This window comes from Numida meleagris, chromosome 7 (genome assembly GCF_002078875.1).
Source record: "Numida meleagris isolate 19003 breed g44 Domestic line chromosome 7, NumMel1.0, whole genome shotgun sequence".
Lineage (NCBI taxonomy): Eukaryota > Metazoa > Chordata > Aves > Galliformes > Numididae > Numida > Numida meleagris.
The window spans coordinates 18,326,635-18,614,992 of record NC_034415.1 but is presented as its reverse complement, the minus strand read 5'-3'; the positions used below and the strand labels follow the sequence as shown (position 1 = coordinate 18,614,992).

The 288,358-nt window shown below is 38.0% G+C and overlaps 2 protein-coding genes across 4 annotated transcripts; both read right to left on the bottom strand.

Moving 5' to 3' along the window:
* LOC110402667 (vitellogenin-1) lies at positions 9,118-53,800 on the bottom strand. Its single transcript, XM_021405025.1, has 36 exons — positions 53,761-53,800; positions 53,488-53,508; positions 53,121-53,272; positions 50,408-50,659; positions 48,052-48,213; positions 47,202-47,353; positions 44,349-44,499; positions 44,096-44,253; positions 43,817-43,982; positions 42,600-42,722; positions 39,085-39,303; positions 36,891-37,108; positions 36,708-36,805; positions 32,336-32,460; positions 32,149-32,250; positions 31,940-32,059; positions 31,488-31,677; positions 31,306-31,399; positions 31,005-31,190; positions 25,890-26,034; positions 24,077-24,296; positions 22,997-23,166; positions 22,096-22,334; positions 21,551-22,061; positions 21,411-21,467; positions 20,357-20,593; positions 19,174-19,380; positions 18,139-18,281; positions 17,494-17,632; positions 16,164-16,302; positions 15,261-15,447; positions 14,712-14,809; positions 14,033-14,127; positions 13,767-13,926; positions 12,417-12,578; positions 9,118-9,432 (listed from the first exon to the last, which is right to left on the bottom strand). Exons 1-36 carry the CDS (start codon positions 53,798-53,800, stop codon positions 9,314-9,316), a joined length of 5,757 nt encoding a protein of 1,918 aa, XP_021260700.1. The 3' UTR covers positions 9,118-9,313.
* Positions 86,957-247,630, bottom strand: ADGRL4 (adhesion G protein-coupled receptor L4). 3 transcript variants are annotated; one of them, XM_021405124.1, is made up of 17 exons: positions 247,506-247,630; positions 246,808-246,902; positions 158,589-158,738; positions 122,831-122,983; positions 116,503-116,658; positions 115,881-115,951; positions 114,053-114,226; positions 113,783-113,966; positions 111,581-111,697; positions 110,279-110,472; positions 108,863-109,033; positions 107,138-107,341; positions 105,883-106,103; positions 105,717-105,783; positions 90,952-91,043; positions 89,213-89,381; positions 86,957-88,689 (listed from the first exon to the last, which is right to left on the bottom strand). In XM_021405124.1, the coding sequence occupies exons 3-17, from the start codon at positions 158,734-158,736 to the stop codon at positions 88,627-88,629; spliced, it is 2,184 nt and encodes a 727-aa protein (XP_021260799.1). In that variant the 5' UTR covers positions 158,737-158,738; positions 246,808-246,902; positions 247,506-247,630; the 3' UTR covers positions 86,957-88,626. The 3 variants fall into 3 exon arrangements, with proteins under 3 accessions (XP_021260799.1, XP_021260800.1, XP_021260797.1); XM_021405125.1 differs by lacking the exons at positions 246,808-246,902; positions 247,506-247,630 and adding an exon at positions 220,414-220,583; XM_021405122.1 differs by lacking the exons at positions 246,808-246,902; positions 247,506-247,630 and adding an exon at positions 160,280-160,808.

Genomic DNA, 288,358 nt, shown 5'->3' with positions numbered 1-288,358 from the left:
TCCTAACAATTTTCTGGTAAGCTGATTACTATGAATATATCTTCTGAAAGGTACGAGTAGATGAAAAGGCGGCTTCTCATACTTTAAGTCACAATTCAAATTGATTATACCTTAACCTACAGAAATTTATTTTGTTAAATGGCTTGGTCAAGTTTGCCCTCTAGTGGTACAGAGTTTGCAAACTACGGACTCCCAGAAGCCAGTGCAAGAAGGGCACACTGTTGGGAACATAGCTAATGGATTTCATTTCACTCTTGCGTGATTCATGATTCAGTCTATTTATCAGGATCTACCATGAGCATGTAACTGTATAGGCAAGACATTTTCTCACCTAGAGGTCAGGGTGACGTGTGAGTAAGCCTGCTTTTCTTGCTGCACCAAGGGGAAGCGGAGAGGAGACCGGCAATTCTCTAATCAAGAGATAAGCCTCTCAGCTGCTGGTAGGAGTGGTAGAAGCTGCAGTTAGGTTTCCTGGGGTTGTGCTGTATGAATACATTCTGCTGGTTGAAACATACTTGATTAGGTAGCTCTTTCATTACAACCCTGCTTTCTGTTGAACAAGGGAAAAAAAAGTCCTGCAAATAATATACTCAGGAATTCAGGCATAGAGAAGAACATCAAATCGAACTAAAACTGAGAGGTCTTTTCATATGAAGAAAATCTTTTGGGAAGGGATGGGAGTAATGAACCCAGTAGCTATGAAATAGCCCTATGATAACCAAGAAACCAGCCTCAGTCTCTCACCCAGACGAAATACTGCATTCTCAAAAGTGAGGCATTGGAATAGTATGGCAGGCTATACCATGCATTATGTTTCTCATACACTTTTGTAAATGATTTACCCACATTTGTTTAGTTTTTTTTTTTTTTTTCCTAGAAACATGCTGATATGGGGGAAGATGGTGAAGTTCCATGATTTCAGTGGTGTTAATTTAAATATTGAGGAAAGGAGTGAAATTCAAGAACAAGGCAATGTGGAAATTATCAAGTGTCTTCCTGAGGGGGCTGACTGTGGGTGATCCCACTTCATCTGTATTCAAAACAACCAATGACTTGTGGCAGCTAGTTTCAAACCGCCTTAGGATGAAGTGCTTGTTGAATTGTGGGAGCGTAATGACAGCCTTATTGGATGAAAGATTTCCAGAGTTAAAATATGAGTTTTGGCACTTTAGACACAACTACATTTGCAGCTAGTAGCGCTTGATACAGAGCTGCAGTTAAAACAGAACTGGAACGATGCTGCAGGGGTGGACAAAATTACAAAAGGAATTTATATTGCCAATATATATGTGGCAGTTCAGGCACGCTGTCCTGGGTAACTGATCTCAAAATGAACCAGTTGCATTATAAAGTATTAGAAGAACAAACAAACAAGCAGACAAACATGTGAAAATAGGGCTTAGGTTTAGAGTTTGGGTTAGGTTTTAGGCAAGGTGATTCTCTGAATGCTGTCCAAAACAATGCTAATAGTAAAGAAGGGGTTCGAGAGGAGCAAAAATGTCCATATTTCAACCACTCTTCACTGGAGTGCTGAAAACATGCAGCATGTCTACCTGGGTGAAAAAATGTGGTACTCAAACATTTGCACCACAAAGTATTTAGCCTTAGGTTTGGTGTTAGAAGCTTTAAAAGAGCAGATAAATTCTTCTCAATTATGTTTGTTCAAGAACTGTGTAGATGTGGCACTGAGGGACGTGGTTAGTGGGCAATATTGGTGGTAGCTGAATGGTTGGACTAGATAATCTTAGAGACCTTTTCCAACCCTAGTGATTCTATGATTTGTATTTATGCTAACATCATACAAATCAATACTTCAGGTTGAGATTTTTTCTGAGAGGTGTTTATTTGTGTAAGGGTGCAGATGTGGTAGGACTGAATATCCCACAGAGCGCTGAGCTTTACCTCTGCTGGTACCTAAACCCTGACTTTGACTCAGCTAGTCTGTGCCTACCCATAACAAGAAAGCTGAACTGGGATGCAGAATTATGTAAAAAATAGCTAGTTCTTTGGGCATCAGATCTCTTCACACAAATAAATGAAGTAGAATTGTAGAACTGTAGTAGCTTCACAACACTGTACCCAAAAAGCTCCATGGTCCCCTGCACAAGTGAAAAGACTGAAACAGAGAGTGACTTGTGCTCTCTGCACAAGGAAGCTGTCCCAGGGATTTGGGGTTGTCACTCTGCCTCTCACTCTGTGCAGGAGGGGGATGTCGGCATCACAGCATTTCTCATGAGTGGAGCAATCCATTTTGTCGATCTACCACCTGGCCCAAAGGTGGGGAGAATGCCAGGTTCCCTGTTTGCCTGGTGCTAACCAGCTGGCCCTGGGCATGCTTAGGAGCCTGCAGAGCCAAGCTGAAGGCAGGAGGCAGCATGGGAGCTGGCTCCGAGCTGGATGAGATCTTGGCAGCCTTACCTGGCCCTGGGAGCTCTGTAATTCATGCAGTTGCAGCTGGGGATCTGAAGACTTGGCAAAAGGGGCAACCTGCCTGCCAGATTTATTTTGGTCTGTCAGGCAAGGTCACCAATTAATTCCTCTGGAGCATTTCAGTTTGCTTGTATCAAGATATTCAAACATGAAGCAGTAGCATTGTAAAGAATTATGCCCAGCTTCACAAATGAAAGTAAAAAATCTGGACACGGTGTAGGTGCTTATACTCAAGACTGAAATCCTAAATAGACGCTCTTTTACCTGTTAATAGCAAAGTCTGTAACTGCCTGATTTTCTCGACTTCTAGCACCCTAAAAATCATCCTTGCATCTGCTCAGAAATGCTATAATAGCCACAGGCCTTAGCCCTGTCTCATACACAAGACAGATGAGGAGACTCACTCAAGATTATTCTCCTTTAATTTAGTCGCCTTTAATTTAGTGAACCGCACAAAAATGCAGGATCTGTGATTACACACGGTCATACAACAGTGGTTCCCACCTATTTTCTTACAATGATGAATGAGTTGAATAGTCACCTGAGATGTGAGACCTAAGTTGTATTCTGTGTTCAGACACAAGAAATTTGCATCATGTAATACAGCAAATTGTAAGAAACAATTAGTGTACTATGAAGCATGGTGTAGAGACATCCAAATTAGGATCAAATGGAAATGGTATGGTCGTATTACAGAGTTTAATGGTGAAATGGCATTCAGAGTTATCAGTATGTCTGCATTGAGTCTGAAGTAATGTATAGAGATTAGTGTCATGGCAAGGTAAGCATTTCACTGCTGGTTCCATCTCCAGCCTAAGTCTACAACAGTCTTCCCACAGATAATCTAATCTGTATATCAACCCCAAAGTCTCATGGTCATGAACAAATTTTGAATATTAATAGATTTGTTTTGAAAATATAAGCAGGAATCCAAGTTGAATTCCAGTGTTAGCTTATTTAGCTCAAAATTCCTGACTGTATTTCTACTGATATAATTATCTTTTTATCAGCTGGTGAGAAAACAAAGCATCTCTTGCTAGAGTAAATTTTCAACCATATGAGGGACAGACATGACCGCTGTTAAGCAAGGCTCTTAAATATTGTTTCACATAACCTGACATTCTTTGTAGGTATTCTTTATACTTGCAAAGATTAAGATAATATGTAGAGAAAATAATCTGAAAAAAAAAAAAGAGATTGGTTTGAGGTGTGTTAGTCACCACATTTTGTGTGTTTGCTACTACTTACTGTATTTTGAAATTAATTTTATTACCTAGAAGATCTTAGGAATTATGAAGGTGCCTTGAAACTTCAGAACTTAAAGAAACTGATCCATTTCCCTGGTGAGATAAAACACAGATGTACCAAAACCTGTTGGGTCATTATTTCAGCACCCCAGTTTAGCACTGTGTTTGTTATAGTAATCCTAGCAGAATTCAGGGAGGACTCTCCAAAGATTAACCTTTCTTCAAAGCACTCACAATTTACATAAAGACAAAGAGGCCAAAGACGATGGAGAACGTGGCTATCTTTAGTTGTCTTATGTGCAACATCATGAGTCTCTGTTAGCTGATGCTGACATGATTTTGGTTTAACTTAGACTTGATTAAGTAGACAGCAATTGGAATATTCTGATAATCCATAGAGTCTTGAGATATTCAAACTCCTTACAGGCCCCAAGCCCCATCTTTGCCATCAATAACCCACCTTTACGATGATTAGTGTCACACATGTCCTGGGCCCTGAGTCAGTTTGTAATCACAGATGGGTGGAAGCTACATAATGAAAGCACAGCAAGAAGGAAGTCTGTAGGGCTCCAAAAGCTCCAGAAGGCTGATGTTTTAACAGAGGGTGCCATCTGAATTTTGAAGCTGCCTGAATAACATCCAGCTGAGGTGCAGAGCTGCCTGACCCTCCTGCAGGCTTTTTCCTGCAAGATGGGTGAAAGAGTGCTGGGATGCCCACTTTGATTCTGCTTACAGAATCAGAATGGGCCACTGGGCAATGATAAATGGGGAAAGAAAGGGATGGCAGGAAGAAACAGGCTACAGATGATGAAGGGAATGCCGTAATCATATTCATCTACATGTGTATATAATTCCTATTTCTCAAAATCCATCTGAAAATAAACTTAATAATGTTAGCACATATGTTTGTTCAATCTGAATTGCAGCTAAGTGAACTGCAAGAGGAAAAATAGAAAGAAAAACAGATTTTTTGTGTGTGTATTAATGCCTTTCCGGGTACCATAATAACAAACTTCTAGACTGATTTAGGAAGGACTAGAAGTACTCTTTTTGAACATCTTTGGATTTTCTTAGCAAACTGCTCTCTCAGCCCTGCAGTATAATTACTGCCTATCCAGCAATAACAGAAATGAGAATGTCTTATGCAATGTCTTTTTCCTCCAGAGACAATGTGAAATGGTACTCAGAAAGGTACAGAATTGTAATGTACTTACAGGAAAAAAAGCCACACATAGTAATCAAGGATGGAGGTTAGTGGGGGAAAAAAAAACACCTCAAACCTTGATTAGAATTTATATTAAAGTGCCTGGCATGAATCAGACCTATAAATAAACCCTGGAGATTCAAACCGTTGTTAGTAAACAAAAACGCCAGTAGGTGGCATAGGAGACCTTGAATTCAGCATTCAGATCATACGGCCACTAGTAGCTCCTCTCTTCTGCAACCGCCTGTGTTGTCTCCGGGTTTAGCCCTAGCTACTGTATTTCCTGGATTCCCGAGGTTTCTTATTCATGAGCTACACTTAGATCCGCACAGTACATTTATTTTTAGGGATAACTAAAGTTCATTTAATAACTTATTTGAACATGCTGAGTAAAAGCCTGGCTCTGGTGAGTTTAACCATAGACTTCATTCAGCAGGGTTAGAATTGTACGAGTTATTTTTTTTTTTGATGCTTGTACTGGGGAGCAGGCATTTCGTTTCCAGGAGGGGTCTCATATTAGTGGTTTTATCCTTTCCTCTCGCACTGCAGCTCCTTTCTCTGGAGCACAACAGCCATGCTTTGCTGAGAGTCGCTGTGTCATTCAAAATTAGTGAATCAGAAGAACCCTGTCTGATGGACAAAGGGTTTGTTGCCTTTGTTTAGGCTCCAGAAGCCTTTTGCCTGTCCCACTGTAATAAGAGGATCCAGTTCTAGGCTTTTATGATTAATCCACTAAGGTGTAACCAAAACTGACCATGAACAAATGAAGTACATTGTTTTGGTTTTTTCCAAATGCATAGTTATTTTATTGTTGGATGAATCTGAAAATGAAAACCTTCAACCTAGCAATATACTCATGTGTTTATGAGATCTAATGGAAAAATTTACTTTTCATCTCTAGAATCACTGAAGAACTTGCAAAAGGCATATAGGACTATAAATTCATAAGCATTTCTGACTGTATCAAGCAGGTAAGTAGTCATATCATTCTGATACAGAAAATGAGGCTCAGTAAAGTCCAACCCCGTGCAAAATCAGATTACAGAGCCACAAAGGCAGAGTTAGGACTTGAGTATGGCCCATGTTTAGGCCTGCATCATTTTTCTGACACTCGTTTTTTTTTTTTTTTTCTAAACAGTACTGGAGTGCTATAGTTGTGTGGTCATTTTCCTTGATTACTACAGTAAAGTCCAAAGTTCATTAATTCATGCCATTGTAAAGTACTAGGAATGAAAAGTTGAGTGTATAAAAGATCAGACTATGAAACAGACTTTTTAATACTCAGTAGACTACCTAACTGTGGTTTGCTTTATAAGATAGGACAGGCATGGCTTCCATATGAGGTTTAAAACTGGACTCCAGATATCCTCCCAGATGGGTTGGTAACGTCTGTGTGGTGCATTAGACACTCCAGAAGGGCTTTTTCACCCTCGTACTGCTAATGCTCTTAATTCTTTTGGTAAAATGGGCCAGTTCTCAGAGCCCAGCACCAACCTCAGGCTTTACTAACTTTCATTATGTTTGGATTTCACAGCTGGAACATCAGTGGAGTCAGACACAGGAATCCAGCTTTCTCAGCAAGAGGGCACCAGCAAACTGGAATGGGACAGAGAAGAAAGTTGCTCCTTGGTGATGCAAGCAAGAAGAGCTGTGTCTGACCCATGCTTGAACACTAGGCAAAGGTGGGTGCCTGGGCTCTCTTTGGCTGGGCCTGCTCCCAAGCCCTGGCTGTGTTACTGGAAAGGACGTGGACTGTGAATTCCTTGCTCATGTTCTGCTGTAGAGTGACACATTTGTCTTTTCTTCCTTGCGTCTGGGACAGTGTGTGAACTAAGCATTTCTTTAGGATTGCTGGGCTCAAGCCATCACAGGCAGCACCTTGCTGGTGGGAGCTTTGCTACCTGTGAACAGCAGGGCCAGTGTGAACAGAGTAGCTTCTGCTGGGGGAGAGGCATGTGTGGGGAGGTACCATGAGCAGGGCACGTTTTACTGCCATTAGCAGGAGATGTGAATCTCCTCTTCTGGTGGCTTGCTTCAGCTGCTGGAGTGCCGGAGGAGCCTGTGTGTTGGAGCAGGATTTAAGGTGGTGCTTCACCAGGGACAGGCCTGACATGACATGCTACAGTTTTAACACTGTACAGGATGTGTTGTTATTATATATCATCGTTGTATATATCATCATTGTGAGAAGAAGCTAATTTAAGACCCCTGATCAGTCTCTCTGTTGAAGTTTTTTCCAATGACTTCAACCATTTGTAAATGCCTTCTCTCAGAAATCATTTGCCTTTATGAGCTGCTTGCATTTTTTGTACTGTACATCCCAGTTTGATCATTGTTAATTAGTGTCGTGCCTCTGTGTTTTACAGCAAGCAGAATTATTTCTCTTACTAATGGCTCTTTGCTGCTACTAAATTCCTATTCTACTCATTGAGCATGAAAGTTCCTTTTTCTTCCCTCACTGCATTTCTTTGCTACCTTTGACTTATCTGAAGTGGTTGACTGGCAAAAGTTTCTCTTTTGTAAACAAGCGGATTAAAGGGAAAGGTGTTGGATTAAAGATGACAGACCCCAATCTGATCCTATGAAAATCAATGGCAAATCTCCCATAAGCCACAGTGAAAACAATGCCAGAAAGAAAAGGGCTCTCCAGGTGCAATATTAGTGTGATTTTAAAGGAAAGTGGAATGCAGTATTCTTCATCTCCCCTCTTGTTTGTAGTTGCCTTTTTTTGGAGTGTAGCATTTCTGGTGAGTTAGCAAAATGCAGCTTTTGTACAGGGAATTTGTGAATGCTTTATTACAATTAAAAACACAGAGTAAGAGCTCATGCCATTGTCCTGAGTTTGGATATCCTTGAGCAAAAAAAAAAGCTGTTGAGTGCTGGCTATCCGAATAAAGGCTCAGTACATACGAAGGTTCTAAAATAATAACATGTAGACTATGTAATGGTTGGGTTAAGGGACTGGTAACCCTTCTGTGCACACTGTGGCCTTGCTCTGCTCCCTGTCCTCCAGAGAGGTGGAGTGGCTAAGGCAAGCAGACTGCCAGGGGGCATGTGCCCTGTGTCAGGACTCAGCCTGCTGAGCTCTGGGCTTGGACAAACTTACAATGGCTTATTTTCTTCATTAAGTAATTAAGTAGGTGCAGTACACTGAGAGAGACTGGATCTTATCTAATTCCAAGTTAGTTTCAAGTTAATGAGAGAAAGTAAGAGTACTTTACATTACTCAAGTTTCTGATCTTGAACGAAAAGCGCTGAGAAATGTTATTCAGTAATTGTTCAGCTATTTAGTCTTCAGTTCTCCTCTTTCTGATAGCTCAGTTTTTACTTAGAAAGAGAAGTATTTTCTTTAATGACAGTTTCCTGGCCATATTTGGGTTCAGTGCTACCTTGCCCATACTAAGGCACTTGGCTGCTGGCTGCTGTTGCCTGCTATGGAGCACATCTCACAGCTCACCGCATGGCTGATTCCACTACAAGGAAGGAATATTGTGCCACTGCATGAGATGTGGAGGTGCCACCTAATCCTGCTCCCCTGGGGTGGGAGGGAATTGCCTTTCTGCATAGGCCTAGTGAAAGCTAGCAGATTGACAGTCTACTGGTTAAACGCAGTATGACTGTCCTCCTTTATTTTAGCTTTATGATGCTATTGATCTTACACGTATTTCTGTATATTATTTTTTTGAGTATTTGGATGCATTATTGTTCTCTGAAGTTTTTGAAGGCATCATTTTCATAGACACAATAGGAATGGTAAACCAAAAAAAAAAAAACCATATTCATACTTTTAGCTCACGAAGTAACAGCACATCCATTGAAATTTAAATCAAAATGAGGACTGTGTCACACACTATAGCTCTCTGGAAAGCTACAGTGGGAGTCTAGCAGTCCAATTCATTCCTTTGTAGAGTGTACTAAGGCTAATGGTCTTGCTGGGAGTAAAATGTATTTTTTGCAGAACAGTTCCAAGAACAGACTTTTCTCTTTACCAGAAAACATAAAAGAAAACAAATGCTTACTGTGTCTTTAGTATGCTAAATATGAAATTCTTTACACAATGGAATGTTAGCAGTAGCTGTAATCATGTTTTCCTTTCATCACCTAGTGAACATAATTTTAAGAGAGGACTGCTATAATTATATTTCAGATAAAAAGAAGCAGAATTTCTGGATAATATTATAGTTGGTCTGATTGTTTTGTTGATACGGAAAATAAAGAGAGAGACCACATGAATACTTATTTAATGAACAACATATTTATTAAGCTGTGCAGACTGTACATAATGCATTTGACTTTGGATGCAATAGAGTAAGCTTACTTTCTTTGAGCATGTTTCTTAATATTTTATTACAGCTATCACATTCCTTCTTATCTGTCCAGCTATTCAATTATTTCTGTAATATGGCTATAGCACAACACTAAAGAATTTAGCTTAACTACAGTCACCAATGCAGGTACAATCTATGTCAGCATCCACAGACTCCACAGCATCCTCAGATGCAGATTTCTTATCGCTGCTTCTCTGCCACTCCAGCAGGCTTACAGCATTATCTGTCAGAAGAGAGAAGCTATTGTTAACGAACATCAACCAAATTAATACATTTCAAGGAAATCCTGTTTTGATGGCTGCCAACCCCCTCATCAAGTAAAGAAAGAAATCCTGCCTCCATAACTGACATCTAACTGACTCATTGACTTAGAGCAGGATTTTCATCCATGGTACTATTACTATAATACTTCCCTAAAACCAAAATGAATAATATTTCGTGAAGCACAGTGACAACAGGCAGGAGCCAGTGAAAGTGCTGGAGGTAGCCACTTTCGAAGTAAGACCACCACGTCCTGATACACATCAGCAATCTCTTTTAATGTTATTGCTGCATATCGCTGCATATTTCAGCTGACTATTTGTCCAAGTTCATCCTGAAGGATAAGCCCTTTTGAGAATTTTCAGAGGTTCATAAACTTCTAATTAAAGTTTCCCATATATTGTGAAATCTGGCAGAGCGTTGTCAGTTGCAGAATTAACCTTACCACACTGTTTTATCAACAGCAGCTTGAATAAGCCATATCCCTTAATGCTCAAATAATCTAAATGGAATAATAATACTCATCCTCCCAATAAATATTCTTAGATAGTTGGAGGTTTATCGTTGCATCTGGAAGAATATTAGGACATCCATTTGGATTAAGTTTGCATAATGAGAACAGGTAAAGCTTTCATAATTTTACTTCCTTTTTTTATTTTTATCCCTCAGGTGGGTAATACATTTAAAACATGCCATCTCTCATCACAGGAAAATCTGGAGACTGCTGTGTTTGGGCTATATTGGTCACTTATCTCCTGAAATGCTGACACTCTCCTTGGCTGAATTACTGTCCAAACTGAAGCACAGGTTTTTTTTTCATAATTAACTTGATGACAAATATTTCCCAGAAAGGTGCTTGAGATGTTTTTTTAAAAGTATGTCATATTTTCAGGCTGTGAAATGAGATCTGCTATAGGAGTCTGAGTTCTGTTTTTTTTATAATCATTAATTCTCATTGTGCATGAGGGTAAGCTGTGATATTCACACAGGAAATAGTTCCCTGGGCAAACTGTATTGTGGCTGAGTAATGATCATTCATATGGATAGGACTAGTGGCACATTTGACATGTAAACTGGCACGTGGACTTAAGCTAGGTGTGAAGTCTGCCTTAGTCAAGATCCTAAGACTATAAGCTCACTGATTTAAGGACAACAGGGGTTCTTCTTTACCCTTGAACTTCATTTCATCCTTCCCTCATTGGTGACAGTGATGGGGTCCCTGTCTTTTGAGACATTAGACTATCAGGTCTGAATTCACATATAAAGAGCTGAGGAAAGGTTTTTGGTTCTGTGGATGCAAATACATGTTCACTGCTTGGGAAGAATGGGGATTTTATTTATGCTTCTTCTCCAAATCATTGAACAAATTAAAAGACAGACTTAAAAGCTTGGTCTTGTATTTCTGCTGATCTCTGGCTTGAGGAAAAGCAATTGACTTAAAAAAAAAAAACAAAAAAAACCAAAAAACCCTCAAATGGCATCTATTGCCCTTCCTTCTTTTACTCCTCCTCCCCTTCCAGATAGATAAATACATAAAGTCCTTGTTTAGGAGTGCTGTTAGCACACTTCCCAGCCTCTGGTTCAGTAAATGAACCAGAGAAGCCTGTAGATGCTGTAAAAGTAGTGCTGGTGGTGACAACTAACATACTTTTTTTTTTCTCCTGATTTTTCCTTTTTTTCTAACACATTTTTGTGAGGGAATGAGACAGCTTTATTACAGCCTAATATTCTAAGGCAGTGAGTGGCCTGAGGTGATGACATTTCAGAGATATAGACTCGGATGCACAAAAGAAATCTGTGAAACATGGATATGACAAGGTTTGGGAAGCATGGTTTTTTTTGTTGCTGTTGTTGAAAGTGTGTTCTTTTCATAAAAGGATGCATCTATTCACTTCTCAGGGAGTTGTCAGAAAACTATTAGCACTTTCTCTGTGGTACCTGTTAAATAGACTGTTGTAGATTGTTGACTATTATAGAAAGATACTCATTGCTTTTATGGGCTGATTCAGCACATGGAAGATATTAATAACATGAGCAAAAAGTGCAAAGTTCTAGATAGATGTTTAAAATCAGAAATAAAATACTGTGTTTCTCTCTAGTATTACTCAGTATAGAAATTAATTGGTTTCAGTGAAACTACACTGTATTATCCCAGCTGTGGTTTTGGCTAATAATGGTTAACACAGAACGGATCAATTTAGCAGATACTCTCAAGTGGTAGTTTCTGTCTATGTGATCTATGTACTGAGTGATCCATTAAAAGATTTAGGAAGGAATGCACCAGAAATATCTGCAGATTCAATGCTGGATTCTCCTCTCAAGCTTGTACAACTGTATTGTACAGCTGTGTTTTGCATTCATGCATTACATTCATGAGAAATTTTTATAAGTGAAAGGAGAAAAAGGCTCAATATTTTTAAAAATCTGGGGCACAAGTTTGTGCGTATAAAATACCTTTGAAAAACAAACCAATTTTTGGAACAATCTAGAGAACATTTCAGCAGTGTGTTTTTTTGCTGATGTATTGCACAGTGGTGTAGCATGGCAGCCTAATCACAGCAGTCATGTCACACTACTTGACTGACTTTCAATTGCCTTGCTTGCCCTGGTCTACACAAAATTGCAGGCTGTAATGTGCATAAAAGGACTTACTGTTGCTTATCACAACTGTATGGAGATCCTGAAAGTGTGAAAAAAAATTATCGATCTCTTCTGCCCCTTTTACCACCTCAGATGTTTTTCTCAGATGACGCTACCTGCCATCATCTAAACTAGCTCTTAGCTAGCCAGTACTGTCAGTTGTTATAGCAAATACTAATGGGATTAAAAACAGCAGCTCAGAGAGGAGCTGGAGTTGTACAGTTCTGCGTGTGGCTGTGCTGCATTTTGTTCTTTCAAGTGCTCTGACAGAACTCCTACAGTACGTGACACAGAAGAATATCATACCTTTTGGGAAACAGTGGAAGCCAACCTTAACGGAAGTTTTTTCAACTGGAGTACAATCTTTCATACATTTCAGTACTGGGTCAATAGAGTAGCATGTAGATTCCTCTCCATCAATAGTAGGATTTCGATTCAGCTGCACATAACTGCGCTGCAGTTTGCACCCTAAGAGGAAAAGGAAAGGTAGTTAAAATTGTAGAAATAAATCCCAATCGATCCTTGCAATAATAAAGGTCCATATTTTCTCTTCAGCTTTTATTAAAACACAGGTCTCTGACAAACCATTTTCACAGTAGTGAGGTTATCAAGATAGGATGATAATAAGTTGGGGGACTGAAGAAAGATTCTGAAAGGGGAGCTATATTTAATATCTCATTGCACAATATAACCCAAATGGAATTGTGTATACTCAGTTTTTTAGAACTACATAATACACAGAAAATAACCTCTCATATCTGAAAGCTATTAAGAATAGATACAGCAGGCACAATGGCTACTTCATTGCATTAGGAAAGATGTCAACTGTAGTGAATGGATAGAAAAAAAATGGCAGCATTTATATAATAACATCAAGGATAATTTTTGTATTGGATGATTTTTATAATGCTGCAATTATCTCACTAGAAAGGTATAATGTAACTTAACAGGATCCCAGCTATGACTCTGTTTCCTGATGTACAGATAAGTACAAGTCTGCTGCTGCTGAAGTCAAGGAGAAAGCAACCATTAACTTCAATAAAGTTGTCTCAGGTCCAAGGTAAATGGAAATGTACGAAACAAAACAGTATTGATGTTATGGGAGACCATCATTATTCTTCCAGCTCCATGTGAGAGGAAACTTTTACCTCAGTTGTATTTCTAAATATTTCCCTGAAATTGCACCCTCAGATGATGCAGAACAAAAGCAAATTTTGTCTACTCTGAAAATTTGCATATACTTAAGATCTGATCTACTACATTCACAGTACGCAATTTGTTTCATTAAATTAAGCCTACAGACAGCGGCTACAACTGATTAGACTCAGCAGTATAAATCAAACTGACTTCAGTTAGGTCAGCTTAGGTCTGGGTTTGCTTCTCGAGGAAATAAGCTACTCGGTGTAAGAAATTATGTTGGAATCAATTATTTAGCATTGAACTGCACATGAGACAAAGACTTGCTGTATTGTGTATTCTGTGTTCACAGGCAGTATTTTAAAAAGTCAGTGGTTAATGAAGTTAAAATGTATATGTATTGCTATTGTCATTTTAAGTAAAGTACTGCTTTTAAAAGAAAATATCTTTCCAGCTATTGTCAGAGGAAAGACAAAATCGTATTCTCTCCAAGCATAAATTGTTTTCAGATCTACTCACCACTAGAGCAGGTTTCTTCTAGCAATACCCATGAATGAACAAAAGCAGAACAGCTGTGTGCCAGCTTATGATTTGGCATTAGGAGTTCATTGTGCTTTTCTCTGTCATTATTTCCACAGACTCCACACGTCTTTCCTCTCATCCATGAAGCAACTGTAACCTGTAAAACAGTGCATCTTTTTAAGTGAATACTGAAGTGATGATCTGTTACGTTGTCAAAGCACTAAACAGAAAGAAGGCAGTAACTTTGAAAGAAAGCACCATACCTTAAGGATCTCACCATCAAAATTCACATTCTTCAGTCCATGTGTTGGAGCTTCCACAATAACTGTTGTTCCATTTTTATAGATTTTAATATTGTCTGTAAAAAGATGGTTAATCATAATTTTAAAGTAATGGAGAAACGGAGTAGCACAAAGTACATCATTTTCCTTCACAATTATCATTGTTCTACTATAGTTAGAGTGTTTGGAATTGCTTTTTTGTTTTGTTGAGAGAGGAAGAAAATAAAGAGAATAAACATTCATTTGTGAAAATGTTAGACTGTGGTTTCCTGTAGTTGGAGCTTACTTTTGTATCCAGTCTATTAAATCTTGAAATGAAAATTACATTGGTGGTTCTCCAGCTAAATATCTGTCCCAAAGCATGTAACTGTGACTATAACAAGCACACTTCTTGTAAACAAGCATCAGTCTTGGACTTTATATATGTATAAGAAAGGGCTTTCTTTACCTCTCAGTCATACCAAGGAAAAGTGTATATCTGCTATGGGAGACACAGAATTATAAAGCAATACAAATATCGAGAAGATCACTAGTTTTTTCTTGAGTTAATCCCATTTATGTTTTCTTAACATTATAGTGTTCTGCGAAGCTTATAGAAAATACAGTCTTGAAGATACTTGGTTTCTGAATCAGTCCTAGAAATGTGGGTATCAAAGCTCACCTTTTTCATACTCAGAAACTCCACTGGCTGATAGTACTGATTCTTTATTGCATGTCACAAGCAGAGATGAATCTGCTGCAGGACAGATTGTGATGTTCCTAGAGGAAAAAAGGGGAAAAAAAAAAAAAAAAAGAAGAAACTAGTGGTTAATTTAAAACGTGTAAGGGAGAGATATTTGTGACCAAAGCTAGCAGAGAGCTAATTTGAACATCTGGATCTTGAATGAGTGACTGAGCTGCTTTCATTTCAAAATGCAAAATTTATTGGAACTTTATTCCAATAAAGTTATTGGAACTTTATTTACTGGATGCTGAGATTCAACCTTTGAAGAAAAGACAGTGTGGGAACTTACAGAGCAGGCTATATGATCCTGACTGCAACACTGAATATGAGGAAAATGAAACCAAAGAGTGGCAGATGAGGATTCTGTAAATCCTCAAATATATGACTGTAAATTAGTTGCACCCAAACTAGACATCCTCCTTCCCCAGACTAACTCCCTGAAGTTTTGTATCTAATTATTGAGTCTTCAGAATAAACCATGCTTACGCTGAGCTTGTATTTATGTGAACCTCTCTTGAGAAAGACTGGTGATCAACTTTTCTTGTAGTAATGATGAATTTTGGATGTTCGGTACAGTCTTGGGCCACTATCAGGTTGCAGCTTTTATTGAAAGAACATGTAAAGCTCATGCGATCGAATGTTTTGAAATCTCCCTCGCCAACTTCACATGTGGCTGCAAAACAGAACCAGAAAAGAAATGGCAGATGTGACAATGGCATGTGTGTTGCTGCAAAGTACTGAAGGCTACCTCTGTGAGATTGGACTACACAGCAGATAGAAAAAGAACTTCAACATCTCTTTGGCAGAATATTTTGATGCTGCCATAGACTGTAAGGATAGGATATCACTACAGAATCGCTAACAGATGTAGACTATATTAGTACTGATTTTGATGACATGCTAAAAGCAAACCTCAAGATAGTAGTGACTAAAACTTACCAATATCTTCAGAAATTAAAAGTAGTAACCATTACAAAACTAGTTCACATTTCCCACAGAAGTGTTAGATGCCAATCACTTAAAACTTATGTGAATCTTTTTTAAAAATAATAAATGTGGCAGAAAATTAATTATCTGTCTTGTACCCATCACCTGATGCCTCTCAACGCAGAGATGGCACCTTCCTAGAAGGGGCAAAAGACAATCTCTACAGCTTGCATTTAGGAATGAATCCTGAACTCTGAAGATTTACATCAGTTTGAAGTCTCTTAGTCCACCTGCCAGTAAACGTGCTTCTAAGTGGTAAAATGGACTGCTGAGAAAGCAGGGTTAGAGACACTCAGCTTCCCTCCAGAAGACCACTATGGGGAAAGACAAGTCCCAGCCGTAGCAGAGGATAGATCTACAAACATTGCTTCCTCATGAGACAATCATATAAGTAGTACTTACATTGATCTTCTTGTGCTATTTGTGAAACTATTTCAGGAAGGAAATTCCAGGCAGTGATATCTCTAGTCTCATATGATGAAGATGATGGCCCTAAGGGCAAAGTGAATGGCAGTCGGAGTCCCTGATAGTAAAGTGTTACCTGAAAAAGTAGAAATGAAAAAAACATTAAGATATATTGAACCGTACTGCTTGTGATATCACTGAAAAGAGACAAGCAAAAAAGACATCCTGGAAAAAATATCTTGAAGATACACAATTGCAGTTGTGTTAGTCTCTCCAGGATATGCCCAAATCTTAGGCTTTTCTTAGCAATCACTCTCTCTTCTTCTGGTCTCAGTTCCTGAATTTTATGCAAAAATTGTTAATAATATTAGAAAGTAACCTATGTAGATGAAGTTTAAATGATAATTATGTGACTTCTTGAAAAAACAATTTAACAGTTTAACTAACTAATTTGATGGATGTTTCTGGCAAAGTGAACGGCATCCATTAAAGGCTGAAAAAATGGCATGATGTGCCATAGCGGTAAGATTTCTTACTTTAGATAGAAAAGACATTTACCAAGAGCATCAACTTAATGCCTAATGCGCCTACTTCTTCATTATCATATAATAAAGATCCTGCAATTCTGAAGCACAACGGAAGGTTAAAGACACACTAATTTCTCCGTTTATGAATAGCGAGCTGTTATTAATTTACCACAGTTCCATGGGGGAAACTTTCAAAACAGTGCACAGGGATTTGGTGGACAAGGACCAATTAATCAGTGGGATTCTGCACATCCAGCCTGTGCAAGCTGCTCTGAGAGTGCAACTAACTGCTTTAGTTTAGTTAAAGCTGAGTTAAAGCCACAAAATTATTTGTGTCTGTCGTAACTTGCTGAGACCTGTCTCACAGAGTGTGGTCAACTGCAGCTGTGGGACTGAAGCACAAACATAATTAGATGCTGCATATGGCTGCTGTGGAGCGCAAGATGTACTCAAGGACTCCATTATCCGCTCTCAGACCCATATACATCGCACAGAACTGTCACACAGGGTAAAAAAAAAAAACCTGCAAGTGTAGAGCAGTCATATTTGAGGCAGTCTGGGCCTAACGACTGTTCTCAGCATGGAAATAAAGTATTTCGCTATAGAGTTTTCAACTTTTGCTTGTTGTTCCATTTTACGAAGGCAGTACAAAATCAAGGACTGTGTATTTCAACACTCATGTAGTCAGATATATACCAGCTCCTCTAAAAAGAAATGATTAATTTTTTTTAAAATATTTAAGTCTCAATAAGTTGAAAATCCATTCAGTGAAAGGAAAAGAAAATAAAATTGACACATACCCCAGGAACTTTAATTACTGTATCTATTGCTCGTGGAGATGTTGCAGCTGCCCTTACTATAAGTTCATGAGACGGGTTTCTCTGATGTGCCTCTGAGAAGCCCAACATGAGTGCCGCACCAGGAACGTATTGCATAAATCTGGAGACAAATAAGATGTGACAAACTCAGCTCCATGAGCAAAGACAGATATTGGAGGGTGAGGATTGTTGGCATTTCTGAAAAATTGGGGGAAAAGAAAGGGAAAAAAGAAGCCAAAGAAAAAGTGCTTTAGGTCAAACTAAATGGTTGATTTTATCCTAAGGATACACATTGTTTTTATTTTTATCATTTTAACAGTTTTGTTTTTTTTAATACTGAATTGAAGGACATTTCAAAACAAAGAGGTATTTTGAACTAAAACATCTAATCATTTAATAAGGGAAATGAAATTAGGCACATCAAATTTTAAATATTTGGAGGATGCCTTTTAATATGAAACGTGGGGGAACTAGAAGACATTCAAAGAATACTGTTGTGCCTGTGAACTTTTGTTTTCTCCAAAAACATCTGTGTTCAAAAAATCATCCATTTCTTTCAGTGCATTTCTAATGCCAACTAATATAAAAAAGGCAACACAATAATTTAGGAAAGAGCAAATTACATACATTGTGCTTGTCTTTTTTATCCAAGAAGGGACATTTCCCCATTGCACCTTCAGCTGCATGGCTGGCTTCCTTGCCAGTTGGCCTGTGGTAGCCATGGCTGCTATCCTGTAGTCTCTGCACTCCTTGCCCCATCTCAGTCTAGCCTTTATAGACAGGAAAAAAGACACCCAAATTTCAGAAAAGAATCACAGAAACATCATTAGTAATTTCAAAATATAATTTTTTCTTCTTTCTTGAAACTTCACATTGATCCTTTATGCTTCCATGTCTTTCTTTCTCTAGATAGGCTAAGGTTTGCCATAATTTCCTGAGATTTCCTTATACTTGGTATGTTAATAATCAGTTTATATTTTGTTCTAGAAGAAGATAGGACTAAATGTCTATTAGTCTTCTGCAGTACTTCCTGTCTTGAACCTCTACATTTTCAATACCGAAATAAAAGGATGAATGAGTTAATTGCTGCTGGAAAAAGTAGAAGTTAGTAAATCGTTATCCAAAGACTTCTTTCCTTTATAGGTGCACTGGAAGCACAGCACGGGAAGAGGTGAAAAAAGAAAAGACCTATAATTTCATCTATGTTTTCTCAGGCATCAACCCACTATCTAACCTTAATTTTTCTGTTATCTCATATAAATCCCAAGAAATAGAGTGTTTCAAATGCCTTTCAGTGATTGATCTTATGAAATGAGTTATACAGAGAAAAACAGTTTGATTCCCAGAAAAGCAAATTTGTACTGAATGATAAATAATGAGTAGATAGACATTTTTTCAAACTTTTAAAATACTTCTATAAATAGTATTTTGATGCATCTTGAAAATCAGAATTTTGGGGGGGAGTCAGATCTTGAAGTGTCTGGTTTTTGTTTTGTGTTGTTGTAGTTATTGTTTTGTTTGTTTTAATTCAAAAGGAGAGTGGAGGATATGGACGTTTTCTGAATTTTTACTAAAATTTCTAATCAGCAGGTGCTCTGTGCTTATTTAAAAACCTGCGGGCCTTTTAGATGTCTCGTTTGGCAAAGCTGCCTGTGTACTTACCTGTGCTTTCAGAGGCAGTATTACAGCATCAGCACATGCTTTCCAATTGGTTTCAGCCAGCTGAACAACAACTAGTTGCACATCAACTTTGGCAGCATCGGAACGAACATATGCTGTAGCTTGATAACCTTGATTTCTGTTGTCACTTCTTACTGCCTGTGCCACTATCGTAATGCCAGGTGGAATTATGTCTCCCAGGAAGTTGCGCTGAAAAACAACCCCCAACCATCTGTGCTTAAGTATTTCAGTGTATTCACTGGAGAGTCTACAGTCCGGTTTAAGTATGCTTATGGCAAGTATCATCCTACGCCCTTCAGCAGTTTAGTTTCTAAAATAATTTTAGTTTCAGCCTTAATTATTTCATTAACAACAGAAATTATCAAGGATGTGATTGTTTTCATACAAAATCCAAGACTCTTCTAAACTTTTTACACTTTAAGACTTTGTGCATTATTGCACAAAGCTGTCTACATACATACTAGATATCTTCATAGAGTTACACACACTCACAATGTATTCTACTACACAACTGCTACTTCAAACAAATTATACTGAAATTCTTCATAGTGGCAGAGTTCCCATAGACATTTTCTGCATTTGCAGAACTATCTGGTACTCAGTACAGTTCCAGAATACCAAGCATGTATTAAAGATAAGAATGATCACTGCCTAATGGGACTTTACATTTCCTAATTGGTAATGACCATGGGCATTCTGATTTTAGTTGTACTCAACATGCACTCATGACCTCTGGTCTATATGTAAAAATAATTAGGAGGACTTAAGTTGGTGGTTTTGTTGTTTTTTTTTTAATTCTTTAGATAAACCCTATATCCTTCTAACCTGCATTTTTACCTAAATGCTAAGTTTTTTTGCACTTTCGAGTTTCATAGGAAAAAGAATAATTTTCCCCCCCTTTAATTTATATTCCCATTCCCTTTATTTTCTTTAATCATTTTCAGATCCAGGCTTTCACATTCAGCTAATGCCTTTAGAAATGAAGGATAACATAATCAAGAAATCAACAAAGAAAACTCCAAGGTGAAAGGAATTTGGAAAAAATGTTTTCACAGGGAGAAAACAAACCTCAGTGCACTCTAATTTTCAGTTTACAAATTTGACTACTTCCTGGTGCTGCCTGGCTCAACTGGTTAGAGTTTGTCTGCAGCTTCTGAGACACTACCTCGCGTGTCAGGCTGGATCCATGTCTGTGGTGAGTGCTGGCTCCTCTGCTCGCAGGGCTTCTCCTTGAGCTGTGGGCAGCTTTTTCGCCATGACGGTGACTACTGCTGCTGCTGCTGCTGGTGCCACTCATGTGGCTTTTCCTGCTGCTGCTGTCACTGCTGCTGCTGTTGCTGTGGCTGCTTCCAGACTCAGAGGAAGATGACGATGAGCTGCTTGATGTCCTGTGGCCTGAATGCTATGAAACACAAACTGGTTAAAAAGCTGTGGATTTGTAGACATCAAAATCAGAGCTACAAGCCTCCTTGTGCAGGCAACTTAGACAACGTGTGAATTTTATCATGAGGCAGACCTGAAATTGGGTAGGGATGTGCCTTATATCCACCTGTACCTCTCTGCAAATACGAATGCCATGCAGATATTATTGATTGTAAATGGTGACATTGTATTGTCCAGTTTTAATGTCAGGCAAAACTAAATTTGCACTTAACAAGTGATTGTTTAGAAAAAAAGAGATAAATAATTATTATATTATTATTATAAATATTTAACTAAAAACACTACAAATCATCTTTCTCTTTCATAAGCAGGATAAGCAATTACTTTGCAGGTAACACCTACAAAATTCACTTCATTGTCATCCTTAGATGTACTTTACGTACTTCTGTGCAATAATGCATACTGAACCTGGCTACCGATACACAATGATTTTGTCCTTCTACTATGATTGCCTAAAAAAAGTATGGAAACAGTTAATCCTGTTGGAAGGCCCTGCTTTTTTATAATTATCCCAAAGTCTCTGTTATCTGAGTATTGTACAGCATCTAGCCCAAAGGTATCCTCACTGAAAAGCTGAGGATTCCTAGAGCTGCAACAGAAGGATGCAGTACAATAGTTAGTATTTTAGTAATTATAATTCTTATTTTGTCAATCATGAGTGATATTATTAGACAATACGGAATGGCCAAGTGAAATGAACCAAAGTCTTCCAGCAGTATGCTTGATCATATCAACTCCAGCCACCATAGCAACATACAATTGATTTAGGCACCTACCCAGTGGGTGTGAGCAGACCTGAAGCGGAGCTGGTATACTTTTGGCAGGTATGTTTCCTGCAAAATTCCAAAAGAAGCTATTACCTACAGCTCAGTGAAGATCACCTCCTAGTAGAAGTCAAAGCATTAAAAAATGTTACCCATTCATTAGAAATGTCGTAACTACTGTGACTGTTAAACTGGGACTTGACACGTTTAGTCTCAGCTTGTCTGTCCTGTTTCCACTGGCGATGGGAAACACCAGCGCTTTCATTGCTGCTGCTACTGCTGCTGCTGGTGCTTCTGCTGTTGCTGCTGGTGCTTCTGCTGCTGCTGCTGGTGCTCTGTGTTTTCTGTTTCTGCTCACGGACACTTCTATCTCCTTCAGCAGCGCTGGCATGTGGAAATGATGTGGTCTTGGACTGCTTCTTAGCCTTCTGCCTTGTACCAGATGCTTTGCTACTACTGCTGCTGCTGCCCTTGCTGTTGCTTTTGCTGCTACTACTGATGCTACCCTTGCTATTGCTCCTGCTACTACTGCTGCTGCTGCCACTATTGGTTTTGCTATTTCTACTACTACTGCTACTATCGCTGCTACTATCGCTGCTGCTGCTGCTACTACTGCTACTGCTGCGACTACTACTGCTACTGCTGCGACTACTACTGCTACTGCTGCGACTACTACTGCTACTGCTGCGACTACTACTGCTNACTACTACTGCTGCTACTACTACTGCTACTGCTGCTACTACTGCTGCCGCTGTCCCCAAATGGGTAGAATTTCTTTTCTTTGGCTTTGGATTGCCTTGATTTCAGACTAATCTGGGTGCCTCCTTGTGATGCTCTGTTGTCAGAGTCGCTGCTGGAGGGGCTGCTCGTTGCACTCTCAGTGCTTTCACTGATGCTGCTGGCACTGGATGAGGAGCTTCTGGATTTTCTTGTTGCCTAGTTGATTGGAAACCATTATGAAAACCATTAGAAACCACTGGAAATAGAAAACTATTTTTCTATGTCCCTGCAGAAGGCTGTAGGTAAAATAGATACAGAGAGCTATGAATCTCTCTGCTACCTTAAAAGACAAGATGTAAGCCTGAGATAGCATCCTTGCAATACATTGCAATAAGGCCAACACATAATAATGTGCTAAGAACACAAATAGGTAAAACAATAGTCCAAATCCCCATGTAGAAATTGTTGATCATACAATTACGTGTGACTAGTGTTAGTAATTACAGGGCTGTAACTATGATTACCTCAGAGATAGCTGGGTAGGTAGGAAGCGTCACACCTTTTTTGCCACAGTTGTAGCAACTGGAAGGTGCTAGCTACCTTCTGGGCCCACAACATCTATTTTGGATCTTACATGACTGATCTTCAGAGAAACCTACCAAACCAACCTGCTCTCCCTAAAGTCCTTCACCACATTTACAGCAAAAGAGATGAATTCAATCCAAAGACCCACAGAAAGCCTTGTGTACTCCAAAGCCTGACTTGATTTTCCACCTGTCATTTACTATCTAAAAAAGGGAGGCTGCTTAGTAAAAGAAATATAAATAACTAAGCTCTGTGTGCAGCACAAACCTAGAAGTGGGTTTTCACAGCAGTACCTGGTTATCAGTGTCATCAAGGATTTTCTTCACTCTTTTGATTGCTTCTTTGCTGGAAGATACTTGTGTCTCTGGATCTTCAAATGTAACTAAACGTACCATTTTTGTAGGAGCTTGATCTCCTGCTTGAATTGTGACTTGTATTTTTTCAATAGGTACATCTGTGTAGACTGAAATTTCACAACAATCAGTATTATTGTTAATAGTAGTAACTGAATAATAGAAGCAGCAAATTTTTTTTGCCATAATTTGTTGAAACATTCTTTCCCGAATGAAAGTATGTATTAATTTTTTTTTTTTTTTTTTTTTTTTTTGTGGTGTGTGTGAGTGTTTGTGTACTGAGTAACTTTAAAAAATATTTCAGTAACAGCAAAAAATGCATACTGGCAATAATAAAATTTTACAATGTTAGTATGATACTAGAATCTTTTCATGTCAGTAAACAAAATAATCTGCTTAAATTTAAATCCAGTGAATTGGATTGCTTAGCTAGACAACACCATGGGAGAGTGAGTTAGGCATCAGAAACACTTTCCTCTTGAATTGTAAAGAATGTCCTAACAGTTAGGCCAGACCTAAATTCAGTGGCCTGCTGTGCTTTCCCTTCTTATGATCATGGATTAAGACATTTAGGAATAGATCCAGGCAAGGTTAATCTGTAATTCCCATTGAGAGTCTGGGTTTTTAAAGTGTAGCTACAGGACACTGCATTAGATCTGTTGCCCATGTCCAATTGCTCTGTGCTTGCATCCCAAATCCAACGATTCAGGACACATCAGACACGCACTGCAGGTACAGATCAGCTCTGTGTGATGCTGGCCATGCTTAGAGGCACTGCACTGCATGGCCACTCTCTGGGAGAGCTGGGAATCACTGCTCAGACAGAGAGGGGAGAGGTAGATTCATGCTACAATGGAGTTTGCTGCCAAGATTAGCAAGGGTGAAAGTTCTAATGGTAGTTTTAGTGGCACTTAAGATACAAAAGATGTATACATACGTATAAAAATACATACGTACACACACCAACAACAATCCACCTACCCACCCTTTGCTTTCTTTTTTGTGCACAATTGTATTTACCTGGCTTGAAGCTCATTCTAAGGGCATGTTCTCCAAATAGGTAATAAAGAGGCACATTCTTGATAAATGCTGCATGTACACTTTTCTTCTCAATGCACACTTGAGCCCCAAATGTACTTGCATTGGAGCACATGGACTGAACAAATGGCTCCTTCCAGGAAGAAGAATGTCCAAAGGAGAAGGAATTTCCTGATGAAACATCTTCTACAGACTGTCTGTCCTGTTAGATAATACACTCATCAAGTTAGACTAGACAACATTAAGAGAAATTCTTACATGCTATCAATCCAGTTTCAGACATAGATACGTTTATTCTACAGAAGGTAGAATAACCAGTTTGTTTGAGATAGCAGGCTGTGATGTAGAATAACTTGGTTTTCAGTTGGACAAAATTATCAACTAAATGGCTTGATTAGACTACCTAGAACAAAAAAGCGCTTGAGACTATAAGACTGGAAAATTATATCACAAAATAATTCTAATTATTTCATCTTGCTTTCCTAGAGTATAAGACTATGTTAACAAATTCAACATCAATCTGAGTGTGCTCTAGACTGACTGAAGTTCTTTCCTTTGCTTTATAATTTGGTAAAACTACAGAACTTTCATCTGTGCCCATGCAAATTCTGTCTCACTTGTGGTGTGACTTGGATGTGAGAATTTATCAACTAGAAGATCACTGAAATTTCCTAGATGTCCGAAGCATATCAGATGTTAGAAGTTTTCACTCAAAAGTGTGTCATTTACATGTGATAAATGATGCTTCTGGAAGAGTGAATTAAAATTAATTAAAATTAGAATCAAATCCATGAAATGAGAGCTATGATTTCCTGAAGAAATAAAGCAACTGGCAAAGGAAACAACGACCATAAGTTTTCTTTTCATATGTAACACGTGGTTTGCAGTTAATTTTCTACTCATTTTATCATGTCTCACAACATTCCCAAACTTGTACGTACCACACTGAAAACCTAGAATTTTGATGCTAATCCTTTCTTTCCAAAAGGAATGCCAATAATAATGGGAAATGGTCGAGTTTGTGCCATTTTTCAGTTATTGCTCATTCAAGAATAACTGCAGAGTGATAAATTTTCAGAATGGGCACGTAGGCACAGAGATCTTTGCTTGTTCTAGGATATTGGAAACTGTTCCAGCTGACAGTACATTTACCTATTGACTTTTCCATAGGAAAGTGCTGTACTCACCCCTCTGTTTGTCTCTTATTTTATCTGAAAAACTTCAGAGTTGCAGGATGACAATGAAACCAGAACAGCACAATGCATTCCTCACCTCTCAGTTTTCCATTGAATGAAATGTCATGGTGAGGCCTTCACAATGCTGCCCATCATAGAAAGCCTGTAGCAGCTTTTATGGAAAACTTTAGTTTAGGAAGTCAGTTGACTTGACACACAAACTGCTATGTATCCTTGAATAAAGGTGACAGTAAATTTTGCTCTCCAGCTGAATACTGGAACATCTTATGGAATATTGCCTGTCCCAGGAATGTAACGATTGCATTATGGCTGCAAAGTGTTTTAAAGATTGTGGGCCTACCCTGTAGATGGCAGTGTAAAATTAATTACTAAAGCAAGTGCTCTTGCTTTTGAAAAAGTGTTGCAAGTCTGATGTGATTACACTCCAGATTTTAAAATAATGTTACTACAGGGTTATTTGTGTTATTAGATCGAGCCTGACTTATTCTGTGCAAAGTAGCACTTGTCAGAGGTGAATCGTACATTTTCCTATGGGGAAAATAAATGTTTTTCTCCTGATTAAAAGCCAAAAAAGAATAGTCAGACAGTACATCAGTTACCCTGATGTTATCAGTCTCGCCCGATGCAGAATCTGAGTCGAAGGACATCTTCATTATGTCAGGCACTGCTTCAGGTAGAAGAACTGGAGTCATCTTACTAGCAGCCAAATCTTCAATATTTCGTGTAACAGCAAATGTCTTAGAGCTGCAGAATAAACATTAGAGGGAACCTGTATTGATAAAGCACTGCTGAGGAAAAGATCTGAATAATGCCAGGTAGCATGTACTCAGCAACAAGTATCATACCTTGCAAATGGCTTTGTAGATGTTTACAGCATCTTTCCTGCTAGTTGTATTTTCAAGGACTGCTTAGAATGAATAAAGACACGGACCAGTCTGAGTCCAGGGAGCTTGCAGTTAGGCTTTTACAATCACAGGTATCAGTTAAAAGAACTGTACTCTGTGGGATCTACATATGCCTAATGCCTTGAAGAACAGCCTTCTTAAAAGCCTGGCTGTAGGTTAAATTATTAAATTTTTGAATCTCCTTTTTTTTTTTGTTTAACTTTTGCACATTCACTGCTAAACTTGGTTCTCACTTCCTTGAACTGCCATACTGCCATAATTCAGAAAAGAAAAAAAGATGCCAGGGATTGGTGGCTACTAAATGCTGTTTCAATATTTTTAGTCTGTAATAAATGTTTCTAGTTTTGTCTAAATGCACTAGTATATCCACATGCCTTAGAAATAGATATGTTGGAAAGTGAAGAATCTACTACCTACTTACCTAAACGTATTTCATAAGTTGTTTACAGTGCTGTAGGGCTTAAGAGTGTTAGCCAGAACAAAGGACAAGAGCTATAAGGTGCAAAGAGGGCAAGTGATACAAGTAGTATGAGACTCTCATGGCCAAACATCTTGACCCCTTGGTTCCATACCTTATAATCTTCATAGATGTTGTTACAGTGTTGCAAGAACCATGAGTTTTGGTTTGGGTCAGAAAAATGTCTTGACTATTGAATACTTTTGACAGATTAAAACCTATTTCTCTGAGCTATTAACATTGTGCTAACTCTACCTTATTAGTCATTTATCAGAGTTAACATCCAGCTCAGAAGTCTGCACATGCTGTTTCTCATGTATGAAGTTGATCTGCTTGCCCTGGGACTTTTGTGGTCCGCCAATGGAGGTTGCCTTTGTGGCAGTAAATGGAAAGATGGTCTGCAAAATGGTCTCTATTTTAATATGGTCCACACTGTACTAGCCTTAGCAATTCCAATCTAACCTATTTGAAAGATGAATTTGTATTCATTTGATAGCACTCTCTTCCTCTTGAACGCTCCTACCGTGCTGTGTGCACTGTAAAGCACACAATTGCACTTCATGTGGAACACCTCAATAAAACGTGTGTCACCTGTGGGCTTTGTTTTCTTTTCCATCTCTCTCTTTTTTTAGATAAGGACATGACAGCAATGCTCCACGCTGGGTGAAAGGAGAACCTTGAAGAATGGAATCTGAAATAAAATATTCTCCCTAACAAGCTGAGGGGATAAAAGAAAATACAAATCAACTTACATTTCAGATGGCTCATCTGGGTAAAGGGACAAAAAAGGAAATGGCTTTTATTTTAATCCCATTCAATAATTCAAATGACCACTGAACTGCAGTCTGGGTCTCCAAGCAGAAAGCCCTGGGGTTTCTTTTCCAATTTTTTTAGTATTTTTTATGCCAATAGTCTACTCCTGATACCTAATGAAAGTAGAGGATCGATTCCTCCCTGTTGAGCACAGAGAGCCGACAAATGTAGCTGCATCACAGGTGACACATGTCAATGTCTGCAGAATCACACGGTACAGTAAAAATAGGCTGCAAGAGCCAGCTCTGGTCCTTTAACAAGAAAAACAGTCACAAAGAAGGCCTAAAGCTATGGTATGAAAGAATGTGCTCTCTCTGATCCCACACAAGGGAGAAGAAAATAAAAGGGAGATTTTCCAATATGTATTAGTGTATTTTTTGGATGAGAGAAGAAGCTGTGCTACAGTATAAGCCAAATTCACTGGAAGGGTAAGGGACAAGCAATTCAGCTGTATCGGGCCCACCGATATTTCAGGTTGAGTGGCCTTATACACATCCCTAACATGGGGACAGAAGAGCTCAATGTCTGTTTAAAACAAAAATGATAACCAAAAAGATCATTGAAAAACTATTTTTCCGGTTTTTAAAGCACAGCATGACATTATACCTAAAGAAATGAGAAGGAAGAGGCATTCTACAACCAGATCTTTAGCTCTCTTTCTGCTGTGATGAAGTGAAATGTTCTGACTTTCCAGCACATATCCTTCTGACCTTGGTGTAAACGTGTCACAAAAACAGAGGTTTGGAGTGCGAGTCATTGCCCTCCTCTTTCCCCAGACAAGCACTGCAGAAAGCTCACAAAGCTCATGTGCTACATACATACGCTTGCTCTTCTGCATGTTCCATTACATGTTGTGTACAGTGTTGTAATTTTGTAATTCATTTTATAAGATGCCCATGCAAAGCAATTTCTGCTTATCCTACAGTTAAAACAAGCAAAAAAGCCCCATGGTAAGGGTTCTATTCAAGATTATGTAGATACTTCAGTAGTCTATCATTATGCATATGTGATATATTTGCAAAGTGCATTCTTTGGCAGATCTCCATATTTATACTAATTTCCCTGAAATTTATTTGATTTTTACTTCTTCCTGTGAATTTTGTTTAAAAGTATGTTTTAGCAACCATCTGTAGCATACCAAATAATTATGTTACAAGAGCCTTAAAAATAACTATTATTTTTAATTAAATTTAACTTTGATAGGATTGAATTGAAACACATGTTATATATTCTCTCTATGCTATGATTAATTATTGTGTTCTGGTTTTTACTATAAAGAACGTTGGGTCCTTCATTTGCAATCTCTCTATCACCAAAGTATTTGGGATTTTTTTCTTTAAATCTGTGATTGCTCACTTGAGTTTCTCTTCTGCTCCTGGAAATCTATATAAATCCCACAGCTGTGACAGGTCATAACCTGTACAGCATGTAGGATATAACTGAACTAAATGCTATTGAAGACTGTTTACTACTTGTGTCTGGGGGTGCGAGATGAAAAGGAAAATAATATTACATCCTGACCAGCTGTAATGACATGGTAGCATAGATGGTAACTCACTGACCGTCAAGACAAAATGCCTAACACTAAAGTATTTTGAACAGAGCTTACAAACAACTGAAAGAGCAATGGTTTTCTAGAACCATTTCTTTAAACAGAACATTTAAAGCTAACAAAACAAGGTGTCAGAATATCTCTAAAATATTGTATGCAATAGGTTCCTTATTTTTTAGTGAAGCTGTGCAAAAGGAAGAGAAAGTCTATATTAAACTATGATTTTGCCCTCATTCTATTTAGAAGGTATATGCATCCTTTCTCTCAGCATATTAGGCCTGCTTGTTTCTCTTCATACTTCTAAGATTTTACTTTGCTTGTTCTTTCACCTTCTCAGTGACGTGGTTCAGTGTTACATTCTCTAGTTATTGCTTTGCTTTCACTTGTACTCATTGCTGTTTCATTGCTCTGCACGATTCCCACCAAGCATTTGTTTTGTAAGAGTGAACAGGAATGCTTTTTGGAGAAAAATTGATGGTGCTAGAAGTTAGCTAGTGAGCATTAGCTTTCTCATATACTTGGCATTATAGAGCTATTTACAGCTGACTTCACTTTATAAATGATAATGCTGCAGGGTCTAGAGGAGGGCTTGGGGTGGAACTCATGGACTACTTGGCTGTGATCCCCTATCTCTTATACTGTCTTGCCTTATTCAATGTATTTAACACCTTTGTGTCTTATTTGATTTCATCTTCAGTCAAAGAAGGAAAATATTTATTATTTTGATTTGCCAGAAAGATCCTTCTGCTAAAATTTCTAGCTCACCTTGAGGCTCTAAACTCCATCACAATCTCCAATATTCTCATTCCAGTTCAGCATACTTATTGAGATCATTAATATCCACTTTGCCCAATCCAACAGTGAGAGCTAGTGAGAATAGGTGCCTACTGTCCCTGATGACTTTGGGAGTGGACTGTCCTGGTCCTCCTAAGAAAATGAACAAAATATTTGGGCTGTGGTGCCACAGCAGCTTACACACAGAAAATTGATGCTCTGTGAGCTGCTAAAACACTCCCTCCTCTGTGCAGAGAACCTGATTACAGTCACAGTTGATGGATCTGAGGAATCATATTAGGGAGGAGTATGTGATGTCAAATGCCTAATAGTCTGGTCTGTGACCACTGAGGAGCAAGGGAGAATAACGATTAGCCTTTGTGGTGGCTAAACTGAGGAGACCTGCAGAGCTTCTCTGGGCCTGCAGCCATGAATGCTAATTGCAGCTGGATCAAGCAACAGAGCTCTTTTGTTATGGCTGTATTCCTAGAGCAGAAACTTGTTAACATTTCTGCAGCTTGTGTAGTAGCTTATTTTTGTTGTCAGTGGTGCTTTCTCCTGTGTTATGAATTTTTAGCTTGTCTTTCTCAGTGTTTTTTCATGTGTATATGAAGGTTTTCAAGGCTTTGGTCTACTGCTTTGATTCCTTGGACATACTCTTTCTGTTTCCTCCCTCTCTTTGTGTTTGTATTTCCATCTGTTTTCATTTGTTTGGCATCTGGCTACAATAGTTTTCCAGAGTGTATTGTAATTGCATACACTGATAATAAATCAAGTAGACCTAACAGGCAAGAAAACCAAATGACAGCCACAGGGAAACAAAGTAAAAACACAAGTTACACCAAGTCCTCTATGCTTACAGGCACCAAACTTGTGGGCTGTCTGTTAAAACTGATAGAATACAGGTGGCTTATATCTTACCCAGTGTCTTCAACCCAAATATATGTATTGGGATAGAAATTTTATGCCAGATGAGCTTCAAACAGTTTATGAGTCTCATGACTGAAAAATAGTGATTTTCTGGTCAAGACCACAGGAAATAAAACATATTTTCAAGCAAACCTTTTGTACATGTTTATCTTTTAAATTAATCTACCCTGATCACTGCCAGTTACCCAAGCTGTCAGTCAAAGGCAAGATCCCTAAGCAAATGTTTTGTTTAATTCAGAAAGAGTTGATATGACTACATAGAAAGATAAGTGCTATGGCTTACCTTACAGTAATTAAATTAGTCTCTTCTTTGCACGGTGGAATTTCAGCTTTGATACTTTTTTCCTTCATTTGGACAGTGGCAACAACATTCACAGGTACATGAGCATTCACTTTGGTGCGTGCTTCCAACCCTGCCTGGATCATGTTTGTGTTGATCCCAATTACAAAGGTCATATGTTTAGCCATGCTGAAAAATTAGAATGAGAGGGTAAAATTATATGCATAAAGCAAACAGTTGTTGAATTTTTTGTGGCTTCTGTCCTTTGAAATCTTATTTCTTTTAATTTATGCAAAATATTTACCTTAGACTCATTTTGGATCGCAGCCTAATGTTGGAATTTAGTAACTCAGTCAATCTGAAATCAGACCTTGGAGAAGGTGTAATTTGCGCTTGAACTATTAGAAAGAAAGAAAGAAAAGTGTTAGAAATTCCCCCCAATCCTGATAATCATGTATGTATTGCTGAGGTCTTGAAATTCATTACCATTTCCTGCCACTTTTATGACAGAGGAGTAATAGAAGCTGGTCTCCATCGGGAACCCAACACAGGTAGGCACAATACGACGAATCTCAGAAGGCAGTAAAGCCTTGGTCCATTGCCTTCCTATGCCACTTTGAAGGCTACTGATTAATCTCCTTATTGAAGGGATTTTTTCATCACGTGCATACCATGCCTGCAATTACAGAGTTGAACTTGTCTAAACAAGCAGAACTTTAATATCATGATCCGTGTCATTAACTGTGCCTCAGGGGGATGTCTGCAAGCAATGATTATAGCTAATCCTGATCAAAGTTTGAATTTATTTGCCTTGATTAATACTAAAGACAAAAAAAAATCTCTTGAAATAAAAAGTTAAGGAAAAGGGAGGGAACATGTGGAAGAAATAGCATTTTAATACTTTTGATGCTTGTGAGGTGGTGCTTCTGAAATGATACCTGCAACACATTTTGGATGGTGCTTTTATCAAGTCCACCAAAGAACAACTCTTGGCCAAACATCTTCAAGTAACCTGATGCAAAAGGTTTATCACTGGGGAGTGCCTTCCAGTCCGACAGCTGCATGAGAAGAGGAAGAAAATCTGATTCTTAATAACATGTGGGGAAACAACACTTGAGATATTTTCTTTTCTTCCCTAAGAATTTACCTTTTTCAGGATTTCCCTGAAGTCATAGTCAGTCACCCAGTCCTTGTCAGGAGAGTAACGTCTAACAAACATCTCCTGGAGTCCTTCAACTGCTATTCCCACCTGCGGGACAAAGTAAAATGGAAATGCCAGTTGGATGAAGATTATAGGAAGGTGTGAGAGGCAAACTGCAGGTAAACCGAATTACCTCTATGGGATCAGCAACTCTTCCAAGGAAATGTGTCCGCAGCTGGGAGACTGCCATTGCTGGAATTAAGCTTCCTGCATTATTCAGTATCAAATATTTAGCTCCCAGTCCACTCATAAGGAACTCTGTATACAAATAGGCAGTAAAACACAGCCCAGTCAGATTTTAAAGCCACATTTGCAGATTGTATCAATTTACTAATTGCATAACAACTGATACAAGATGATATGAGAAAGGCTAGAAAAATCAGCTATAAAACCAATATTATAAGACAGCCATAAATGGACTATTCTGCCTTTTTGAACTATTAATGGGCAAAATTATAAGTCCCCTGCACAATATGCTATTTTTCTAATTGCTTCTGCTATATCATTTGCATTTAGTCAGATTCTATAATACCAACTTGCAAAATGCTTTTACAAGACATTGTTTAAGGCAACTTGACAAAGGGGGTCAGAAATGAAAACAGATTTACCATCCTTTGCTAATATTACAGGAAAAATGGTACAGATGTCCTGTAAGTACAGATGGTGAGGTGGTGTAGATTTCTTTCTCAGATGACTCGGAGGCAATTAAACACGTCTCATTCCAAAAGCTGTAACTCTTTACATAAAATGCACTAATTGTGAAGTAATTGTTAACTATTGAGGAAACTTAGAACAAAGGCAGTTTGTATATATTTTCTCTACTTTAGATTTATCATCTATAATGTCCTTAGGTACAGATAATCAGTGGAGAGAACAGTTATATATTCTTCCTGAACTTGGAACAGCTTTATACAGTCCTGTTTTCTGAATTAAAGTAATCCCAAGGCTTTTCTATGGCTCCTTAGATTTCAAAAAGAGCAAGGGCAACACAGTATGCAGCCATCCCTGCTGCACTTCCTTTCTTCCAACCCTCCTCTTTCTTCCAGCACAAGTTGGAGAACAGTGAAGTATTTTAGGATATCCTATGTTAAATTTCTGTTATCTTTATATTAGACATAGTCACCACATACTGATTAAATTGGCCCTAGAATTCCAGCACAACCAAAAATCAGCTTTCAAAATTCAGGATAACACTGAAGCCCTGGAAAAAGCAGGCCACTAATTTTATTACCTGTATAGAAATGATTGAGTTGTAGGAAATATGTTTTCAAGTGTTCATAGAATATCCTGAGTTGGAAGAGACCCATGGGGATTATCAAGTCCAACTCCTGGATTTGTTATGAGAGAGAGTGAGACTCTGGCCCCTTTCCAGAAAATGAATGACTAAAGTCATAAATTATTTAGCCAAAATTTAAAGACAAGGTTATTTTTGGTTCAGAGATGTGTGATCTTATGAATACTCAGGCCCATGTGATTTTTCCAGTGCCACTTGCTGTATTTCAGACAAAATCTCATGAGTGTGTCAAAAACTTACTATTTTCTTTTGAATTTGTGCATGCATACCGGGGCTGGGATGGTTCTTGACCCTTGTTTATCCTTACACTAAGTTGTTTATTATCAGGTTACTGGGACTAATTTTGAATTCTAATTTTTCAGGACAGATTCCAGCTTTCCAGTCTATTGGAAAGGCAATCCATTTGTCTGCTAAAGTTGCATAAACTAGCATTTCACTAGATCACTTTCACTCTTGTGCTGCGTGAAGTTTCTGTGCTACCTGAATTGCTAGGCACAAACTACCTGTAAAATACATGGCTCATTAACAGCTTCTAAACTCAAAATGCAGATGTTTATGCCAACTGATTGATGACAGTGGAATCAGTGGAGAACCTTTAGCAGGTCACCAGGGAAAGGTAAAAAAAAAAAAAAAAAAAAAAAAGCAACCCACATTTTAATGCTGATCCTATAGAAAATAAAAAGCAAAGTGATGTCACTCTGGGTCATACTATGAGCTGGTTTGAGATCTGGAAATAGAAAGACTAGCTTTTCTCTGAATAAGTTTAGCCAGAACAGTCCTGGCTGTTATGTGAACTGGCCACTGCAATGAAACATGATACATTAAGCAAATTTATTAAAGGGATTTTGGTTTTGTTTTTTTGTCTGTGTGTATGTTTGTGTTGTAACTCATGAAATCAGTTAGTTTAAAAAAAAAAAAGGTACTTACTGATACTTAGTAAGAAGTGTTGCTAATAAATGATTAAATGATTATACAAAATTCATCAGCTTCAAGAGAGCTGGGGTGTTTTCAGATGTTATGTAGCTCTAATGCTCTAAGAAAATATTTACCAATGAAGAATCCTACTAACAGGGTCAGATGGTACACCATAGCCACTTCACTAGGAGAATGTGATGGCACCTGCATGTATCTGACTAAATGTCTTGCCCCAGGGAAGAAGGAAAGGAAAAATAAAGTGATCAAAGAAAGCAGCCTTTAGTACATATGAATATTAGTACACATATTTTTTTTGTAATATAAATTTGTAAAAAAATTGTGCATATTGAGAGTCAGATTCTGTCAGTTTCCATACTTAGCAGTACCTGGGCTAATTTTAGTGGTAGTGCGTAGATTGTGAAACACTATTTGTGGTGGCCATGTATGACAGATTCCCGATTAGAGGCATATTCATCTGACATTAGTGCCTGTCATTAAAAATTCAGCACCTAGCACCACAAAACTCTGTGATGCTGAGGGCACATTTTTGTTTTTAGCAAGGAAATAGGTACCACATTACTGCTGTCACTATGGTAACATCTAGAATGGACTCACTGAAACACATTTCACCTGTGGCTAGTGGTGACAAATCAGATCAGAAAGCTGGAGCCTCCTCCCACACAAGTGCAATGGAGGATTGACTTCATTTAGCTGACTGAGTTACCCAAATCCAAGTCTAGCACGTGCTAGAAAGTGATCTTGTTCCTTAGACTTCAGAATGAGAGGCTTAAACATCCCATCAGGGTAGTAACTAAATTTCTTACACTGGTACTCTCTAAGAATTAACAGCAATTCACTGATCTGCTGCATTTCAAGGGTACAGTCAGAACAAAATAATGCATTTCACACAGCCCCCTGCCAGCTACCCTCATGTGCAGTGCTCATTTCCTTCTCACAGTTCAAAAAATCAGGCAGCTTCATTTTAAAAGAAAAATAAGAGGAGAAAATGAGTATCTAAGCCCTGAGACATATATCTGCTTATTACAGGAAAATAAGTCTCTCTGTGTATGCATTTTAAATGGTACAAAAGTTCACACTATGTATATTATCTACTGAATTTCTTTGGGAACTTTCTGTTGCCATCTCTGAAGCAACAAGCATGTGGCATTGTGGTTGCTGTGGTATGTATTATACATATTTTATTATAGACCCAACTAAATGGTCATATAAAAAACATAAAATGAGATGGGCAACAATAAAATCTGTAAAAGTCTTCTAAAACCCCCTCCCATCCCCCAAAGAAGGCAAAAGTACTTGCACACTTAGCACTGCAGGTTTCAGACATTTCAGTCTCTTTTTCTATTCATGACTTGGAAAAGAATTTTTACATGTACCAGTGAATAACAAAAATGTGAAATACATCTAAGTCCTTAAGATAAACAGCATGTGTAAGGAGGCTCTGTTTGTAGATATAATCTCCCTAGTCTGTCAGCTACATATGCCAAATCACTGAGGCTGTCATGGTCATTTACATGCAGCTGCTGAAAAAATCCCTACCGGGAAGAATTATATAAATGGAAAACTGAAATAGCTACAATTTGGCCCAGCGAGAGCTGTCTTCTAATCTGGTCCTCTTCACTCTAGCTACCAGTGTTCTTGATTTTTACATGTGACTCCCAGTGATGTAATTGATGTGCCTCAAGATCCCACAGATGGACCTGTGCATTCCAGTAAAGAATCCTGGTAAGAAGGTGTAGGAAAAATCTTCAGACAACAAACCTGATTTAGCTGCTCATGAATGCAATGAATTGTCACATCGTACCATTTTCAGAGTTTGATGTTTCGCTGTGCACTATTGTTGGGGTGAAGATGATTTAGTATCATATTTGAATTCAGCAAGAGTTGTATGTGTTAAACACCAGCAGAAATTTATCTACTTAGTAGTAATTTGGTGCTGAACAGTGTTAGGAAATTGTTAAGCACCACTGAGACTACAGCATCTTATACAGGAGCATGTGCTGCACTGGCTAATGAAAATGAAGGGTTAGAGCCCCATAAGCCCTCTGGTAATTTCATACTGGCAGCACACAGTGCAAAATACAGAGGAACCTAAATGCTCTAAAAATGGAGAGCCCGAGATTAAGTTATTTATTTTCCACTGAATGTAGGAGAACATGGAAGCAACTGGACTCTCCTACTCTGTGATATATCTATACATAAACTTCAACTTGTATATATTTCCCTAAAAAATCTTCAGATTAATACTATTGGAGGGAAGAAGGAGTATGTACCTTACCTTTAAACACACTGAAGCGGAAAACTTTGCTGAACTGATATCCAGATCTGTCAAATTTGGGACTTAATGCTCTGACAGCCATTCTGCAGGCAGAAGCCCTGAAAAAATTCAGCAAGCAAATTAATACCTCAATTTGTATGTAACAGGTTCCCCATCTAGGGAAGGGAAGTAGATTTTCCTTACATCATTTGAAGATCTGGAGCTGTGCTTCTGCCCAGGGCCCTCAGGTGAGAGTAAATGAAACTTGCCACTTGCATGCTAGGTTCCTTCAGTACAGCATCAGCTAATGTCATCAGGATTGGAAGACCTGGCTTGGTTTCAAGCAAAACCACTGCAGCTAACATTCGGATTCGAGGATGAATTTTGTGATTCAGGAAAATCTCAAGGGTAATAGCCTGGACCTGAAAATAATTGGTACTTTCAGAATTAATCTGTATTTGAACATTTTGCTAATAACCTTTCATCACCAATGAATGATCTCTTCATCACTAGTACAGTAAAAATTTGTGTTATTTAATTATTATGGCAACAATGTTCCTGGTTTCAGAGTTTGAGGGCTGGAAGGAGAATTATGGTAATATAGTCTGATTCCTATGCAGTCAAAGCCAAGGAACCTCACTGGATCAAAACTACTTTCCTTTGTTAAGCTATAGCAAAATATACTTGCAGCACAACCAAGACAAAATCTAGATAAAAGTGATTTCAAGAACCCATTACATACCTGAGAAGTAAGTTCAGTGGTCAGTGATCCCTACACATGCCTTAACTCAAGTCATTTGATCTCATTCTACTAGAATAAAAAACAGTTTACTTCCAAAAATCTCTATGCCACATAGGTAATTTAGAATTGTAGTGTTATGCAAGAAATGTAATTTTCACAGTTCTACTTGTAACTGATGTGTTTGATCTGTACAGTATTTAGTATCAAGAGTAATTTTTTACTGGAACCTTTCCAGCTTGCATGAGAGGCACTGAAGTGTTTGACTGCAGTTTCAAACTGATTGGGGATGGAGTAACACCATTTTGGCACAATCCTCTGAACAATACTGTTCTGCCTCTAATGTCTACATTTCTTAATGAAAGGTATGATTGAGAAAACTTAATGTATTTTTCTGCAGTAGCCTCTTTTTAAATGCAACTGCTTTTTTAAATTAAAGAATAGAAATGACAGGCCATGCATTAAGTCTGTTTAATGCAAATATGGATGTGTAGCCAGCTGCAAACCAGGGATTAAACTGACTGGTTTTTGAACAATGCAAAATCCAGTCACAGTCATTAACCTGGTCCAGATCAATTATCTCTAAAGCAAATGCATAGAAAATGGAACTAAACAGCAGTCTGGGTCACATGTGGAAAGCTAGGCCAAAGGACAAGCAGACACACAGCATTGTTTTCAAACACCAAATCAGCTTTTCCCTTCCCCAGCAAATAACCTAATTTCTACGCTTGCTGTCTCTCCACCCTCCCACCCCCTTTTCCCCATCTAGCTCCTGCACTCTAGTAAATTGTTTCCATATTCTTTTGCTTAAAAGCATAAACCAGCACACTACTGTCTATGGATCAATATGTGCAATCAAACTGGCAATGGTATGCAAAAAATTAATACAATGAAAAAACTAGTACAGTAGGAGAATAGTTAATGAAAGCCTTTAATTTTACTTTTCATGTTAAGAATGGTCTCATAAAAAAATAAAATAAAATTTGTAGCAAGGAAAAAAATGTAAGGTTTCCTTTTAGAAGTGGCTTGCTTTAAGGTGAAAATGATTGTAAAGAGATGTCTGTGGTGGATGACATTATGCCCATGTAACCATTGTATGTGATGTCTAATCATTATCTCGTTCAGGGACAAAAGTCACATTTAGTAAATGTTCTGTTTATGACTTAAACCCACGCAATGTCTGTAAATTTGTAATTAGGATGCAAACCTCTAGTATCTATTTACAATAAGACCTGGTCTTGAATTACGATTAGATGTGACACTCAGTATTAAGTGTCAATTCTCTGAAAACCTTGTTTTGTGGTTCTCTCACATACCAAAATTGAAGTAGCACTAAACACATTTTGGTCAGTAATTTAGCTTTTTGTCTAATGTCCTTGGAAAATAAAGGTTTGCAATAGAAATACTGATTTGTCTTCAAAAACAGGATAATGAATCCTTTTAATAAGATTTCTGCTGCTTTCTGAAACACTAGAGGTTAATGTCAAAAGGAATAAAATATGACAGCTCAGGAATGATGAAAGATTTAAACAAATGTGCAAAAATATATTACAACTATATTTGGAAAAAAAAACAAACCACTGTTCTCTTCCTCTGTCATCGATTAGCTGCATGTATTGACTTATTATAGGTGCAAAGGAAACAGCTTTGTTTTCTTACCATTTTTGGGTCTCTCATGCCTATGTTTTTCAGGGCCATCACAGCAGTAGTATGGACCTTGAGGGGCAGATCTGAGGCACCAGCTGCATAGCCAGGCAAAAATTTCTTGATGTGCTTCATACTGGCTGGATGGCCTACATTTCCAAGGGTTTTCAAGGCCAGCAAAATTTCTTCTGTGTTAGATTTGCTCAATGCCTCTCCAGCAAAGCCATGGAGTAGCTGAAAAAAACCACATCTGTTGGGTCCAATTCCAGCTCCTATTTATACTCCAACCGTGAGCATGTTTGAAGTTTGACTTTGATAATTTCAGTTTTTTCAATATGCTTATTTTCATTTTTTTCCCCAAATTCTTTTTTTTCTTATGAATTGAACATTTTATTCGTGGAAGTATAGCCAAGAAAGTTGCTACAAACTGCTTCTTTATCACTGTGCCTTAAAGTTATTGAGTAACATTTTTAAAGAAAAAATTAATGGCGAGGACATAATTCCTACTTCCTTTCAGAGTGAGTTGAATGTTGTTTGAATATCTCTGCCTATTGCTTGAGGATAGATGCAAAAACGTAGATACAGTTTAATCCTTCAGATCTTTAAAGAAGATTCCTGAAGATATGGCAGTGGTGACATCCTTCAACATAGCTCTAGAATCATAGAATTGCTCAGGTTGGAAAGGATCTTCAAGATCATCAAGTTCAACCGCAACCTAACCATACTACCCTAACTCTAACAACCCATCACTAAATCATATCCCCGAGCACCACATCCAAACGGTTTTTAAACACATTCAGGGATGGTGACTGAAGCACCTCCCTGGGGAGCCTGTTACAGTGCTTAACAACCCTTTCTGTAAAGAAGTTTTTCCTGATATCCAACCTAAGCCTCCCCTGGCGCAACTTGAGGCCATTTCCCCTTGTCCTGTCACCAGTGAGAAGAGTCCAGCCCCGCTCTCACTGCAATCACCTTTCAGGTATTTGAAGAGAGCAATAAAGTCTCCCCTCAGCCTCCTCTTCCCCTGACTAAACAGCCCCAGTTCCTTTAGTCGCTCCTCGTAGGGCATATTCTCCAAGACCTTCACAAGCCTTGTTGCCCTTCTTTGGACCTGCTCCAGCACCTCCATGTCCCTTCTGTACTGAGGTGCCCAAAACTGAACACAGTACTCAAGGTAGGGCCTCACCAATGCTGAGTACAGGGGCAAGATTACTTCCCTAGTCCTGCTCACCACACCATTCCTGATCCAAGCCAGGATGCCATTGGCCTTCTTGGCCACCTGGGCACACTGCTGGCTCATATTCAGCCGATTGTCCATCAGCACACCAAGGTTCCTTTCCGTCAGGCAGCTTTCCAGCCACTCCTCCCCAAGCCTGTAGGGTTGCATGGAGTTCTTGTGACCAAAGTGCAGGACCCCTAACTTGGCCCTATTGAAACTCATACGGTTTACCGTGGCCCATCGATGCAGTCTATCCAGGTCCCTCTGTAGTGCCTTTCTACCCTCTGGCAGATCAACATGCCCTCCCAACTTGATGTCGTCTGCAAACTTACTGAAGGTGCACTCAATCCCCTCATCAAGATCATTGGTAAAGATGTTGAATAGAAGAGGCCCCAGCACCGAGCCCTGGGGGACACCGCTCGTGACTGGCCGCCAGCTGGATTTAACTCCATTGACCACAACTCTCCGGGCCCGGCCATTCAGCCAGTGTTTCACCCAGCAGAGTGTATGCCCATCGAAACCATGGGCAGCCAGCTTCTCCACAAGGATGCTGTGGGGGACAGTGTCAAAGGCCTTACTGAAGTCCAGGTAGACCACATCGACAGCCTTACCTTCATCCACTAAGCGGGTCACCTTGTCATAGAAGGAAATCAGGTTTGTCAAACAGGATCTACCATTCACAAACCCATGCTGACTGGTCCTGATCCCCTGGTTGACCTTTAACTGATCCACGGTGTCTCCTGAGATTATCTGTTCCATAACCTTTCCTGGCACCGAGGTGAGACTGATAGGTCTATAGCTACCAGGATCATCTTTCTGGCCCTCCTTGAAGATAGGAGTCACATTTGCTAGTCTCCAGTCAACCAGGACATTCCCTGTTAGCCAGGACTGTTGAAAGATGATGGAGAGCGGCCTGGCAACCACATCCGCCAACTCCCTCAGCACTCTAGGGTGTAATCCATCTGGCCCCATGGACTTGTGAGCGTCCAGCTTTCGGAGCAGGTCCAAAACCATCTCATCGTGGATTGTGCATGGCCTATTCTGTTCCCCATCCCCATCCGCCAGCTCAAGGGGCTGTGTGCCCAGGGCGCAATTAGTCTTACTACTAAAGACTGAGGCAAAGAAGGCATTAAGTACCACAGCCTTATTCTGATCCTTGGTCACCATCAACAACCTTTTAGCGTGCATTAATGGCTGGGATCCTCTGGTCATTTTACAGCCTTCCTCGTAAACAACTGGATCTCACTTGCATGTACAAGGTAAAGTTGTCTGAATATTCTGATTCTTCAGGAAAATATTCTGATGTTCTTCAGGAAAGTATATCCTAGCAGAAATCCTTTGCAATGCAATGCAAAAAAACAACAACAACAACAACAAAAAAACCACACAAAAAAACCCAAACCCCACAAAAAAACACCTCTAGGAAAGAAACACAAGATGTTGTAGAACATTTTAAATGTGGTTCCTGTGCTTTAAAAATATCACATTTGAGATTCACTGATGGTGCAGAAACAGTGCATTTGATATTACTAATTGAATGAAATTTTGAAATGTGTTGAATAAGCCTACACAATCATTCACCTTGGGAAAGAATTTCCATTTCCTGGCTCAAGGTTTCTGAGATTTTATTAGCTCAAGAGTATTGGTGGCAACCATAACACAGGGTACGCATGTAGGAACATCAGCCATGCCTGTGTACTACAGGAAAAATTCATGGCAGACACACAATATTTTGGGAACGCCCTGCTTGCACCGAGAGTGGAGGACTTGTCAGTCCTCTCCCTGGCCAGGTGGACAACCTCTGTAATCCATGACATACAGCTCTAGAATGAGGAAATGGTATTTATTGTCTATTTGAATTGTTTTCAGGTATGCTGATTAAAAGGAATGCAGAACAGGAATGATATTCCTGTTATTAAAACCTTACACTCTACATGGATGACTAGGCTCTGCTTCTGGCTGAAAAATGTCTGGGCTACACAGCTTTGGGCAAAACCCTGGGCTTTTGTGTCATTTAGTTTATATATCTGTTAAGTGTCTATATTTAGCAGTATTTCAGAGCGGCACTATGGGACTTCATTAACAGTCAGCAATAAAGCAGAGATACTCAGAAAGCACCATGAATTATATGCTCCTTCTTCTCACTCTCTTTCGTGTGTTAATCTAAAGATAAAAAATGCTGTATTTAACCAACTGGGGTTCTTTTCCCCCAAGGAAACACTGCAGTGAAGTGAAATACAGATTTCTGAATAACGAAGAAAGTACTCAAGGCTTAATTTTTCTTTTAAATGATACATAAGAATCTGGTTACCTGGAGACATTCAGAGCAGGAGTCTGAAGAAGAGCACTGTTTGTGACACAGTGATGCATAGCTGAGATGGCAAACCTTTCCGAGTACACTACTTGAGCGTGGACAATGTTTTTTCACGATGAGCTGGGGAGAAATTAATTGTTTGTTACTACCATTAGTGAAGAGCAACAGCATTAGAAACTGTTTCTGCCAAATGCAAGAGAATACCAGGGTTTTTTAGATTTTTATATTGATGGATTTATAGTCAGTTAGTGAATATTGTTATATTTGACAATACAATTGTAAAGTAACTCCAAGTCACATCCAAAAGGCAGATACGTTGCTTGTACAGTGTTTCAAATATAAAATTGGTATGGACTATAATCCAAAGGGAGAAAATCAGTCAGTTATGAAATGGGTGGATTGTTAGTTGGGCACACATTATTAAAAAGAAAAGTTCTTCATAGATGTATCCATGTATGCCTCATCTATATGTACAAAACCTTGTGATCAACTGCGGATGGAGCTTAGTAGTTTGGGCTAACAGGAATATTTCATACAAACCAAGGAGATGGCAGGAGGTAACAACATACTACTTCTATGAGCAAAAACCATAGCATTGCCACACAGCAATACCCAGGATGTCATGGCTTTTACAGCAGGCAAAACTCTACTCTGAGATTCATGGTCTTTACCTAGGTTAGGCAGAAATAAATTCCTGCATTTGAGGACAGAATTAGACATGGCAGAAGAGGGAAGAATTGTAAAAATGATTAAACTTCTCTGACGTGGGCTCTGTATTGGCAGAATTCCCTTGATTTCCATAGATCTGCTGTGATTGATATCCATCCTTCTAGGTCAATCAGGACAAATCCACAGTTATAACAAATATGTATTTCTTACTCCTTAGTCTTTGTAAACACTCAGTGAAAGATCCAATCTGACGTAGCTACAGAATACATTTGGACAAAGGAAGACTAGAAACCAGTTTGCAACAATAATCTCTGTCACTGGGTGTTATTTTACTCATTCTTTCCTGTTTTATTCTGGATTAATTTTTGCTCTTTTGATTTGCATTCTCCTTCCCCCAAGACACTCAGGAAATAAACTCCTTTCAACCTCACTAGAAGGTATAAAACCTTTATATTTTCAAAGCCCTTGCATTCTTCTCAAAGGAATAAACATAGAAGATGCTAAAATCAGTGAAGTGTGATTTGAGAGTGTTTAAAGAATCCTACTGTAGCTTCTTCCATCACGGCTTGAGTTGGTGAGCTTGAGTGGAGAGCCACAAGCACGATCTGAGCCACTTCCCAGTTGGTGAGCTCTTGCCTTTCCATTTTAAGCCTCAAGAACCTCAGTGAACGGTGATTGGCTGCTGCAGGAAGTAAATCCAAAATGTAGCGCCTGGAGTGGGAAAGGCAAGGACCATTTTCCAGATTTACATTTGAACACGATCATTCCAGATGGCTTCCAACAAAGTTTATCAGCAGAAGAATCACCACTTGTATTCTTTGTACCTGTATGCTGGTCGACTTGAGAACTTTTTCCACATCAACTCATAATTCTCCTCACTTGCAGCACGGAAAAGGTGCATAAGCTTGAGGGCTTTTGCCGGTGCATCACTGGGAAGCTGTTCATATGTGGTCTCTACTAAGTCTTGCAGGCTTTCCTCTATCTGTGGGAAGATTCAAATGCATTAAACTAACATTGTTTCCCACATTCACTGACTCTAACCTCCAGCTAAAATTCTACCCAGTGGCTAAACTTTACCTGGCTTTCCACATCTTTTATTTTGAATAAGTGGACAGGAAGCTGAAGCAATTCACTGCCAAACTGGTACTGAAGTGATCCACGTTTCTGGAATTCTTTTGGTGGAACTTCTGCCACTTGCTTTTGCACATCAATCAATGCAAGTTTCTGCCTGAAATGGAGGAAACCAGAGAGATAACCTCAGAAGATGTAGAGTACCAACCCTAAAGAGCACACTGTTTCTGCCTCTCTGCACTGCTACACAGCTGAATTTTTTTTTCCAGAAGGGTTTTATTATTGAGGGGTAAAGTTATTTACAAGCTGATGTATTAGGACACAGTGCTCAAAATTTCTCTGAGAAGGTGTGCATTTACTCAACAGGGCTCTGATCAGAACCAGCCTTTGCCTTCCTTTGGGAATAACACGTCCTGAGAATTTAAAGAAAATCTGGGAGGTGAGAAGCTGCGGCCTGAACAAGATCATAGGAATTGTGTGTTGAGACTTAAGGAGTACATCGAGGATTAGGGAAAAATAACTGATGAGAAACATTTTCAGAAATTATAACTTAATTTAAACCTTTTAAGAAGTTTATAAAAGTTTTCACACGTCTGTGCCTCCTAGAATCTTCAAAACAAATTGAAAATAGTTAGATACAAGAAGAAATATTAGTCTTTTTACTTGCACTCTTCCAATTCACTCTCCACTTTGCCTGGAAAGTTGAATGCCCTGGGGACCGCATAAGACAAAGGTTCTCATGAAGTTTCTAATTGGATTTCCCACTCAAAGAGAGCCAGATGCATTCAGGATTACTTTTTAGAAAAGTACTCAGGTTTTTGGAAATTTTTCAGAGTAGCATAACTTTTTCCTTTGTTAAGAATAATTCCAAAGAGAATGTCTTTGTAAACATTTCCTATCTGTGCTGAATTTTCAGCTAAATACATGTGTCCTATCACACCAATTATGTTTAAAATAGGTCATTTAGGACACAATAATGATGTTAGGCATTTGTATTTAACAACTGAAAACATACCAGAAGCAATATTGTTGTACTATGTAACATTTCAAAATCTCTAGAAAATTGGCTTGTTTATTTTAGAATCTCTACAATTATCTTTTCTATCATTTCTATCCACTCGTTCCATATGGATTAGAGAACTACTGCAGAAAATATCAGAGAACCACCTTGCAGACAAGTCTCTAGAATTTGAATAGAAATCACTACAGAATCAGCAAAGATTTTTTTCTCTCTTGTAATTTCTTACAATATTGTTAAATGGGTATTTGAATTAGAAAGTATAAAATCGGGCACACTGACAGAATTAACTCTCCCCTCAAAAACTAGATGAATCTGTTATGTCTCCATCTTCATTGTTTTGGGAAGAGATGTATCTTTGTAGACTAGATGTGAAAATGTTAGACACTGAAGGGAAGAGCAAGCGAACACTAAAAGTGGGCTTAAAATGATGCTGAAGAGTCTTATGCAGAACAGGACTGAAAAATCAGCTCCAAGTGTTGTAAGTCCTTGATGCTAGACTATTTATTTATCTGTTTATTTATTTCACACAGAGTGCATTGCAAAATTAACTTCTGAAAACCTGTGTGATGTATCAATATCTTCCCAGCTACCTTATATTTGGCCCTTTCTGGTGGGCAATGCAAGAAAGCCAGAGAAAATGTGGAAGAGTAAAGGTACTACCCTTTCTAGGGGTTCTATTCCTGAAGAATAGGATGACAGTATATGCAGGCTTGCAGAGAGTGATCTTAAATCAAACGTCCATTTGTTCCAAATTAACAATCATTTACAGCAGCCTGTAACTCCATAAAAGTACTACAGCTGTACCTATCTTCACCTTGATTGAATGAGATGGTAAAGTTGCTCTTACATTTACTGTTGTTTGTTTTTTGGGGGGGTTAACCAAACTGAAAATGTTTATCATATTAAATTAATTGGTGATTTACTGACATGAAATTTCTAATCTGCAGTTTCCAAGACTTTATACCATCTCAGTAGACTGTCAAAGAAACTAACAGAACAATGCAAGATTACAGCAGGGATTGAAGTGTAACACATGTACATCTGATCTTTGTGCAAAAAACCTCTCTTCAATGGAGCACCCGTCTACCACAGTCCCTCACTAAAGCAGGTAAAACAAACAAACAAACACATTTTCAGTAGATGATTTTGAGGAAGAGAGAAAAAAAAATCAAACACCTAAAATCTGGGGGCTTGAGCTAAAAATTAGCAGAAGTTTCAATTTTAGAGAACAATGTTCTTTCACACTTCGTGCCAAACTTGTTCAAAAACTATGCAAAATTTGCTGCAGAAAAGCAAATACACATTACACTTCATGTTCTCAATCTTTTTGCAATAAAATACTATTTCCTATCAAGAAATAGTTTTGATGGAAGATTTGCAAGCTGCCGCAGTACTTAGGAAGTATTTCAGAATTCGAAGTCCTATCTAGCTTTCTTGTAAACTAGTCTCCAGGGTCTCTTAGTGCATTATTATTTTCTAGGGAACTCTGTTTCAGTGAGTAACTGTCTTTCAAAGTATTTTACTGCAAATATATTAGTTCACAGTTTTTCAGATGGAATTACATTTGTTTTGGCTTTTATGACATAAATCAAATATCCCTGAGAAATAAAATAGTCAAACCCTACCAAGTTTAGCTAACAAAATTTAGATAGTGATGTGCATGTTTCAGATTTACAACAAAGAATGAAGGTTGTTTTTATGAACTGTTTGGGGTTTTATGTAACTAAATTTTGGCAAACAATAGGCCACGGAAGTAAAGGATTTATTTCAATTATGGAGTTTGACCAGATTACTGAGATGCTGAGTTAGCTGTTGAATTAAAGGCATATGTACAGTACCTTGCTTCTACCATAGCATTTCCTCCTGTTATCTCATGGAAAGGTGCAAACTGGTGGATTTCCTCAACATCAACTTGTGTGATTACAGCTTCATTACGAGCGTATTTAATTTTGTAATTATAAGTAGCAGTTGCCCGGGAATTCTTGTTTCTCTTTATAACAAAAAAAACAAACCAAAACAAACACAACAATAAAGGACATAGAAAGTCATCTACCTTCTAAATTCTACGCCTAGAAGCTATTACATCATCACCCACTTCAACCCACTTATTTTCCAGCACTGTTTTGGTCGGAAACAACTCAGTGCCTGTACACTTCTATAGGAGAGGTCAGGCACGCTGCCCAGATCCTTCACTTTTACCACTAAGAAGTTAGCTGTTTTCTTTCCTTTCCCAAATCTAAGTCATTGTTTATTCCCTTGGGAATTCAACACATTTTCTGAGCAGAGCAGCGGAAAAAGCTACACAATTTCTTACATCAAAGAGAGAATTATAATAAGATGCAGAAGTACCTATCTTGAATAGTAGAAACTGCACATCATGCTTAGCATTTTTTTTTTTTTTTTGCTAACAGAAGAGGTAAATTAACTCATGATGATAATTAATGGTTTCCAAGCCAGCCATCTGAACTTAGTAGAGTTATGCCTATAGTACACAACAGTCTGTAGCACAGACCTCTGTTGCTCTGTGGATTTCATTTTCATACTGAAAAAAAATGTCAGTAACTAGATAGAACAGATCTGATCTGATATCTTCTCTCAATCTAGGTATTAGCAAGAAATAATGTGGATCTCAAATTCCTCTCCGTATAAAAACATAAAATATGTAAATAAAATACCGTTCTAAGTTACCTGCTGGCAGGTCCGGCAGGGCTGAGTGTATGCTGAACCTGTGACCACTTGGACTTTCTCTTCACAGCTGTTCAGGTCCTTGGATTTGGTCACATAGACTAGGTTTGCTTTCTTATTTTCTTGAATTGCATATGTTGTGTTACAAATACCTCCAATCCCAGCCTGTCAGAAATAAGAATGTGATCAGAGAAGTTTATCCCTCCACAAAGTTCCATCAGTTCTTCACACAGACTCTCTTGATTAATTCTGTATTTTCAAAATTCCTGATGGAAATTTTATTATATTTTATTCATAGTACGTTCCAGAAGAAAAATTGGGATGACTTGTAATTTCATTTCTTTTTTTTTTTTTTTTTTATATGTACATGCTTCCAGTAAGCCAAATCAGAGCCTCCCTGAGAGAACTAAAACACATGAGAGTTTCCCTGAGATGAAATCTGGAGCCTCAGAAAAGATAGGTAGCAATTTCCAGTTAGAGCTGTTGATTATGAAATATGATTTGAGGAATATTAATAAAAAGTGCCAAAATAATGTGATCATTCAGAATAAAAATCTCAACAGCAAAGTATTTTAAAGATAGAGATGACATTCTTCCCTTAAAATTTGCTTTTATAGACAGTTTATAAATGCCTGTGGAGCAGGCCTTGGAATATCAGATCATCCATCACAATATGAACAGCAAGAATTAAAAAGAATTTCAGGGTAGCAGAGTTTTGATTGTAGATTTCCTTGAGTTTGCAGTTTTAGTTCACACTTTCAATAATATTTCAAGCATATATATTTATAAGAGCTCTTAAATCACCTCAGTCAGTGCAGGGGTTTTGGAGAGAGAAATATTTGATTGCATTTTAGGAGGAAGGGTTATTTTCATGATTTTTTTATTGTTATTGATAGCTTAGTGACTCCAGAGAGCAGCTCTGGGCTATGTCAGAACAGCAAAATGGTCATGTGCCAGTTGCAAGGCAAGACATACCCACTCTATCTTTAATTTAACAACACCCTTGGGAAAAAAAAAAGAAAAAAAAAAAAAGCAGCTTTGGTAAAGGCTAGGAATAAGACAACACAGTCAAGCTTTCCAAAAGGCTTGTGCTCTGCAAATACAAGTATGGAAATCCTCTGTAGACTGCAAGCTGAAGTAGAGAGAGATATAACTTTAAACAAGAAAGTGCAGCCCATAGACTTTGGTGGGATGAGTTAAGACTCGTGCATTACAGGACTTCTAGGGCTGTGCAGTTTGCAGCAGAGGTACCCTTGCCCTACACACTGTAGGCCGTGAAGTAGACTAGCCCAGTCTAGTCCTTTAACCCAGTCTACAACTTATATTTTGAGACTAATAATGTTTATCTTCCTTTACAGAGTGACTTGAGATTGGCAAGTGAGAGTGCCAATGCTCATTAATCAGTTGCTGTCTGAGAAAAGCAAAGAAAATTTGGAAACTATTTTAGGAGGTGAAGTCACATATATTGTTCAGGACATATTGCTACCCAAATTAAAAATAATATAGATATAGAACTAGATATGGGAAAATAGCACTGCGAAATATGCAACACCATGACTCATTTTTTAATGTGCAACAAGCAGTGTGAAGATATTAAGTCATGTACCTCATTTTCCAGAAAAAAATCTCTATTCATATAAAGACGAATTTTTTTTTAAAAATTAGTTATTCTGGTCTGCATTTTCAATAAAAATAACATGAAAGAATAATAATTTCAAGCTTTTTTCTCATCTCTGCATCAAATGTGGTCTAATCAATGTAAACATAGTTTTAAAAAAACTAAACACATTTCAATTTCTATAGTGAAGAGTATTATTGGATGATTTATCTTGACTAAGATATAAAAACCTGAAAAAGGGTGGAAATTCCAAAAGAGTACCAACAGAAGCTGTCAAAGCTATTATAGTAATATCATAGCACAAATACTGTTTTCCTCCTAATAGAGGAGCTAGAAGAGATTAAAGTATATACGGTTGGTTAAAAAGTCGAATAGCTGTTATTTTAGCTTGAATCTTGCGTTGTATGTTTAAACCCATTTTAATACTGTATTCAAATTTTATGTATGCTTCAGCTTTCACAGTAATGCACTTCTGGAATCACAAGCCAGCTTTTATAAGATTCTAATACTGCAAATGCATTTACTTTGATCAAACAGATAAAAAAAACTGATCTTTTGTCCCGTTTAGCTACAGCTCCATCAAATATTGTTCCATAAGAATAATCTAATGCTGATTACCCAAGCTTAGATATTTCTTCTTATAGAAGTTCATACCATAGATGAATTTAGCAAATGAAATAGAAGAATCTGAAGTTTTAACTATTTATATAGCGTCCACAATGGCCAAGACAAAATGCTCACCTCCTGTAAACTGTATGAATGCTGCATCTTCTTCATACTGAGCTCCAGCATATTGAGAATCCCTCTGTAGATGTTCAGACCATCATCCGAGACAGAATCAGGAGCCATAAGGTTTCCAACGTGGCCATTGCTATACTCAAACTTGATGGGATTACTAAGTTGTCCGGTTAGTGCCTGAGTCAGTTTGAGTGATCGAGTGAATGAGCTTGTAGGCCAGATGCCATTGTACTCCGCTGCTTCAATTGAGTGAATCTAGAACAAAAGGGAAAATACAGTTTCTTTTAAAAATTTTCAGTTTTTTTTTTTTCCAATCCATGTAATCAGCTTGAGTTTTACTTGCTTCAAAAATATACTTTTAAATAACATAAAGTCTCTACAAAGGGAAAACTTTGTGTTGTCATTTAGCATAGCTGATACATACATATTTCCATATTAAAAAGTATATAGAAGAGAGTAATGAAAATGACCATTATATTTCCACAGTCATGACACTCTGCTTTTTTCAAAGATAATCCATATTGCTAAAGGTCAACTTTTATGAAGAAATAAGCCAGAGAAGAGCTGCATGAAGCAGGTTGCTCCTCAAAAGTAGTACGGAAGATCTGCAGGAAATTGCAGGAAAACGTTAATGTTGCATAAAGCGTCATTAACTCCTGTTGTGAACTCTGTCATCTCCCTCGCTGGGGTCACAGAGCACAGACAGCAGTCAGAAACTAATAACAACATGGCTGCTGGGCCAGCCAGGTGGTCATAATTAGTTAGAGCTGCGGAGTACAGATTACAAAAATTGTCCTTCCTTACATGTTTTGCAGCGGCATGGCAGAGGTGAAGGCTCAAGCACTGGGCCCAGCCCTGCTCCAAACTTCACGCTCTAGCCTCAACCTGCGGCACATCCAAGCAAGCAGAAGGTTGTGCTAAACTGTGCATAACTCAAAAGATTTCTACCCCATGGGAACAGGGCATGTTTAGCTTAGTTTCTCAGAGGACCCTTCCCTCCTATATATTTTGACAATTTAAAGAGACTTTTCTCTGACACCTTAGGCAGGCAATGTGATGCAAGCCATGGATTAATTTCTCAAAAAGCCACACAAACAAAATCTTCATACAGTAAATCACTGGAGACTGCACTTTCATATTTATTTTTGTTATTGTTAGTGGAGATCACTGCCAGCTCCAGTAACTGAAGCTTACAGAGGAGGCTGTTATGGAGCAAATCCCTCATGTTGCCTCTTGGACATGCTTCTGGCATATTGCATTCGGGCAGATTTGGGACTGCTCTACAGGGTCAGTGCAAAGTAGTTTTCCCCAGCCCTCAGGGCCCAAGCAGGCCTTATGCTGCCTGCTCGGTTTTGAACACAGCTGGCAATTCTTACCTGTGCGTTTGTGATGAAAAAGTTGTCAGCTGGGACCAGGGACCACGGCTTTTTACTTGGGCTGAATGAGAACTGGTAGGCTACAGATGAAAGATTAATTCCCTAGACTGTCCCTCCTAACTGTCTAATTTAAATATAACAGCAGCAAAATAAACTTCTCTGGGAGCAGAAGGGAATAAAATGTATTGTTACCTTTCACTTAGAACTTGCCCCAAAATCTTGTGACTTTTTTTAAAATTTTCTCTTCTTTTTCTTCCTCAAAAGTATTTAGATTTAAAACAAATTTTCACAAGTTTACTAGGGCAGATGAAACACTGTTGGAAGGTTTTAGGGAGCAGGAGTCAATTTTTGGAGAAGACTCACCTTAGCATACTGAGAATCATTTCAACAGGCATGATGGAGGACAGGGGGAGAAGATGAAAATTCTGTCCCCACTGTGCCAAGGAAGTCTTCTATTCATCACTACAGATATGAGACTTTTATTTCCTTGTTTTTTGCAAAAAAATCCAGACATTTGCAAAGGTCATAGAAAAACAATGTGTCCTGTCTAGCTCTATTATAATTTGAACTTATAAAAATACCTAGTCCCAGAAGGCTAGTGCGGGCTGAAAGGCTACAGAATTTACAGGCATTTATCAGACATTCACCAGTCTTTTTAATCTGTAGTTTTTCAATTTGCCAAATAAAAGCTTTTAAAAAGATCATTTTTCTTCCACATGCACAGAAGACTAAGTAGAGTTTATGTAAAGCAATTGAGGGGTGCTTTTCAATATATTCATTAGAAACTCATATAGTCTTCTGTTAAAGACAAAAACATTTTTCACATTATCAGAACTCTTAGTAATTACTCAGCATGCAATAAAAATATACAATTGAGGATGACAAAGGATGTCATCTGGGACTCTGCAGAAAAAGAAGCCACCAGATTACATTAATCATGCTAAATATTGAATCACATCCAGCTACTGACATATGTTCTATTGCCTTTCGTTTGCTGGTTACAAAATCAGTTGATTAAATAATCCTAGGTTGTACAGTTTGGAACAATTGGATTGATCCAATAACAAATTATTGTGCATTTCAAATTACATTCCACTGTCTCCCTGGCCACAAAGCAGAAGAAATCCTTCAAGCCCAAGGTTGGCTTGAGCTGAGAATTACCTAGCAAAGTGCAAATAGGATTTAGAGCACTGAATAAAAAAAACAGTAGTGTTAGTTACATTCTGCCTGAGTAAGCACAACATATGATGAAACTTAATTACTTCCCAAAAGCTCAAAAAAGCCCCCAACAAACTGGTATCAAGAGAATTTTACCTTTCAATTTGAATAAATTTTCTTACCCTAATAAGACAAAGTTTGGGTCCAATACAACTAATTTCCACTTTACTTCTTATCCTTAGTCCAGCTCTTGCAAGTCCTTTCTCTGGAAGTCCACTGAGAAGTATGCTTTCATGACTGTATATATAAACCTTATTTTCACCAAAATCAGGTTCTGCAAATAAATGGTTCCAATAAAACATTATAGAGAACATACTAAAGTACCTGTGTTAGAATATGTAGAACAAAAATAATGAATTTGTTCATTTTTGTATTGCACCCAAAGAAAATTAGCTGTTGTAAAATTGTATTAAACATTGATATACTTTTCAGATTCTATTTTGAATTTCACTCATTATAATTATAGTGGCTGATAGGAAAATTACTTACGGTAATTAAGATGCTGGCTCCCTGGAAGAGAAGGAAGAAAAATAAGCAATGAAATGACAAAGCAAAAATAATCCCAAATGTATTTTAGTATAAAAGGCTGTATCTCATCTTGTACATACGGCATAAGTCTTTCCAATTAACTTTACTTGTAATTCAACATATACCCATAAGTATCTTTTTCCAAACAACTTTTGTAAGCAAATTATACCTAGATTCTGAAACACTTTCCTAGAACTATTATATTAAGTTCATTAAAACAGATAAGTTACTTACCCACCAGGGTTAACACCAGGGCTAATATTAAGCCCCTCATGGTGGGGATAAAGTAGAATTGAACATGCTGAGTTTCCTTTTATATAGGCATGTACTATCACATGTCCCTTTTGGCATGTTGGTTTGACAAATAAGTGCATCTTAGAATGGGTATTGATCAATCAAAAAATAAACATTTCTGAGGGCATGAATGCTGGCAACTTGAAATCACCTCATGATTTCAACTTCTCATGTGAAATAGAAATCTTGTTTTTAAAATATCTTGCTTTCTACTTTTTTTCCAGTTTCTCTACACATAGCCATACCGTAAAACTATAATTAAAAAATGAAGTTCAGTAATAATAGTCCCTTAATAACTCAAGTAATTTAGCTTTTCTCCAGTTTTATCTTTGTTATCCTGATAATGTAGACTTGCTAACAATCACAGTTTTGAAGATGCTCATTGCTTTGTCACATTGTAACTCTGCTTTTAGAGAAGAATTTGTAGTTGATTTTATATACTTAAGATTGAGACAGCCCTAACCTCAGAGTCATGGAACATGAAAACACCTTTCCATGGTTTCCTCCAGTGTTCTCTTTGCACGCGTTTCTTCCTGCCCAGACCTGGGAAGCGTGACCTCCACATTAGTTTCTGGCTACTAGTTGAAGTTTGTGCTATAACAACAGGAGAGAAATTAATTTCCGCATTTATGAAAATAATGCAGTAAAACAGCAGTTACAGTTCTGGAAGGATCTCAGAGAGGTGAGAACCTCACGTTCCTCTCAGTGACTTCTCAGGAGCCTTTTGCTGCTGAGACTCTGGGGAAAATGTACCCAGAATTTCCCACTTCTAACATTTAGACCAATCCTTAGCAAAACTAATTCATGAGCAACTTCACTCCCTGACCTCAGTTATACATATTTCTTTTAAGTGTTTAACATTTATTTAGAATTAAGCTTGTCTTTTGGTCAAATGGTAAATTAAATATCACATAAAACCCACCTGGGTGCAAGGGGTTATTGAAGGGGCAGGAAGGATAGCTCAGGAATGTGTATCTGGTATTTCCTTGAGGCTGTGAAAGGTATAACATCCGTGCCAGTAATGCACATTGCCAGGCAGCTGAACTCTATCCTCCAGGAGGAGAGCAAGGCTTTCTCAGCTGCTGCTATGCATCAGGGAGGGGAAGGGTGAAATCTGAGCGTGGGTCCCGAAGCTTCCACCATCAAGGCCTGAGAATACATTTACCATGGGCTCCATCCAACAGTCTCTTTACTGAATTACTTCATTTACTTGGATTGATGCCACCTGACTGAGGAATGATGCAGTTGATTATTGCAGTGCCAGCACACCTGAGCTGGGTCTGTGGTGGGAGGTGACAGGGCTGCACTGGGTCCCCGGTTGGCCAGGCCCTGCTGGTGGGCACAGTGGGGAGCAGCCATCAGTGGAACAAGGGCTGCCTCACCTGGGGCCTTTGCTGCCCAGGCCTCCAGAAATTCTGACAGTTTCTGTGCAGTAGCTCTCTTCCACGAGGGGAGATATGTGCATCTGTCTGGATGAGTAGTCAGATCTTCTGTGGAAAGGAATGTGTGTCTAATAAAATATTGAAAAATATATGGTAGACATATGAACTGTTACAAGAGATTAATAATTGGTGCATTTGTTCTCTTTGGGTTTGGATGGTGAAAAATTAAATGCAGATGGCTTCTCTCCTATATTTTCCTTTAGGGTGATAACTAACAGCCCTGAATCTCAAGTGGGTGAGAAATGAGATGCATGGCGCTTGCAGGCTCTGTGAAATCCAGCAGCATACCTTGGCTGGCATAAATGCACCATCAAACCTAGTCAGAAATGCCTCATAACCAGCCCTGCTGCTTGAAGGAAATGCAGTGCAGCAGTGCAGTGCTGTCAGTGGCAGCATGCTCTGCTCCCTGCCTCACTGCCCTGCTTCTAAGTGCTGCCCACTGTGCTGCTGCTTGGCCCCGGCACAGCACTGGGCTGGCACATTACAGTGCAAAGAAATGATGTAAGGGAGGCTATTAATCTAAATGTTATTAACAACATATTGAAATAATGACTAAGGGACACGCACACATTTAATATGGAGCTATAACATTTTTCAATTTTAATAAAAAGCTTTTTAATTAAGATACAACATGAATAGATTTGTTCTAGTTCAATACTGAAAATACCATGTTTCTTTTTTAATGGAAACTTTTGAAGGAGACTAAGCTTGCAATCAGCATGTAGACATTTGATTGCCAGACAGTTAGCAAAAATAATATTGTCCAGGCTGCTGTGTTTTCATCTGCAATGTCTTGTTCCTTTTGAATAACCCCTTTCTACCTACCTTTTAGTGCTTAGGGTTAGGAGAAAATGATGTCAAAATTGTGGTACCCATTATTACTTTAAAGGGACAACCTAATAAATTCAGTAAGCAGAGAAGACACAGCTAGCATCTGAGGGTCACAGCACTGGGCTCTAATCCTTTCTCCAAAGGAGACACATCCTGCCAGCTAGCGCTGAAAGAATAAAGAGGCCATCTATCACTTTAAGAAAAAGGATCAAAAAGGGAAAGGTGAGAGCCACACTTTTTAAAGCCAATATGTTTTCTTAAACATTCCACACGTTATGATAGTGAGAAACAAAACACAGGAAAAATAAACAAAATTCTATTAAACTGGCCCTTCACAAGCAAATTCTATGTGTCTAATTTAGTTGAAGAGGAAGAAACTTTAATACGGTCATGTGCTTTATATAAACCCAGGATTTTATTTTATTTTTATTTTTTTTAGCTATAAACAAAGAAGAAAAGAAATTCTTAAAAAGCGATGGTAAATACCTGGTGATTTTTTCAAAAAAAAGGAAGAGTGTATACGACACTGAGCATTAGAGATAGCATGATGTCTGTATAAGGGCTACAATAAGATGAGGTAGGCTGCTTTGAATTTACAGGGCACTTGCACCAGAAATGAAACATGAATACAGCTTAATTAACCTGATTAGAACTATTGCTTCTACACTGCAATTGTCTTTACATAACACATTCTGCTTGGATAACAGAGCCTTATTATCTGCTGTTGTACTGCTGCCGATAGCTCTGCTCTCTCCTTGTTCTGTATTCATGTTGCTGAATTATGGTGCAGTGATGCTATTTCCATCCTGCTAATGTATAACCTACTGACAAAGCAGGGATTAGCAAAATAGCTCCCAAGCAACCACAGCAGGTTAAAATAGACATAATCAGTTGCTAAGCTAAGCGATTTTTACCTTTCAGTTTCTCTCATTTTTACACATGATGAAATCTTACTTAAAAATACGAGAAAAGAAAATTCCCACTTCTTTCAAGTTTAACATTCATTCCTTGATTTTATTTTACTTTTTCATAATATTCAGCATTTGCTATTGTAGCATAACCTCCAAGACAATGTTTGATATTCTCTCTGGAGACTCTGGACAGTGTATAATGAATAAGAATGTGTTCTGAGTTGAGCTAAATTGCCAGATGCTGATTCTAGTACATTCACAAAGGGACTTTATTACACTACCTTTCTTTAAAAGGTGCTTTTTGTTGTTTTGTTGCTGTTTTTTAATTTATTTATTTTTATTTTTATTTTTTAACTTCCATACCTTTTACTAGAAAGAAACCAACAGGCCTAATTCCCTACTGTGATCCCAGTTTGATGCTGGCACACCACCAGTGGAGTGATAACTGTGGGAATCAGATATGATGTTTGCAGAATGAGAGGTAGAAATGCTATTTGTATTTTGCCTAGGTGTTGGGGTTTGAAAGATGCAGCTGATCTAAATCTATAGAATATCTGTGAATTATTATTATTTTTTTTTTCATTAATATATGCTGTTAGACCCAAGCCATGCTTTTGTGCATTTCAATGAACTTGTCAGTGCGACTGTTCTTCATGTCTAGCCTGGATTTACCTGTCATTTCCACAACAAAGAATGAAAGTGAGAAAAAGAGGAAGCATGGAATCAAACTATGGCATTCTCAGCCTGAAAACAAATTGTTTTGATACAACATAGCTTAACTGAGATGTTCAAAAGGTTTTATTTTCACTCAAATGCAGAAAACAGATTCTGAAGCCTAACAGTCCACTGTCATTGCTATCATCATTGGCTTATCAATTGCATCCCGACAAAGTGGCTACAAGATTCTTTCCCCTTCTGTATATACCATTTCCTAACTCATTCAGTAGGGCTAATGTCAGACCACTTGTCATCTGAGATTTGAGTCACATCATATCTGAGGACTGGTGTTTGCTGTGTAATTCTATTGCACTAGAAGATAACTTCTCCAAGTTTATCTTAACCCTAACTTAGACTACACGGTCACACAGTGATTACCTTCTGTGGCACTGGTACAGATGCAAAATCAGGTAGCCCTGAAATTTAGCCTTATCATGGCTCCACCTCAGTCATTTTGGGGATGAAATGGTGACTGCATAAATCGGACACTGGAGAGCTCTGTGCACTGCATTAAATGTTCTCCTATAGACTGAGGTACTGATTGTAACTGTGCGCTTGGTTAGATCTACCATGGCAAATACCTTTTTCAGAGGGAAAAAATACATGTGGAATATTTATTTCAATGTACTCTGACTGTATAAAAAGTTGCTATGAAGTAAGGGAGACCCAGACCATCCTGCCTGACTTAGGATGGACAGCAGGAAGATGGAGCCTAACCTGGCCTAGCAGTGACTTGGCAGCAACTCTTTTGCAGGAGGTGCTGTGAACTGTAGACAGGTTGCCACTTCAGAGAAAGGCCTGTTATCCTCTGTAATCTTTTATGAAGAACCTTTTCTGTTCTCTGAAGAATAGGACCTGAGCCATTTGTGGGAGTCTTAGGAGGAAGAAAATTCTCAAGCCTTTCTGTTTCTTCAAATCATGCCAAATACAGTAGGGCTGCAAAAGTTCAGACTCAAAGAAAGGAAGTGGGCTTATTATTTTTAAGTGTGGAGTTGTACCAATACATACTGAATTCTGAAAATTGTTATTTACTTTGCGGTTCTACCCAAAACATACTTGATTATGTAGGAAAAAAGCAAAAGATGAAACACTGATTTTTTTTTTTTTTCCAGAAGCCAATATTCTCAGGTATAATAATGACTATTTTTCTGTTTTTTAGACCTGTATGTTAGTGACATCTTCCCATACTCCACAGAGCCACTACAAGAACATGATGGATCTGGATCATCATTTTCTGTTGTTAAGGGTGTCAGGTAAGTTTATGATGTCAGGAGGAAACTCAATATGAACTTACTCTCTGTACAGAAAATATGAGTGTGATACCATAGGTTCACAGCACAGGGTCACTGTGACATTAGGTCATGGGTCAGATAAGATAAGCAGTGTATTGTTTCCAAGGAAGGAGCAGATAATACTCTGCCAGTTCAAATAACAGGCATTGGCTTTGCTTTCTCATTAAAAAAAAATCAGAGCAAAATCACCTACCAGTATTTGATCAGTGACTGACTTCCAAAGATTATAGAGTTTATCCTTACAAAGGGTCTTAATATACAAAAATAACAATATAGTTTTGAATTTAAGTTAATGAGAAAGTTAGTTCAGTAATAAAATGAGCACCATATGTTTCATTACTTTGAAAGAAAAGTTGCTGTATTATTATTCCCTGTATAGCATATATTAATCATAATTCTGTTCTCTGCAGAAGGCTGTTACAGTTTAAAAGACTAAACGAACACTGATGTTCTGATCTCCTTATCAGGCATGTATGGACCCTCAAAAGTACTGTTTACACATTTCCTATGCTCGCTCTCTATAACTACCTGAAGGGAGGTTGTAGTGAGCTGGGGGTCAGCCTCTTCTCTCTTTTAACTAGTGGCAGGACAAGGGGGAATGGCCTCAAGTTGCACCGGGGGAGATTTAGGCTGGACATTAGGAAATGCTACTTTTCTGAAAGAGTGGTCAGGCGCTGGAATGGGCTGCCCAGGAAGGTGTTTGAGTCACCGCCCCTGGAGGTGTTCAAGAAACATTTAGATATAGCATTGAGAGACATGGTTTAGTGGGGTTATTGGTGGTAGGTGGATGGTTGGACTGGATGATCTTGTAGGTCTTTTCCAACCTAGCTAATTCTATGATTCTATAAACATCCCTATTGCTAAACAAACCAGCCTATATCAAGAGGATGAACCAATACTTGGACACACCTTGGATAAAGACTAAGACGAATTCATTTCTTCATTCCAGTATAAAAAATGAAAACTGAACAAATTCCTACATCCAGGAGATGTGGGATCCTGTTACTGATTCAGGTCTGCCATTTTTAGCTGGCTGGTGCCTTATGCTCTTAAACAATTGCATTTTTGCCATTCTTGCACATAACTGGGTACAATTTTAATTTCTTGTGATAAAGACCACCTTTTGCTGCAGGAGGCATTTAACATGGTCAGAATGCTACAAATGCTGTTCTCCAGCAAAGTATGTGCAGCTTTAATGAGTGTGTAGGTGCTCAAATTCTGTCTTCAAGGCTTTTTAGTCTGAATACAGGCAATAGTTAAAGGCAGGTTCTGGCTGGCTGGTTATGCTTCCCACTCCAAAAGGAAGATTTTCACTGAGTTTAGCTGGAGCTATATCTACTACATACTGACACAAATTTACTCTTAGAGCAAGCTCTGTAAGTTCAGTGCAAGTGTTCAAGGAATCAAATTGTTCTCAACTGGAGTAGGGTTTGAAAAATCTGCACTATCGTAGGTACCTCTCAGACTGTTTTTGTGAATTCTTTTAAGATTTTATGTCAGAAACCATTCAATTTCTTAACCTTTCAATAAATATTTATTTGTGTATTTACAGTGATACCTAAATTCATTTCCTTTTGACCATCTTCCTATTTAAAGAAAACACTAGGAAGATTATTCTTTTTCTTGGTGTATAATTTAATTCTCAAGAAATTCTTGCATCAATCACTGAACAATGTTGGTTTGAAAACTGATAATTTTTTAATTATTCAGGGAAGGCAATGGAATAAGGTCATACAGAGAGATTCCATGGATATTTTTTACAGTTTTGTTTTGTTAGCTTTTCTTTACCCTCTAGCAATTTATTTGTGATTCATTCATTCACAGGCCAAGTTTCTTCTGTGATAAACTGATGCAGCTTGGTCACATTACATGGAATTAGCTCAGTTTACCCCAACATTAACAATATTTATTTCCCAGAATTTTTGGGCACTGTCACTAAAAACAAGGAGTGTAAGAACTAAAAGCAAACAGAAACTAACTGGCCTTTTTGTTTAAAGATTAAGACCTTTCCTATAACTAATAAGGTTACATTGATTCATAGTTCTGTGAGTTTTCTGAAGTGAATTAGTGAACTCTACCACTTGTGCACTTAAAAATACATAGAGTGTATAACTTATATGGTATAAAAAATATATGCATTTAAAAGTACATATTTATTTAACTCCTAACTAGTGGCACAGACATCTTGTACCACTTAGGCTCTTTGTCAGGCCACCACTGGCAGCTACTCTCCAATGCAGTTGCCAGTGGCTGCCATCTCACATGCAATTAAAACAGAACTGACCATTAACACAGCCAAAAGCCTTAATACAGACTGCATATATAAAGCTAAAATCCTTTTCTCAGTGAAACTATCACTCATAAACATCAAGATTTTTAAAAATCTGGCCATGTTTAAGTTCTAGAGAAAGCTCTTGGGCTTCCTGCAGTAGCAGCATGCACAAGTCATTGTTCTAATGGATTATAGTAGTGCTGTTGTTGAACTTGGAGTCTAAAGAAACTATCATTTTAGGTAGAAGTGTTAGTACTAAATAATTCAGTGTCTTTCTGGAAGGTAGCAGCCCTGTAACCTTTCAGCTCTCCTCACCAACCAATCTACAAAGGAATGTTGCCAGGAGAACCTACGGAGGAGCGTGGGAACAGCTTGTCTTCCAGGCATAAAAGTAACTGCTGGTAACAACAAAGGGAAATTAAAATATGAGACATACAGCTGTAAAAGAAAATATGCTCTACATGAAAGCACATCAGCAGCTCCATCTGTAAATTTCCACTTACCCAACACATTGGGAAACATATAGGAAAAGATAAAAGGGAATGACAGCAGTGCATGTACCACGACTTAGGCAATGTCTGAAGAGAGAGAAACAAATGCTTTGTTTTAATGAACCATGGAAAAGAAACTGATCTCAGAATACAGTTGAAAAGCCAGGCCGGTCACCTGGGAAACAAGAAAAAAGGGAAAACAAGCAAATAGGCTATTAGCTCAAGCCTCACAAAGCATTCACGAAATAAAACTACCATAAACTTGCAAGTTAGCGGTTAATAAGCTCTGAAATTATAAAACTGTCTACAGTATATGTGGAACCACAGGTACGTGGGCCTATCTGAACATCGAAGAAGGTAATTACTGAAGCACTAGGATCAAAGTATATAAAAAGAGCATTAAAGGTATTTCTAGAGACATGTCTCTGACTTCAAGCAGCAGTTCAGATACGGGCTTGAAACGACATGTCTTTTCATCCTGAAGGTACAGCAAATGGGAGTTTGCCGTCAATTCATCAGTAAATTGACTCTTCCTCACAGGAAGGGTGAGCCCCGTGGACAGATTTTCAAAATAGACCTGGATTAAGCCCATGGACCTCTTGTTGAGAAAAATAAGGTGCTGAAGATTGCCTCCAATGGCAAATTGGGGCAGAAGGGGAAGAGTCACTGAGCTGCCTGCAATGGAATGGTGGCAGAAGGGGTGAGGAGAACTTCGGTAACTGTATGAAGGGGCAGGAACAGGGAAGCAGGCAGATTTTACCAAGGATATTTCCCTATCTTGGGAGATAACAGGTGTGCACATCACTGAAGACTCACCAGAAGCTGACAACAGCTTCAAATTTGTCTGGAGGGAGGGAAGAGATTCTGGCCTTCTCAGAGAGAGAGTTGTTCAATTTCTTGTCGTAGCACTTTGTACTAACCATTATCATTTTGCTCTGGAGACTTTTGAGATCTTTGACCCAAGACAGGTGTTTTCATCCCACTAATTATGCTTAATTGGAAACCAACTATTTTTATAGAGAGACTCTTTAGTCTCCTCAATAGGCAGATTGAAAAAAATACAGGGAAAAAAGGGATTTCAACTGAATCATGTGTGGTATTTGTCAGTTTTATTACGTCAGTGTTAAGTAGTTTATTTTTGGCTCTTGGTCTTTGGAAAAAATGATTTGGATTTGTCCTTGTAAACAAAAGAAAATAGAGAGATTTCAGACAGTTTAAATAAATGTACACCAAAAATGACTTTAGGAACAACTGAGAATAATTTCAAGCTACACAGTAAAAAAGATTGCTATATATAGAAAATTCTACCTTTCCATTCTGAAGCCCATTTAAAATTCTTCAGATGAGAAGGCTGGAAAAGGTGTCTACTCCAGTCTCTTATCTGAAGCCAGGAGCAAGTGTAAAATGCAGAAAAAACAGGAACTAAGAATAAACTTTTTTCCCTTTGATCCTTTCCTGGATCCTTCAGAAAAATATAAGAGAGCTTCAGGTGTTTTCTTTTCCTTAATCTTGCACTTCTGGAAGACCCCTGAATTTCATATATTCTGCTTTTCTCAGCTGGCTTTTCTTTCTTATCTGGAAAAGTTATTCTTTCTCACCATTTTCAGCCTCTCTCTTGCTTTGTGGCATTACAGACACCGTGAGTGTTTCCCAAACTGAAAACTGAATGAGGAGCCCAGTATAACAATAGCCCTCAGATGGGTCCTTGATCTCTCCAACAGCCCATGCTGTAGTTCTCTAAACCTCTCAGTAATTTACATTGCTTCACAGGGACTTGGACTGTACTAAATATGAAGAAGACTGAATAAAACCAGAGAGATGAGTACTCCTTATCTCAAGAGAGTGGAAAGGGAGCTCCATCTAAAGCATACTTCAGGTGCTGCTGTCTCCTCTTGTGGTTTGTGACAATGCCACTATCACAAACTTACACTTTGGCCTTGTCCCTTCCCTCCCCTTTTTTTTCACTTACACAAAGGTGTGTGAGGTACTGTTTTCCCAAATGTCTCACAGAGCTGTTCTTGTGTTTATGGCATGCGTTGCTTACCATAATAAAAAAAATTGGCAGAGCTGTTTGTATAAAATATTCCCTGTCTCTGTATGTGTATGCTATACTGATTACCATGTATGTTAGCTGCTCTATAGCAAAATGTAAATGTTGGCCACTAGAAACATGCTGTGTTGTCCCTCAGGAAATCTGAAAAGGAAAAAGCCTATCTTTACCTCAGCACGACAAAATAAGGGATCAAGAGAGATGGAGAAATAGCAAATACATAAGACAAAGCCCAAGCACCCGATTCTCTTGCAGCAGTTTTTCCAGCAGTAATTCATGTATTGTGATGGTGGAAGGAGATCCAAGCAGAGAAGGAAGGGGAGAGGAAAGGACACTGACTTCCATGCTTGAAGTGTGCCTTTTAAAAATAAATGTTGCTGTTTGGTTCTGAAGTACAAGAGACAACACAAGGTATGTCTACTTGAAGGATGTTAACAGGGAAGATCTTACCATATTTCTGCTTCGTTCTCTACTTCATTAAGTAAGAACTCTCCAGCAACTGCTAATCTTAACCTCATTAACAGTCTGTGACAACAGCTTTCTGTCCATCTTTGCTTACCCCAGATGCTCGTGATCAAGAAAGACACAGTTCATAGTTTTCTCTTTCTCAGTTTTATTCTTTTTTTTTTCCTTATGAAAGCCTGCAGTATGTAATGAATGACTGCTTCCAGTAGCACACCACAAAATGTCTATGTGACGATTATGTGAGAGGTTCACAGTCCTTCACATTCCATAGTATAGAAGTGAGCCTTTGGGGCACCTCAAAAAGTTTTAAAACACTTGATTTCATTCAGAGAAGAATCAAAGTGCTTCAGTAGAAGAAATTGTCTTTACACACATAAAAAATGAAGGTTTCTAAAGGGATCTTTTAGTTAGATGACAGAAAACCTGCATTTTGTAATACCGCAGGGGTTCTTTTAATAAGTCGCTGAAAAGTTCCATTTGACAAGTTAAACCTTGAATTTTTTTTCATACTTATTATAGCCAAGGAGGTGCTAACCTAATACAATGGACAAAGGAGTGTTATCACAATACAATGGACCAGACAGAGTTAGTGCAATACTGGGCAATAAGGGATCTCACTATAATGAGTGAGAGAAGCAGTGTCTGCAACATAAGAAGCAAGTTTCAGAAAAGGGAAAAGATGTGTTTGGTTTGCTACTGGTCATTTGATAGCTGCAACTGTAACTCAATGCAATGACCTCTACATGCTTAAGAGTCTTCTTTAAAAAGTGGAATGATCATTTCAAAGGATTACAGGCCAAAAGTGACCATTATGGTTCCTAAACTAAAGTAGGGGTCTTAGTAACACAGGCTATAGATTATTGCATGTTAGTCAAATAACCAGATATTTTGGAAATATATCAGCAGTGTTATGCTGGGTCTTAGTTTGGTCTTGTGCATTCTTCATACCTATGTACTGTGAAAACTACAGAAGTCCTTAATTAGGACCAAATCTGAAATAACTTTTTTTTCCTCTACAGTTTTGGTATACATTTCCATGTCTTTTTTATATTCGTAGCCCTGAAGTCACACTCCTCCATCTATGCTCACTTCCCAGCTCATGCTCAAATTTCAAGGAGCACTGCAGGATAGCCCTATTGAAAGTATGAAAAGTGTTTTGCCAGAATAACATTCCAATCCACCACATCATTCTAAAAGCACAACATGGGAAAAGAATGCTCAAAAGAAGTTCATACAATGTGCTATATGTAAGTCTGTGCAGTTATTCAGCAATCTGAACTCTGTGAATGAATGTGACCTACTTTTCACGTTGTTTAGCACCTAATAGTATTCATGCTGCCAATCAAATGGCAACTGCAAATATAATATATGCCCTTGATCTGGGAGGAACAATTCTATGGATAACTTGAATAATACTAGGAGAGGGTGTGTAAGAAAATGAGATAGGTAAGAATTTGACTTTGCAGCATAGCTGTATGAATACTTGGCTAGGGAAAACGTGCTCATTCACTAGGTAGGTGACCAGAATGAAGCATGAGGGGTAGACTGGTGACACTGAACAAAATTATAACATACAAAGATACAGTTTAGATCACCTAGATAAGCAATATGAAAGTCCAGGCATCTGAAAGTCCAAGGAGAACCTTTCCTGATAACTAAAAAACTCTAATACAAAGCTTCATACGAAACAGTGACATGCTTGAAAATACCTGTCAACAGTCATAATATATGATGCATTAACATTTCTGATGTAGATATGAAAGCAACACATACTGGAGTTATTTGATGTAGTACAGTTTAAGGACAAGTGCACTTACTTCTGGATTTGAATTTTTAAACATTCTTACTAGGTTGTTATTGAGGAAAATATCTATGATATTGAGCATTCTTATCTCGCATGGAAAACATGCTTAGTGGTGTATAAGCTTGAATTGAAACATGACAAAACACAGCAAAGTTACAAACATCACTAGAAAGAAACAACCTTTTTGGCTTCAGCAAGACTTAATTTATAGCTACTAAGAAAAAGTGACTGCGAACTATTTCTGAGTTCCAAATCCTAAATAGCCTGCAGGGGTTAGAAAATTTGGTTTTGTACTTGTGGCAATGGATATAGCCTGAGAAGAACTGGTTTCAATTTATGGTTCCATGTTGCTCTTGGAGCAAATCACTCTTAATACAAAATGTGGGTAGTGTGTCATGCCTATTGGACTATAAAAATGTAAGGCAGGGAAAAATCTCTCACTAGGTGAAGACTCAGCATCTACCTCGAAGGAGCATCTATCTTGACTGAGAGGCTGAAGTATCCCTATATTCGAAATACCAGTCAATAATAAAAACAAATACTTCTGTCTCTTCCCAGCCTGCTTTGGTTATTAGAACTTAACTCAGATGTGAGACTGGGTACACAGATTTTCTTCTGCATATGGCAAGCAAGGTTGGGAGCAGACAGCTCTCATTTGCTGAAGAAGGCTAGAAAATAAGAAAACAAACCAGAGACGTAAGAGAAAGCAGGAAAATAAGGAACTGGTGAAACCAAATAGGCCAGTGAAGGTATTTCAGTGGGCTTCTGGTAAAGAACATCTGCTCCTGAAGACCGCTTTTAGAACAAGGGAAGTGGTGGTTGGAACAGTGGTGTTGAAATAGAAGACAGGGTGCTGGCAAACAGGAGGCAGAGGTTCATGTGTATCACACACGCTGTATGAAAGGCATTTCCTTGTCCACATTTGCAAGTCAGGAACAAGGGCTTTTCAGGTCTTTTTTGCTTAGAGTCAGTAAGGATCAGTGCTTATCCCTAGCAATTTCCATTTAAAAACCTGGAGTGAGTTAGAATAGGATGTTCTCAGGAGATTAGAAAATGCTGTTTTCACCTCAGAGATAAACAAAATATGGGGGTAATTGTTATGGGGAAAACTGATTATGGAGTCAAGTATTCACAATTCAGAAGCAGGGTACAAAGCAAAAGAAACAGCAAGGAAGAGATTCGTGGGACTTTTTTTCTAGCCAGTGCTCTATGCATAAACTAACCCTTGCTCCGAGTTCTCTTCTTGTGCCCTGTTTGATGCTTCATGCAGACCTCACCATCCTACTTTTACTCATCCTTTCCTTTCACAAATCCTAGCATCTGCAACACTGCTGCGCTTTGCAGCATCTCTGACACATGGGATGGTGTTTAATGGTTTCAATAGATGTAGATGCTTTTGTTCAGAATGGAGAGGGCATAGGTTAGAGAAAGAACTGCCCCCTCTCTATCAGCCTTATTCTCTCCCTTCCCTAAGGGCCTTTGGGGTCTAATGTGGTGGGAAGACATGTAACAGACCGATAAAACATAGTGAGAAGTTGTTTTTATCTGCCTCTAAGTAGACATGTAGATAGAAAGGACAGCAGTTTCTGGACATTAGGAGGAAGGGTTGTTTGGCAGAGGTTTTGAAACTTGGTCACATATTTTCAGTTTAACAGCTTATAAGATAGTGTATTTTCAGACTGAGTAAGTGTTTACGATCTGTAGAGGAAAAGGACTATTGCATGAAGGTTGCTGGTGAAGGCGGTTTCAGATTATGCCTGAAAAGCTGGCAAGGACGGAGGAGGCACTATTCAGCCTGGCCCTTCACCCTGGCAAGCTGCATGCTGACCACTCTGCTTCTGCTCAGTGGTAGAACAATAGGTGCTGCCATTTCACCGTAAGAATTAATCTTGCAGCAATTACCACTCTCCTGTGCTTTTGGAGGAGGACAGCAACTTCCTTCAGTTTGTACAGACTTACGCATTTATTGTTAAGGGAATCTAGCTTCCCATTAAGTGCCTCTCAACTCAAATAGCTCCGATTGTTCTGTCTTAAAGATGTGAGACATGCCTTTTTTTTTCTTTTTTTCATGGTGAAAGCATGTAGAAAAAGACTTGTACCACCAAAGACAACTTTTCTTCCTTCTTATCCTTTAAATGCTTTGCAAAATGTTCCTATTTAATAACAGTTATCTTTATGTAGTAGCTGAATCTTTTCATAAGCTAATAGTCGTAAAGCACTGTCTACTTTGCTTAATGATACTATTTTCCCAATATAAAACAGGGCTAATGGGTGTCAAATGTGAAAGCAATATTCCTGCAATTTATCACTTAAGCCTTCTTTCACTTTTTGGGGGTGAATTGCTGTATTTTTAAAGGGGAATTGATTGCCTTGAGTGAATTCTTTTATTCTTCTACATTAACAATTCATGAATGAAGCCAATAGCTGCAACACAATCTCCAGCTCCTTGTCCCACCAATAACCTCAGTTGTGTCCTGGAGGGTAAACTCACACTGCATCAATCAGCAACCTTCGTGGTGTGCAGTGAAGCCACATGAACTGTAGCTTACACTATGTTCTTGTTTGCTCCCTTGACTTCTGGCAGTTGGGAACTGTAGAGAAACAAATTAACTGTTACAACGTTTGCTGGCATGCTGTGCTTTACATGATTGGAAAGTTACATTACTAGAAAGAACAAAGAATACAGATATGTTGTTGGGAACCAAATGCCAATGGTCAAATGGTCCCTATGCACCCTTCTCGGCTGTCCCTCTCTCCTTGCCACTGTTAAGTGTTGGGCAAGTCCAGGCAAGCTCAGAAAGATTCTGGGAGATGAAGGAGATCTTAGTTAAGGGGCATCTCTGGACTACTTAAAACAAAACAAAACCACTGTAAAATTGAACTGGAAAAGGCAAAGAGGCCAGCAGTTTAAGAATACATTAAGATTACACCTGCAAATGAGTTCATTCACGTCCTTCCATGAGCAAACCTGGTGCTTCTATTCCCAAATGAGAAATAAGCACACAGGCAGGCAACCAAATGCCCAGACTTAGTGTTTACTGGAGGTCTTAAAAAGAGACACACAAATAGACACACACTATCTATTTATGATTTTTCAGACTGCTGAATTTCCTTGTCTGTACTCTTTTTATTGGACACTTTTTCTAATTCATTCTCATCATGACACTTGGTATGGCTGATAACATCACTCTGCACATCAAACTCAAAAGCAAAACAAAAAAACCTCTACTGGTTTACAACAACAACAACACAATGTAATGTCTTTCATTAAAAGTAACATGTTGAGGGTGACCAATACCCAGCAAAACTCAACGAAGTGTTACTTTATTTTCTCAGGAAAACAAGAAATGAAGAATTAAATAAGTAGCCCTCCCCTGTCATTGAAGCTATATTTAAGAGAACCTGCTGTGGATTCAGTTCTGAAGCACTTGACCTCTTTGGGATAGAAGAGATAAAAAAAGATGCTTATTTGTTTGTGGATGGTAAGATAACAAGCAGCACAGCAGAAAATATAAACCTGAGATGACTCCACTTACAAGTGATCTTGGGAGAAGAGGAGAAGGTAGAACAAAAATGAAAGAGGCAGAGAAAGGAGCGATAGATGTATAGGTTATATGAATAAAGAACTAAGAAAAGATCTGTAGAAATAATTGATTTTTCTGATTCACCACTGACATTTCTTAAAAATCCCCAAGTAATTTGATGCCCACCTGAATATGATCTCTTTTTTTAAAATTTTTTCTTATTTTAAGTTCTCAAAATTACCCACAATTGTAACTTGCTTGAGGTTAAATAAAAACATTTCACTTTCTATATGAATTGTTTTTTTAACTTTTATTTGAGACATTCTCTGAGACTTTAAAAAATAAGAACTTTAAAACAAAAAGCTTGATTCACAGGGACTTAGGCAAGAACTGAGGAAAAAGAAGAACAAGTAACGACTGTGCCTTTCACAAAATAGAGCAAGAACAAAGCATAGGATACAGAAAACCAATTTTGCCTCTACCAATGCTGTAGCAAAGTCACTAATTTAGGTCTCTTTTCCTATGCTCATGTCATTTATTCAGACAAATAGTAAGCAAGATTTTGATTGCTTGTTCATTATTTATCCTGTTACAAAATAATGTCCAGAGATCCCAACTGAGATCAGGTCCCGTGTACACTAAACAGCATTACAGAGATGACCTCGCTCCACATGATGGAGAGAGATCTGCATCCTGCTTTAATGCCATGACAAAGATACAGAAAGGCTAAAGGTTTCTCATTTGTCCAAAGCAATCCCTTGAAACAGAGGTCAGAAATCCCAAGTCCAGGTTCTGTGGCTTTTCTGAAAAAATATTCCACAAGACAGTGTAAAATTCTCTCTGATGCCCACCTACCCCTTTACTTTACAAACTGGCAGTGCTGAAACTCCAGGAAAGCTCTGACCAGATAACCTTGATTGACAAAACATTTTACAGGGACAAGGGCAAGGTAAACTTCCTCAGACTAGCCTGCAGTGTCATAAATGTTTGCAGGATTGACTGTTCCCTCCAGAGGCAGCCCCATGCTTTGCCGTCTTTGCTGCATACAAATGAAGTCACTCCACAGCACAAGCGAGTGCATATGCTGCGGCGTGACCTCCTGCTTTGTGACATCCATCAGTGAAATGTTCTGTGCTAGCAGCTGCCTGAAAATCATCTGATACATGAATTTTTACTCTGATTTCACTAAAATCCGATCAATAAAGGCACAGAGCTTTAGTGTTCTCATTTACCTGCTCTGTAAATAAGGTAAATGAAATATTTGCGCAGACTTTTGTCATTCGTTTCAAAGGGCCTAACCAGAAATTGGAACATCAGGAGCTTGAAGGAAGGGGCTACTGACAAACAGGATCACATGTGCATGAACTGCAAAATCCTCCCTTCTTTCTGGGTGTTTCTAAAGCAAAAAGAAAATCAATTCAAAACAGAATGAGCACTAAAATTTTTTTGAGATTAATTTGGTATAAATTAATATTGTGCTTTGATGAAGGGCTCCTAGTCAACTTGCAATTCTGATGAAATTAAAGGAGAATGAAAGACAGGTGTTCAGATAGAAGTACATATCACAGCTGAACACACGTTTACTTGGGAACTTGTGAAAAAAAGTTATCTGGACTAAATACCTCTAAGCATATCATGGGGGAATTCTGTTTTTCGTATTAAAAACAACAACAAAAAAGATAATCCAACCTGATTACATTTTAATTATGGAAAGATTAGATAGAAACAGCTTTTCACTCTATCTTCTATTAAGAAAACAAGGAAATCAAATGAAAGTGCAAGTAGCAGTTTCAAAACAAAGGAGACACTTTACTGAATGCGTTATTAAGCTTTGGGACTCCTTCTCACAGGGAGGATGGCCACTGAAATTTTCCGTAAGAACAAAAAGCAATTGGAAAGCTTCTTAAACAGATGTCCATTAAGGTTCGTACAGAGCTACCATACCTTTATCAAAAAAGACCCAATGTGTCTGGTGGCAGCAATGAGAAAAGATATATGCTGCTTTTTTTCTTAAGCTCATTCTTAAGTATTCTCTATCATTAACTGTCACAGAAAGTACACATGATTTTGTGGAAAACAACAGTAGTGCCTACGTAAGGCAGCAGAGTTATTGTTCCTAAACAAGAACACTGTGCTAGTGTTCTTGAAACATCTTTCTTCTAAAAACAATGCAACATGATGAAAAACAATAATGGAAGACTCAGAAGAAAAAACAGTATCTTGAAAACAGCTCTTGGAAATGGAGATTTTGAGAGAGCTCTTATTCTTCTTCTTATTAAATTTCAGCGTATTATGTTTTGCTTTGCAATAGTTTACATAGGACTGAACACGCAAAAGGACTAAGAGAAGAGACTACAGCATGTTAAATGAGATGTTCAGGTATTTACTAAACAGATACATGTCCTACAGTTGTTAGTAACCACTTCCCTCCTCCAAGCCTTTGATTCTGACAGAAGTGTGGGTAAACGATAAACATATCTGGTCATGGTTATCACTGTTTTAGTGGGAAATAGATTTGATTCAAATAGTAATTTACTTTCCATCAGCTGAAGTTATGTGGTAGGCTTCAGAGTTCAATAAGAATTTGTTACATGATCTCAAGCATTAAAACTGGTTGGTGTCCTGTCTTAAAGTCCTTCATATTTCCAGTTCTCTTCATTTTCACTGTCTACTCCTCTAACTCTCCTTTTCCTACTTTCCACAATTATAAAAGTAAATGATTTCAATATGATGCAAAAGAGTAAATAAACCCTTACCCTGCAATTGTTCTAGGCACTGAGAAAGAACAAATAATCAGTTTGACAGGTAGACAGGAGACAGGTCAAAGTGATCTGCTCAAAGTCTGCCTCCAAGAAAGGTCAGCAATGTAAAGCTTCTTTCTCCTTTCTTTTATTCCCCTTCTTTGTTTTCTGTCCTTTCTTTTTTTTTTTTTCCCCTCAAACTTCAGGGTGACCCAACAGCATTCACTAACAGCACTCATGGCAAAGCTCTTTCATTTCTAAGGCAGGTATTGCAGAAATAGATTGTATTTTCTGTATCTTTTAAAAGATATCCTTGATTTTGCATAATGATATTTAAAAAAACATTGTCACAGCTATAAGAACATAAATACACCCTGAACAGTAACTTAGAGCAATGGTAGCAAGTAACTTATCACCAGGACAAAAAGTTTGGACACTGGACTGGGAGAAGGCCAGTTTGCCACTTTTATCTTTCTGCTTCTCACCATTGCAAGGAGAGATCCAATGCTGTTTAAGCAAGGCCCATGCTTTGAAATAATGATCCAGAGCCTAAAAACAAGGAGAGGAGCTTACAAAAACATGCAAAGTATTTAAGTGTAATAAAATTCTATAAATATGTTAATCCATAATATATGCATCTTTTTGCATATGAATGTACATCTATGTATAGTCATATTAAACCTAAATGTGTTTTTAAGCACACATGCATACAGATATGTATACATGTTTTCATGTAAAATAGGTATTTATGTACATAGTATGAATAATATACATTTTATTCTTATGTACCTCCTGCCTCTTTTTTCCTGAAACTTCTTTCATGTTCCCAAGCTTTTCCCTCCCTCCAGCTAGGAAGATTAGGCTTTTCTCCCTTCTCATGGCAGCTGGCACCATGCTGCAATCCCTGCTTTCCTGCAGTCAGCCTTTTTTAGTTTGTATGTGGACAGCCTTATCCTGACCTGGGACAAGGGGCAGCTGGGACACTAGCTCTGGCACTCATGGCCTTGTGTCATTCATGGAGACAGAAGCAGGAGCTGTAGCCATGGTGCCCTGGAAGCAGAGTGGCGGCCAGAGTCCCTGCCGCTCCCCTCACTGGGGCTGCCAAGAAGGAATAGAGGTAGCACAGCACACTGGTAGCCCAGCGCTGGCCACAGATGTGACCTGGGCAGGTTCTGCTTGTGTACGGCGATGGGTTCCAGGAGGCACCACCAATATGCATTAGAGAGCCCTGGATACTGGCAGTGCCTTATTATACATTTGCTTCTGTTATTATTTCTCATGCTAGCTGGATTAAACTACCAAGGGTAATTCTAGGACAAACTACAATTACACTTTCTTTATGCTGTGTAGACATGCCCTTTGACTGTTTGATTGCAACTGGCTTTGGATCAGGGCTTCTAGCCAAAGCTGTGTCGCTAGCATAGCATGCAACACTCTCTGCAGAGCCTCCAAGTATAAGCCATCAGCCCTGTGATCTAAAATACACATAACTGCAATGAGCTGGGAGATACTCCAGCAATTCACAGCACATAGAAGAGATTTATTAACATAGATTTTTTGTTTGCAGATACAGAAATACACAGAAGGCCAAATTCTTAGATTGCATGAAGCAGCAAAGCTCAGTGCATGAAGAGGGGATGAACCTCTGGTGCATGAGTGTAAATGAGAACACACTTCTTCCATGTACAACTTGGTAATTGTTTGAAGATAGATCTTGGAAGGTGCTGAAAATGACAAAATGGTTGTGGCTTCACAGTCCAGTTTAGGCTAAAACACAACTCTGGGAGAAAGAGGTAGGGGTTTACCATCACCACGATGGTAAACTCTTGCTATACATACAATGGAACTGCAGTTCTGAGGTTGCAGAAGAAGCATGGCTAGGACCAGTTCAGCAGGCAGAGATATGAAAGGGGTACCTCAGCAGCTCACCTTTAGGCACAGCACAGGGCTGTCTGAGACTCTGCCCTCGGCTCTCCTACACTGAGGATGAGCTGGCTGTGACTCTAACACAGTGAGGCGGTCAGAGGAGCTACCACAACTACCAATATATCACCTATCACCAAAGCTACCAGCGTCAAAAGAAACCACCAAATAAACAATCCCTCAAATCCCTCTCAAAAGCAACTATTCCTTCAAATGCTACATAACCTGACTTTTCTGTCACATGGCTTGTATATGTATCAAGCCATTAATTTCAGCAGGGTCAACTTCACACTCACTAAAAAGGGAACTGAATGCAATGAATGAAGTTTTGGTTAGACACAGTACAATATTTATGGCATTTTTTTTCCCACTGCCGTTATGTTACAAATGCATTTTATGTGAGTATATCTTGTTAGACAACCAGGCATTTGCAAAACATTGCAAATGCAACAGAGTATAATGAGTACACTTCCAGAGAGGATATTCTGGTACCCTGCAGGCCTTGATTGGGCAGCTCATTTAAACATCAGGTTAAATCCTGTTTAAGTGAGTACTTTACCAAAGCTTTTCAGCAGTACACTTAATGGCTGCAAAATAAATGTCAGGAAACAAAACACAGTTCTCATTTTATTTCCCTTTTTCAGCTAACCATCCAAAGAAGCCTTACTCTCACTCTTTTTTCCTTTTTTTTTTCCAGATATTTAAATGAATTCTGTGCAGTCTAAGAGGGAACTATATGTTTCCTTCTCCCACCAAGCGTCACATTCCCTCATACTACATCACTGCCACCATTTATTTATACCGCCGCGAACCTCACGCTGCTCTCTCTACCTCCGCATGCCCCTCAGGCTCGGGTTCTCGTGCAAAATCCGCTGTCCAGCTGTGTCCAGCTGTGCCCAGCTGACGTCCTCCGCTGGAACCCTATCCCCGGCAGGTGGCACTCGGGCTCTGCCGCTGGCCCCGACAGGCTGTGGGGCACGGAGCTGGCAGGCAAAGGATGCAGTGTTTGCTTGCAAACACCTTTTTCATCCCTGGGATAGAAGCAAATGGGTGCTTTCCATGCTTAAATCATCAGCAGCACCCGTTGTGAGCCCGTTTGCGCCGTCCATCCCTAACTCATGTCTCAGAGTTGGGTGCACAGCAGTGACAGTGAGGGCTATGAGGGGACATCCTTCGTAAGAACAGGGGCTGGTGTCTAGAGCATATGTAATATCACAGCAAACTGCCATGGAACCAGAATTTAAAACGTCTTTATTATCCTCACAGGGGAATCTCTGCATCAAGAAGGGAATATATGTGCATACTGTAACTCCTATTAGTGTTAATGGGAATTATGTGTGTAAATCTCCAAATCCCAATGTACAAAGATGAGAGTGTCCCCGTAAGGGTCTGAAATATGCATTTGAATTAAGCCTGACTGTTGGGAGACTCATAATGCTGTGGCTGGTATTATAAATTTATACTTACTAGGACTAAGTTTCACCTGAAACAACAGAGCCTGAAGTGTTATTTGTTCCAGCAAATTATTTTGTTAGATGTGATAATCAGTTCACAGCAGGACCGCGGGAGGCTACTCAGATTGTTGACAATTCTGGGCCCCATCCAGCTTCAAGCAGCTTCTGAAGCAGCTCCAAAGGCTGCAGAAGGGATCCCAAAGTGAGTGCTCAGGGGAGCTGGGGCAGGGCTGGTTGCCCGCAGCAACCTCCCCGCAGTGCTTTCCTAGGGCACTGCTACCGGCTCTGCAAAGCAGCCCCCCCCACCAGCAAGTGAGGTGTCATGGAAGGTGCTGTCGTTCCCAGCCCCCCCGTATATGCCAAGTGGATGAGATTTTTTTCTTATGAGCTAAGTGCCAAAAACACAGTCTGTGGTGGAGGAGGAGCTGCAAATCTGTTCTCCTTGACTTACTGGGCTACTTTGTAGTTTATTTCAGGAGTTATATGACCTAAGGGTATGCCTGCCATTAGCATCACCTTTGAATTCAGACGATGCCTTTCACAGAAGCTTTTATCCTGATTTTTCCCATCTCAACCTAAAATCAGTTTGAACCCCAGGGCACCTCTCCTCTGTGAGCCCCACATTTCCCCTCGGGTTGGGAAGAAGCTGAGCCCCGCCCTGACTATGTGGGTCATGGTGCTGCAGGGGGAATGCCCTGGGTCTGGGCGGCTCCTAATGGGAAATGCACCCGAAGGAGCCACATGTGCAGTTTCAGCCTGTCCTAAGTCACCTTCAGCACACTACTATATGGCCCAACACTTTAAGGAACATGAAGGCACAACAGACACATGTAGGGGTCCTGTGCCACTGGGTGAAGGGACTGCTACAGACACAGTGGGAAGCACTTGGCAAGCAGCTCCTCACTCCCTCACACAGTCACATATTCTCCTCCTTCCTGTCTCTCTTCACAGCAGCACCCAAGTCTTCATTCCTCTTTGCTAGCGCCTTTGGAAGCAGCTGTGTGTGCCCCCCAATCCTGTGCAGTTCCAAGGTTAGGCTGAAGCAGACCAACACAGAACAACAGCCTACCTTAAATGCATTCACAGGGACAGTGAGCCACTCTATTCTGAATAAGTCCTTAATCTACTGAGGTACTTGGAATAGTGTAGTTAATTATTTTAAATCCCAATCTCCTACCCTGAGCCTGGGTGTGACTCCAGCAAATTCACTTTTGAGTCCTGTAATGGAATAGAAGTATTTCCAGTGCTCATTAAAAACACCACAAAACCACAGCAGCAGTGCTGTGTTCCTCATAGTGATTTGTTTCACTGATAGATCAAACGGCCTGTTGACAATGGTTGACTGCAACCGACAACCTCTTCTAGTAAGATAAAGAAGTTGTACATTTTATTGATTATAAAGCAAATTGGGTTTTTGTCCCTTTAAATTTTTTATTGGCTACAAAATGGAGGACTTACGCCTTTGAAATTGCAGCTTGCCATTATGACATTACAGTGAATTATAATCCTAACCTATTCATGCTTCCTCAAAGGCCTAACCCATTTGCCTGCTTCACAAACATGTTGTAAAATGCCCCACATTTACATATATATTTTTGGGAGCTTTTTATTTGAGAGCTGCAGCAGACTTGAGAAAGGGAAAGGGGCTGAATAGGCAAGAATTCTTGAGATCCTGGAATTTTAAGAGACCTGCTATATCTCATCACCAGCTAGGAGCTCAAGGCATACATTTTTGGATAAGGTTCTTAGTTTTTCGTTACACAGGAGGTGAAGTTTTTAATCCCTTCTGGCTCTGAAGATCTATGTTCCTGAACATCTTGAGAAATGGAGCTCACAGTGCCAAAATAAATCTACTACTTTCCAGATCAATACTTAGGGTCAGATCTTACAGAAGCCTGGGGCATGTCAAGGAGCACTTTAAATGCCAAACACCAAAATCAAGACCCCCCAAATCTCTTCAGCGTCTTTCCAGCTATCTCCCCACCTGACCCAAGGCCGTCTAGCTGCCTCCAGCTCTGCTAAAGCCTCTGCAGAGCCTTTACATTGGGCCTGCAGTGATGCTCGAGGCCTCTGCAATGTAGTTCAAAGGGGAAGGCCTGCAAGCACCTATGGCCACTAAGTCAAACTGCCTCAAAAACACCATTGTACCAGCTTTACTCTCCTAAAATAGCTAGAAAGGGGAAGATAGGAGAAGAAAGCAGCTGCTTGTCCCATCCATGGCAGTTTGCAACTGAGAACACGAGAGAACCTGACGCTGGCTGTAGAGATGTGCAGCCAAGACAGTGGAAAGAAGAAGTCCCAGCTTTTCATCTTTCATCATTTCTATTCTCTTGCTTTTTTTGCTCATCCCTAGTGGCACGAAAATATAAATGCAAGAGGGAAAAAGAGCCCATACTCTGTTATCAGGCAACCAGATGTAAGTCACATTTCAGAAACACTAGATCCAGCACATATAACGGCAATTGCCCTCCTGCTGTCACCTGTGTGCTGAGAGGACAGATGATCCTCCCTTTTTAACCTTGTTCTTATATATGGAAAACCAGTACAGAATGCCAGATACCACATCACCCTGAAAAGCACCACTCTGCACTGAGCATTTTATGCAAATGACCCTTTCCAAGTCTTCAGCTTCATTCTCATCCAGTCAGGGCAAAAGCACACACATGCACACTCGAGAGTCCATAGTAGGTAGCAAAGGAAATAACTGGAAGCTCAGTTTCCAGCTGCTTTAGGGCAGGCAGTTAGAAGCAGCGGCCTGCAGTGTGGCACGGCACCAGGCAGTGATGGCTGCAGCCTGCAGTGGCCTCAGCCTGCTGGCTCCTGGTGCCTGCACTAGGCTGGTGCTGGTCCTGGCATGCACCTGCTCTGTGAGTGTGGTGTCAGTGATATAGAAACGGCACCTAAAATACAGCTCTTCAAAGTGGGAACTGCTTAGTTACAGCATTTCCAAGAGCAGCCATCAGCTGACTAAACCCACAGTCCAGCATTTATATACCTTTTTCTATTCTAAAATTAGCAGCTGAAGTGGGTTACTAACTCCTGAATGTCAGGGCATTGATTTCAATGCCTGTGCTTGAGCCTAGGTGGCTGCAGTTTGAAAACCTGCACCTAAGCATGTGGGTTATTGGCAGGTGACAGCCGTTCCCTCACAGAGGATCAGCTCAGAGCAGCAGTCCTTGCTGTCTCCATCCTACAGGGACAGGAAGCCCTTCAGTTTCCTGTTTGTCAACTGAGAGCTTTGCCAGTGCTCAAGTCAGTCAAAGGGAAAAGAAAAAAAAACTATAATCTGAGTTTCATAGAAATATTGCATTCTTTCCTAGAGTGGAGGCAAAACAAATAGAAGCTTAAAGTAAACATCTCTGCCAGCAGATCTTTTCCCCTTTTACTGCATGAGCTACAATGCCCTTCAGCCAGTAGAAGGCAGAGAAAGTTCTGCCAGGAAAAAAGAGTTAGCTGAGTTTACTTTAAACTTTTGTATACTCTGAAACATACACTCAAGACAGCCCCTTTCTTCTTCTCCAGTGCTTGATAGAAAGAAAATGGATTTCTCTCTATTGATTGGTATGCGGCTGGCAAAAGTAAAGGCAAGTTTCCTCATGGTTATGCCTCTGTGATCAACCATGATCTGGAAGAACATTATAAGAGATAAAGCAGGACTGTCCTGCTCATGAAGGACATCCAGAGCAGTGGAAAAAACAAACACGAGCATCTCTGATTATTCCACTCATATAAACAAGCTCAAAATACCAAAGCAAAACAATATTTTATTTTTATAAATCTGCTTAATGAGTATTTTTCTTCTAAATATCTGTCCCTTTTGTAATGAAGACAAAAGCTGCATTCTGTATTCATTCACAATCCTGCAAATCTGAAGTAACTGTAAATCTTATGGAAGAGAGCTTGAAAATCTCTGTAGTTGGTTAGGACAGAAATTCTGCCTAAAAATCAAAGTGGTCTCAAAACAACAACCATCATCTTTTGTGAAAAATGTTACCGCTTCCAAGCAGTTCTAACGTTTCCATCCAAAACAGACTCCTTGATAGGAAGTTAATGAAAGCATGTCATGTGGAATACCCAGACCACTTTGTAAAGCATGTAAGAACAATAGGATTGTGTGCTGAAGATTTTATAACAGACAAAACAAGCACTAGAAAAAGAGAGAAAGGAAGGCAAAAAGATTTCTAGTTGGATTAGTGCAGCATGAATTTGTTTTTAAAGCACCTCCCTTCTCTGCACTTCCACCCTTGCTGCCTGCCCCACTGCCCTGACCTCGTTCCCCTCCCCATTTCAGAAGTGCCGTCCCTCCTCCTTTCCTTGTCGACCTGCATTCCTCAATGACGGCTGGAATGCACGCTAAAGACACCAGTAAGCCCAGCCAGCTTGCCTAAGATCAGGAGATAGGGAGGGTGATGTTAGCAAATTAACTGATTGGTATAAAACAAAAGAGGGGGGAAAAAGTTGTCAGGAAACGGAGAACTTTTGAACCCATTTAAACAAAGGAGTGGTAGAGGAGCGGGCGTTCTGTCACTAGTGCCTACTTTGCAGAGCCAAGCCAGGGCACTGCGACAGCCAGATGCAGGGAGCAGAGCTGTCTGAGGAGCAGGAGTCAGAAGGAGCACACAATGGGACGATGGGCTGCCACTTCCACCCCTGTACTTAATAGTCGCAGCTTGCTCCAGCCTGCTAAGGGACAATGCACCCTCTTTGTGTGCTGCCTTTATGACTATACTTTGAAGGGCCCTGAGCTTGTGGAGAAGCTGTGTTATGCTGAAAATAATTGCAGCAAGACTTTCAGGTATGAACAGACTCTTATTCAGTAAGAGTAGCTGGCATTCCCAGTTTTCCATCAGCACTGAGGGGGTTAATACCTTCCTCCTGGACTGGCCTCCAGAGATTTTGCTCTCTGCGGCTCCAGATGTCTTTCAAAAATCTCTGAAGTTTTGCTGCCCTCATTAGTAACAGATGTGGGAGTTACAATTTGAAATTTAGGTTCACTAAAGTAAAGCATTGTGAAATCTCAGGAATCCGCATAAGTACTCTTAAAGGCACCACTGGTACAGATCACAGACAGCATGCTTTCATGTAATGCTGAACAAAAGGCTTTATTACCAACAACATCACTTTTCTTTTCCCCCTCTGCTTTATCTCAGCCTCCCCATGTAGCCTTCTCTGGGAGCTCCTGGTTGCTTTGTGCTGTCCTGCAAGCAGCGCTGCCTAGGTTCTCAGTGGGCACACTGGCAGCGCGCTGGGCAGGGCTCTCTACCAGGACCAAGTCTTGCCCGTCTTCCCCCAGCACAGCACCAGCCTCCTGCTTCAGGAGGTACGTGCTTCTGTGCACAGCTGTAGCCACACAACATTCTATATTGCTATCAGCCAATTTTTTATTATTTTTCCTCAGCAAACACCTAAAGTAACCTGAATCTGGTTCAACCATTGCTTTCATCACAACAGCAGGCAGATTTTTTTTGTACATCCATGCACTGCATTTGGGAACCACAGCCTGAGCAGATCTGTTACAAACTGCCTTCCATTCTTCCTGCTATAGAAAGGGGAGACCCAAGCACAGACGTTTCTTGGAGAGGATGTTTGCTTTGGCAAGCAGCCACTAATATTCATCTGCAGAACCTGACAGATCAAGCCTCCAAGGTCAGCATGTATTGGTACTATACAAGCCCTGGAGAAGATACTATTGCTTCATTGTCATGACATAAAGCCCTTCACCAGCACCTCTTGTACACACAAGAGACACAGCAAAACTGTCACTTGCAACATCCTCCATCAGTACTGCTTAAACTTTTATCTGGGGGAGGATGCCTAAAATAGCCATGAAATAACCATGCAATATGTAAGCATTTCTGTCAGGGCTATAGGCAGTACATAGTTGAGAGAATCTAACTCTTTGGTCCTTCAAGTAGCTGGAATGACATTGACCACATGAAAGTAGTGATCACCAAAAAAAAAAGTAAAGGCATTATGCTACTATTGTAGACTATGTGTAAGCACAAAGTGTATTCCTGATCATCCTTCTCAGTGCAGATAACATATGCAGAGAAGGATGTATCTGAGATGGATATACCATAGGGCTGTCAGATGCAGAAGGAAGCTATTCATTTGTGGCTTACAGCCTCTGTATGTCTTTTTTTAAGAAAGTCATACTTTTCAAAGAGAAAAAAACATCATCATTTTAACTATGTGACGGCATACATAAATCTCATAGGCTTACATGGTTTCATGGAAGCTGAGCAGGATCTTTCCCTCTTGCTCTCTTATTGTAAACTTTTTCCTGCTGTTTCTGTGGGATAGTGCTGTCTGATTCACTAGCCCATAATATTTGTAGCCTAGAAGTGTTGCATACAAATCATTCATTGAAAAGGTAGCATGTAGAACATCATTGAGAGTTGCTTTAAGATGCAGTTGATGCCTTTTCAATTTTGTTTAGCTTCAGGGGAGACATTCTTGCAAACTGTTATCATTTGATGCTTCTCTCATTTTCCCAATAATCCATAAATCTGTGTTGTTTTTTTTTCTTTTCTCCTTTTCAAAATGACACTGCCTCCTTTCCCCCCCTACTATTCACTTTTTATCATGTTCAGTTGTTCAGACACACAGAAGTGCGTGGTTCTCTGGATGATCACACTTCTGCCATCCATTTTGTTCATGAATTTATTCTCCCCTCCCAACCTTTGAAAACTTTATATATTTTAGTTAGCACACAGTCACATCTTTGTTTTATCACACATCAAGCATCAACATTTGCAGCTCTAAGATCAGTTCCCCACTGCAAAGTCAAATGCTGCACTCTCTCTAGCCTCTGCAGGTTAGACTTAGGGCTGGAAAATAACTGCATGTGAACTGGGTACACCATGGAAGGGAGGGTCTGTGAAAGGTATGCATATCCTCATTGGTACCTGCCCCATCCATTCAGAAAAGGTCTGTATACACCACTGGTTCTGAGAATAAGGAATTGAACTTTGAAGTCTTTAGGAGTTATATTATAGGCATTAAGTGCAGATTGTAACAAAGACAAGCCAGAAATGAGAGTAAGGAGGATTATCCCTCACTAGGACATACACTATAGTTTCAGCGAGGATATACTTTGCTTTTCTCTGCTTCCATGCAAGCCACCTGCTGAAGAGGTGCTCAAGCTGCCTCTCCCTTGGCTGGCATCTATTCCAAATGGATTACAGCTGCTACTAATTTAGTTTAGGGCCTAACCCCTTGATGACAGAAGCCATGACTTGTGCACAGGAGTTTGATGAGCCCTAGCTGAGTATTTGTGCATGGCATTTCTGCACCTCTCTTATCCAGCAAGGAACATATTTTCAGCTTAAGAAGTGTGACCTGATCTTTCATCACTAGCACAAATGAGCAGATGATAACATGGGGAAGGTGGGCATTTGTACGTATGTGAACAGGGAGAGCAGCTCCCATATATGTTACAGAAAATAGGGATGAAATCAGCAATAACTCAAGAGTGGCAAGAAAACCGTCCTTAAGTTCACCTTAAAAAAAAAAAAAAAGCAAAAATAAACAAAACCCACAACATCATTGAATGAGAAACAGCTAAATGAATTTCGCTATTGATAATGAGCAGGGAGCCCAGTGCTTGGGATCATGAGTTTATGCAAATCTGTTATTACTGCAAATTGGCATCCTAAGACCCTGATCATGCAACACTTGCACATATGCTTAGCTTTATGCACATGAGCAGTCTCATTAACGCCAAAGACTTAGTCGTGCATAAAACCAAGCAAATGCATGAGTGTTTGTGAGACTGGGATTTAAGCACAAGGGATAGAAAACAAATTTACTGTATCATCAACAATTATTTCTGAAACTCATCAGAAGCCAAGGTGGTGCCAGAAGTCTGCTTATTGCAGAAACATTCAGAGAGAGAGAGGAAAGGGATTTTGAAGATTGCTGCCTCCAAATCAGTCCATTAGTCTCAATAATAATGGGCCTAAAACAGGAGGAATACATCCCTACCCTGACTAAAATATAACTGATCTATGGATATTAGTGACCAAGTATTTCCCACAAAATTTTACAATATAAACAGAATTGCCTCTTAAAAATCAGCAACAAGAAAAACCATTTGCATGAGAGTTCTAACTTACTTACTTATTATAAAGAAGAACTGGTTGTAATCATCTTGGATTTGACTAAATTATTCAGCAGTGTCTTGCAAAACTCTTCCAAAATTAATTTAAATGGTGTTAGGTTTACGTGGATTCAGAGCTGACTACAGCATTTATACAAATAACTATGATAAATACAAAGGCTTACAAGGGAGGGATGTGCCTGTTGCGCTGCAGTGAAGACTGATGGCTAATCTTAGAGCTGGTTTTAATTAGAACATCCAGCAATGCTTCAGAAAACAGAAAAACTCCCCTATGTTATGAAACCTGATGAAAATATGCTATTTCCTTGGGAATCCAAAAGAGTAAACACAATAAAATTTGAGTACTTACCAGCAAAATGAGAAAAAACAGAGCTGTAAAACAACTTCTATACAAGCACAGCTTCTGCCAGATTTAAAGGGACAGCTCTGGAGAAGGATTTCCTGGAAAAGGACAGACCTACATTGTGAAGATGCAGAATTAAGGCCTTCACAAAAACAAAATAAGGTCTTATAATTAAATATAATAAATAAATTTGTCATTAATCATATTTAAGTATAGTGATAATTTCTGTGCATTTTTTACCTTTTCACTTGGGTTCAGATTGCAAAATATTAGTACATTCTCAGCAGTTGGTTTTACTGCTACTTTTTATTTCTTTTTTTTTCCCTTTACTTTCTGTAATGTTTTTTTTTTTCACCCAGTAAAATTGCTGCTGTCAATTGCACTGTGTAACAGTAAAGCTGACAGAATTATGGTGCTCTCAGTTAGTCACATCTCGAGGCTTGTTTTGAAGCGGCAGTTTCAGGACCTCCGGGTACCGTGTGTGACCATGTGTCTGACTCCTGGCAAAGCCTGGATGCTCGAGGGCTCTTGGTTCTCCGTATGGTTTTGTTCAATGGGTTGTCATGGAGATTCAGAGTCTGAAAAAGGCAGCATGGTCTCTCACTCCGCTGCAGTCTGTATGGTCAGGCTGCCCACAGCATCAGCCACGAGGACTGGGCTGGCAGGGAGCCAGGCAACTTGTGAAAATGCTTTTGCACATTTACACTTGACGTTTTGGTTGTGGTTAAATGGAGTATCGCTGCATTGATGGCCAGCTGTTTCCAAGTCTACATCAATCTTAAAGGCTTAATTTTATATAAAAATAGCTTTGGAGGATGACTTTGGTGAGGTAACATCTTCACTTTTGTAATTTCACAGCACAGCAATGCCATGTGTCCTGAATGCATGAGAATAGAGAGAAAAGAGTAACACAGGCTGGAGAAGGACGCTGTCTAGAGGCCCTACCCCCTCATCCTGTTAACTCTTTTATCAAAGGAAAGGAAGTTTCAACTTTCTTCATGGGTTAAGTTTCAGCTTTTTAATCTTATCTATGAAGTTCTCAAAGAAGAAGGCAGGACTTCTGTGACTAACAGGCACCTGCCAAGAGTGTGGTTCTGAGCTGGGCTGTAAAGGAATATCACGACAAAGATGTAAAAGGTGGCATTATTGGTGAGAAGAGTGATGAAGCTGGTGGAACCAGCCCGGCAAATATTTGCTCCTTCTGCCTAATATCACCATGTGCAACATTCCTTTTAATGTCTGGTTAAAAAGATGCGTGAGTACACAAATTCCTGACTTTGAGGCACCACCATGTTCTGAGCTGAAGGACTGTAAAAACTGATGAGCGCAGGAAAGTCAGAAGTCACTTTGGGCCATCACTGCCTACCTACTTCATCCCAGCAGGTAAAAATCAGCTGGCCATCAGCACAGCTCGGCCATTCTGAAACTCCCAAAGGCTGTGATGATAATTAACTCTTAAATGTTGCCATTTCTTTGAAGTACACATCCTATTGTTTGAAGAAATTATTATTTCAGAATAAACCAGTCATTTTTAATCCAGACCTTATTTACTATATTCTGAAGCACACCTTGAAATGCAACACTGAACACAAATTTCTCTTTGATTCGTTTAATGGAAACAATTTCTCTCTTCAGCAAGCACTTGCTTTCAGAGTGAAACCTTAACATTCTACTTTTATCTGTCTTGTCAGTCACTGTTTTGGGTCCTTTCTTCCTGCTGGCCCCACCTAGAGATGTCATATTCCCCTCGAAAGAATGCAGTCTGAGAAGATGCTGAACACAGTCTTTACTTTTCAAACCAGCCAACTAGTTACCAGTTGATCTGACAAATAGGTCACATTTATTTTTGGGAAAGCAGTTTGTTCAGCTGATGGATGACTTGAGTGCAGGTTTCCTTACCTTGCCTGTAACTGATGCCCAACTGTTTTTTTTTTCCAGTTTGATACTTAATGCCCTAAACTCATAAAATAATTCAGGCTGGAAGGGACCTCAGAAGGTCATCTCATCCCCCCTCCTGCTCAAAGCAGGGTCAGGTATGAGATCAGGTTGCTAGAGGCTTTATCCAGCCCTAAAAACTCCAAAGATTTTAACAGAGCTGCACAATTCTGGACAACCATTTCCGATCCTCGATTAGTCTCATGCTGAAAAAGATTTTTCTGGTGTCTTAAGTCTTTCTCTTTTTTCAGTTTATGTCCTTCATCTCTTCTCCTTCTCTGCTGGGCTGGGGCTCGTGTTAGTAAGGACTGACAAATAAATCCTTTTATTTCTCAGCAGGATATCTGCATGCTTTAAGGAGGACAATTACAATATCCTTCGGGTTCAAAGATGATGAATCTAAACAAAGTTTATCTGCTCTTATGTACTGTATTAAAACATAAAACTCATCTTTGCGTGTAAGGAAAACACAGTTTCAATGACAATCTGACCCAGATACCAGAGAGCACAGTTTTCCTATAAAAGATGTTCTTTCATTAAAAATACTATTGTAACCTAAACACTTCTTGACACATTCTCTTTCCAAGGAAACTTTTTTCAATCCCACTGAGCATGCTGAAGTCATTATGTTAGAGATGTTACTTTGTCCAGCCAGTCTTACTAGAGGTTAGATTTCTGTAGGAGATTAAAAAATGATGCATTAGTAGATATCTTTCTAAAAATACTCTGCTGAGTATTATTTGCATTTTTTTGCAAACCTGGAGGAGCATACAAGAGCAGCAAAGGAAATACAGTGAATAATTCAGGGCAAAAAATATATAACCATGAGAACTTTTCCTCTGTATTTATTTAAATGAAGGGAAATATGTTAAAATGTGAAAGCTAAGCATTTCAGTTTATTTACATATTTTACATTCAAAGGGCCATCTGAAATACTTTTTTTTTTCCAGAAAAAAAAGAGATTCCTCTTCTGTTTTCCAAAATTTTGACAGAGACATGACATAATACATAGATAATGAAGCACATCATTGCTGTACATAAAATGAAAGCCTTGTGTATATGGAAAAAAGATAAAATCCAAACAAATCTGACCATTACTAAAAAAAAGAATTCCTTTAATATAAATAAAATTCAGAGTAGTACTTTGTTTTAACAGACAAAACAACAGTGGGATTTATTAACAACTACATATTTACAGTGTCTGACTGGTAAAAATAAATGGCTTCTTCTGAGATCCTAGACACTTCCTTAGAAGGCAACATGGAATGAGGCTCAGCACTTCACGTTACCTAGGTGCTAAAAGGATGAAATTAAAGCATACTTTTAAAATGAGTATGATGGCACAGCAGGAAATGCTGATGTAACATATCTATGCCCTGATGCAGCAAAGCTTGCACCACAAGTTCTCTCTGATTTCAGTAAATCTGTGTCTGTTCTTAAGGATAAACGTTCTAAACTCAGGACCCTTGGAGGAAGACAAATGCTTGACTCAAGGGTGCTACAAGTAGAGAAAACTGCTGTAATTACAATTTTATGGAGGCACATGATCTTGAATTTAAATCTGTACTCTTCTGCACACGTGAATTCTACCACTCTACTTTTCATTTGATCCTCCATTGTCTGGATTCCACATGTCTTTACAAGTGACAAACTTGATAAAGTATTTCCTTCCCAATGCCTCCCAAATCATAGTGCCAGCTTAGCAGATCTCAATCTTTTTGGCAATTAAATAAAACAAGAACCAGATCTTTTTCAAAGCATTCACAAAATAATCTTTCACTTACAAAATGGCTCTTCCATTCTGATACCATTCTTGTATCAGATCTGACCTCAGTTCTTTAGATCTAAACTGTTCTTTAAGAGTTATAAAAATAAAGAATTGATTAATATACAAATATATATTTCAGAGTGATAATGGAATAATATTAAACAAATTCCTTTTTCAATCTACTTTAAATTAAAAAAAATGTTTTCAAAAGTCTGTGCTGAAGCAGATCATTATCTATTGACTATTTAATGGAACCCATTCCCCGCAGATGCTCATACACAACTGAATGTAAGAAGCTCATTACTACAAAAAGACAGCAAGCATGTTTCCACTAGCAAGTGATTCATAAAATCTGCCCTGATAGCTGGTTCTTGATATTTCTCTTCCAAGAAGTGAAGATATTTTCAGTATCAGAAAAAAAACCAAGTCATGAAAAGTCCTGAGTTCCTTTAGAGATTTGCTTATTACCTTGGTCTTCATTAATATATATTCTGCAATAATCCAGTTTGTTTTGTATACTGTTTGTATGCAGCATAATATTAATGCTTTGCATGAATGCACACATATGTACAAAACAGTCAGTAAATCAGTTAAGAGATTTGCCTGCTCACTGGGTCATTTCATACTTATACAATACCACATTTTCCTGTAATATCCATAATGATATGATTGAGGTTGCTCCCCTTTTCCACCAAGATGCTCATGCAGGTTTTCCTTCCATTTATCTTAAGCAGCCAAAACAACAAGGAACATTTTTGAACAATCTATAATACTCTTCTTGAATCTGAAAGAAAAATATTGAATTCAAATATGAAATAGATATATTTATATATATATATCTTTATGTGTTTTAACTAATTGTGTACTGATCACTTCATTAGATATTTTAAGGTGGAGCTGCTTGTGACTGTAGGACAGGACAATGAGAAAACATAATCTCAGAACTGTGTGGGGAGTGTGAATCCTGTTACTAACTGCAAATCATGGAAGTGAGCTTTACTCCATTCATTGCATTGCTTCATCTGGTTAGTGATGAGTTTCAGAAGTTCATTTTTCCATCTTCTGTATGTTTTTTTGTTTTTTAACAGGATGACAATATGTGCAAAGGTAAGAATAGGGGAGATGTTCTGTCTCCCTAGAAGGAAACAGGAGTATTTCCCCTCTTCCCTTCTCACCCCCATGAAAGGCACAAGGGTTTCTTCCTGCTTTGACAAACCATCCACACTGTGACTTTGCTTCAAGGCTGGGCATTGCCCTGGGCACACCTGAGTGCCCCTCTGGCTCCCTGTGAGGATTGGGACACTCACCTTTCTGGACAGCACACAAAGAAAGATGAAGATGAACATCCCCTGAAATGCATTGAAGATTGTAAACAGATAGGCTGTAACCACAGAGCCCTGGACGACATGGAGGACCCCAAAGATCCAAGTAGCCCCAAGTAGGAACAGGAGAGCAAGAGCACCTCGGGCACAGGACCTAGGGAAACGTAGACAAATGCAAACATTTGATGTTTCCCTCTCTTCACTGCTTGGCATGGGGAATGCTGCCTAGGCAATTTATTTTTGCTGCGAATGCCTGAGAACTGCAAATGCATGGGTTGTTCTTTAGGGTGTGCTGTAGCACCGTGCCATGAATAAGCTCACACAATCACTGCAGAAGAGCAAAAGAGTAAAACTGGAGGGCCTTAAAACACTGGCTTCTTTAATCTTCAGATATGTTTTCTCTGGTGTACTGCAGCACCATATGATTTGATTTAAATCTACTATTAGTGTAATTCCCCAAGGAAAAACATATGTCTGTTATGAAGCATTCCCCTGCTTTTCCTCCTCCCCCTTATCCTCCTCAAAAAATAACCCAGAAAAATGTACAGTATGCTCTTAGGTCAGTACACGTGCATGACATCAAAGGGTTCCTAGGCTGCCTCTCAGGTTCACTGCAGAAGATGGTGCCAGCTGTAAACCTAGACTTTCCTGCTTTCATTCTTTCTCTTTTTTAAAATATATTTTTGTTTGTACAACACTTACACTCTCGAATATTTCCTGGGTAACTGTATTGATGCTTTAAAATTATAGGAACTGATTGGCTATGATTTTTTTTTTCCAACATACTTTTTTCCCTGCTCACAGACTCAAGCAAATTGCAGCATGTTGTCTTGGAAATGAAACCACTGATTACTTTCTTATTCATTCTCAGCCCAGTCATTGCAGGACTTCCTTTGAACAACAGACATTTTTAGCACTGTTCCTCTGAAAATGAATAATTTTCAACTTCATTAAAACCAGCTCACCACATGAAGCTGCGAAGGGTAAGGAATAAGAGAAAGTAATCAATCAAACAATTGCTAAATCCTAACTATAAATCTAGTGCAATGCATTGAAACTGCAGGAGTGTTCCTAAGCAACACAAACAGTAAGTTGTTTTCAATGTTCCCTGTAGTACACTTCAGCTTTTCCTGCACAAACGGTTTTCAAGGTTCCTATAAATCAGCTTTAAGGAGAGTAAGTTGATGAAAAAATCATAACAGCATGCAAAGTAAAAATCCTGGAGAGGAACCCCCCCACCCTTCAACACCATAGAAGCACAATGTCCTACTGTGGACTTTTTACTAGTAATAAAAATGTCCTGATTTTCTTTCAGAGGATTTCTGTATGCCTTGTTACTTCAATGTAAATATTTTGGTCCCAGTTCAGGCATGTTCTGACTTGTCTAGAAGCTGTGGAAGGTACTTAAGTGGAAAAAAAGAAAAAAAAAAGGAAAATTACTACTTTAACCCTCCCACCAGCCTTTACCCCCTGATTGACATGGACCACTAGTAGTGTTTTTCATGCATCTCCCATAAGCCCTGTGTTACTGCATGAGGCCCTGGTCAGGCGGAGTAAAGATTGCAAAGTCTACCTCCAAATATATATGACAATAGAAGAAAACCACTTTGGTATTTCTACAAATCTTCCAGAAGTTTAAGTCATTGTTTTTGAATCCTTAATTTCACATTTGGCTGTATTCTGTTTAAACAAAAGTTTAAATTTGTATTAAATGGCAAACTTACCTTATATTTTCATAACAAGTAACTTCTGGCTTTAACATTGCAGTGTGTCGAAATACTTTGTAAATAATCACTCCAAAAGCCAGCAAATTAACCTGGGGAGAGCGAAGAGAACTTTTTTAGTTCAAATTGGGGTGATTTTGAATTTCACTAACTGTTATACATTTAAACAAAACAAGTCAGATAAAGTTTCTGTGTATATAAAACCTAGAGAGTCCAGTGCTGGAGCAGAGGGTGGAACTTTTTTCTGCTCTATGTCTATTAAAAAAAATATGAGCCCTGTAATAAAGATTGATCAAACAAGGTAGTAACTTTACCATATCTCAGCAGTATCCCTACCAAAAGTCTGCAAATGTTTATTAATTTTATTGGTAAATCTCTTTGATTTCATGCTCTGATTTATTTCTGTAAGTAGAGATGTTTAAGCAAATAAAAGAAAGAGAGGAGAGGAGAGGGAAAAGAGAATCCCAAAGCCTCCTCCTGCCATGGATTTTCCACGATACTGTACTGCATAGATTTTGACAAAATGCATATCTTTTGTTACATAAATATCACATTAATACATTAATGTCACATTAATAACATCATATATTCTGAGCTCTTTTGGGTGTGAAAACATTTAAGTAGCATAAAAATCTTTGAGGCTTACGTAAAGATATTTTAAAAAACTAACTTTGGCTGAAAGGTTCCATGCAAGGTATTCTCCATTTTATGTTTTTTTCACTGGTGAATAAACTCAGTATGTGTGTATATGTGGGTGTGTGGGTGTGCTTTCTGCCTTCCTTATAATCACATTGCTTTATTTCAGTTTGAAACAAACAAACAAAAAAAAAACAACTAAAGGATGTAGTTTTGCAAATCACGCTCAATTATGGTTCTGAACTTCTGCTTGCTCAGATAGGTTTTGCTGAATATTCATTTAAATTTCTGTTGCTTTCCTTTAACAATGTGGATGAGTTTGCTCTCTTGCTTTTTAAAAGAACACTTATTTTGGTTTGCAGCATTTAACATCAGAATCTATTTGCAATGTTAATAATTGAACCAAATTTTATCTGGATGTCATCCTCATACTATTTGTAGATCCTTGGTTGTAATCCCTTGGTTGGTTGCTGTGGGCTTACAGCTGCAGACCAAATAGAATTAATGTCTTCCCCAACTTGTTTCTCCAGAAAGACTGTGTGGTTTACTTCTCTCCTTCTTTTTCTTAAAAATAACAGCAACAACAACACAAAAAACCACTCCAAAATGAAAACAAAGGCCTGCTATATAAACACAGCATCACTTTTAAAATAATTGTTTTCATTTGTTAACACTTGTTATGTATGTCTTTAGAACATTTTTGTTATGTTGGGTGGGAGTATCTGATATTAAATTCAGGCTCTGCTTTAATTAGCTGCATGCTCATACTTTAATACAGCATAATGTATTTACAATTTGATAAGACAGGAGATAGAGCTGATTAGCAGTTTAGGGAATTAATCCTTCACTGAATACCTTGTACTTTCACTGATCATGAGAGCTATTCTGAAGCTCTTTGTATTTAAAATTGTAATCTATAATATCTCCTAAACCAGCAATTTTTCAAAGTTAATTATAAGTCAGTCAGCAGTTGTGGGTAATTATATGCAGACTTACTTTTTTATCTTATATTTGTTGGTGAATAATATATCAAATAACGTGGAGCACACGCTGTAATCTGTGTAACCCACCTAATGTACTTATTAAAGTAATCTGAAAAAAGGTAGGGTGCAAAGTGATCAAAGTACCACGAGCATGGAGCGTGCACTCTGGTACCTCTTCAGAAGCTGTCAGCACTACCGCAGCGTGAACCGCGTGGCCAAGCCTTCTCCCTGCTGGCCCGTCACCGACATCACTGATGTCAATGAGAGCCTTCCTATTGCTGCTAATAGGCTCTTTGTGAAGCTCTGTGGGCCTGACGCCATTATCCTTTGGTCATGGAAAACAGCTGCAAAACTAGGGAGGTTTTGCTGAGCAAGGATGGGGCTGGGGAGGGGGAGATGTGGGGCCCTGTGGTAGAGGTCTCCATTTCTCTACATGCCGGTGGGGCTCCTTTACACAAATACTATTTACATTGTCTGTAGCACAGGATAATAGGATTTGACCCTCTGCGCTGAGGTAATACCCATTAACGATGATCTTTTCATTCATCAATTCACTCTGATGGGAATAATCTGGATGTGTCTGGGGAGCGGGAGAGGTTAACACTGGTTCTTGGAGCCAGCTGCAGAGTGCAGGCACAGCGCACCGACAGGTCTCAGGTAGCCTCTCAGGAGGTAATGTTACAGGGTAATGGCAGCGAGCTTAACTTCTGAAACACCCGCTCATTCCGAAGATTTATTAAAGCCTTAAGTAGGTTTTTACCCCATTTAGAAGCACTCCATTAATAAAAAATATCATAGCCAAGTGCATAGGCTGCTTCATACAATGTTCAGTGCCTTCAAAAAGTAGGTTTCAGGGAACTCTTTTTCAGCCTAAATTAGAGCCCTCTGGCATTGCATTTTGTCCTTTGGAGGACCTCAAATAGGTAACAGTAAAGTAGTTATAACCATCCTGCAATGTAGAAAATCCAGCAATACTTGAGGGAAATCAATAACAGAAAATCATGCATAAACCCAAGAGGAAAAGAAAAATAGATAGCATTAAAAACACTAATAATATTCAAGTGTGCAGAAAAGTGGTACTCTAACAGGTATGTGAAGTTCAACACACTGTGCTTCAGCCTGAGACCCTGCATATTCTTTACCATGCTGGTTATCTCAATTATTTCTGGGAAATGCGAAGTAAAAAGTTCGTGTTTGATGGTTGGACTGAGGACTAAAGGGGAAATGGCCTTCTTATACCTAATATCTTCAAAGAGCCATATATGTTTCAGCAGATGGGATGGGAAGTGAAACACCTAAAATGTCTGGCATAAGATATGACCACTTAAGACATTTTTCCTTTGTATCAGTAAGTGAGATTCAAATGAATAAATGGAGGTAGTAGGCTACAAAATATAGAGGTCACTCCGAAAGTAGTGCCTCCTATTTTTTCCCATGGAAACTACAACAGATACAAACAGCATAAGAACACTGCTTGATAGAGCAAGTTCTCAGATACAAAACAATATTTCAGCATAGTCACTACCATTAGCTGTACATTTTTACCAGCACTGAACAAGAGCCTGCATGTTGCGCTCATAAAAATCTGTGTGGCCATCTGGAATGTGGCTTGTCTTTCACATCACTGTCACCATTGCTAAAATTCACCACCCACCACCTCACTGTGCTCACATCCACTGTTTGGTCTCCACAAATGGTTAGTAAACATCGATGAATGTCACTTGGTGCCATTTTTTCCACACAGAGGAATTCCATGACACACCTTTGCTTCATATGCATATCCGTGTCAGACACGATTTTGTCAGACTGCCCCTCTATTGCCATCTGTCACACAGCAACAACATGCAACGGAATATTGGTGGGAAGCTTCAACTTGTACTGTCAGGCCACCAACATCCACCTCTGACATTGTGAGCCAACATAATAAAATAGGAGGCATTACTTTCGGAGCAGCCCTCATGGATAGGCACAAGGAACCCTAGGTGTCTAATACTCTGGCTGGAATAAACTGAGGATAAGAGACATTGAAACAGCTAAAAAAGCTTCCAGAAGATATTTGCTGCCAAATACTGTGTTTTGGTTGCAATCACGTTTGAGTTTTTTCTAATTAAAGCACACTCTTCAGCTCTTGTTGGCTAAGCTTTCAAAGATGTTATAATTAAGGCTACCCTGGAGGTGACAGGCAAGGTGAATGGAAACAGAACAGCAAAGCACAGAGGCAGCAAAGCAGAACGGAGCAGTATGTGCAGGCAGCGTGACACCAAGCTGAGGCAGGCGATGCACAGGCCTGGCCAGGGCCAGCCTGGGGACTGTGGCTGCTGCACATCGGCTCCAGGAGGGAAATTCCTGGGTAATGAGTACAGCCACTCGGCAGCACTGGGCAAGCCCAAGGCATGAAGTACAGTGGCACTTCTGCAGTTTTATCAAGTGAATAACGATTTTACAGCGTGACAGGGCAAGTCCTTGTGCCTTTGTTTCAGTGTTATTACATGGCTGAGCAGTCAGAGAAACTGCTGCATGTCCTGAGATGGGCTGCTGGGCAAGTCTAATAGGCAAAAGGGGAACTGCAGTGATTCCAAGTCCAGAACTGAACTATTTCATTTTTTGACAAACCACCTTAAACTGCTGTTTAAATTCTATAATTCTATGCTGTTGGATAAACAGCAGTGTTATCGTACCACGAGCCGCTGGCTTTCTCATTGCAGCCCAATCCTGGGGGGTGCTGAGCATCCTCAGTCCTCCCTCCTGTGATGCTGGTGGGAGTCAGCACTCACTCAGTGCTCAGGTGCACTACAGGACTCATTTTAATAATTAATCTATTCCTTTTTTCTAAGTGGTTAATCAAATACAAGTGCTTATATAGGAGCAGCCTCCATTCTAAGAATCTTCAGGGAATCAACTCTCCTTAAATATATTTGTAGTAAAAGTGTTTTTAGCTTAAATTCTGCAATGCTGTGGTAAATTTATAAGCAAATGGTAGGAAACTTAAAATACATTTACGTGAAATAGACGTTGAATAGGGAAAAGTCTTAGGATCTCATGAAATCAGGATTTTGTAGATATGGGCAACTACATTTGTGTATCTGTTTTACCCAGGAAAATCCCCAGGGAGCTACAGAGCTGCACAAGGTAGGTTTTGCTGTACACTCACAACTATGTTTAAAGGGAGGATGGTAAGTGCTCAGAGAATCTCTCCTTAGAAAATCACCTGTGTGAAGGGTCAAGAGAGTTTAGGACTTTGGAGTAACTTCTGGCCATTATACCAATGGTAGAATTGTTAGATGGCAAAACTCCCATTGCTTCCAGTGTTGTCAAGACCTTTCCTCTACACTTGATAGAGAGGGGCATCTCAAGGGTTTCATGGGCAGCAGTGGACACTGTCACAAGTTTCACTCTGCGGATTAGCATTTGCATGTTCCATGGATGCACACTGGTGGTGTAGAGCAGAACAGATGAAGTTTCCTGCGGTTGCGTTTTGGGGATCTACATGGTTCTGTTCCCATGTTCATGGCTGTAGTGTGTGGGGTAAGATAGAGCAGGCACATAAGAAAAGAGTGCACAGCTGTTTTGAGTGGTATTGGTTCCAGGATCAGATCTGATCCACATCCAAAAGTCAGACAGCATTGGTCTGGATAATTTCCTCCTGTAAAGAAATTCACAGGAGAGAAAAAGCAATTGCAAATTCAAAGAAATGTCCCAGTGCTTTCATAATCACCATGTCAACAAGAAGGAGGTTTTGCCTGGGCAGCTCTGTTCAATCAATTGCATATATTTTAAGAAAGGATGGATAAAACTTTGTGTGGTGTTAGTCTACCTCCACCCAGAACTAGGATAGCTCTGTAAATCTCTTTGCTGATGCCTTCCTCCCTCTGCCTAGGCTTCAGTAATAAAAGAAAACTGCTCAACAGTCGGCATGGGTAGAGCAAGATGTTGATGCGTTGACTTTCACTCCTAGCGGTTCTGGGACCACCAAAGTAACATTTCACTCATCCACAGTTTGCAGAAGGAAATAATAGAGTTGTATACGTATCAAAACATAAGAAAAAGTACCTAGTAAATATTATTAAGATGAGGATCCAGAAGAGCACTGAGAAACAATTTTGTCTATTGCCTAAGTAAATTACAGACTTCCCTGTTGATTATTGTATTTTGCAGACTAAGTAATAATATAAAAATGAACGTATAGATCCTAAAATGCTAAATGTTCCAAGCTGTTGGAGCTCTGTTATTAGCACATTGCTTAGCAACTGCTATATTTAAAATAGATCCTTAATTCCACTGTTAAATGTATGTATTTTGCATACTGGAAGAGTAACATAATGTTCTATCCTGAAATAAATATGATGTTAGTGCTTCACACTGCATGAAACACTCTCTTTGTAAGTACAGATTGATAGTTATTTTTAGTTGAGCACTGAATGGTATGAAATACACAAAATTTAATAAAGCATGCAAAACATCTGCCTGCAAATAAAAATATTTGCACTCATGTTGAAGAGTTGTAGTTTCTTTCATAATTAATTACAATTAAATGGTAAGATACTGAGTGAAGTGATATATCATCATTTTGCCCCATCAAGGTAGCTGACAGCTGTCAGGTTTTGCAATTGAGAAATCTTTTTTTTCCCTTCCTTCCTCCCTCCTTTTTTTAAGCAAGACAAAAGAGCTCTTGAATGCGCAGAGGGGAGTGGTGCTTTAATGGAGGTAGCTCAGTTAGTACCTGAACAACTTGAGAAATAAAAGAGACTGGGACAATAAGCATTCAATAATGTTTTCTCCAACAGTATTTTTGTTGAAAAAAATGTCAGTTCATCAGCACTAAGATATTTACTGATTCAGATCATACTTGCACCAGTGAACTTACTGACCAGCATCATTTTTCTGATTAAAACCAGAAAGGACATTCATTTCTGAACAGCGAAAAATCCCTGTGGATAAAGCATTTACCCAGGATGTAGAAGACATGGGCACAATTTTCTGTTGTACTTAATATTCGGACTATAATGTGACCCTTAGTTCCTCCAGCCTCCATACCAGCTATTCACCACTATCGCTCCGTTGGTCCTGCTGGCCCTGTTCCATGCCATATAAATAATTAAATATTCACTGGAGCAGGAAGACCTGGCTCTCCCTCATCCCACAGTTCCACATCCAGGACTATCTAAAGACAATTACTGTGTTAAGAGCAGAGTAATTGTTTAATATGAGACCAAAGTTTTCAGGCTCTTTCCAATACACAGGTATTTATAGAATAACAAAGGAATTGGTAATTTCACGTATAATATTCTAGTGTAAAAGATACACTCCAGCCTTTCAAAAGTTACTAAAACACTTTAAACACCAGCCTTTTAAGGTTTTCTAGTGTTACAAAGAGCTAGTATAAGAAAGAAGCAGCTAATTCTAAAGATTCAGACATACTAGTTCTGATTCAGTCTGAGCACTTTACATTCAAACTTCAAAAAATGAAGCCCCCAAATCATTCCCTTTTCCTTTCTTAGTCCCTGTCTCAATAATTGATGAAACCATCTATATGCTGATGTCAGATCTCACAAAAAAGAATGAGAAAATTTCTCCTGCTGCTCTCTTAGGCATATACTTGAATTTTTTACATATATCATATTGAATTTGGCTCTTTCAAAAAATGTCTGAAGTTCAGAGCAGCTGTATCTGTATCAGTCTTTACAATGACCCTCATTATGAGTGTTTGAATTAATGAGCTTGTGATGGTCTGAATTCTGCCAGAGAGAGCAATACATTTCTGTCTCTCTGTCTGTCTGGCTAATGTCTGGGTAAAATGACAACATTCAATGGGTCATCGTTATTTCAGACAGAGAAGAATAAAATTAAGCTATTAATGATACAACAGTTTAAGCTTCAAAATGAAAATGTATGCCATACTAATTGCATAAAATTGGACACAAGCTGGCAGTCAAACAGTCTGGATTTGTCTCCTGACTGATTTATCTCATTATCATGTCTCCCGTGAATATACCTCCTCGAACGCTGTAGGTATACAACAGCAGTCTTATTTAGAAATAGAAAATATAACAAAAACGTTAACAAAACCGCTCCAGGCTGTATTTTGGGGAAAGATTTTCAACAATGTGGGATTAGAATTTTATGATTCTAAGATTTTAATACTTTCACTTGTTTAAAAGTGAAAACACGGCTAAATTAGTTTATTTCAGACTCTGTCTCAGGAAATACATAATTTTCACAGACTTGCTCTTTGTATATGAATACATGAATATTTCAAAGTTGTTCTTTTGCATATTTCTAGCTGTAGATTTAGACTTGATTTAATAACTAAGTAGTTTTCTTTATATTTTTAGAACACTTATAGGAAGCTCTAAATAAATAAATAAATAATAGAAGCAGGGATTATATTTTTCATCAGATTAAAAGGCTTCCCACAGTCTTCTGGATTCAATGTTATTTCTTATTGGATTGAAAAGCTAAATGCATATTGGCCTAAATATTTTTATTTAGCCTCTGTTCTGCAGCCAAGGGCAGGAGGGATGAGCCAATACAGAACCGTGACTGACCTTAGCCATAAACCCTAGCCCAACTAGCAGGATAAGGGTCTATCTTGCTCCCAGTAAAATTAATTATTAGATACACTCTTCTCCTTTTCCAAGAAGCTCTGCAAAGATGTATTTACTTGGAAGCTGGTAATGACATAAATCAGGCTGTTTGATGCATTCATTCCGGGTGCATCAAAGATTCAGACTATGTTAGACCTCTCCTATGGTTTTCTTCCATAAAGGTAAACCTGTCTTAGGCTTTATGTGGAGCCCTATGGAGGAGCACCAGAGAAATATTTTTCCATTGGTAAATAGGTGTGAAATAGTTGCATATTATATTTTAACACAAATAATGTCAGTGAATGGAAGAACTGCCAGGATGGAAGCAGCATCAAGATTATGACTGAGACATTGAGTCTGACAACATTCGCCATTTTGGAAGTAAAAACAGTGTGCAGAAAGCCATCTGATACCTTCCACATCCCACCAGATCCTGCAAAGGATTTGGCCCTTTGCGTTTTAGAAGTAAATACGATTCTGTTGTACGTGGATGCAGTCACAAAATTGCATGCTGTAGCTTAAGGGCATACTCAAAGCCTCAAAAAACTCCTTCAATGACCACATCTCATCCAAGGAGAACATTCACATGCAATTGCTACTGTGAATATTAATTTATTTTTCTATATGCCTGCAACTGATGAATCAAAGGGCGGTAGGAGAGTGAAAGAAAATGCGCTTTGAGTGACAATATGCAACGTATATATAGTCAGGATGTAATTATTAAGAAAGTACAGAAGACATCATCAGTCTGTGTTAACTTTCTAAAGCAAACCTTTGAGTCCTCTCAATGAACAATTTAGGGTAAGTATATATGTTTATGGTAATTGTGCTTATATCAAGGCAACATCATCACTGAAAGCACAGAAGCTGGAGATACGTGGATACATTAAAATAGTGGGATGAATTTTTTTTTACGTAATGACATAAGAGAATGTTAATATGTTAGTAATGTTAAGTTTGTAGACTAAATGGCCATGGCCCCCCTTTCTTTGGGTATTTCAAGGGGTTTTAGTACATGGATCTTGGAGATAGCTTTGTAGGACAGAGGGAAGGAAGAAAACTCTTTCCCTTGAAGATCCTGGCCTTGCTGAGAAATTCCATCCATTGGTATGGCAAGATAGAAGCTGTGGCTTGGAGATTAAGGCTCATCCTGTCCACAGAACAGGGCCAGTACATTCAGACTCAGTGATTATTTAGCACAGCAGGTATTGCGGGTTGCTGAACAATGCTGCAGTTTGAAATAATCTGTTTCAAGCCAAGTTGCAGACTCAGTCTCTAATGCCACTGTGTAATTAATTATTTCCACTTTATCCACAATGGCATAAGAAATGCAATGGAGCCACATTTAACTGAAGCCACAGAGGGACTAATGAAAAGGGACTATTATTTTTTCATAAAGAATAATAAAGCCATTGCTAGTCCCAGTAGGAAATTTATTTCCACTAAAAAGGCAGACTGAGGAGCAAGAGTAGATATAAAAATGTTTTAAATGGCTATTTTCTGAAAAATGTACACTAAACAGTACAGAGCATACTTTCCTCATCTAGCTAACAAACATAATGAGGTATTTGTCTCAAATAACCCCTAGGAAAACAAAAGAAAACCTACACAGAATCTTCCAAAGCATAAATATTCAGTAAAATGTGTGAGATGTTGGGTATTATTTGTTATGATGAAGGCCAGAGGTCAAACAACTTTTTAGTAATACTCCTCAGAATATGAAAATATATCAAGAGTAATGAACATAACCTTCTTCATTGAGAACGGGAATAATAATGTGAAGAAGCCCAAGGATACAGTGTACCTGATTACATTAGTGTGGACTGATTGGCTTTGGGGGGCCTTTCTTTTTTATTTCTTTTTTTGTTTAAATGGGAACAATGGACTGTCAGATCATGCTCAATATTGAAGTCTGGGAAAATGTAAAACTTTTCTCTCTGAATATTTACTTCTCTACATGAAAGATGTTCAATTTGAATGGCCTAGATTAGAGTATTAAGTACATGAAATTTGTGAGTATTTGAGAAAAAAGCAGAGTAATGGATTTGCCAGGAAATTTTTCTGCATTGATTGCAGCAGTACCACGAATCCTGAATCAACCTAAATGTACAGAACTGAATAAGCATTAGAGCTGTCCAATAGGATTTGATGAATGCACTATTCCATTAATTTTGCCTTTTTTGCTGAATAAATTATTTGACAAATAATAGTAAAATTCATCAAATAAATTATCTGGTGAATATATTTTTTAAGTAATTGACTAGCTCTAATGAATATGCAGGCAGTTCCTTAATGAAAAGCATTACTCTACTGTTAGCCTGCTTTCATCACTCACATGTCACTATTTTTGTATTTTGCAACTGCAGTCCGTATATTTTATTCATTTACCCATTCATTTATACACAGGAAGTTCAAAACAGTATGGTTAATTAATCACTGCAATTCTTAGAATATTTTTGCTTGCAAGTTGATTATTCATTGCATTTATTCTATACAGGAATGCTTAATAAAAAGAATCTGGCTTTTCTGAAGACACTTCTCCCAAGAACTATTCTTGGTTTGTGTGTTCCAAATCAACAAGAATGCTCTGCAAATTGCAGGGTCCGTTTATAAGTCATTTCTGTAGTTGCAAACACTACAATTACCAATTGTTTCAAGAAACTGGAACTTGAAGCTGGGCCAGACACCTTGAAGGTCCCTGAAAACACACATTAGCGTAGTAAAACAATGAGGAGCATACAGGAGCAACCCCCTCGCTGCACAGTGTTAGTATATTTGGATAGAAGCCACAGGCAGGATTATTTGGATGGTGTGTAATTTTGGAAGTTTTCCAATCTTGAAAAGCAAGTCTGTATTTTGTCATTACAAAAGTAGTCTCAACAATAATACTGATAGATTTATACTTTTAAATGACAAATTATACCTGTTAACGTTACATCACACTTCTGAGTCCTGGTACCTCACAGAGGTATGCCAATTTATTGTGGCAGTTACAATAGGTGGAATAGTCTAGCCTGAACATTTCTGTCCATACTGCAGAGTTGCAAACCATATTAGCACATGTCCCCTTAAACTTGCTGCACAAGGTTGAGCTAAACAGATTTAAGGGGAGAAGGTTGTCAGAAGGGGGAATATTAAAAGGGTCCTCTGTAGCTACACTTGGAGTTGCAGTGATTCTCAAAAATTCTTCAAATTTTTCTTTTAATGGCTTGTAGACTTTGGGTAAGTACAGCATTAATAGTCTTTTCACACCATTACCAAGCAGCCTAATTTCTATTTCTGTCTCCAGCTGGACATCCGCTCTATAGCTGTTCCTCAAAGTGGGTATAAGTGGAGGGATATAACCTACGTTTGTGGTGTTTGAAAGATGAAGTTCTCACAAGTGTCAGTGATGTGGAAGAAAGCCCTTACATGAGTCTGCTTCCACTCAAGACAGAGCATGCTGTCATGCTAGAGGTGGGAAAAGCCCTGTAGAAGGCCCCGTACAACAGCAAGGAGTCTTCTTGGCTAACATTACACAATCATTAAAACGGCAGCTGCATTACCCTGCACAAAGATGGTTATTTCCATTCTACACACTTCCTATTACAGAGAGATTATTATTGTAAGAATGTATTACAAAAGAAAAGAAAATGTTCTAGGGATTTTTTTTTTCATTTTCCTACCTTTTATCTCTGGAGCTTATATTTGTATTTGCCTCAATCAGGCATGGGTTGTGGTTTGTGGGAGTGTTTGTCCCTTAAAGCTTGTGATAAATTCACTTTTCTATTAAAAAGTTTAAATACTTGTTATAAATAATTTCTCCACACTTGTATGCTTTGATCTAATCTGCTGCATAGTTTTAGCTAAAATGGTTGTGGTTCTAAAGATTACGAGTATTATAAAGAAATAAGTTGTGGAAATTATCTTCAGCTTGCAGCTTGCTCTACAAAGGTTTAAAATGCCCTTTCTTTGCTAACTCCTTCTAAAGAGCTTCTGACCCACTCCTTTTCATGTACAGTCACCAATCTAATAATAATAATAATAATTTTTAGGTGGGATCAATAAGGCCATTGCTTTACACTTAAGAATTCTAATAGAATTGTAATATTAATAAGCAAACACCTTCAGAAGTAGTGCTACTGCTTAGGCAATCAGTGGAGAACTTAGTTTATACTTCTAATAAACACTTGAGCTCCTTATGCTTCTCTATTATTACTGCAGATTTAAAGCCTAAGGATGCACTTGAAACAATGTGCCTAGAGATGGAAAACCCACTGGTACAGAATCAGTTCTATTCTTCATCATTTACATGCTGTCTCAAAGGTATATTACAGTATAACTCAAACCACAGATTTCCTGAGGTTCACAGAATTCACAGAAACGGAATGCACCATTTGGGTATGTGGGCTTTTGTGCTGACAGTAAGTTTTATTTTTTTGTGCAAGAATCAGATTTGCAATGAGTGGCTCTCCAGAGTTTTTGTACTGAAACTTTCCAAGCTATCTTGGAAAATCCACAGAATCATTTCATTAGCAGATGAATCTCAGAATTAAAGGTGAGCTTGAGAGGGTTATGGTATTCTATCCAGTTATTGCAGAACCAAGAATACAAGAATAACATTAACTTTTTTTTTTTTTTTCCTTTCATTAACTAGGGAGAAGGTGGATATCTTGAAAAGAGATTGGCATCTTTAATTATAAGAACTTCCTGATTGCTGCTACCTTGGGAAGTGTTTAGACTTTGTCACAGCGCTCATGTAGTGCACTTAACAGGGAACGCTGGACAATGGAAATAGAAGTAATGCAATAAGCATGTGACCTAAGAAACACACATTTAACACCAACTTCATCTCCTTAAGTTAATGCCTTTTTTGCACAAGGTTTCCCATATTCTTCACAGAGAGAATCAACTTCTACCACCACCCATTTGTGTTTTACTTCACAGGTGTTGCCTGCTGCAAGAAGTGGAGTGTTCAAGCAAAGGCAAAGGAGCTCAAAACCCAGCTTTCAAGACATGCCTCTGCAGCCAGCTTGTATTGAAGGCACCACAGATCTGCTCTGTCTCTGTACTGTGTGCCTAATGTCCTGCATCAGGCACAGCTCAGCTGGAGTTGAAAACAAAGTTGTAGATGCATACATTTGAGCTGTTTTGTATATTTTGATAACATAGCTTTCCTATACTGACAGCACAGTCATACACCTCTGCCCATAAATCTTCACCTGAAGGCAAGGGAGTATAGGAAGGAAAGCAGCAAGAAAAAATCTCAGCCCTGCAAACTGCCTTCCTGGAAGAAAGAGATAAGGTCCAAAGAGGACAAAGGAAGTTGCCAACTCAAACCTAAGAACTGTAAGAATTTCCAATAAAGGTTCGTCTTTCCCCCCATGATTTTTCTTTTACTGCATTAACCTGTCAAAACCATCTGAAGTCAGGGGCATGGAACAGAGGGAGCTGCAGTACAGTGCCCCTCTGGAATTCAGCCATGCACATCAGGTGAGGTGAGGAATATCACCTGGGGTTGTATCTGGCACATTGTTCCCAGCCTGTCCCCAGTCTACAACAGGAACCTGAGATGGAATTGGGCCAGAGTTATACTTGATACTTTATTCAGCTTTGAAATGGCTAACACATTGAAATAAAACTGTTCTATCATCTTGTGTGTGTTAGGCCCTGCCACTTCCTTTTACAAATCCTCACATTTATCAACATCAGCTTAAAAAGCAAGGAAGGGATATTACTGACTTGACCATAGATGTCATAAGGTCTCACCATTGTACCTTCTCTTTCTGTTAGCTCCAGCTATTGCCCGATCACTGTCTACCTAGTCATACACAATAATGCCCCATTACAGTTGGAATGGTTTGTTAAACTTTATAGCACTTAGAAATGCTCTTGAGGCACCAAAAAGGTTTTGATTCAGAATGGAACATATAATACCTGCCAAATTTGCAGGTTTGAAACCACTTCCAATAAGAATTAAAAAGGCCCTCTTCACAGCTGAAATAGGGCTATCAATACTTGACTTGTCTGCCCATGTGAAATAGCAGGTTCTTTTCTCTGACGTCGCAATTTTGTTTAAAATAGCTTTGATGATGACAGGGTACATGCAAGTGATAAAACCATAAAGATGACAGTCTAATCTTACAAAGATGACCGATCACTGATAAGAGATTAAGTCACACAACATTTGAAAAAACAGATTATCTGTCTGCTTGGATGGTGTATGTGTACACCTCCTGCCGTGCGATGCTGAGACGCCAATGACATACAAAGATACTACTTCTTACAAACCAGAAATGCTTTTCTCATACCATTGGGTTGAAAGAAAGCAAGCAAGTGAGAAAAAAAGAAGCTCTGATCTTACAGTGAGTTTTTTTTTCTTTGTCCAACATTCATTTTTAGGCTAGTGAAGTATTTAGATGTACAGCATATAAATAATTTAGAAACACTATAAAAGTATCTAAATTAGCCAATTCTGCCCTATAATTAGCACTCACAGCTATGTTGGCAATGGGTGGGTGATTATTAAACACCTTTTATTATCAGTTTTATGTACTACAATAAAAGTGAAAATTATACTTACAAGAATTATTAGACATGCTGGTCCTATAAAACTCCATATAAAGTTATTCTTTGTGCTAAGCCAACATCTGAAAAGTAAACAGCACAAAACATCTTGAAATGTGCGAGGCTATTGTGACTATTGCATCCTCATATATGTTGATTTGAACACAAAAACAGCAACTTACACTTCCGTGGTACCATAGTACTTGTATCCCAGTGCAGCAGAGATGCCAACTACTACAGCTGGACTGACGTAGCCAAAGACATAGAAATTCTTGTGCAAGAAACCCTTGTTATAGATGACTCCCACAACTATCAGGTAGAGGTGAATGCCTTCAATGCACATCCATGCAAAAGCAGCTAGAAGGAAATAATGGAGTAATCCAGCAGTAATTGAACAGACGAGCTAGAAATTCAACCAGAGAAAGCAAGAGTCACAATTCTATTAATATGTCTCTGTTAATATTACAGCACGTGCACAGCAACCTAGCAATACTCAAGCAGTACAGATGTAAGGCTGACTGACAAGATCTTGGCCTGTACCCACAAGCAAACTTGTTCATTAGCATTTTCTGTAACAACTGCTAAACTGAGAAGATAACATTCAACTTTTAAAATCAATGCATGTCTTTCCAGAAAAATTGCATTCACAAATTGACAACGTTTATTACATTGCTATACCTGAGTATCATGGTTACATAATTTGCTTATCTAGATAAGGCCTATTTTTATGATTTTGATAGCAACTCAAATAAGCTTCATGAGCAATTATTTCTAAAGGAACTTTTTACTATGAAATGTTCATAGATGATATTCCTCAATCAATACTGTAGAGCAGCCTCAGGGATTGTAGTTCATGTTGTTTTCAGGTAATTTTAAATCCTATTCAGCAATTTATGGTAGGGCTTTCTTAATTTATGCATGATTTAATTTCCTAAAGCTCCTGAGATGCAAGAATCAACAGTCCTACTTGTATGAAAAGTGACAGGGATTGGTCAAGAGCTCACATTTAGAAAGCAAAGGTCCTCCAGCCAACAGTGCAATGTCTTAAATGCCACCTTGGGACTGCAGCTCTGACCTGGCTTTTAGGGAAAATTGTCATCCACAGAGAGCCACCAGCATTGCTTTATGCAGCATTCAAACAGATGTGAAAATGTCAAACACACTGAGACCACATTCAGTTAAAGTGAGAAAGTTTAAATGAAACTCATGGACCAAAATCAGCTTGCATCAGCTCAGATGACAGCTCTACTTTGATAGATAACAGCAAGTCCAGGTGATCATTTTATATTTCCTGTTACTTGACCAGGAAGTCAGTGTCACTAGACTACAATATACTAGTAAATATAGTAGGAAATACTGGAAGTAATGGAAGATGGTATCTCATACCATATATTTGACTTACAGCACAAAATCAAGACACAAGTGAAAACTACTCACCTTATTATTGTTCATATTAATTCCAATCAGAAAAATAAGTTCTGCCAGGAAGAGGCTGCAGCAGAGGTTTTTGTGAATTGTCGTTCTAGTGCTTTGAATTTCACTGAAGAACCAGAATGTAAAAATGCACATGGAGAGGCAAATCAACGAAATAATTATTCCTAGCTGAGTGATTCTTGTAAGAATGTTATAATTTGTAACACCCTGGGGGAAAATTATAATATAATATTAAAAAGAATAGCTTTGTATGTTCTCAGGAAAGACTGCATTCTGTAATACAGTTTTTTTTCTTATTTTGAACAAAATATTAATCAAAAATGTTTGCAGAGTTTCAGTGCAAACGCACGCTTTGGATAATCTTAAAAGTATTGGGTTTTTTTTGGGAGGCGGGAGGCAGATATAACTCTAAAGGAAATTAGTAATAAACTGTATATTTTACTGTTCTTACATTTTCTGGTATTTCTTAGCAAAATTTTATTAACATCAGTATCTCATAATATGATTTAAAAAATCATATCATTTTAGTGAATGACAAACACACTGGCAGTAGGACATATATTAATATGACATGAACATTTTCTAATATAAAAGGACTTATCACAGCAGTGACTTAGATAAGCAAAATGGAATAACCATCTTACTGAATTTACAACATGATCAAAACAAGACTCTGAAATAACAATCATTTCAAACAAATGCTATTCCAGATATGTAACAGGAATGTTCTCTAAAGAAACACAAGCTATTTTAATATTGGTTGTGAATATTTTTGTATAGGAGCACAGTTATGTTTGCTGCTTGGTATTCACACAAAGAATCTCTGAAATACATGACTGTGCATCAGCATAAGGATAGCATTCAGCTAACCAGAAAATGTACTGAAGTATTTTTTTTTCCCTAAATAAAGGACCAGAGATTATCCTCCTTCCATTCTTCCTTTTTCAAATAACCATATAAGTATCTGCAAAGGTCTTAAATATGAACTGAAGACTTAGGATGTTATTTAGCAAGCAGGAAACAGCCTCTATCAGCATGAAATTCACAGTGTGAGAGTACTATCTCAATACAGTATATTCATGCTGATATTCTGCTTGCTGTCAGTTCTGACACCATATAAAGCTGCTTTCTGAGACAGGACCCAAGCTCCTGGAGATCCCCATGTCGATCCTGGAAATCTGTGGGGCCTCTTAATGTAAGAAGGATAGAAACTGACTGGCCACTCTCACAATTTTGTTGTAGTTGTGAGTGTCCATGTTTGATAGTCATAAACTTCCTTCCTTGTACTGTTGATGATGCTCTTCTGATAATGCTGTTGCAAACTTTCAGGAGAGCACTTAAAGGAGATTTTTAGATGCCAAGGTTAGACAAATGGGTGGCAAAGCTTTGCTCAAGAGAAACTGTTGGCCATATGGTTACTGACCACTAACAAAAGCTAGTTAAATCCCATGGCAGTCTTAAAGTGCGATTTAAAATTAAAAACAATGCACCAAAAATAAGCACAACAGGCTGTGTATTTGGAACAATATCCTTTGCTGCACCACTGCTCTGTAATACTGCAGAAAGGGCACACAGAAATTCAGACACATAGGGGAAGAATTTTGTTTGCTCAGTGCACAAAAAAAGTGACAAAGGCGAAAAAGTACATAAATTGCACTGCAATAAAAATATAACAAATTAAGATGAAAGAAAGTATTGGGTAAAACAATAAATTAAAAGAGCACTTACAACAGAGCCACCTGAGGACATCAAAACAGCAAAATGAGTCAGATGATTACATTTGCATGAGATATGAGTGGAATTGAAATGCGTCAGTTCACAGCCTTCTGTAGCCCAGTTGCCATTCATTGTGTCAGCTGAGTAGTTCCAAAACGCACATTTAATATCTTTATCTGCAGTCTGGAACAGAAACAAGATGTTTTACTGATGGCAAATGCAGACTATTTCCCATCAAGAGACCTTTCTGACATTACCCACCACAATTTATTAAAAATTGCATGTTTCCATTGGAAGGCTGGGAAACAAAAAAGCACATTCCTAAGGCCTATTCCAAGCAATTAAAACATGGCTCAGAATGGAAGCGCTTTATTCACACAGTTAGCACTCCACCAAACATGCAGGCTAATCAGATTACTGAACCCATTTGGCACTTACAAACCTGTTAGAATTTTTACCTACTGGAAACACTGTTATATATACCCCTGCACCTGCTGAACATGGACTAAACTCCAAGGTTACAGTCACATTGGTTGTCCTTCTTGTAGTCCTTTTCAAATAAGCAGCACAAAACCTGAGACTTATTCTATGCATTTTACAAGGCAGACTGGGAGAAAGTCAGGGTCATATCACACCTGGTTTATCAGGTGTGATGACAGAAATGAATAAGAGCATTAATATTATTTGTTACTGATAGTGCATACAAACATTAGTCAAAGATCAGCTCCCCACTGTACTAGATACTGTATAAATATATGCAAATTTATAGAAAGCTGATCTCTATCTCACATATTACAAGCCAAGTAACAAATTTAAAACCTGGATAATCAAGGTTAACACCTCACCCTTCTCCCACCTCCCCGCACAGAGTCATTTTCTTGTTTCCAATCAGCCCTTGTGATATGTAAGAGGATTCTTCACATCTAAGTGAAGCTAGCAAAATCTATGTAAAAGTAAAGCTCCCAGTTATAGAATAATATATTCAGATTTCAGAAATAGCAAAGGTGCTATACTATAGGTTCTTCTATTACCTCTTCGTTAATTGTTAAATTTTTGCATTAATTTTGAAGAATTTCTTCTTTTTTTCAGTATACATGTTTAACTATATGTTAAACTTTTAAGAAGAAAAACCTAAATACAGAGCAGTCAGGAACCAGTAATATTGCTTCAGGCAATTGCACTTTATTCATACTGCAGCCAAAGATGGCATTGCTGCCCTTACTGTTGTAGAACTTTCCAGCAGTATCATATGTAGCACTGAGGATGCTACATTTGAGACCATTTACTTCTCCGATACAAGTAAACTCACAATAGCAAACAACACAATTATGTCTGAATATATCATACACTCCAGATACGGTTACATCACACACAATAATTAGCTATTGTTTTGTTTTGAAGTTGATAATAAGAAAAAAAACATCTTACCTTGGCATACTTTAACGTGAATGTTATTTTCTCGAGCTCATAGAGCATAGGCGGATTTGAGCTAATTGCAACAGCTATAACTGATGAACTTACTGTCTGTCTCTGCTCTGAACTATCTTTCGAGGAGTGGTTTTTAGGCGATGAAAGCAAAGAACCAATATTGCTATACCGCAGAAAGACAACTGCAACAGTGCCTATCAATCAAACAGACCATGTTTAGTAGTTTGAGGTTTTTTTTATAGAAGAACAAAATTGAAGACATTAAGGAAACAATAAACAATAGACATCATTACTGTTATTGCATAAAATATGCAAAACAGATGGAACCTTTGTGGAATACTTATAAAAATGTTTTAGAGACAATGAAATATAGCTTTATTTAAAACAATGAAACTGCTATTAGAATTAAAAATGTGTGTTCACGTTGGAAATTCTAATTAGATGCACGCATATCTATTTTTTCTAAACTAACATATGCATGCTGCTGTTCTGCAATAGGCTGCACATGTGGTATCAGGTCTCATAAACCAAAACAGCTCAGACCTGGACCTCTCTAAAGCATGTGGCTTGCTTTGACTTTCATTACATTGGAGACAAGATGGGGAAGGTGCATTGGAAAAAAGAAACCAAAGGTATTTTGGGATGTAATGCTGATCAGAAAAGTCATACTTTTCTTCCCTATACCTCAATAAACCACACTTTTGGATGCTGATATGTAGTGGGTCTCGGATTAGCTGGAAGATTAAGACTTAGGAGCATTTTTTGGTGTGGTTATTGGTTTAGGTGCATTAATTCTGGAGCTTTTTAAATACGTTCTACTTTAGTGCTGGGCTATTGCTAGATATACACCATTTCTATAGCACTCTGAGGTCCAAGCCAAATTCTGGACCCTGTTGGTTTTGGTCCTGGGGGACACATATTCTTGCATTAATGAGCTACTCTGTAAATAGAAAAGATGTACTAACTTTTGGAATGACACAGAGCTGGGGGCTGATCCAAAGTCAGAGAGCAGATCTATGGCTTAGAAAGGGATAAAATTCAGGTTTCTGGTACCAGTAACCAGTGTTAAAACTTACTGGTCCTCCCTGTGAGACAGTCATTGTGGAAATAATGAAAATATGGAAATAATGGTAGAAAAATCAATGTTGAGACAAGAAGGGTTGGTGATAAAAATGCACTGACTCTGTAGTTTACAAGGCTGCAGCTCAGTCTTAGTATACTGCACATTTGGTTGTTTACTAGTGGGTACAATCTATTCAAGGAGTTTATGAACACCCCTGCTCTTTAATCATTGTCTCTTACCATTGGGTTGAGATTCCTCTCTCTTCTTTGGAGAGATCTTTATGTAGTCTCCTTCTGTGTATACATGAGGGTGAATGTGTTTCATGTGGTGTGAATCAAAAGCAAAAATCTTGAGTGCTGCAAAAGAATAAAAATACCATAAAAATCACAGCTCCATTATGGTCTAAGACAATTTACAGTTGGGTTAATAAATGTGCTATCAAATTGTATAATTACTGTGAATTTTAAGAATATATCATTGTGCCAAATATTTCAAGAAAAATGCTATTAATATAGCATGTTTGCTTAGACTTCTAGATTTTGGTATTTCCATGCATACATTTTGCTTTCATACTTTTTACTCTTTCCATGAGAAATATAGTCTTTTATTTACCTTGCATTAAATTAGGCACTGGAAAGAATAATGTAGGTTACTTTAGGAAGAGCTATTGCTTTATTAAAAATGCATTTCTGAAAGGAACCACAAATCACAATTATAAAAAGCAAAACATAAAATTCTCTACTGAATAGTAACTTTTGATAAAAGCCAATTTTTGAGATGTATATATTTTATAGTTATCTGTCCATACTACCAAATGCACATTGCATAAAATAATGATGTGTCTTGAGAAGAAGAAAACAAACAAGCATCACCCTTCAGAATGGAAACTGTATTAGACGACACTGAGCTCTTTACTCAGTTCATTATAGTGCTGAGTTGAGGAACAAAAAAAAGTCAATCAGGCCTTTTATAGAAAACAGAGCTAAACAACAACAAACAAATCTAAAACTTGACTGATGGAGGAGTATCACTAAGCTAGACCATCTGCATTGCTTATAGTACATCACACAAAAATAATATGAGCTATTCAATAGACCAGCTGTCAGAATGTGTTTGTCAGGACATAAGGAATATATATTTTTTTGTAGCTGGAGTTTTGAAAAGCATGTAGTTCAGGAACTTGCACTACAAAAGTGTTGGAGAGAGAGAGGTAATGTTGTAGGTCCCAAAATACAGGTGTGGGGCATGTATGAGCCTTGTAGAAAACATATCCACGCTGAGAAACAATAGTAAACAGTTATAGTGTTTGCATCTGGTTTGGAAAAGACCTCACAGAACTACCTAGTTTGGAACAACAGCAAGCCAGAAAACGATCAATATTTTTGACGTAGATATTCCTTTCCATTCTCCTAATTAGCTTCTTTTCATCACCTTGGTTCACTGGTGTCTGCAGTACCACCAGAAGGTGCACTGACTCTTCTCCATTTTCATAGACTCAGCCCCATGGTCATGAGAGCCTGTGCCTCCAGACTGGGCAGTGGATGAAGAGGGGCTTTACAAGGAGCTCCCAGCAGCATTCTGGATCTGCTGCAGACCCAGAGGTGCTCTGAGCTAAAATAAATCTTTTTCTACAGAGCTTATGTCACAGAACAAATCTAATTCTATTTTTTTTTCCATCACTTTTGCTAATTTAGTTTCAGAGAGGTGAGAGAATAGAAATCTGGTCAGATCCAGTTTGGGTACAATCCAAAACCCAAAAATGCATGAGTGACCATTGCCAAAGGAATCAACAGTGCTTGATTACAGATTTTTAGGAGGGGCTGGTATTAGCCTTACTCTACTTCTTATTCTGTAGTAAAAGTAAAGCTCCTATAAGCAAAGAAAAATAGGTAAGAGCTGGTGTGAAGACGTCAGTAGGCAGGGAAAAGGTTGGAGAGCAAAACAGTAGTTGAGACTATCCAATTCTCCTCTGAAATTTCTCTTAAAATAGAAATTTTGTAAAAATAAGGCCGCACAAATCTAGCTTGAGACCTTTATTCCAACTTTATTTACATTACTTTCACTGAACCAAAAAGAGCCAAAAAGCTTTAAGGAGCAAATTCAACTTTTGCTACTTTCTCTATGAATATCAGATATACAGGATATTTTTGTGCATATAAGATAAATCTAGATTCACTACAAAAGTGTGGCTATAAAGAGAGATTGAAAGAGAATCTGAAAGGACAGCTGCCCACAGCCTCTCAAGTTTTTTTCTGGGCTCAAATGATCAATTTTTGAAAATTATACCTACACCAAAAGTTGGTTGTTAGTTATAAAACTCATACAAATTAACACCTGAGTGTTTCACGTAACACCATTTCTAATCTCTATAATTGTGCTGAAAAACTCCTCAGTGTAATTCACATCTAAAGTATACCTTAGATTAATTTTCTTTATCTTACCTATGTCACTTGCATTAGCATCTAGCTGTGTCGTCTTTTTGAAGTTTTGTGACATAAGAAGCGTTGCTTGTTCTGCAGTATGCAGCAACTTAGTCAGGCTCTGTCTTTGGTTATCAACAGGAAGTGCTTCCCAGATGGTGATTTTATCTTTTTGTAAAAAATTGTTCACAGTGTTAACCAAAACCTATAAATAAAAGGATATTTTAAAGTCTAAGACTCATACACTGCTTCTAAAGAGAAAAGCACAGCTTTAAGGCTTGATCTGCTCACGTTAATGGTTGTGTTTCGGAGTGCTGCATTGTCAGGAACTGAGTACTGCATGGTATTCAGAGATGAATAAGATAATGCTTCGACATATGAAATCACATCTACGGGTAGAAGTGGTCCCAGAGTATTCCTATTAATTTCTTGCAGCATCTCCAGGGGTGTTTTTAAACGACTAATCTGAAAAATACAGGAACTTACATATTAATGAGACAAATAAAGCCATATTTCTGTGAGAGAACATAAACCCAATGCTAATAACTGATTTCTGTGAATTAACAAGAACAGAAGGGCATAAAAAGAGGCACTACTTAAACCAAGAGTTTAACATATAAAGCTATGGTTTTACTAAGAAAAATAAAAGAGTTATGATTGGTATAACATTAACAAGCAAATATGGTAAAAATAAAAAAAATCATGTCTATAATTACATCCTCTTTTAAAATGTATTTAATCACAACTGCAGCTCAGTTTTATTTAGGATAATTCTCAAAAATGGACTAGTAACTGTGCAAAAATAATTCAATGTCAATTGATATGTTAACTAAGAAGACTCTTTTCTGTTAAAATTTAGCTGAAGAAGTGGAAGCAAATGGCCAGTGTTTGTGTATTTTGTGGTGTTTTTTTTTTTCCAAATGCAGATTATAAAACATACAGTTTAGTGGAACTAAATTTGTGAGCTACTAAAAGGTACTTACTTAGTTCGTTTAAAAAGTAATAGGTTAAGAAGGTGAGATGTAGATTAAGATTGCAGTGTCATGGTTGAGTAAGAAAAGAATTCATACCCTACAATACTGAAATCTATGAAATCAATCCAAGAAAAACTCTCAACATAGGATTTGGTTAAGACCTGTATTCTCTGCTGTTGAGTAAATTTTGTGGAATTTGCTTTGTCTTTGATTGCCTCTGAACAGAAGTAGAACATACGCTAAAAAATAGGCTAAAGTCTGGTACAGCTATTTACATAAAACTGAGATATTATTTTAATTTGACTTTATTTTGACTACATATTAAAAAAAATCTCACTGGAAGATCCAGGTGTTAGCATTCACCATGTCTTTGCAAGTAAACATTGGAAGCATGTTAATATGATGTACTGTGCTGCAGATTAAAACAGAAAGCATTTTAAGAAAACAGTCAAATAAAAGCTTTTAATTCTGGTAACTTGGTCAAAGTGCTTAATAAAAAATGCAAACGTATACAATTGGTTTTAGTTTATTCATGCTTATGTTTCATTTATCCTATTAAATCAGACATTATTACAGTTGTAGACTAATTAATTCATTATTTATTCACTTTTATTTGCATCAGGAAATCTTGGTTTCTGCTGAAAAAAATCTAGAGTCCTGGGTCTGAGTCTAAAACATCTGTGCCACTTTACACATTAAGTTTTGAGGAGCATATATACTAGCATACCTGGATGTTATAGCTCCATTTTCTATTTTGTCACTTGTTGACATTACTTTTGTGAGCTATCTTGCTACCTTCCACTCTGAACAAGCAAATAATTGCACATCAGCACATAAAGCAATGTGTAACTTCAGAAATTGCAGAGTTGAGTGATTACCACACTTCTCAATTTTTCATGCATCATGACTCACTTTGCAGGAAACAACACATAGATTCCCAGCAAATTATTACCATGATTTAAACATGCAACCCAGTTCAAATAATTTGAAATTATTTAAAAGACTTCAGTAAACATGTTTAAGTTCAATCCTATGCTTCAAGCATTTGTTAAAAGCTCCTTAAGAACTATTCTAATTGACATCACAGTTTCAGACAGAAACAATTAAAGGATTTGCAAATTAATCTATAAACCAATGCTACTTACTTCTGCTAAAGTTTTATTAACATGTTCAGTTATACAGTCTTTGTATAACTCACACTTGGCCTCTGGATTTTCTGTAAATTAAAAAAAAAAAACAATACCACAACACTAATTATGTATTGCAGTTCATTTGATATTCAGTATACACTCATTGTAAGGGCTCTTGTCTCAGTAGTTCCCCAAACCACCAGCATTCTGAACCCATTCACATGCACCCCAGTCTCAAACTTCAACCTCCAAGGCTTGGGCTTGGCCACAGCTGCTGTTTACATAACACTAAAGCAGCAACAGGCTGGACCCGGAGCTTTGGCTTTGCTCTGGGAGAGAGTTTGGCCCCTTTCCTTGGGACTTCCACCCAAAGGTGAAGTTAAAAAACAGCTCAAATTTACAGAGAAATACAGATCTGATGACTGTGAGGAGATATCCATTATTTCAACTGGATTTCAACACTGTTTAGTGAAAATACATTTATAAAATGATTCTCTTCTCAGGAAACGTAGATGTGACTGCCTTGCCTCTTTTTTATGTCTTGCTGATTAATCTAACTGAAGATAAAGAGGCACTGGTGGGTTTCTCAGAAGATGTAGCTCTATAATAACACATAAACCTTTATAATATCATGTACCTTGGCAGGAAGTGCCATCATTTGGCTTAAACTGCAATTTTCCTGTGGATGGTTGATAACCTTCCTTACAGGAGCAGTTAAACCCTCCATCCACGTTTTCGCATTTTGCATGATCTCCACAGGCAACAGTTCCTTCATTGCTGCACTCATCTACATCTGCAAATATCGTGAGAAATTGAATTTTTTATTAAGTATTTACAGACTAACACCTTGCTGCTTTGTTGATAATAGCCCTGCATACTGCAAGCAGTTTCATAATAAAATTTCATGGAAGAAAAGAAAGCAAAAACTAAAAAGGGAAACTAAATGGCAAAACACCTGCCAATTATAATACTTAGGGATTAGAAGGATAAATCATAATTGATCATATTTTCATACCACACATGTACTACTATATAATACCGCACTGTTCATATTTTAAAACCATGAGCTTAAATGTTAATTCTATCATAACAAAACACTCGGCATGATGCAAATTATCTGAAATCCATTTTCCAGAGATTAGACTAAATAGATTTTCTCAGCCTTAGTATTCAGTTAGAAAAGAGAAAGAAAACATCAGTCTTTTGTTTTAAGTCATGGCTTTAAAAAGATGCTACAGAAGATCACTCTATCCATCTTGTTAATCTAAGATTTAAGCTCTGTGCCTTTTAAAGTGCTTGCCAGGTCTTTTTTTTTAATCCAAAGTTAGAACACATATACCTAAAATGGCTTTTGCCCTTCTAAATAATTTGCTGCTAGGTAGACACATTCAGTAAACAGGTGAGGCACCATCCAAGAGCAAACCTGATGAACTCTGGTAAGAGAATCCATGAATTGATCAGTTTAGGAGGCCTGCGCACTGCCTCTGGCTGCTATAGGGATTATTTTGCATTAGTTGGCTGGCTGATGGTAGAGATCAAATAACTCAATGGACTCACCGGAGAAAGTAAAGTAGGAACAACACCAAATAATTCTCTAGAATGAAGTAATGGACTGTGAAATACTGGGTTAGAAAGGAGAAAAATGTGAGCACTTTTGGGACAGGTATATTTGACAAAAAGTGTTGAAAAATGAAGAAGTGACATATGAGCAGATTTAAAGGAGCACACTGAGAAGAAAAGAGGCCAAGAACTTAAGGTAAATGTGGAAAGGGGAATGGATAAACTGGAGAAGAAGACAAACAGAATTAAAAACTGGGATGATGGTGAATTTGGGTAATAAACTGATGAAAAATAAGAACTGATGAGCTGGTTATTGGAGGATACAGCTACCTGAATCCATAAGAGGCCTTTGTGCAGTTAGACAGCTTTTAAGAACAAGCAAACAGAAAGCAGATACAGGGGGCTGGAAATGCACCATAAGTATATAGGAACAATTTTTGTGCTGTTCTTTTGATATAAAATTGCTGATGGTTTTCAAAATGGAATAAAACAAAAATGAGCCATAATGTCTGTGAAATAGGGTTGCTAGAGAATCGGAAACTCTGGGAGAATAGAAAAATACAGTGCAAGCCTGTGGATGTATCCAGGGACTGCAGAAAGATGTCTGAAGGATACCTGGGGGCAGTCTGCTTTTTGGCATTCCTTTCTAATGGCAAGAGAGTCTCTATAAATAATCAGATGAATGATTTTATTATTTTTTTTCTAATATGAGGCAACTGTGAACTGTGTTTGAACTTTTAATGGAGTACTTCAACATTTCCTACATACACATGCTTTTTGTTGTTTTCTGCTTGTAATCATAAAGCTCTCCCTAGCATTCAAGAAGAATTCCTGAGGTCCCACACCTTGTTTTCACATCCCTACTTTCCTCACTGAGCAGTGGCCCTGCTTTGCATCTCTAAGGCTGCATTTTGAAGCAGCAGTTCGGGAACTCCCCTTGTAGAGGCGCTCAGACGCCTGTGCTGTGCAGGAGAAGGGTGCTGGGATACCACTGCCCTCCCAGCACAACCACCTCTGCCCTTTGGGAAGTGCTACGGAGAAGACTGTGTTTGGGTGGTGGGTGGGAAAAAGCACAAAACATAAAGAATGAGGTTAAGTTACTGTTATCTGCATTGGGGTGTTAGGTTTGTAATGCCCCCAACTGCAAATGTTTCTCTTTAATGAGCTGTTTTGTATTATCCACATTATCCTGTGGCCTCAGTACTTGTACTCATGGGGCTAGCTATGTTTTACAGCAATGAAAAGTGAAGAAGAGTGGGAAAAAAAATAGGATACAGTGCTACTCACAGGCTACTGCATAATTAAATGCTGTCATTTAAAGATAAAGGCTAAAATTCCTACTCCTGGCATTGAAATAACTTCTCACACCAGAAAATTATAAATCCCTTTTTGAAACAAGTGCCACTCAGTTCCCTGCTCCATGACTCAGTGTGAGGCAGACAAACTTTGAGTGAACTGAAGTGCCAAGGGTGAAAAACATGACAATAACAGTTTGCGTAACAAGAAAGTACATCAGCCTTATCCCGAGATTTCTCTGGCGTTGTCAGCTACATGAAGAAGGACACGTATGTCTTAATGGGAGATTCAGTAAATAACAGAGTTCCAAAACATGAGCAAATGACAAACTTTGCTAAAACTTGACTTCCAAATATAGAAATATTTGAATACTGTCCAGATTGCCATTGCTAGCTATCCAGTTTCCATGTGATTTAATGTTCCAAGTATTTCAAAATTATTATGATAATTTCCTTTCCATGAATCTAGTTTGATAAATCATTTATTTGTCATTATTGGGCATTCATACAAATTACTCATCTTTTTGTAATTATGTCACGTATTAAGTGTAATGGAGATTTTAATGAGAAAGCAGGATTATCCAAAATAACAGCAGAAACTCAACCACGAAGGCACATCTCTGGCAACAGGACGGCTATTTAAAGTCTGATAGAGACACCCCATTGAGTATATGCAAATAGATTTTCCGCAGTTCAGTTGCCCATATGGAATGAGTCCATATCATGCCTAACTAATTTACTGTTTCCAGAGAAAAAATCTTCTGGATGACAAAATTAAAAGGCAATATGCCTGATCTTGCAAGGTACTAATCAGCTTCATATTCCTTTTAAATCAATAAGATTTTCAGAGACAGTCAGTGATTCGTTACAACTGCAACAATGCTTCTTTTGAGTTCCTGCTTTGAAATACTCTGTCGTAGCGTAGGTTTTTGTTTCTTTATATTTTGTACTTATGCCTTTTTAAAGAGCATGCAATTGTTGGACCACACACAGACAACAGCTTGCTGGTGCTTTCAGCAATTCATTTTCACCTGAGCTTTTGAGCTAGGACCTTAAACCATCCTCCTTGATCTAGTATAAGAGCAGGAGTGGGCTGCCAAGGCTTGTGTGTGCAGTCTTCACAGACAACATTCCTGAGCAAAGGTTGAAGAACAGCAGCTTTTTAAACAGAAGAGCATTTGCCATAGCTCTGCAAAAAGCCCTGGCCTTTTAGTAAATATTCAAAACAAATCCTGGAGATGAACTTTGAAGCTTTTATAATAGCTCAAATCAGAAAATGATATCACCAACACCACTTAGGCTAGCGTGAAAAAAGATTTATAACCTTTTATTTTATTTCTGTGCTTTGTCAATCGTCATTTACTGCAGCAGGCAAGGAAATTCCAATTAAATTAAAAGTACTGAGAACAGTTATTATGTTCAGTCTTCCCAATTACTGGATTGTACCTACATCGCTTTGATTCTTCGCCAGTCAGTCAAGACAGCTTGATGTCTACATTATACCTTCTGCTTATTAGTAGCTTGCGAGTGACTGAAAAGTCCATTTGCAAAGGACTAAATGTCCCTCCCTGTGTCTCCATACTGTGGAAGGCAGCAGCATACATAAAGTAAAAATGAAAAAGCTTAACAACTGCACAGGTAAAAGACAGGTTGGCGATGTGGCATAATGTCATATCCCCCCACTGTACAAATCTCCTGTCCCAGAAAAGGATGTGATGGAGAAGGGCTACCTTTCCAGTACCCTCAGAATAATCTGACAAAAAGCTGAAGAAAGCTAATAGTGTGCTAAAGTGTGTTACTGGAAAAGGCTGAGTGGCACACGTCACTTTCATTTTAAAGATGGCCATTTTCACGTTTTTACTTTAGTGACTGGGATAAAAAAAAAGTAGGTTTATCTTTCACCTTCTTAACTTCAGCTTAACGTTCAATAAAATGTGATGTCTAAGGAAAAAAAGCATGGCTTTTACAAATAAATAGATTTCTTATTCAGGACAGCAGAAAAATGTCATCTTCACAAATATCACATATCTGCATTTCTCTTTTTTCCTCCTCCATTTCCCTTCTCCTTCTCTTTTTCTCTCCCTCCCTTCCTAGTCTCCAGTTCCTTCTTTGTCGACATATTTCACTGTCATCTGTTCACCAGTTCTACCTGATAACATAATGAAATAGTGCTGACAGTGCAAAACCTAACATTCTGGTGAACTGACATTTCCCAAAGTTCTCTTTTAATTCACTACCTTGAGATTTATAGTTGCTTTGTAGTTGGAAGATTAATATAATATCCAAAGAGGAGAGGAATGCACATGTATGTATATGCACATAGACTTTGAAGTGGACTCAGATACTCAGTGTTGTACAAACTTTTACCACTGGGAGCTTCAGACAGGTTTAATGGCATTTGTCTATAAACAAATAGGTTGCATTATCTTGCACTCTCCAAAATTCAACTTTTGTACTTTTAAGGTTATTGCCACATACATTCTATATCAGGATATAAATATTAAAAAGGAAACTTAAGACTCTACAGATTCTGAAATTATTTGGGTGGGATGAATATTTGCTAGCGTTGCCTTTTGATTTCTACTGAGTAACTTGCACTGGAATCAGAATTGCAACCTGGTGTCAGCTTCAGCTGCATATAGAACAATGTGGATACGCTACTTTCAGCTGCAAGTCGTATCTACTACCTAAAGCAGCAGGTCCATTGGGTACAAAATATCTTATTACAGCTTCCCTGACTGATAAAGTGGAAAATTAATTGTGGATCAAAAGGTTATCTTAAGAACTGCCTGCTTGGTAAAGTAACTGGTACACTCATTTAATGAGAAAAGGTGCCCACAGGTAATTTTTTTTTTTATTTCAGTGTGAATTTTGGAAGCTCTCAGTTCCTCCCATATGGATTTCCAAAAAAAAAAAAAAGAAGATTGGTCTGCCCAGTAAAGAGAAGAGGGCAAAAGAAAAAGAAATTAGTGATATAAAGTGACACAAAAACAGTCAGAGAATAACTTTGAAGACAAAAGTTCTGAAGCTGAGGAAATGTCATAACTGGTAAAAATCAAAGCATGGACCAGAAACCATGAGAATATTTACAGCTCAATGTGCTAACAGTCTCAATCTCAGCTAATTTACGGACGATTCATAGCGGCGGGGTAAAGCAGAGCTCTTTTAGATAGATGTGAGCAATGGGCCAGAAATGTTGATTAGATCACTTTCTGGCTTAATATGCAGCCATTCTGCTGTTATTAAGAGCAGTAAGAAGAAGAGAGGTTGTCAGCACTCAGGCTCACAGGAGACATACCTAGAATGAGACACAGTCAGCATAAAGGTGTAAAGGGCAATAGATTTATTTCTCATTTTCCCATTCCCTGAGGACTGTTGCAACATATAGAGAAAAATACCAGGACTTGGAAAAAAGAGAAATAGTTACAGTTCTTCCATTCAAAGGAAATCCTAAAGGATTGCATAGATGTTCAGAAAAAAACATTTTTCCAGATAACTTTTCTTCCCCTGTAATCTTGAACACAATCCATTCAACTGCTATAGAAACAGAAGCTGATGGATGGTATGGGAGCTAGGATAACTACTGATCTTTCTCATTGCTTTTGGTCAGACTTGAAAAATTACTGAAAATATCCAATCCAAAGACCCCAAACAAAAGATATTTGGAGCACAGTAGGTCATACGTATAGGGAATGTTGTTGGTCAAGAATGACCAGAATGCAGAATGCTTTGTCACTCTTCTGTGTTTTAAGAATATTACCAGCGTGCTCACAGATCAGTCAAACAGTGGCATAAAAGGCTGGATTGGGCTCTTCTGTGTCTCCTTAACAATATAGCTATTTTCTAAAACTATGACAAGTGGATTAAAAATACTGAACACTGCATAAAGATTGAAATGTTACTGAAAACACTGGCAGCTGCAGTATTATCAATGAGAAATTTGCCCAAAAACTGGAGTGTTAATTTTGCACCAGTCCAAATTGTTGGAATTTTACATCCAGACTCTAAAATTCATAAATCTGAACACATTTTGCTAGTTTTCTATAATTAACAGAAGCAGTAAGAGAAGAATGACAATGTAAAGCTAGTTGGGAGACATTAATAACTTACCGACACAGGAGGTTCCATCATTAGGTACAAAAGTTTTTTGACCATTGCTGGATTTGAAACCAGGTGCACACATGCAGAAATAACTTCCCACAGTGTTTGTGCAATTGGCATGCTCTCCACAAGGCTGAGTAGCATTTTCACATTCATTATCATCTGTCAAGACACAAATTATGGAGAAATATATTTGCATTTGCAGATTGAAGAAAACAGCCAAGTAAAAGCTTAATTTGGCCATCAGTAGTTTATTTATATAAGGTTTGAATGCTGAGCTGGCACTCAGTGTTTGTACAGGTAACCCACTGCCAAGGATATAATCAGGTGTTCAGCAGCTCTTCTCTGCCCTCATCCTGAATGCGCCAATAAATGAGAAAACCAATGGGGTATTGAAACAAATGTCTTGCATATTCAGTTGGAATAAAGGATTGAGTCAAGTGCATGTTCTGCTGTAGCTGATAATATTTTTGGTACCCACAATGATCTTCACAAATCTACAGGTAGAAAATCACCCTAAGGAAGAAGTATCCCACTACATTCATTAACATTAAAGCAGGATCACTATAGCTAAACTGACCTGTTTTTTTCCTGCCTTGTTGAAGACTATTTGTGGTATTTCTCAGCAGTACCAGACAACAAGCTTACAAAATTTGCCTAAGTTACTGAATAATTGAATGGCTTAGGTTGGGACGGATCTTTAAGATCATCAGGCTCCAACACTCCTGCCACGAGCAGGGTTGCCAACCACTAGATAACTGAGCTGTCATTTTTTCTTAGTTATCCCAAAGATCTTAACAAACTGATGAGCAAGACTCCTGGCTTGATCTTTACATCTGCTTATCAGATTGGCAATAATACTCACAATATTGATAATATCATCTTTCCAAATAGCCAATTTCTCCCAAAGCACCTCAAAACTCTGAAACAAACAAACAAAACTCAAACAAGAAGACACTGAGTTCTCTATTTTCTACATCCTGAGAAAGTAAAAGAGTTAAAGGCTTCCTGAAGTCTGCTGGGATTTTGTTCCTGTTCTCAAGTGAAAGATACTCATAACATGATGAATGACAGGAATGAATTCTAACAGGGAGGAAAATAACAATTTATTGCAGAAGAGGAACGATTAAGGAGTATGACAGGGAGAAGAAATATGATTTCAGAAAAGATGCCCAAGGATGAATTTCAGAAAGGTGCTTCTGCTTCCCAATGGCCAGTGTTCTCATAAGGTGTTCACAGAGATAGGATACAGGTAAGTGCAGTGTCATGTAAGTTGGGAAGTGGTAAGGTTAAATTACATCAAGAGCTGTTACAGAAATAGATTTCTGCAATGTAACTTAGTCTCAACCCCTAGAGTAACCCTGGCACAGGACACTTTTCTGAACTGAAGTCTGATAAAATTTTGAATATTATTCAGTTGACTCAGAGATGCAAATACCAATTCAAAATAGCAGCCTTCCTCAGGGGAATTTGGGTCAACAGTATTAAATGGATTACAGTCATTATAACTAAAAGTGAATGTAATTTAATGAGGAATCCACGTATAAAAGCACTCTGCCAACACATGTCAACAATATTTATTTTACAGCTTTGGCATTCATGAGAATACAGGAGAGAAGGTATATGATTTGGATCTTAGAGAATGCCAATGTAAATCCAAATTAGTTTAAGTGAAAGTAAGACGGAGGGAAGAAGTGGTGCTAATCCATCTTCAGAAACTGAGTATGGGAATACAAGAACTCCAGTTTGGCAAATGGCATTGGGAAGGCATTATACTTCCTAGAAAATAATATGCATTGGCTTTGGAAAGCTTGTGGGATAGGAGTTGTGGAAGATGAGAAGTGGAGACACTGATCACTGCAGGACTTTATTCAAAGTAAGAGAACAACAGAGCTGAGGAGATGAAAAGAACAGAATACTTCAAGAATCCCCCTTTTGGATTTGTTTCCTTGAACCTCAAATGTAAGAATTGAAGTCTTCACATCCAGCACTACTACTTTTCAAGTGTGACAAATTACTTATAGAAAACATTAAAATGACTCATGCAGTTATCATCAATAACATATTTACAATTCTGCTTAATTAACTTTACTTGATTATTGGTGTTTTTCCACAATATTTACAGTGTATGTAAGATTGGTGACTAAATTGACTTAGAAGGCTTTTTGAGAGAACTTCCTGGATAGGCTTCTCATACTTTTCTAAGAGAAAACAAGTCTATTCTACAGCTAACTTAGAAAACTACCTTGTTTTCAGTCACCTAGTCTGATGGATAAGTTGGCAATATGAGCTTGTGTGAACCAGATCTGCTTTAGTCTTTATTCACTGATGGTGAGAACTAGCATAGCTGCGCTTCTGTTCATAGTCACCCTACATGCAATGTTATCAGCGCCAAGTGGTAGGATATTTGCTTACCCTGTTCTACAAAGCAGTGATTCTGTGAGTCTTTTCTAAGTTGTCTTTTTATCCTAAACAGAATCCTAGAATCATTAAGGTTGAAAAGACCATTAAGATCATCTAGACCAACCATCGCTAAGATCATCGAGACCAACCATCAACCCATGCCTGTGACATCTCTAGACCATGTCACTCAGTGCAACATCCACCCTTTTCTTGAACACCTCCAGGGATGGTAACTCCACCACTTCCAAGGGCAGCTTGTTCCAATGCCTGACCACTCTTTCTATGAAGAAATTTTTCCTAATATCCAACCTGAACATCCCCTGGAACGACTTATGACCATTACCTCTTGTCCTACTGTATAGACGAAAGAAGTGGGAAAACATAGGAAATATCTTTTATGTACCAGAAAAAAAAAATACAGGGCAGAGTCTGCACATGGCAGAAGTTAAGGAAATGTTTACCTGCTTCAGTGGCTCAAAGCCAGAGAATTGGCAGGATTAAGATTTTTAAGGAGGATGAACATGATGTTCTTGTACTTGCAGCACTCCCATTAATGAGCATGGATCACAGTTTCTTCTCATTCTAAAGGCTTTTTCCCCAGTTACATACAAAATATGCACACTGTACAAGAACAACAATTATAAATCATACTATGAACTGTTCCATTTGGGATATGTAGACAAATGCAATAAGGTAGTCTTCTATTAAGAAATACTGAGACGTATCAAGTGACTGAAAATTCTACCACATTAAGAAATGGTAGCAATTTTATTCTATTTTCAGAAATAAATAATAAGATACTTAAATAATAGAAAATGAAGTCCAGCACATCTTCACTGTGGCATGATTCCCAGACAGCAGCTGTATGTACTGTCAAGGATGTATGGTCTTGTTTATTATCACATATTTTGAGAAACGTCAAGAACATCTGAGCAGAATAGTAGAATCTTAAATTGCAAACACAGAAATTGATATTTTAAAGAGTTCAGTTCATAAGGAGTTTTCTTTTCACTATTCCCATGATCTAATATAATACTGAGCAGACCATGTTGGGGAATAATTTTCTTGACCATATCCCTTCTTCCATTGAAATTAATGGTATAAAAGTCACTGATGTAAGGTGGCCCAGGGTGGTGCTCAGTATGGAAAACTACAAGGTTAATGAGAAAGGCAAGCAAGGGAAAAAGTCAAGAAAAAACATTTCATATGCAGTTTTACTAAATGTTTTTAAATAATCTGCCTGACTTCACACAAAATATTTTACAACATTAAAACAGATGATAAAATACATTTTAGTCGTCAATATAGATAAAACATTGATTTTTCCTTCAGATAGCAGTTAATGTGAAGCTTAGGGGACTGAAAATAATTTCCAAATTCTACAGAATTTACAGTACTATTGGATTTATGTTTTAAGGGAAGTCAGGAAAAGAAAAACAAAAGGATTTATGAAGAGAAAATTTTCTAACAAACATTTTTCTTTTGAGAGAGTATAGGTTAAATCACAGCAACAGTATAATCCACCTGCTTTGTTGCTACCTAATTTAATTATGGCATATGCATTCAAGACTGGCACAGACCCCCTTTGAACACTGCAGACAGTACTCCAGGAACGCGCATTTCTTTAAACATTTATTTCTTCTTCTGATAAAAAAAAAAAAAGCAGAGACTTCTAGAAACAAGACTGGTCAAGTGAAAAAGTTAATTATTGTGCCTAAGTGCATGTCTGTGCACCTGAGTGTTGATAGGATGCTTACATGACGCAGGTGTAAAATGAAACTGATTCTCCACTTTCACCTTGAAAATGCAACTGCGTATTTTACTCTGCATAACTGTAATGAGGTTGGATTAAACTAGCTGATAACTGCATGCAAGAATTTTTCTACTGATTTCTCCAAAATGTAGAAGGTTCTTAAAAATACATATATATAGCTATGTATATCTGAAAAGGTGATATACCCCTTCCAAACTTTTGAATTGAGGATGGTATTTATCTATTAAAACTGTATGAGTCATTACTATGAGAACATGATTGATTTAAGATTAAGTAGATCCACTCAGAAGTTCAGAAATTGATGGAAGTCCTCATTCGCAGAGGATGCCAAATTGGATTCATTGTTTGAAAACAAAACAAAACAACCAAAAACTCAGTCTTTTGCATCACATACATAACATTGTTCATTGATAAATAAAGTGTACATGACTTCTGTTTAGCATTTATTGAGCATTTAATCCTTTCTGAAATTTAAAAATGTATGAAATTTAAAGAAGCAAAATGATTTGTGGATTTTATAACCATTATGCTGTTGGAAGCTGGAAGATTACAATAAGATTTTAGGAATAAAGCACAGAGCAAATTACTTGTCATACTCCATATCCTTTCCAGAATGCAAGTTTTACACTTTTGTACATACTGTTTTAGTACTGGGTGGTTATAAAATTATGATCTACAATAGGAAAACTCTGGGACAACTACAGTTACAAATTGACATCATTTGTTATTACTGTGACAAGCGCAAGAGAACACTGATTTATCAATTCTAGATATAGGATTTCTGTAATGCTGTTTATGTATTTTAAATGAAAAAGTGTCACAAGGGGAAATTATGGCAGTGGGTTTGTCAAACGAACAGCCTCAGAGGATTACCATTGCACCGAGCACCTTTCTATGATGGACGTTATGATGATGACATGTAATATGAAGAGTTAGTTTTGGGGTGAAAAGTGTGATATTGATTCACAGTTATACAGCAGAATGTTTTTTCCCTTTAAAAAAAAATCAACTTAAGGTAACTATTTTTCCTTTTAATTAACTAACAAGCAAGGCTGAAATTACCTAAATTAAACAGAGACGGTTGGCCATATTTGGTCCTCAGCAGTCCATGCAAAATGAGATTTTTAGAGAAGTGAAACTACATATCATAGAATATATTCTGGGCTCTCTGGCAGGTATTGAGTTGAGTTGACAGCAGTCAGGCTAATGGCATTTAGTAAGTAATTATGTGACCTAAATGGAAAAAAATAGCAACACTGGACCGAAAATTTGGTTACTGGTAACAGCCAGCTAAAGGAAACTCCTGTGCCACGATGACCCATAGCAGCAGAACAGGGCAGCTTTGGAGCCCATCACATTGGAAGGGCATCCCTGAAGCTGCACAGCCCTTGACATCAATTCTCCTGACTTTTTTGCCGGAGCTGGAATTCTCAGAAGTCTCAGATCAAAATCTGCCAGTTAACCTACATTTCCCAAGGCTTTCTACTGGGGTCTTGGATAAGGGCTCAGTGGACTCAGGGCTCTCATTCCTGTTTCTCTGGCAGAGGTCTTACTCTTGGTCCAGAGCAGTGCAGTCTGTCAGTGCTGTGGCCAGGGTGCTTTCCAGGCTCCTACATGGATACTCAACCCAGGCTGGTCAGAGAGACAAGAGGTTTCCAGTGGCAGCAGAAACCTGGCAGCTTCAGGTCAAAAGATTCCTGACCAGGGCTTGAATTTGTGTGATAGCTTGATTTTTCCCAAAGCCATACCTGAGCAAATGTAGTGGCATTTTCAACAAGTTCAATGAATGCTTGATGTTACTAAGGGCCTCAAAGAGCTCATACCAAGGCCATTACTGTATACTACAATATATTCACAACCTGTTCTATTCCATGCATTTCCCAGATGAAACAATTAAAAACTTCAGTTAATTTTGCTCCCCAATCCAGACCTTTTAAAGCTGAGGTCAGAGGCCTCTGGGGAAGACCTGTCCACCAAGAACAGCAGTGGCAGCACGAGGCTGGGGACCGGTACTGCACACAGTAGTCTGAGAAGTGGACAGCCCTGGGTAGGAAAGAAACGCAGTTGGGGCGGCTGGGGAATACATTGATTCATTGTATCCGGCTGTTCTCTGTCGACAGCAGCCTCTGCTGCCAAAGCTGCTAGGGAGCCCCTGAGGGAAACTAAAACTACCCTTCCCTAGTGTAACCCCCATGGGAGAACAGTACTTGAAGTGCCTCACTTAACCCCTCAAAAGCAAGGAAATGAAAGGCTTCCTGTAAAACAAATTCCAGTGCTACTCACCCTGCTGTGCTTAGCTTGTCTGGAGGTCTCAGAACAGTGGGTGATCTTACATACATTACTTCTGTGCTGCAGGACTGTGTGTCTCCAGCCATCACAGCCTGAGTTAAGAACAGCAATACCATTAACAGCCTTGCCTTGCCTTCCCTGTGATGTGTTTCCATTAATGGTAATTTAGCACAATTTGTTTATGATTCTCCAAAGATTCAGCATTCAAGTTTGGTCTAAATCAGCATGAAAGAGCAGATGCTTAGAAAATCCACTTGAGACTGCAGAACTGGGCTGGAAAGCTCATTTAAATATGAATTGCTTTCATAATGGGCCGGATTCATCTTTGTCCTACAGTGGGGCAGGGGACCATGCAGTTGCTGAGCAGGAAATCTTGTCACTGAAAGCTCCATCTTGCTAGAATTTCATAGTTCTCTACCTCTTTGCAACAGCTCTTCACAATGCCTTCTTGGGACATTTGCATATTTTGCCAGAAGTTTTTAACTGATTTGGATGTAAAGGCTCTGCAGCTAGCTGGGCTCCCAGAAGTCTTTGGATCAGCAAACACATTCTCTCTCACGTTCTTCACAAGCTATGTGTATATGCAAAGATGATTTCAGATCAACAGTTCTTGTGAGTCCAGCTGAACTAAAGGTCCTCACAACAAAAAAATCCCATTTTAAGGAACAGGGCAGAATGGTCTGAAAAATGAACAAAGTCATGTTCCTATATATTAAAAATACTCAGGTTGAGATTTAGAGAATGGAAAAGGAACGGGGAGATAACATAACTAAATAGTTATAACATAACTAAACTGCTTCCTTCATCTTGTTAGTATTTTTATATTTTATTTGTAAATTCGGAAAATTATTTATTATTGGTTAAGAGCCCGTGATGAGATTGTTATTTTTTTTTACCCACACAGAACAACCTGCCTTTTCAGCACTTGCAAAGTATCTATCAATGAATCAATAAACTTGTAATTTGTGATTGCTCATATGTAAGGAATAAGATGGGGAAAAAAATATCCTTTAGAAGTGCTAGTTGTTGACTGCAAATGAAGCATTTACCCAGACAAGCATTTGCAAGATTTTGAGAACAGAAAGGAACAGGGTGCTAAAATTAGCGAAAGGGGGGGGGGGGAAGGAAAAAAGGATCAATAGCTGTTGAATGGCCCTGTGCACCATTTCTCCAGCATTGCTTCTCCTCAATGCATGTGCACGACAACCATAACATGACCTGCCACTCCTCCCAGAGGACACCTCAAGGCTGCAGTGACCAACGGAGATTCTGTACAACAGCTCCAGAGCTGTGCTGCTGCAAGTGGGGAGCTTCAAGTTGGGTGTGACACTCCCACATTTGTTAATTGTTAGTGCATGGCACTTCCTCCCTGACAAGATCACCAAAAGAAGGGCTGTGAGCACTCAGAAGATTCACAGCCCTTTCTATTACAAATGCTTGGAGCTGGTCCAGCATCTCTTGCTGGTGTGGTAAGCAGGGTCCCAGGGCAGCTGTCAGGGGTGCTGTTGAAGAGCACAACCCACAACATCGCAGCTTAGGCACGAGTGAGCTGCCACTCACTCTTCGGGGAAGCAGACCATGACCTCATTGCATGTGAAGTGCTCAGGTTCCCTGTCTGCCTTCCCTGGGAAAGTGATATTAATTCACCGGCTGAGCACCTGGGCTGATGAGCTGTTAAAATACACAGCTGAAGAAGAGGAGACGGTAGTGGAGTAATATCAGAGACAGTGAGTAATCACAGGTAAGTGGGACAAAATTAATGATAAGGATGAAGTGCTGAAGTTCTCAGCCTGGTTTTGGATATAAGGAGCAATGACCAGATGAATTCACTGGAAAACAGGATTATTGACAGTTGAATAGGATAAAACAATAATCTATCTTAATTACCAGTCATATGCATAGTGGTTATCCATACTGTGAACTGAAACAACCGAAGGCTCCCATCCAACAGGATGTGAATGAACGAGATATCACTACTCAGACCTAAACATTTTGTTCCCAAGCAAAATGCAAGAGCAAGGGGAAACAACCCAGCAAACAGTTTGATTAAGGGGGGGAAATATCCCACACAGCACTTTTCCAGATTCCAAAACAAAAGAGAAAGATGTTTATCCAGACTCTGAATACAGCCAGGAAATGCATCACCATGCTACAGCTTATATTTGCAAAACATTGTCATTATGGTATGGTAAAGTAAGATGTGAAAAAGGGGGTAAGTGAGAGACAACAGAGTTTGAGAGGAGTAGAGAAACATTAAACACTATCTGATAAGCTTTATCGAACACCCTACAAGCATACAGCAAAGGCTTTGATCAGAAATAACACTCTTCTGTGTCAGGACATGGATTTATCCATTAGACACACAGGGCTAAAGCCTGGAATGATCCTGGAGACTTCTGACACACCATCTGGCACCAGCAGTGCTGGGTTCCTGACATGCCAGGCTGGGAACACCAGAGGCCTGCTGTCAGTCTGCTCTGGAGCCCTCCCCACAGCACAAGGGCAGCTTTAAGTGCCCAACACCAGGGGCACGGTGAGGCACAGGAGGTCACTGCACAGACAGCATGTGGTGGTGAACATGAAGGAGAATTCATCCCTAGAGCAGGGAGACTTGAACTAAAGGGTGAGTTCAAGTTCATTTCTACCCAACTCTGAAGAAAGCTGCTCCACAGCTGACCTGGTCCATCATTCTTTCCAGTGGCAGGCCCTGAAGCAGCAGGGCGGTTTCTGTGCCTATCTGTGAGTGAGCACAGCAGCGTTGCATTCACATTTTACTTAAGTGTGTGAAAAGTCTGCTTCCATAACAGAGCCTGACCTCGACCTCGCTGATGTGTCAGAGGAGTGGCTCCCATTAACCTACAGCTTTGCTTTTATGAAAGCAAACTCTTGGAAGGAAAAGTTGCAAAGAGCAGCAGTAAAGAATGAAAACCACTTTGCTCTTCCTTCTCTCACCCAACCTCTACATCCTGTCAGGCACCTTGTGTCAAACCTGCTACTTGAGGATTACATAGAATGTAACTGAGATGCATCATCAGTTTTTTTTTGGTTTGCCTTTGTCAGAAACACTGCATTTAAACAAGATGAAGAGCATCTGAATGGGAATATGCTGGATTAGAGCTGCCAAGAGCATGCAGACATCAATGTTTTTCTCAATGCTACCAGCAGAAGGGTTTCTGAAACTTCCCTTTTACTAAATTATGTAATTCCCAATTCAGTTTTCATTTTTTACAGCTAAGTTTTAGTGAAAGCAAGCAAGTTATCTTTTAACTGAAAAGTAAAACAGCATATGTACAATCAGAGAGCAGTTTTGCTTAAGAGAGTGAGCAGAACAGCAGTTCCCTATGGACAGGAATTTGTCAGTTGATAACTGCCTCCCTAGAACTGAATACGCAGCCCAAGAAAATGTTCAGTTTCAGCAATGAAAATGAAACTGGAATAATAATATCAAAGCTATAGCCAGACAGTATCTGTATTATCATTTCTTTCAGACTTCTCAGTGAGTTTTCCACAGCGCTGATTCTATACCAGTATCATGAAAGAAGATGTAGCGGAATGTGAGGTTGAAATCTTGATTATACTGTTTAACTCTTTCTACAGTTTATATAAATAAATGCCATGATTTCTCCTGCATACTCATATTGTCACTGCAGTAGCCACTGTATAATAATACTCAGGAAAATAGGACTCAAAATTGCTGTTCACTTCCTAATGCACCTGATTCTTGTGCAGAATACAATAAAAGATGTGGCAAAAATCCTCTAAGAAAGAAGTAATAGCTCAAATAACATGGAGGCCCATGAAATGGCGACTACAAGTTTGGTTTTTTTTTTTTTTTTTCCATTATGGAACAGTATTCATTGATTTCTGAAGCCACAAGCTAATTATGGTCTGAGTGTACAAAGTACTTTAAGGAGTCTAGTCTAGGCATCAGAGACACTGAGTTCATGATGTACTTCTGTCAAGCCCAAGTTATGGTACTCATGACAAGAGTAGCTTGATGAAATTTAATTGCCAGTACTAATCAGGGGGTTACAGGGGGTGACCTAATGCTAGTCTATGAGATGTATGAACTACATTGCTCTAAGTTAATACTAAATTTGTGTAATTAAAAGAAAATAACCCCAGTAGCAGATAATGGCCTTCTCTTCTTATTTTTTTTTTTTCCCCTAGAGTACATTAATACCTTTTTTATTGTTGTCAAAAATTACACGTGAACTAAGCATCTTCTAAAATGGTTTACATACTTTTCCTGTGACCTAGTGGCACTGTTTTTTTTTTGTTTTTGGTTTTTTTTTTTCCAATATATATTATCTCTGTAACTTATCCCATTTAAATGCTCTGGAATTCAGTAGCTTCACTACTGGATAATAGACTAATTCATGAAAGGAAATCATTTTAATCTATAACTGAGAAAAGCCATTAATTACTGGAAAACATCCAGTCTCCAAACCCACACATATCAAATATGGTCTGGCATGGAGGAGAGAGACAATTAGACTGAGGAATTCTACCCAATGCGAAAACATGCCAGCATTACTTCAGCTTGACTAATAACTTCAACAATAACCACTGAAGTATTTCCAGCGACTGTCAACGCTGTAAGCATTTAACTCTATGGTGAAAATGTCTTAACTACTGGCAGTCATATTCTGACAGACTGACCTCAGCATTTCATGTTCAATAACAAAAGTCACTATAAAAACATACAGCTTATCTTCTGATATGAATTAGGGCTAAATACAATGACACAAGTAGAATTACAGGTTTTAAAATACCGCAGAATCAGGTCCATTGTACTGCTCAGGCTCTGTTAAAAGGCTGCAGATTTGAGTACTCACTCATTTTCCTATACAATAGCTAAATATCATCTCCGTGAAATTTGTTTATTTGAAAAGCATAGCACTTATTTCTGAAGCAACATCTTCCGAAATCAAATGTTGTAAAGGCTGAATTTCCTCTTTCAGCCATTTTTTTCTGAATCTTACAGCTTCACAGTGTAAGAACCCGTGCTCTCCTCATACCAAATGGTTTTGTTAGCTCTTTGTGGAGCCTTCTTTCTGATGCATACAACCCAGAAAACTTTAGACCCAACTCAAATGGCACAAGTTAATGAACTGAGATCCCTTAATGAGTTTTGAATATGAGTAATATACAGCATCCTAACTCAATCTCAAAAGACATTTCCCTTGCTGACTACACCAACAGCTCTGTTCTTTAACAGTTATTATGTACTAGTTTGAAACATTCTGTATATTCATGATCAGTGTTGTCGACATAACCTCATCATTTTCTCCTGACGGTGTTTATTCTTATACATAGAGGCTAAAAACTTTCTTAGCCCAAACATGTGAAGCACACTTAGTATGAAAAAACAAAAGCTTCTCTTCTCAGAAATATTGGCTAAGAAACTGGTTCAGCAAAAAAAGCAACAGTAATATAGTACTATAGTAATAGTGATAGGGAAACTATTATATCATGTATCAAATGTTTTGCTCATTAAGAACGTCATTGCCTTTTGTCCTCTGCCCCCGTCTCTGGATGTACCAGCACAGACAGTTCTATAGGATATCCTTAGTTTTGCTCCAAGTTACTGGAAATCCTGGAGTAGTTTGTTGGGAAAAATGTTTTTGTGCTTGGATTTATTGTAAATTTCATGTTATAGTAAGTTTTAAATATTTTTCCTATTTATTCAGTCAAGTGGAGTAGGTTTGCATTCCAGAAGTAAATACATACTATGGACAGAAAAAAAAGTAGTGTGTAAATTACTTATTTTCACATGGTCAAGCTGGTAAATATCAAAATACTGGATTAGAGTTTAAATTCTTACTACAGCTGCCTTGGCTCCAAATCAGGCACTGTAAAGTCAGCCTCCAGGACCTCTTCTGGAGGCCCACTGAAAGATACGGGATAAAGAACAGCTGGAGTTATGGAAAAGAGCATGTCAGGGATAAGACAGCAGCACAGCATCACAAAAAGGGTAACGTCATGCTTTGGAAAATCTGTTTTACAGGCTATTGTTCAGAGATGAGCATTACCAGACATCAAATTCACCTAAGAATTTGAATAAAAGAAAGAGCACACCTGTCCTCTTGACTGGTGACATCTGTATTGCATATGGTGGAAGCAAGTAGCAGTATCAGTCTGTGAGATAAGGCCCCGGGAAGAAGGAAAAAAAAAAAAAAAATGTTTTCAACACTGGCCCACTTTTAGGCCAAACTGCAAGATAATGATGGTCTTGAGGAGCAATGACTTTCTTTAGAACTTCATTTGGTGCCTGTTTCAGCCAAAGGCTGCACTGTTATTTTTTGTTTAAACATACCCTTCTCTGACACACCACTGAAGTCTTTAAAGTCTTCTCATCTTTATTGCAGAAAGTTCTTTGATCTCAGTGCCAGAAAAGGTCAACACAAGAACTTCAGAATTAGAGCTGTTTACATCCAACATACAATACTAATAAGTGAATGTGGCAAGGACATCCCTAGCAGATTAAACGAGGCCATGTTTTCCTAGGTCTGAGTTCTGCTTAAAATGTTTTTGTTTTTGCCAACCATTGTGCAAGCAATGTCATCATGAAATCAGTGAAATTCACTTATTGAAGCGCTTTCCCCCTGAAAATGTTTCATCAATCATAGCCCAGAAGGGCTCTGTCATAGGATAATTGCAACTTGGTGTGCCAGCAAAGAGCATCCAAATGTCCTCAGCTTCCTTATCTATACAATGGGAAAGAATGACAGCCATTTTATTAGCTGAGATATTGTTACCCCCATCAGATAAAATACTGTGTTTTGTTGCTTTGATGTTTTCTGTCACCATAGGAGAGCTGTCTGTTTCAACTGCGTGTTTAAAAAGAGCTGCAGTGGCAGCTTGTGTTCCTTCACAATAACACCGCCTACAAACATCTAGCAGATGCAGTAGTGTACTAATTCCACTTTCTCAGTAAGAGATGAGCAAACAGACTTTCTGCTGCAGTTATTTCTAGTCAAGACATAATTGTGGAGTCATCTCTCTTGTCTACATTTGCTTCCTTGAGGATAAAAAGATCAGAAAGTGAATTTCCTGAGCAGAAAGCCAATTGAGAAGCCACGCCAAAACGATTTCAGCCATCCCAGCCCTCCAGCCTTCACACACACTATTATTAATTCACAAAATATTTAATAGATTAAAATAATTATTTAGTGTTACTGCTTATATTTAACACTTCTCCACAATAATGACAACTACTGTGGCACTTAGAAATATGAATCTTACTTCCACATGCTTGGTTAGATCATACAGACCTTGAAGGCAAACAAAAACCTGTCATGCAGAGCAATCTGCAAACCCATTTAATTTTCTATTTAAATCCTTTCTGAAAGGGTAGACTTTTCTTGAATTCCAAACCAGCAGGTCTGTTAGCCAAATTCTGAAGGTGGATAAGTCTGCTTGTCAATACCAGACTTACCTCACTGTTTTATCATTTGGAAAATATATATTAAGTGCTGTAGACACAATTTAATAATTCAACATTTGCCAGCTGCTACGTAACACTTTCCATCTATACTAAGCATGAGGAAGAGCTGTGGCCTCTCCAGTGGATTGCATGACAGATATCATCCATACATTTTATCTCAGCAGTGCTCTAGCACACCAATTTCTGGTGAGAGTTGATATAAGGATGATAGTGGGAACAGCATAATTAGGGGCTGTCTGCCCAGCAGGAAATCTCATCTTTGGGGCTCCTCAGCAAGAGTGTGCTCCAATAACAAAGGGCAAAATAGGCAAGTATGAATGTGCTGGCAAGTACAAGCTCCTCTGATTGTTGACCTGGGTAATTCTATATGTATCATATACCTCTGGAAAACCACAAGGCATTTTGATAGGTGCATGATGAACACACCCACCCACACTCTACACCATTAATACATAGGTTAAGGAAAAAAAGGTGGCTTCTGCCATATTTTTTCCTGCTCTGTGTTGTTCATTCTTCTCCTTCCTTTACAGAAGAGTTGCCTTTCCTGGCTTTCCACCTCCACTCACACTCCTGAAGCAACATTCACATGCAGAGCTTGTGAGTTAGATGCACCATTGCAGAGACGACCTTGGTAGACCTGCATGTTTCATGTTCAGTTATTAGCTTCACTACAGACTGGAAACGTGAGCAATCACTTAACCTACCTTTGTCTCAGTTCCCCACCTACAAAATCCTTTCTCATCTGTTTTGATTTAGACAAAACAAATCAAAAATCCTAAAGGTCATGAGGGCTTCTGTAGCAATACAAACTCATTTGGCACCTTGATCTTGTTTGAGTAGAGTGTGAATCAAATAATGAATCCTAAGAAATAAAACAAACTGAAACTTCCTTTCAAGCACTGCTCTCTGGATTGCTTTCCCTTTGAGTGAAGGATCACATAACAATACATTGTATAGGTGGGAAGGCAGAAGTAGAAAGGATTCAGGTGACTGGGAAATTTAACCTTGAATACTCTTTTAAGACCCTGGAGGAATTACACACTGCATACACTCATTTTTAAGCCCTGCATTTCTGTTCTCATTGCTGAGTACTAGGAGATGGTCTGGAGGAACCATGGCACAGTCTACAGATGTTCACTTTGCAGTAACGGAGTAATGCACCTCTCTCAGGAAGACCAAAACCTTCCTTAAAATAAAATAAAAAATAATCCCTGTCTAGCATGGAATTGAAGATAAAAACTGTGACCAATAGAAGCCTACAATAGTCTATTTTGAGCAGAATTGTTGTTTTCAAGTATAAACAGGCATCTCAAGGCTGAAGTGCTCAGTGCTTTGTTAATGTCATCAGAACATGACACAAACATCTCTGCAATAATTGTTGCATTTTTGTCCTTAAAGCTTTAACAACTGAAGTCACATTAACTGAATTAATACTCAAATGTTATAAAAGATAGGGAAAAAAATTAAGCAAAACATAACATCTGCCAAGCTCCTAGCAACAGAGAAAGTCTATTTTCTTTCCTTTTTTTTTTTTTTTTAATTAAAACAATAGTTTCTTTCCAGTTTCCTGATCTACAGGGTACACACATACATGAAAACCAGTTCACAAAGACCACACATGGCAACAAAGCATCTGCAAATCCAGAAGTACCATCATTTCTCTTGTCAAGTACTCTGGTTCTCCAGTTTGCTTACACATCCTGGATATATCACGTATCAGACTTCTTGAAAGTTAAGGAAGTATCAAGGGTTACATAGCTCTACCACCTCATTTTGTTAATGCAGTTTTAAATCCTCCTTATAAGAATATCACATAATAAACTAATGAAGAACATAGACTAGCAAATACTAACTGGGAAACCTAAGGGCACAAAAATACTCTTTTCACTATTGGTATCTGTTCCCTTAAACTACAGCTGCTGCAACACCTTAAAACAACTTATAGCTCTTACACCCGACAGAGAGCTCACTTCTGCCTACCTGCTTCACAGGAGAAAATAACTACGTACATATCCACCTTGCTGGTAGTGAAACACAGAAGCACTTACCTTTGTCTAAATTAAAAAAAAAAAAAAGTCTGTTTTTTATTCTGCCTATATCTCAAAGCAGACTGTCAGTAGAAAACTCAGTCCTTTTTTTGCTTCCTTTGCTTTTAATAGCTAGTTCAAGAAAGCTACAGTAAATTGGCATCTAGAGTATTGGGGCCCAGGAAGCTACTCTGCTGCAATTGAAATCTGGTGTGAGTCAGGTGTGACGAGTTTGGGGAAAAAAGCAGCCACTTTCACAAACAAACTGCAACTGCCAGAATCACAGCATGGTAATGAAAGGGGCTTCTCAATGAACAGAGTACTCCTTGGTCATTTATAAAGGATTATTGAATTATCTAACAATTAAACCTTTAGGTAATGAAATATGTTTTAAAAGGAGGAGGGGAAAAGCCAGCAACAAGGGCTCTGCTTCGGCAGATGTAAAACTGACACATCTGCCTCCCTCGATACTAGTAAATTGGCTCTTTCAATATGTTTCATTTGTTCTCCTGCCAATTGCTGATCTCTTGTCAATTTACTTTCAAACTTGGAAGAAAATTAAATGGTTTGATGACATATTGCTTTCTGTATTTTAGCTTTGAAATGCAAAATGTATATTGCAATAATCCTAGAAATGTTTCACATCTTTGAAATCTTTGCAATTGTAAAATATTGGGCTTGATCCTCATCTGGGATATAAGGGCATAACTCCATCTAGCTAAATTAGACAGTTTATCACAGCTGGTGATCTTTTCCATAGTTTTGCCACAGATTAACTTAAAACATGTTTTATACCTATTTAGAAATATGCAGTGTGAAAGGGAGTGACTCCCTGTATGCTTTAAGCACGCTTGAAAATACCTATACTAGATAATTGCTTAAAAATGCTTCCTAATAGCCTTAAATACTCAAAATGAAATGATGGAACTGTCATCACAGCAAATCCCATGAGGAAAGAAAAACGATAGCAGCATTAAATGCAACAGCCACCTGCTCTGTAAAGGTTATTAGAATGATAGAAACAGTATGTTGGCTATTCCATAGTATGCAGGCTAAAACCCACAGCAGGTCCAATATTCCATGCTACAACTAGTAATTTATATACCTATAATTTATCCTATGCTATAATTTATACAACATTTATCAAAATGAAAGCTGGAAAGAACTGGCTACTGATGAGGATACTCATTTAGTGCTTTGCTCTATGACCACATCCTTAGTCCCAGTTCAACAAAAGGATTTTGGCACCAAAACTAGGACTTTGGCAAAAGTCCTCCCAGTGCTTAGGACAGCCTTGACTCTGCTAGTGATAATCTGAGACAGGGTCCTATAGATGTAGTATGTCTAACATGCTCATGGGAACCTGCTCTGTGCTCAACACAGCTGCAGCTACTTTTATTAAAAGACAAGAAGAAAAGGAGAAAGAGAAGGAGGCAGTAGCAATGTCCTTTCACAAACAATTTTAGCATGCTTGAGTTTAGGGCAGTCCTAAACTAACCTGCTGTCCTCTGATCCTGAAAAACACCCCAATTGCCTATCTCCAAGCAGAGATGCAACCCATCCTTCCTTCTGAAACTACTCCACTGGGCAACAGGCAGTTGAATCACCCTGAGCCCATGAGCACATTTCTCCAGCTGGGAAGGAAGCATCTTTGTGTGGGAGTCTTGATTTCAGATTCCTGCCCTCAGGATGCCTAAAGTATTTTCTCCAAGAATTATTTAAAGTAAAATAATCTGTCACAGAAATGAATGGAAAGAGGCTCATTTGCAGAGCCATTGCCTCTATAGATGGCCAATATAGATGAAAGTGCTTATGGTTAGGCATTCTTGACTGAAAACAATGGCTTCCCTCTCTTTATGCTAAGTTTACCCATCTGTAAAGCAGACACATTACAGTTTACCTAATTCAGAGAAATGGGATAATATAACTTCAGCAAAAGAAAGGCTCCATCACATTGCTTTACTAAACATAAAAAGGTAATATGAATATATGATTTTAAATCAACATTAAGATAGTGTAGACTGAGACATTTCTGATATTGCTTTGGCTGGATAATGTAATTCATTTTCTAGCATGTCTGTTGCTATTCTTGATATTCCACAGAGCTAGCCTGTGTTACAAGATGTACATAGCTAATCTGCTGAGAAAAGAAATCATAAACAACACTTTATCATGCATTATTTTATTCATGAGAGCGTTATTCCAATCGGTGCAATCTTGAAGGATGGGTTGGATTCTGAGATCATAAAACCATGCTGATACAGCCCAAGCTAGCCCTCTATAAACATTCTTTAATTCCAGAACAGGAAGATGGTGCAAAAACATATGGCTGTCATATCTGGTTTGAAACTTCCTAATCATGTGTTTTTGTGTTGTTTCTTTTTTTCTTTCCTTTTGTTTTTGCAAAGCTGTATGTCAACGGTTTATGGGTGTTCGGCCCGGTTCCGTGACGAAGGGGACGGGGGATCCATGGGTCCATGCCCCGGGAAAAGGGAAAAGGGGAAAAGGGTAAGGAGATGGCCCTGAGAGCAAAGAACAGTGGCAACAATCTGAGGAGAAACAAACTAATTTACTAAATAAGATATCGGAATGCAAAACAACACACTATAATACAGTATAATTACAATTTAAGCTGATAAATCCAATACAGAGAGAGAGAATGTCCCAAAATCAAGGTAGGCCTTACTCTACTACCAACGATAAGACAGCTGGAGAGCGAGGTGCTGCCAAGACGAGAGACGGCGGAAAAAGGGACGAGGTCTCGTGATCTGCAAGTTTTTATACTGCGAGCTTTTATCTTTTCCCTCTGTCTGGAAATGGTAACAGAGGAGCAAAGTACCGTGGGGACTGTAGTAGTCCTTCTCTTCTGAGAACCAGGTATATCCACTGCATGATGTTATGATGTGGAATACCAATAACCGAAAATCACAAAACCATGACACTGTACAAAGAGAATTTCCGTACATTATTACCAATACTTTCCTAAGTGAGCATTCTGAAAGAATATTAACCACATTGGCACTTAGTTTCCAGGGTGGAAGTGACTGCATCTGCCTCTCTGATTGTCCCTAGCACAGGATGTTTGGCTTTCTGGAGCTCTCAGAGCATATGGCATTCAGCACTGCAAGAAACAGGGATCTCCTGAGTGAATTTATGTTATTTGCTTCCAGGAGTTGGACAGAAAAATTTGTTATATGTACAAAATGTCCACACACATCTTACAGGTCAGTCATCACATATTTTCAGAAGCATTGTTTTCATAGGATAATCTTCAGTGATATGTAAAAAGAAGCCTGTTATCTCTTTGATGAATGCATTTTAAAGTACAAGAATAAGTGTAGGTAAGTGACACAAAGACGGGGAAGGTTTGAAGAACAGTGACAAGAGCTGGCAGAAAGGAAAACTTGTTTTTTTAAAAGTGGCTTCTCAGGTATCATCTCCACATATAATTTAGTTGTACTAATCCACACTAGTGTAGTACATATACATTTTTACTAAATCTTCATTATACACCATCCCTACAATTTTCTTTTTACATGGGGGATCCTAAGACTATGAAGTCATTGACCAGAAGATCTTAGTAGATCTGATGTTGAGAACTGTCTCCCATGACAGTCCTGGATACTAAGCCACTGTTAAATGTCTGTCTTGTCAGAGATTTATTCTGAATGTGCTTGAAACTGAACCATGTCACATATTTGGCAGGAAATGTAATCCTTCCACAGAGAGGATTTGATCCTTGGTGTGATCCTGCTGTTCCCAGGAAAGAACAGCTCTTGGTAAAGACAGTGCAAGGTCTGTCTATGTATTTCAAGCCCAAATATGGGGCTATGAGAGCAAAAGCTCCTGTCCTCAGTATTCCACATGGACTTGATGGCATGAGAAGAGATGGACTGCAGACACAAACTGCTCAGTGCACATACAAAATCCTTCACTGATTCATAGAATCGTAGAATTGTTTGAATTCGAAGGGACCCTTAGAGGTCATCTAATCCACAATGCATATGGAAGAACTGGGTTATTCTTAACTGTTTTCCAAAATCCCAAGTGGCATGCAAACAGCATCATAAAGATTACTAGGAGAAGCATGGCCCTTGACTTGAAAAGCAACAGACAAAATCACAGCCAGAATGACAGATTAGGGATCCTTTGCTAGAGAATTACTCCCATCACCCCAGCTCCCAATTTTGAGAATGTTCCTCAATTTTTCTGCTCCTTCCATCTCTTCAAATCTTCATGGCAATCCCCTCCTCCCATGATTGTAGCTGTTTCTATCTTTAGGACATCCTCCCTGGCAATATTTGTCATGTGAGACCCCTCATTGCTGAAGGACATACATTTGAGATATGTTGCCTCTTCTGCCTTAAATTCCTAGCTGTGAATCTCAGCTGTTTCTGAAAGGCTTTAAAGAAAAGAGGAAAGGGAGGGAGAGTGAACCTGAAGATATCTTCTGATATGATTGCTAGCAATCTCCTCCGACATAATGGAATAAATATTACGAGTGTAAAAATCATCTGGAACAACAGGAGAACCATGACCAATAAATAGTTTATATTTTCAAAGAACAGATCATGCCAAACAAATATAATTGCTCTTCCACTGTTAGCTGAGTTAGTGTATGGAAGGAACAGTGTGGCTGCGATACTTCTGGGCTGTAACATTTGATACAGTGACTCACAAAATCTTATTTGAAAAATAATTTATAATGTCTTGGATAAAAGCGCTGTCATGTGGATTGAAATCTGGCTGAAGGAATGTAAACAAAGGATAATGAGTCATGACAAACAGCACTGCACTGAGCTGTGAAGAGGTATCCAGTTGGGTTGCCACAGGAATTGGTGTTAAGCCCAGTTTTATTTTACATGTTTATTAATGCTCTGGAAAAAGAGATGAACAGCCTGAGAATTAAATTCACAGATGATGCTAAATTACTAGATTTTGTTAACACGACTCAGGACGGAGATATTAGAAAGAGAGAAGGCAGAGAGGATAGGAATGAGAAGAGTCAGTGACCAGATTTGCCTATACAAATATGTGAGGGAGGATTGTATGTCCCAGCTGATAATAATGGGTGCCCACTGACAAACTGGCTTAAAGCAGTTTACATCTGGTCTATCAAAGGCTGGATAAGAGAAGTAACAACAAAAACAGCTAGGAGATACTTACTAATTATAACATTTTCCCCAAAGAAGTCAAAAAATACTTCACTCTCATTTTCAAGCAATTTTCAGTAAGTTTCAACATTTGGAGGTTCTTTAGATTTTGTCTGCTTGCATGCTATAGAGCAGCAGATAGCAATGTGCACATAGCACAAAGTCATCTGTTTTTACATCAGTATATTATGTTGCTTTACCAAGGAAAAATCAGTTGTAAAAGTCTTGACATTTTTTTGTATACCTTGTTTACTTGCACTATTAACATGAAGTGAATAGAACTTGTAAAACTGAAACAGAGGTAATAAGCTTTTTAAGGATTTTCACTCTCCACAAGCAACTCTTTTCCCCCAAACTGAGTCTGCTTGGAGTCATTAAAGCAAAAATAAATTCTCTAACTACTCACATCACCTGATTAAATAGATTCCATGTTACATAATTAAAAAAGATTTTTTTCAGACACTGTGCTCTATGTGCTATGGAAAAACCCATGAAAGTTGTTCATTGTTTTAAGCTCTTTTAGTGAGACTGTGCAGAGTACTTAATTACACAGAGGTTTTATTTCCTTCTTATGCATTTATGGAACTCATTTATATGAAGAAATGGATATGTATCTAAGTTTTGTGAATTAAGGTTTTGGACCTATTATATAGACTAAAGGAATACCTTTTAAACATACATTGATAATACGGTCTTTATATGCGTATGTTCCTATAAAGAATCTCTCACTAGAACCTTGTAGCCAAAGGAATAGAAAATTCTAAATAGACAATGTCTAACCAGGCTTTTCTGTTCAAATAAATGTTTTCCTCCTAAGATAACATATATTACTCAAAATTAAACCAAATTAAATAGGTAAGAACATCTGACATAAAAATGTTTCTGAATACTTGCATATTTCTGAATACTTTTGAATACTGAATACTGCCTTAAAATGTTAAGACCTGGGTTCCTACCATTTTACATCTTGAAATTTCTGACTTTGGTGGCTAGGGAAATGCAAGCTTAAGGTCACATTTTCTCTTGACTCAATCCAAAGTAAAATTACTCTTTCATAAGGATTCTTCACTGTGAATTCATAGTGTAACTTTTCAAAAGGGGATATTCACAGAAAACTTTCAACTGAAAATCTTTTGTTTGTCTGATTTGGTGAAAGACAACTAAGGTCAAATGGTACTGAGGAGGATCTCACATCAATGTCTCTCTCACAGACAACCTTTTAATCTCAGCTAAAATAAAGCCACTCATTAAGAATTTTGTTCTTTTCTGCCTTCCTCCCTGGCTGATAAAGACTGACATGGAAAACTGGAGAAAGAGCAACCCAGTGTTAGTGATTCACACAGAGATGCCTTCAGGTTGCTTGAAGTTATGACATAGGACAACTTCAGCCAGAGAGTCAAAACCAAAGACAGATCCAAGTACAAATCCTGAATGCGTGAAGATCTGATTTCAGGCACTTAGCATGGCATAGGGTAGAATCTGTCAATGACAGCTGTGAAAGATGAAATGATTCAGCCTTCTGAAACAATCTATCACTATCAGTGGCCACTATGCTTTCATAAAAGTATTTCCAAAGAGACTACTAAAGGATCAAGGTTAAAAATATCCAGGAGGATTTTAGTTGTAGCATTGTCCAAGTAAATATAAATTTTGGTTTTGTACAATGCTATCATTTGCATGACATAAAACAGTTCTGTGTGGATGCATTACTGTTGAAGGGAATGTTGCATCTCATAAAATTCTTAGGACTGGCAAGGGAAAAACCTCTGAGCCTGAGTCTTATATGATGGAAAGTGGTGTAGTTACTTTGAATTTAGAGAATGGCTATGAAAGACACTACATTCTACTATATTCTCCAATTTTAAATTTCTATTTTGTCTCGAGATTTCAACATTTTTTTTCCTCTGAATATTTGCAGTCTTTTCCTTCCACCAAAATTTGTACAGAAGGTAAGCCCAAACTTGCCTAGAAAAGTTATGTTGTGCTCGACTCTAGCAGTGTTCTGGCAGCGTCTTTATATCTGCACAGCATTGTGATTATCTCACAAATTCACAATACTTTAATTCTGTACAATACTGTTTTCCAAAGAGGCAATATCCTCAGCACTAGTCTGAATGCTCTGAATGTTAAGTGTCCGGCTCTGGCTGAATTCTCCACATTTTCTGTCTGTGAACACATAGTACATGGCACTTGATTACTACTTTTAAATTGATCTGTGTCTGGTATGAAAATATATTGCTTCATAAAAGTCTTTCAGAGTATCAGCTTCCAAATTAATGATTTTTCTCTCAAGCTCCAACTTTGAGAGTTTACAGTACAGCATCATGCAGTCCAGCTACTTGAATCAATTTGAAATCCATCCATCTGCAATTTAGATCCAAATTCTTTCAGTGCTGTTGGCACATCTCTAGGTAAAGAGCAGCTGTTGTCCTGTTAAAATGACTGTAAATAATTCAAACTTCAAGCTCAGAGAGTGAAACTCACCCTGTTTCACTGGGGACCGCCTAATCCCTGGGATGTTCCTGGGTTCAGTCTTCAGCTGGTGGGAACTAACTCTGTTGTCATCAACTGAGGAGCTGTGCTGCTGTATGCCAGAAGATGACCTGGCCCTCGGAGAGTCAGTGCACAGAACTGCCCACAGCACTGGGGCTGTGTGCCAGCTCAGCACAGCAATGTGCTATTTACAGAGGGACGTGTGGTCACTGCACTGAGCCAGCAACCATGACTTGTGCTAATGGCACACAGCATTTGCGTTCAGATCTTCACAGTGAGAGGGTAAAAAAAGGTGTTTCTTTCTTTTGCCACGACCATCTCCTTTTTTATCCCCAGTGAGCTATTACTGGGCTTTCTCGGGGGGGGGGTTCTGTAGTCCAAACAGTGCAACACCTGAGAAAGATGTGTTTACAGCAAAGATTCAATAAAATGTCTAAATGAAGAATTTTCCAATGTAGAGATGGGCCCTAACCATGAAGGAAGGTACTTGTTGAAGCAGCTGAATCAGAATAGCAGATGAATCATGATGTGATAGAAGTATTTGAAAGGATATTTTGAATGGAGCTGTCAGCAAGTATTTTAATAGCCAGTCTTCAATTTCTGCTTTATGGGTTTTTTAACCACCAAAAAATAAAAATAAGTAATAAGGAGGGATTTAGGAATTGTTTAGTGTTTGGCTGTTCAGAGAAAGAAATAGAGCCCTCCACTTGCATTGCAGCTAATGAAAATTGCCATTATGGGTTTTTTCCTCCATTTGCTGATGTTAAGCACTGTAATAATGCAAATTCCTTATGATTTTCTAAATCTCCTCAATAAGGAGGATATTATCTGCTTATTTAATTACCGAATCTCCAACGGCAAGGAACTACTACCACCAGCAGCTCCAGCTCATTCACATAGTTCCCCTCCCTAATTAAAGGATCTTTGCAGTTAAAAATAATGTAAGCCAATCAAAAGCTCCAGCTGCCAACAGATGATAGGAAAAAAAAGGCACTTCACGGATATATTTTCAATTACTCAGCACCCACTACTGAGATTATTATTTTGAAACAACTCAGTCCTCCTTTAGGCACCTAAGACAGAGCCAGACAGCTCAAAAATTCTCAACAAACATTTCCTTGGAAAATCCACCCCCAGTTGCGGCTTTGTGTCCTACAGCGACTGTAGCTTGCAGAAGTCAACAGCAGGAAAGTCATCAGCATCACCTCTTCTGCAGGAAACTACAATGAAATCTGTTATTGTGCTCACCTGTGCTCCTGCCATTGCTCACTGCAATGAGGCACCAGGTATAACAAGACACTATTTTTACCACACTGCTAACAGAAGTAGCAATACCCTGCACTTGAATTTCTGTTTCAGCACTCAAAACCATATATCCATATTGCACCACAGATCATCACTAGTTTGGATATCGAGCTCCAGTGCAAATGCTGCTGTCTGCATAGTGTTCTTGGGGGCAATGTGCCATCATCAGGTTAAAAGTTTTCCAAATGTAGATCATTCTAAGGCCAAAATTTGAGTAATAATTCAAGAGTACTTTACAGCTAATAAAACCTCAAAAAAACCTTTCTCTGGGAACAGAGAACACAGTCCAGAGACCTTTTAGTACGTCCCTCCCCTCCAACAAGAAGCATTTAGCAGTATTAGCATACTACCTGTTTATTCAAGAGGAGGTACAAAAAGTTCGGTTAACAGTTTTTCTCTTTGCAGTCCACAGCTGTGTAAATATTGTTTCAGCTTCCCCTTTGACATCTGTCTAATTCTCAGACCTCATATGCAAAATGGTACAAACTAAGCCCAACACTTGCATAGCCCACTGCTGTGTCCCAGTATACCTAGGGCAGAATATCTGTCTAGCTTCTCCTGTGAGAATGGTGGTATTGTGTGATGCAAGCCTAAAGCGACCTCACCTTCTGAAGACAGCTTTGCTTAGAAGTTCCTCGATTTCAACCACAGAGTTGAGTATGGTGAAATCTTGGTGGAACCAACATACCACAACAGGGTACATTGTAGGGTATGTCACAACCCTAAAAAAGCAGTCAAATCACAGTTGAGAATAATTTACAACTGCTATCCAGTGTCATTCTTATTTTGATTAGCCCACCTGAAAAGCTATGTTAGGTTTTAGAAACTTCTCTCTAGCTCTACTTTCAAGTCAATACACTTTTGAAGGCTATTTGCCTTTCCTATTTTCTCTGTGGTTGTTAAGGAGATGAAATTCTTTCTGTATGCATCAGAGATCCCTTACACAATGGGACAGAAATATTGACATTTTTACATTGCACAGTGGGTCATATTTATGAATTGATGCATGCTTCATCATAGCTCTGAATAATGAAACATTTTGGATAGGTACAAAGGGCCTGAACTGTTCGCCTGTGTACCTCCAGCTTCCACTGATCTCCCTTCTGAACTTCTTGCAAGCTGATTTTGAAAAGGCAGAGCTTCCTCAGGATCAATGCTACCCACCAAAATGATTTATTCAAGACAAAAAGTAAGGCAAAGCCTCCACGTAACATGACTTTCCACCTATTTGTTTCCCATTGCCACAAACAACTAACGCAAAGTTTGAGCAGCTCAGAGCTCCTACTTAGGCCCGCAGAGCTTAACTGAACTTCTTTCAGATCACGTCAATGTACCTGAACTGTACTGGGGAATTTCTCCAGCAGTTTTTTAGGGCCTCTGAAGTTACAGAGACCTGTGATGAAATTTGTCACGCAGTGTGGCTATGGCTGCAGCACTAACTCCCATACTGGCACAAGCTGTGACCCAGGGCCACACTGAATTTTGGGAATAGCCCAAAACCATTATTACATTAGGAGAACAGTGATAATCACAATACAATAACCTCCAGAGCCCATGGACTCTGCTAATCTGGGATCAAACAGAAAATAAGGCAATGATTATGACCTCCAGCTCTTCTGCACAGATGGGGCAGGAAGGAAGCAGCAGGCTCCCAGTGGGTAGTGAACTCACCTTTTCTCTTGGTCTTCCTTTGATAACTTCCTCGGAATGAAAACTGCAGTACTTCAGCCTGATTTCACATTCTTTAAAATTGAGATTCAGATGTTTTGCCACAAATAAATATTAAATGCATAAACATGCAAGTCACCATCTATGCTTATGTTCTCCCTCAATGTAACTTATGTAGATTGCTGCCTATGTGCATAGCTTTCATTACAAATAAAACATAAAAAGCCAATACATATCCTGAAGAGCTATTTTTCTTTATTGCAGCACCATTACATGAAGCCTGCTAACATAAACAAAGATTGGACTCGGCTGTTTTTGAACAAATAACCATTTATTGTCAAGGCTTTTCAGGAGCTTTCATTTTCCTTTTTGAAAAACATGATCCTGTGCCAACCTAACAAATGTGTGACATTAAGTAATAAGCAAAACAATAGGACACCCTGCCACACTGTTTTATAGACAGCTCTAGACTGTCACAGTAGTACAAATCTAAGCTCAGACAGAAACTATGCTAAATAAAGCAGAGCTATTAATGCTACAAAAGGCCTCTCATAGTAGAGGATACCCAGGACTAACTGTCCAACGACAGAGCAGTCTATTGGCTGCTCTCTCCTCTCCACCACCGACTCATTGTGGAGAAGAGCATGACCAGAGGGCCTGCTCCCTGGATCACCTCCTGGCAGAAGGCACAGGACAGAGCTGTTGCAGGCCCAGTGAGCGTCCCCGAGGAGAAGCCATGCAGAGCTGCCTGCTGTGCTGCGCTCTGCCCTGCTCTGGGTGAAGCTCTGGCCCCTCACTAAATGGCAGTGCCACCAGAAGTCTCCATTTTGAAGTTATCATGAATCTCTTAAACCTCGCCTGAAGTAATCGCACAACAACCTATCCATTAGACAATGAACAGAGATTATTCAGCTTCCTTGTAGAGCAGCTAAACGGCAGCTTCCTTCCTGCCAGTGATTATGGTTGTGATTAACTGCACAGTTCAAGGTGAAAGAAGAATACGGTTCCAGGCATATATGGCTTCCTTTAACCTTAGCAAAACACAGTGCCAGATATTTCAATTAGTGTGTACCAAGGTCACAAAATCAATTTCTTATCACCCCAAAACACACATACTGTAAATTTCTTTTCCAAGCCATAATCTCTAAATTAAATCTGTGTACCTAAAAAATATACACTGCAAAATTGCAGTCCTTCAGCCCCCTCCTCCTCTTGCAGCCAAGCAGCATTTTTACAAACATCACCTGGCTTTGTGCTCCATATTTAGAGCACAATGTTTGGTTAGATTCTAATCTTCTTGGAGAATGTCATTATCTCTTTCTTTGGCAAATAGAGGCCCAAAGTGTCAATTACCTTCTTAAACTCTTTTATACATACCAGGTTGAGCAGAGTTTGATATTCTGTCTGCCAGCAGCTCAGTTGGCAATTTTTCACAGTCATACACAGAAAAATTGTGCACCAGCATAACATCCTAGATAAATTACACATTTCAAATGAGGTTACAGACAACTTCACCACTCCTGGCCAGTTTATGCTGGAAGAGGGAGAAAAAAAGCAACAGTCCTACAAAGAACACTTTTCTAGTATTAATCTATATGATTCATTGAATGGAGACAAATGAGTATACCATATTAGTGGGATATTATATGGAAATCTACATAGTTACACAGAGGTGACAGCATCCTCTCTTAGGTGTGCAATTCCTTATGATACTTTGTTAGGAGACTCGTGCTAACTTCACAGCCCCAAAGGCAGATGCAGAATATGATAGCTGTAGTGGGCTCTACTGCTTGCTTTTTATTCACATACATTTATAGAAATAGATTCCTGTATGTACATTTGCATATGTGTATACACAAGTTCTGGAAATATCTTCTGTTGCTTTACTTTATACCAGTAAAATAGAAAAATGCATTGCTACTGCTGGACCTTTTGGGACTACTTAGATGTGAAAGAAACAGGAAGTCAGTCATGTCTCTGGTAGGCATATAGCAAGCGGACTTTGAGACAATAAGTTTAAAGCTCTTTAAATGAATTTTCCTACATCCTCTAAACATATAACATATCCATTGATTCCTAGGGCCATAAAACAGGATGAAAAGAGTATTTTCTCAATAAAGGAAGTAAGCATTATTTGGCAAGGGTTAAAACACATTTTGAATTAAACAAATAAGAAACTGTCTGTGTGCAGCTGATCAGCTTGAAAGTTTGGGTACATTTTTGAGAGAGATAACTAACTCTTTTTCTACCACATAATCTACACATATTTTAAAACTCCTTCAGATGCAAATGGGACTAAATTAAAAGAGAGGCTGTATACGATTAAAGATGTAACAAGAGGAAGTTCAGTTTCTTCCTACCCCCTTCAAAAAAATCCATTACTGTATTTTCATCGTGCTTACAGTACCATTTCAAGAAAACATAAACAAAAACCATAGGAAAAAAACGATTGAAGTTTTTTTTCTTTTTTCTTTTTTCTTTTTTCTTTTTTCTTTTTTTTGTGTATGCTAAAATCTGTGAATGTTATGATTCTGTCCATCACGGACTTGGTCCAAGGCTGATTAAAGCTAGGTTCAGTCTCTTACAAATGATTATAGTGGGCTCTGTAGACCTCTATAGTTTGCTCCCAGGCAAGCTATATTTTCTGACAGTAGGAAGGCTGGCCTATCCCTCAGAAGACTTCTCTGTATCTCATTAAGTGAGAAAATGGGAGGTATTTTTTCATGCATGTGAGCTAGCTGGATTTGGTGCTTTGAATGCATTAAAAAAAAAATTGGTCTTGAAAAGACCAATTTTTATGGACAGCCATTTATGGAGGTAAGACAACTGAAGCAGGACAGCCTCCTGTGTCCCTTACTCAGCAGGATCATTTTATTACTTCCAGTATCTTACACTACTTTCTATTTGACTGATGGTATTATATGCATAGCCTCTCTCTTTTCAAACTCCTGATCTACTCTTAAAAGCTTCAACTAAAAGATACTTTCAATAGTACCTCGTTACATTAAGAAATTCTGGTTAGTTATAAAAAGTAAAGTCAACTCCACAAATACTGTTTGATTAACACTTGAGAATGTTAAAGAGTATGGCTATTTTCCGGAACATAAACATAATCTCAAGTCCTTTGCAACTGAAAGGCAATCATGCAACTGTTATTAGTCTCCAGCTATCTACATACATCACAGACATCAAACTCTTCTCTAATGCACACGAAAGTATAACATCTTGCAGATGAAAAGACAGAAACTACACACAAATAAAAGTTCTACAAGAAAAGAAGAACCACCAAAGCTGTAGGACTCCAATGGCCAGGAACCTGCTATGTTAACTTGCTCATTACGTGTTCCCAGGCAAGTAGACTGTTATGCACAGAGTAGGTAATATCTAATCCTCCAGGCTAATTTGCACAGGCTTTCCAGTTTTATAAACTGCCTGCCTACAGGTTTAATGACGAATAGCTGATTGAGATGCTTAACCTGTGTAACGTCACACAGCTTAGAAACTCAGTCTCCAGGAAAGGGCAGAAAGCACTCAGCTATGTTCTGACCAGTGCAGATGTGGACAGGAAGAAGACTTACTGCCTCCTTCAGAGGATCTCTGAAGGGATGGACTTAATAAAAAATATAATACCTACATAAGCAAGCAAGGGGAAGGGTCCTCCTAACACTTCCTGGGACCACCAAAAAGTCAGACACCTAAACACAAGAGTAGGAATTCTGAACTTGAGGATGGCTTCTGCCCTTTCACACAGCCTGCATTCTGGTTTTACCACACTCTAACCTGAAACTGTGGAAAATATACAACAGAATTTGGAGGTAAAACAACAGAGACTGGGAGACACTGGAGTAGGGAGGAAAGGATAAAGGATAAGAAGAAGTGAGAGACATTTCCACAGATTATGGGGAGAATGTCAAACAGGCTGGGAATCAGGGGTCTGCCTTGGCTCCTGTGTAGCATATCCCAAGGTTTCCGAGCTATCACCTGCTGTGTTGAGCCCTGTTGTTTGTGTTTGGCTAAGGCATATCTCTCTCCTGCTGTGTTATGCTAGAGCAGCTGCAATTTGCCTTTTTATAGCTTGTGGTAACTGATAGTAGTGAAATGAATTTAGGAAACGTGTGGGTTGGATCTTCCGTATCAGTGATTTCAGACTATTTGGTAAACACAGAAGTGACATCCTGTGATGTATGCCTGCTGGTAACAAAAAAAAATATCCACTTGTAAACCAGCATTTGGATTAGATCATTTACTACTTCTGGGTAGAATGCAGTGATTACATACAGTGGTTTTACAGGGTCATGCTAATTTGAAAGGTAAAATTCCATTAAAATTATACACCTACTGAATGCTGTAGAATGGCAGCGGTGACACTAGTGAATAAAAACAAACTCAGTGACTGCAATAAAAGTCGATGGAGGGACACAGCAACATCACCTTAGAGCAAGAAGCAGACGTCTCACAAGAAAGCTTCTTTAAGAACTGCCAAAAGACAGTGAGTTGGTAGTATGACCCTCAGTAAAATAAGAAAATATGTTTGTGTTCAGACTTGGAGTAGGCTTTCAATTTGATTCAGCTGAGTTTACATAAATTGCTCTGCGTTCTCAGAGGGATTCTGTATTTTGATATAAAATACCACTTTGCACTGATGTATTTTTTTGCCTCTGGAAAATGATAAATCCTACTGCATTGCACTTCAGAAAGAGAGTCAATGTCCTCCTTCAGTGCAAAGTTGCCCTGATAGCCTAGGTTCCTGCTCACTATTTCTGGAAGATCTGTAAGTATTTTACAAGCAAGACTGATTAATTTTTGCAGTGTAGTGCGCAAGTGGCATTTACAAGGGAATATTGTTCAGGGCTATTCAGGGAGGGATATTGTGTTCAGACTTTTCCTGCTTGCCTGCCTACCCTCCTGGAACAAACAACACTGCTTCATTTTCCTTCCATATTTTACAAAGTTAAAGTAAACACTGTGATCACACTGTTTACTTTAATTTCCTGCAGTGTGCCAGCAAATCAGCAAATTGGCAGTAAGCAATCAAGAAGCAGCCAGTATCGAAACAGCAGAGCTGCTTGGGAAAGCATCAAAGATGCCAACTCATTCTTCCTTCTGTTTCAAAAATAAAATATGAGCTTCTTTGAAATTTTATGTACGATCTGAAATTTTGTTTGTTTCCTTTAATTTTTTTTGTTGTTTTGGAAGAATGCTGGGATTTTGAGCAACACCTAATTTATACAGCTGACTTTTCACATGAAGAAATAACTTTATAAAAGTGGCAAATATATGCTATTTATCAGTACAAAATCCATGGCATTTTTGTACAAGAGGAAGTTAGCGTATCTAGAAATCAGTACTATTTGGATATATATATTTTTTATTTTTGCCAAGAGCTTTAGCTGTTTAATTTCAATTTGGTGCATGATAATATGAAGTTAAAACCTCATGAATTACATTCAGAATACATGTCTGCCCAAAAACTGAACCCTAAAAGGGAAAGAGTTTTCAGAGGCCATTCACTCTTGTCTTATACTACATAAAACAAGAAATATAAATATAAAAGAAGAATAGGATAGTATTTTCTACCTCAGAGGTGTAAAGCTCGACAAGGTGACTCATTTCTCGCTTTCTGGAAGATATTGTACAGAAGGAATTTATTGCTATGTATGTCATAATTCCAATACGTTAAACAAGCCAGATCCTACAATCAGTTATTCTCCTGACTATGTGCATTCCTGCACATATTCTTAGAGAAGACAATGAGATTATGAAGAGGATTAGCTTTTTGTTAGACTGTCCAAAGGATGCATTTGGAAAGTCCAAAACATGACCTAATTTAAATTGGTTGAACTCTTGTGGGAAAGACTGTAAGAGGATAATTATTTTAAAAGCCATGACTTTGACACCAGGAAATTAAATTCATATCTATGTGTCTTTATCTATACACAACAAATCCAATAATCTTGAGCTCTCTGCAGTCACTTAGCCAGCTGGCAAAGGGAGCAAAGTAAAAACTAACAAAACCCATTCCTGAGGTATGCTGACATCAGTGATTCATGATTCATCAATAACGATGCTAGGAAATAAATGTAACAGGGCATTATTGCCTTTTGCAGCACAGTAATCTCAAGGGAAAATGTCTAAGTGTATCACACTTAAAAAGACAGAGAAAAGACAGAGCTAGTAAAGAAATAACTTTTACAAGTATTTAAGAGGTGTTACAAGCAAGCAAAAACAGAGAAAAAGTAGAGAAAACCTTTTAAATACTTCAAGAATGTCTCTATAAATATAAGGGGACAGTTTTTCAGGTATATAAGCTGAAAACTAGCAATTTTTTTGCTCAACATTTTTACAAGGAGAAAGAATTTGAGTTACTTGCTTTAGCAGAAAGCCTCAAAACAGCCACTGCTGTGGTTTAGCTGCCTAGAGTGAAGAAGATGGTTCTACACTATGTAGAATTATTAATGTTGATGATAGTAATTATGATTCTTGCAACCTATCTAAATAACAAAGAGGGCAAAAGTAAACATAGCAAACCATAGATACTCTTTAGAAAATGCCTGTATTAGCACATAATTGATGATCTCCTTTGAAGGTGACTGGACTATCATTGTAAAAGCCTAAGATTATTAACTGAAGAAAAATGGGTAGCTATCTGTAGAACAGCAGATACACCTGCAGCATTCTCCATACAGAGCAGCGAGATCTAATACATCATTAAATAACTGAGGCTTTGCTTTACATTTTCATTGCTTTAAAGTCTTTATGACAGACTTTAGCCTATATTTCTGATCCTTTCTAGAGGCTACCCAATTAAAATTCAAGTTACTTGTTTATGCTAATAGAGGACTGCTGCACAGTATTAATAATGCACTGTATAACATGATGCCCTAGAGAAATGTAGGCTTTATTTCAGGGACAACAGCCATACTGTTCTGATACAAGCTTTGCTACTTAGCTGTAGGGTAAGTGACTTTGGTTGTTGTTAAGGTATTTTACCAGAAAGGAGTTGATCTCCTGACCTGAGGCTTGCTTCAAAGCATTGCCACTGAAATGCAAAGCACCACAAGCAAATCCAGTTTTAAAGATTGAGTTTCCAAGCATTTAGTACAACTATTAATAAACAATTAATTGATTCACAAGCTTTGTAACTAACCAACACACCTGTTTCACTGTACTGAATTTTCTTTACATTATTAATAAGTGTCCTTACAATTTTGAATGTAGATTTCCCAAAGAAAATAAGGGAGAAAATGAAATTAAGAAAAAGATATTGTATGAGAAAAAAGAACATGTAAAGTGAGATAAATCCATCCTTATATAACACCATCCTTTAATAACACCATAAAAAGCATACATTATGTATGGACTTAATAATGTCAGTAATATCAGTGAAGGACAACAGTTATCTTTATTTTAAATTTAGTTGATGACTCATAATCAGAAATTTCTAGAAAATTACTGACAATGCAGTGGATGCAAGATCACAGTTATGTAAGGAAATGGTCTGAGTTGTTCCAGGTACTACTGCAAAAAGTAACTTGGTTTTCTTATTTCTCTGCGTTATTCAGAAGTGTAGGCACTTTGCAAATATGCGATTAACATTCAAATCAAACAGCTTATGCATGGTAATAAAATTAAATTAGTCCAAATACAATGGAAAACAGTACAATATTGAGGTGAAGGCCATTTCTTCTTATTTTAATTTGGCCAGTTCAGTACACAAATAATGACTGACCCATATTTATGATAATGTTTGCATTATATTCAAGTAACGTATTTAGCGACTGCACAACACAGCACATGATGATGCTAAGAAGAGGTTGAGAGAACTGGGTTTGTTTAGGATGAAGAAGAGAAGATAAAGGGGAAATCTTACTGCCTTCTACAGCTACCTAAGAAAGGGTCATGGGGTCAATATAGAAGATGAAAATAAGCTATTCTTAGAAGTGTAGTAAGTGGAAAGAGCACAGGAGAGGCAACTACAAGATATAACAAGAAAACCTCCACTAGATATCAGAAAATAAAAATAAAATTGTGGTAGCCAGACCCTAGAATAAGTGCCCAGAGAGATCTGTAATCTTTGTCTTTGGAGATAACTGAAACTTGGTCAAAGCTCTGAGAAGCCTTGCCTAAGTAGGACCTCCTCTGAATGAGAGCTAGACCACAGGACCTTCAGAGGTCTCTCTCAAACTATTCTATAATTTTGTGATTCTTCATTGTTTATTATTTTAAACAGCAATATTTCTCTCTAAACATTCCCAGTTTATAAAAGGTTAGTCAGCTTTCTTATAAGAAAATCTTTGCATTCTAAATTTTCCTAAAACAAATACACTTCCAAGTGTATCATGGTAAATGAGGCATAAAAACCCACACTAAAGGTGGGCAGCTTGTCTACGCTCATATGAAACTGAAGTGCCTTTTATTGCTTAATTTCCCAAGATGCATGAAACACAAAAATTGACTAAATGGCTGGTTAATATTCATAACTACTTCTCAGGACACTAAAAACTAGCACGATTCATATGAATTTCTGCCTGCCTGCAGCTGGGCATAGCTACATTTAACAGTGCAGATAAGTATTAGAACACATAGTAGAAGATTAGTCAAAACTGAAGGCAGAGAAGATAGCCTTTTCTTTGGGTGGAACATAAAGGCACACAGAAGCAACCCCTCTGCAGGATTTCTAGCATCTAGCATATTTCCTTGGCTTGCAGCTGTAGTGAAAAAAAAATATTGGCTTCACATGCGGCATTTCCCTATGGCACACACACCTCCTCAGTTTGTTCCAGAGTATCTCAGGATCTATATTTTTTTTTATCATGGTTAGAGACTGAGAAGAATGGCCTGGTGCTATGTGTGTGTGGATAAGATGTGAGAGTAGTAAAATAGCGGCTGTGCCGATCCCAAGCTTCAGAAGTCTGAAGTCATAAAGGAAATTACTGAAGCTAAACCAGAGAAGATGTTTCAGCATAGAATAGGATTCTATGCACCAAGACCAAAGTTGGAAAACAGTTTATATACAACTGAGAGTAGCTTTGTACAAAGCTGAGTTGTAGAATTTCTCAGAAACTGCCAAGTTCTTAATGTTTGGCACTAAGAGTATATTAGCATAAGGTGCTGTAACAAAATTTAGTCATTGAGTTAATTGGCTCTTGAATAATTTTTTCAAGGAAACAGATAACAGAAATGCATATAGGTAAAATCTGTTTACCGTAACAGAAGGTAATGCCATTTCCCGTGTATCCTTGGGAGCAATAACAGCCTTGTGTCCCACCCTGAACTTCACACCGTGCATCTTTGTGGCATGTCATGTTGCAGCTTGTAGTACCGTAGCCATAGTCCAGCAGACTGGAAACCATAACTGCAGCAAAGGAAAAACATATTTATTTATTTAAAAACTTCATAATGAGCTCTAAAATCAGATCTGCATGAAAAGTATCCATGAGACTGGAATATTCCAGCAAATGCAACATTATCACAGAGTCAGCTGCGTTGCACAATGGGGTGATGGCCACCAACTGCAGCAGATTCTTTTGTAAAACCGCTCAGCGGCTAGAAATAGCAGACACTACAGATTGAGAACCTGTGTACACGTTCAACCAATATCAAACTGGTAAGCAACACAGAAATTACTCAGTGATCTGGGGAAAATATTTGAAAGGCTTTCAGAGCTTTCTAGTACTTTCCAGTAAAGCACAGACATTTATTTGCACTCTGAATTATGTATGGAATGTAATCCAAACTGCCCTACACATATCAAGTGAAAAATACCACAGAGGATTCCCCAGATCAGATTTTTTATTTTTATAAGCACTTCCATACATATGCAGTTAATACACACGCGTGGTCTGAGAGATTAAATTGACATGTCACAGTATTTACAACATTGTGGCATTAGGGTTTAAAATCTTCTCCAAATTATTTAAAAGTAATCTCTTAAAATACCATTTCCATGGTATGAAAGTACTGTGTTCTTTTTTTTCCATCCACTGAACAAATCCCACATGATATAACTACTTTCCCATTGTATGAATGCATATAGTTTCCAACACAAAGAAGAAAAGGAACCTCTCCCTGTGAGAAAACTAACAGCTCACTGAATAATTATACACACCCTATAATGGGTTAGAAATAGAGGCAGTTAACTCAGAAGGGAAAGTAAGTTTCTGAATTTGTACTGTATAAATGGTTAGCTAGACATAATGAAAGTTGCAGAACACAAAGCCCCTTTTTGATGCTGTCTTCCCCTGCAGTTCTGCTTTTCCCTACTCAAATATTATTTTGGATATTTGCTAGCCTTTTGTTACAATTATAGGTTTCAATGCTTCACGAAATCTCACTGAGGCGTTTCTTTTTTTTTCAAACAAACAAAAATTTCATGAAAAATCCAAAAGACTACAACTTAGAAATTTTAACAATCACATCTAATCCAAATAAATTTATGTACCACCAAGTTTCATCTTCTCTGTTTTTTAGAGAAAAGAGACCATCTTGTAGAGATTTAAACAGAAACCTGTAGAATTTTGTTGTCACTTTAGTGTTCATAACGAGTGAAATCTAAAAATCTCTCATGCAGAGAGACAGTGAGAATTAAACAAAAAAAAAGGAAACAGCGAAGCTCACAATTAATCTGTTATAATGGAATAAAACCCACAATTAGATGAAGATTGGTATTTGTGGGATTTGGTTTTGGGGCAACCCTAACAGTGGGACTCCTGAATCTTGTAACCACCAGCACAAGTCACAGCTGTGGGGACTCTCAGTCCTTGTACCAGCTGCCTTCCATTACCTCCAACACACTCGTCTCTCACCAGCTCCACATCACTGTCCCCATAGGTTGGTTGCAAGACCCCGCTCCCTTCTCACTTGCCATTGCTCCCCTGGGAAGAAGATTTTACCTACCTAGGAATGGCAGCAGTTTCATTGGTGATGCTGTTGCTGTGTGGCGCCTGGTGCTGAGCCCCTGTGACACCCTGTGAGGTGTCACAGAAAAAAAACTTCCTGCCTTAAAATGTATGACCATGTGCAAAATATGTGCACACGCCTATTAGCAAAGAAAAGTCCTGGTGTAGGCACTGCCCTGACACTGCCCTTTGTCCCAAGCTTTGCGTTCCCAAAATATCCTGAGACTCACAAGCAGGACATGGAGGGCTGGGAGGGGCTGAGGACTCAGTCTACTTGCCAGTAGGGAATAAATGAAAAGGGAATAAATGAGAAAGTGAAAGAGGAGTTGCAGTCTGGTCTCACAGAAGTTATCAGAGAAGGTGCAGGGATTGTGTGGGTTAGAGAAGATGGGTTAAAGGAACTGTTTGGAGAGTGCTCAGGGAAGGGGGAGGATGAGGATGGAAGGGGTGAGACGGAGCTTGCTGGATGGTGGAGCAGATCAGGGAGGGTGAGGAAGATGTGGAAGAGATTAGTAACTAGCCAGAGCTCAGAGGTAATGGGTTACGTGCTTCCTTCCACCTTTTTCTGGTGAGTTGAGAATACATGAGCCCTGAGAGCCATTTTTTTGGAGGCAACACTGCCTAACTGCAATTTTCCAACTGCTTTCTTTGTGTTTGAGATAGATCCTTAATGCAGTCAAGCAGTGTTGCTTTAAGGGTAATGGCCTGTGAGGTGGTACAGGAAATCCACTGTGCTCTGCTTTGTGAGAAAAACAAAGACATACAGGCTGGGAGGAAAGAGGCAGGAAGGCAATTGTACGGCTGGGATTCTCAGGAGCCAAAGGAGACGGTTTCTGTGGATTCATGGGAATGAAGCAGGGTGTTGCATAAAAGGACATATTTAATGCATTTATTTAATAATTTCCTGGACAGCCTGATCTAGTGGTTGGCAACCCTGTCCATGGCAGGAGGTTGGAACTAGATAACCTTTAAGGTCCCCTGCAACCCAAGCCACTCTGTGGTTCTATGATTCTATGATACAGCAAATTTGGTAAGGCATTTGGCACATCTGTGCTAAATGTGTGAGATATTGTATATTCATTATACCATCCTAATAACTGAGATTTTGGCATGTACTTATATTATCCATGGACATGGCAATATTTAATCTAGTCACAGACAATGTGCATACCATTATTTCTCAGCTTCTTGGGAATGACATCTCACGCATTGAAACACTGTAAAACTTCAGCACTGATGTATGCCAGCCTTCATAGAGAAAAGCAAAGGGAGATGTGAAAACAGACATGCTCCTGGAAGATCAGAGAATCTAACTAAACAAAATGGATATGGGCTGTAGAATGTCATCATTACTAAAATCATAGTATTATAGAATCATACAATGGCTCCAACCTCCCTGCCATGGACAGAGTTGCCAAAATGCCTCAGGTATAATTAGTAACTTTTCAAGCTGAGATTTTGGTAGAGAACTGATTTTGGTAAGAGGAGGCATCAGTGTTCTTATAGAAATTATTCACCGTTGTGAGTATGGCAACATTTTTTTCTAACCCAATTTTGAATTGTTTTCTTGCCATCATTTTCCATTATCCTCATGATGGCTGCTCACTAGAGTCAATGGGGTTAACCTCTGCTCTGACCAGGGAAGAGCGAAGCATGTACAAATGGCACGTATTTGTCTGGTTGGCACAAAGCACTCATGTCACACCTTGGCAAAGAAAGAGGAAGCTCCAGTAACCGGATGTTAATTTTCTACAAACCACAGAATAATGAACAAAGGGTCCAGGTGTAAAAGGAATGTTTTTCTCTTTTTTAATTTATTTGTTGGGGGTGGGTAGGACTTAAAGAGGAAGGAGAGGAAGGGACTAGGAGTTTGTTTTGTTAAGTTTTCCTGTAATCTGATGCATGGAGACACAGAGGAACAGAAAGTCAGATTAACTGAGTGGAGCTTTGATCTGCATGTCCTGTCTTTTGTGCCGGCATGTGCTCTGTCAAGAGCTTGGCTGGTGCTAACTTGCCACTCCTGCTACTAAATTTCAGCTGACTTATAAAGGCTGGGTCTGGAAAGCCTGTAATGCAGGAATTATGTTCATTTATCCTCTATCTCTTTACTCCTCAAATCAAGCTAAGAAGAGTTTAATAACATGGAAGCAGAGACAGCAAAAAGTTACAGCCTAAGGTTTAGATTGCAAGAGTTGAAAATGTATTTTTGGAAAATGGAATGTTTCGGTTTCATCTAGACAGCAGCTTTCTGCGAGTGATGTTCAGAGAGATGGGTGGAGAGCAATTTCTTGAATCATAGTGTTTGTACATTTATAGGGAAAACTTGAATTCATGTTCTGATTCAAGGCCTAAGCACACTGGAGAAATTGTGGACAATGGACAAAAGCAATACCTCACTGTAAGAAGGCAAAAAACTTCTTTTATTTTTGCTGGAAAAATACAGGGTAACTCACTTTTTGGTAGTCAAAGGTACAAATCTTTCATTAGGATATATTTGATCTGGAATGGTATTGTTGAACTACTCTATTCCTGGGTGCAATGGACAAAGTGAAAGGAGGTGCACAGGTCTAATTGGCAAATGGTTTGTATTGTAACTGGCAATGGGTGAGGAGGAAGCACGCAAAGAAGGAAGATGAGGAAGAACAGCACAAGAAGGACAGAACAAGGAGGGTTAGGTCAAGAGGAACTCTGGGAGATAAAAGGAGCTTCGATCAGATTTGGAAGGCAATAGGGAGACAGTGAAGAAGGGGGATTTAGGAATATCTTAATGAGATCTCAATACTGGGAGCAGTGGATTACTTTTGCATTAGACTACTTTAAAAACTGGCTAATGTGAGTGTCAGTTAGAGGCTGAAGACAGCAAGGTCGCAGTAGGCATGGATGTGGAGAACGATGGATTTGACAAAGATTTTATGAAGAGAATGAAAAGGAAAGAGGAGATTTCTGAGACATTTTGGAGATTAAACTATGGGGATTTACTGATATTATCTATTGGCATATAGGGATAAGGAGTTAAACAAGCAGAGATGAGCAGGTGAACACATGAGAAAGCAGACACTTTCAAATTTTGCTGTCAAAGTTTTCGAAATATACTGAGAAAAAAATATTGAGGTGTCATAAAACTGAAGTATTGATGGGTGCCTGTCTTTACAGGCGGGGAGGAGGAACATGCGCAAACATGCATATTCCTGGAAGACTGGAGAATATGTCAAAACTAAATGAAATGGGCGCAAGAATATTGAATGACACTAATGCAGAATCTATCCCTGTTTGACTCCAAACAAAGAAGCATTAAAAATAAATGTTTTGTGGAAACACTCCAAAAAAATGCCTTTTCGTTATTTGTCAACAGTTTACGGGCATTCGGCCCGGTTCCGTGACAAAGGGGATGGGGGACCCACAGGCCCACGCCCTGGAAAAAGGGAAAAGGGAAAAAAGGGTAAGGAGATGGCCCTGAGAGCAAAGAACAGTGGCAACAATCTGAGGAGAAACAAACTAATTTACTAAATAAGATATCGGAATGCAAAACAACACACTATAATACAGTATAATTACAATTTAAGCTGATAAATCCAATACAGAGAGAGAGAATGTCCCAAAATCAAGGTAGGCCTTACTCTACTACCGACGATAAGACAGCTGGAGAGCGAGGTGCTGCCAAGACGAGAGACGGCGGAAAAAGGGACGAGGTCTCGTGATCTGCAAGCTTTTATCTTTTCCCTCTGTCTGGAAATGGTAACAGAGGAGAAAAGTACCGTGGGGACTGTAGTAGTCCTTCTCTTCTGAGAACCAGGTACATTCGCTACATGATGTTATGATGTGGAATGCCAATAACCGAAAATCACAAAACCATGACAGTTATTACTCAGTGGAAACAGAACCCCAATCCCATACTTAAATGTGGAGTTCATTTTCTAAATGGGCCCATATTTCTTTGAAAGATGGAGTTAGGAGAGCAGAAGTAAGTGAATATGCACAGGTTAACATCCTTGATTTGAAACCACATGTTTTTGATTACTGATCACCGTGATTAAAATATTGTAAGTCTGACTGTAGAATTCTCAAGTTGGGTTTTTGCTGGTGAGCTGACAGGAAGTTATCAATCTGCCTGTATAAATGACTGGATATTTTCCAAGCTTTGCATCTTGAAGAAATGCATTTATTAACAATGATTTTAAAGGTAGTTGGGATGCTGATTGTGCAGACAGTTCTATGAAACTAACATCTATAGCTGATGAAGACGGAAAGGTAACACTTCCCAGAACATAGCCTTAGGTAGCTTTCAAAAGATAACAATAAAGCACCTGCTTTTGTTACTGAAACTGCCTATAGTACCAATAAAAGAAAGAAACCAAACAAAGCTAGTATTAGGTATATTATTTTCTTCAAATGAACATAAGCATTATCTACTGTATTAAAGACAGTTTATGCCTTTAGTGCAAAAAATTCGGACTGCTAGATGGATGTATACAAAAAGTCTCAACACATTAGCAGTTTTATATTACAGTGGGGATAAACACATGTGGTATACCAGGATATATATTTCTTTCTCAAATTGTGTGTTAAGTATGCCACTAGATACCTAGCGAGAGACAAAAGATGCCATCTGATGGGCATCTTACAAATGTATCTGCCAAAGGCTGCTGACCCCACATCCAGACCACTATGAATCATCTTGAGAGATCCTGAAAGCTCCAGGTGAGGTTCATATATCTTCAACCTCCTTGCTGTTCAGCTCCACTTATGTTCAATACCCTCCGACTCCGGTATCTAACCCATCAGCAGTGTGCTTCAATATAATCCACTCAGAATGTGCACAACAGCCACAAGCACTTGCACACACACATGCACACATTTATCATTAGCACACAAGCACATATATGTATCCTTTACTGAACTGGGCTGATGAATGCTTAATACCAATAATAAAAAGTGATACTGATCTTTCGTTTTCTTTGCATTTTTTTTGGCAAATGTCTGTTCACTTCAATTACCAAGTTTTCTGCCAAAAATAAAATGAGATGTAGAACAGATTGATGCACAAATGTCTTGGATAAAGCTTTCCCTCTGATACTTGCTTTAGAAAAAAAAACAAATTAATTTATTGGTTCAAAACCAAATCACTGCAAGAATTTAGATGGTCTTAAAACTACTTCAGAAATGTTTCATTTAGCCTAGTCACTAGAACAATTTTCCTAGTTAATAAAATATGCATACAATTGAAAATGTATTTAATGTCATCTCAAAATAATGAATTTCTGTAGTTTGTTAAAATTATTTTCAAATAAAAAATCCAGGGAAAATATTTTTAGAACACAGACTAGCCTATCACAGAGCAACCTACCTCAGAGGACTCTGCCACAAAAGCAGTGTTAGCATCTGTTTTATAACTGCTTCACCTGACCTTCCTGTCTGAATGCCTCATGAAACCTTATCATTTTATGTGCAAACATCATATTCCATCTGAGCACACAGGGCTGAATATATCTCTTGGGATGATGTAACTCTAGGCAATTCTGAAGCAATAAACACACAAACAGATATAAACATATGCATGCACACATCCTACTAAATCTGTGTAGCTATGTCCATCTGAAAGAAATTGCACATTTCAGTGTTCAGAGCCAGTTTCTTGCTGCTCTTTGTTTTACCTCAGGTGAAGTCATGGAATGTAGGAATTTAAAGTGAATGCAATGTTTCTAATAGCCAGATTAACTACCCTGAAATGGGGCTCTGTTTCTGCCATCTGCTATAATACAGAAGAAATGTAGAGACCAGATATAGAGATCCTCAGAGCTAAAAGGGATAAAGTAACTCAGTTTTCATGTCTAGTTATGTTCTCTTGGGATTGGCCATTCTATGGTAGTGCTAATGGTAGTCACAGCTCTTTAGGAGGAATAGAGCAAGCCCCAGAAATAATTACACCAATGAAATGTCAGATTAGCAGTTGCTTTTAATCTATGCACATTTTATATGAGAGCATTAGAAGTGAAGGCCTCTCACAATGTGGTGCTAGTGTGTTAACCATGAGATAACCAAACTAGCTCCTAGAAGATCACAATTTCCTCTTCTTTGTTTTAGTACATGGAATAAGAATTCTGAGACTTCTTGTTATTCTAACACACAGTCTTAGACATGAAGTACTGACTGTCACTGTCTTAACCTGCCCAGGTATGTACCCTCACAATACACAAGTCAGTATTCCACACAGGCCATTGTCCTACAAAACCACCATGTCTTTTTACTCCTTGGGTAACAGATTGATAAACAGGGTTAAATTGTAATATGAGTTTCAGTTGTTCTTGGAATTAACTTTAATGTCTCCTGTGGAATGAGCAAATCCTAAGCAAGGATGTTGGGATTTGCTCCTACACTTTCCAGGAATTCTCTTACAGAGGAGCAGGGATTAAGAAGGCCAGATGAAGTATGCATGGTACTGGAATAGAAGATTCTCTTTTTCAACTTCTCAGTTCCTCATGGTTACAAGTGTATTGGAAGCCTGGCTTTTTGTTGCTTTTTGGCCCTGTGTGCCCATTCTCAGTGTCCTGCCCTGGCCAGAGCCCTCTTTCCCTGACCTCATTCCTGCCTTGCTCTCCCTCCCCCCCGGCCCTGCTGCATCACTTCCATGCTTTTCCCAGTGACTCCTCAGGAATTTGTGCATTTCCTATCTGAGAACACTCACAGAAGGAAAAATGCTTCAGGACCACAGCTGGGGGACAAAATATTATTCAGAAGAGGAAAATATTGGATGGTCATTTAGGGGTTAGAGTGGAAAGTTCATCCTACGAACTGCCAAGAATGCTACAAGTTGAAAAAAAAAAACATTTGCATTAAAAACAATTGTACCATCTCTGTGATGCATGTGACATGACACTACTTATCCTGTAGTATTACTTTGTTATATTATCTCCTTCATTCAAGGCTGCAGGACCATAGTTCACTGGCAAGCTGCAAGGTTAGAAGGAAACTTAGCACTAGCCCATAAAGCACAAGTCATCCCACTCAGTGAAGGCACAGAAGATGCTCTGATGGAGCAGAAGGAATGGAAAAAACAGGCCCTCGTGAATCCCTGCTATTATTGTTCTGATTACTTTTCTAGTATTCAGGTCACCTGGCAAACCCTGCTGTTTATGTGGATTGACTCCAGAAAGGATCTCTTGACCCCAGTACTGCACAGTAGGGAATTGATAGCAGCTGCAGAATACTTCAGTCTTAGCTGCTGCCAGGACGGTGATGTACAGTTGTATTCTTACACACTTCATGCAATAGTTTCATGTTCCTACAGCATTAATGCACTGATGGTTGAGCTCTGGTGAGTCCAGTTGAAGTAGGTAAAATTAAACTGCTGTACTATGCTGGTTTGACCCTCTGCTAGATGCCACCGAGACAATTTGTCTCAGTTGCTTTAATGAAAAGCTTAGCATCTTAATTTAAACCTAATTATTCACTGCTGAACCTTTCTGTTTGTTCTCTAATCCTAGCTGCTGGACTGTGGCATGTCTTGAAGAAACTCAAAATATGCCCACCACAGATTTGCATATTATTTTGTATGTTGCTGATGCTCTTTTGACTCTGAAAGTAAACAGTTTGTTTAACTTGTATCCTTCAGACCATATTTCACGTGTTTGCCTTTCCTCTGGGCTTTTTTATTTATACTGTGTCCTTTCAATGTTGCCTTTTACTTAACTGGGTCTAATTCAGTCCTCAGTATGAGAAAGTAAATTCAATTAAAAAAGTACAGTGATTTCTTTCCTCAGCCGCATAGACGCCTAGAGGTCTCAATTTCTCTCTGACATTAGCCGTACTTATGGCTGAGGTAGGACTGAGGTTGTCCTTTGGATTAAGACTCACCCTTCTCCAGAAGAAGGCTGCAGTCCCTTTTCCTTGCTCGCTGGGCAGTGCATCCATCCTAACACCTGGATTTCTCTTAGATAGGTTAGAGCTAATTCATGCCCATCAATATGTACAAGTACTTCAAATGATTTCTTCCAGTGTTCATTATCTTGTACTTGTCTGCACTGAACTTAATCTGGTATCTTGTTACTCAGTCACTCAGGTTCTATTAGTTCTTCCTGAAATTACTTCCTTTGCTCCCTGCTTTATGTTAACTTAAATAATCGTGTATTGTCAGCAAATTTCAGTACCTTGTTATTCATCCCATTTCCCATATCATTAAATATGTGTGGTGAGCAAATAACGTAGGAAATTATTCATGAATATTCATTTGAAGTTAAAAGCAAATTCCATTTTGACAGCATTCGTGACTATTCCTTGTTCACTTTCTGCAAACAGTTGAGTGCTAAAGGTATACTAGTGCAAATGCATGCAAGAAATTCATGTTTTTTTCCTGTATACAAACAATCCCTCCAACCTGTATTTTTACAGGCAAAGCTCACATTTTAGGGAGAGAAGGGATATCTCTAGATAGGGGTATAGCCTCATAAGGCACATACGTGACAAGGAGGTGATCCGAGACAGCCAGCACGGCTTCAGCAAGGGCAGATCTTGCCTGACCAATCTGGTGGCCTTCTACGATGAAGTAACGGCATCGATGGATGGGAGGAGGGCAATGGATGTCATCTACTTGGACTTCTCCAAAGCCTTTGACAGGGTCCCTCTTCACATCCTTCTCTCCAAATTGGAGAGGTATGGATTTGAAGGATGGACTGTTCGGTGGATTAAGAACTGGTTGGCTGGTCGCAGCCAAAGGGTTGTGATAAATGGTTCTATGTCAGGGTGGAGGCCGGTCACGAGTGGTGTCCCCCAAGGCTCAGTCCTGGGACCGGTGCTCTTCAATGTCTTTATCAATGACATAGACGATAGAATCGAGTGTACCCTCAGCAAGTTTGCAGATGACACCAAGCTGAGCGGTGCAGTTGATACACTGGAAGGAAGGGAAGCCATCCAGAGGGACCTGGACAGGCTGGACAAGTGGGCCCATGAGAACCTAATGAGGTTCAACAAGGCCTAGTGCAGGGTGCTGCACTTGGGCCAGGGCAATCCCAGGTATTTATACAACCTGGGGGAAGAAGTACTTGAAAGCAGCCCTGCGGAGAGGGACTTGGGGGTCCTGGTGGACGAGAAGCTGGACATGAGCCAGCAGTGTGCGCTGGCAGCCCGGAGGGCCAACTATGTTCTGGGCTGCATTAAAAGAGGAGTGGTCAGCAGGGAGAGGGAGGTGGTGGTCCCCCTCTACTCGGCTCTTGTGAGGCCCCATCTGGAGTACTGTGTCCAGGCCTGGGGCCCCCAGCATAAGAAGGATGTGGAGCTCTTGGAACGAGTGCAGAGGAGGGCAACCAAGATGATCAGAGGGCTGGAGCACCTCTCCTATGAGGAAAGGTTGAGGGAACTGGGCTTGTTTAGTTCGGAGAAGAGAAGGCTCCGGGGAGACCTCATTGTGGCCTTCCAATACTTGAAGGGAGCGTATAAACAGGAGGGGGATCGATTGTTTGTGAGGGTGGATAGCGATAGGACAAAGGGGAATGGTTTTAAGCTGAGACAGGGGAGATTTAGGTTAGATATTAGGAGGAAGTTTTTCACACAGAGGGTGGTGACGCACTGGAACAGGTTGCCCAGGGAGGTTGTGGATACCCCGTCCCTGGAAGCATTCAAGGCCAGACTGGACGTGGCTCTGGGCAGCCTGGTCTAGTGGTTGGCGACCCTGCACTTGGCAGGGGGGTTGAGACTTGATGATCTTTGAGGTCCTTTTCAACCCAAGCCATTCTATGATTCTATGATTCTATGATAAGCTGAGAGTATGTTTGGAAAACCCCTCTCCTTCTTGTGCAGAGACAGTCTGACATGAGATGGGTAAGGAGAGAACAGCATTGCAGACATCCTATTTGCCATCTGTATCCACTCTGACCCAATGCCAAGCAGAGACTTGCAGTCCTGTAGCTCCTCATTGCCATCTGTACTGGCTCCTGACTAATCCCATATTTCCAGCTATTTTGGTTTATAGATAACAATTCTATGTGTCCTAGCATTCTGGTTAAGTCCCATCTAGTTAGGGATTAGAGAGTCTCAGAGGGCTTGGTTGTATGGATACTACCTGGTAAAGGCTGCCGCACACTGCCTCTCTGCTGTGGTTACACAGCTAGCACATCAGTCCTGCTGATCTTTCCCAGATAGCAGAGATTGCCCTGCTTGCATGAGGCACAGCTGGTTTTTAAATGTGAACCTGTGTATTTCTAAAATGTCATCAGATGTGTCACAAATCAAGGTTATAAAAGAATGAGATATTTTATAATAGTGGTTAAGAACAAGTCCAGCCTGTTACTGATTCTGTTATATGTTTCACAGCAACACTAACTTAGATCAAGGTTATCTTTGAAAGCCATGAAGATGATAGAAAGGGAAAATAGAGAAGCAAAGCCTGTGAATAAGGAAGAGAATATGCAACACTGTGACACAATGTGTGGGAAACATTGCTATAATAGAGGGATCAAATTGACTTGACTTCTGTACACCAAGAAGAGGATGAATTGAGGTAGCTGGTGAGCTGTTTTGATTTCCATCATCCTTTATTCCTTAGCATTTTTAAGTAGCATTGATACTGTTTTAAGTGCACCTATAAGGACAAGAAGACTCTTCAGTCTCTTCAGATTCAAATCGGTGCTTTGCATTAAGCTCTTCTTGAATGCAGTGCCAAAGCCCTCACCCACCCACACACACTCGCAGACGACCATTGGCCTTTTGGGTGATTAGCTTAAATTGTTCTAAGGCCTGTTCTATACTACTTCAGTATAATGATGAAAACAGAAAAGAATACAGTCTGCAATGCTCAAAAAGCAGAAGAAATATGCATTTGCCTCAGTCGTATACAGTTCAATATGTGAATGCCCAGGCATGCCAAGACAGTTTCTAAATAAATTCCTGTCTGCAAGTTAAAGTTAGCAGAAATTTTGCTTATGCATGGGTATAGGACTTGTTCTTTAAAAGGACTGAAACACAATGAAGCTATTTATGCACTACTTGAGCTTGTACACTGAAGCCTTCACTTAGTATTTCAGGTCTTTGGATGAACTATTTTAATAAATATTATTTCCAAAAACCACTGCTGTACGTATGTGGCACAGGCAGTACTGACTATACCATATGACAGCTTTTTTCTAAGGTTGCAGGAAAGGAGACGTGCAGAAATTCATATGCAATTTCCTTCGCAGAAATGCCTGTATTTAAAGCTAAAGGAAATTAAAATGGTATTCCCTTGTTTAGATGAGAAAGTGCAAAGGTTCATGACTAAATTAATGTAATTCTGCATTTGACCTTTAAAAAAGCAGTTAAGAACTTTCCAATAATGACTTCATATTTTCTTGGTGCCTATGCCTTAGTTTACATTGTTTAAATTACCTAATGAATAAAACAACTGTAAATGTATAGCATATGCATGTTACACTATATAAGTTACAATACATACATTGCAGTTATTTTAATTCAAACCATGATGTGCTGGATTTCAGATCACAAATCCCTTCCTTACAGCATTGCAGGACCCTGGAAATATCTGGGTACACACAAGGACGTGTGTGTTCCAGTGGGTTTCAGGGAACTACAGGGATGTGGAAGATGCACATATAAATTCACTCTTCTATATCTCACATTGTTTGCCAGTCTCCATCCTTTAAAATTCTCCCCTAGTATCTCAAATTATCTTTTATTTCAGTATTTTCAAAGCCTTACTATCAAGAAGAGGGTTTCCTTGGAGATTTGGAGAAGATTTTGAGCTCACTGAAGTCAAAGGAACTATGCTGCTTTATGCAAGCTGAGGATCTAGTTTGATAGTCTCATCTTTGTGAATACAGAACAGAATGAATTTATTCAAACTTATGAAAGCCACATGAATAACTATGTTTGAACAATTCTGTTGCATCCCCTCTGCATTTACAGTGTAATTTAGCAGACTGAAATTAATTTTTCTTCCCTGATTATATTTTCTACAGACACTGGAAAGGTTGATGAGTACAATATAGTTTTAAATGATGTGCCTTGTTTATGCTTTTTTCTTTATGGTCCATTACTGTAGGATTTGAGTGGAACCATATGATTATAGTCTTAGGTTGTCATGCAAATGGACTCATTTTGTTCCATTTTCCATTCCCCTTACTGTCCTTGTCAATACGGTGGATAAATCTTGCTCTGTGTTCTGTTCCTCATAGACTTGTAAGGTTGTCATCAGAGTGGATTAATCTTCTGCCTGTGTTATCACAAAATTCTCTGTCCTAACAATGACTTATCGCTGAATTTAAAGCCTGATATACTTTATACTCAATCTGTAGACTTAGTCTTGCAACAAAAAATGTAATAAGAGCTAAAAATGGTACAAAACTAATCCATTCTTATCACAGTCTTTGAATTGTAATTTCATGGATTTCCTTGAATATAGCATTTTACTGAACAATACCAAGAGAGAATGTGGTAGAATAACACACTTGAAATTTCAATTTTAAGTGTCACCTGAAGTAAACTTCCAAATTGTTTAATTAAGTGACCAAAACTGCCGTAGATATTATTGCTAGCACAAATGCTGCACAAGCAGTTCCTTCAATAAAAAAAAGAATGTGGACAAACTGTTACTCAACAGCATATAAAAACAACATTAAAAATAATGATAATGGTGGGACTTAAATTTAGACTAATACAAATTTTAGAGCTACTGCTTCCACATATAATGTCTTAATACTCCCCTCCATGCTTAGCCATTGCATGATTTTTAAACTAGCACGTGGTTGTTAAGCATGCTTGTAACTTATTCTTTTCTGAATTCTCCCATAAGTCTACATCATGAGAAAAAGATATTTTGAGCATTTATTTAAATTATGTATCCGCTCAAGATGCTAGATGAAATATGAAATGTTCGGTATTTCTTGTTCTCTGATGTCATGTATAAAGGCCAAAAGAAGTTGACCTCAGCTACTCTGGATTAAAACAAAGTCTTTTAAATGGTAAACTATCTTGATGTTTTATGAGCATATTAGTCTTGTCTACATGGGGATTTTAAAATGAGCAGAAGAAGTCAGTGTTAGACTACATTAAATGGAAGTAAGTGCTTTCACACCACTTCCTTATGCTGATGTACAGAAATTCCCATGTTAACTATTTGAGTTGCAAATTCTGTTTGTTTGACTTCATAGCTGGCAATTTTGGCCAGGAACCCAGGGCAAACTTGTGTGACAGCTCCGTGATTTTTCTCACAGTGCTTTATGAGATGCTTTCCACAACTGGCAGGAGGCTTGAGACTTGCTGTATTAAACTGCCACGATTCTTCTCTCATAACTCAGCTGTGCTTTGCCAGCTCCATTTCTAAACTGCCATGAGAGCAGCCTGGAAGATGCACTGCTCACTTACAGCAGTCTTTAATATAAACAGGATAATGTCTTGTATTGGCACTCACACAGTCAGATGGATTTGGCTTTGTAGCTTTGGAGGAGTTGCATTATGGTTTCTGGAGAAGGAAATCTGGAGGATGAAGTAAAAAGAAGTTTTTTGTTTTTTGTTTTTTCGTTTTCTTTTTTTTTTCCCCTTGGAGGCACTTCTCTGCAAATGTTTTCACAAAGTGCATCATTGCTTCTTTACTTGGCGGGCTGTGAATGCTTGGTAGGATGCAATCCTGAGAGGAAAGGCAGTACTGAAGAATTTAATGATGGAGAAGGTGACGATCCTGCTAAGCCACTTGGCACTCATTTGAAGTGACAGAACATCCATGTGAAAACCCTTTTTCTTCCCAGAACTTGAAGCAGTGGAATACCCTCACTGCCTACAATATCAAATGAGGAGAAACTTGAAAGGCAGCAACAGCAAACAGGGAATGTACTGGGTGGTTTGAATATTCCTTGCAGGTATTAGGCAAATTCAGCCCATTCTCTACTATACAGTCCTGCTACTGGGTGAGAAGTGACTCCCTCAGGAATGGAAGAAAACCTAGGTAGAAGGACAAGTCTAAAGATAAAGCCTGTCTTGAAATCAGTGTGCAAACCACTTGCTTTTCCATAAGCACTCCTTCACAACACTGACAGATCTCTCTTTGAATTCAAAGTACTAAGTATGTTTAACAATTATTACAATTTGTTAACAGCTGTTCCTAAATCAAATATTAGACTATCAGTGCCCACACCTATACATTCTTATTTCTCTTTCCTTATCTAAAGTTAAAAAGATTTTGTTCAAATCAGGGCAGCAATGCTGGAGGACAGCCTGCCCCCCAAAAAAGTGCAGGAATGCAAGGCAGTTGGCTTATGATGTGCCTCTTGTTCCAGACACACTAGGAAGAGCAGAAGATATTTGCTGAGCAAGGAGAGTAGTGATCCTAAAGCGCCAAGTGGGGTGGCAGGCAGGCAGGCAGTTATTCTGCCCCAGTGCTCCCACTACACTACTGCATAATGTGCAGTTCAGTATTGGGACACAGCCTCTGCTCTTGATTTTCACAAGCTCTGCAGCACAGCTTAAGAATGCCTGCACAAAGTTCTCCAGCCTGCCTGCAAGGTCATATAATATGTGATTGTTATTAGAACTCTCCTGCTGGCCAGACTTCAGCATGTACATAGAAAGGCTGCTTTTCTATTCTTGATGTCACCTTGGGAATCTGCAACCTCTTATTGGGTGCCTGTCAGGTCAGAGCAATACTGAGAAACTTCTCATGCATGCATGAGCTGACAGAAAGGTCTGCTGAAACATTCCCTGTTTCCCAAAAAGATGGGCAAGTCGTGGGCGCACGGACTGAGGTTTGGTCCTGCCCTGCCTTCAGCCACTATTGCTGAGCATTTTTCTTTTGACACACCACTTGGTGTAGAAGTGGGAATTACCATCTCTTTTATTTATTTCAAAAGCATCTTGTAGATATTTGTGTTTGTGACAGTCTTCCAGATGGGACTGAGCATCCAGATCTTTGAGTCCCAGAGCTCTGCAGATGTCCAGATGGAAGACTAGGGAGAGCAGCAATCAGTGTGTAATTGGGTAAATGATAGACCTGCTGCAAAGCAGCATTACCTCAGCCTTAAGGAGGATTAATTACAAAAGACCTATGATGCCAATTAATTCTCTTTAAAAAGTTGCGTGTGGATTCTAGGCACTTTAAGTCAAAGAAGCTGGAGTTAATTCAACTTAATGGGCCTACATAAATAACCAAGTGTTGCAAGATATTAAGCACTTCATACATTACAATAGTGGAAATATCTGAGCTGTTTTTTGCAAACAGTAAGAAACTGATCCTTCGCCACCAGAGATGGTCTTCCTAAAGCAGACTGTAACCTCTAGTTTTGTCTCATAAACAGCACCCAGTGTGGAATACCAAATGTGAAGTTTGATCCCAAAATGCTGATAAAATACAGCTGATTTCTCAGCTTAGGCTGACAAGATTTGTTCATGCTTAAAAAAATAACATCTCAAGTGACAAGCCCTCAAGATTTCAAAGGAAGCCTAAGAGAGTTTTGTTCAATCATAAGGTAACAGAGATGCTCTTCCTGACACATTGTTGCTGTCTCAATGGAATAAGATAGACATGGAGGAGGGGGAAATACTACCGATCAGGTGAACACGAAAACTGTCTTTGTGAGTGCTAATTGGAATGCAAATCTCTGTACCATAAAACATTTGAGCTATGAATAGAGCATTGGAGTTTAATTGATTAAATCTGTCAGATTCTAAAAAAGCTGGAGATGCATGCTCTGATATACTTGACTATCAGTAGTTTTAGGTTTTTTTTAACAGGAATAGTGTGCTTTGGCATCCTCAGAGATGCATGTATAATACACAATATTTCTACACTCAAGTGGATTTCCTATGAAAGGCACACAAGGAGGGCATGGGTTCACAAATAGAACTGGTACATGCCTGGCAGTGACACACTGACACTGGTTGAACTTTGGGGGCAATAAAAACACACAACAGCAAGAGGCTGGACTGGCAGCAGCTGAGTATCAATGAACTAGAGGTTTGACACAGCTGTACAAAAGAAATTACAATAAAATATATCATACAATTATCATAGAATCACAGAATGGCTTGTGTTGGAAGGGACCTCAAAGTCTGCCCAGTTTCAACCAAATTGCCATAGGCAGGGCTGCCACCCACCTGATCAGGCTGCCCAGGGCCCCATCCAACCTGGCTTTGAATGCCTTCAGGGATATGGGACATTACATTAGGCTAATTGTTGGTTAAATTTCTTTGACAAATAAGTTTTAGCACTAACATGATGACATTTTTCCCAGCCTTGGGAAGCTAACACATTTATGAATCACACCCCGAGTAACACACTCACCTTCAGATGAGTATGACAATGTACAAGTGTATGTGTACAGGGAGAACACTGGCCCATCTGTACAATGCTTATCAGTATGCAACGTGACAGCTTTCCCCACAGCTGTTTTCTCATTATAACCCAAGTGGATTATTTTCAAAAATCATATCCAGTCACTCTACAGATGTTCACTTTCAACTTATAAATCCTCTCCCTTCCTTCCTTCAAGCAGATTATATTTTTCTCAAATCCTGGACCAGCATTTATCAGAGCATGTACTGGAACTTTTCAAAATTACAGTAATTAATGGAAAGCTTGTGAAATCCTTACCTATCCAAGGGCAAGTAATAATCTTGCAATGAAGTGTCATTAAAAATTATGGTACAAATTAAAATTGAACTAGACTGCTTTTGTGAATCTTCCCTCTTACCTCCACTAAAATGGGGAAAAAGAAACCCTCATGAAAAAAAGACTTTATAATCCTGTTATACGAAGTAACAAAGCTCAGGTATGTAGCATGATACATAATATTGTGCTGATTCATTAATACGACTGCCATGTGACTTGTGTTTTATTACTGGAAAAACATTTAATAGATTGTATTTGCATTTTTTGTTGCATTCCTGGTCTCACATTATATCTCAGAGATTTATTCTTTAAAGGAAGGAATATGAAAAGAGGAAATAAAAAAAAGGTAAATCTATAGGCTTATGTTTGTACTTTGTGTATAACCATACAAAGCTTTTCTGATTTTCCAGCTATTCCAAAAAGCCTGATACTGTTCCAAAAAACCTGAGTCAAAATGAGAAAGTATGAACTGATTGAAAACAGAATTCTAATTTTAAAAATTAGAATAGTAAGGAAAAAAATATTCAAATAGAAAAATAATTCCAATTTAAAATACTGAAGTATCAAGATACTGCATCAGAACAGAGCATTTTGATTTCTGGTTCTGTTTTTATTTTAATTTCCATCCATCTATTCTTGACACAAACAGTTCAGAGAAATTGAAATGGAACCAAGGAAAAATTCATTGCCACCACATCTGTGTTTTCCAGCAAAAATTGACCTACCTCTAGCTTCCTCCTGACACTTTGTGAGAAGATTAATTTCTTCACTCATTTTTCAAGTTCATTTTTTACATTTTTCTGGGGAAAAAAATGATTGGGGAAGAAGTACCAGCATAAATGTATTTGACATCTCATGGAGAGATAACTTGCTGCTGTTAATCCTCTTTGCTAATAACAGTGTAGATTCGCCCAATGCTCTCTTCTCCTTCTGAGGGTATGAACAGTGAATTTTGGAGAGATTAAGCAAAAAGTGGCTTGTTATCATGCCAGTGCATTGGGAGTTTGTGGGTGCAGGGAAGGTGTTGATGCTGCCTGGGACACCAAAAAGCCTTCATGGGAAGGGAGTGGTCCCAGCCAGAGCATCATTGTCAAAGCATCCACAGCAACATGAAATTTCTAAACAGCCTGTCCCTGCCCTTGTCCAGAGGAGCCCTTTGTGGCTGGGGATGGGGGATGAATCCTGCGGAAAGGTTGTGGCAACAGGGCTGGCTGCACTCTCTGCAGGCAGAGCAGCTCCTGGCGGGGACACAAGCCAGAAAATGGGACACATGCACTGTGCCTCCCTGTGAAGGGGAATTGCATCCTTAAACCTGCACAGTACGATTTTACTAAAAATGTTGGAGCAGTCATTTTCAGGGCTCGGAGCATTTTTGCAGAGGAGCAGAAAGTATAAATATTGCCATTTAATTAACATTATACAATATGTTTCCTATACAAGCTGGCATAACTGTCTATCTTTCAAGTGATAGGTTTATACAGCGATGGCTGGAAACTAGCAGATTTAATGCAAATACTACCGTAAATAAACTTTCCCAAACCAACATTTGTAACGCAAACAAACGACTATGCCTGATGTCTGAAATGCAGCAAAAAGCAAAGTTGTGGCAGGTGTGACACCTGATAGCTAAATTGAAATTTATATAATGCATATGGCAGAATTTCATTTTTCTTTTTCATTTAGCGATCAAAAACTAGATGACAGACAGTGTAAAATGAAAACAGATGAAATGAATTTCTGCACGGATCCTGCCAAGTTTCATTTTCTCCACGAGTTCTTGGAAAGCCCAGAACCTATTCCCACGTGCAGGGCCAGAATTTGCAGATTCTGCGCTTTACCTCTCCATTCTGCCATCTGACAGTGTGCCAAGTCCTGTGCACCGCAGAATGCTTGTGAAGACAAGTCTGTTTGTTATGGTACAGAGAGCTTTCTGTCAGACTCAATAGCCTAATTTTTATACAGATTATAAATAAAATATAATAATGTATAAATATATATGTACGCATACAATAGTTATAAAACTTTTCAAAGTCACAGTCATTATTATGCTTTCTCTGATGAAAGTAGAAATATTGGATAATAAATGAAGTGTAATGGAAATTTGATATGAGTTTTTAAATATATGCTGAGGTAAAAGGTGAACCTAGTTAACTAAGCAACAGATCCTTTTACTCGTCTGATATAAAACAAAATTCTCTGTGGAATACGTTTCAGACAGGCATGAAGAATTTATTTTTAATCAGCTTCAAAATACAGTCTATAATAAGCATGCCCTTAGGCAGTTATACTGTGCATGCCATCATAAAAAGGAAAAAAAAAAGAGCTTACAATGGAGCTTAAGAAAAATGGTCAACTGGATGCCAGGTTTTTTTTTAATCTGTGGTTGTCTTTGCCCCCACTGGGGATTCCTATATCATCTTTTCATCAGGAGGGTATGGCAAAGCCACTCACGGGAACTTTATGTTGGGATCCACAAAAATCAATATAGGGGATATGAAGACAGTTTTTAAATGCTAATGTGTGAAACATTAAAAATCCATGCAGTATAAACCAAGTATAATGTTACCAGCTCCACAGCTCAAATGAATCAAATGCAGCAAAAATTGTGGTATATTACACAATAAAGTGAAATAACCTTTAAGACAGAAGATTGACTGTTTGGGGAAAGTTTTAACAATATGGTACGTTAAGCCCTTCAGATAAAAATAACATAAGGGGGAAATATGCTTTTGAAAGAAAACAACTGGGTAGTGATTTTAGGGGCTAAATGAAGAGAATTAAGCTTAGAGGGGAAAAGTTCAAATTTTATGCCTTTGGTAAAAAGTAGAAAAAATTATCAGATTGGTCTCTTTTCAGAGCATAATTTCATTTAACTGCAGCTTCATAATTATGATATACTAGTTACAAAAATGCTTAGTTTCTTCCTGAAGACAACATAATTCAAACAGCATTAAAATTATTTTCTTTAAAGCTCTATATGCCTTTGTAACAGCTGATGAGTTGTATTGCTAGAAAAAAGAACTAGAGTCTTTGATATTGTTCTTATGTACTGAGTGTACCCCACTAAGTCAAGGTGACTATTCTGGGGAAAAATCAAGTGAAATACATAATATGTTATAACCTATCCAAGAAAGATGAAAGATAGGAGTGTTTCTGTCCTAGTAAGGTTAGCTGGGAACTCCCAGACAGATAAAGGAAGAGGCTAAGGTTACATAGGAAGCCTTTGGCAAGGCAGGATCTAAATATACATCTTGGGAGTTCTAGAGGGCATGATATCATGTCATTTTGAATCTAAGCACTCTAATTCAGTGAAATCTTAAAAAAAAAAATTATAGCCTACAGCACATGCAGAGTATCTCTGACAAACAACAACAACAACAACAACAACAAAACCCACATACATTTTGCATGCAGTTCCTTGCACAATTATTTTCCTGGTAGTCCTAGAAATAAATAGTGAATAAGGAGGTAGGTAAAAGGAACCCGCAACATGCAGGGAACATTAAAATGAAAGAAAATATTCACCAAAGAAACTCCAATCAGACAATTAAAGAAGACATTCTTACACTCATCCCTACCAGCTTTTCTTGGCCTACTAGATCAATGAGGAAACAGAAACAAAATACAGGCCTAATTGGAAATCATCTCAGTTCCTCTATGAATACATAACACAACGCCTCAAAACAGATAGACTTTGTAATTTTGCTTTAGGAATAGTATATTTCCTGGTTCCTTCTTTAGTTATTTCCTCAAGGCCTCTGGAAGTCCCCTGTAAAAACTTCTGTTTTGATGTGAAGTCACAAACACTTTTCATTTTATTTAACATTTTAGTATTGTTAGTTTTTTATGTGAAGAATTTCAACTAAAACATTAAAACCTTTCTTCATAACAGAAGTGTATTAAGTACAGAACAGATTTGCATAAGGCTTCTAAAGATAGTGTGTGCGTGATAGAGTGTGATTAAAAATATCCCTTATACAACTCAAATACAGGATAAAAGACAAGAACTGAGGGAGAAAAATGAGACGCTTAAAAATATAATGAACTCCTGTGTGTTGTAATAGTAGACAAGTAAAATAAATAAATGAATAAAATAAGAGAATTTTCAAAAATATTCAAGGAAGAAAAAAACGAAGATTAAGATTTCTGAATACCAGAGGAGGAACAATCACAAAAGACTTAGACATGGAAAATTCCCGTGTAAATTCTTTCCTATTAAAATGAAAGCAGAGATGTATTGGGAGCAAAGCTCAAGAAACCAAAGTAAAATTTTAAAACTAATCTTCAGCAAAGAAAAATTTCACATACACTTGAGAAAAGGTAAAAAAAAAGAGGACCGAAAGGATGTTGTCCTTGGGGAAAAAAATCTAGCAGAGTTGTTAGTGAGAGCATCACACAGATTTTGCAGGCCAGGCTCAAATACCAGTTTGTTGAACGAATTGTAGAACTCCAGTTTAAATAGTAAAAAAAGGATGAGTGACCTGGACACATAAACTTTTAACCTAGCTTTTGTTTCAGGTGAAGAACTTGAAAGGATTGCAGAGGAATTAATTTATAAGAACTGATGGAGTGGAAAGCACCTCTCTGGGGCTGGCCTGGGTTTGCTGAGCTCAGGCTAACATTACTAATCGACTTTTTCCACATACTAAATTGGGCAAAAAAAGGATAAGGTAAAATTAATCTGGACATCAGCAAGATGTTTTGATCTAGTTGCAATCAGAAAAGCCACTGAGATAATGGAGATGAATTGCTGGCTTAAGATGATGATATTGTGGATGGTGATTAGTTTTCAGATAGAGTATTATCAGGCTGAGTCATGGTTCAGCTACAACTACATAATCTCTAATGATTTTAAGGCAGTGATTAATTTGGCCTTGATGAAATCTGCTGTTGTAATTGGAAGCAGCAATAAATAATTATTTCCTCAGAGTTGATATTATGTACATTAAATGGTACTGAGGAGAACTCTGGATCTCCACTGAGCAACATTTATATGAGCTCTTATGTCAAGGAATGGGAGAGGGAGTGAGTCACAAGTTAAAGATCAATTTTTAAGTGTTATTTAGAAAATGATTACAAAGATATTGAAGGGAGGAAAAGCAGTGGATAAAGCAGGGGAAGAATGTGCATAAAAAGCCACTGAAAAGCCAGGTTTCTCCTGGGATGAATATGTGGGTATATATCTTATATTTATTGTCTAGCAATCCATATCTGTTTGAGCTGAGTACAAAATCCTACCAAGTAGGAGTATTGGCAGTTTCTGAACAATTTCTGGAGCATGACGGACTACATGTGATATGGAGAGAATCAGATCAGCAACAGTTCTCATCAAGAGAGAGGCTTCAGAGCAATTCTGAATCACTTCAATTATATTTAGAAAACCATAAAATGTGAATTTTATGTCCAAGTGGAAGTATTTGTAAATGACTTTACAAGAGGAGATGCATTTCATGAAATGGAAATTTAACATGAAATGCAGATTTCCCTAGTCTAGATGTAATTGAGCCTCCTCAACAGCAGCTCTACAAAAGCTCTACTTTGCCTGCCAATATCACCATTCACATAGACCCATCCTACATCCATCATTACAGTCCTGGGGTGGTATTTAGTAAAGACCAAAGTATATGATTAGTTGGAGAATCAAATAATTAATTTACATTTGTGTAGGGAGAAGTTTCAACTTTTCTTCTTGCAAAGTTGAATGATGTTCTGGCTACTCTGGGTTTCAGGTGCTTCTCTCCTGGCCCTACTATCTTAGAACTGGATCAGTTTGTTGAGGGAGGAACCTCTCAAAACCAGAAGTGCTGGCAGGAGGAAAATCATGCTGATGTGCCTTAGTATGGTCAAACAGAAATCAGTTAATCTGGTTCCAATGCTGGAACTAGAATGCTTATTTTTGTTTTACGTTGGCTTCATTTTTCCTTTGGATTTGCAGACTTTTGTGTTCCCATGCCTGTAACAGGACGCATTTTTACTTTTTCCAGTATTCTCTGCATGGCAGGAAACCACAAAAAGCTGTCTGTATTTAGTGTAAAAAAGAGATTAAAGAGTAATCACTGTGACTTTGGCCAATATCTTGCCATGAATAATGTCCTCAGAGGTTGCTACATGACAGTAGGTACCATTTCCAGAGTATTTTTTCCTGATTTCTTTAGTGTCTTCTCTCCAGAAATATGGAAAAAAATAACAACATTTTCTTTTGGAGCGTCTGCCATCCTGGCAACAAAAGAAGAAGAAACCAAGCTGGCTTTATTTTAGAAAATTAATCATATGCCTGACATCAGTGGGAGATGTGCCCTAATGAGAGAAAAGAATAGCCCCTGATTTTATGGAGTTCTCTTCCAGGCTGGCTTGGCTTCTTATTTGCCAATTTTATTGATCCTTAACGGTTCATCTGAATATTTCTTTATGCTTATGCTGATAAATACCAAGGCAGGTGAGAAAGGGAAGAAATATTATCGTAGCCATACCTACACAAAAGGGACCTATACTGTAATACATTGTTAAAAATGGAATCTCATTATAAACATGATATTACAAGACAGTATGTCATGGTAGAGTTGTTAAGTTCCAAATATGGTGATGTTCCACATTTCTTGAAACAGCTAAAAGACAGAAACATCTCCTTCTACTACCCTTGAGAATAGACAGTCCAAAGATTCTGACCCCAAATGTATTTGTGCATATATTTAACTTCTGCTAATATTGATCACTCCTTTCCACTGGCCTTATCAGATAAATTTGAGCGTAATTCCAAAGAGTTCACAAGGCTAGAAATATGAGTCAGGGTTTACAGAGAGAACTGAAGTCCAGTGACAGCAAATGACTTTCTAGGAAGTGACTATATATCAGAAGTAAAATTGAATTCAGACTGCTGACACCCAGTCATTGAACTAAATCACAAGAGCACATTTCCTCTATTTAGTCATTAGATAAAGAGTGAGATTGAAGAAAAACTTAATTGCAATATGTTTGGAAACCTTTTTGCCTCCATTATTTGGGCCAGCTTTCAAAAGTAGTAACTTTTTTTTTATATATACCAAGACCTATAACATTCAGAAGAGTAAATACACATGGAAAGTGACAATGGAAAATGGATCTTATTTAAGAGTAGGAAAAAAAAATTCAAAAATAGTTTGAAACTCCCGCTGTTTATATCACAGATAGACAACAGTCTGAAATATGCATACCTGTTTCTAGCGTGTTGCTATCACACTGTAACCATGATTTTATTACCATATATTTTGTTCTCTGGGTTTCTATTTCAAGGAGTTGATGAAAATTAATGTGGTCTCTCCACCCAATGGCATTTATTTCGGTTATAAGATTAGAAATGTAAATTTGCAATAAAAGAAGAAAATAGGAAGCTGTTTTTAATGAATATTTTACACATGATTAATTAACAGAATCCCCTACAGGAATTTGGAAGTAATAAGGAATTGACTGAAAATAAATTAAAAATTAATAAAGGGGTCTCCAAACAACTTTGTTTATGAGCATTACCAGTTGCATTCTTAGTTATGAATATTTCAAGCCGCTTTGCTATTCAGGATGTTTTATTCTTGGAGAGTTCATAATTTTAGAGGTGATTAGACAAAAAAAGAACACCACAAAACAAAATGTCTTGAAGTGATAAAACCTACCTGGGGAAAACTTGCTAATGTACAAATAATGGCTTAATATCCATCGTTTTTGTCTAATAATACCTGTAGTATGATGCTCCTCTTAATCTTCAGCTTCTAAATAGAATGAATAGAAATGCTCACTAATTCATTTAGGAAAATGAAAAACTTTTCCAAGATGCTATCTTGAGCACTGCAGACACTCAGTTTAGCATAGCCATTAATACTTGTTAGCTGAGCTTGGAAAGGGGCTCTGGGGCACGCACAGACTGCTGCAGCAATCAGCACTGGTCCAGCAGCAGGTTGTGGATGGGAGAGCAGCATCAGAGATGTGATGCCAGGCAGCCATGGATGAAACTTGCATGAATATGTTTTGCTAATGGCAGGAAGCATGGCTACCACCTACTCAGCTGTTCTATTCTTATTTTTTCTTGTAAGTCAATATGTCAATGTGAATTGAAAAGACAGTGGGACAAAAAAAATAATAATCTTCCCTTTTTTGCAGCATATCTTCATTTATATTAGTGTAGCAGAAATGGTACAGAGGAGAAAAATACTACATAAATCCCAGTTGTTTTTGTATGTTTGCAATATTTAACTTGCTAAAAATCTGACATAAAAGTGAAGTGATTTGAATTCACTGAAATTACTTCTGATATAAAAAATGATATAAAAAATTCCTGGAGAACCTAAGCTAAAATGTCTTGCAACTTCAGCTGTGGAAGGTCAGAACCTAAAGAACTGAAAAAGGAATAAATGATCACTTCAAACTAAGTCCACTTACTTGTTAGATGATCTGAGTGGACAGAATCAGCTAGGTGTGATTACAGCAAAACTAGACCAAAATAGTTAAGACTGAGTCAGTTTTTAGTGACAAGAACTAGAAATCAAAACCAAAATTAAGCCATGGCAGATTTTGACAGCTAGTTAGTTCTTTCTCGTGGAATGTTAAGGACTGAAACCTCTCTGGTAATAAATTATCACTGTGAATTGAGGTTCACAAAGACAACACAATTTTTTTTTCTAAAATAATGGTGCTTCCTGAAGATATCAAATGTTTACAGCAAAAATAGTTGGGGATATGTCTTAAGAAGTCAAAAAATCAATACATTTTAGAGAGATCTGTGAATTAAGTTCCCTTAATGATGCCTTGAAGCTAACTGCCTAGAATAAAATGATTGGCATAATATTTGTGTGAATTTATACCTCTAGAATAAGTGTAAGTACAAACTATTGTAGTAGTAATATTAATAGTAATAGCAATAGTAATGGTAATGGTAATTAAAATTTGATCACATACAAAAGAAAAGAGTCACACATCTTAACATAAGAAATTCTAACTCTTTGCATAAGTGGCACTGTTTTTCTGTAAACAGAGCTAATATATCTTTCCCAGCTGAGTTCCAGTAAAATGTTTGGGAACATATCCATCCTATTTCACTTCAGAATTCCAGGCAACCACATCTGCCCAAGTGCATGTCACTGGTGTTTGATGGCTCTCATCAAAAGATGTATCAGACAAGATGTGCATGTCATCTCCACTTTTTCTGCCCACCTAGGTATATAGATGAATAGCAAGAGGATGTGGGTACCTCCCATGAGAAAATTACCTTGATAGAAAACAAGATTAAACAAATCTATGTGAAAAAGCAATTCCACCTCCTTTCAATTCACTAATTGGTTTTACATTTTGCTGCCACCTGAGAAGTTTAAGGTATCTTAAAATCATGAATTAGCATATAGGCTGTGAGCTCTTTTCTTAAAGAAACCTGCAGATCTCTGGAGAATAAAGAAAATGACGACTCCATCATGGCTGAATGCAAAACTTTCATTAAAGTCAATACAACCCCATTGCATTTCAGGCATGGCAGGACTCATCAAATTGCAAGTTTCTGCTTCAATACACAGAGGTCCTAGAACTCTGTCATGTAGAGGAAGGTCATATATTTCCCTGATTAACATAGACTAATTAATTTCAAGCTTTCTAAAATAGAGCTAGAACTTGCTCATGTCTTTCAGGATGCAGCATACAATAATAATGGACATTTAGCAGCAAGATATTGCCTTAGGCATGGTTAGCGATACTTGGGAAAGCTTCTAAGAGTCTGAAGCCTAATCTGAGCATCTTGAACATTAGATATCATTTGTTAGTAGTTTCAAATGACAATAGGTTCTCTTCAATTGTGAAGACATGTTTGTCTCTGGTCTGTCTCTACTGCCCTCATCTAACAAAGAACCAACCAACTAAGGTTCTAATAGTTTTTTTTTAATCAATCTAGAAGTGTGATGCATTTCTTTAAAAAAATAAAAAGTATAGCTGATTATAATAATTTAACTATCACTCACAACTTTTAATTAAAACCTTAGCAGTATTCTCATTGTAAAAAGAAATTATGATTTCTGAGGTTGATAAGTCAATTTATTGAGGACTTCTGAGATGATTTGCTCTTTTAAAGAGAAGCTCCAGAACAACACTTGTGGGTATTCAGTATATTCTTCACAGCCTCAAAATAATTCTTCCCCCTCCTAGTGGAAATACACACTTTTTTTAAGGTAGGAAATCACCTTGAGTACTTCTGACTGGCTTACAAAGATGGAAACAAAAAATGGTTGAAATTTAAACATGGATGCCTGTCAGTGAAATACTGGCTAGAACTCCAATCATTGGCAAGTTTTTATTGAAAGAAATAACACTCATCTTCTTGTTGGGAATGAATGCCTGTAGCTGCAGTTAGAGAGGAACAGTGTGGCAGGAGCCCACCAGGAGCACAGTGTAACCATCAGCATTAATAGGGCTCTGGTGCTGGAGGAATCGGCAGGTAACGAATGAACAGCTGGGGAACAGTTTGATTCACAGATGCTTCAATATTGCTAGAAAAGCCTGCAGTGAAATTCATGGATGTTTTACAAATAACAAGACCATAGCTATTCCAGCTGTGAATAGTCAAGTCACAAATAATAGTTGGAGGGCCTAGGCCAATTTCCCCCAGAGCTACAAGATATTGGAGTGGATCACTATGGAACTCTACAGTACATTTTCCTCGACAGGAGAGGTGGAAAGAGGGAGGTGCAGTCTCTCCTCCCCTCCTTTTAGCACCCCAGACCATACTCTGTTCCCATTACATGGTAGAGAAGTGCTGAAATCAACTACATCTGTACACAGCTAGCTGTCATATTATAAAAATGTTGAACATCAAACATATCAAGCCATCCTACTTAGGAAATAAATTTTCCTTTAACAAAAGAAAATGCCAAGTGAAAAGATCAAATATGATTCCTGATTTACACTTCACATAAGGTCCTTCTTCAAAAACAAAAAAAACAATTTGTATATATTTTCTAAGGTTTTGATGCACAAATTCCTGAGAAAATTCTCACAAAACTTTCTCAGAAGAAATGTATAACAGAGAATTGAACACAAGCCAGAATTCTCAGATCATATTGTTCAGCCCAAGAAGACAGGAAATAAACAAAATAAACAGTGAAAAGTAAATGACATTTTTGAAGTCTCTCAGGTGTAGTTTCCTCAGGTTCTCATCTTACAAAGAGTCTGCATAGCAGATATTACAGGGTCAGGCTCCATAATTCATATTTATAAATCAGGAGCAAGTAGGTTACCAGTAGTGGTAGAAATAATTTGCACTACCCATTGTAGAATTGTTTACAAAATATAACTATGATTTTTTTTTTGAACAAATTATTAAAGGATGGAAAATGGCATGCAAAACAAGCCTACAAGAACATGCTAACTATAGTCATGCTCTGTGGAAGCAACATAATTCTTTACAAAAAGCAAAAGAAAAAAAAGAAGGTATAGTAATGATTTGAAAAGCAGAAGTCTGCCCATGTATAAAGAGGTAGAGATTATCAAAAGCAGATTGAAAAATGTGTTTAATTGACATTTCTAGCATCTGTTTTACTTTTGTCTTCATTTAGGAGCCAAATCCAAATTAAAGAAGTATTTTGGCTTTGAGTCAAGTTATATTTTTCCGGCTTTAGTTCATTTTTATCAAGTGCAATTTTGCTGATTTCTATTTATTTATTTTTATAGCCCACTATTTTTGTAGCACATTTTTATCTTGCATATGTGAGTGAATTTTATGTAACTATTACACGTTAATATTTCCACAAGAAGCTGTAGAAATGATATGAAACCCTGGCATTCCTTCTCCCATTCCCCCTCTATCAACAGTAATTTACTACAGTTATTTGGATCCAGTGTCTCTCCAGAACATAAAAAATCATCAGTCCTGGCACAAACAATGATCAGAAATAGCTAAGTAATCTTTTACTTCAGTTGCTCAGAAGAACTCTGCCTACAAAAAAAATGAAACTGATTTCCATCCATATCATGAATCTAGCTCACAATAAGCTTGTCTCTCTGCAGACACTATCTACCGACCTTCTGCCCTTTTCCCAGAAGTTCCACTTGTGTGCTGTCAAGATATTCTGACCCACGGTGATTTCAACTTTCTCTAGCTGCTTTTCTGGAGCCTGGTCCACCCACAGCCATCTCCAAAACTTCTGGGGATGCAGGTGGTGACTGCACTGATCGCAGAGATGGCTGTGGTGGACTGGGTGCCCTGACAGCTCTCACTAGAACTATTCAAAATTTTCTGGAACTCTACAGATCAAAATTTAAACCTTGAAGAAATTCAGGAGCCAATGAGAACCCAGCACCTATTGTCTCATCCCTGCTTAGAAACCTTGCTAACTAGGCTGATCCCTGCACACAGCAGCTTGTATATGATTTTGCTAAGACACAGCTATCCATTGGTTCTGAAATCCTTATTTGTAAAAAAAGGTCATAAGCTGTGAGCAGGTGACAAGCAATTTTTGTCTTTAAGGACAATGCATTGACAAGGACAGCGCTTTTAAAGCAAAGCCAACCATTCACTGTAGCAGTGAGTTCAAACAAGCTGTATTTTATTGCTTATTTTCCTTGTTGCATTACCCAGGGACTGTAATGTAATTTGCTAGTGACACCTACTCTATTCAAATACATTAAAATAAGGATTCTTTTCTGTTTTGCAAAGAACATAGGCAGTATGTCTTTTGATCTCAAACTTTTTAAAAAATCATGTTTGTATATTTGATTTTTTTTTTACAATGAGTAAAAGCAGGCAGTGTTTTGCAGTGGGTTTCCATAATCAGAAATTCACTTATTTCGTTCACTTTTAAATAAAGTGTTGGCATGGAGGGAAAGTATAAAGTTATTTTAAAATGAATCACACTGATTAAAACTGAATAAATATGTTCAAATAATGAATCTGACTATAAAGGAAGTCTAAATAAATCTACATTCCAGTGCAGGCAATGTATGAGCAACACAAACATTTACCTTATATTTCTATATGACTCAAATAACAGCTATTCTCAGTACTATTGAAATAATGATAAACTAGTTATTTTTCTCTTATATATGTGCATATATACATACACAGACATATAATACAAGAGATAGATACTACTACTGGTATCTCTTCTAGAAACTTAACTGAGTTTCAAACCTCAACCCAGTAGCTTGGGAAACTGAATTACCTCACATCAGTGTTTCCAATGAATATTACTTCTGTACTCGCTGAAGCTGAATCCCAGGAATTAAACTGAGCATGAGGTTAAGTGCTTACACTTGTCTTGCCTTGGACCATCCCTCTTTGATACTAAATTTAGCTCCTTGTTAGACAGAATATAGCCCCACGAGTTTTCATATATTCATGTACATCAGATCAGGTCTGGAACACAGAACCGGTTGATTGAGTTCCTTCCTTTCTCACGTTGTGCATTAAAGTATTTCTTTCTTATTTCATGAGCAGTTTTTGAAACAGCTTCTCTATCCACTAAAAACTATAGAACAGTCCATTAGACTGTCACATGAAATTAATTGAGCATTAAACAGAAAAATCTACATTTAAAGTCTTGAATTCATGCTATCTGGCTTTACACCTGGACTGACCTAAAGCAGTTGTCAAGACCCTACGAAACAGTATAATGGACCGTCATATAAATAGAAACTTGCAATCAATCAGAAGAGTTTGCACTTCATTGATCAGCTAAGATGAGAAAAAAGATCTGTAAGTGCAGTTCTGAAAGTCAGAGGAATGCTTACACATCTTGTTTACCTGAAGCTGAACTTAATATGCCTGGATTCCTGAGCAACTGTGGAGTTAAATTTAAATATTCTGCCAAACATTGAAATACTATCCTAAAACAATCCGTACCAAAACCTCAGACAAAAGAAAGAGCTAAGCATATGTCATGAATATTTTTTAACTGTTATGTGTTGTAACAAATACAACCTGCATTTCACACCAAAAACTGAATATTTTTGCACAAATATTGGCAATTATAAAGTTAAAAAACAGACATAACTGCTCCATAATTGCCAGCATAACTTTTGTTTTCAAATATGTACATAGCAGTTAAAATATAACTATCAGGAGAAATGGGAGAATTTGTCATAAAACCTGACATGAACGTTGAGACTGGGTTTTGGCCAGTGGCATCTTTTAACCAGTACCTTATCAAGAAGAAAACTTTCCTTTCTTCTGAATAGCACATTCTAAGACAAAGGATGGTGGGAAAAATGAACACTGTAAATAAATTGAATGATTTCTTTTATAATGTGTGTTGCTAATGACTCCTGAGTTAAGATTGGCAATGAGATTTGCATTTAAATCAAGGCTAAAATCCCCTTGTTTCATACTTCAGTGGTTGAGTAGTCTCTAAATTTGGCACAGCAAACTTCAGAGGAGAATTTTCCTTTTTATATTCTTTAGTAAATATTTACTACAGAGTTATTAAATATTTGCAAAGGAAAATTGCAAAGGAAACAGCTTTTCGTTTGTGTCATTTTCTTGTGTTTTACAGTCATCAGTCCCAGCAAACTGCACAAATATATGGGCGCATATATGCATATGTCACTTAATGTGTCTTTTACCTGCTAACTTATGGTCAATGCAGAGCATTCTAGAAATACCAAATTAAGTAGAACAGATGTTTTGCTAAACTAAGTAATCTACTTTAGCTGTACTTAGAGGAGACCCTTCATCTGGTTCTCTTTCTCAGATGAAGATAGTTTCTTTTTCCTCTGGGTTCACTAGTTCTATTTTTTTTTTTCTGTGTGGAGCTGAGCAGCTCATCACATACATAGTATTATTTTTGTATTAAAGCTTGCTGTTAGAATTATGCATTTTTATGACAGCCTACTTTGATCCATAAAAATGGAGCAATTGTAACTGTTAGAAAAAAAACCACTGTTTTCTTGTACAGATGCATATCAGGGTGACAGAATTAGAAAGCTGACCCACAGCTAATCATAAAGACTAAAAATGTTGTTTCTAAAATTGGATAAAATCTGAGTCAATTATGAAGTTCTTTCATGCCTGTTGTGAAACTATTCTTTACAGACCTGCTGTTAGCATCATAACTCCTTCATTTATTCCCCTTCTTTATTTCAATGGGCAAATTCCCTACTGAAGAACAGTTCCTACCCAAAGAGTTTTGTCACTGTGATGTGAGTTGTTTCCTTTGAACTAAGCTAGAAATCTCCAGTCTCAAGCCAGGAAGAGGTGAGGAATTGTGTTATTCTAGGTTAAGAAATCTAAGATTTATGGTGGGGAGGTTTAAGGATGAGGCCAGGGAAAGAGAGAATAAATAAAACAACAGCAGAATATTAGGTAACTTCCAAGCTGATTTGCTTTTCAAAGCCTGTTTTAGAGGGGTGTACAATCTAATAATCCCATCCATGGAGGGAAAAAAAAAAAAATATATATATATATATATGGATGGATTCTATACAGTATAGAAAACATTTGGCCTAATATATAATATTATAATTGGATTTTAAGTGAAGGGTGGAATTTCCCTTTGATTAAGTAGAGCTGGATTAGTAAAGGAATAGACTCGGATCAAAGAGCTTGTGGAAAGACAGCGCAGTTCTTGAGAAGCGTAGCAACTGGCAAAAAATGAGAGGAACATTTAAAGGGAACAATAAATAGTTCCCAACTTCAGAGAGAGGCAACCAGACTCCAAAGAACAGCGAACCTGGGGTGCAAGAAAGATGTTGCCACATCCTACCCCATGAGAAGAAGCGCTGAAATGCATGCACTGGAGGGATTTTCCCCAGTGTTCATCGTGTTTCCTGTAGTTCCTCCAGTGTTCTTCTGTGTAAAAGACCCTTTTTTTTTTCAATTACATAAAAGGACAAGAAGAGATAAAAGCTAGGTTCAGGAAGTTATGCTGCCCAGATAATGACCCTTTCTTTGTTAACATTCCTAAACGTGAAATCCCAAAGAGAATGAATTCAGCCTCTCATCTTCTATTTCCCTTCCTCCTTTTGTTCATGTTGCTGTCAGTCTCTTTGACACATTCTCCTTCAAACACTCCCTATCAACTCTAATATTTCCAAGAAGGAGAGTCTTTTATGTTCTTCATCATCATGGAGACATTATTCGTTTCTTCAGGTCAATGAACTTTTTCTCTGACCATTCAACCTGACAAATAAATTACACTCAGACTTTAGAAGAAAATAGTAATACATCTATGGCCAAGATCAAACAAAAAATATACTAACAGTGCATGATCCACTACGAGCCCTTTACTCCTTTCAGTGTTACTGGGAATATGGTTTATCAATGTTAACTAAACTAAACATTTTTGTGCTTTTAAAATCAAATAGAAATGTTCAGATATCAGTTATCTCTAATCTACAAAGTCTTTGATTTTCCATCTTAGCTTCCACTGATACAACAGAATGAAAAAAGCTGCCAGGCCAACAATAAATCAAATGATTAACATGTGTAAATTACCCATCCAGGAGCCCTAAATGACTGAACAAGAGACACCACAAGTGCAAGCTATGTGAGTTGAATTGACAAAGAAGAGCTGTAGGTCATGGAAGTGAAGGCAGGTGACTCTCAGAAAAGAGCCTGATACATCTTCCTCCTCTAAGAACAAACATAATGAAATAATATCAGGGGTTCAAAGAGTCATCCTCAGCTACTGGAACATGCTTCACTGCTAATTTTTGCCAGGTGGAGATTCTGAAGATGTGAATTTTCATGAATTATTTCAACTCCCAGGGATATTTGAGAAAATTGTAATTTATTATTTGTCTAATGCTTTCCAAATACTTTGTCTTCTGTTTTCCTTTTGTATCCCTTTTGTGAGCAAATTCCAAACTACTGAGAGATGGAAATTTAAACAGGTGAAAGAATAAGTTGTTTGGCATTATAGGTAAAAATGTTTTGGCTCACACTTTGATAATCAAATCAATTTTGTTAGCCCACCTCACCTACTGTCTTTTTCAGATCAAGTTTACTAATTCCTGATAGCATATTTGCTCTAGGTAAAATAGTATTTTCCATACCAAAAATTACACACACAGAATCAAATCTGGAGTTGAAAAGAAGTGTTGAACAAAAAATTTTCTAAGAAGCAAAAAAATCACATCCTGAGTAGGAGGAGAGAACCTGTTAGGAAATTCAAACTGAGTTACAGAAATAGGTTTACCCAAATAATTATCCATTTTATTTTGACATTTCTGAAACTGAAATGTTCCATTTTGGAAACACCAAAAGCTTTCACTTCAACTTTTTCCAAACTAACCTTTCTGAATTTTTATTTTGAAACTAATTCAAATGAATAATGCATTAAATAATCTAGAATGAGGATGGAAAAGCAATTTTTTTTTGCTTTAGGTAAAGAAAAAAGAAAAAGAATGTTTTTCATTTTTTAGCCTTCCTGGAATTAAACTTTTCCTGTAATTTTTCATTTGCTGTAAAATTTACACTTACATTTAATTAGTTATAGTCAGAATCAAAAATTAATACTATGATATTGTGCCACCCACTTTCACTGGACTCTATCAGATTCTATCTGTTTATTGGATGAGCAAAAATTGGGATCCTCTCTATCCTCTCCTTAAAAAAAAAAAAAAAAAAAAGACTGTAGAGAGAGAGAGATTGTAGAGGAAAAGGGTATATTGGTGTGTGTTTGCATCCAATTGTCCATCTATCTCTCAAAACTGATTCCTCATTTCCCATCTGCTTAATTTGCTTAAGCAGCTAATTAATTTATAGACAGCTTTTGTCAATATGCTTAGTTAGCAAATAGCTGTCACAGGACTATCCTATCTTCCTAAAGGAGCCAAAGCAGCCAGGGACTAGCGGGAGACTGATTTTTGTTCATCAGATGAAGTGAGAATTCAGTGATGTAAAAGTTCAGAAATCCTCCCTTGAATCACAGTAAGGAGGCATTCTTTCTACCTTTTGCTCACAGTAAATGGATATATAGTCACATTGCAGGGGAACCACCTGCTGGTGAAATGCTCTTTTCTCCAGCACCTGGAAATCCAGTACCATGTCCCAGGTCAGGTTTTTTGCTGTTTATGCTTTTAAGAGAAAAGTTCTAGAAACTGCCAATATTCCTATGAACTGAGAGTTGTTTTCTTTATGGTTTTACAGCAAAAGAAAAATTCCCTCACTGATTCAAGACCTTTCCTCCCACTGAACTTTGGTCCCATTTGATATTCCGTAGTTTCCTATTTCATAGGTATTATTCGTTCTCTCACTAGAGTGGGCCATTCATGCATGGAGACATTTATTGTCAAATCAGGCTTGAAATGCCACTGCGCTTTTGCTTTTATTAGCTGCCTTTATATGATGATCATCATCATGCTTGCTGTGACTCAGCACTGAGCATTAGAGGTCTATGTGCAGCAGATCACTGCAGTTGGTGAAAGATTTAGGATTTTTCTTCTCCTCCCTAATAATTGAGACTTCACTGAGTAGAAAGAGAGAAAATATTAGCACCTGGAACTGAGGAAAAAACAAACAGAGCATTGGTGAACTTCATTATAACTAAGATCTTTAGTAAAGGGAACATCAGTGCAATTAGGGTGTAATTCAAAGCCCATTAAAGTCATTGGGAATCAGTCCACTAACTTAAATGGGCTTTGGATCAAGCCCATATTGCATATCAGAAGGCAGTTCTATCCAAGGGAGATTGCATTTCAAAGTGTGAATAACGTTGTCGTAAACAGCTTTGCTGTTAGAAATTCCAGCTCTGTTACATTTTCTGTTGCTGGCATCTTCTTTTCATCAACATTTGTCTTGTAGCAGATTGTGGTTATTCTAAATCCAAAATGCTTTTTAAAAAAACATCATCATCAAGGCAGATAGGCTCAGCAGTTACATAATGCAGTGGGCATGGCCATGGTTGACACAGCAAAGTAATAAAAAGACACCTTGGAAACACGTCACTTTAATGTCCTATTGATTTTATAGACTTCTAAAGTGTTTTGCAGTTCTGGCCAAAACAGCCTCCGTATGCAGAAAAAAAAGGATGATTGGGGTCAACTGTTCAAAATGCCTGAATGTTTTGTAGAAACACAGTGTCAAAAGGCCTCTAAATAACCCTATGTTTCTCCCATGATGCTGCTGGGAGAGGAAAGGGGGCAGAAAATATTCTAATCAATAGTAACAACTATGTCCCTAAACTCATTACTAGTATTGACTGCTGGTATGTCAGTACAGGACAGAACATTGCATTTGCTGAATTTAGGACAAAAGCAAAAGGAGTCTGCTTAGGGAGCTGGTGGTAAACACAGTCCCATTACCAACTTCCAGAACAAACCAGGATGAAGTTTTTCTTCTGTTTCCAGGCAAATGAACTTATAGGAATTATGTCCTCTACTAGCTATACTTGCCATCAGCTATGGGTAGGAGATCTGTGCAGAACGGTCATGCCCCAGGAGATAAAGGTATTTCTGTCCAGTTGTGGTGGGGAACTTTGCCTTCTGCTATTTATGGCTAGTCCTACATTGAATGTGGGAGTTGTAGGGAAGAACACATGAATCTAGATGGACCTCAGAAGAAAGGGAGTTTCTGAGTTCTTGACAAATTTCCACCTCATATGGAGGACAGTTGTTTCCCAGTTTTTCCTCTCTGGGCACATTTCCAGGGGGGTCGCAACCAAGAAGCCCTAATCAGGGATTAGGGGATGCATGAAAGAACATTCATGAAAGAGAAGCATATACAGACGAATATGGTAGGTATTATTTATACTCTGTTCTATCTTCATATAATGAATAAATGGTGCTGTCACTCTGGTATTGAAGAAGGTAATGACTAGAAGAGCCTATTAGGATAACCGTAAAGAAATTTATGCAGTTTACAAGAAGAAAAAGTGTTTAGGCGAGGGATGTTTTATAAGTCTTGAACAAATAAACTTTCATATTCTAGGCCAAATGAGGTGATATTTATATTACCACCTGATTTTTATTGTTGTATTTTCACTTGAGGCTCTCGAGGAGATTGAGAAAGGAGATCAGTTTCAATAACTGATGTACAAAGCAAACAGTACATGAACTACACTTGAAGAACCTGGACATGTTTTGGACATGTCAGGAAGAACAGAGAAACAATGGGAAAAAATGCACATTTTTTTTCACCTGTTTATGGTACAATTCAAGATAATTATGAAATTCACCTTAAAAGCAGAAAATATCCCTTTATCAATTCTGTGACTGGAGTATTAAATCTAGTATATGACAGTAAAATAAATAAAAAACTTTGAAAATGCTGTTGCTGAGAGCATGAAGTACTTGCAGCAAGTAATAAAATATGGAAAGCCAGGATGTAGATTGTTTTGCTATTTGTGTTATAAATATGCATCCCCTTTCACCCAACAGAGAAGATAAATTTACATTCTCAGTTCTTCAATCCAGCTGCATCATTTGGAATTAATTTACTCAAAGAAAAAGCAAGGGATCAAACAAGGTTTATCTCTGCTACTGTCAGTGAATAAAATGAAGCTTGATGCCAAATATTAATAATCTATGGGCATAACCAATAGTAGTAGCAGTAAATTTCTGGCTCAAGGCAAAATGTGGTAGTTCTTATAGAAAGGCTTGAATTAAGACTATGATCTAATTTGCATTTGAAGCATATAACACAATTATATGCTGATGAACTCACATGTCAGAAACTGAAATCTTTTCTGTTACCAGACTGTTTTGTCATGACACCCTCTGTCCTTCTTGGAAGAAGATAGCACTTTTGTAGCTATTTTGTTCTGAGGACACCAGAATGTCTTACAAACATTACATACTTCATTAAAAAAAAAAAAAAGAAGAAGAAGAATGGATAATTACAAACTGAAATAAAGCTGTCCCTGGTGTGGGACTCAGAAACAGCCCACTAAATGTAAACAGGTGGGAAGATTATTCTCCAGTGGTAACAGCCACAGCAGTTAGAAGATACAATCCAGACCCACTTACTTTTATGCAAAACGGTCAAGACCTCAATCTCACATATTACATTACAATTCCCATTCGAGAGCTTATTATCCCAAATAGTTTCCTATCACTTTAATTTAACAATAAACAAATACTGAAATTGTGCTCATTGAACAACCAGTACCACTTCATGGAACATATTTCTATGCCCATTTAGAAGGCTCGACAGAATTACAGTAGGAAGCGGCATAAAAATGTGTTATCATATCGTGAAGGAAATCAAATCAAATTAATACCACATTAGCTTTAAATACAAGTGTCCGCAATGCAAGTAATTGAGCTCCACTATTTTAATGGATAATTCAGATTACTTTTCTGGTAATCACATAGATAAACTCTTATCCACTAGTGGTTGATTGATAGTCATCTCACTTCTGAGAAAGTGCTTCAATGATACTTTTGAAGCAGAAAAAGTGTTCATTGCAAATGTGGGATGTGAAGAAATTTTGGTTATGCTCATGGTCACACTTTGAAGAGATCTCCTTTTTGTTATTGACAACAACAACAAAATTCGAAGTCTTAATTTCATTAGCCAAATACATATGTATGAGTAAAAAAGTTAAATTGTTAGAGGATGAAGAAAACATTTTGTTTCTATTGAAATGGCAGTTATCATTCAGAATTTTCTTTTTTAATAAAGAAAAAGCACACTGATACTTTATTTTCAAAGCCAAAATGAAATGATACAGCATTGTTAGAATTCTTCTTTCATCCAAACACAGAAAATGAGTTTGTCAAACATTTGGGTTGAATTTACAACTCTGGAAGAAAAAATATTTCAGCAAAAAAGAAAAGGGTACAGCTCCAGGCTGTGCAAGAAGTGCCTGGAGAATGATCAATGCTGCATCAGCTACCTGTTTTATCTGTTGACTGGATAATTTGTCTAGAAGGTGGCAACAAGAGAACAACATCCAGTTTACTCTATTAGGAGGATCCCCAGTCATGGGCAGTATAGAAGAAAGTGGGTAAATTATCACAAGTTTCTTGAACTTGGAATAAAAATAAAGGGAGGGACTAAATATGTTGGCATGCAAATCTTTGAACTATGCGTGAGTCAGAGAGTGATCATTTTTCAATTTTAATTATTTTTGATTTCCATTTTCATCTGCCCTTCCATAAGGGCAAACTTCATCCTCTATTCTACCTACTATGAAAGAGCTGTTTGTATCATTGTCAGGCATTGCTCTTTTAGAAATTTTATCTGTCAGATATTAGTGGAGTATTGGCAACTTTCCGCATTCTAAGACCACATGCATACTGATGTGATCAAAATGGTTTCATGAAGAAAGAAATTTAGGGAATGCTTAAACAGAATAAATTGATTTTATATCTATTCTGTGTATAACAGAAATTCATTTTAATATATTACTTTGAAGCACATACATCACTTCCATATTGCGCTTCCTTTGGATTTTCACCTCCAGCAAAATCAACAAAGAAAGAATATTGCTACACATGGGTCATAAAATATGCCCAAGGGACATACATAATATATTGAATGGCTGAATTGTCATATTTTAAGCTATTTTTAGTGACTGCTTTTATTCACTCTGCTGTGCTATTAACATCTTTGTGCTTTCTGCTCTCCCAGCATTTTGTTTTAAATATTAAGAAACCTGAAATAAATTGCCTACACATACTTCTATAAGCATGTAGTAGATGGACAAAGAAGGAAAACAAACCAGGCACCTTCCATTTGCTGCTCACCAGCACTTCAATTTAAGAGGCCTTCACCATATTTCAAAAAGGCAGTAATCTTACAAGAATGTATACAAGGAGAACTTTGCTTTCCTTCTTTCATAAAACATTTTCCCAAGGAAGCTGAAGAAAGCCAATGAAGACAGAAATATAATTGTTTTGATTTCAATAAAAGTAACTGATTCCACCTCTCAGATCAGGTGTTATGGTGTGATAGTGTCATTTAGATGCAGAGTCATTTGTAAAGCGACAAGCATTTTTATAGCCTAAGGAACAGTGGTCCAGCTCTTCTCCTGGCAAAAATCAGCATAGTTTCACTGAAGCAAATGGAGCAATTCTGATCTACATAAGCTGATGACATGGTCCTTTATTTCTCAGGACCACATTTCATAATATCCTGAGGATATGAGCTGAAATAAATAAATAAATGAGTGCTGTGCTCTTCACCTGGCAAACTCTGCTTTCTTTGCTAAGCTAATGCTCAAACACATCACTCCCTAGAGCAGACAGATGCTCTTAGCTCATGATTTCACAGCAATATCAACAAACCTTCAGTTTGACTCAAGAATATCATGGAAACCATTTCTCCAGCCCAGATCTCTCTTGCAGAAGAAAATCAAATGAATACTTAACCAGGGTTTCTTGTGACATTAGGTACCGGATTGACATTGCCTTGCTCTCGCAGAGAGCATGAGAGTCAAAATCCTACTATAATTAGTGTTTGATGAAGATAGTACCTCCAAAGCAGGGCAAAACCAAGGGAAAATAGAACTGCAGTGTTATAAATAAAACTAGTTCGTTCTGTTATCATGTGCATTTTAACAGTCTGAGAATTTTCTATACATAACACCAGGAAGTATATGAAGCCCTTGGTAATTCCCCTCAGGCCCACCTGTATCCCATACTTTAAATTAAAGAGAGAGAAAAATACATTGGTTTGAGTTTTACAACAGTTTTGGCCTGAAGCAAACCACACATTTTCCCCAACACAAATCAGCTGCATTTAATTCCCCAGACAGCTGGCATGAACACAGCCTCTCCACAGGACACCTGAATTACAAAATTAGCACATTCAGAACTCTAAATCACATTCCATTACATTAAGCCCTAAGGTCCAACATTACTGAGGAGGGGAATAAATTGCAAAACTTCTCCTGAATTAACCCTCTTAGCACACTCTCAAAGTTATATTGCCCTTTCCTCTCCTTTAAAGAGACATGGAAACTTGAACATTCCCTCCTACTCTTTCTAATCTATCTCTCTTCTTGCCAAGTGGCACAGTTTATGGGACATAAATTATACATCTTGTCAGAAACTCACATTTGTAAATTAGCCCATCACAAGCTTTTTTGACTCAGAAAATTTGCAGGTTAATTTTTATGTCTGGTCCTTCAAACAATACAGATCCATCTACTTCTCCCTAACAGCACACTTTATTGTAGTACAGTAACATACTTCGTAGAGCAAACATGTTCTGGTTGGTTTCTGTGGTGTGCAAGCTGCTGTTAACATAGAAATAATTTCTGCAAGAAGTGATGCAAATTTGCGAGACAGTTTTACTTACAGCTATATAACGGTGACCTGATCTGACTAGTGCAAACTTGCCAGTTCTTGCTATATTATGATTACGATATTGCAATTAGAATGAATTTTGATGTTAGATACTATACACTTGAACACCCAGATTTTAAAACCATAGATACTGATGGTGAAAAAGACGATGAAACATTAACAGCAGGCCTTCAAGGAGGAAGCATAGGATCAGAAAAAGATATCAGTAGTACTTTTGAACTAGCACAGTATTATATTTTAAAGAATGCTGTCTCCAAACTTTAGAGCTTCTCTCTAACATTAACTACAGAATATCAATATAATGGCAAGATACTTTAGGAAACAGTATAGGAAGAACTCAGATTTGTCTCAGAGGAATTTGGGAGGGCTCCTCCAAGAACATAACATGAAATGCCTCTACACCAATGCATGCAACATGAGAAATAAGCAGGATGAGATGGAAACCATGGTGTAATTAGAGAACTATGATCTAACTACTATTGCAAAAACGTGGTGGGACAGATTACTCAACTGGATTAGTATGACTGAAGACTACAAGATTTTTAGAAGGGATAGACAGTTCAAGAGGGAAGGGGGAGTTGTCTTCTACATTAAGAAGTGGATCGACTGTGAAGAGCTGCAGCTGAGAAACAGCCATGTTCGGGTTGAGAGCTTGTAAGTTAAAATCAGGGACCAGTCCAATAAAAGATATGAGCAGGTTTCAAAAAGGTTGAGGCAATCCCAAATATGTGTACAGGCTGGAGAAGAACTTGTTGGGAGCAGCCCTGATGAGAAGGCTATGCGGGCCCCGGTGGATGAAAAGCTAGACATGAGCCAGCAATTTGCTCATGAAGCCCAGAAGGCTAACAGTATCCTGGGCTGAATCAAAAGAGGGGTTGCTAGGAGGGAGAGGGAGGGGATTTTCCCCCTCTACTCTGCCCTTATGAGGCCCCATCTGAAGTAAAGCATCCAGGCCTGGGGCCTCCGCACAAAAGAGACATGGAGTTGTTGGAGTGGCTTCAGAGAACAATCACAAAGATGATCAGAGGGCTGGAGCATCTCTCTTGTGAAGGAAGTTTTGAGGGATTTGGGCTTATTTAGTTTGGAGAAGAGAAGGCTCTGATAAGATCTCATTGCCCAGAGAGGCTGTGGATGCTCCATACCTGGAAGATGTTCAAGGTCAGATTAGATAGGACCCTGGGCAGCCTTATCTAGAGACTGGCAACCCTGTCCATAGTGGAGGGGGTTGGAACTAGATGATTTTTATGGTCCCTTTCAACCTAAGTCATTCTGTGATACTTCAAACTGGTATAAAATCATGTATTTACACTACATATGCATTACCAAAATGCTGATGTATGATTGAATGTGCTTTGAGCCAACAGTATAATCAAGATATACTGGTTATTTGCAAGGATGTTTTGGCATTTGTCTGTTTTCTGCTTCAAATGAACTCATTTTGCAGAGTGATATGAACAGGTGAGAGCTGAATCATTACTGGCACACCTAGTACTTTTTGCTTGAATGATCTCGCATTAAACCATTAGCAATATCTGCATAGAAATGCCACTCTGCTCTTAAATTTGCTCTCTTCCATTTTATTACATTTAGTTTCCATTCATAATTTGTTGACTGTCCCATACTAGATAAATAATGAATGCCACCATTAATAGTTATCTGCTGAGATGACTTGTGCTATGCTTACCACAGTCAGTCAATGCTATCTCTGCTCTGAAGCAGGATAAAGCTATGAATTCCTACTGTACTTTTTCAAATTCTTTAATCACTTAAATCTGTTACTTCTGAGGAATTTTTTACTAAATGTACATACACTGCATCCTTTCCTCTTATTTGTTGCTACAAATATTAAATTATTGTGTGGCATTCCAGAAACTCATGACAGGTATGGCAACTTTGTAGAAACTTTCAGTGTTTGGCAAATGAGAATAAGCAGCATTCTCATATCACCAGTGCCTCTCTGGATCCATCTTTATAGAATGCATTTTAGAAGATAATAATCTTTGTATTTTAAATTCTGTTTTAAATAGTAGATGCAAAGCTTGTGATAAACAGACTGAAAAAATCAGTTATGCTAAGAAAAAAAATCCTGGCAGGATCTATTTCATTAGATTGGAAAGTAAGCTGCAATAGTTAGTGGAGTCATTTGTTTATACATTTCTGATTCATGGACCAACTCTCGTGTGAACATAGGCTGGCCAGGAGAGACTCCTGCTTGAAGAGGTCTTGAGTTGCAGCTGTATTTATGACTCAGGTGGGCTGTCAGGATCCTCATCTTGCACTAGTTCAAGGGAAGACATCAAACTCTGGAAATCTGTTTCTTGAGATAGAGACTTGCAGGTAGGCAGCAGGTGTACAAAAGCCCACTATTTCAACAGCAGATAGAGGAAGCTGTATATACATAATCATTTTGTAGCAGGACTCAGAAAACAATCACCTGATGGAAGATGACAGCCACAGATATCTCACATGCTTGGAGAAAAACAGAAGGTCTCTGTCTGTTTCTACATTGTTGGACATGTCATGTGGTGGGGTCGGAAGTGAAACTACTTTCCTTGAGGGACTTCTATTACCTTTTAGATTGGGGTCCAAAAGCCTGAGCCTCATGACTGTATTTACCTGCTAAGGGAACCAGATGAGGCACACACAAATTCATTTAAAAATTCATTTTGTACCAAAGGAGAAAAAAAAAATATATATATATATAGTGGAACAGTTGCACAAGGCACGTAGGCAGCTGCATGTCACCTTCCCCCCTCTCCCCCAAGTGATGTTTAGGGAAAATAGCAACTAGTTTTTAGTTTATAGAATAGAGGAATTAAACCATGTTGTCATTTGGGTTGTGTTGGTTTGTGTATTTTTATTTTTTTATTTTTTTTCCCCCAGTGAAAACTAAAGGCATAAAATAACTGGTGAAAACAGACATAGATGATATATGTGCATTGCTGGATAGGATGCACTTAGGATTTTTCTATAGGAAAGGATCCATAGAATTCAAAGAGCTTAATGGAAAATAATAACAATGAAAGAGAACAATTTGCAATAAGTGGAACAAATAGAAAATAATGAAAGAAAACTAGATTCAATCTAATCTACTGAAACTAAACTCTTAGTAGAGTACATGATAATGGAAATAATTAAAATTACTAAATGTATGGAGGAAAAGAAAATATCTATGGAAAATACTGAGATGAAGGATGGGAGAAGCAAATGTTTTTGCAAATATTCCCTGTGTTAGACTTACTGAGTACAAAAATGGCAGCATATTTGAATATATAGAAAATACCTATCATAAACAATGTTTCCATTTCTTTTTCCTGTAGCTTTTGCTGTCGTATTAGTCAATTTAGTGAGAAATTTATCCTTTGGCATTCTTTTCGCCTTCTCTGTCACAGTGCATCAATTCTACTTCACACTATATAGCGATACTGCACAGATACGTTGTTCTATGTCCAATGCTATTTTGTATAAACAGAACCTCATAAAACACATTTTATAAAATAACTAACACATTTAACCATGAGTTCTCACACGTGGTGAATTTTAATGTCCTGTATTAGCCAGTGCTAAGGACAATGATAGATTATAGAATTCCAACATCTTTTCCCTCCACTCTGCACAGATTCAATCATTATATCTTCAAAGTCCGTGGTGTGTGTCAGCTCACGCTCAGAAAGCCAACAGTGACAGAGAATTGAGAGGCACTGCCTTTTTGCATTCTTTATCAGCCTTGCCTGGGAGAAAGAATATTCCTTACTGCAGTCCAGTAGCTATGAAAACACAATTGAGTATTCAGTAAGCATCTAACAAACATTATTTATGAAAAAATAATTCAAAGAATGCCTAGAAGAGGACAGTGTTCAGCAGGAAGACAGAGGGTCAGAAAGCCTGGGTTGTATAAGTGATTCTGCCATCTACTGCTGTGTTCATGTCTTCCCTTTCCGTGTTTGGTTCTTGATGTTTGGATGAGTATAGAGGGAAATTACTCTGAAGATATGTGTTGTGACAGGTCATTATTGGCATCACTATATGATTTGAATTGGGACACTGCAAACCAACTCTTTTGTCAGCTGAAGCTTGTTTTACCCCTTCATGCTAACTCAGTGATCCAGCTCTTCATTCTTCTACTGTTTGGGAAAAAAATGCTTTTTCTTACATTTAAAGTATAATCAAATAAGGCACTGGTAAAAATATTACTTAATTTGTGCCTCTCCACTCCAGGGGAAGCATGACTGAATTCACTTATCAAAGTACAGATCATAGTTTTCTGAGAACAGCATTTACATGGAAATCGTTAGGAGAAAAAGATTCGCCATTCTAATGCAAAAATTCCATCCTCTGCAACCTAAAGAAGCTGTATGGATGCCTCATTCTCCTCAGAGAAAGGCATAAATTGTCTGGGATGTAATCTTAACTGGTATCTAATTTGGTAACATAGACCTCTTGCTTTAATAAATATCAGTAAATGGCCAGGAAGTAGACTGATGGGGCATCCTGGATGAGGAGAAGCTGAAAGAGCTAGGAACATTGAGCCTGAAGAAGAGATGGCTCAGGGGGATTTTACCTGTGTGTATTACATATCTGATGGGAGGAAATAAAGACAATGGAGCCAAACTACTCTTGGCAGTACCTAGTGACAGGACAAGAGACAATGGGCACAAACTTCAGTACAGGAAATTCTGTTCAAACATAAGACAGCATCCTCTCCCTGAGGAACCTGCTCAGCTGACCCTGCTTTGAGCAAATCTTCAGAGGTCTCTGTCCACCTCAACTGTTCTGTAATCTGGAGATCAGAGTTTACTATGTATTTCTCAAAACTTTCCAGAAATCTCCTAGGAGAAAGAATTAGATTTATTGCAGCTGTAGACTTTGCTGATGCTTTATGAAATCACAGATCCTTAAAATCATCATGACAGACAAAGACAGCACATAAATATCTTTCCGTAGAAGTAATGGCATATACTAAAAGAACTGATTATAAGACACTTTTTGGGGACACAAAGTGAGTGAAAACACAGAAAATATCTGGATGAAGACAGCTTTTGCTGATGATATATAAATAGATGTACTGTTTTTTTAATATTAAACCAGGAAAAAAAATACACATTAATTTGTTGTTCCTGTGCTAGAAAACTCTCATGAGCTGTCTTGAGGAGCCTCTCAAAGATCTGCTGTGATCTACTTAGTGACATAGGACTGAAAGTTTCCACTTCATTCCCATAAGACTAGAAAGGATGAGACTTAGAGAGGCAGCAAAACACAAGGTGTCAAAAGCCCACAAAATTTGTTATCACAAGAACAGTCTGAAACCTGACACTCTAATGCATCAGCTGCTATGGAATGCACTGCAGAATCAGCTTGCAGAAAACTGTGGATCCTATTATTTTCAAACCCTGTAACAGTACCAGCAAAACTAACTCACCATTTGGGCAACTGGTATTTAAAAAAGGCAACTAGAGAGAGTACTACTGCTAGGAAAGTGATTATACCAGTCTGGAGCAACTGGCTGTTGGAGCAATGACTGTGCTGTCTGGAAGACCATACAGATTCCCTAGCAAGTACAAACTATCAGAAAGCCTTTCTTGGGAAACACCATCTTGAGCAACATCTAGTTGCATCAGATTGAGTCAAGACCTGCAATTAAAACAGCTTGTTTTTGTTTCACTTTCACAGTTTTACTTTTTTTTTTTTTTTTCCAGAATCATCTAAGGTCCTCAGATCAAAGCTGCTGTACTTGCATAAGCTAAGCATTAGTGCGAGAATATTCTTCAGTGTACCCGTGAAGTTAGACCCTGTCTGTCTCCATTGTACTTGTACTACATTGTATTGCCAAGAGAATGAAGCGCTATTTTAACATGACAGCTGGAGATTTCTTTGATGTAGATAGTGCTAACCCTCCCAGTTTTCCCACAGTCTCTGGAAACATTACAAGGTGGGCCTAGCAGAAAGGCTCTGGTTAGGTGCAGAGGGAACTGTGATGGTATAGCACAGCATGTTTGGAAGGATCTTTCCCATACAGTATAATTTAAAAGATCCCTTAACTTCACTATGTATTTTAGAGTTCATCTTCATTTCAAGAAAGGATCATAGGGGAAGTCAGCATGAAGCCCTCATTTTCCTTCTTTGGCCACACACTCAACACATTAATGGCAAGATCACCATCTATGCAGCTGCCATACATAATGGGAAATACTGATAAATACTATTTTTAGAAAACCTAGAATACCCCTCAGATGTTCCAAGAGGTCATATCTATCATTATATAACATGTTCACATGAAGTAATGGTTGCCCTTTTTTCTTATTTTATAAACGTAAAACAGAGCAAATCCTTAATGACTGGTTTAACATAATGTATAGTTGTACCTTAGCCATAGGAAATACTGGAAATAGCAACTGAAAAGATCTCCTCCAATATATTTTATTTCTGCTAAATTTTAAGACAGGAGCCCTGCTCTTCCTCTTTCAACAAATGAGTCCCACAAGACTATTGGGTAAAGCAGTTCAACCAGAATGATGTAACACGCAGGATATTTGCAGGCACAGATTCAATATGACTACATTGTTCCTTATTTATAAACATGCCACTTCTTATTGGCACAACTTCACACATTTCGATGATGAGAACTTCTCTTTCCTTGGCAAAGAAACCAACTCATCAGAGCACAAAGAACCAACATCACAAGATTTCAATGAATTGAACCATCTTTACATGACTCAAAGCTCTCACTCAGAGATAGAGCAGACTGAAGAGATAAAGTAAGAAACAAAGAAAAAAGCTTTCCTGAAATGCAGAAAACTAGGGAAGACACAGATTTTGGAGGAAATGGAAAATGTATGTTCTCTGTGGCATATCATCTTATTTTGGAAAGAATCAATTCTTTTTGTGGGTTTGTTTCTGATCCCTTCATATTATTTTGATGTATACTTGTATGCTTAAAATTATTTCTCCTCCCTTTTATTGTGCTGTCATATTAATGGATTCATGTGTCACTTTCTATTTTCATTACAATTTCTGTCAGGAACATGAAAAATCCAAATGTCTTAGTAATTTGTGAACTACCACAATATACTCTCTTTGGCCTGACCTTGTCATTATTGTGTAACTTAATTGGCCAACTATTTCACTTCTTTTCCTTTTCATAGCCTTATTCTAGTGGAAAAATGAGAATAGACTTGTCATTGACCAGTCAATCAAAAATACACATAATTTAGAGATGAAAATAACAACTTCTCAATTAATTTTGTAGAATTAACACTCATTATTTTAAAAGTCTCCTGAGATAAAGATTAGAGGAGGACTAACAAATAAACATTTAGCTATTCCTCTGAAAAAGTTTGTAATAAAATTAGGAAGTTGAATGGTTTAATTCAATCACAAAATTGCAGTTCCATAGTTTCCCCCTCAGACTAGAAGATATTTAAGAGACTGACATTCTTCTCTGCACAACAAGTCAGAATATATCTCATTTTTCCATTTTTGTTGGCTGGAGTGTAGATCTGACTGCAATTTAAAAAAAATTTCTTTCACAAGATATTTGATGACATTTCACGTTTTGGACTACTTCTCTGATGGGAAGCATAATCATTTCACTATTATGTTGTTATTTCTCACAATGGTTTTAGTTTTCCTCACATAGTTTCTATCTTCAGATGGAGTCATTTTAAACTTCCCAAGGAAAGGATGGTGTTTTCTTTTCTTAACCACTGCCTGTTGGGCTCACAAGATATGTTGTGCTCTATCACAACAGTAACAATCATATAGAAGAAATATGTAATAGACATGCCAGACACCCATGCTTCAGAACTGTCCATAAATCCGTGGGATTTGCGGAGGGGGGAGCCGGGGAAGGCTGTGTTATTATTACTGTGGGAAAATCAGACACTAGTCATTTAGTACCTGATTTAAGGTAACATAGGCTTCAAAATGAAAAACTGTTCAAGACAAAAACTTTTTGCTTCTGTGAAAAGGAGTACTGTTATCACAACATCAGTAGTTGTCACAAAAAAAAGTACTTTCAGATATAGTTACGAATATTTGTTGATCCAGTATCCTGGATAAGTGTTTAAGAAGAAATATTGTCATATAAAGTCATGTAAGGACTGCATCTCTAATTTAAAACTAATAGCTAAAATAGTATAAACTTCACAGTAATTCCATTAAATTTTTCACATTTAGTAAATTTTTCACTCTTAGTAATTTTAAGACAGCCTTCTCTTTTGTCTTGGGAAAAAAAAAAAAAAGAAAATTCCACCCAGCAGTACTTCCCAATATATTTCACCAATACTTCATGTACCTTTCTCTGGTCTTTACAGACTACTTCTGCAGAAAATCATGAGTAAGAAACAGAAAATGGTGCTGTTTCAAAAAAAACATCATCTGACCATGCCAATTGCCTGATGGTCATGAGATTAGAACACCCAGGATAGGGAAACAGTGATCAGGTAAAAATTACCTTTCTTCCTCTTTATTTCAGGTCAAAGAGCAGGGATTTGAAATGAGAGCATGGCCTTTGGAAAACAAGCACCTAAACCTTTTTGTAGTATACTACAGTAGTTCAAGATTATTAGGTTGCACATTATTCTCTTTCTCAGTCGAACAAATCAATTTACTGCTTGACAAATAAGCACATAATGCAAAATGCCAACTTACAGATTGGTATCATTAAAGAGAGAGCATGGTTTTATTGGCGAGGGAACATATTTTGCCTACATTGCAAATCTTGCAGTTGAAAGCTTTGTTTAAACAGGATATACGACCCATTATGTCTGGTACACTATAAGGAAACTAAAGATATGGTCAAAAAGGACTGAAATGAAAGTAGAAGTGTTTGGATTGTCATACCCATACCACAAACAAAGCTGTTTCTCTACAGGCATGTCAGAATTGGGAATTGATTTGTTATAATAGGTGCATAACAGAAAAATTGAAAAACATTTTATATGGAGAAAGATTCTTTTATCTTCTAATGCAAAAATCTCTGGTGTTCTAACTGGAACTTTTAAGTAATTAGCTATTATTTGTTACGGTTTTAAAGATGCATTAAAAAATTAAAATTTCATTGATTAAACTTATTAAGATTGCATTCCAGAAATCTAACCGTAATTTAATAAGAAGATAGGGAAAATCTGCATTTAATACTGAGGCTCTATTGCTCTTCTGAATATTGTAATAAAAGTTTGCGAGGAAAAGGATTAAGGTAAGATATGACTCGAGTGTTGTCTCTATTGTTGTATTGGTATAGTATGGTCCTAATAAAAAAATGCAGTCTACGTTTAAATTATTCATGTTCTTTTTCATTAGAAAACCAAAAAGTCAATTTAAAAAACTTGGTAAAATTTTTATGAAAGCCAGAGCCCTACAATAACCTTGACTTTGCATTCCAAGGTAAAAACCTTTTCTTCATTGTTCCTTTTCCCAATAAAAACAAATTTAAAAATTTACATCTTACAAGAGCGATGACACCCTGTAAACAAACATAAGTATGCATAGCACTGTTCCAGGTTGGATGGCTGTCACTCAAATCACTGTCATGCCGCAAGCTACCCTGATACAATCAGAAAAGAAAATGGAGTTAGATGGGTTTACAGGATGATGTCTGCATGAGTGACAGATGTTTGTGCTCTACCAACATTATGTTTTATTATAGAACAATTGCTTCTAATAGCTCTTACGTTTATGTTCAATGTGATGCAAATTCACCTCCATACCAAATGGAAAGAACAGAACAGAGAAATATTACAAATTGTTCCCCCCCCCTCCTCCAAGCATATATATATATATATATGCATATATATATATTCTAATATAATGTAATTTGAACAGCTGGTGAACTGTGGAGCTAACTAATTCATGAGTTCTCAAACACAGACAAACTGTCTTCATGGTTCAAGGAAGAACTGACATTATGCCCAAAAGGATTATCAGTCACTGACTGCACAATATCGTCTGTTATAAATTGGGAGTCTGATTAATAACAGTGATTCAAGCATGTTCCTTGAAAACTGTGATCTTTATTGACTAACTAGACTGGTGACTTTCTCTTTTCATGTTGTTTGCACTCAATTTGTGCTGCTTTCAGTTACCGACACTGTATATTACTATTTCTGTTATGATTGTTTTCCACATTAGATAAAGTCAATAATAAAGTGTCAGGTGAAGCAGGTAAATTTTTCATCAACTCTGTGCCCTACTAGTGATTTTTTTCCCCTCATTCATCAGTGACAGTACTGCATACACTTCTGTTTTCTTATGTCATTGTAAGAATATCTAGAAAACAGGTTTTAACACCACTGGTTAAAAATAATGTTTGAAGTTGTTTACTTTTTTAGAATTCTCTATTCTTCCCAAAATACTGAATCAATACTTTTTAAAAGGTTGTTTTTTTTTTAAAGAAAAATAAAAAGACAGAAATTGAGATTTTTATATCTATGTTAGCATATACATGTCATGCATTTCTAATGAATCCAATTGCATTGAACTTTAGATATTTTTCAAGTGATAAAGTCAATCTGCAGCTGAAGAAAGGGACTCTGGATTTTTACCCTTTATTTACCCATTACATCTTAGGAATTCTGAAAAACAGCAAGCCCTACTTCATCTGAGTTTTTTGGTCTTGTTGAGTTTAAATTGCTGCTTTCTGTTCCAACTCTTTTATTTTTGTCCTATTTCCGTAGTCTATTCTTATGAGTGTACCAAATAACTCTTTTGACTGGCATAGATGAACTGGAGCTTGTATCCACATAACTTCCAACAACTCACCTTCACAAAAGTGGCAGAGCTTTGCTTCCTGGATAATTTACTCAGTCCTGCATGCTAATCAAGTTAGTCCTGATAGAATGGAATAAATTGAAGAATAAACCATTTCCAGCAATTTACTCAGTATTGTGAGTAAAGATATCATACTAAAAAACCATGGAAATCATTCAACCTACAAAGGAAGCCACATGCTCTGCAGAACCTCCTTTAAGTATGAAAAGTGCAAGCCCCTTTATTAGGTAGAGAGCAACAGTAAACATGTCCTATAGGTATTTTACTGTCTAGATCCCACCAGCCCAACAACTCAATAACAGTAACAAAATCTATTCTAGCACCATACTGTTAAATGAATATTGACCATTTTGGGACGCTTTGGCAACTATGCTTCATGAACAACAATCATTTGAAAATCTTTAAAAAGGTATGTACCCTAAAAGAAATAAAGCAGGTAGTGGAGCAGTAGACAAAAGTTCATGCTTTTTTTGCTGGAAGATCAATGATCACTGTCAATGAATGGCTTTTAAGAACAGAAAATTGATTTACTGTAGATCATCTCTTTTATGTTCAATTTTTAGGTATTTTCTTACTTGGAGAAACCAAAAGTCTCAGACTACATTGCAAATGAGATTTAAGCAAATTCTTTCATTGCTTAGTTGGTATGAGAACAGAGGCTACCAGGAAGCAAAGTCCTTGCAGTTAAGAGTGTAATTCAATTACCTCTGTTTTGCAGGCATTGATGCTTTCTGCATGAACTGTAGAGCCGTGGGAATGTGATGAGCTGAAGTCTCTGTATAGCATAAGCACTGCAAAGCTGCTTCTCCCTGTGTATTTGGCCAGGTAGCCAGTATATATCTCAAGATCCTGTCATGGCAATGTGTTTATGTCCTCCTCCTCCCCTGTGAATACACTGTATCCACGGTGCAGACATTAATGATGCCTTCAAGAGTGTTTGCTTCATCCACATTTATGTGCAAGAAGGAGGGTGCTGTGCAGAGTACCACGCCACTAGAGAAAGTAGATCCCAAAAACCATTGGTGGAAGTGTTATCCTGAGGCAGGAGGAGAAGAAGGAAGTTGCAGATATTTGAGCTGAATTTACTGGGATAAATTGATTCCATCGAGCTGGGCACAGAAAAAGTCAGCCGCCTGCTTTAGGAAGCTGGCAAAAATGAGTTATACCAACATAATGGAACAGAAAAAATGTTTTATTAGATACTCTGTGGATAGGAAAGAGTCAACACAAGGAGCCTCAACTGGGCATGTCCCAACAATCCCAAGACTGGTGTTATGATTGATTAACCTAGGTCATACCTTCTTTTGTCTATTGAAATAAAAAATAAATACCTAAAAAATATATGCAGCCACTATCGCTGTCCTCTTCTAATCTAATCACAGCTAACTGAAGTTTTAGAAATATGACATGTTTCTTGACTAAAAACTTCTCAGTTTTCAAATGATGTCTTATAACAGCGTTAAAACTCTCCTAAAGTCATGAGTAGAAGACAAATGTTGACACTCTGCTAATTAAAGCAGAAAGAAATTCATAAAAAGGCCACTATAAAGACTCATATGGTACAAGATTAAATAATAAAATCCTGGAATGATTTAAGCAGTACTTTCAACATACCTCTCCCCACCTCAGGATTCAGTTGGGCAGACTCCTACAGTACCTCAAGGTCCTTTATGGCATACTAAAGTAAACCAGAAAAAGAGTGAAAAAAGCTGAGTGACTCATTGATCAGTTGTTATCTACTGGAAAGACAGACAAGAGTCCCAGAGGAGTCTGCAAACTCCAGTAACTCTTTCAAAAGGTCCGACAGAAAAGTTTGCTCTTTCGAAATATTCAGATGCATTCCCATAGGAGACTAAAGGAAAGATGTCTTCTTTGGAAGAATGTTTCCTGCAGCAGCAGAAAACCCTTGCACTGGAAAAACAAAAAAGTGAAATGTAGACCAGGAAAATTTTAGGAGTAACATCCATCAGGCTGAAATTGTAAAAGACATTCTCATGAACACTACTTAAAAGAAGAGGAGATGAGGCCTATGAGCAGAAATGTCGAGAAACCTCAATATTCTAGTGGAGCAGGGACCTTTCTAGGGAAATGTAATTTGCCAGAAACTATTCCCAGAAGTACTGTATTTTGAGTACAGAGCTAAACTCCTTGGTGAACCTCGTAACATCAGTGATTTAGGATATGATTCAGTGTCCCATTGAAGTCAGCAGGAGATTTCTGCTGCTTTCAACAGACTTTACTTTGCACTCTTGCGGAACAGAAAATTCAGAGTACAATTTGTAGCCAGAGGTATGCAATCAGGGGAGGAAAAGCACTGCATGCAACAAATCAACCCACAGCTAGGCCAGCTAATGCAGAAGAGAGAAAGGATACAGCCAGTGAGACAGCAGGTGAAATATTAGGCATCTACAGGCAGAGAAGCAGGTGGGAAACATCCAGGAAGCATTACAATGGCTGCCCAAGGAGCACCAGCCAACATCACAGACCTCTACAGGCAAAGCAGCAGAGGCATGGAAAAGTGCAAACTGATGCACTTTAATGCAAGCAGGTACACACTAGCTAGTGTGACAGACCAAGGGAGCAGCTTCTAGCAAGATAAAGGCTAAAAGGGACTGGGCATGTCCTGCTCCAGGTGACACTGAGGGTAGTGTGTGCACAGCCAGAATGTTTTACGTGTATAGCAGGGTGGCTAACCCAAACCATCTCCACTACATTCTCTGCTTAGGCTGACACTGGCCATGAAAGATCCCAGTCCCATCTGAGTGCTAATTTTTTAACTCAAGGTTTGAATCCGCTGCTCAGACAGAAGCAGAGTCCCTCAGCTGGCTGGACCCACCCACAGCTCCTGCAGCTCTTTCTCCCATCACCACCTACTGACAGCACCAGCTCTGGCTTTAGAAAGGAATAAAGCAGGAGGAGCTGTGTGTCACAAATAAATATATTCACTGCTGTGTAGACAACACCAGTAGTATCATTAAAAAATACCAAGAGGGATGTTTACATCTATCCAGAGTCCTAGCTGATGGCAGTAGACATAAATGGGATAGTAGTGACACCCCACCTGAAGTTTCAGAGTTTTATTGAAGCACACATGGGCAACTTTCATTTCCATTGCTATTCACGCCATGTGGGGAGCTATCATTGCCCATATTCTGTACAGGTTTAATTTATTTAGGATATACAGCAGGAAATATTCAGCTTGGCAATTCTAATATGCAGTCCCCTACAGTCCATGCAATTCATTTTTTCTAACTGGCTGGTGTTGCCCTCCTGCTGTATTAGCCTGATACTACCCTCCTGCTGCTCTGTCCACCTGCTTCAAATTTATTTCCAAAATGTATGTCTACTGATGGATCTTCTCCCTCAAGGGGAAGAAATTAATAGGTTTACTCTTCTTGATGTACACTTAGATCCCTTCTGCACTGAGATTTGACTACTGACTATGCAATTTCTTCATTTTCTATTTCTAAGCTGAAGATAAAAATCCTCCAGCCAAAGGAAGAACCCTAAAATGTGCACGTATGAATGGGATGTGCTATTACAATACAGACATTGTTTCTTTTCAAAATATGAAGCAATAGAAGAAATAAACCATGTACGTAATTTTTTGTAGTAGAATCCCAAAGTTGACTAATGTTCAAAGCATTTAAGATGAGCTTCTCTTTTCCCCTCATGGTGAAGACCCATAAATTTAACAAAGAATGATAACTTTCGTATAAAATATTTAAGTCGTCCCACAGAATATAAGAGAGAATAGCATCCCTGTTACAGAATTCCACTGAATGGTTTTAAACAACTTGTAGACAGGAATTCTATATTTACTAAATCTTATGCAGGATTTTCTATACAATCTTATTGGTTTCATCCCTGTTAAATTGTATTCCACTCTTGAATGAGACTCTCAGTAATAATAACAGCTCCAATTTTGCAGATATCCTTTCACAGAACAGAAGTTTATTACTTTCTCTTTTGTTCTTCTAACAGAAATTATAATATAATATTTTGCAAACTCTTACAGATGGGCTGAGAAAAATACCTCACTATGTTAAAATGATCATTTTTCCTTTTAATGCAGGCCTGCACGTACACAGATGAAGGAGGGAAAGTTTCTTATTTTCAAATGTAATTGAATAAGCTCTTTGTGGAAAATTAAGGATTTCTGGAGAGAATTCGGCAGAACAGATGTATGCTTTCCCCAAATGAAAAACATGCATCTGTTTCCTAGAAATCTAGGCAACAACAACAAAGCAGTCACACAAACAAGCTGTGTGCTGTGTTGTTTTTTTTTTTCCCTTACAGATGGTTCTTATTTTTATACAAATCAAGGGAAAAAAGCCACAGTGGAAGTTCCTAAATGAGGCAATGAAGTGCATTCTTATCAATGAAACTTAAATGGTCTCCTGGATAAAAATGTTTTATACAAATCCGCTCAATTGTACCTGAAAGCCATACAAAAGTTTTTCCTATTAAAATGCTGCCTTTCAGCCTCCCTGCTTCCGTTTAGTCACAGTCTGATCTCCCTATCAATTCATTTTTTTCCATTTCTATTACCTGTAGATCATTTTGTCTTGCTCCCATAATGTGGATTTAGAGTTTGTGATCAGGAACTGATATGATCCAGAGCAAACCCTTTTGATTAGGTATTCCCGCTCCATGCTCAGAGTTGATGGGAAGGATATGCTTTTTGATGCCTTGAACAGCATTTTACCCACCTTCCAGTAATCATGCTCTGCATCCACAAAAATGAATTGATAGAAAAGAGTTGCCCACAATAACAAAAAAAGCCCATCCAGAGTGACAAAATATCTTAATGTAATTAAAGTATTAGGATTAATTTCTTAATCCTTAAATGGACAAGTGAAAAATAAGAGAGATGGGTCGCTAATTAAATTTTTACTTCATCACACTAATGAAAACAATACCATCTAGAAGTCCAGCCAGCCTATGTGGATAGCAGCGATAAGACTGGATAATTACAGGATTAATAACTTTTATTGTGCCTGAAAGCAATGTAACAGTATATAGACTTTCTGAGTAACTTGAAAACACAGACACATTGTACAATATTTCTACCCTGACCACTTTTTCCTTTCACTTTTTTTTTTTTTTTTTGCAAGCATAGGAACAATTGGACTACAAAGGTGTGATTGTTCCTGGGTCATATTCTCCTCCAGGGTTTCCAAAAAGCAAGCAACGTAGCTCCAGCAGCTCCAGTAGCTCTGTGACAAAGTAGAACAAGTTTCAATAACTGCTGTTATTCCTCTTCATTTACAGAACAGGCCACAGGGTAACTGTTTAATGTGGTAGCCAGCCCCCTGAACCTCTTGTACATTTGGTGAAACATGAAGCATTTTCCTAATACTTTGAGCTTCTTGAATAAGTGCAGGATTTCAAAGTTAAAAAAAATCTAGGGACCAACGCTGAATAATCTGGCTCTGGAGACAGAGACTGCACTGTAGTGTCCTTCCTTTATGGCTGGTACACTTCACCCTCAATTAGGGAAAGGTACCTTTTAATAGAGCTGTTCTCTCTTTGTGACTAGATCACCATGCCGAGCAAGTGGTAAGTAGGCACTAGAAGCCAGATAACCAGCATGCTAAGAAAAGCTGCTGTGGATCTTAATTAACGTGCAGAACAGGATGTAGGCTTGCACAGTTTATCCGTGCTATCTGCATATGCTATGGATGCAAAAGAAACTTGAACCTAATCTAATAGATACACAAGTTGTATGAAAGGAGGTGGTAAAGTCCTTGTGTAAAACGCTCTTGCGTTAAACAAACAGGATGGCAGAAGAGGTTACAGAAGTTCAGGACGTGGAAGCCATTAACACTTGTCAGTGCTGAATTGCCTGCATGTCCAATGGAACACCCTGCCTGTGTCTGCAGCCTTGCTCCCTGCCCCACCTCCCGCTGCATGCAACTATCATAAACTGTTTGTTTTCACATCTGCTTGAGAAAACTTTATTCTTACCTCTTTCTCCCTCAAGAAATCAGGGCTTTTTGTGCTCCTGTGAAAACTTTCAGTAGCTATTGCTCATATATTACTTAAATAACTTTACCATTATATACACTCAAATGCAATGTCCCAAATGCAATTGCCCTGTCTATTCTATCCAGTGCATTTTGACATGGGCTATATCAACATTTGGCTTAGTCACCTTGATGAAAAAAGATATTTTCACAAAATAAGTGTTATTTTGGCATTGCAGATCTGTTTGCATCAATGGTGCAAATTTTTTAATCTATGGGATTACTTATAAAAGAAAGTATATTTGGTAAAAAAAAAGTGTGCTTAAAAATAATTGTTTTGCTTTCTTGGGTTTCAACACCTAATTCACTCATCCTGAATTTCCTTCCCCTCCATCCTCCTGCACAGCCCTTCCTGCACCGGGAGATTTTCTACCTCTTTCTCACAGACCTTTAACATCAACTGGAGACAAATTAGTGCTATTGCTTTTCATTTAACCTTCAGGTCAATATTTTGACTCAATTCTTGAGAATTATTTCAGTCCATGCGTTTCCAACATGAACGTACACCTACTCTGGTCAGATTTGAAAATTATACCTCTTATTCTGTATCTTGAGTTCAGTTGACTACAAGACTTAGGTCTCTTTAAGACTATTTCTGTGACATTTTTGATTGATACTTAAATATTTAAAAAAAATTGATCTACACCAAAGTTATTGAGTCTTTGTACGTTATTTTAAATACAGAGAAGCAGTCATTTCTTCCATATCCATTAGTTCTGTACTTAACTTAGGTTCAGACAGACTACTACCTTTGTAGGTGGATGTTTGTTAAATCCTGGGGATAATCAGTTTTTAGCATTCAGAGGCACAGAATGAGTACTAGGATTAGGCTTCTTCAGTGTGGCTTTTTGTATCTGTTTAGTAAAAGCAAACCTCTTAAACCTGTGAAAGATACCATGAAGGATGGTTTGAGGCAACATTTAAAATATTTTTTTCCTTTTTACAAATGTTGTATTTTCATGAAAAAAGAACCATGTCTCAATTTTAATTATTACCTCTTTCAAATAAGAAAATCATACATGCCAACTTGTTTGTTTTTGATAGTTCTAAGGCATTACTGCTGTTCTGAATGAAAACAGAGACACCAGAAGACTTTGCTGAAGTGACATCCACTAATTTAGAAGTGAAGCATTTTAATTGGAGTGTACACGACAGGTTGGTGTGAGAGAAGTGCGTATGTATGCTTGCGTCTATGCACACCCATACACATATAACTGATAGATGGAGAGAGGAGATGTTTCTGTTCCCAGATAGCACAACAAAATTATATAGTGAGAAATGCTATTTAGAACATGTTCTGTATCCAGAAACCTCCTACAAAATAGACAGTAGTGTTTGTTTGCTACTGCTTCTATATCTCTATCACTCAGAATAGAGCAGCTGAGATTGATCACGATCGTACCACGGAAATAACAGCAAAAGACTCTTCCGCTCAAGAGTAGAAATGGTCCAGAGTTCTCACAACATAACATTTGACTAATTTCTACTACTAATTGCTCTCCTTACATATGAATTGGGAGTCAGGGGCCTTGAGTTGGGTCTTAGTTTAACTGTCCACTAAATTGCTTAGCTTATCTTCACTGCCAGATGAATTGGGAGTCAGGGGCCTTGAGTTGGGTCTTCACTGCCAGACATTGTTTAGTTTAGCTCTCCATTATCAGATTGTTGCAAGTCAGTAAGAGGAGAACAAACAGGAAAACAGTGAAAGGGGGAATGATAAGAAACTACAAAGGCATGCAAGATAGGAGAGCCTCCCCAAACTGGGACAAAGTTCAAGATGAAGACTCCTGACTTCATCCAAGAGCGACCACCGAGTGGGGAGGAAGACATCGAGCCTTCATCCAACGACCACCAGAAGGAGCTACAACGCATGTGCAAAGGGGAAGGATAACATGCAAATGAATTCCCGGAAAAGTAATGAATATGTAACAGCGTTCAATGAATATGTATAAGTTTGGCTTTTAAATGTCTAACACTTTTGTCCAGGGGTATGCGAGTTTGGTAGGGCGGTGACCCCCTCGCATCCGGTGTGGGCGCAGCACCGTAATAAACATACCTGCTTTATAACTTAATCTCGGGTTATGGAGTTTGATTCCGCAAGTCGCATATTTCACTTGTGTTTCACCCCCCACCCCCATCTGCACTGAAATAAGACTATAGAATAGAATCAGAAAAGACGTGAGCATCAAGGCCTAAAACTGTTGCCTAGTTATGGAAAATTTTACTACGCTTTTTAAACACTTCAGCAACCTTTTCATTTTTTCCCCTTTAAATACTCAGAAATCAGTCAAGCTGCACAGCAGCAAGGTTGTGTGCTAGCAGAAAATAGGCATCTAAAAATTCTTTTGTTATCCAAACATATGTATAGATACACACTGCAGTACATTGCATTTTCCTGAATGTCAGATTTATTATTTATTTTTAAAGCTAAAGCTCACAAACATCATATATGATGTGCATAGATTAGAAAAACTACTGCAGCATTTAAGCTTCTCTACACAGGAAGAAAAGCTTTTCTCCACTCCTGTAAAAGTGACATGATAGCTTGCTTATGTTTCCTACCTTAGTAGTCCAGCTGTGAGATCTGGAAAGCAACCATTGAATCTCTCATCTCTTTTTCTTTAGTAATGTCACAATGTGCAGCTTTCTTTGTGTTGCCCATATGCCAGTAGTCTTTTTAAAAGCCACTCGTGCTCTGCTGCTGATCATCTTTGCAAAAGACAGTGCTGATTTCAGGAGAACTGCTCTGTTTTCCATTGCTTTCAATGAGAGCAGAAGCAGGTTTCCCCCCCCCCCCTCCACCCCACCCTCTAAAAAGTATTTGGCAGAGGTAACAGACAAGTTCTTAAACTATCAACAGTTATTGGAACTAAAGGGAGTGCTGATCAAATTCTCCCAATTAAAATCTGACAGTGTGAAACTGTTTAACATTTTGCTGAAAAATGATTTGCTGAAAAGTACAGAAAAATGAAGAAATGATAAACACAGTGAATGCAATACCTGTCACCAGCCTACCAGAATCATGTCATTTGCTCTAGCTAGCACAGGATTTTTCCTTTGTCTTTTGTTCAGTACTACACACAATAATGGACATCAGTGGCCCAGACCCTCATTTTCCTTCCATAACCACTACCTTGAGTTGGAGCTGTGCAGATGTCCTTGATAGAACAATCTCACTTTTTTGTCAATAGTTTCTTATTTTAGGGACACCAATGCATATTCCAGTGACCTAAATAATCTTGGTCCATCCTGCTGCAAATAATTCCCTCCAAATAACCAGATAAACTGAATATCCTTGCTCTTCCTGTGCAGCATTGTTGCAGAAAATGTCATTAAATCCTATTCTCTGGATGAAGCGTTCCTAAATATTCCAGTATCCCTGACATTCTCTTAGCCATTCTGTACAGAAGAGACAAAGTTTTTCTGCAGTGGTTAAGTTCTTTCATGCCCAAAGAGGGAAGGAGCAGGACTTCAGCATATATTAATACCTCTGTAAGGAAAACGTATTACATACTTAGCCTCATTCTATTAGCATCAGTCTAAAGGAGGAGCAGTTTATGAGCAGTACTTAGTGGAGCTACTTAGGTGAACAAATTCGAAGGGACTGAGACTGCTACACTTGAGTCAGATGGATCTATTCATATCCAGTTGCCTCCATAACAATGGCTGCAAGTCAGTCTAGGTAAGGGCTAGGTATTCATATCTAAAAAGCTTTTACTTGCAATAATGTGTAGCTGGCAGGAAGCATTAGAGACCAAAGCAATAAACACTAGGGAAAAGAAAAAAAGCTCAGTCATGAATACTCCAGATAGTCACAGGTCAGTGGGAATTTCCAGGGCTGTGGAGGGAGGGAGAGGGGACACTGCGACCACCCCGTGTGATACGGGCCCCTGACAGAAGGGGCAGGGCAGGCAACTCTGTTGCTTGGTGGCTTCCTGTTCCTCTATTGGGAGCCCCATGCCAGCAGAACAAAGCGCAGCAATCCTCTGCCCTGTAAGTATATCAGATAGCAGTTTGGCACTAAAGCTCTTCACACTGTACCCCCTTCTTTGGAATGCACAGGGCTACAGTCCAGCTCAAAGAAGTCAGTGAGGTTTGAAGAGTAGAGAGCCCAGAGAGAACTGGTAATAAATAAAGCATATCTCAGGGGAAAAACTTTGAGTTTCTCTTCTGAATTACATGCTGTCATTTGAAGTCAGTAGGAATGGCCCCTTTATAGCAGCAAGCAGAAAGCAGCCCTGTGCGCCCAGGCATAATCAGCTCTTTATTTGAGAACACAATATCTGCTTGATAACGCATACACTGTTTTATCATTAACTCAGCACACCTCCCAAAACAACTAGTCCCTCTATGGTTTTATAATCATGGGAATACTCTCCATGGCCCTATCAGACTGGTTGCATTCTGGCTCCAGACATCTCTGGAAAATCGCCTATTGAATCACGTCAGAAATCAGGGCAGAGTTGACTTCCTGGTGGACTCCAAACAATTAAAAGGTTCCCTTGGAAAGCACAGCCTGTTCTCCCTTATTTGTGCAGTGCCACACTGCCCTGCAGCTGCCGTAATCAGCTCCATCTCAGCAGCTCCACCCCCTCCACACTGGGTGAGGAAATAGCAATCTCTCTATTGTTCCAGAAGTTTATGCAAGTACCACCTTCATTTCTTTTCCTCCCATTTATCTTGGCCACCACTTTTAAGAGAGAGCAGTGACCTGCTCACTGAAATGCCTCCTTGTTTCCCTATTTAACTCCTCTTAGCTAGAACAACCAACCACTGTGTTTACCTTGCAAGAGAAAGGGAAAAACATGTCTACGTGGAACAACTCCTTAATGGTGTGAGGTGTCTCCTGGATGTCAAATAATAATATAAAAAAAAGAAAAACGCAAGAACCCCAACAATATCCCCCTTTTCCTACTATCACATGAAGAAGAAAAACATTTCCAACTCTGAAACAGTGCCAAATGGTTCAGCAGATTTTAGAGACATTGAGACACTGACAGACTGCAACTCATGCTGTTTACCAGAGGGATTTAAGAGATTCTCTCTCTTAAAATAGCCATATTTTTGTCTTTCTGAGGGTCAAAACTTGCCACTTCTACACTGCTTTCAGCAGATGTTTTAACCATGCTACACTTGGCCACGTCATGGAATTCTGAAAAGGCTCTTGAGATTCTTCTGTCTGAAGCTAACAGGAAGAGCTGGTAGCTCTCCCGAAAATTTTCCCATGAGAGGCACAAAAGGCAGGGGGAAAGACATTTGACATGGGGTATTCTACTGCATAAAAAAACCTTCATCATATTCTAATGGCAACATATCAAACTGGATTACACGAGTCAGATTTACCTTATGTGATGTGACATTATGACACACGACAGACTACCTCAAAATCATTATGCCTCAAGAGCTTATAACCCAAGTGGCATTTATGGCATATTAGTCAACCAAACCCACCCCCACACCACCATTATCTGCAGCAGCAGGGGACTTACTGTGATGAATCAGAGCTTAGCAATTCTTTCCATGTGCACAGGAAACACCGATTAATTGGAACACTGACAAAAAATATCATCTCTTTACCTGGTAAACAGAATTCAGCAGTGGAATGTTACTTAACGAATAGTATACGGCTAAGTACTTCAATCTGCTGAGGTGAGAGGTGTAGAAAACTGATTAGGCAGCTCATATGCTATTGCTTTTTCACACACTGGAAGTTTGATATTTTTAGCAGTCTCCTCACACAGTAGTCACCGCAACTGCCAAATTCTGTGTCACACAGTAATGTAGAAAGAGAGGCTTCCTCAAATTAAGAAAGAAGCAAGAGAAGAATAGAGATCCTCACTCCATCTGGTTTCTCAATAAATATTCCATTTCTTGATACTGGACACCTGCCACCCCCAAGTCCTTCGCCAGTCCTCTGTCCTACCTCAGCTAACTCCTTGCTCAGCCCCTCACTCTGCATTAGGATATCCGCATGGGCCTGGCTCATCTGGCAGTAAATCAGCAGAGGCCTTAACTGCTTAAGTATGCTCTGGGTCTTACTACACAATGCACACTGGGGCATAGTTCCACTACAAAGTATACTGGGTTTAAATTGTTTATCTAAGTCTTAATTTATGACTTCTACAAATTCCTCTAAAATGAAAGAACCTTTTTTTTTGTACCATCTTTATTTAAGAAATAGGGGAAGATTGTCAAGGACAAAAAACTATTCTGGCACCCACCATTCCCACTGAAAACCAATGGGATTTGGACATATAAGTCTAATTTATGCCTTCAAAAATCTCTTCCATAATCTCATCAACACTAAAAGAACTACAGAACAGCCTCTGAATTCAAATGCTATCAGCAACGAGAAAAGGCTTTTATAGGATGCTGGTGACAGAAGGCTAGATCTGACTGCAGGAACAGCCTGCAGCCCTAGCAGATACTGACTGGCTGGTATGACATTGTAATGATGTTTGAAACTCAAGAAATCTGTGCATAGGTTTGCAAAATTAAAAAGGGGATCAGAGAGACCTGTGTGAAGAAGGAATGCTACCTCAAAGGACACTGGTTGAGTTTAGAGAGAAAAATCCACTGTTAGGGTTTACTCCATGCTTTAAGGAAAGCACTTTAAGGGCACTTTGTGTTGTGCCTGTTGGTGATGCAGTGGAGTGAGAGGCGGGCCATTGCCTCAGGGCAGAAACGCAACCAAGCAGCTTATCAACGTATTTTCTCTATCTTTAAGGGTTAAGGGGTTACCAAAACATGACATTCAGGAAAAAGGCCAAAGACAGATGTGGAGAGCGACACCTGTCATATGACTGGTTATAGGGAAGGGGACCAGTTAATTACAAAATAAACCAAGTGTAGTTTCCATGAAATTTCAATCAAATTAAAAATCATGTTTTAACCAATTAGTGGAATCAGATTATTATTATTTTTAAAAAGACCAATTCTTATTTTTGAGAAGTTAAGTTTACATTCATTCTACATGAGAATTGTGTGTATGGGACTAAAAGCAATCCAGCCATCTTACGTTCTCTCAAACTTATGTTAATTCAAGCTACACAGAAAAATATATATATATATATTGCCTGCCTAAGGTAACATTTGTGAAAGTGTTACGGTCTGCAAAACTGTCATGCACTGTCAGCAAACAGCAAACTTTAGAGCATCTTTAATGTTACACCACAGTGCTGTTGTAGTTGACAATTAAAATAGTTAATGTGCATGCTGGCCTTTAAGTGTTACACTGCTCAAAATAATGGATTTTCTTTGATGACCCCATAGCTATGTTTTAGTCAGTGCTCACTGGACAAGAAAGAAAATTTTAATAGTCCGTGTCTGCAGCACTTCTAATCGTGCGTTTCTGCAGCAGTAATGAAGAAGGACGTGACAATATCAGTATATACCAGTGATCTGTACAGATCACATCTGAGTAATTGTGGCTCCCACAGTATCATATGCAGCTCCATGTTATTCCAGACCTAGAGACAGCGTGAGGAATTCAGTCCTTTAGCATTTTTTCATTACTCCCATAGGCACACAGCATTTTCAAGCTCTCTTGCTATAATATTTCTTGGCTATTTGAGAAATAATTTCTCCCCTGTGCCTACCTTTGTGTAGATTTATGGGGCATAAGGAATTGTAGGGCTGACCTGCTTGGCCAACTGCTCATTGGCAAGGGGGAGTTCATGTTTTCACCCGTGGCTTACCTGTTCTTTGCTACACATTCAGCCACACAAACAAACTCAGCATATTCAGCTTGCCAAGAAAGATTAGTTCTGAAGAGTTGAAGTCAGGGCAATTGTATTGCAGGCCATTTTCCTCTTCCTCCACTATCCCTCTGCCTCCAGCTTTTGTTCCTTTCATTATTATTTTTTTAATTATTCAGGTTAGAAATTAAATGCAGTGGTTATATTATGATAATATCAAACTCATTAACGTTAGGCAGAAAAAAAATATGGGAGGTAGCCTGCCAAAAGCTAAGCCTTTGCTTCTGCATTCATCCACTGAAGTTCATCGAAATGGGAGTTCATCCCTTTACTCTGGATTAAAATTAAACTCTTGGCTTATAAAGTGCTATATAGGTGATACTGGCTCAGAAGATGACCCTAGAATGTGCTATTCAATATTGGAGCCTCCCATTACAATTTAGTTCTGTAACTTTGTGCAGAAAATGCCTCGTTCAAGCTCATTGAAGACCTAACCAGGAGCTTTGTCGTGTGTATCAATAGCTGGAGAGGTGTGTTCCAAATGCTAAAAAGTGTCTAGCGTTACAGACCTTAAACTTCTTAAGGAATGTTATTACCCTTAAGTACAAATACACTAGAAATATAAAAGCACAGGTCTGTTCCTCATTTCCAATTCCCCTTTCACAATGAGTTTCATTGTCTCCTTTGCTTGCATCCAGAGTTTTGTGTGAAAATAATACTTCCATTCTGAATCAGAGCAATGGAACCTTTCCTTTAGGCAGAAAATTCAATAACATCCTAAAGGAACTTTTCTACTCAAATTTCTCTTTCTGGAGTTAAGAATTAATTTTTGCAGACTAAAACAACTTAGCAGGAAGTGGCTCCAAATTCCAGTATTTAATTATAGGGATAAACATTTCCATAAATTATTAATTCTTTCCTGGAACATTTTTTTGACCCTGCAGACAACAGTACTATCATTCCAGTTATCTCATTATATCAGTCTACATTATCGCCACATATTATTTTCTTTCCAAAATGTTTATATAAAATTCATAATGTGATGAAAAGATCTTCCCCCTAATTTTTGTATGCAAATGTAAAATCTTGTCCATTTCCTCACAGTATTTGTTCTGTTTAATTGCATTTTAAATGAAGATAAAGTAACTATCCCAAAGATATTAGCATGCTTCTGTCAGGGCTGTGCAGATCCTGCTGGCATAAGTTGAGAAGTTGTTGCATCTCAGAGAATCTCATCTTCACAAATAGGCTGTGATGGGAATGGAGGAAGAGAAGTGTCAGAAAATGGCTTTCGGGTGCTACCTTTCTCCCCTTTTCTGATCTGAGTCTAGTGTTAGGAAATTTAAAGCGCAGTATCAGATTGGGGAGAAAGAGGTTTCTTCTATAATCACAAGTTCCTCCTTCAGCCAAAACAACTTCAAAACACACTGAAGACAGGGTTAGACAGGGCTGGTTGGCTAAAGTTGCTGTAGGCTCCAAGAGACGGTAATAAAGAGAGTACTGGCAGCCATTCAGCTGAAATAAATCTCAGAAAGAAATAGCATAGAAAAAGAATACAAGTCCAAATTGATTTTCAGAGGTGTTGTGTCTGCAGCAGTGCTACAAGCACTCATCTCACTGAAACCACCTCTGTTTATTCCTCCAGCATTTAGCCAGGCTGTCCTCAGGTGAACATCAAGCATCAGTCATTCCTGGTCTGGTTGTGACCAAGGTGGCCTATCCCATACACTCTTCCCTTTATTGATAATGAAATTCTCTGCATGTGCCATTTGCAAGAGTTTTATACTTGTGACACGATTTCATCAAAATATGTCAATAATCTTTATAGCTTGCTGAGTAAATTCCTACTTTGTACACAAATATATAGGGATTATGGGCCTCAGAGGAGCAAGAAGATAGTTGGAAATCAGTTTACTATGAGCAGATAGATCTTCTGAGGTTGGAGGTGAATTTCTTGGCTATCCAAACCCTCCTGAATCTATCAAAAAAATCTGATCAAGTTCTTCTAAAAAAATTTCAGAGACTAAACACCTGGAGGGCTCTAATAATTGATGGTAAGAAGAAAGCTGGGTACTTTTGAAGTTAGTTTTCTATGTGAAACATATCTAGTGCTATTTAAATAAAAGATAAATCTCCTTCAGTGAAAGAGAAGAATAAGAACAGAATTGAGGAGAATTAGAAAAGTATCAAGGAGATTTTTCAGTGGCTTCTTATCCTGAAAGGGACACTTCTAGTCCTGCTCAAGAAATTAATTTGATCTGCAGAGCCTTTAAAATTAATTTTAATTCTTCAGAACTTTCAATATATGCAGTTACTTAAAATATTAATAAGTGCTCACTTTTAACAACATTTAAGATTGTTATCATCTCCTCTTCTCCAAACTTCACAGCTTTCTTTTAAAAGAGGGAAAAGAATAGAAGTGCTGAGAAAGAAATTGCACATTCTAGCTCAAGACAAGCTTTGAAAATGCGAGAGAAAAAAAATATTAAATTAGATCCATTGTTCTCAGTTCTGCTCTTTGCTGTCATGACTGGGTCCCTCTTTTCTCTTTCAGGCTTCTACTTTCTATATTCATAGACATGCTATTTGCTTGCTTTCAGACTGATGTTCCTTGGCTCCAGAGCTGCCAAGTCACTGTCTATTAGCAAATATTTCACTCTTAGGTTTCCTCCAAACCATTTCCCCCCACAATGCATTCATTTTTTCCTTTTCACTGACAGTTATAAAACCTGAATATGTCTGAAAGCAAAATAGTTTGAAGAAAAAATGGCTGGAAGAGAAACCACAGAAGATGAAACTGATGAGATGGGGCTGACTTTTCTGCAGGGATTATGAATCTATAGACTTTGCCCATACAAAGGGCAAAAATAACAAAATAATGTTTATAAACATCTTTAAGGACTACAAGAAGGAATTATTCCCTAACGGCCAAATTTGTACAATTGTTAGTTAGTATTTTCCTATAAAGCATAGCCACACATCTGAACTGTTTACTGAGTTCATTACTGCCAAAGGACAGAAATTAGCAGTACAGCAACTGCCTTAAATGTTGTCCTAACACGCTCTCTAGAGAAGTTCACTTTTATCTTAGAAGTGCTTATTTATTCTAGTTTTAAGTGGAGCCTTGTTAGCTAACAGCAATATCAACATTTCAGAATTGAAAATATTAGGCTTGAAAAGCAGATGATCTCTTGTGGATAAGACTGCCCATGCTGCAGCCATAACAGAAAGCTCCTAAGTCTGCAAGGTGTTTTGAAAAGGAAAAAGGGAAGGACCCTCCATAGAGTACTCGATACAATATCAGCAATGCAATATACACAGGAGGGAAAGATCCCATGAGAGTAAAAAGGTAAACCTGTTGGGATTGGAGATTCATATTGATTTCTGCTTAATATTTTACTAAGTATATGGTTTTGGCCATCTGTTTTTAAAATAGAATTTGGCTTCCTCTGTCCCTAGGCCAGCACGTGTGAGGTAATAACACACTGTAAGCAGGCTGGAGGTGAGGATTAATGGCTATATGCTGGTGTGGAAATGAAGAAATCAGAAATGATTTCTCTCTTCTCACACATTTATTTCACTAGATGTATGAAACAAGCTGACAGAAATATTTGCCCCACAGATCATTTGGAAAATCTAGCAAAGCACGCAATCTCCAAGACAGAAAACGCAACAGAAGCTTTCCTGGGGCTTCAAATCTTCAAAGACATGAAACAAACTTCTGTTACAAGAGGGTATTGCACAATTCCAAAAGAACTGAGCCAAAACATACAGGATAACTCACCTTAAACAACTGGAAATATTAATAGTTTCCTAGCTGCTTGTTACATACTGATATCAAATCATAGTGATTTCTCTTATCAAAAAGATTTAGTTCTCTCAGTTTTTTTTTTTTTTTTTTCTTTAAAGCTATGGTCAAAAGAATAATTTAAAAAGAAATTCCATTGATTTTATTCTTTTTCTACAGAGCAAGAACTACCTCTCATGCATCTATGAGCTATGTGGCAAACTGAGGACAATCTCCTGGGGATGATGGAAGGGATAAATAGTACAGCAGCTTGGGCATTTGGTTGTCCAGTAGAAGTGAGGATGTGAGCAATTCATAAGGTAGATGTATTAGCCTTCCGCCCCCCCCTTCATTTTTTGGTTTTGTTTTTAATTCCTCTTTCATGTCATAAGCCTGACAGCTGAACTGAGCAACATAGTAAACCCTCAACGCTAGCAGCTTGTTGAGGTTAAACAGGATAACTCAAACACAATTAGATATTATCTAGGAAGGATAGAGGGATGCAAAGTGAACATGAGGGATCAGCTGTGATTGCCAAGCATCCTTTAACTCATTCTACAGAAGTGCCTTGCAGTACTATCAATGAAATGTTAACGTGGTGCCTGTTTTTACAGTTCATCTCACTGAAGTGCAAGCCAGGACAGTGTTTATGGAGGCAGCAGTACATGTAGGCGCAGTTCCGATGAATCCAAGTATAGGTAGTAGACTTTGTTATAACCATTCTTCACTGAAAATATAAGCCACTATATATTGCATTATTCACTATATTTCTCAGTTCAAGTGTACTAAGCTTATGTGCTCCCCATAATTTTAGGGCTGTTAACAGTACATCACAATTGGTATAAAAGCAATCAATGTGAATTTTGTCTGACCAAACAGCAAATCATAAGATATCCCTGTAGCAAGTGGTTTATTCATCTGGGAGTCAGGGAAGGAAAGGTATATGCTTCTGTGAAGACTAGAGTCAACCTCAACTTTCTTTCCAGACGTTTTCTTGCTTTTTGATCAGAAAATTAGGAGCTCACACAGCTTTAAAGAGGCCACTCTTACCCTTGTTTAGTCAAACCCAGGGTGAATAATTTGAGAAAATGTAGTTCTTTTCAACCACATCCAGGCTTGTAATCCCTGAGGACATCAGCAAATTGTCATTGCCTCTAGAAGGCTATTTCTCTACAATTGCTGCTGTTTTCAAGACTTTGCCCAGATGCTCAGGGTGGGACACATAGTTACCATATTTGTTGAATTTTCTGAGCTTGTCACTGCTGACAGTAACAGCCTTGAATACATAATCTCCCTGAATATTTCTCCAGTACCTGCTAGTTTTCCTTTTGATAGACAGCACTACTACATAGAAAAATAGTCACAACTGTATAGCGATACACACTAGTTAATGCTCTCTCTGTTCTACAGCACAAATAGTCAAGGAGTGGGAAGAAGAAGCCCCTGAAAAAGCCACATGGCCTCTAAATCCTCGCTGCACATCCCACAGCCCAAGGCCAAACTCCGCTTTGGCAGGTCCACATTTAGTGGTAGGGAATTTCTCTCTTTTGCCTGCTTGGAGACTGATGAGATTTGATTTTATATGACACACTATTCACTGGTCTCAAAGCTTTCCAGCTGCTCCCACTTCTTTAAGCGGTGCCCTAGGCTGGTTGTCTTGCTTGGCCTGAACAATAGGACCTCAGCATCCTAGCTTTCCCACCCAGCAACTCCTCATTTGTGAACCTGCATTTCCTAATACAGTTTGACCTTATGAGTGAGAAGGCTTCCCTTGCTGAGTTGAAGCATTTGCTCTGCATGAATATCTGCATCTAAAGGACTAGACCATTTTCCACATCACTATGAGGACACTTGGCTGTTTTATCTGAAGAAAAGAAAGCTGAGAAGTGACCTCACCACTTTCCGTAACTCCCTGAGGAAGGAAAGAAAGGGAGGTGCCAGACTCTCCTTCCTGGTCACCAATGACCAGACACAGAGGAATGGCACAGAGATGTGCCAAGGAGACTCAGACTGGAAGAGTGTCTAATCACCCATAAACACACAAGAACAGGCTTCCTAGCAAGGTGGTCTATGCCCCATGCATGACTACAGAGTCAGTTCCTCCCTTAATTTATTCTCCAACAGCTAACTAACTACAGAAACTAGAAACTGGAACAGAGCAGGGCAGTAATTTTGAGCTATTGAGAATGAAATTAGAGTCACTATCCAAAATGATGTAGACCTAATTTTAGGGCTTGTGACATTCATGAGACATACACTCTGTTCAATGGTAGTTTTCTCTACTAGGCTAGCTTCAGATATTTTGATTTTCACCCATTTACAGTCAAAAAAGGATATTCAGTTCTGCTAAAAAAAATTCAGTTCTGCTGAAAAAGTGAGACAGAAAAGTACTTAAAGAATATTTGGAGAAGATAATTTAACAGAAATACTGCATTTAAAAAATATCCTCCCCTTATAGACAGAGATGAATCAACTGAAATAATTATTGAATAAAAATCAAACTGCTTTTGTTTCTTAGGTTTAAATAAGTGTTTTGCTTTTTTTTTTGAGAAGGTGTGTTGGCACTTGGCAAACAGAAGTCTACAATTAATACTGTGATTTAACTACTAACTTTATGTAAGGTTGGCTCTAAGAAGTCCGAACACCCTTAACAAACAACACTCTCCACATTTATAAAAGTTTCAGAGGTGAGCAAATAGTTCATAATTATTTGTTTACCTGACAAATTTAGTAGTGTTGTGTATTTTTCCTCTTACTTTCTGAGACCAAGTGAGTTTTCCTTGATATATTCAAGTTGTTTTTCCTATTCTACAGGATAATAGCAAACTATTTACAGAAAAATATGACAATATATATTGAATCCCAGCAGGATTGGTTAGCTGTGGTTGCTCAGCTTGTCAGGGGTCTGCTCGGTTCAGTGAGGAAGGGAGTGAATCTGTACTCTCCCTAAAAACACTTTCTCATGTGATTTATAAACTTCCTTTCCATGAATATTTGGCCTTAAAACTTGCTTTCCAATAGGATAACACAAAGAAAGGTATCAGCCCAAAGAGACTTCATGCACAATTGAAACAGATACCCATAGATTTCTCTTTTTGGAGTATTCTCTTGTGTTTAGAGAGAACAGTTCTTCTATTGACCAGATGCACTGCAGAAGTAGAAGAATAAACTGCAAAAACCACAGGAGGCAGAAGCTTTCATCAAAAGAATATAAAATGGCAGGAGAGAGACTCTTGCTGAGCTATTGGACTGCATAATTGTCCAGGGATTTTTCTACTGAAGCTTGCAGAAGTTTTTTTTTTTTTTCCAGTGGAACGGTTTTTCCAACAGAAAATGATGATTTCATAAAACTGAAACTTTTCACAGTTGTACATCAATTCTTTCTAAATTTTTGATGGATTATTATCGAAACAACTTGTTGAGGAAGTATTTCAACCTGTTTTAATGTAAAAGGAGAAAGAAAAAACACTTTGCTTTGTGCTTGTTTTTTAATTTATTTTCTTTTTTTTTAATCTTGCAACAACATCAAACACAAAAATTTCAGGGAAATTTTACCTAGTAAAGAAACAAGGAAAAACTGATGCAGAGTGAGCCTGCAGCTGTTATTTCATCCTAGCCAAGCTAGTAATGCATGCTTACCACTTAGCTACACTGTTCCCCTAAATCAACTCTGATAGTGTGAAATATTCAAAACTTCAGGCTTCAGAAAGATACAAATAAATTATTTCATTTTAATTTCTTCTCCTACCCCTCCCCAAATGCCTAAAGCATCCCACTCCCATAGCCTCCTAACATTAGAGATTATAGAAGGGTCATTAATTTCTCTCGATTCCTCCTTCCTTTCCTTTCTCTCAGGTTCTCTGGCTTTCAGGCTTGGCAAGTAGCTTACCAAAACAAACGCTGCATGAATGCTGAAAAAAAAAACCAGTCTGATTAAATTTTGGATGGTAATAATAACAGTATTTGGTTTATATTTCCAAACAGTAGAATGGAACAAGCACCACTGAAGTTTGACCTTTGAAAGCCACTATACCTGAGTTATCTTTAGAATACTTCATAAGCAAGGCTTGTTTGCTGGGTATGTGATACTGTCTGCTCTGAGCAATGAAATGGGTCACTCTGAACATTTTAAGAACAATTCAATGAAAGAAACATCTTAAGCTCTACACGAGCTGGGGTGTGCCAAATACTATTTTAAACACTTAATGAGAGAAACAAGAAGTATACTGCTGACCATTACAAGGGAGCAACTTGCTGTACTCTAAATTTATTGAAAAACAAAAATAGGTCAAGATGAACAGTTCGCTGTAAGTATTAGTGTGTGCTAAGAACCATAGCTTAAATCAAGACAAGGTTTTTAAAACTTCATTTATCATCGGCTTTGCTATCTCTGTTTTCTTCCAAAACCAAAAGCTCAAATACTGTGGAAGTCTGCATGTCAGACAGCTGTGTCCCCAACCTAATCAGAAAATTTACAAAAGCATTCTCAGGCTGGATGGGATCTATTCAAGGGTGCTGAAAGAGCTAGAAGTACTCATTCAGTCACTTCCAGTAACTTACTAACAAGCCCTGGCTAAGCAGAGAGGTCCCAGTTGACTGGAGGTCAGTGAATGTGATACCCAACTACAAGTAGGTAAGGAAGGAGGATTCGGGTTATTATCTGGTCAGCTTGGCCCCAATATGAGGTAAGGTCATAGAGAAGACAATTAAAGAGTGCCATCACATGGCACTTACAGGACAGTCAGGTGATCAGGCCCAGTCAGTTCAGGTTTATGAAAGGCAGGTCCTTCCTGATTAACCCAATCTCCTCATGTAACAGTGTGACAAGGTCCACTAAGTGTGTCCTATTTACTTGAGGTTTAACAATGTATTTGATAGTCTTTCCCTCAGCCCCCAGAAACTGGCTGGACCTAGGGGTTCTGGTCAGTAACTGGCTGAACACGAGCCAGCAGTGTGCCTGCGTGGCTGAGAAAGCCAGTGGCATCCTGGCTTGTATCAGAAATAGTGCAACTAGTGGGAGAAGGGAAGGTATTATCCATTTGTCCATACTCTGCACTAGGGAGACTACATCTGAAGTACTGCATTCAGTTTTGGATCCCTCACTACAAGACTATTGGGTTGCTTGAGTGTGTCCAAATAAAGGAAACAAAGTCCCTGGTGATGAGAATAGAAAACAAGACAGCTGAGGATGTTTAGTCTGGAGAAGATGAGGCTGAGGGAAGACACCATCCCTATCCACAGCTGCCTGAAAGGAGGTTGCAAGCAAGGAGAATGCCAGTCTCTTCTCAGGTGACAAGTGATAAGATGCAAAGTAGTGGTCTCACATTCCACAAGGGGTGGTATAGATTGGATATCAGAAAGAATTTCCTCATGGGGATGGTGATTAGACATTAGAACAGACTGCCAAGGGAGGTGGTGATGTCCTTATCTCTGGAAATACCTAAGAGATATGTGGATGGGGACTTAGGGACATGGGTTAGTGGTGGACTGTACGTAGTGTTAGGTGGATGGCTGGATTTTACCATCTTGAAAGTCTTTTCCAATCTGAATTATTATATGATCCTTTCATGAAGTGTCAAGCTTTTAAGCTTACTCTATACACTTCTAAAGGTTTTGATATGGCTTATGTGGTCTGAAATTTAAACTCATTATATTTCTCCTGTCAGTTTACCTGAGTAGTGGTAAGTACAGTAACATGCTATATCACTGCAGAGATCTTGTCAATTAAATACAGACAGCACTTCAGTATCTGTATACAAAATTGTGCTGCTGAACTGAAAGTACACAGAAACTGTTAGGAATGTGCCATGCTGCCTGTACGTACCATTACTCTAAAATACTTCAATATTGCAATAATATCTGCCAGCTGCAACTCACTGTGCTTCACATCAAATCAAATGGCATAAATGTGTGGAGCTAGGACCAGTGTCAGCTATTATGTGGCAGTTTTTCCTAAGGGGACATGCTGTCAAAACTTTTCTTTAATATTTCTTATTGTGTTTCTGCTAGTGAGACTACCTGTCATGTAGCAATCATTTTCTGCTTGTGACAGAGAAAGAAAAAAAACAGAAAACAAAAGAATTTGGATACCCATCTTAAATGCTTAGACTCAAAAAAGTTTGCTCATGTTTTGTTTGGCTTTGAACAGACATATTTCCTGGTGTGGTTCTGAGCTCAGGTTAGTCATCTTGGGGAATGTCAGATATCCTTAACTGAAAATTCAGGACTCCTTTGCAAAAACCTGGCTCTTCTCATACTTACTAACTCTTCTAATGCATCATACTGACTATGGTGGAAGGATGTTACAGATGGCAATGTTCAGCCTGGATGGGCTGAGCCTAGAAAGCTTGGATTTCATTTGAACTACCATTACAGGGCAGTGAAATGTAATAGCAAATACTTGTCATACCACATTGGTCAAAGTCTCAGCTTCTCTGCTATAACAGCAAAAGAAAATGTGAAATGACAAACGAAACTAAACTCAAAGGCATCCTTTCCAAACCACGAGGATGTTTGCACTATGTTGTAATTCAAGAGACTTAACACTAAAGTATCACCACTAGGAAGTGATTGTCTTTGTCTTGAGCATTGGCTATGTTAAGTTTTATATCATTAAAATGCTTAATTGTGCCTTATGTAGAGAACTGTGGTCATAGTGTAAATCAGGAATTTCATTGTTTGAGAATCTCAGATCTTTCCTCAGCTCTAACAAAATAACATCTGCCCTGCAGGTTCTGCTAAGTGACTTGTTTTTACTAGAACTGCAGATGTTTACTTTAAATCAAGGTATTTGTAAATATAACATGCGAAGATAGTTGTCCACCATGGCCTGCACATTACGCTGCATAATTAATCCAATTCTAGTCCACACAATAAAATTGCCTATCCCTGCTGACAGTCCTTTCCCAAAGTTTTGTTCTCTATGCCTCTTAAACATTTTCCCTACACATCTTACACATCTCCCCAAATATTCTCATCTGCATCTATTCTTATTCAGTATAATTTTCTCCATCAATTTTCTGACACTATCCACTATTTGCTCCTCTCAGCCAATGTTTTTTATTAGAACATTTATGACTTGTGCTTGTTCCTTTTTTAAGAACCATAATCTTCACTAATTGTAGCACCTTTCTTTTCTCAAGAATTACCAAAGAGAGAGATGGAAAGAAAATAAAGGAAAAAAAAGCAACATCCAACACAGTATAAGTAGGAAAAGTGAAAGGGGATCACTGCCTTGTTTAGGAATGTAGGTGGGCAGATAATGCTTGCTGTAAGAATCTGGAAGTGAGACTTGCACATGGGAGGATTAGGCTGGGTGAGTAGAAAGGAGGGACAAAGCCTCAATTTTGTAGAGGGCATTGCAAAAAAATGGGCAGAAGAAGAAACACAGAGGGTTCATACAAGTAGTAAAACAGTTCAGGATTAAGCTTTGCTGATCCAAACCTCTATACTATTGGAGGTTCATCCATCACTAATCTTGTCCCCTTCATTTATGAGAACATTATCAAATTTAATCAGTTGCAGGATTCTGATATAAACATACTTCAGATTATATCTCCTGTAACAAGATGCAGCGCAGTGGCATGGCATGCATTTCAGCTGCAGCAGCAGTCAGTTTTTTCCCTTAGATGTCACATCTTACTACAGTTTACTAGTTGGAAGACTTCTAATTAAAACCCTGTGTTTCACTTCTCTTGTTCACCTAAAGGGGTTCCATGATTTCCATTAACTTTGCCAATTGCAAGCTTATCTCTCTCTTCCCACTAACCTGTGGCCCAACTGCATTTAATATGATTAATTTGGAGAATGGTACTCTATTGCTGTAAATTGCTGCTTTCCTCTAATGGCCTCAGAAGTACAGAGCTAAACAGTTAATCTGAAATAAGCTAAAACTTAAAGGTACATTTTAAGAACAGCCTATTACATTCTTTTAATGACTATGACATCATGGTGCAGTAACTTATGTTCCTTTTCAAACAGCAAGAATACGTTTTAGGACAGATACTGATTTCTGCAGTGATGCAGGATGGATGTAAACCTGTCACACTTGGGAAAGTCACTGTAGGAATAGTGCTGACATACTTTGCTCCTGGCCACCCCTATGCTCACAGGTACATCAAATGCAGAACTTCTATGGAACAGACCAAAGGCCTATCTGAAATAAACTGCATTTTCTTTGTTGGCAGCTACCCTCATCTGTGCCTATATCTGTTGCCTCCTGAACAGCCTTAAGGACAGGTGCAAGTGAGATGGGTACAGCCCCCCTGCCCCACCTCAAAACACTGGGACCAGATCCAGCTCCTCATAGCCTTTATGTTAAGAAAGTATGAAAGTACTGTATTTTATTTGTCACTTGCTGGGCCATACTCATAATTTGGATATTATTTCCCCCATGTTAATCGATGGCCTGGATAGCTGAACTTGGCTGTTTCAAACTGCAGACTAGTTCCAGTTCTGGCTCCATGGATTTGCATCCTATGCCCATAACAGGATCAGAACTGCCAGGCAGGGCAGTACTAGACATATTGCAGGATGGTGGTTAGACAACATTTTGATTCACTGGTGTGGTTTATTCCATCTCTCATCTCCAGACAGCTTTCTCTGAGATATCTCAATAAAAACAGGCCACATAATACAGAGATTTTTACCACACTGTCTCTCTTAATCTCTCTCATCAATAGATACATGAGATGATAGCCCTACAAATATCACAACTAAACCTTCCTGTTATGGCATGAGGGTCAGTTGTTCAGTTGATGTAATCAAACTCCATTGACTTCAGTTGAAAGGCACCCATATATCAGTAAAGAGAATCTTCACTTGTTGTTTTTCCCCTTCTCCCTGTCCAAAAATCCCTGAAGACATGCACAGACAGGGCAATCTTTTCAAGAGGACACTGCTCACAAGTACATTTCCTGGAAACTTTTCTGTTTTCAAGAGATTTAAAATGTCAGCATTACAGCCCACTTGTGAACTTTCCACACAAATACAAGATGCTTTAGAAGAAAGCATTAAATCTCCCTTTGTTTTATGTCACCACAGCAGCTACTTATACTGTGCCCTACTCTTCCTTTTTCTCCACCTCAGTACCAAGTCATTAACATGACATAAGAAACTATTAAACAACAACAACCCAACTGGTTTCCCTTTTCAAAGTGTCAGGGTATTTCTGAGGGCGGTCAAAACCGGCATTCTACTGATGGAAATTGTAATCCACACTTTATGATTAAATTTCAGGTAATGCTCTGATACACTCCACTGTAACCACATGCTCTGCCCCGAACACAATGTGAATTCAGACCAAAATTGTCAAAGAAATGGTAGCATATTTGGGAATATTCCCCACAGACAGTTTTCTGCATTGTACTGGTAAATGTTTATGCGGAGCATTACTGCTTATGGGCATCAACTCTCATCAGCTATGCCAGAACTTAGAAAGAAGTCACTCTCCTTGCCTTACTGAAATGATAATACACCTTGATAAGTTTCAGAGAGCTTGGCCATTATACTCTGTACAGTGTCTCAAGCCCAGGATAGTAAGAGAAAGCTGTGAGGTTAAAATACATTTCTAATTTTTTTTTACTTTTTTCTTTTTTTGCACAAATGTGCATGAAGCGCCCCAAAACAAAGGAATCACCCAAGAAAGAAACACTGAGAAATGGGTTAAAAAGCAGATTTCTGTAGGCATCCGAAGGAAAAGTTTCAGTCCCCCCTTCACCTTTTATACTATAACAATGGCTGTACCTTGTATTCGCTTGCATTTTTAAATTATAACAAGAGACATGCAGGTTACAATTTCAGTGAACTAATCTGATGACAGTTAGCTGCTTCTTTTACCCTTTGTCATCCTGGAAATTCATCTTACATTGGATTGCAGCTTTAGACCTGAATTCAGATGGGAACAGCAATATTATTTTAAAGTTATTGATTCAAAGGATGGCAAGGGAGAAATTCTGGGCTGTTATGCTGAAAGCACCTGAAATGAGAAACCTGTCACAAGGAAAAGGAGTTATCTTGTATTTAAGGGAGACTAGAGCCTGACAGAGTCACATGCCAGATGCACAAAAAACTATAGCCAGAGACATCACATAAACTGTGCCATCTTTGCCAAATGAGGATTTGTCTTAATCCTGGAAGTCTCAGAGAAATCAAAATACACAGAGTCAGATGTATGATCAAGAGTCTTTAAAGCAGATATTTACTAATTCCTATTATTTGTCATATATGTCACACTTGGTACACAAACTTGTACTTCATCAAGTCTGGCACTGAACACATGATATGCGAGATGTTCCACAGTAGATCTCAAAATCACTTGGATAATAAAAAGTCAAAATAGTCAACTTGGTTAAGGAGCATCGGTTAAAGGAAGTTAATTCTTATATTGTCTATGTGTTACATTGTCTATTGTCTTTGTTTGTCCACATATAAAGATAACACAACACAAGTCTTAACCCACCACGAATATGTTTACCCATAACACTGCACTGCTATAGTTCAATACCCTAAGCTCTTTAAATTATAGCACACAGCTCATAACAGAACAGGGCTCAGCTCTGTGCCCTGATATACCAAAAAGCTAGATGTTCACTGCTTTGAAATATATTATTTTAAAATAGACAAGCTATCAGTGTCAGAAAATTATGTTATTTGGAATATTCAGTGCTCAAACAGAACCCATAAATCTTGTTACAAATATCAATCAGTGGTTATCTGACAAGACTTGTCATTTTGCATTAAATGATATAAGTTCTCACTTGATATCAATAAATGTAATTTGTTATGAAATCACATTATCTTACCATGCTTAAATTAATTCTATTAAAATACTTAGAACAGGTATTTGTTATTTGTCACTTTAAGACAGACTAGGCATCATATTTCATACAGACACTTGGTTGTAATTGTCTTGAACATGAAATTTTAAAGATTCTTCAAAGCCCAGAGCAATTATCTATAAGGCAAAACAAACAAAGCAACAAAAGACCCAAACAAAACAACAAAATAATCAGCCTTCACTCTCAAAACCATCTGTCCCCAATGAAATTTCACAAGGAGTTTAAAAATGCTTAAATTACCCGGAAAGAGAAGAAACCAAGAAGAAATAGATAGATTTTTAGTTGCTTGTGCAGCTGGTAATATGACGAGCTAGCATGACCTCAACGTACTAGGCCCATGAGGACTATTCTGTTGCCTGAGAATCAGTCACACACCAAATTTTATACTACCCAGAGAGTCTATTTCATGATTGCCATCATCCCATGATGAAGAAAGACTAACTGCCCATCATACTAAAGATCTTTTTCTTCTGCTCCTGTTGTAGAAATTTCAGCAGAATGTGTCTAGTTTCAGAAGAGATAAGACTACATAAAAGACACACAGGAGCCTAAGGTCTCAAGGGAAAATCCCCCCTCCCTCTCCAGATTCTAATTAACACCATCTTAAAATCCAATATTAAGATTTCCTGCATTCCTGGATTTCAACTTTCATTCACGCTCTTCAGTACAGATCACTGCTATGTTCAGTAGATAGCACAAACATGTCCTTGCAGTTATGTATCAAAAGCATTTCACAGTTAATTATTTTTTAAAAGAAACTTCCACAAACTTCCTAGGAAAATTCAGTATCTAAAATTCAAAGTTTAAATACCAATGCTAGGAAACAAACAAATAACAGAAAAAAATAACAGAAAAACCCTAGAAAAGTAGGAACACATACACATTAATAGATATTTTGTTCATTTTGTTGTTTTTGCTCTAGTGCCTGAAATGAGTAGAAGTTCACAGTATGAGACTGAAAAGCATATAGATACAAAGCAGATAAAAATGAGCCTTTGCAAACCACCGTCCTTATGTTACAATGGAACTACAGAGGCATCCACACTATTCCAACCTGTCCAACAACCACACAACTTCTTGCCAGGTAATAATCTTTATACTCTCAAAGAATTTAAGGATTCTTAAAAAAAGAAACGTTTGAAGAGCATAGCAATTGAAAGGACAGACACAATGGAAAAGGTGTTACAAAAGAGGTGGAAGGACCAGCACAATAGCAAGGTGCTAAAAAGGAAGGGAAGTAGATCGCTCACCTGGATCACAAGATTCTGAGCTCGCAAAGAAAAGCTTCCACAAAAGAGAGATCTCCAGAAAGAGATCTTTCCTCAGTGGCAGTCAGCCCTTAAATGAGGCCTAAGAGGGGGTGGAGCCAGGCTTCTGGTCACACAGGTGAATTGCCTTCACCTGTGCTCCCAGGGCTGACTGGGTCTTTCCTCCAGGTGCTCAATCAGTGGTTCAGGCCATGACTCAGTCTCTTTGTATGGGAGCTGCTATCTTGGTACCTAAAGTAACACACTGCAAAGGAATCTTGCTTTCTGGAGACAGATCTTTTCTTGTTTCCATAAATCAGCTCCATTTAATAAGCCTTAAGTAAAATATCACATAAAAAAGCTTTTTTTTTATATATATATATAGTTCTTGAAAATGAAAGATGTTACAGAGCACACATGTCCAAGTACAAGTTTACTGTAAATTCAGCTCATCTTAACAGGTAAAGCTGATTTTAGGCCCCCATAAGAGCAAGAGCAACATTTTGGCTTGTTAAGATCTCGTATCAGGGAAAAGTTACCTTTCCATCCGAGTCATCATAGCATGCTAGTAAGTATACTAAGTATATGCTTCCAGAAAGGATTCCCGAATAAGCATTTGCTATTAATGCTGCTGATAAAATATGGCTAAATTGTTTTATAGCTGAAGAAACACCTGGGGCACTGGGGAAGCTGCTTTTTAAGTCTCCCACAGCACATTAATTTGGCTTATTTAAGCCAAGTGAAGTGCTGAGTGGCGATACGAAATTTTGATGAAGGCCTCAGGATCTCTTTACTGTCCTCTCTCCTGCTAGGGATAGTAGAATTACTCATAGAAAAGAAACAGTTAAGAGTATATGTAGAAACAGTATCAGGCCTGGAACATTTTAAAAATAAACAAACACATCATCCAGTTCAGTAAGTATTATCTGCCTCTTTCTACACTTTTTTTATTCTTGGCTGTGAGGAGCATTGTCCTTCAGTGTCTAGAAAGTCTGGATGCTTGTTTAATTTTTTTTCCATCCTGAAGGATGGAAGAAAGTGTAAATAGACTTACTTACTTTAGCCAGAGTAAAAGCAGTCACACAGCTCATCCAAAGCAAACTGGCCAGGGCAGCACCTTTCTACAATAAAACACAGGTGTCTTGAAGAGTCCTGACATAGGGGCAAGGAAGAGAAAGGCTGTACCATGAGAGTGACATTAAACTGAAACCTTTAAGAAGCCAGACTAATGCCCTCAGAATCATATAGATAAATAACTCTCATCTTCACTGTGTAAACCTGGTGCCCATCCTTCCTTTTTGATGGTTGCTGCCAGCAATACAGGATCTGATAGCGAAAGCCAGGTGTTCAAAACCCTGTAAGTGTATTCCAGGGAGATATGCTTCGACAAAACAAAAACCAAACCAAACCACACCAAATATCCACCTTTCTTGTCCTGTGGGATTCTATTCTTTAATATTGTTGTATCTGGTAAGTGTCCTTTCAAGAAGATTACTGACACTTGGAGAGATCTTTTAGAGACTACATGAACTGATCTAATGATATTCTAGAAAGAGAACAGCCAGCATCATCAACATCAATCTAAATCTGTGCCCTGTAAAACCTAAAGGTCTGTACAGCTTCAATTTTAGCCAATAAAAACTTAGAATATTTCAGAATTGATTGTCCAGAAGTGAAAGTTGTAATTCCCTAGTATCCAGTGATGGACAGTTCAGAAATTCTACGGAAAGCTTAGCCTAAGTTTATTCAATTATAGAAAACTTTTTCCAAAAAGAAAACACCTCTTTGTAGAGTGGAATATTAGCTACAGTACTTATTCAGTATTAACTGTAGTTTCTTATCAATTTGTTGTCTGCCTTACAGTGATAGTAAGAGCTTCATTGCTAAAAAAAAAAAATTAAGAATATATCTGTTTGACAGCTTAATTCCTGAAATTTATTGCATGGAAATTGCTGTAATGATACACTGAAATTAAGTGTTTTTTAATGTGAGCTGTTATCCAGCTGCGAGATTAGAGCTTGATGCTGATGCAGTTTGCCACTCCACTACAAGATACACTGTCCTGTGCTCAAAATTCCATAGGAGATTTTGTTTAGCCACAAATCTATTTGCAGCGGCAGTGCCCTTAGCAGGGGATGAAAACATGCTACCTTTGCTTGTCCCAGGTACTTTCTCTTTGCATAGCTCAAAGAACTGAAGCCTGATCACCATCACCTTGCTCTAGTATTGCTCCAAGAGAAAACAGTATTTCTAGTGTGCTGCACAGTCACACTAAAATCACATTGCACTAGAAGTCACACAAAGAAATTCTGCCATGGTAAAACATTATAAAAACTATCAGGTTTCTCATTTAACAGCACAGATTTGATCACACCAATAGAAATGTTAAATATCCCTCTTGAAAATTACTGAGGGGAGCACTACACAAAGTGAACAACATGAAGTTGCCACCCAAAGCCACAAGCTGCAGGAGCTGCTTGGATGGTCAGGGTGCTCTGTGCAGAAATGGCGGTGTGGAGGGACACTTGGGCAGGCCGAATAGAAAGCAGCAGGGTGAAAAGTAGTTAACGAATAGACTGGAGAGACTGAGCTCGACTTGAGAGCTTTCCATGCCCAGGGGAAGCCTGGTAGCAGGTTTGTTTCTGTTGCATTCAAGAAACAGACTTTGCACAATTTTTTTCCTCATTTGAGCTGTTGTACTAATACATGTGACTGCATATGTTCACTATTCTCCTCCTAATGCAGATAAGCCTACAAGGCTACAAACACTGACTAATTGTTTGGGCTAGAGGGGCAAAGATATAAATGAGCTATTTCTCATTATGCTGTTAGAAAATATTGATTACACAGACACAGATGGTCACCAGTAGTTATCCTGGTATTCTCAAATCTCTACACCAAGCCTATCTGTTATACATTCATTATTTTACAAGTTCAAATTATGATTGTTTTCCCTATTGACAAACATGGGTTAAAAACATAATAAACAGAGTGGATTTGTGTCTGTATTATTAATGAATTGGCAACAACTGTCTCTTTGCCATTCATCTCTCAACAGCTGTTTATATTTTATTTTAAATCTGTAAAAACATTTCTTTGTAATCCCTTGATCTGTACGATAATTTCCTTTTGTTCCAAGCTGTTAAATTTGTCTTTGAACTACTCAGGAAAAAAAAACAAAAAGGAGAATACTCATCTGTTCCTTCAAGACAAGACCACTTTAATCATAAAAAATGAACACAGAAATCAAAGAAAAAAAACCAAAGGTGGCTGAACTCTGTACTGCAATAGGATAAAAGTCAGGATGGCTGTGGAAAACTATCAGTCATTATTGCTTTAAATTGCTCTTGATTTGTGCAAAGGAACAGACCAAGTCAGCTGCGCCTAATCTTTCTTCAGAGTTATCTTGTGCATTTATTCTCTGCTCTCTGGCTTGCTAAGAATTCCAGTCACCACTTGTCACAGCCAGGAACAAGACTGTTAAGCTCGCCCCTTGTTGATAAGTAGGCGTTGTTACTTATGGATATCCTGTTGTGTTGGCCTCCTGGAGTCTTGAATTTTCGTATTGTTCAAGCCACAGTGATTTCAGGGCAGTGCTCTTTATGAAATACAATGTCTACTTGAAAATTTGTCAATATGGATTCTAAAAATAGCTGAGGTATGAGCAAGTACAAATAACTTTCTATTTGCTTCTCTATAACAACTGAAAAACCAGAAAAAAAAAATCTTTAAGAACTGGAATGAGAAGGCAGTTCCCTCAGCTTGTGATTTATTGTGTCACTGAAGAGATTAAAGACAATGTCCACTTTAGAAACATTGTGCATAGACAAATGCTGTATTCATCGCACCAGTGGAAGAGCAAAAAGCGTGAACAATGAGAAAAGTACTGCCAGGGAAAAGAACAAAGGACCTCTTGGACAGCCAGTTCAAATGAGAATAGCTCAAATGAGGCAAAAGAAATAACCAAGATTTACACACCAGCATTGTTCTGTTTTCTAAAGTTACAAAATGTCACAAACTTATGTTCTGTGGAGAATCTGTGGCCACAGGGGAGCTGCATAAAGGTGATTATTAAAACACCTACTTAGATTGTAGCATTTTAATGCATGTAGTTGATTTTAACATACCTTTGAGGATTTAATGCCACTTCTATTTATTTGTCCAAACGAGAGTTATATTACATAAGTCGCACACTATCTTGTGCCCAGAAAAAGCAACCAGAACTCTTTTAAAACTGAATACCCCTGCTCTGTGATGTGTACAGCATTCAAGAAAAGGAAGGACAGAGAGAAGACAGAGTAAACTAAAGAGGACAAAAGAACACCAAGTAGCATTGTTGAGGGAAAGAAGGAAAGAAATATGAGAGGCTCTGATCTAAACAAAACCAGACAAAAAATACTTCGAAAGAATTTTAGAAAAGAAGTATGTTTAATTGCCTACAGCCCCAGGAGAGGTAATTTATGTGCCAACAAGTTACGGAGGTTTTATGTGCCTATTAGCCTGCTATTCAATTAAAAAATGTGTACTTACCATGGCAACCTCTGTGTCTCATGATACACATGCTAATTCTAAGATATCTCTATAGATCACCTTCTTAAAGAAACAGACACTGTGGCTGGTGGGGTGGCGTACTTTCCAGTCACTAAAAGGCTATAAAAGGAATAACCCATACCCAAGATTTAATAACCCCAAGAATTAGGAACAGTTGGTTTGAGATTGTGACAGGTAACATCACCATGCTGTTAGCTCTCTGTATGTGTAATTCATGCACACAGTGTAGATAACACCGCTGTACTTTAGGGCGGCTCTCCATACTTGGGGATGGCATTACTAACATCCTCCTACATTCCCCTTCTTGCCCACTTAGAAAATACTCCTAAGCTTTGAAACAATGCTGCCTTTCCTCTGGGATCCATTTTGTTTGGAACTTTACAGCAGAACTGGCTCACCAATTCCTGAGGCACTGCAGTGTAAGCATCCCAGCATATTCCTTTACTTAAGAACTGCAGGATGCACAACTTCCCTTTGGCTCAGCCCTTGATGCCTGTGAATTCCCTTTCATTCCAGCCTGCATCAGGTTCCCTGCTCTCAGCAGGTGTTGTCCTTTCTGATACTTATTTGAGTTTCCCATAACAACAACTATTTGAAAACCTGCTTTCCACTCGCTAGCTTACTCCTTTCGAGATAATGAATATCCAACTCATGACAAACTTCCAGATCAGCTACATATAATTAAGAATCAAAGCATTTGTCATATACACCATCTGAGAAAAGAATTTCCTTCAGCGAAAATATACTACCCCATCTGTAATCTCTAAGCATTAAGTAGAATTTAAATACAATCATTATGAAAGCAAAGACAAGAAGACATTGAAATGATAACCTACATTTGTAATGACTTTCTTGTCATTAATTGGTCCTCATCATCACCTTCCTCCTCTTCAGTAACCATTGGAAGTATTTCAGATTACTCCTCCAGTGGCTGGGGAACAAGGTAACATAAGGCAGCCCATTTAGGTGATACACGGAATGTGAAAGAAGGAAAATATCGTCTTGTGAAAAGTTTTTGATTCACTGGAACTTAAACATATTTTAAAGACATTTAGCTGCTTCCCTTGCTTTCTCTGATGACAATGAATCTAATCTTACTAGACGCTAACTATCTTTAATCAGACAATATTTATACTGAGGTTTTGGAGCTTCCACACTGCTTTCTTCTTGTAAGCACTTCAGAGGCACATAACAGGAGGAAACAACCATCAAGTCAGCAGGTCAAATCCTTTACAGCCATAAACAACATCACAGGAGCTTTCTCCTGCCACCTCCTGAAATATCCACAGCATGCCCAATTCCATTCCTAATGATAGGAGAATATACGTTATAGATTTAAAGAACAAGCCAACAATAACCTTCAAAGAGCAATTGCTTCAAACCCAACAACCAATGAACATGTAGCTGCATTTGATACTTTCGCCTACCACCAACAGAGCAAGGTGAAATGACAACAATCTACATTCTCAAACATAGCTTATTTATCTAGACTTCATTATTCTAAAGCTGTGAGTAGGTGTAAAGGTTTACTCACATTTACAAGGCAGAGAAATATCCTTTAGTCCCTCACAACAGGAATGAAAACATGCTCACGTTAAGTAACTTACTCAAAACTTAAACGTTCTCTGTGCTGAAAACTTCCCAAAGTTTGTATGAACAGCAAGCTATATTTTTTCTCTGGTAGGTAATGACCCTTGGTGGCCATCTGATAGCTTATCATTAACACATTACCATCAGCTGTGAGGAATTTAGCACTGGCACTGGTGTGAATGTAACCTCACCTCACACTAAAAACTGTTTGTTGTTTTGTTTTGTTTCCCTATGCTGTTATCCTTATACTCCCATATCAGAGTAGTTTGCATAAATTATGGAATGGAACTGTGAAGTTTAGGTTGTATTCAAGGTAAATACTGTTGGTAGCTTCCTATGAGATGTACCTCTCAGTATTCGTACTGATGCTGTAAGGGCATCTTTGGAGGAAAGAAAATCATTTTCCTGGGAGATGAGAAATTCACAATTCAGTAAATAATGCAAACTGTGTATTTGGAAGTGTAATCTCTGTCAAGCTTAGGAAAGTTTTGATGATACTTGGTATGAATGTGCTGTACTGAAGGTATATTGCAACTGTTCCCACTCAAGGGAGGAACAGATCTGAGCTGCTTTCTCACATGATGGATGTGAGTGATTTTCATGATCAAGCTACGCTGTCTTTTTTGTATTACATCTCTACGATCCTGGGAGGGCAAAGTAGCTAAAAGCATCAATTTTGATACAAATCCTTTGTAGTTTTTAAATTGGGCACTGCCACTTTAATAAGCCACACCTGGTTAAGAAACAAGTTCTGCTGAATTCCTCCTGCTGTAATGAGCCCTGAATATCAGACTGAGACTGTGATCAAGACAATACAATTAATCACCAGACCGTGCACAATTTCAGTAACATGAAAATTGCACGCAGTTAGATTTTCTATGTAAAACTAATATTTCATGCAGTGGAAAAGGTGAAGTTTCAGTGCATAACAAAAAAGAATTTCAGAAGTTTAAAAAAACCTGGCAGTCAGCAGGGCCATGTGAAGGTGAATGCATAAATCAAATAACTATGCCATCTGTTATAGAAAACTTAACGGGAATTAAGTGGCGCATATTTTCTAAAAATATCTTTCTTCATGGTGTGCAGAAGCACTGAATATCTAAGGAGAAATGGTGGAATTGGACTTTAATTAGGAAACTGAGTTTTGAATACAATGTGAGCTTAGTCAAGCTATCAGCAAGATAAGCTTATTAGGAGAGAAATAGGAAAGAATATTAGTGTGGAAAAAAAAATAGATCTTTTTCATAGGAGCAAGAGGGGTGCTTTAAAACATGAAGTGGCCCAATTTTCAGTATTTTTCAGTATTTTTTCTGCTATGGCATGAAATCTCATAAACACAGATAATAACAGACAAGCCAAGGCCAGCTTCTGGGAGACTTTCTGTTCTGATGTGATATGAACACAGTGGTCACTTTAGTGACTTGAACATTCATAAGCAAAAGAGCATGCTTGTGTATGTGAAACTATATTTCAGTGAGAAGGTTGTTTCAGTGCAAATACAGCATTCACCAGAACACCTGTTCAAAGCGCTGACACACAATGCCATTGTCACTTCTTTCCAGGCTCACCTCCAATGCCAGCTGGTGGGAAGGAACAACTGCTGGAGAAGCTGGTGGATCCTTTCTTCCTCTTGCCCTTTAAAAGAAAAGCATGGTAATTTGTTTTATGCACTACTGAGTTATAAAATTTTCAGATATCTTTTTTTGTCTTCCCCCAAGAATTTGACCATCTCTAATCTAAAAGTCCAGTCTGAACACAAACAATAAAAAACGAGAGGCAAAACAAAAAACTTTATATAGGAATAGAATAACAAAGACAGACTTCCTTAGAGAGGAGGTATGTATATTTGTCCAAGAACGCTCCTCCAAGAGTAATGCCTCCTGTTTTATTATGTTGGCCCACAGTGTCAGAAGTGGATGTTGGTGGGTTGGCAGTAAAGGTTGAACCTTCCTACCAATATTCTGTTATATTTTGTTGCTGTGTGAAAGAGGGCAGCAGAGGGGCAGTCTGACAGAATGACATCTGACATGGAAGTGCATATGAAGCAAAGGTGTGTCACTGAATTTCTCCATGTGGAAAAAAACTGCACCCACTGACATTCATTTACACTTGCTGAACATTTATGGAGACCAAACAGTGGATGTGAGCACAGTGAAGTGGTGGGTGGTGTATTTTGGCAGTGGCAACAGCAACATGAATGACAAGCCACATTCCAGACAGCCATGCAGATATTTATGGTCACAGCATGCAGGTTCTTATTCATTCCTGGCAGAAATGCACAGCTAACGGTGGTGACTATGTTGAAAAATAACATTTTAGAGCTGAGAATTTTCTCTATCAAATAGTATTCTTGTGCTCTTTGTATCTGTTGTAGTTTCCGAGGAAATAAATAGGAGGCATTACTTCCAGAGTGACCTATATAAAAGCCTAATGTGAATGGGTACAATGAAATGACAGAACTGAATGTTTTAGGGAAATGGTTTTCAGCCTAAATGATGGAGAAGAAAGGAAGAAAAGAAGGAACAAAGGCTCACAGAAAAAGGCAAAGTGACACTCAGAAGTACAATAAGCAAAATATATTTTTAAACAAAAAGACTGATTTTGGTGTACTATATTATTCAGATTTGAAACTAAAAGTAAAATAATAAAATAAAACAAAAAACCCAAACCATATTTCTGTGTCTACCATTGGCCTCCTCCAGTCTTTACTTTCTTCTGCATCCTCTCTTCATCCTTTATTTTCTGTACCAATATTCTAAACTTATTTAGAAAGGATGTCCCATTGTGTACTCTTACGATGTCTGAAAATATAGAGCCTTATGCTAAGCTTAGGCCTCTCAATACTAAAGTAGTTCAAATAGTGAAGAGCAGAAGTAATTATAGCTGGGAAAATCACATTTTTCTCCTCAATGTTTTATAACAACAAATGGCAGTTCTATGACACTGATACACTTCAACTCAGCCAATGATATTGAATTTTTATATCAGAAAAATTGCAAGAAAGTATTGCATTTCATGTCAGTTCATCCAAAAGCTGTACATGGGTTCATGGAAATTCATTTTTTAAACAGTATAATCCACTGGAGGACATAGGGTTACTCAGCAGCTGGGGCTTGCTATAAGTTGAAGTTCAGCTGAGAAGTTAGTTATACCCCAAAGCAGCAACCACTGTAGGGCAATGCAGTGTAAGACTGAGCTGACTTGAAACAAATAAGATAGCATATTTAAGTTAAAATCTTGAAAAACATCTTTTCCATATAAGAAAAAAACACAACTTTTAAAAATTGATGAAAAAACACCCAATTCAACATTTTATTCTGCTACAAGATAAAATTCCAAAATATAAGTATTTGGAATTCTAGGGTGAATAAGAATGGCTACCTGTGATGGAAGAGGAGAAGCAGCTCTTCAGAAGTTAGAAAATAATGTTGGAAAGTGCTAAAAATCAGATTGCCACGGAAAGCAAAATATAAATTAAGCAGTGTTGGATGTGGTTCAGTGGTGTAAAGAGTAATCAAAGGATATTTTGAATATGCATACTTCTTGAAATAACTAAAAAATACTTTGACTTTTGTGTTTCGGGAAATGGGAAACAGCAGGAATGAGATGTGCTGTAATTAAAATGGTTCCCATTACATAAAGTATGTGTGGGCAACAGAGAAAGGGATTTTATTGTTCTTTAGTGTGGAGAAAGACAGCATTCTCGTGTAAAATTTGATAAAATACATGGAATTATGTATTTAAAACATAATAAAAGAAAACACGGATGAACAATAATCATAATAATAAACATTTTAGTTGTTTGGTGCTTTTAGAAGTGCTTAGTGTTCTTGGAGCAACTGTTTGTGGTCTAATGCTGTACTCTGTGACTGGTAACACACATTAAATACTCAAAAATTATGTATTATTAATTAATTAATTGTGATAAACCTGGTTTGGGTCATGTATTTCTCAGGCTACTAATGGCTGGAAGTTCAAACGAGATAACAGAGTCTGGGAAGCTGCTCACCTCACATGGAATGTTCCCAGCTGTCACAGCAGGGTGAAAATGTGTCTGCTTGGGCTGGGGAGGTACCTCGCCTCATCACAAACTGTCTCATCATGGACTGCACTGTGAAGAGACCTGGGCCAGCAGTAGGCCTAAGTGGCAACATGGTGGTGGGGCTGCTGTGAGCAGGCTGCAGAGCCACCTGGACATCAGTGCTCCTCACACACACAGGATCCTCAGCCAGTTTAGGCGCAGACAGAATGTCTGGCTCCCCAGAAGGGAATGTTGCCAAGGGCTATGCTCAGAGTGTGAAACTAAACTGGCTTTCAAGCCTAAATCAAGGGCGGAATGTATTGGTGGGCATATAGTAGTGTTCCTAGCACCAAGGCATCCGTGCACACACATTCATGCAAACACACTTTATTTAAAGATTTTATTGTTAGCATTATAATTAGGACCCCAAATATACTGTGTAAATATATCAAATTAAGCTTCAGTAACCAGGGATTTTCGAGCTATATATACTATGATTGAATTCCTGTAATTCTCATATTAAAATGTTTTACCATAGCAATCCGTATTTAAATAAATAGCCCATTATATTTCACATGCTCACTCAGTGTTATTACCAGCTCTTTCCAAGAGAGAGCAGTAGTGAATTGTACTATCATTACCCTGGATAGTCTTACTCAAACACACGGAATTTACATTTTCGACTCTGTAACCTTTCAACCTATTGACCATGAAAAATGCTCCAACATAACATGACACATATAAATGTTTAAAGTCCAAAGGGTAATTATCTATATTCATAGTTAAAACTGTGCCTTGATTTCACAATAGAAACCATATGTTCACTCAAAACACTTTCAATAGGCTAAATAACACCCAGATTAACCCTGAGTTAGTTTACTGGTTAAAATAATAGCAGCATCTTCTTCTAATTCAGTAGTTCATTTATCATTTTTGATCAAGGAACTGAATGTGAACTTTCAATATCTGAAAGCTTAACTTGAAAAATAAACTGCATAAAAGAATGGTAAAAATTTTGCCAACTCTTAGATTTTGTCTTTTATTTCACGTAGCATGTCTGATAACAGCTCAAAACATATTTAGCTCAAAGTAGAATTTTGTGTTTTCTTGTGTTTAATAGAAGAATTCTCTCTCCCAGAGGAAAAGGGCAACAACTTATTGAATTATTTTTTTTTTGTTCACAAACGTGCTCAACGGAATGCAGTTTAGAGTAAATTTTGACCATTCCCATTATGAAGAATGCCTTTGTTCCAAAGCACTCCCAAGAACTATGAAAAGGATGAAGCACAAGCACTGCACTCATCTATGGGCTCTGCAGCAGCAGTAAGCAGTGAAAGGTATACTAAATGGGACTTCATTTAGGTTGTAGAATAAGCAAACTATTTAGATACACATTTCCTTATCTTATTTCTTGAAAGATAGAAAAAGATTATTTTGAACCTTTGGAATCACTGCAGCAGAAAATTACAAACAGAAGACAAAATTGTATATTACAGGAGTAATGACAAGTCAAAGCAAAGAGACATACTTGAAAAAAATAGCAAACAGGCAAATGACTTTTCAGTGAGTGCCAACTCTGTGCACATTAAACTGGTTAAAAGCTCCTTCTCTGCCTGCTTGTCATGTCATTGTTCCTTGTCAAGCAGCAGAGAACACCTCCAGCTAGTACATGATATAGTGGATGCTTCATCAAAAAAGGTATTCTCTGTCTTTGAATTTAAATTGACATTTTCCCTATGTATATTATAAAAGCCCTCTGGAAATAGCAATAGACTATGGCACAAAAGAAGATGGGAATGCTGCAGAAAGCTCACTGGAATGCTGGTCTCATTTCCAAAGGACATTATTGCACATGCTTTAGGAATACGCAGGTGTCCAGCCTTCAGTGAGCTTCGTCTTTATACTACAAAACCTTGTGCATACAAGGTGCTTTGTTCCATCTCTCCTAACCTGGAACAGAAAAATGATTCCTCTGCAGGGAGAAGCAGTAGCCACGTGTCTGGTTTATTAGAATAAGAATGTTGTCCTCCATAAATTTGTAATCTTCCCTTGAACTCCTGGCATTCTAAAACATAATTTTACATTCATCATTGCATGATGTGCCCCAAACAAGTCAGTGTATCCATTCACCCTTAGAAAAGCTGGCACTCAACCAATTTATTCACTCTGCAAGAGTCTTCATATAGTTCTCTTGTACACCTTTGCCATCATTTATGCATCATTTACCATAAAGATCGGAGCTGCTAATAAATCCGTTATATTGAATGCTGTAAGTAAATCAGAAAGGTCTTTCATATTCAATTTCTCAATGACTCTATAGCCTTCATTTTTTCATATTGTAGATTATTTCTGGAGAAGATTTACTTGAGTCCTGATGTTATTTATCAGCAATTCTTCTGTACATCATAATATAAACCAACATACCGAGCATGTGTGTCTCTGTGAGAGCTGTTTTGCAAGATTAGTCCAATTTAGTACAGTAGGAGTTTCCTGGATATATGTAATTAGAATTTGGATTGAGTGAACTTGGCTTGAAGAGGATTAACAATTTGTCAGATTTGCTGGATGCGTTTTCAGACCACAGGATTTATAAAATCCATGCTGAAGGGGTATTTCCCTCTTCTCCATCTGCAGAGAAATTCCCAAACGTAGAAGCACGATTAGTGGCAGGGCCTGTGCTGAAGGAGTGCAAGAGCAAGAGAATAGATGTTTTTATTATATATACTAATAAATATATGGATTACCACATCATGCTGTTATAGTCCTGTTATTGCCTGGGGAGGAGGATGAGTGAGGGGTTGGAAGCAAGTGCCTTTCAATGTCTGCGGTGGATTTTCTTGGGGCTGGGAGCTGCTGCTGTTTCAGTTCAGCGTCGCTCCTGTGACAGCGGCTGCTGATCTGCAGAAGAGCATTTTGTGTGTGAGTTTTCTTTTCATTTTTATTTTAAACTAAGAGAAAAAGTGGATAACAAAGCCAAGTGAGAAGTTCATTAAATTTCCCTCTCAGTAAGTGAACCAATAAAGAAGAAGTGATACACTGTTAATCAAGCTAAATCACATTCAGCAGATTATCAGAATCCTGACTGTTAATGCCTAAAGTGATACGAAGGGAGGATGTTAGAAAATAACACAAGCAGCAGTTCTTATTATTAAAATGCTGGAACCATATTTATTACAGATATAAAGGTAGCAGAGAAAGAAGCTTTTTTCATCATTTAAATGATGGGATTGTAGTTATTTGTTGAACTTTATCAGGGATTCTCTAGAAAGATTCAGTTTCCAAGAAGTGTCTACTTTCCTTTGTGAATTTGTTCTATTTCACAGTGGGATTCTCTTGGTCCTCTGTTTGTTCCCAAATTTAACACACTGAGATACCTAGCAATTTTAATTCACATCAAGTACTTTGGCAAGTTTTATTCCTTACAGTCATCCTCTTAACTGATGCTTCCTGGACAAGAGGTTTATTTTTTTATTGTATTTTCTAACTTTTTTTAGTAGTAGTCTTGACACTCAGAATATGTCCCTCTGGCTCAACCTAAATTGAGCCATGACTTTCAGACCAGAGACTCCGGTGATTAATCTAAGTAGAAGGTAATTGCTAGCCTTTCTGTGATTTTCTTCTAGACAAACTTCCTCCCTTCTTCCACTGGCTTTTTAGCAAATATTTGTCAGTGGTACAAAACATGTTTATAGGATCTCTTAAGGAGGGCTGACTCAGCTGTGCTCAAATCTGTGAAATGTGCTCTTATCTGCTCCTTCTAAGAGTCAATTGTTGCCAAGTCCTCTTCCTTAATTGTTCGCATTTATCTTTACTGTCTTCCACTCCTTTTCATTTTTAAATAATAGTTCATTTTTGTAATTCTGAATTGTTATTAATGTAATCTTTTTCTATTGAAAAGACCTTTTTTCCTCATTAGTAATTTTTGGAAAACTTCAAATCTTTTGTATTCTAAAAGCACCTAAACATTAAGTTCTTTTCTTTTGCAAGTTTCATCCTTCAGTGATGGAGGGCATTCTGTTGTCTACAAAGTACTCTTCTTTGATTGCCCTCACTTCTTACAGTTTTCTTGTGAAGCAAATTTGGCTAATTCTTTAAGACCATTAAAATATTTTAATATCTTAATATACTTCTCCCGTCAACTTCCCTGCATTTAATTAATCAGAAGTGAAACTCTGGACCGCCTGAAGTAAATGATAACACTGATACTGAGTTTGAAAGGACCAAGAAGTTAGCTTAGATGTTATAATATGAGTTTGCTCATTTGTCTTGTAATCTGCAATGGATCCATTCTTTGCCATACTAACTTCAGACAGCTTACAGTCCTTGGCTCCAGGGTATTTCTCTATTTTCTCACTCTCAGGCAGCTCCATCCTCTCAGTAAGCAAGAGATCTAGGGCAGTTTTGCCTTTTTTTCAAATGATGAAATTCTCTCTTTGACACAGCATGCTTGGATGTATCTGTTTCCCAGCAGATTTATGAGCAGCTAAAATCCCCCATGAAGAAAGTATTTGGGAGCCAAGAATTTTCCATACCCTGCTGTCCTTATGTTTGAGCAGTCTGTAGCTGATATCCACTATTTTTCAGTTTTGCTTTCTAATTCCCTGTATCACTGTTACTAATTACTTTGAGCATCCTTGCAGGAAAAGATGCATGTGCATTGATTAACTGTGTTTCTATAAACAGCAGCACCTTACTGGCTTTTCCAGCTTCACAGAATATACCATCAATTTTTTAAATGAACATGGGGGATTTGTTTGAAAGACTTGAGTTGTACTACATTGCTGTGATTTACCATGATGCCTTTGCCTTTGTTACATATTACTGGCAGTTTGGGGAATTAACTAATGCACAGAAATGATCACAATAGCTGACTAAAATGAACTGGTAGAATGAATTTCCTGAGAAGCACTTCTACAGATGCAGTAATGATGAGACATTGACCCAGATTCAGATGGCTTCAATTCCACATAAATTCTTTAATCTAATGTTTCCTACTGGCTAGGTGCCCCTGAAGGCCTCCAAGCAGCTAGTAGGAAACATAGGAACAGGAATCTAGGCTAGTTAAATTTGTACTGTTGTGCATGTCCATTGCAGCAGATCACAGTTCTCTTGTGTACAAGTGGAACAGCCAAGGTCTATACTTTCTTAGATTCAAAAATCTAGTCAAAAATTGAAAACCTGTGCGCATAGATTCAAAAACCCAAATTCCCTCTCTATTACTGATAAACAATGCTGATTTGATATTTTTTTTTTATAGCTAAAATGAATCATTAGAAAGGAAAAACAAAATACTCAGTTTGTCCAAAGGTCTGGCAGGATAAACATGAATAATTTTATATCTTGCATCTGTTGTTTTGTGGATCTTGGAAACATCACAGAAGTACTAGTTTTATTATTGTAGACTATTTCTTGAATAGTTTTTTTCAATACTTTTTGAGTATTCACAAATGTACACTGGAATAGTGTTCCTCAATCCTTTCTTCCTGAACAATATGAGTAAAAATTTAGGTTCTTGTTCTTTGCTTCCAAGTGCTTTGTGAGTGAATTTCCATGCACATTGCTCCTCAGAGAGTAGACCATGAAACATTTAGGACAGGTAATTATAAAGAAACTTCTTTCAAGTTTCCACTTAGCAAATGCTAACAATAAATTTCCATGTATTAAATGGCTGAGAAAACAGTTCATTTGTATAGAGTTTTGAAGAGGAGCACAACCACCTGACCTAACTGTTCTTCAAGTTTATGATTTCAATGGAGCCTTATCTTCATAAACAGTAGTGGATGGATGATGCTACATGTCATGGTTTTATGATTTTCGGTTATTGGTATTCCGCATCACAGCATCATGTAGTGCATGTACCTGGTTCTCAGAAGACAAGGATTACTACATTCCCCAGGGGACTTTGCTCCCCTGTTACTGTTTTCCGGATAGAGGGAAAGATAAAAACTCGCATATCATGAGACCTGCTCTCTTTCTGCCCGTCTCTCATCCTGGCAGCATCTCGCTCCCCAGCTGTCTTATCGTCGCTATTAGAGTAAGGTCTACCTTGATTTTTGGACATTCTCTCTCATTGTATTGGATTTATTAGCTTAAATTGTAATTATATTGTATTATAGTGTGTTATTTTGCATTCTGATATCTTTTTTAGTAAATTAGTTTGTTTCTCCTCAGATTGTTGCCTCTGTTTTTGCTCTCAGGCCCATCTCCCTACCCTTTTTTCCCTTTTCCTTTTCCCGGGGCATGGGTCCATGGGTCCCCTGTCCCATTCATCACGGAACCGGGCCAAACACCCATAAACTGCTGACACTACAAAAGAACGTATGGTCTTTAGATTTCAGTCTTTTTTACTTTCTAGCTAATGGCTATGATTCTTAGAAATGAATAGATGAGAGAATAGAGATGAATACAAGAAAATGATGCATAGGAAAGGAAATTTAAGCTCTGCTCCCATGATTTGTGTTTTTCTTCACCATGACACTGGCTCCAGTCTAGGTTTGAGTCACAGCCCTGCTGCCTATGGTATTTGTGCTACTCTCAGTGCTCTACAGAAAATGACCACGGAGTCCTGGTGAATACCAAGTTGGACATGACTTGGTAATGTGCCCATGCTGCTAATGGCTAATGATATTCTTGGCTGCATTAGGCAAAGAATTGCCAGTAGGTTAAGAGAGATGATCCTTCCCCTCTACCCAACACTGGTGAAGCCACACCTGCAGTCCTGTGTCCAGAGTCCCCACAATGCAAAAGAGACCTGGACATACTGGAGAGTTCAATGAGGGCCACCCAGATGACAAACATGAACACAGAAGGTTCCATCAAGGCATCAGGAAGCACTTTTGTACTGTATGGAGCACAGATTGCCCAGAGAGGTTGTGGAGTCTCTCCTTCTTGGAGATCTTCAAAAACTGCCTGGATGTGGTCGAGGGCAACATGCACTGAAAGTAGTTGCTGGAAAATGGGCTGGACGAAATGAACCCACAGATCCCTTCCAACTTCAACCATTCTGTGATACTGTGAACAACAGGGAGAAGACTGCTGGCTCTGTGGAGGAGTATTTTCCCTGAGTCTAGGTAGTTGGAGGAACAACTCTAGAGAAAATTGCAGTCAATCCTGCTCAGCCCAGGAACAGTGCTTGTTTAATGCAGACAAGTCCTCAGAGAGTTTAGCTGCCAAGCTCTAGGAAATTTTCAAGGAGTATATGCAAACTCAGATTTTTTCTTTTCACTTGAGGCATGTCTGCAAAGATGGATGCAAACTGATCTTGAAGCAGAACTATTCACCTCAAACACACTGTATGGCAATACAGAGCCGGACCAAACTTGGCATGTTTCCAATTAGCTTACAGCAGGCTAAGTAAGCTTGTGCCTGTCTACAAATTTCCATGTAGTTTCCTCAGATACATTTTATTTCAGAAAATAAATATCATTTTCCTCATGAAATCTTTCATATTTTCTCTTTTTGTTGCAATTATTTATTTTGTCTCCAAACTATCATCACACAAATGAACTTCTCTGTTTACGTGTATTCACAGTATGAAAAAATATAATAGCTTAAAAAATTTGGATTTAATGCAAAACAGCTGACAAATTAATGCATACTTTTCTATCTCAGCTTTCTTCTATAATAACATTTGATTGCTTCTAGAAGGCTGCAGTGATTTTTTTTTTTTTTTTAAATTTGTCCTGCAGAATATTTTTTATTTAAGGAAAAAATTGCTTCCACATGTCTTAGAGTTCTTCTGTAATTTCAATGTACAGCATGCCCTCCTACTGCAATATCTGTTTTAGGGGAAAAATAACAATCTGGATGGACTGTGTCTGTGGCATATTAGATTTTATGTTTTACAGTTAAGTTCCCATCTAAGCCATCTGGTTTACGAATTGGAATAGATTTTAAAATTCAGCTTGTCCTCCCCATTTACTTAGATTAAGACCAATTTTTTTTAGGTTTTAGTCTTCAAACATTCAATACATTTTAACTTTCTACTAAAAGTAATGGTTATTGGTATATGAGGTGGTTAATAATCCTGAAATCATAGTTTCAAATATTATCACATGGAAGACATTTGCCCGGCAAAGCAGCACAGAAGGAACCTTTCCAGTCTTGCTAATTTTCCTCTGGTTAGAGGAAAACTCACCTTGATCTACAATATTTCCTTGCTTTTAGATACACTTAATATAGGTAGCACCATGAATTCTACTATTCTGGATTTACGTATTTGTTTTAGTTCATACTTCTGGTAGCTCGATTTTTAGCTTTCTGGGACCAGGATTCCAGTAAGAAAAGACTGGCTCAAAATCAAGATTTTGAGCATGTAAGTCAAAAATAGCAATGCAACAAGTTCAGCAAAGTGTCTAAACAGGACTTGATTTCCCTTGTACTATGATTTGTCTTATAAGTACTCTTGATTCCTGCCAGTCTGTGCTGAGGTACAAATCTACCCTGCCATTGCAGTGAGGCACTGAACTCTGACTGAAGCTCCTGCAGCGAGGCAGCTTGTACCAGAAGACATGCTTTGATGCAGTGCTCTAAGCAGGTTCACAGTAAGTTTTAGACATTTCTTAGATTAGGTGGGTTGGAGTACAGGCCTTGGGGGCTGTAGTTTTAGATGAACTTATATCCTGTTCAGCTCCTGGGTCAATTGCTTGATCCTGCCACAACTTATTTCTTCTGAGAAGTTTGAGACTAAACCACTGATAGCCTTGGACTGGGGACTGTGTAAATAGTTATTCCATAGCGTATAAGAAGGTCTTGCAAATTATAGCTCCTCTGAATCCTATAAGACAAGTTGTATTTTAGGAAAGTAGACTCAGCAAAGAGTAATGCACTTTTGGATATTTGTTCCTTAGCTCTCTAGGCAAGTGTTAAGCTTTTCATGTTACTGAGCACATTTTTATTAGCATTTGTTTGTTCGAGTATAGAAATATATGATTAGAGCATATACACGAATATTTCAAAGTCATCATAGGTAGCAGACTAGCAGTGCAGAACTATCCCATCAGACAGTAGGAATACCCACTAGTGGTGTTATTCTTGTCATTTGAGTTAGCATTATATGTTTAGAAATAGTACTGTAAGTGTGATCATAATTGTTAGTTTTGTTATGACAATATGTACAACTTTGTCTGTTGAACATACTCACACAAGTTAACATAAGAGTGCTTAATCTTTCCCAGACAATTTGGAATTACATAAGCCTTACTGTTAAGACAAACTGTATCCTCAGATCACTATGTTGAAGTTTGCTATGTTCTGTAGTCATAGTAGCTATTTTAGTCCTCACCTAATAGCCCTTTGTGGGGAAAAAAGAGTAGGTGATCTTGAACAGCCTGTTTTATATTCTAGCTCATGGACTTGGCCAGAAGAGAAAGTTCTAATAAGGATTTTTTTGTATCATCTGTACATTTTCCAAAATCATCTTTGAATTCAAAGAAAGCTCTCCTTTGCCAGACAATTATTCTTATAACCATGGGTAAAATTTCTCTCATGCTGCATTTTTATCTGATGTCTATTTATCATTCCTTGATTAGCCCCCAGTTTTTGCTAGAAGAGGCAAGTTGTGACATTTAATAAAAAGGCCTTTTAAAAATTTATTTCAAGATGAGTTATTCAATTGGAAGTTGATATTCAAACCATAATATATTTCATAATAATCTACTCCATTTTAATACTATAATAGTAATCTATAAAACTTATCGTTATGAACCTTAGTTTCTTTGTTTAGTCATGGTCTGTTTCTAGACAAACACCACATTTCACATCTATTGCAACAAGAAGAGTAGTATGGCAAACTGCCAGAGAGAGAGAGAGAGAGAGAGAGAGAGAGAGAGAGAGAGAGAGAGATTTAGAGGTATATTTTCTTAAGGGTCATGATGAGAATTGTGAGTAGGATTAGCCCAAACAAACTACATTGATGAGGCATAGAGGGAAGAAAGCCTCTACAGAATCCCAAGATGGAAAATCTGCTGTGTCCAGAATATTCAAAACAGGAAAGAGAGTGCTATTATCTACCACCACACGCTGTGGTAAATTCTCTTGCAGTATCACTTAATGAATATCAGGCAGAATTCTGAAAGTTTTGTGGTATTATGAGGTCACAGGTTACAAGGAAAGAGGACTCTTTTGCTCACCAACTTTATTTCATAGTTTTCAGCATCGAGTGGCAGACAGTAATCTATACATCACTTAAAAAAAAAAAAAAGAAGGCTGAAGGTAAACATGATAAAAACCAATCATCTGGCTAAACTCCAGAGTAAAGGAATTTCTTCTTAATGGAAATTTCTTAGAAATCAAAACGGAAAGTCACGGACAGATGGGGAAAGTAACAAATAGCACAAGAAAATTTTGTGGAACGTGCAACAGATCTTATGCAAGACTGATCTGAAAAAGGAGCCCAAGGAAATGGGGAAATAAAGATACAAGGTAAGGAGAGACTGAGTCTGAAGAGCTGCCTCAGACTGAGGCATCAGAAGAAAAGGTGTAAGAATAAACCATTTAAACAAATGGTAGTAGCTTTCAAGATATTCTTCAAGAATTTTTAAGGACTACAAATATGAAATAGCTGCTTAGTAAATGGTGGTGCCTAATCTGTGACTTAAATCATTTTGAGTATTGTGGAAATTGAAAATGCCTAGGTTCCAGGTGTGACCCGTACAACTACAGATTAGTTAGCTATATCTAACCTTTTGTGCCAAAGCAAATAAAAGAGTAGCTAGATCCAGGAAAACCCATACAGAAAGTCCTGCTTTCTGTACCTCGATAGAATTAGCTGAGTCAGGAAGACAAAGAGTAGTCTGGGCATTTTCTTTACAATAGTTCTCTTGCCAAAGCTTCCTAAAGAAATTAAGCTGCTATGGAATAATACAAAGTGTTTACAAACGCTGGTTAAAAAGGAAGAAATGAGGTGCATGGGTGTTTTTAATAATGAAGATTTCTAAGGGGATCCTCTAGAGACCTGCGCTGAAATATGAGTTATTTAACATATTTCTACATGGTCTAGGAAGGCAGATGGATAGTGATGTAGAGAAAGTTTTAATGACAATATCATTCAGAAGAAGTACTTTGAAAAGTTACTGCTAGCAGAAAATTCAATTCATATAGAGATAAAACAGTCTGAAGTGAGCAATGCTGTGGGTAGCCCTCAAAAGCAATCTGAAAGAAAAAAAACCATAATGCTATGGAATATTGGAAGTTTAGAAATTACTGGAAAGACTATAAAAGAGAAAACATTATGACATTGTGCAGGTTTGTGTCACTCCTCTCAACTATGGTGTGTCATTCCTGTCATACTATCTGCATAAGGAACATTGGTGAATGAAGGAGGTTTGGTGAAGGAAAAGAATTACTGAAGGGCTGAGTTGGTCTCTGCATGAGGAGAAACTTTGAAAAAAAAGTTTGACAATTCATTCTGTAAAATATGGCTGAGAGACTCACACAAACATAAGTGGTGAGAATATGGATAGGAAATAATCATCTTCAATCTTTCTAATGAAATGGGAGTGAAATCATTCTAATAAAATGGTCATATTTTAAAAAAATGAACAAAAAGAACACTTTTTCACATAGCATGCCGTTTTGGATTTCACTAACATAAGCTGCTGTAGATATCAAGAGTATAATTCATTCAGAAAGGAATGTGAATTATTTTGAAGAAAATTTCTACTGGTTATTGTTAAATATGTTGGATGAGGGGTTCAGGACTATGAACAACTGAATCACAACCTAGAAAGGGAGTATTTTTACCTTGGTCTTATATACTTTTCTTAAGAATCTGCATGCGAGCCTCCAGTGGCTGGGAAAAAGATGCTGGATGATTTGGTCTGATCCTCTGAAGTTACACACTGTGGCATCCTCACTGTGGCAGCTGCAACTTCTCTTACTCTCCTTGATTTTGCCATAAGGTGATGTTTTGGGGAAACTCTAGCAAGAGTTAGCAAATTATTCACTGACATTAAGCTTTTTTTGCATGCATACTTGTGTACAAATTAGTTTGATTTCTTCCAGTGTATTTGTTAATCAGATTTAATTAGCTTTGATGGACTTCTGTAACCCTTATTTGTATACTGTTCTGTCAGAAAGTAGGCATACTGGATTCTGTTCTGCCATAAGTTAGAACCTCTTAAATATTACAGATTTATCCTAAATCATTCCACCTCTGTTTAAAAGCCCTGTTCTAAGATGGAAAATGACCTAATATATTATTGTTGGATCTATTCCATGAATATCCATGACATTCTTGGCCTTGGTATCATGAATATTTTATTACATACTAGAACACTCTACATATTGCAGAACCTATTTTTGTGACGAAATTTGGCAGGTGATTGCGCTTTTGCTGTTTCGTTACAGTTATTTTTATGAGTATTACAATAATGCTCAGAACCCCCATGTGGATTAAAGCCCCCTGGTGTAGACACTTTAGCAGAACTGGAAGACTTTCTCTCTAAAAACACTGGAAGTCTGAACAGGTTAAACATAAAAAAGTGAAAAAAGGAAAAGCAGAGCTTAACAATGAAGTGACTTACTGCCCATTACAGAACAAGTTGATGATAGAAATGAGGACTATAACCTTCATTTTCTTACTCCAGCTGCTCTCTTGTTCACTCATTTGATTCAAGATAACTGAGGAACACATTTTTCTTTTTGAAAAACTGGGTATACAAACATTATTTATACTTCCTACATTTTATTTTTACATCAGGTAAAGTGGATTTTGTTGTCTCCCATTTCAAGCACAAAGGTTGCACTTACTTAGAAAATACCTGTGTACAAGAAGACTCTCATTGCAACACTGCCGTTGTTACCCTTTTCTTTTTACAGAATTAGCATAAACAGGTTTCCAATATGTTTCTCACCCTAGTCAAAATATATACTTTTTAAAATCTTTTCTGACTATAGATGATGGGAAATATGAAATCTGTTCTGGTTCTTAACCATTGCTAAGATTTTTAATGTAGAGTCAAGGACTTTAAATTCATAAATACATACATAAATATACCGACAAAATAATGTTCTTAGTTTACCATTTGCTATGTCAATACATGCAAAATATTAGAAAGCTTCCACTGGTCATAATAAAAAAAAGTGACAAAGGCTACAGGGTGTCAGTGTCTATAGTCATTTGTTCACAGTAAATGTATCCAATAACAGTGCTAAAAAATAGCCCTAGAGGACAAGTTAGTTTTTGAATCTCCATGTAAGCCTTGGCATTGCAAACAAGGTACTATGAAAATTTCTACAGATGGCTGCTTAATGTGTAAATTAATCTGATTCAGTGAGTATCATGCTAGTCAGTGGCAGTTGTAATTATAGATCAGTATAAGATCTTACTCTACGAATTTGTATGACCACAAAACTACTGTACAAACACACGCTTATTTAAATACTTTAATTATTTACTGTCAGGATTTGTGACACGTGCATGCTTCAGCTTACAAACATTAACTAGGAATAATACATTATGGTGTAGCTAGCGTAAAAATAAACAACATAGTTAAAATATATATAAAAAGAAAAGAAAAAAACAACCCTGCAGGAATAAAGGGTACCAAAACACATAAAACAAAGTAATCAGACATAGCACATCTCTTTGCACATTGCTGTCCTCAGGAAGATAAGGGAACAACGCAAGTGCAATATTTTAGAGAGTAAGAAAAAATGCAGGTATACTCAGATTGGATGTATTTTTTCAATATGAATAGAAAGGTGTGGAAAAACTTCAAGGCAACCAATGAAAGTTTATTTTAAGCAAATGTGTTCACAGTTAATGAGATTTGTGTGAATTTTCAACCTTTTTTCTGAAGAGTTAAGGGAAGCAACAACCTTGAAAAGCTCATCTGTTCTGGTTACTCATGTCGGAAAACAATCCCCTGCACTTTTTATATCAACATGCAGCACAGAACTCACCATGGCAAATGGACAGCAATTGAAAAATACATTCTTATTTATTTATTTATTTATTTATTTATTTATTTATTTATTTATTTATTTTGTGGAAAAAATACTCTTCTTTAATCTTATCCATACTCAATTGAATGGAATCCTAATTAAAAGAAGTTAATTTGAATTTGCTTTTCCCTTTAAAAAAGAAAGAAAAGAGAAAATATAAGGAGAAGAAAAATGAAAAAGATAAGAAAAAGGAAAAGGAAAAGAAAAAGGAAAAGGATCAGTGTATAATTTCTATTCAAGAATTTTCATTAGTTTAGGGAGTGAAGGGTGCTGATTAAAGTCTGCAGTTGTGCTGTTTGAGAAAGATTCAAACTGTACACCTAGTTTATAGTGCATATAATGTGAAAAATTGAGCATCAGCTCCAGTGTGTTTGTGTGAAATGTTAGGCTAACGGTAAAAAAAATAATAAAATTGTTTCAGTGATACAGTTAAACTTCAAGTACAAGCATTTGGACATTTTCTGAAGGATTCATGCTGTGGCTTGTCTAAGCTCCCCACAACCACTGAATTCTTAAATATGTTTACTTGGAAAGGTCAATAGCTGGTTATCCTGTAAACTTTTCTGTAGGCTAGATAATAACAAAGTATTAGTTTTTGTTCATCTTTAGTTGTCAGCCACTCACTAGGAGGTATTCAGTGTGCTCATTTTTTTCTCAGATTGTAAATGAGAGAGATAAAAGTGGATCAGAGGCAAGCAGTTGATTGTTGTTTCTTTTTTTTTTTTTTTTAAGGTCCTGAAATAAAACCTCAAGAAAAAGGAAGAGTCATTTAATTAAGTCATAACCCTCTACAGCAGCAGCATAAAGTGCATGAAGAAGCAAGCGTATTCAGCACACAGACAACAAAGGAAACAAAAGCTGTTTGCTAAATCATACAGTAGGGTATCTTGGTAATGTGAGGTTTCCATGAGGTCGTTACTATTATGCAACAAGTGTACAAAAAGCTACGCATGTTGAAGTGTTCCAGTACTCAGCAATGTTGTGTAGAAAACACTGTTGTAGAATTCCATGGCAGAAATAAAAAGTATCTGTTCTATAAGCACTACCAATATAAAAATAAGTAAATAAATAAAAGAAAAAAAGTCTTTAATTTTGTCACAATGTTTGCACATTCGGTTTCTAGAATGCTCGGTTTTCTCTATAACATTTCTAAAGGAAATAGTGTTGGACAGTTGGCCAAAGAGTCGAACACTGGTGTGTGCTTTAGAACAAGACAGAGAGTCATCCCTAGACAAGGCCAAAGCAATTGAGGTTGGCTTGACAAAATGGTAAAAGCAATACTTGCTGCTTTAATTGTGGGAATATATTGATCATTGATTCATCAAGGTAGCCCTAAGGGTCTCAGTTGATATACTAGAAGATCAGACAGCTGCAATAGGAAATTCATTATATATATTCTATCATGTATACAGAGGTCTGTGATTGCTCTCTTTGGCTAGGGATGTATTCTATGACACCCTTGCTATGTCAAAAGCAATATTGCCGCACAATTCTCTAGAAAAGACTAAGATTGAAGACTTAAGAAAACAAAGTTGATGTGAACTGTAGCTAATGTTGATGAGACCACAAGATGGGCTCTGAACTTTCTGTTAGCAATTTAAAACAATGCCATCTGTAGGAGTCTACCATAAAGAGGACTTTTCCACATCACAATGCAGAACCTCAGCTGGGAGGCAGGACAAGCTAAGAGCAGTTACTGTACAGGGGAATTGGCCACACTGCATCACGCTCTAGTCTAGTCTAGGTGCTACTTATGTCTCTATGTAAGGTAGGAAATGTACTCCCCAGCTTGGTCTGCCGTTGCTAGCTGAAAATTTCTGTAACACATTTGAAACTAGTCAGTGGATATATAATTATTCAAGGAGTCTGCTGTATTCCTTATAAAAGATTAGACAGTGCGTGTTAAGGATAATTGCATGCAATGTGCTATTAGTATACTGGTAATCATACAAAGAGTTTTAGGGATTACGTATAGATGAATTCTTTTCAATTTTTATGTAACATCAAAGAGTGTATTTTTTTGGCAAATTTTCTCTTCTTCATAACCTACTACAGCTTAGAAAACGGCAACATTGTTTTGCAAAAACCTAATTTTCTGAATTTTACTATTTTCTATAATAAATCCACACTTTACAAGTTATTCATCAAGTGAGTTTATTCTTAATACCTTATCGTTCTTAGTGTTTTTTTTTTTTTTTTTTTTTGACTCTCTCCATTTCAAAAGCAGATTTTTACCACTGCAAAATTTCAGAGTTTTGGCCAGATTTATCAACTGGAATTTACTGTGGTTTCCTTACTAGATTAGTTTCTGACAAGAATATTTAAAGAACTCAACATTTGTTTTCCCTAGCCATTCCGCAGCAATGCAATGATCAGAAAATTTAGCAGTATTCTTATGATAAAAATAGGTGAGATCTTGTCCAAAGTTCATATGTCTTGGCTATTGGAGGAAGAATAATTGCTTAAAAATAAAAAATCAGACAGTGGGGAGGAAAGGGAATTCATAATAAAGTAAGAATGACACTGATTTTCCTCTCCTCTTGGCATTTTATGTTTTATACAGAGGATTCCACACTGATTTTCTGCTTCAAGGCAGAGCCTAGTATACCATGTACAGTTAATTAGGTGAGCTAAATAGTATGCAGAGATTAGCATAAAGTAGATTTAACCATGTCTACCATATGTTCAGTTGTGCTTTATTGTGAAAATGGAGGAATAATCACATAGTTGCTGCCATATTCCACATTTTTATTTCCATTTACATAGTAGTACTGCAATAAAATGATGTTAATAACCTGAGACAAACCCTCAAAAGTAATGACAGTCACAAGTCAAGACTGAAATTTTGATCCTAGTTTCAATGGGGACCAAATCAATATTATGGAAGTGTTATAATTTATTATTTATTTACATACCTGGTTCAATTCTTACCTGAGAATTTTCTAGTTTTTACGAGTTGTTTCATACAGCTATAATAATCAAGAGGGCTTTTTCTCCCTGTGAATTTACTTTGGATTGCACTACTTTGTGGGATGCCTTGTATTGGAGCTACTTATTGAACTTTTCTAAAATGACAATAAGGGACAGTTGTACTGCCGGTGCACAGTGTATGGTCTGAGTGCCACAGTTTGACACCGCAGTGACTCAATCTTAGATGTCACAAATACATTAATTGGGTCTCAAACCATATCCCCTCAGGTTTTTTTTCTGGTTCTGTCTGGAGTGGAGACAGACACTGCCATAAGGTAGGTAGGCAGGCAGGAACTGAAAGGAAAATAGTAAGTTATCCCTGCCTTGCTTTCTGTGGAAATTATAGGGAATCATTTTTGACCAATGAAGTTTTACACTTTGGGTGTACGGAAAATTAATTCCAAGGGCAGCCCAATTGTCCCTACCTTTTCTGCCCCCACTCTAGAAAATATGCAGAAAAAGCAAAAAAAAATGTAAAGACTGCAAAAGTCATCACAAATGGGTTGCCACAGTAAATGAAGTTGAATGTTTCGAAATCTCCAGGATGAAAACTAGAATAACTTTCTGATGCTCCAGACACCTTTTTGAATTTATTTTCATTCAGCTAAGTTGTTCTCTTTCATTTCAGTTAATAATTTTAGGTATTTATTAATATATCTCCCTTAAAATTCTGAGAAAAATTAGACTATATATATATGTATATAAAGGAGATCTTTAACATTGTAACAATGAAAAGCCAAATCTTCCTGGTGAAAACAGAAATAGCCATGTGAAATTCAAGGAGCTGAGACTCATTTTTAACCTTTAGTTGATCTGTCTCCAAATATGGTTTTATAATTATGGAGAAGCAAATTAATACAGTACTAACTCCTCCCTATAGTGGCAGCACAGTATTTCTGATACTTGATACCTAGTAGAAGGCCTTAAGAGCTCTTTGTCCATAACCTCCTGCAGCTTCTGGGGCCACAGTGCTGTTGCTTCTGGAATCATGTAAGTTCTTACTCCTCAAGCAACAGCAACACAAAGCTAGAATAGTTATTGTTACCAGTTTAACTAAAATCTGAGGGGTGTTTTTCATTTTTTATACTCTTCTGGATGGTTAACACCTATGTGTTGTATATGCAGTTGCATTTTTTTCTCATGCGCTGGAATATAAAAAGAAAGAAGGGAAGGGATGGGAGGGAGGATGATTAGATCTACAGTTCCTATGTTTATTCTTTTATTATCTCTGAAATGAAAAGAACAAATCAGTTATGCAAGGGTTTCTGCTTTGTTTCTGAGCATCTACGCATTTTCAATACTTGGTAAACCAATTTGCACGTAGAAATTTAAAATATTACTTCTAAATAGAGTAAATTTACACCAGAGTAAACTGACATTACTTTATTTTATATTTTTACTTGGTAATCCTGATAATTACCAACTCAGAGGAATGTCTATTCCCATAGTTTTCAAAATAATTGCAATGTGACTCAGGATAATTTCTTATCAATTTCTCCCTCTCCTCCAGTGTTTATGACAAATAAAATTTTGGTCTCATTCCCATAGAAAAGAATAAGGATAGGAACTGGGAGGAAAGACCTTCCATGGAACAGCCACCATCAAAATCCTAACTGTCTCTCTTCCTGCACCACCCTGAGAGATAAGCACTGTGCAAGATACAAGACAGGCTCAAATCACAGATAAGTTGAAGGAAGACTGCATCTGCTTCTTGTACTGACCAAGTTTAAACTAGGACTTTGAACAAAACACACCAATTTAATGTAATTCACTGCTGATAGATTTCTGCTCAATTATAAAACCCACACTTCTATGGACGAAGACACAGAACACTAAACCACAGTATAGGTTTCAGGTTGGCAACTATTTATTAATATCTCTTTGAGTAGAAGTGACTTTTGCTTTATTAGCAAGTCATTATTCAACTGTTTTCACAGAAGCTATTATATGCATTAGCGAGCATATATAAGTACTAAAAATATTTTTAGAAGTGACTGCATATGCTCTACAATGGCTGCAGAATTGTGTTTTACTATATAACAAAAGAACCGTGGCCAAACTTTGCCTCACATACTCAGCTTCTCAACTTAACAGACTGTATTTATATGTTGTAACAATTTGGCAAAAAAACTTCTATGCAATAAACCAAAAGTGAACTTGAGATGTTTCCTCATGTCTGCTGCCATCTCTGTGCTATTCCCTAACTGTTCATGGCTCCTTCCTTCAGCTATTAATGATTGTAAAGACCTTCCTAAGTTTCCAGTAATGCTGAGTAGATGTTTTTAAAATTTAAATTTTTTTCAACATCTCTTTTGACATATTTCAACAAGATTTGAATTCATTATGCTTTGATGAACCCATGCAATTTCAGTATACAACATATTGCAAAATAAGATGCCAAATATTTTATTCTTATTACATCATATTCAGCATATTTTAACCTTTTTCCTTTGATTATTTGGCATAATGCATTTTCTTCATTACACCTGACTTTTACTTCTGCCTGCTTTTAAGATTTTTCCTTTGATAAGACACGATACATTTTCCCTTTGCTACAACTCTGACTTGTGATTTTCAGTGACAGGCATACACCTGTCCACCTGTCTGAGTAGTTAGTTATATCTGAAACAAATAAGAAGACTTACACAAATCTGGTTCCCATTAACAAACAAACAAACAAAAAAAAAAGAGAAAAAAAGAAGCAATTCTTATTCAATGAGTAAACAGTAAAGTTTTAGAGTTCACTTATCACTTCATTAAATATTATCAGAATTGGCTGTGTTGGAAGGGACCTCAAAGATCGTAAGGTTCCAGCTCCCCTGCTGTAGGCAGGGTTGCCAGCTGCTAGATCAAGTACTAGATCAGGCTGCCCAGGGAGGGCCCCATCCAACCTGCCCTTGAACCCCTCCAGGGATGAGGCATTCACAGCCTCTTCAGGGCAACCTGTTCCAGCATCTCACCACCCTCAGTGAAAAAATTCCCCCTGAAATCTAATCTAAATCTTCCCTCCTTCAGTTCAAAAGCATTCCCCCTTGTTCTATTACTATCTAACCAAGTAAAAAAATTGATTTCTCTTTTTATAATATGCCTTTAAACATTGGAAGGCTGTAATGAGGTCTCCCTGCAGCCTTCTCTTCTCCAAACCGAACAAGCCCAACTCCTTCAGCATGTCTTCACGGGAAAGTTGCTCCAGCCCTCTGATCACTTTCATGGCCCTCCTCTGGACCCTCTCCAAAAGCATGCCCCCCATGTTGTGGGCCCCAGACCTGGATGCAATACTTCACATTTTCCAAGGAGCAGAACTAAAAATCTTACTGCTTTTAGCATTATTGAAGCATTTCTCAGGTCCTTGTTTGCAAACCAAAAATTATCTTCTAATATTATTTACAAATATTTTCATACAAATCTGGTGATGCTCCAACATTTATAAATAATTTCTCATAGTGTTTTTCAGTGAAAGGTTAATTTCCACTCCAAATAATTTAAATATACATTCCACAGTAAGGAAGGAGAAAATAAAAACTCTTGCTGGCAAGTTAAGTTCAAAGTGTTTTCAAGAAATGGCTATCAGCCAAGAGTTTCAACTCTATGTGAAAAGATGCTCAAAAGATGCACAATTCACTATCATGAGCATTAGCATCAATGGTGATTAGGAGTTTCCTTCCTTCTACCTTAGAGGAAGCTGTGATGATCCACAGTCATTTCAGGACTAAGAATGCTCAAACGGTTTCAGAAAAAGATAGAAAAGAAACAAGTTTAAATTATCTGCTTATACTGAGCACAATCCTACTGACTTAATAAAACAGATCAGTCATGCCTGCCACAAGTAGATACAGACCAAAAGGAAATAAAGCTAAAAATACCAAGGGGGAAAATGAAAGAAAAAAAAAAAGGTGTTAAATCTTTTAAAATATTCTGTCCAGTTTCCTAGGATTTTTCTTTCTTTGAAGTCTTGCCTTAGAGACAAGGCAAATATTGGTTTACAGTACACAATAAATTGGGAGAAACTATAACTATGGTCACACACCAAACATGATGGAATTTACTATTAGAGCACTGTCTGTCTCAGAAATGCAGTACGTTGCCTATGTTTCAACACAGAGCAGTTACACTTTCTCAGCTGGGAGTACATTACACACAATGCTGCATTCCTCAGAAGTCAGTTTCCTAGGTTTAGGCACTTTGGAGTTCATCACTTCCATATTAAGAAGACAAAATAATGTATAAAATGTTCAGGACTGCCCCAACCCCCTTTTTTTGTAGGTAATATTAACAAGTTTAATGCCAGAAATGTTAAAGCAGCAATGACAGCAACAGTCATTTGCTTTTGGAGAAAGGTTACATTTCTACTCTTTTGGTACATTACCTCCTTTTGAAATGCCACAGAACATGCACAGAACTGGTGAATTTTCACAAAAAATTAATTATGCAGAAGCCAGCTCCTTTACCCCCATAAAAAGAAGGTGAAAGTTGGGAAAGAACAGAAGTTAAAAGATGAATATTATGATTGGGCAGCATCAAATACTCCTGGTTTTGCTTTGAGAGAAGTGGAAGTTAAAGGTCTGTAAAATTTATCTGGCAGTGAATAAGGTGGACCCGGGAGGTTAAGCAAGTAAGACCTCCATGGGTGGCCAAGACACATAGATGTGTCTTTCAGTCCAATACATGGTCAGGAATCCTAAACGGGAAAGCATAGAAGAAAATAAACATCTTGTGAAAGTGATCATCAGCAGCTGGAATCGGGCTGTTCCCAATCCTTTAATAAATCTCAGATATAAATAGGTCAGTGATAGGCACACGGTTAATATTTGAATTGCCAAAGTGAAATGTAGCAATCTAAGATGCAGTGTGTAATCATGGACAATTCAGGAATTGAAGAGCAGTGGCAATTTGAGAAGCGTGTGGTAAAAGAGAGATCCCAATACTGTTAGCCTTACTGGAATGACTGGAAGGTGGAGAGGAAGGCTGCTAGGACTGTTAAATAAGCTACAAAAAAAAAAAAAAAAAAAAAAAGGCACATTTTAATACTTACTGATGTCAAATGTCTCTTGAAATTCATGGTACAAACTCTTGATTTTTTTTTTTCTTTTTCAAGTGATTGAAACCTATTAGAATAACATTTTAATTTTTTATTTAAGAAAAACAGAAAGAAAAACCTCTTCTGTCAAGGATTGTCAGAGATTAATAGTTTTGCCAATGTAGACATTGGCTACAGGGTGAAGTCACATTTTATATCTACCATGAATGTCTCATAATTTTAGCTCCTTTGCCTGAAGACATGAAATGATGTCTCTCAGAGGTGCTGTAACCTGTCTACAGTACCTTTTCTATTCAGAAGGCAGGTGCTTACACTCCTGCCGAAGCTGGGAATTAGTAGGAGTGAAGACCTGACTCTTCCAGCTGCCAGTCCCACACCAATCCCTTTCAGTGAGATTCAGAAGCCTCCCCTCTGGCACCTGTTGAATAAACCACTGATCCTGTGACTAAAAATAGTGCATGTATAAACTGAAGAAAAAGCAAACTCTTGATATGCGCTTGATTTCCTGACAAATGATTTCAAAAATCTTGGCAGGCACCTGACAGGGGCTTGCAAACTTTACTTTTGTGTTAGGAAGTAATCGCTCAGAGGGGAAAATTTATTCTTGCATCTGTTAAAAACCAAACCAAATCAAAATAATCAACCTAATTCTGGAAATAGTTTGATGGGTGTACAGTGAAATGAAAGCTGTGTTTCCGTCCTTGAGCTCTGCTTCATAAACTACCAAACCTAGAAGGTAACACTTTCAAGTGTTCAATGAATCAAAAAATTACATGACCAGATGTCTATATTGTGTGATTTGTTATGTTATTGGTATACACAAATCTTGCACAGAATTTGCTTAGCACAAGTCACTACACTAGCTGAAGTCTTGTACCCAGGTAAATGCAAAGAAAACCACAGAGTCAGCTTGAACCAGAATATAAGAAAGTGAGAAGACTACACTGACAGAATCTGCAGCCATCGTTTGCCATCTAAATGTGAAAATAAGTGAAAGCAGCTTGCCTAGACGCAATGATAGGAACCAATCCAGAGCAGAAACACCTACCCTACCCTAGTATTACTACTGAGCTGGACTGTCAGGTAAAGGGTTGGGAATGCAGAGCGTAAAAGCATAATTATCTAGGGATTTCTTTGTTTGGGGTCCCTCCTCGGAGGCACACAGCTTTACCTCTGGCTCTACCTCTAACTTTGCAGAAGATTTTTTTTTTCCGCTTTTTAACATTACAGAAGCCTAGACTCAAATCCTGTTGTGGTGAGGCATTTGCATAATTTCTATAATACCTGTAGAGATGCTTATGAGAGTAGAAATGGAAATGCATCAGATAATTTTATGCAGAAAGTTAGGTGCACCATTCACTTAATCAACTTTATTAATTTCCCGTAACTTTAACCAACTCAAACTGTCAATCCCATTGTATTTCAGAAATTATTTTTATTGGGACAAGAGAGGCTATTAAGATTAGCTTTATACAAATCATTGATGGTACTTTTAAAGGAAGAAGGAACTTAAAGTGTTTTAAAAAGAGTGATGATGAATAAGTACTTTTCAACAAAATGTGATAAAATAAACAAAAGGGAATGAAAAAAATGAAATAATTTTCAGTAATTTTCTTTTCTGGTTAGGCTAGAAAGTCATAGACACAAGGAGCTGAGTGCTAAACTTACTTAAGGTAATCTAATCTAAAAGACCACTTTTGATCTCAAGATGTTTGTATTTGCACTTTGATCATTACCAGAAATAGGAAATGAAGTGTGAAAGTGAAAAACATATCAATGAGGTACAAGGCTATTTTGAGTCCGTGGGGAGAAGAAAAAAAATGGTTTGCTGTAAGCTTTAGGTGACAATTTAGATTCTACTCTTATTTTAGCAAAAGCTGTTCACCCATCTGATATTGGTAAGTGATATTTTCAGGATGAGTAGCAGAACATACCTGCAAAGAACATTTTTGACCTTTTTGTAATAGTAAGAAACATTTTATGAGTGATTAGGGGTCAGTTAGTGACTATTCAACCTAAGCTTTTTGGTTAACCGGAGCAGATTGAGTATTTGAACTTCTAAGAAATACAGATGGACAAGGTCAGTACATCTCTGTTTTTCATCCAGGCAGTCAGGTAGAAAATTAGCCAACTTAACTCCATCTGTCTTTTTCTTTTTTCTTTTTTTTTTTCTTTTTCCCTTTCTTTCTTCTAGTTAGACTTATGGAAACGCTTTCAGCTCTCTTTTACCACTCTTTCAGCCTTTCCCTGCAGGCTGGTACTGTTCTATCATAGCATCCCACTGAGCTCTTTCTTTCTGTGCTTTTTGCACTGCTGAGTACTGACTTTGAATTGGAGTCATTACAACATTAAGAAGTTGTTGGCCAGTTTTTAGAGGTATGACCACCGATATAAAGGTCAGGTCGCTCATCTCTAAGATAAACTGTTGAATTACACTTTATTGAGGATAAGCCTGCACAGATCTTGCTTGGAATTCTTCAGCATAAAACATTCTTACAGTGAAACAAAGTGTTCATGCAAGTGTGAAGTTAGAAGAACCAAATGTATCAGCCATGGATGTAAAAAAAGCATGCTAAAGAATGCCCTACATTTGGAGCAGAATATGTGTGGTACCAGGCTCACACGGGACTGAGAAACTGAGTACAATTCTTGATGTAAGTTGAAAAAGAAGTTGAATCATTGTATCCCAGAGGCACTTTCTAATTATTTTGAGCAACTGCCATATTGTTGTGTGTGATTATTTTCTCTCTGTCCTCCTCCCCTCTTTTTCCTTCTGATTTCATAGATTTCATTGTAACACAGAGCTGATTTTTTTTGTAATAAAAATCACATTGATATGGAAAACTGGATCCTAAGAATGTTAATATCTCCACCCACAGATTTTTTATCAGATGTCAAATACTAAGTAATATTATATGTTATATTAGGTACAGTCCCAACTGCAAAGAGAGATTTTCATGTGGATCTACATGTAAAATTTTCCAACTTTAAGTTTTGATGTCATGAAATGATTCACTAATAAAATTTATGGTAGCTATTAGTATCTAGGCCTCTGCAATTAGGTAGCCTTAACAATTTTACTAGCAAGAATCTCCATTTGGGTCATTTTTTTTTTAAAGGACTATGCTACTTTTTCTTTTTGAACCAAATAAATAGGGAAGAATACACATGAAGGATAATCATGAAATACCATGCCACCATACTTGTTCAGAAAATAACAGAGCAGAGTACAAGTACTAAAAATAGATTATAAAACTATACTGATCAAAGGACAGAATTCACAATTTATCATAGGTATATCACCAATACACTAGCTTTAATTTTTCTATTAGATAACAAAATAGTGTTTTATTGATGAAAATTTTAATTGATGTGATCTGAAGAACAAAAATGAACACCGTATTTAATGAGTGCCATAGAAATCTATAAAACATAATGATAAAGGTTTGAATCTGGTTTCTCACTAGATTTTTTAGAGAGAAGGAACTTGCTACTTTAATTTGAATTGATAATTTATAAAGTTTCTGGTCCCTAATATCAGAGTTATAATTGCTTTGCTTTTATGAAGTAGAGGTCATTAAAAAACATAACAAGTACCCCTTTAAATGTGATTTCAAGTAATTTCTTTGCATCAAAAATGTGAATCTTTAGAATGGAATGTACCCAATGAGAACCTGGTAATTCTTCTCCAGAGGTGCAAAGAAGTCATTCTAGCCATGCAGATTTTTAACATAAAGAGACTTCAGACAATCTCACAGCACAATCTGTTTCTGGCCTTGAATTTGCTTGCATTTTTTGAGATTTGTAATAAAGGGGGAGAAATATATTTATTGAATTGCTTTAAAAATTAACATTATGTAGTTAATAGGTTGCACTCTTGCATTAAGTTCCAGGGGAACACTGTTTACACACTGGAGGTAGAACAGAAGGTTAGGATAAATCAAAAACAACTTGCAGCATTTTATGTCACATTCTATAATTTCTTACATGATTATTGTCATCACTGCTCATTGTAACTACTGTTGCCCTGAACACCCATCTACACAAAACTCCATATGCCCTTTGGTCTTATATTCACAGAAAAAAAGATGTCCCAAACTCAGGATGAAAGCCAGTAGTATTTCTTAATTAGGTGCAATAAATATAGTTTTGATTTACCAGAAACATTCTCTTTGGTAAAACATTGGAAATTTAAGCCAAACTTTTTCCTCAAAATTTAAGGAATCACATAATTTTTAACAGAGACAAAATATGGAAAATGTTTTTCTATTTCTAGCCAGGAGTGTTGTCTTATCACCTTGCTAAAATAAACCAAAATTCAGTGAGGCAAAAAGAATACAACAGCAATATCCTCATAGGAATAAGTGTTGTAAACTGAGAAGACATTATTTTATTTGTCCTAAACTTAAATAGTTCTTGAGAAAATATGGTCGTTTCTGTGCAAAGTTGTGCCTAAGAAAGAAAAATGAGAAAGAACTGAAGTAAAGAGTTCTGCCTGCCACTGCAATGCATACAGGTGGCCATAATGCACTTGTTTAGCAGAAAACACAAAAACACGTTGAGTGCACACGTATATTAGATGGGAACTTTTCCTCACTATGGACAGAGTAAAAACAAGACTTTTCTTTTGATGTGGACTATTAATGAAACTCTGGAATTATGAATTATTAATGAAACTATTAGAAATCCCATCTTCAGTAACTGAGTAGAATTGCCTTACAGATTCTTCTTGTTTAAAAATATCAGGTTGCACTTACAACAGCATGGGAAAAGCACAGATAATGTAATATCATTTTTACAAAAACATTAATCAGAAAGCATATGCCTTAATCTAATGAGTATTCTTCAGGCTGAATGTTCAGCATCCTCTCCATCATTCTATTGAAACACAGTCTTCTCAGATATCCCCATTACTACAGCAATGCATGAGAACATTTGATAAATTAAGAGATCAGAAAAAAAATTGTTCAAGCTTGTTAGTATACATTTATGACTTTTTTGTCCAGTTCACATTTTTCAAAGATCAAACCGTTAGCTGTCCCTACACATTTTTAAGAAAATGTATTTAGGGAAAAGTGAAACATTAGAATTATTTGAAATTTTAATTTCTGTTTTTAGTTTAGGGAATAGTTCAGTTAAGTTGACTTTTTAAAAATGCAAATAAATTGCATGAAGAAAAAAAGTGTAATTTGAAAGCGTTGAAGGTAAACTGAAATTATCAAGTAATCCAAAGTATTTTGACTGAAGTAATTTTAGTTACTTTTTGCATTTTTTATTTATGAAAAGTTCAGGCCAACTTCTTCTAACTAAGATCAGAAAAACCTGAGGTCTCAAAGTTCCCAATGGGACTGGAAAATACCTTCCTATCCAGGTGTAATTTTTAACAAACAAAGCAAGAAACAAAAATGAAATTGTATTTTGAATAGGAAAAAACTCTTATTTACACCAAGAATACTGAATTTTAGGGGGAAACATTACACTGAATTAGCAGTTAAAATATTAGGCCCTGAAGCAACCTCACAGTACAGTAGACTTAACCTTATCTTAATTAGAAAAAACAGCTTAAAACCTGAAAAAATACCATGGGCTTCTTGCTTTAATTCTGGTGTGACATGATGTCATCTGGATTAGGAGACAGAAATGAGCTGAACTCCTGGGTTTACATTTGCTCAGAGTATACTAAGACATACACTTTATTTCATCTCTATTCAAGACAGTATCATCTATATAAAAGCAATGTAAAGTATTTGTCCTATTTATATGAATTTCAAATGGATTTGAAGCTATTGAAATGCCCATAACTGTCTGTGTTTGTTAGAATTATGCATCAATACAAAAAATTTGAAATAGACTGTTTCTTCCTACACAGAATACAACATAGATTTTCATTTGTGTTTTGACAGTGAAATGCTCTTCTTCGAGGACATCATTTTTGGAGGACATAAGCAATCTTTGATTACAATGCATACAAAGAATCACATTTAAAATGTTCCCCAGCAAAACACTTTAATTCATGAGAGTCAACATTTAATTTGCTATAGTTTCATGTTCCCACGCAGTAGCTCCAAGGAAATCAATTTTTCAGCTTGAGGGTGTCTCGATTTGGCGCAGATCTGTAACACTTGTAAATGTTATCCAGAATGCCTTCAAAAATAACACAATTTAATAATCACAGATGTTCCCTCTCTGTCTTCGTAGCAGTGTTATAATATCATGAGAATGAGATCTATCAGATTTCATGGCACCTACAATATGCACAGAGCTATTTTTGGCAAGGTTTTAATATGGCTAAAAGAGAACAAACTCCACTGGAAAGTTTTAGAAGATTTTGCTGAAGAGTTTTTTGATGTTTTGAAAAGAAATGCAAAGCTCTTCACAGAGCTGAGATGGGGTCACATTACAATCATGCGATAAATGTATTTGTTCTCCAGGATATTGACATTTAAAAACATTCACCTGAATCTGGCTGAGGGACAAAATGATTGAGAAAGAAGGATCTAGGGCTGTTTCAGATGATATTGACTGTAAGTGCTCCACAAAGGATTTTGCACTTAATATGCTATGGTGTTTTTTGCCTCACATCTTATCATATTAGACATAAGTAGCTGGACCTTAAACTTCATTCTTCTAAGTTGCCAATTTGCCACAACATGCCTCTAAAAGGAGTGAGTAGATGGAGATGTCACCAAGTGCTGATGTCACATTCTCGCGATCTGAATGGACCTTTAGAGACATCCATATCTTCCCCCTGACTGCTGGGAGGGTATTGACATTGGAGACAAGCTCAGTTCAGAGCATAAATACAGCTCTGATGGATCTGTACCCTACACTTTAAGAAGGAAAGCTTTCCTCATTCTTTATTCTGCTAAAGCAGTGCTGCAGGCGGGTGAAGGGTTGAGAATCTGTCCCCAAAAGTCTTTGCAATCAATAAATAAGATGAAGCTTTGTGTTAAAGTATGAATCAAAAGCTATAGAAGAAAGACGTGTAGTGTTTTAAGCTGTGTTTTATGAGATAGGGAAGTCAATGGTGGTCACAGATACTGTGACCATCACGATTCTACCTTAAATGCCTGGAGGCAGAAGGCGCCTTGAATCTGAGAAAAGCAATGACTGACAGTAAAAAACAATCCCAGAACAGAGGCATTTACCATAAGATACTCTAGTCCTTCGTCTACAGGTTTGTGCTTACGTACGTATTGAATAAGCAAGGTCAGTCTACATTGTTTGTGTCTTCCACTTGTTCTTGTTACAGAAATATATCCCTCCAACCTTCATTCCCCTTAAATAAAAGCCTTCTACATTTTTTCTATTTTGTAAGGTTTAAAGAACCACAGTTCTGTGCTTGTATAAACTGCATTAGAAAACTGGAACATGGATGATAAAAGCAACCAAAAACCCATGCAGAATGTAATATTAATTTCAATTAAAACAATGTAGCTGCAAGCCTTTGTATAGCATTCAAGGGAAATTGTTCCGGAGGATGTACCACGGTGCACTGAATTGGTTATAAACATGAAATTAATAAGAGAATCAAATAAGTGAGGTAACTTTTACACAATGTTTCGTTAACCAGACATTTTTTTGTTCAGCATTTTGAAAATGTTATTGTCTGTATAAATTATTATTATTCCAAAAATCATAGGTTAGCATTGTTAACCAGCCTACTGTATTTCTTGCCCTTGACAAGGAATGGAACATTTTCCATGTGGCGTATTTGCCATATACTTATAGTTCAATTACATATATAGAATTCTGTTTTTTGACTAGCATGAAAAAAACAAAACACATTGTACCACATTAAGTATAATATTCAGTGACTTTTGGCACTCTTAGATTATATAAAAACTATAAATGTACAAAAAATAATTTTAACTATGGCTAAGTATTTGAATTTTCACTCAGTCTAAAAAGCAGTGCAGAGAAAGATCATAAACCCCTCATTCCAGATGTATAGTTCCAGCTGTGTTTTTACTGCAAAGGGGTATAAGATGTAGTTACAGGCATTCCTCAGCTACCACACCAAGGGTTTCCTTCAGCAGGAAATGTAGACATACGGACCTGTAAACAGTCATGGCATTTTGCAGCAAGTCTACTCATCTGTACTACTGGGATATGGGGATTTTGGAGTTGCTGTCAAGTAGTTGACTTGCAGTATAAAGTCAGAGCCCAACAATGCAGGACTCCTGAAAGCCAGCACAGGGCATATTTTTTTCCCCCAAAGTACTTTTCAAATCAGTGTTACCAGTCAATTTAACAGTATTTAAAAATCAGTCTTCTTTTCTATGTCTCCCACTGGAACCTTTGTCTTACCTTCAAATAGTGTTTCTTTCATGAAGTTAAAATATGGAATTCAGTACCTTTCCATCAAATCTAGCGACTGCTTTGCCTGACTATACTGACCAAAAAGCCTTTCTCTGGAGAATGTTTCCAAAGGCTTCATACTGATAAACACTTGTTTTGCTTGTCCTCGTTCTGCCTGTGGAATTTACTAAACCTACCACTTGGACATAGGCTTTTGTGAATTATTTCACCTTTAAAATTGTACCACATGTCCAAAGCATGACTAAAGATTAAATCTTTTGAGATCTTCTACTTCTTTGAAGCTGCAATTTTGATTATCTGATAGAAGTAATTTGGCTGTACTTTAACTTAATTTCTCTTTCTTAAGTAATTGTAGCAGAATTACTAAGACAAGGAGCTTTACTTCGGCATTTATATGGGAACAGAACTTTCTAAGTTGTTAATGTCAAAGCAATAATTGCTCCAGCACTGAGTATAAAGCTTTTTCATTTTCTGACATTTCTGATAATGCCTTAGATTAGGGGGGTTGCAGTTTGAAAAGACTGTCCTAACTGTTAGCTACCTGTGCACAGTAGATTCCATCACATATGCAACTAGTATAGACTCTCCATTTTTTTCAAGTGAAGCTTGAAAAAAATTCAAGCTCATGGAACCATAGATACAGAAAGATAAGTATGTAGCGTCTGAAAGTAATGTCTTCTATTTATTTCCATGGAAACTTCAACAAATACAATGAGCAGGACAACACTGATAGAGAAAATTCTCAGCTACAAAACACTATTATTCACCACAGTCACCACAATTAGCTATGCATTTTCACCAGTGATGAACAAAAGCCTGTGCTCATAAAAAATCTGCATGGTGATCCAGAATATGGCTTGTCTTTCACATTGCTGTCGCCATTGATGAAATCCATCACCTACTGTCTCACTGTGCTGACATCCACTGTTAGGTTTCCATAAAAGTTCAGCAAGCATCAATCAATGTCAGTTTCTTCTGTATGGAGGAATTCAGTTATACAGTTCTGCTTCGTACGCACTTCTATGTCAGATGCCACTTTGTCAGACTGCCCCTCTGCTGCCATCTGCAACAATATATAATGGTATATGGGCAGGAAAGTTCAACCTCTACTGCTGTCATGGTTTTATGATTTTCGATTATTGGCACTCCACATCATAACATCATGTAGTGAATGTACCTGGTTCTCAGAAGAGAAGGACTACTACATTCCCCATGGCACTTTGCTCCTCTGTTACCATTTTCCAGCCGGAGGGAAAAGATAAAAGCTCGCAGTATAAAAACTTGCAGATCACGAGACCTCGCCCTTTTTTCCGCTGTCTCTCGTCTTCGCAGCACCTCGCTCTCCAGCCGTCTTATCGTCGGTAGTAGAGTAAGGCCTACCTTGATTTTGGGACATTCTCTCTCTCTGTATTGGATTTATCAGCTTAAATTGTAATTATATTGTATTATAGTGTGTTGTTTTGCATTCCAATATCTTATTTAGTAAATTAGTTTGTTTCTCCTCAGATTGTTGCCGCTGTTCTTTGCTCTCAGGGCCATCTCCTTACCCTTTTCCCCTTTTCCCTTTTCCCGGGACGTGGGCCTGTGGGTCCGCCGTCCCCTTTGTCACGGAACCGGGCCGAACGCCCGTAAACCGTTGACAACTGCCATACCACCAACATCTGCCTCTGATATCATGGGCCAAATATAATAAGAAGCAGTAATTTCAGAGCAGCCCTTGTAGATTGCACGCTGTGTGAGAATAGGTCTTAAGCCAAGACTGATCTCTGGCAGACAGGATCTATTAGACACTGGGTAAGAGCTGTTTTAATGGCAGAGTGAGACTCCAGCAGCACATGAATGACTTCACTTTCCTGTACTGGCCTTATGCACTGGATAAAAAGTGTCTTCTCTGTCTTGTATAAGAGGCTGATTTGATATCATATTTAGTTAATAGAGCAGAATACTTTGTCAAAGTGAGGAAAGTAAACTATTGTCTCTGTGTAGCAACTGGAGATCAGAGAAGATGACGTTTTGTCAGCTATTAAAGGAAATTCTCCCTCAGTGCAGCTGCTGAAGGATTTTCCTGTCTACAGAAGAAAAACCAATCAGTATTGCTAATGTCACCGTCAATGAGACACATAAACGGCCTCTGATAGAAAGATTGGATTCAAAGAAAGCTGAAAAATTGGAAAACCTTGCTCAGAAATTTCTGGCAAATGGTTATAAGATAGCAAAAGGCACAGCTGAGAATCTTGTCTTTTGTATGCACTGGAAGAGCACTCAACAGACAAGAGTATGGTCCTTACAATGGCTCACTAAATGCCTAGTCCTTGAGGAGGAGAAGAGGGAAAATGTTTGCTTCTGCAGTCTGTGACAGACTTCACTTGAGCCTTCCATGGAAATGGTATTTGACATTCTAAATGTGTATAAAAATATATTTCTATGGTGCAAAGGTCACATTAACTCCTAAGAAAAACTGCTTGTGTTCAGTGATGACCATCAAGGTTTCTCTTTGCTATTGATCATTTCACTGCTCTGGAACACCTTTTAATCAGCCTCATTGTATACAGAACTGCAGACTAAACACTGCGTGCACTTCATCATACTAACACTATGAAGCAAAGCAGTTCTTATAAGCTGCACAATAGTTTATAAAAAAGGAAAGAAGAACAAGAAAATGAAAAGTTATGATATGCTAATTACCCATGTTGCAATTTTACCAGGAGAAAGAAGCAGATGCTCTCCATTCTCTAGATAGATGGCAGAGGATTAATGACCAAGCAAGTCAATATCTTTTTCATAATAATAATTAAAAAATTGAAACTCGTCTCTCCTTTTATTTTTTTCTTAATATTGCAGTTATCACTTTTGTCAGAGTGAAATATCCCACTACCATGCAAAATTTTCCTAAATTCCTAATGTCTTATTGTCTATGTCCCATTTATACATCTTATTTTACTATTTCCTTCTGTTGTTTCTCTCAGTGATGCACTTCTAGGTATCTGTCAATTATCAACACTGCAACTGCTCAGCCCTCCCATCCTGCTCACACCAGTAGGCCTGTTAAAACACCAGTGATTTGCTTTCCTTTTAGCCTTTGCAGTGATATTCTTTTTTCTCTGACTACGCTAATTCCTTTGCCAGTACTACTATCTGCAGTGATGAGTTTGCAGTGCTGGTGTATTTTAGGAGAGGAATTTTGAAACCTTTAAGCTCTACCCATGTTCAACCATGTTTAGCATCTGAACAGACAGTTCCAAAGGGCTCTTCTGCAGAAAGATTTTATCTATTCTGTTTGGCTTAGAGACAGACGGTACCTTTAGCACTACCAATGATGCTAATAATTTGACAAAAGAAAGTTTGCTTCATCCAGCTCCTGTTTTGTTCACAGAGTTCAACAGTTCTTTCACATGACAGGAACACTTTATTTGTGTAATGTCAATGACTACAACTTATGACTGTGCATAGAAAAATGATCTACTGTGGATAGCTTTCCTTTTTTGGAGAGAATCCAAAGTGACAAGTTTCATTCTTTAGAGTATTATATTAAAAACAGTGGGCCACTCTTATTCACAGATGCTAGCATAGACTCACTATCTGTACAAGAGCAGCGATTTCCATTTTGCTTATCTCTACTTTAAATACAACATATTGCATGGGGCCCATTATTTCTAGTCATTTCCACTTTTTTTCCAGTTTTCTCAGCTTTTCATTCTACACCAGACATCCACTTGAACGATAGAAGCCATCTGTAGTTTATAAAGCACCTTTAAGCTATTGTTTTAAAGTTTTATACCTTTTAATGTTTTCCTATTTATTTCCTGCTGATATCAACACATATGCTGCCAAAAGCAATCTTTAGTGGATACTAACAAATTCATATTGAACATTTGATCCAGAAATTTTTCAGATAATAAGCAGAGAGAACATCTGTGAGAAGCAGATAATTTTTAATATTTATGGATAGCTCACATCCATGTTGTAATCCTTAAGATGGGATTGGATTTGTAAGTCTCTGTACACTGTAAGTCATTTTTTCTATATTTCCATCAAGGTAAGGTAATGAAGGAGCAGCGATTCTGAAGATAGAACACCAACATTTTTATTAATTAATGTTGGAGAAAAGACCCCCATAATTACTTGAATGAAATCCAGATAAAGAGAGTATCTGTAAAAAGTGTGTGATCTTAAGTATTTTAATACTCTTATGGTGCTCTTTCAAAAAGGACAATGCATTCTGGTAGCATATCTGTATTGTAGAACAAAAGTATAAAGCTAGAATAATTAATTCTCTTTTGAATTGCCAAATAAACACTTCTTATATTATATAAAACCTAAAGAGCAGCAGTATGCTCAAAGCAGTGTCTGTGAATAATAAACGATTTACAAATGCTGTGTCTTTATTGGTAGTTAGGTCCGTTGACTAAGCTCTTCCTTCTCCAATGGTTTGAAATCCCATACTATTATTTCACTTGGTTTATAAAGCTTATCCACTTGAGGTGAAGACACTTTGGGATTGAAATTTTCTCCTAAAGCCATAAATGAGTAACCAAGGATTCAGAAATCTGGCTCATGAAGATGCTGGAGATGTGAAAAGGCAGAGCTAGATTGCTAGTCATTAATTTATTGTCACATTAAGTTTGCATGGGTTTGCAAGCACACATAGGCTATACATCAAAAATGTCTCATCTATATTTTATTCCTGCTTTCAGCAACCAAAAGTGTACCTAATATTAACCTCTTCCTTGTCACTTATGGACACTGATGACAACTGTCCCACCTTTGATACCTATTTAACTTTGTTTCAGTAATAAGAGCAATGCTTTGTCTTTGACTAAGGCATTGACCTCTAAATATTTTAAAAAATTAAGCATGCATCAAAAAAACTGTCTGCAGCATGCAAATCCTATTTCATGGTAGCCCCCAAACTTTTACCTCCTTGTAGCTCTCTATTTTAATTAAACACTTTCAATATAAACCTTTTGATAAAATTTGAAGGATTCTGATCAAAAGAAGCATGGTCAGGCTCTCATATTCAGTTGCTGACTTTAGGAATTTAGGATGGCGTTTTGTGCTCAGGGCATATTTGTGGTCTTTTGCCAGCCACCTTGCCAGAATTAGCCTAGAACTGACTTAGTATTCAAAGCTAAATTGTATCTGTTTTAGCAAAGAAAAAAATCACACTCTGAAGTTGCAGTTACTCTTCATCCTTGTCTATCAATTGGGATAGAGAAGAGGGAAGTTGTTTTCTCCACCAAACAGATTTTTCAGTAGAACCAGCTCATTCATGAACAAAACCATGTATGCTTAAAATTCTTGCAGGTAAAAGTGAAGCCAGCTGCCTTCTCTATCAGTGCATTTTTTGTTCAGCAATAGTGAAAAGGAATGCACAAACTTAGGGCTTCCCATTTCTTGTAACTGTGCCCAAGTCTTATGTCTTATTTAAAGTAGTGTTATTTCCAAGAGTTCCCTGACTGAAAGTCATAATGAAACAGATATTTATCAAGAAAAACAAACAAATAAATAGAAACATAAAAAACCACCTAAAAGCAATAAAGGATTCACTGAAGCAAGAGTGCCACGTGGTATAAACTTTGTGTATTCATGCCGATAACTGTGAAAGCATGCTGATCCTTGCTGAATCATTCTATGGTGAAATAGACATACTTCCTTGCAGACCAATACTGACTCTTCTAAAAACCAAGTGGATGGAGTCAAATTTTCTCCTCTTTAACAAATATTTCAATGTTTCAATGTCTCTGGAAGGGAGGTGGCTGTTGTACAGAAAGAGAAGAACTCCAGCTTGTACAATCCCGATAACTGACCAAATATTTCCTCCAAGTGGCATTTGCAAAGGTCTGCACCTTGGAACCATCAAGAATGCAATTAGAATACAGTGGTGAGGATCCAGACTGCAACAAACAAAGGATGCAACTTTCCTTCTCGCACTCTTAACATCTGCCCTATCACTCATAAGAAGTTTGAGTGGATTAGAAGGATTATCAAAGGCAGTATGCCTTCTATGCTGCTTCAAAGCTAATCAAAATTGGGTACACATGTGCTTATCCAATGCCAGCATCAATCAGAGTGTGACTGACACTGACACTCCCTGAACTAACTGCAGGATGTTGCCCTGTTGAACACAGAACTATGCATCACAAAAATCCCCACCCACAAGAGACTCACCTGAACATAAACATTTCTAGCAACAAAAATTCTGGTCAGGTTTGTAAAACACACGACCAAAGCCAAGTTCAATTTTCAGCAAGAATGGCACATACTGAAATATGCCACTCTAAACAAACAGCTCAGATTTCCCAGGAATACCATCTTTTCAAACACCAACCTAACTAGATATTGCTTATCTTAGGAGATCAAATGAGATTCTGCTCCTGGTGGCATATCTCCAAGTAAACATGTGGTACACATAGGAAAAAAAAACAACAACAAAGGCACCAGACCATAGATTCAGACTGCTGCAGAATGCTTGGAGCCTGGTACATGCATATGAATGTTT

Excerpts from the sequence above, each read along its gene's own strand:
- ADGRL4 (XM_021405122.1), bottom strand. The coding sequence starts at position 160,400 with ATGGTCATACATTTTAAGGCAGGAAGTTTTTTTTCTGTGACACCTCAC. Across the intron at positions 115,952-116,502 it reads TGATGGCACTTCCTGCCAAG|AAAATCCAGAGGCCAAGTGT; the intron begins GTACATGATATT and ends TTTAATTTACAG. Across the intron at positions 88,690-89,212 it reads TTTGTGTGCTGTCCAGAAAG|ATTCAAGAAGAGTATTATAG; the intron begins GTGAGTGTCCCA and ends TTTTTCTTTCAG.